Source organism: Ovis aries, chromosome 18, assembly GCF_016772045.2.
Source record: "Ovis aries strain OAR_USU_Benz2616 breed Rambouillet chromosome 18, ARS-UI_Ramb_v3.0, whole genome shotgun sequence".
Taxonomy (NCBI): domain Eukaryota; kingdom Metazoa; phylum Chordata; class Mammalia; order Artiodactyla; family Bovidae; genus Ovis; species Ovis aries.
In genome coordinates, this window is record NC_056071.1 from 22152412 (window position 1) to 22400552 (window position 248141).

The 248141-nt window shown below is 45.9% G+C and overlaps 4 protein-coding genes, 1 long non-coding RNA gene and 1 other non-coding gene across 22 annotated transcripts; 2 read left to right on the forward strand and 4 right to left on the reverse strand.

Moving 5' to 3' along the window:
- Nucleotides 1-6863: 6863 nt before the first annotated feature.
- On the reverse strand, nucleotides 6864-9706 carry RPS17 (ribosomal protein S17; the record flags this gene model as incomplete). Its single annotated transcript, NM_001280688.1, is given in 4 exon segments — nucleotides 6864-6990; nucleotides 8272-8337; nucleotides 8965-9070; nucleotides 9555-9706. Coding segments are annotated over 4 exon segments (405 nt in total), but the record flags the coding sequence as incomplete, so codon positions are not given.
- A 3979-nt stretch (nucleotides 9707-13685) lies between these two features.
- CPEB1 (cytoplasmic polyadenylation element binding protein 1) lies at nucleotides 13686-123743 on the reverse strand. Of its 14 annotated transcripts, none has more exons than XM_042235123.2 (12): nucleotides 123623-123743; nucleotides 94579-94753; nucleotides 38846-39034; nucleotides 27047-27273; nucleotides 25491-25743; nucleotides 23193-23306; nucleotides 22787-22876; nucleotides 21817-21953; nucleotides 18467-18665; nucleotides 17145-17239; nucleotides 16510-16590; nucleotides 13686-15137 (listed from the first exon to the last, which is right to left on the reverse strand). In XM_042235123.2, the coding sequence occupies exons 1-12, from the start codon at nucleotides 123635-123637 to the stop codon at nucleotides 15027-15029; spliced, it is 1686 nt and encodes a 561-aa protein (XP_042091057.1). In that variant the 5' UTR covers nucleotides 123638-123743; the 3' UTR covers nucleotides 13686-15026. The 14 variants fall into 14 exon arrangements, with proteins under 14 accessions (XP_042091057.1, XP_042091056.1, XP_011953894.3 ...); XM_042235122.2 differs by having other exon boundaries at nucleotides 22772-22876; nucleotides 38846-39037; XM_012098504.4 differs by lacking the exon at nucleotides 123623-123743 and adding an exon at nucleotides 123168-123381.
- Nucleotides 123744-134011: 10268 nt separating this feature from the next.
- On the reverse strand, nucleotides 134012-170964 carry AP3B2 (adaptor related protein complex 3 subunit beta 2). Of its 3 annotated transcripts, none has more exons than XM_015101909.3 (26): nucleotides 170623-170964; nucleotides 161621-161696; nucleotides 161407-161481; nucleotides 161057-161152; nucleotides 153290-153450; nucleotides 152978-153044; nucleotides 152697-152879; nucleotides 152287-152570; nucleotides 151932-151986; nucleotides 151517-151588; nucleotides 151179-151241; nucleotides 150688-150820; nucleotides 150298-150407; nucleotides 149023-149199; nucleotides 142486-142672; nucleotides 141098-141216; nucleotides 140365-140473; nucleotides 139870-139993; nucleotides 139346-139529; nucleotides 139142-139202; nucleotides 138713-138819; nucleotides 138294-138522; nucleotides 137768-137852; nucleotides 137472-137569; nucleotides 134524-134662; nucleotides 134012-134421 (listed from the first exon to the last, which is right to left on the reverse strand). In XM_015101909.3, exons 1-26 carry the CDS (start codon nucleotides 170733-170735, stop codon nucleotides 134271-134273), a joined length of 3258 nt encoding a protein of 1085 aa, XP_014957395.2. In that variant the 5' UTR covers nucleotides 170736-170964; the 3' UTR covers nucleotides 134012-134270. The 3 variants fall into 3 exon arrangements, with proteins under 3 accessions (XP_014957395.2, XP_060257647.1, XP_060257648.1); XM_060401664.1 differs by having other exon boundaries at nucleotides 151893-151986; XM_060401665.1 differs by having other exon boundaries at nucleotides 151893-151986; nucleotides 167070-170964.
- Nucleotides 170965-200116: 29152 nt separating this feature from the next.
- On the forward strand, nucleotides 200117-203995 carry LOC105603102 (uncharacterized). Of its 2 annotated transcripts, XR_001022072.5 has the most exons (3): nucleotides 200117-200174; nucleotides 201062-201216; nucleotides 203681-203995. It is a non-coding gene; the product is annotated as an uncharacterized LOC105603102 (long non-coding RNA). The 2 variants fall into 2 exon arrangements; XR_006056821.2 differs by having other exon boundaries at nucleotides 201062-203995.
- LOC114109247 (small Cajal body-specific RNA 15) lies at nucleotides 202728-202854 on the forward strand. Its single transcript, XR_003585925.1, has one exon. It is a non-coding gene; the product is annotated as a small Cajal body-specific RNA 15 (non-coding RNA).
- Nucleotides 203996-205338: 1343 nt separating the features above from the next.
- Nucleotides 205339-241096, reverse strand: FSD2 (fibronectin type III and SPRY domain containing 2). Its single transcript, XM_012098516.5, has 13 exons — nucleotides 240990-241096; nucleotides 226456-227161; nucleotides 226225-226320; nucleotides 224359-224589; nucleotides 223163-223185; nucleotides 221755-221876; nucleotides 218642-218797; nucleotides 215969-216103; nucleotides 215078-215228; nucleotides 212906-213039; nucleotides 211688-211820; nucleotides 208393-208569; nucleotides 205339-206221 (listed from the first exon to the last, which is right to left on the reverse strand). The coding sequence occupies exons 2-13, from the start codon at nucleotides 227089-227091 to the stop codon at nucleotides 205969-205971; spliced, it is 2247 nt and encodes a 748-aa protein (XP_011953906.3). The 5' UTR covers nucleotides 227092-227161; nucleotides 240990-241096; the 3' UTR covers nucleotides 205339-205968.
- Between the last annotated feature and the right edge of the window lie 7045 nt (nucleotides 241097-248141).

The window sequence follows — 248141 nt, forward strand, 5'->3', positions numbered from 1 at the left end:
CTTCAGACTCTTCAAAGTTGGCACCGACTCTTGCATAATGTATTGGTAACATTCTTTGACTTATCAAGAGTCAAGAAAAACCATTTAGAATTATCTACTTTTAAAAAAACTGACTATTCATATTGCTCCCCATGTTTTCAGCTCTTTAAACAACCACTCTCACCCAAGACTAACAGTTTTAAACAGGCTAATTTATCTGGAAGAAACATGTGCAGAGAAAACAAACTCAGCACTGATAAAAGCTTCCCCTGCCCACCTACTGAATGAGCCACTCATACCTTAACAACACTGAAGGCCCACTCTTCTTTTTCAATGAAAGTGTGCACTAACGATTTGTAAAAAATAAAATGTGACGATATGGTAATCAGTAAGGCCCTCAAAACACTATGTGATATGGTAATCAGTAAGGCCCTCAAAACACTATGGCGTTATAAATGTGTAACTGCAATCTGTAGTGTGAAGTGATCACAGTGCCTCCTTACTGTCTCTGTGGCAACTGTGTAATCCAGCCATTGAAGCAGGAACACAGCCCTCTACAGTTTGTAAACAAAAGAATGTGGCTGCGTCCCAATGAAATTCTGTATGTAGACACTGACTTCAATTTAACAGAATTTCCTCAGCCCACAGGATTCTCCTCTTGCTGTTGCTGGCTTTTAAAGCAGTGGTCTCTAACCTTTCCGGCGCCAGGGACCGGTTTCGTGGAATTCTTCCACGCACCAGGGTTGGCGGGGGAGGGGGGGAGCGGGGTATGGTTTCAGGATGATTCCACCTCATTACATTTATTGTGCACTCTATTTCTATGATCATTACATCAGCTCCACCTCAAAACATCAGGCATTAGATTCTGGAGGGTGGGGATCCCTGTTTTAAAGCATTTAGAAATGTGAAAATCGTTTTTAGTTCACGGCTTATTCACACATGGGCAGCTGAGCACAGTTTGCTGACCCCTGCAGTTGAAAAAGAGAAAACGAGCTTCACCCACCTTCCTCACAACTGAATCCGGCTGTTTGCTTTCTCCAGCGTCTAATGAGGAAAAGCGGCAATCTCAAGTAAAAAGAAAGTTAAAACCCCTGAAACTATCAATAAAATAATCAAACATCTGACAAGTTTAATTTAGAAACCAAATGTATCATTTAAAATGATTCAGAGTAGCAGGGAGTTTTCCTACTTAAGAGAGAAAAACTGCAATTACATACCAATAAAACTGAAAATCTTAATGACATAGGCAATACACAGAATATGAATTCATATATTCACGGAGATAGGATATACCTCTATGAATTTTGCCCTCAGATAGAGGCAAAACTTGTGCTTCAATTGTTAAACACGACGACCTGGGTTTCCGCCCCCTCAGGTGGGAGTCTTTCTTCCTTTATCTTTTCAGAATCTTTTGGCAATGGGATGCTTCTCCTTCGGGGCATATTAAAATCAACCTCATCACACACAAAGGCAGAAGTGGAGCTGCTCTGTTCACAGACCGGGTAAAGCACCCTGACTGTTGCTCTATCTCCCCTATGTCAGTCAGAGACTACTTCACAGCGTCCTGGGAACCCATAAAAGGTCTGAGAACCTTTAGTATAAAGACCACTGGCAGGGAGACCCAGATTCTCAGTTAGACATGGAGCTCAGGCCAAGGTGTCCCATGGTGGAAACCAGGAGGACCAGAATGACCTAGGAGCTCAGACACGTCTCAACAGCAGTGAGTCAGCCAAGTAGAGGAAGGACACTGGCAGAGCTCCCATGCTTCAGCCAGAGGAGCTCCTCTTACCACTGTTTTCTTTTTTTAACTTAAAAAAAATTTTTTTTGTTTTGACTTTTACAAATGTTGCTGTACAACGCCAATCAGGCTATAATTATATCTACGTCCCCTCCCGCCCATCCCCAACCTGGGTTCTGATTCAGATTCTAGGGAGAGGCTCTGCATCTCTCACTGTCTTAGAGCTATTTCACAGCTCTCTAAGATGTAGATGCCTGACAATACAAATAACTCTTACCTATAGACAAATGTAAGTAAATTCTGTTGGCTAGAGGTTTGTAGCTGACTTCCCTCTGGTGGAAGAAGTTGGTCTTGTGTCCATTTATAAATTGCCTTCCTCCAAATTTGTCTCTGACTTCTCCTTTCAACTGACTGTAACATCGGTTTTTTAAAAATTAGGTTTTTAAAAAATACTTACCAAGTTCATTTTATATCTGTGTGACAGTCATTTCACTTTGTTGAAAACTGTACTTTAACAAAACTAAGGACAATATGGGCTCCCTGGAGGCTCCGCAGTAAAGAATCAGCCTGCAATTCAGGGGCCGCAGGAGACATCGGTTCCATCCCTGGGTGGGTAAGATCTCCTGGAGGAGGGCATGGCAACCCACACCAGTATTCTTGCCTGGAGTATCCCCGTGGACAGAGGAGCCTGGAGGGCTATAGTCCATGGGGTCAAACAGAGTCCAACATGACTGAGCGACTTAGCACAGCCCAGAAGGACAATATAGGAAAAAGAAGAAGAAAATTACCTTCAAAACGTTCCTGGGACTCTTTGAAATCTTGAAGCAGCAGAGTCGGTGACACAAAAGGCAGAAGTCTATCATATTTTAGCCACATGCCAACAGACATTATCAGACGCAAACACCACAGGAGAGACGCTAGCCGGCCCAGCTGGGATGCAACTGCCCAGCACCGCAGGCACCTAGAGCGGACACACCTGGGCCGCGCCCCTCGCCCCACCACGCCTGAAGCCACGCAAATCTCCGGCTGGGGGCAGCGCCTCACCACCTGCTTTTAACAAGTTCCACGCGAGGTTCTAATGAGCCCAGAGCTGATTTTACAGATGCAAGAACTAAGGCCTAGGAAAAACTCCTTAACGCAGATGGAGAATAAAACCGCTTCTCTGTGCCGCCCCAACCGGCTCCCTGCTCCTCCCCAACCCTTCCCATCCCTCATCTCACTCATCTGGAGGCCAAAGAGGCGACTCAGCCGGGCAGGTGTGGGTCAGCGAAGGCACTGCCTCCTAGTGGGGGAGCGCGGCAAACATCACAGGACACAGCCTTGTACTTTTTCTTACCCACTGGTCATTTTAAACTAGCTGTATTTTCTCTCCCATACAGAAACCTAAGGAGGGAAGGCTTCTTTACACAGAGCCGTATTTAGAAGGCACAGTTACTTGCTGAGAATGCCCGACTCCACACCAAGAAATGGAAAGAAATGTTCTTGGTGAAGAGGAGAGAAAGCTCCTTCCCTACTGCACAATACTAATAAATGTAAGGTAATCGTGGAGGTAAAATAGCAATAGATGCTAAAACCAGTGAGTGAAAAGTTGAAGAACAAGGTATTTAGCCACAAAATTCAAAACACCTTCTTAAAACTTAACAGCGGAGAGACTTGAGAGATACACCTTAATCCAAGCCCTCGAAGTAGACATCACTAAAACTGTGACATATTGAGTCTCTCAGTATGATGCATCAGGCACACAGTATCACTTCTGTGGTACAGATCTGCCTTGACTTAGGATGGGGTTATGTTGCAAATAAACCCACAGTAAATTGAAAATACCCTAAGTCAAAAATACATTTAATTCACAACTTACTGAACATCATAAATCTTCCTGCCCATGCGGGAGAAGCAGGAGATGCTGGTTCAGTCTCTGGGTAGGGAAGATCTCCTGGAGAAGGGAATGGCAACCCACTCCACTATTCTTGCCTGGAAAATCCCATAGACAGAGGAGCCTGGCAAGCTGTGGGGTTGCAGAGTCAGACATGGCTGAATATCCCTACCTGAGACTGTTTTTAACAAACTAACACATTAACCTACAGTTGAGCCAAATCATCTACGACAAAGTCCACTTTATAAGCACTGGCTCTCTCTCATATGCGCAAGATCAAGCCAATCGCTCCCGAAGGAAATCAACCATGAATAGTCACGAGGACTGTTGCTGAAGCTCCAATGCTTTGACCACCCGATACAGAAAAGCCTACTCATTGGAAAAGACCCCGATGCTAGGAAAGACTGAAGGCAAAAGGAGAGGGCGTCAGAGGATGAGACGGTCAGAGGTAGAATAAGCGACTCAATAGACATGAGTTTGGGCAAACTCTGGGAGGTAGCGGGGGAACAGAGGAGCCTGGTGTGCTGCAGTCCATGGGCTCGCAGTCAGACTCGAATTTGTGACGGAAAGTCTCATGCACTGAACACTGCACTGAACCAGAATGCGCAACCACAGAATGGTGCAGTGTGTTTGCTGCTTTGAGATCACATAAGCTGACTGGGAGCTGCGGCCCACTGCCACTGCCCAGTCATGAGTTAAACCACCATCCTAACCTGTAAAAAGAAAGAAACTGTTATCTAAAGTAGTTTCTACTGAATGCCTGTCACTTCCACACCATAAGACTTTCAAAAAATCTTAAATCAGACCACCCGTATTTCTAAAATTTAAAAAAAAAAACAAAACCCTAAATTAAATCTAAGTTTAAGACATCAAACTGAAATTGAAGGACATTCTACAAGGAGTCAGCCAACACTTTTCAAAAACACCATGAAAGACATGCAAAGAAAAGAACATGGAAAGTAGATATAGTGATTCTGAGTTGGATCCTCAACCAGGAAAACTGGAAGGAATTACTGGGAAAATTGGCAAGATTTTACATTGGACTATGGAGTAAAGCAGAAAAGCAAAAGGCAAAGGAGAAAAGGAAAGATATACCCATCTGAATGCAGTTCCAAAGAATAGCATGGTGAGATAAGAAAGCCTTCCTTGGTGATCAATGCAGAGAGGAAAACAATAGAATGGGAAAGACCTGTGATCTCTTCAAGAAAATTAGAGGTACCAAGGGAACATTTCATGCAAAGATGGGCACAATAAAGAACAGAAATGGTATAGACCTAACAGAAGCAGAAGATATAAAGAAGAGGTGGGAAGAATACTTGGAAGAACTATACAAAAAAGATCTTCATGACCCAGATAACCACAATACGATGGTGTGATCACTCACCTAGAGCCAGACATCCTGGAGTCTGAAGTCAAGGGGGTCTTAGGAAGCATCACTACAAACAAAGCTACTGGAGGTGATGGAATTCCAGCTGAGTTATTTCAAGTCCTAAAAGATGATGCCGCACTCAATGTGCAATTTGATCTCTGGTTCCTCTGCCTTTTCTAAATCCATGTTGAACATCTGTAAGTTCTCAGTTCGTGTACTGTTGAAGCCTCACTTGGAGAATTTTGAGCCTTACTTTGCTAGTGTGTGAGATGAGTGCAGTTAAAGTGCTGCACTCAATACCCCAGCAAATTTGGAAAATGCAGCAGTGGCCACAGGACTGGAAAAGGTCAGTTTTCATTCCAATCCCAAAGAAAGGCAATGCCAAAGAATGCTCAAACTACCACACAATTGCACTCATCTGGACATGGAACAACAGACTGTTTCAAAATTGGGAGAGTACGTCAAGGCTGTACAATGTCACCCTGCTTATTTAACTTGTATGTAGAGTACATCATGTGAAACACCCAGCTGGATGAAGCACACGCTGGAATCAAGATTGCTGGGAGAAATATCAATAACCTCAGATACGCAGATACCACCACCCCTACAGCAGAAAGCAAAAAGGAACTGAGGAACTTCCTGATGAAAGCAAAAGAGGAGAGTGAAAAAGCTGGCTTAAAACTCAACACTCAAAAAACTAAGATCATGGCATCCAGTCCCATCACTTCATGGCAAACAGATGGGGAAACAGTGACATACTTTATTTCCTTGGGCTCCAAAATCACTGCAGATGGTGACTGCAGCCATGAAGATGCTTGCTCCTTTGAAGCTATGACCAACCTAGACAGCCTATTAAAAAGCAGAGACAAAGGTTTGTCTAGTCAAAGCTATGGTTTTTACAGCAGTCATGTATGGATCTAAGAGTTGGACTATAAAGCTAAGCGCCAAAGAATTGCTTTTGAACTGTGGGGTTCAAGACTCTTGAGTCCCTTGGACTGCCAGATCAAACCAGTCTATCCTAAAGGAAACCAGTCCTAAATATTCACTGGAAGGACCGATGCTGAAGCTCCAATACTTTGGCCATCTGATGCGAAGAAATGATTCACTGGAAGACACCCTAATGCTGGAAAAGACTGAAGGCAGAAAGGGATGACAGAGGATGAGATGATCGGATGGCATCACTGACTCAATGGACATGAGTTTGAACAGGATCTGGGAGTTGGTGATGGAGAAACATGGCATGCTGCAGTCCATGGGGTCAGACACAACTGAGCAATTTAACTGATGGGTTAGGTAGCACTATCATATCCATGTGGATTTCCTGATTACGATCATTCATTCATAGCTGTTAATGTCCTTGTTCTTAGGAAACTGACAAGACGCACCAGCCCAACCTAGCACTCTCCACCACACAGTTGGACCCACTGCCTCAGCAGGATCTCTAAGCTCAGAACCATCTCCCAAGATGCACCTAGCAAGCTCTGCCTCCCTTAACCTGACACATCCCATGGTCTCACTGATCCTTCCACACACACATCCATTCACACTTAAGTCTCCTGTGCTCCACACCCATTCTGTCTCCCATCCCCAGAAAACCCAACCCTCATACATGTGGGGAACATTACCTTTTCAAGACAAGAAGGTTCACTAACCCGAACTGCATGTACCCAGGAGAGGCTGAGCTCAAACACACAGGACACATGGGGTAAAGAGGGAAAAGCATCTCCTGACTTTTGCCCGAAGCCAGAGTGCGCATGCAGGACCTGCCAGGACCAGGCCTTCTCAGGCATCCACTGTCTGTATGGGCGCTGCCCACAGGTGCTCTGCAGGACACTTCTCCCGTGAGAAAGAATTCCTGTCCTTAGTTCCACCAGGACCCAACCACACAGATGACACAGGCAAGGTTGTTGTCCGAGGTTTATTGAAAATATTACAGCACAGCAGAAAGACTCAAACGGCTCCACGCGGTGTTTTGAAGTTCATCCCAACTGTAGGCTGAGTGACCTGCAAGTTGGACAGACTGCCAAAGTCCTGTAATGATAAAAATGGGCTTAGTGTGGCTGTTCTGGCAAGATCTGTGTCCAGCGTCCCAGTACCACCATTAGGCTATGCTTCACCAACTCCTCCAGCTTGGGTCAGACTGCTGGGACCCCGCAGAAAAGTGACAGCTTTCTTCCCACCCCAGACCAGTAAACTCACAAGGGGGTGGACTCCATCTGAAGGATCCTCCACCCCAGCAGTCACAAGGCAGCTGTCCTGTGCATTCTAAGACTTTTAACGGCATCCTCAGCCTTCACCCACAAGTCTACTTGTACCCCCAGCTGTGACCAGGTATCTCCAAATGTCCCCTGGGTGCAAAATCTGTCCCTTTAAGAATACTGCTCTAAGGCTAACACAGTGCCCCTTCACTTTCAGGACCGGTCTCAGATAGGATGCATCACTCATGCAGTCAGCATTTGTGAAGGCCCAGGAAGATGAGTGGTGGGACAAGGGGAGGGCCTGCCTCAGAGCTGGCTCCATCTAAGAGCAGTGAAACCAAGGTCCTGCCACATAACCAGAAATTAATTCCTCACTTCATGCTCAAAGATCAATTTTACCATTGAAAATAAAAAGCTACATTCCAGGATAGTGGTTATTTCAGGAGAAAATAATCTATAACAGGCTTTAGCTGTACTGGTGATGTTTTTCTGAAGCTGGGTGGTAGGTATATAGGAATTCATGCTACTATTTAAACGTCTCATCATCATAAAAAAGGGAAAAATAAAGTTGCTCGAAATCAACTGCCCCCTGGACTTTGAAGCTCATGCTTTCACCAAAATGCACAAGTACTAAGATAAATCACAGAAGAGACACTTATCAGTGTGCTGAAGACAGCTGAACCACTCAAGTAGTGCCCTGTCAGCACCAGAAATGAAACCAGAGCTCATGTGAGTGGCTAGCATGTGGACACAGAAGAGCAAGAAGAGCAATGGTCACTAGACCTGGGAGTTATCGTCGCATGCACAGCAAACTCGACCTTTAGCAACCAGCTAAACCCCCTCTGGAGGTAGTCTAGCTTAGTGGTTAGAAGTGTGGATGGAGTCCCACCTCTGCCACCCACTAACCTGAAATTACCGCTCCAACATCTATAAAACGTAGACAGGAGGTACCTCATGGGATACAGTGAGGAAAACAACATATAGAAAATGTGGAGACTATCTGACATATTTTAAAGATTCAACAAGTGTTACCCCGTGGTATTACAGACAGCAGAGAGCTACTGATAGTTGGTGACCAGGGAAACCCTACTTCAGAAATTCAGCAAACACTTACCAATAGCTTCAGCATTTCCTTAGTGTCAGGATCTACTTCAATGATTTCCTGATCCAGGGCTGAGACCTAGGAGAAACAAGGCCGGCCCCAAATAGTAATGAGTTAGAGAATCTCTCACCTTCCCTGCCTTTTCTCCAATATTCTTAAATGAGGAAGAAAAAATGGGGGAGGGGTGAAGCATAGAGGGGATACAATAGGCTCCCACAAATTCAGTGTTTAAAAAACCTTAAGAAGTCACCAGTAATGCAAGGTTCTTGTGTACAGAACTTACACGGTCCTAACAGGGTGGAACACAACATACAGGCAGGTATTCACAGATTACAGGCACCTACAGCGGCTTATGGGCTTCCCTGGTGGCTAAGATGGTAAAGGATCCGCCTGCAATGTGGGAGACCTAGGTTCCACTCCTGGGTCGGGAAGATCCCCTGTGGAAGTGTATGGCAACCCACCCCACTATTCTTGCCTGGAGAATCCCACGGACAGAGGAGCGTGGCGGGCTACAGCCCAAGGGGTCGCAAAGACTCGGAGGCGACTAAGCCACAAGCACAGCTCAGCTGCTTAAGGGGGGTGGGGTGGTCTATGGAGATGCAGCTGAGGTCCCCCTGGAAACCAAGTACCTGAAACGGTTCTCAGAGACCTCCTTCTATCTTTCAAGATGAACCAGAGGTCCAGAGTAAGACCCAGAAAATTTACCTCAGGCACGTAATTGTCTCTCCTCTCTCTCTCCTCCTCCTGCAGCTTGATGGAGATACCTCTCACAGGGCCTCTTTGAATCCGCTTCATCAGATGTGTGACGTAGCTACAAAGCGCCCAAGAACACACATTGGTCCCCACGGTACACAGCACCTCTGGATGTGCACGTAGGAGTTTCAGTTCTTTACCGGCAGTGAGAAGGGAGAGGAGTCATCTTGGGAATCCTCTACATACACAGAACCTCTACACTCAGCTCCTTATGCAGGCATGGCTGTCCTCTATATTCACGTTCGTTTGTAAAACCACCAAATACTCCAACAAACTTTCGCGATCCCTCCCAACCCTCATCTGCTTTCCTTCGAGTTCCAATTTACGCAATACAGCAGAAGATCAAGTAGGTCTTTAAATATTCTCTTCCAGAGATCAACTGGGGCTAACTTCGTCCAAGCGCCATTGCCAGTCAAACAGCCAAGTATCGATGCAACGTGAACACAAGACAACTTCACCAAAAACCCCCACAAATGCACAGCTCCCAGGACCCACCCGCGGGGCCACGGAGGCCCTGGAAACCGAACTCAGACTCGACTCACCCTGCGATCTTATTGCGAAGCTTCTTGCTGGGAATAATGGCGATTTCCTCGCACACCCGCTTGTTGGTGTGGAAGTCATTGCCCAGGCGCGTGTAGTACTTCTCAATGATGACCCGGGCCGCTTTCTTTACGGTTTTGGTGCGAACGCGGCCCTGCGGGTGGAGAAAATAGGGTCACTCGCGAGCCAGGACCACCCCGCTCCAGGAAACAGCGCGGCGTCACACCCTGACCCGAGCTGGGTTCGTGGGCTGGGGCTGAGCCCGGTACAGTAAAGGCCCGGCCGGGCAGCGGTGGAGCGAGGGGTCAACGCGGAAACCAGCAACCTATGGAGGCTTCAGCCTCACAGGGCAGTGCGCGCCTCCTTACGGGCTGGGAGCTGAGGGAAACGACGGATGGCGGACGATTCTGGCGTGCACCAACTTAGAGCCAAAACACCTACCATGTTGGCGGGTCCTTGGTAAAAGAGGAAACAGGAAGCACAAGAGAGACCTATAAAGCGCAGGCCAGAAAGCCGCTTCCGCCTAGCCTGGGACGCGCTGAGCCTACTCCAGCGCTCCACAGCGACCCCTAGCGGGGCGGAGGCAAAATAGAACGGAAATGTGGACGGCCCGTCTGCATCCAGCGGGCAGAACGAGCTATTGATCCGCCCCCTGCTGGGCAAGGCTCTGCCGCTCCGCCCTGCCTATGGTCGTCTTAGGCTGGTGTCTGAAAGCCTTCCAACAGTGGTTTCCACTGCTTCTACATCGGTCCTGAGTATTCTGGAGAAGGAAACGGCAACCCACTCCGGTATTTTTGCCTGGAGAATCCCATGGACGGAGAAGCCTAGTAGGTTACAGTCCACGGGGTCACAAAGAGTCGGTCACGACTGAGCGACTTCACCTCACCTCACCTGAGTATTCATTGGAAGGACTGACGCTGAAACTCCAATACTTTCTTGGCCACCTGATGCGAAGAACTGACTCATTGGAAAAGACCCTGATGCTGGGAAAGACTGCAGGCGGGAGAAGAAAGGGACGACAGAGGATGAGATGGTTGGATAGCATCACTGACTCGATGGACATGAGTTTGAGTAAGCTCCGGGAGTTGGTGATGCACAGCGAAGCCTGGCGTGCTGCAGTCCATGGAGTCACAGAGTCGGACACGATTGAGCGACTGAACTCTATAGTGGTTGGATCCCCCAAGGGGTTGGAGGAGAGGTGCATCTCTTCCACACATGCCAGGGGCGGTGTGTGTATGTTGGGGGCGTGGTGGGGGGGGGGAGCGGGGAACGGGGACAGCGCGTGGAAGTATGGAAAAGTGAGAAGGTAGGGGATGGCCTTGCGCACCAGGTCCCCACCAAGGTCAGCCTTGTAGCCTGGTGGAGACACAAGTACAACTGGGAAATGATTATCTCACTTCCAAAGCTTTACTCAAATGTCACCTTATCAAAGGGGCTTTTCATCCAATTTATATATTAAAAGTAGCACTGTTATCCTTTTTTCATTTTTTTTTTAGCACTTCAGTTCAGTCGCTCAGTCCTGTTCGACTCTTTGTGACCCCATGAACCACAGCATGCCAGGCCTCCCTGTCCATCACCAACTGCCAGAATCTACCCAAACCCATGTCCATTGAGTTGGTGATGCCATCCAACCATCTCATCCGGTGATCCCCTTCTTCTGCCCTCAATCTTTTCCAGCATTAAGGTACTTTCAAGTGAGTCAGCTCTTCGCATCAGGTGGCCAAAGTATTGGAGTTTCAGCTTCAACATCAGTCCTTCCAATGAACACCCAGGACTGACCTCCTTTAGGATGGACTGGTTGGATCTCCTTGGAGTCCAAGGGACTCTGAAGAGTCTTCTCCATCACCACGGTTCAAAAGCATCAATTCTTCTGCATTCAACTTTCTTTATAGTCCAACTCTCACATCCATACATGAGTACTGGAAAACCATAGCCTTCACTACATGGATGTTTGTTGGCAATGCCCATATGCTGTCTAGGTTGGTCATAACTTTCCTTCCAAGGAGTAAACATATTTTATGGCTGCAATCACCATCTGCAGTGATTTTGGAGCCCCCAAAATAGTCAGTCACTATTTCCCCATCTATTTGCCATGAAATGATGAGACTGGATGCCATGATCTTAGTTTTCAATGTTGAGCCAACTTTTTCACTCTCCTCTTTCACTTTCATCAAGAGGCTCTTCAGTTCCTCTTCACTTTCTGCCATAAGGGTGGTATCATCTGCATACCTGAGGTTATTGATATTTCTCCTGGCAATCTTGATTCCAGTTTGTGCTTCTTCCAGTCCTGCGTTTCTCATGATGTACTCTGCATAGAAGTTAAATAAGCAGGGTGACAATATACAGACTTTCGTGCTCCTTTTCCTATTTGGAACCAGTCTGTTGTTCCATGTCCAGTTCTAACTGTTGCTTCCTGACCTGCATAGAGGTTTCGCAAGAGGCAGGTCAGGTGGTCTGGTATTCCCACCTCCTTCAGGATTTTTCAGTTTATTGTGATCCACACAAAGGCTTTGGCATAGTCAATAATGCAGAAATAGCTGTTTTTCTGAAACCTCCTTGCTCTTTCGACAGTCCAGCACTGCTATCCTTTTAATGCTGCTCTAGCATTCCTTAGCACATGTCACAGTGACTTGTCGAAGCTTTCTAAGCTAGGGATGAATTCTGTGACAGCTGCGTTTTGCATTGAACAGTGCCTAGTACAAAGTTCGTTCTCAAATATTTACCTGTTGGGCCCAGTTCACCTGTAGTGCCTCCAACTAAGGCACCTTCTCCAACCACCACTGCTGTCTTCAGACTGTTCCTGTCTTACCCATCCTCAAACCTAGTCCTTCTGAAGCCAACAGCACTGCCTACTAACTACGCTGGTGCCACAACAGCCTCAGGAGTACTGCTCCTTCTCTCCGCCTCTGCTGAAGTGGGTTCCAGGCCCTCACCTGACTTAAGGAAGGGCTGGGCTGCCCAGGTTGGATGAGGTCAGGGGCATCAGGCTGTGTGCCTCATCCCTCAACACCTGGACAGTCCAGTCAGTCCCTCTAAACTGACTGGGAATGGAAGGCTGAAGGAGGAAGCTCGTGCCCTGAAAGCAGCATGTGGACCAGGATGAGATTAACGGGGAGAAGAGATGACTCTGAACAGGACAGGACACCAGAAGGGCGGTCAGGGCCTCTGCTCCGAGAGGGCTGCAGGAGTTTACCAGCAAACTTCAGATTAGGCTGCAGCCAGCCGCGCCTTGGCTGACAGGACTCCCCACCCACGACGACAGTGAGTTCTTGCATCTCTTCATGGAAAGGATGCTTTGGCACACAGAGCTCCCTCCACCAATGACTAAGATGGAATCTTCCAGAAATTGCTCCAGCAGCTGGGCTCAGGCATGACCTACCTGAAAAAATCATCAGTAGACCAGGATTAATAAATCCTGGAAGCCTGTGAGGTAATAGTCCAGGTGATAGGCCCAAAGAATAGCAAAAATCTACTCCCGTTCAGCGAAGAACTGGGTCAGCACAGATGACTCCAATAGATAGGAAGCCTCCCAAGAAGAAAGCTCTGAGGTGTACAGGAGGAGCTGAGAACAAGTGGCCTGCGCCGACCCCCAAAGAACTAGCCTCTGGTCCCTCCAAGGTGGGTCTAGGATGATGAGAAGAGGAGCCCCCTCCCTGCTAAGTCACTCAGCCATGTTCTTCTCTTCACAACCCCATGGACTGTAGCCTGACAGGCTCCCCTGGTCATGGGATTTTCCAGGCAAGAATGCCGGAGTGGGTTGCCATGCCTTCCTCCAGGGGATCTTCCTGATCCAGGGATCAAACCCGTGTCTCTTCTGCCTCCTGCATTAGCAGGTGGGTTCTTTACCACTACTGCCACCTGAAAAGCCCAAGAAGAGCCCCAGAAAGTTTATTTGTGCGGCCTTTTTACATACCTGGACCAGAGGTACCCACTTACCAGAAAGGCACCTTCAAGGTGCACGAAGTGAACAAGAATGACTTAAAGGGGCAGGTCCCCTCATGGCCCCTCCATTAACCTGGGCAGGAATCCCGCCCATTATAGAAGACGCAAGGAAATGCGAGTTCTTACTCTGAAATCCCAAGTGTCTCACGGCTCCCATTACCCCACCTCAGACACAGAGACGGAACCGGGGCTCTGCTGCAACGTGTTTATTATGTGCCAAACAGCTACACCACAGCTTACTCCACACACCTGTAGGGGAGTGCAGTCTTGCCTGCATATGCTACAATGAGGTAGAGACTTCACACACAGCTTCACGAAACCCACAGAGTAGCTGGGATATGCAACAATGCAACGTCAGCTCAGCAGGAGGGAGGAGGGGCGTTATGACACTGGTTCTTTGGCACACAGCTTCCCAAAGAGGGGCAAGTAGTTTTTTTTTTTTTTTTAAAAAAAAAAAAAGGAAGGAAAGAAGAAAGAAAAAGTCAAGTTTTCAAATTCCAGTAGCATTTCAGTCGACTGCAACTGTTGCTTCATACGCTTCTCAAACGAAGGAAATCAGGGTAGGGTACTTGTCCCCTCTGAGAGAAAGGGCTCCTGTGAGCCTTCATCTGCCCCCACCAGAAAGCAGCCCTTTTTAGCTCAGTTACAAAAGAAAAAAGTCCTGTGACTTTGTGATTAAAAACTTCTATCAACCCTCCCCCCCCACGTAAGTGCAACTTAAGAAGGTGCAATAAACCATTTTAAAACTATATACAGCAGCCGCTCAAACATCATTCATCCAGTCCAGTTTCAAATCCAAAAAAAATTTTTTTCTTGGTTGCAAATGCCTTGATTTGCAACTGTGAGAAACAGTGACCAGCAGTCCCCCAGACACAAATTTGCTATAATGTTAAAAGCTGCCAGGAAAGAAAAAAAATCTCTTGTTCCAAACGACTTAAAAACTGTTTTAAGGAGTGTAAAAAGGAACCGGTAAAAACCCTCGAGCGTAAAATATGAAATATGATTTTGGTTTAAATGAAGAGCAAAGTCTCCTTGTTGTTTACAGTAAAAAACACCAGCTGAACACTCAGTTTATGCCGTTCAGGTGGGGGTTAAATAAATGGAAAGGCACTGTATGGCAACTGCAAGAATGAAACCAATGAGACCTGCACATCATCACCATCAGTATTGCAAGGAATGTAAAAAAGCGCTTTTAATAAATAAACCTAGATGTAGGCGTCGTGTCAATACCTTCTGGACACGTAGTTCTTTTTTTTTTTTTTTTTGCTTTTCATCGGCAAAATGAGGAACTAAAATCTGGGAAAACTACAGAGTCGCTTGGAGGGCGAGCCAGAGGGTCCTTGCCCTGGCACACCCTCTGAAAACAAAACCCGACAAAACTCATTGTGCATTAATTAGTGCAGAAACAAAGACAGACTCAGCAAGTGCAAAGGTGACTACGATTTCCCTTGTCCGCGGGAAGCCAGCTCCCTGGTCGCCGGTGGCAGGTGGGCCGGCGGCGGAGGCGGCCGGCCCTGGGCACACAGGCCCCTCTAGCTGGAGTCGCGGTTCTTCTGGTTCCGCATCAGGGGGCTGTGGTGGCGCAGGCCCTCCATGCTGTGCCGCCAGTGCCAGCAGCTCCGGCAGAAGTACTTGAAGCACACCTGCGAGGGGAGAGAGGAGAGGAGCCAGGCTTGTGTCAGACCAGCCGGGGGGCGGCTGCGCGCGCTGCCTGCTCTGACCGGGAGGGCGTGGGCACTCCTAATGGCTTCTGTGGGGTTACAAGAGCTGGCCCCGGGGACTCCTCGTCCCCAACACGAGGCGTGACCGGCGTCTACGGGTGCCTGGACGCAACTGCGCACGCTGGGCTCCCAGTGTGCAGAGGCCACGCCAGCTCCTCTCCTCGGTTCTGAGCACCCAGGTGCTCTTCCAGTCCCTGCCCGTCCTACCTCCTGTGGAGCACTTGTGTCACACGGCCACACACAATACGGGAGAGCGTTCAAAGACAGTGACTCCAGGCCCTAAGGCCAGGCAGCATGGCTTCGTCGTCACACTCAGTGAGGAGAGGTGACTGCGCACATAGGCCAACATCTCAGGCCCAGCCCCTCACTCCTGCTGGCTGTGTAACCTCAGGCAGGCCACTAACTTCCAGGTATCTGAAAATGGGGACCATCTGTGAAACACACTGACACACACAAGCCTGCGAGAAGAGGCTGATCAGACTCACACGGATCTCAAGCTCCCCCCAGCAACCCACACTTACTTCACATCCTCCTCTTGCAGCCTCAGTTTAACTGCCATCTACTCAGACTCCAAACCCGAGTGACAGTACCACTGCAAAAATAGCTCCAAGTACAGACACGGTGCTAGTATCCGACCAGGTCCCTTACTTCTGTCCCCAGCAACACAGGCACCACTTAGAGACTTGTCACAAACAGCGAGTCTCAGGCCATGCTCCAAACCGCTGAATCGGACTGTGCACTGATACAGATCCTCAGGTGGTGAACACACAGACACACCACAGAGGACGAGAAGCTCCGTCCAACACTTCCAGATCTGTGCTCCACCACCCAGAAGCATGCAACAAAGCTGCTGTGCTGCTTTCTGCCTGCTTCTGACAACTGGGTACAAACCAGGCAGCAGCACCGAAACAGCCCAGAGATTCAGAAGTCAATAGAGACGGACTCCTTGCCTAGGGAAGAATCAACCTAAGGGCTTAGAGCTAGAACAGCAGGCCCTGGCTGGCTCACAGGTAGTGCTGACCACACCTGCCCAGGTCCCTGTCATCCTCAAAACCACCTGTGAGCAGCAGTGCCCCACTGCACAGCACCCCCAGGACGGGGAGGCCACAGCACCAAGACTCAGCTCCATGCACTTTGTCCACAGTTCAGGGTCAAACATCACTGCTGCTTCTGCTGTGCTCTAAGACAACCATGAGGAACCTGAGACCTCCGCGTTCCATGTGATGAATATGACATGACAACGCTTAACTGAGGGAAAGGGTTCTGTAAACCCTCAAGTGCCCAGGGGACTCACCTGATCCCGACAGAAGAATGGGCCAGGCTGGGAGCTGCAGATATGACACACAGAGTCTTCCAGGTAAGGGTCGATCTGAACCTGCAGACAAAGGCAGAGCAGGATCACTAAGGGGCTGCTTCTCATGGGGAGCCCAGAGGGGCCACAAGAGAAGGGTGCGTATGGGTCACCTATGTGAACACAAGGTGGTTCCTATTTTAAGGGGCCCAGAAAGAACTAGGGCAGAGGACCCAGAGATCCTCGAGAGAGACAAGATCACTGCAGCATCTTCCAGGCTGGCTGTGCACAGCGTGGCAATCCCACATGTTACTGCCTGGCCTTCTCGGCAAACCTGACCTGCAAAGCAATCATCCAGCAAAAAGCAAGCACTCAAGAGGATGCAGGTCAGGATGGAAGTCGGCTTAGCTCACAATGCTGGTCAACGACCACAGTGAGGGAAGGTGACCCCATGCTGAGGCTCCCACCTGCTCTCATCAACCGAGACCAGGCCCACCTTCAACCCTGACCCTCAGGTGTGTCGGTGGAAGCCTGGCTCACAGCCAGCATGGCACAGCTCTCGTCTTGGGCTGGCCCTGAGTGGTGGCTGCCCAGACCTCTCAGATGGCCCAGAAGAGGGTGCAGACCAGCCCACTCACCTTCTTGGTGAACTTGGTGGTCTTGATCTCCACAAAAGCAGCACTGACTGCTTTCAGGTAACTGCGCTGGTTGTTGAAAGTCACACGACCAGAGCCTACGGAAGACGGGAAACTCACCCTCGAGCCCAAGTCTCCCAAAGGGCACGTGTCAACACTCAGGAGAGCCTGCTCCTAGATCAGCTCGGCACTGCCCAACAGAAACATAAACGCGGGCTACTCGCGTGACTTTATCGATTCCCAGTAGCCACCTCTAAGGAATGTAGTGGAATGAATGAAAAGAATGCAGGGGAATTAATTTCAGTAATATTTTTTCTTTAACCCAACATCATCATTTCAACAGGTGGCACTAGCACGTTTCAAGCCCTCAGAGTCATGTTCAGCTGGTGGCACCACGTCAGACTGCAGCTGCAGACCGTGGTGGCACAGCCCCTCAGGAGTGGCCCCTTGGGGCAGGAAAGACACCTGTGTGTGGGCAAGCCCACAGGTGTGGTTATTCCAGTTCAGAGCGCAAAGCCAGACACAGGCAGAGCACAGCTGAAGGCAGGCCAGGCAGGGGCGTCAGAAGCAGCACGCCCTGCCCAGCACCGCCTCTGCCCCGCGGGCTCTGAGGTCCCCGTGGGCTGAGGTCCCCGTCGTCAGTGTGCAGTTCCGCTGCGACAAGCACACAGCGCTCCTTCCTGCCCAGACACGCTGTGTTTGGGCAGACGGTGCATGAGGGTAGGGGAGCCAGTGTTGATCAGGAAGGCTAGGCTCTGTTCCACCTCCAAGCCCCAGCACTGAGATGATTCTGTCACGACTGGGAACCTGACCTTTCTCAGTGGCCAGGCCCCCAGACTCCCCTCCGCTAGGATAGCGCAAGCTGTGACCACACTCTGCCACCTGGGTCACCCCGAGTCCTGCCTCAGCCTGGCTTCGTCTCTGACCCTGGACAAGACCACTTTTCAAGGCCTCTGAATAGAGGAAACCAGGCAAGTTCAGGAAAGTCCCAGCTTTTTAATAAAGTATTACCTGTTGTCTGTCTCAGAACGGTTTGGCTGTGAATGCTCACCTTCAAGCCAATGTTCCTGTTTTGTTTGCACCTCTTATCACCTCCTATAGGGCTCCTATCAACTTTCTTCCCCTTCAAGGGAGGTGGGGGGAGAGGGGTGGGTACAGAGAGGTCAGTACTGGTGGCGTATCTAGAAAAAGATGCTACACTGCTGGAATATGCTGATGAGCAGGCCTGGGTCAGGCCTTGCCTCCACTCCCATAGGAGAGCGTCACAATCTTGGTCTACACCCTGGGGGCCGCCCAGCTGTCCCACACAGAAGTGGGACACTCACCAATGGGATACTTGTGCTTATCTGTGTCAATCCCAGCATACACCACACCACCAAATAGGTCGTTGAGAATGGCGGCCAGGGCCTCGGCGTTGAGCATCCCGTGCAGAGCACCCACGAACACCGTCCTACTGGGGTCGAGCCTCTGGGAGGGACTCTGGACAAAGTTGCTGTCGGCCAGGACCCAGGGGATCACCTGCACCTGAAAGCACCCACAGGTGTGTCAGTCCTGGCAGGGAGCCACGGTGGTGCTCCCGCAGGGGGAGGTGCTCCCGCAGGGGGAGGCGCTCCCGCAGGGGGAGGTGCTCCCGCAGGGGGAGGTGCTCCCGCAGGGGGAGGCGCGCGCTGCAGACGCGAGGCTGAGCCCCACATGGTCCCAGGCACCCTAAACCCCAGCACAGCCAGACCTGAATCTCACTGAGGCCGTGAGTCCAAAGTGGTGCAAAGACAACAAATGGTAGAACAGTAGTCAGTCATCCTGAAAAGTAAGAACTGTCCCGAACTATCACACCCAGGATCCTGGTCCTCTGTCACGACCTTCAACAGTGCGGTTCCGACAAAGGACCGTGGGCACTGATAACACACAGCACGGTCCAGAGTCCCTGGACAGGAAGGGCTCACAGAGAAACGACAGGACAGGAGCTTGAAGGACAGAGGGTGGGGACCCTTAAGGTATTTGTGTGGAATGGTTACTGGCCTAACGTGCATATCAGAGGGCTTGGACAGGAGCAGTGGGATAGCCGGAGAGACGCAGGGTTAACCGTCACATACAGGTCACTGTGGTTCAGCAGAGCAGAAAGACACCAGGGCAGGAGCAGACCGTGCCCTCTGCCTCTGAACCGCTTGAGCCTAGAACAGAATCTGGCAAAGCAGGCAGGAGGCCAGAATGAAGTGGGTTGACAGATGATCAGTAACTGTTCTTGGAAGATTAGTCTGTGAAGTTTTGTTTTGTTTTTTTAAAAGAAGGTCTCGAAGCAGGAAGAGATTTGAGGCAGAAAACCAGCAAGGAGGCAAAGGGCAGAGTACAGCAGTACAGAGGACAGGCGCTGAGGACTGGGGGCAGGCCTGGGGAGCTGGGCACAGAGCAGGCCATGACCAAGGGTGTTCTTCTAGAGGGAAATACGCAGAAGGCAGGCCACCTGGGCACGGCGGGGAAACGAGAAGAATCAGGACTGATGGGCTGCAGACCGAGGTAGCCTTCGAATAAGACCCTGGCAAAAGTTCATTACCATGGGGAGCCGATCTCACTGAAGATGCAAAAGCCCAGCTTGTTTCTTCCATTGCCATGGGAAACTATCACATCACGGGTGTCACCAAGCTTTCCAAAGTGAAAAGTGAAAGTGAAGTCACTCAGTCGTGTCCGACTCTTTGCGACCCCACGGACTGTAGCCTACCAGGCTCCTCCATCCATGGGATTTTCCAGGCAAGCGTACTGGAATGAGTTGCCATTCCCTTCTCCAGGAGACCTTCCCGACCCAGAGATTGAACCCAAGTCTCCTGCACTGCAGGCAGACGCTTTACTGACTGAGTCACCAGGGAAGTCTCCTCCTTAAGCGTCAGAGTACACAATCACAGGATATCCTGAAGAAAGGCCCCGCAGAATGGTGGGACTCAAGGGGGACATGAGACTAGAGAGGTGAGTCTCGGTTGAAGGCAAGAGGAGGGCCACGAAAGTGAGTAGTTTGTCTGACTGGGAAAGACGACGGGGCGTCAAATGCCTACTACTATGGAGGGGAGACACAAGGAGGTGAGAGTGTCAGAGAGGGATGAGAACCAGGGCAGCCTACAGTCCATGCCCTCCAGAGCGATGCTGCAGCATTGCGGGTGATGAGATGGGGCCAGGATACAGGAAGGCGTCTGCAGGGGCACTGGAGTGGGGAGGGCCCGTGGTAGCCTCTCACTGCGAAGGCAGTGATGGCTGTGTGAGCTTCACGCAGCAAGAAAGGAGAGAAGGTAGGGAAGCTGTGGGTCACTGTGGGCAGCCAGAGGACAGAATGCGTACCAACACCAGGAAACATCTGTAAAACCAAGGGTCAGCTCTGTAATGTGGATCTCTTATTTTAATCCAACCTGACCATCTCGATGAAGCAGGCATCTTGCCCCTTACCCTACAGATTTCAATAGACTTCTCTCTCTAGAGCAGCTGTAGGTTCACAACAAAAATTGAGCTCAAAGTGGGGAGCTCCTGTATACCCACTGCCTCCACAGCCTCTCTGACTCTCAATGCTCCACACTGGAATGGTACATTTGTTCCGATCCCGGAGCCTACACTGACATCATTGTCCGAACTCCATGGTTTGCATCATTGGTGTTTGTTTTCCCACTGTAACTCTGGGGTTTCTGGCAACTGTAGAACAGCATGTTGGACATACCTGGGCGACTGAACAACAATCTACCACTTTAATATCCCAAGACAGCACCTTCACCATCCTCACCGTCCTCAAAATCTTCTATGCTTCGCTTGTTCACCCTCCAATCCTGAAAGCCCTGGCACCTGCAGACCTTTTTACTAATACAGGCATCTCAATCTTCCATTTCATAAATGAGGAAGTAAAGTTTGAGAGGTGTTGACTGTCTAGTCCAGTACCACAAAATACACTCTATTATCAAATTTTTAAAAGTAACACTGATTCCTGAGTTTAGAACTTTCTTTGACAAGTGGTTCTCAAACACCACCCACTAGCACCACCTGGGGAACTTGGTTAAGGTGGAGAGTCTCAAGCTCCAACCAAACCGACTTAGAGATCCTGAGGCAGGGGCCAAGCACACGCAGTGAGGCCCAGGAAGGATGGCTCCTCGCTTGAGGCTCAAGATGCCAATCGCACACAAGGCTGACACAGCAGAGACGCGAAGGGCGAGAGAATTAGATGGAGAGAGCCACGTCCTGAAAAAGCCCTGGATGGCAGCGCCGAAGCCACTGTGGGCGGGGTGGGGCGGGGCAGGGGGGAGGTGGCTACAGAGGGATTTACCCACCACAGGTTGGGAGGTCAGCAGGCACAGCTGGAGGGCAGGACTAGAAGGAACAACTGTGGATGTTAAGACCAAGCAGAGTCCATCTCATTTCTGAGAGAAGAGGTTTAGGAAGAAGCGCTGGCTAGAGCAGGAAGCAGAGTGAGAGCTGGGACACAGTCTGACTTCCATGAGCAGGAACACACACAGACCATTAATGCCCAGAGGTGGCAGCGGCGGCTTTAATACACCAGAGAGTGTTTGCTGCACTCACCGCGGGGTGAGAAGAGCAGCCCTCTCATCTCAGTAGGAACTCGCGCCTGCACCTGCGCACCCACCTCCCCATGAAGCCTGCCTCCTCACAGCTAGGCCCCTGATCCAGCAAGGGCTCTGCACCAGCTCACCTCCTTGCAGCGCATCCTCCGGCTGGACATCTTGAAGTAGTACTCGCTCAGGCCATCCGGGCTCAGCGGGTCATGAGAGCAAGCCTGAAGCAAGGCCCGGACAGACTTCTCCAGTTCGAAGACCAGATACACGTACCCTGTTGCCAGGGAAGGAGAGACTGCATTAATACCCCTCGGCGGGGGCTACTCCTCAGCCGGGGGGTTACTCCTCAGCCGGGGACTTACAGCAGGGTGTTGTTGCTGGGTTTTTCCCTCCAAGAAAGATAGCATATGGATAAGACACATTTGTGTCCTACTTCCAATGGGGGGAGGGATGCTCACCATTTCCCATCTAGTAAGGGAAGGGTGGGTGCGGCAGGACAGAGGGTCCCATCGTCACCACACAGCTCTTCACGTCACAGCACAAAGCATGCTCACATCAGCAAGCCTGGCTTTCCTGGGGGAAGGAGCGACACCGGGTCTGTGGCGCGGGGGCGAAGGTACTTCTTTAAAAGCCCAGTTCAATCACTGGTTCATCAGTGAAGATGGGGCAGCGTGAAAATAGCACCTGCTCCTTTCTACAGGGAGGGAATCTCATTTCAGACCAGTGAGGACTCAGACACTTGGTCCTCATTCCTGCTAACTCCAGAGGGATCTCAGAATCAGGTCAGGCGACAGCGTCACTGGGCAGGAAAGGCAAACACCTTGCTTTGAGAGGACACGAACTGCTGGGGTTCAGGTTGGAGGGAGGTGTGCATGGGCTTTTCCAGGCAGCCCCAACTGCAGTGTGAGTCTGGATGGACAGGTGGAACGTTAGCTCAGAAGGAACAAAGGGGCGTGCTGGGTGAGGAGAAGTGCCAAGAGCTCTGTGCTCTGGAACACCCAGACATTACCAGCATGCATGTGCCATCCCAGCGTCCCTCAGTGCAGTCAGATACTGGGGAGGGAGAAAAAGCTCCTACCATGTCTGCATTACCTTTCGGCATATTACCTTTGGGAGGACACCGGGGGTGCTTGCCATCCTTACCAGGCCACTCCACACTCAAAGAGCCGAAAACACGGAAGGTGTTAACCAATCCAGCTGCAAAGAGATGGAAAGAATGGCAGACCCTTGGGCACCTTTCTCCCCAGGACGGCACAAGCACAGGGCCATCAGTGTCGCTTGTCTCCCTGGACAGGCAGCTCCGAACTGGCCCTAGGTCTCTGGTGATACGCGTGGGCACCAGGCCCAGCAGCCCTGCAGGCTCTGTGAAGGCGCCTTTCCCCCCACAGCTGCTCCCGTCACACCCTGAGCCCGGGCAGAGGCTCAGTGCCTGGCCTGGCCTCAAGGCCAAGTTTCATCCTCTGGAAACACAGGGCCACCTTCAACACCTGAAGGAGAAGGACTCAGAGCTCACCTTCCGTAATGTCCCAAGGGACGCCTCCTAGGAACACTTTGCAGGAGTAGATGGGGTTCTTGTAGTTCCGGGGAGGGAGCTGACCACTCCATGTGCAGGTGGCTTCATTTACAGCTTTGGCAGGCGACAAAGAGAAACCGGAGTCAGAGAGGCCACAAAGGCACTGCCCTTCTCTGTGGTGAATCTGCTCGGGAAGGAGAGACAGCCCACAGCCCCCCAGCCTGGCTGCTGGGAGAACATTCATGACTACTCTGAAAGGCAAGAAACCGGACACCTCCCCAAACCTGTCAGCCCAGTGTGGTAACCCTGATTTACCAGTTCTGTTTCTCCACTAAAACTGGGAGGAATGGCAAACCACATGTGCAGGGTGAAAACAATCACAACCTGAGCAATTTTCAACCATAAAATGATACACTAACCGGAAGACAGTTTTATCTAGTCACTGCTTACAATACCAATTAATTTGAATTTAGAATTATAGGCATACCTCGGAGGCATTGCAGGGTTTTGTGCCAAATCACCACAATAAAATGAACATTGCAATAAAGCTCATCATACAAATTTTCTGGTTTCCCAGTGAATATAAAGGTTGTATTTATACTATATTATCATCTATTAAGTGTGTGACCACATTATGTCTAAAAAACTCAACATTTTATTGGCTAAAAAATGCTAACCATCATCTGACAGCACAGGTCACTATAAACCTTCAATTTGTTAGGGAAAAAAAAAGCAATCTCGATAGATTGGAAGTTCGGGATTGACATGTACACACTGCTCTCTTTAAAATATATAACCAATAAGGACCTACTATATAGTACAGGGAACTCTGCTCAACATTCTGTAACAACCTAAATGGGAAAAGAACCTGAGGAAGAATGGACACGTACACCTCTCTAACTGAATCGCTTTGCATGCACTGGAAACTGACACAGCAGTGTGGAGCGACTGTGCTTTTTTAGATTCAGTACTTGTCAAGTGCAATAAAGCGAAGTTCAACGAAACAAGGTATGCCTGTACTTGAAAGCAAACTGGACAATTTTTCATACAACATCCTAAATGCTTCCTGGTCCAAATGGACCTTCTCTGCCAATGTTCAAATAAGCAACACCATTCGGTTCTCCTGTCTGCCCCATGAGCTCACCACTCACAGGAGTCAGGACACTGACAGTACGAACCACCACCAGCAAGACAAGAATGTGGTCACAACTGCTGCAAGTCAGAACCATTCCACACCATCTCTAGACATATCCTTACGGTACCGAAGGAGACACTGGGCCTTCTTGATGCCAGCACTGTAGGATAAGAGATTTTCTCCCAATCCCTCAGCTTCCTGTTTATATCAAACAGAAACCCTGTCCAAACCTCTTCTAAAGTTTCTCTCACTCAGTTAAAAAACCCTTGTTGCTGTATAGAGTTGAAACTATCTTCTGTTTGGCCTGCCCTAAACTTTCTAGAGTCCCTGCTCTTCTTGGTAACTGACCAGTCCAGCCTTCTATTGTACCAGTCTTCAATCCTGTCCCCACTCAGTCTGTGCCCTTGAAGGTCAGAGACTGACCTCAGGGCAGCCCAACTAGTCCTTGCCTATTTTACTCTCCTCCTCCACAACTGGACTGCACAGCCAGTGAAATGAACCGTCATTTTCATTCAGGACAATGACACGGAAGGCCACTCTCTGAAAGGCACAGGTCCAATGTGTTGCTACAGCAGGAAATTTAGGCACCATCAGCAATATTTTGTGAACAAAAATAGAAGTCGATATAATGGCCTCACCCAAAAGAATGGTAAAGTTACTTCATAGGGGAGCAATGGCAACAGACATCCGTTACCTTGGAGGTGGACAAACGGACAACGCACACATTCCTTGGATCCCAATCAGAAAGTCCTGGGGAAGGAGGCTCCGGTGTGGGTTGTGCCTGACACAGCTCTGAATGGGGAGGGGTGGGGGGGAGGCAGACAAAATTCTAGGCACTGCCAGGGTTTCTCTTGAAGCATCCACCCAGGAAAAGACTCAAAAGCAACAGCAGTGCATGATCTCCATGGAAGAGAACAAGTCAGAGATGGATCCCAACGCTAAGTGGCATGGCCCTGTGGTTCTAGGTCATCCCGTTCCCTCTCTGCTCCTACTCAAAGGCGTTCCCGAGTTTGTCCCCATTAGCACTTACTCCTCAGAACAGACCATTCTGTGCAGATGCAGAGACTTCATCACCATGCAATCAAGTCCTCTTCTGGACAGTTCACTTGTCTGCCCCGAGAACGAGGGCTCGGGCCCCACCGCAGGTGTACGCCCACACTTACCTGCAGCTTGCCTGTGTAGCCTGGCCTCTCTCTCTATGCTGAAGGGGTCTTTGGGAGCTTCGAGGAGGTCCCAGGACGGCCACACAGAAGCTCCTGGCCACCTCTTTGATGCACTGGTTGGGGAGGGAGTGACTGCAGCCAGAGCAGCTTGCTCTTGGTCCATCCGGGACCCAACCCCCATCTTTAAAGGGTCTCTGGGGCCACCCCCCGTCAGAGACAGGAAGGGCAGGGGAGGGGAAATTCGGAGGCTTGACTAGGGAAGGAAAAAGGAAGACAGAGGTTTTTAAATGACAGGTGTTATAACAGTAATAATTATACTATAGAAATTATGAAAAATTCCATTTAGTATTTGATACATTTTCTTAGACTTTCTTCCTATGCATTTTTAAGAGCAGCTGCTCTTATAATTTAAATAAATTTTTTTTCTCCCCAATTCAGTTTTTTCCTTCATATTGCCAATCTTCATAACCATTTTTAGTTAATTTATGATACTCTTTTTAGGGAACAAGGTACACTTCACTGACCTATTCCACCTACTGCTAAACATTTAGATGCCTTCCAGGTTTTCAGGATTGTAAATAAAAACTTTAAGGGGTAGTTTCTTATTGTGTGTCTTCTCTGGTCACATTCCTAAACATGAGATGTCAAAATCCTTTCTATGAAGGTTCTGTGTTCTGTCAAAAGCGTGTGAGAACACAAGCTTCACTACACACTTGTGTCAAGCCTTTAAATTCTACTAATTTAAGTGGGTAAAAATATACACATTATCAAGATGTAAACTGAAATAATTACTCAATAAAGTATCTCCTGTAAGTTGAAATACTGCTTCTATTTCCTCTTGTGTGAGTTGTCTGTCCATATCCCTTCAATCAACCTTTGGGGCAGGGATCTGAGAAAATTCTTTAAACAAAAATCTCAAAGTATCAATATTAAAGCTGGTTACCAGGCAGATTCCTAAGACTGAGCCCCATCTAAAGCAATGAACAGAATTAGGAGCATCTCTAATTCCACTTTGTGAAGAGAAGTGAAAGTCGCTTAGTCATGTCTGACTCTTTGTGACCCCATGGACTGTACAGTCCATGGAATTCTCCAGGCCTGAATACTGGAGTGGGTAGCCTTTCCCTTCTCTAGGGGATCTTCCCAACCCAGGGATCGAACCCAGGTCTCCCACATTGCAGGTGGATTCTTTACCAGCTGAGCCACCAGGGAAGCCCAATCTTCACAGGGGAATAAACGGCAGCCAGAGAACCAAAGGGACCTGCTCGTGGTCACCATTTAGGGTCACCCTTAGGGGACAAGCTGCACTTCAGAATCCTGCCAGGACTCCCCTATTTACTCTCAAAACCGTTTCCTAACAGCTGCTGGAGCAACTGGTGAAGAGGCCTCAGCTCAGGTTCCGAGCGTGCTGCACACAGGGAGGAGTGGGGACACAGGGCACCCTTCGTTCTGCTGAGGCTCAGAAGTCCTAGTGCCTCCCACCACCCCACCTCGCAGCCTGCACCCCACCTGCTCAAGCTCACCTGCCCTCCCCACCGACCCCCCAGTGAGCTACATACGATCAAATCTGAGAGATGATCTGATCCAGAGCTGAAGCCACTGGTGTCCGAGTCAGAAGGGCTGCTAGAGCGAGAGTCCAGGATGGGCCGGGTGTCCAGGCGCGGTCCCCTAATGGAGGGTGCTGGAAATTTGTCCACCAAGTCAGATCCAAGCGGGTCCAGAGGCAGGAAGCTCAAGGGGGGCTTTCCCAAAACATTTCCCAGTGGGTTATGGAGCATGCTCAGTACTAGGAAGAGAGGGGGAAAAAAAAGTCTCATGACCTCTTAGTTTTCTTCCCAGACAAGAGCTTTCCCTTTACACCCAGAGCAAGACACACCAAGGCAAGACCACCAAAAGCCTGAGAGAACCACAGTGACGAGCGTAACGAGCAGATGTACACCCGGGGTATCTAATGAGAGGCAGGAAGAGGATGGCTTTCTGAAGACCCAGGTCCCTGGGTCAGTAGCATTTGGGACACTCTGTGCCACTGGGGGGCCCTCGTGACAGCCACTACCAATGTCTGGATACACATGCCCATGTCATCACAGGGGACACCGTCAGCACAGTTAGGAAGCCCAAACCATACTCCTTCCTTGCTGCCTGCCAACATGTCTATCAGAAGAACGCACCCCCTGCCCTTTCTAACACTACGTAGCTAAAACAGAATCCCATACCATGCCCCAGAAGTCTGGCAGAGCATGAGCGTCCATGTCATCCAAGAGGCTCCTGTGCGCAGAATTCCAGCCCATGCAGATTCTCCCAGACAACCCTGGACTTCCAACATTTAGGACGGAAGCAGTGATGTTGTGGTTGAGCTGCTTCAGCTGACAGCAATCCTGGCTGAGCCTGATACCACCTTCATTTAGCTGCCTGCTCTGGGAAGCTCTGAGTCTCCATTTTCTCATGGCATCTTGGGTGGAATACCAACTGCTTCATAACATGGTCAGGAGGGGTCAGTAATTAAGATAGCAGATGGAAAGCGCTCAGCACAGCAGAGCCCAGTGCACAATAAATATTTAAATATTAAACATTAAAAAACAGAGTGAATCCGAGGCCAGGAGCGATAAGGGAGGTAAAGTGGACAGCAGAAGACAGCGGCATTTTCCCACACTTGGCCCTGGGGAAAAGGGATCCAAAGCAAAGCAAAACACCCTTTTATCCACTGAGGTGGGGGGGGGGCGGTGGGTGGGAGAGGGCTTTGGCCATAGAGGTACGGTGGCACTGAGGTGAGAAAGAAGCCTCGTTACTCTCATTATTTTATTTTCATCCGCAGAAAGGGGAAAACACTCCCCTCAAAAAGGCTATGAAGTGAAACCAAAATAACGTGTTTACGTGTGAAACTGTTCAATACACAGTGGCTGTGAGTGGCTCCACCTCACAATTAGTCACTAGCAATTGAGTGAGACACAGGTCACCTGAGCTGGTTTCCTCTCAGGGTACAAGCCCGTCTGAGTGTCTGGCTGGGGCTGCAGTGGGCCTCAGGAGGCACGAATAAACCTCTGCAAGCATGAAGTCAAAGTGAAAGCATGCTTCCAGGGTATTCACCACGGAGCATCACCACGGAGCATCTGTGCAGGATCAGATCGACCCGCTCCCCCCTCAGCCAACCATGCGTCCCTCTCAGACCAAGAGAGGTAGTGTATCCTTAACTTGATCCACAGAGAGAGAGGATCAAGAGAAGGCAGGGTATCCTTAACTTTTTTTTTTCCAAATGCAGGGAACAGTCTCGGATGTGTTTGTTTATTTATTTTATTGTATTTATCCTTAATCTTTAAAGAAACTGTCCTACCGTCCTCCAAAGCAGACATACCGGTTCACCTTCCCACCAGCACGGTGGACAATCAGTCCCTCCACATGCTGGCCAACACTCAGGAGGGCTGGAAGCCGGTCTAATGTGTATGTGTGTTGGGGAGTTTATTACTTAAAGACTTCATTTTTCAAGGAAACATTCTTTTAACTAGTTTCCTGAGCACAAGCACTTAGCTGCATACTGAAACCAAGTGTCTCTCACGCTTGAATTCTGATACCCATCAGAAATTATCTCTGTCAAATTTCTCAAATATGCCTGACAAAGCCCTGTCTCAATGACACATAAAGTCCAGGCCCCTGGAATTCATGCTGAGAGGGTAGGGGGGTGGGCGGTGTGAAGATTTATTCCAGGCTCTTCCTGGGAACTGCAAGATGTGGCAAAGAACAAACAGAAAGCATCCTGAAAACTGGCAGTTCTCCGACAATACAGGTCACGTGTGTTGGTCTTAAAAGTGGTACCATTGCCCTGAAGGGCCTCATCTTTCTTCACATTTTGCAGAAACAAGTTTATGGTGGTGAATGAAGAGGTAACAATCACATCTTAGAGAGCTTTGAAAGCCAGGTTAGGGCGTTTAGACTTCCTCCTGAGGGAGGGTGGAGACACGTGGCAGCTGCTGTGGGGACAAGCCAAGGGGGCTGACCAGGGACCATGGGAAGACGGGGCCAGCAGCCAGCACCGGGCCGAGGCCGAAGGTCAAGGCAGACATGGGCGGCTCGCACAGGCAGTGTCAGGAACCTGCGTAGACACGGGGCTGTGGGGTCTTCCCAAAAAGAATGTGGAGGAGGAAACGCGTCCGTTGAGGGGCTGATGGACCAGCCACAGAGAGGATGGAAGGCACGGGCATGCGTCAAGGGCGAACAACGCCTGAGGCAAATGGAGAGCCAGCAGTGGCCACGTGCTGCCAGCTACCCGAGGGGCGAGGGGCAGACGGGAGGGGCAGGGCGAGGGGACCGAGGAGACTGCGTCCCAAGGGTGGTGCCGCCAGCCTGTGTGATCACAGGTGGCTGAGGTGGCTGTGTGCAGGCTACACTGTTGGACGGACCCACAGCGACAAGCAGGCCTGGGATTAAAACGTAACTGAGCTCCTCAGAGCAGGTAAAGGACTGGGGAACTGGTCAGAAGGACAGAAAGAATGACTGTGAGGGAGAAGCCTCCACCCAAGAAAACATCATGCTGAAGGGAAAAACCATCCATCCACCCCCGAGGGACAAACAAGATAAAGGGCGATTTGCTGATCCCAGAAAAGGGTGGCACCGCAGAGCGCTCCAAGAGTTGTCGAGGGAAAAACGGCATGAAGCAGGATGCAGAAAAATACTTGAGGAGATGTCAGGCCCAAATGATTTGTGTCTGGGGTCACTGAGGATGAGAAATATGGACTCTGGTGATTGTCTCCACCTAACATTTTAAAAAGGTGTGTTTGAAAGCAATGTCCATGCCAGTGTAGACCACAGTTCTCATTCATGTTAATCTGTGTTCACGACTGTTACTGATGCATCTAATAATCACAAACCCATCCACCTCAACTAGCTTACAAATATTTTTGACATGCTCACAAAGATATCTTGAGGCTTTGTCAAATTCCTATGTCAAAGCTAGAGATTATGTCTGTAACACTCCAACTGGATAATAAGCCTGTCTAAGAAGAAAATGGCATGACGACCGATGATGGCCACTAATGAACTCCACTCCCTTAAGGGCTCAGAGTTCATGGTCAAATTGTCTGTTCGACAATCTGGACCAGGTTCAAGGAAGCTCCGACCACTCACTAACAGCAGCTTCCACTCCCTGTACATCTAGGATATCCCAGATACCGAGTCAGAACCACTTTACATAAATACTCTTAAGCTGAGTCCTGAGAACTAGGTATTATTACCCCATCTCAACAGAAGGAAACCAAGGCTCAAAGGTCAAGTGTTTACAGTGAGTCTGTCAGGCGGTGAGTGGCAGAGTGGGACACAACCCTTTCCGATTCTTTGCTTTATCCTCGGCAACACACCACTCACTACTTTTTATTTTTTTTTAATACTCCAGACTTTACATCATCTGGTCCTGACACTTCTCTTTTGTTCAAATTTCTTTAAGACCATCAACTACAGATAAGCTATCTCTGGATTCCAGAGGTCAGTACCTTGGGATCTAAATCATCCAAGTCTTAAAACTTCTCTAGGACCTTGCTGCTGTAGGAACTCATTAAAAATGTATCCTGGGCCCCACTCCAGACCTACTGAATCAGAACCTGCATTTTAACACGATCCCCAGGAGATTGGTGTGCACATTAAAGTCTGAGAAGCGCTAATCTAGAAAAACCCGAGGCTTGCTACTTCAAGCTTCTAATCAGTTCCCCTTCATCACACCCCTAAACCTTTCCTAAGTAATTCTTTGCTTGACTTAAAAAAAAACTGTGGGTTATTCAAATACAGCTTTTACAGCACAGCAGCAACTGACATCCAGGAGGAAAAAAGAAACCAAGGTGGCTACATATGACATGACCCAGGGAGCTTGATCTCTCAGACACCCCCCTCCTTAGCCTGCCACCCACGTTATGGGGGAGATGAAAGAGGGAGAGAGGTCTAACCAGGAACAAATAGAGAATTTTAAAAAGACTGGCGTGGACTGCGATAACAGTTTCAGGAGCCGTGACAGCCAGGAGCCAGCTGAACATTGTGAGAAACGTCCACGACGAGACTCTGTAAGCTCACACCCCATATGGAGCAAACACAGAGAGAGCCTGGGCCTGACGCTTCAGGCAGACAACTGCTAAGAGACAAGGAAGAGAAAAATGCTGTGTGGACACCACTGGGTCACTGGGCAACACCGGAATGTGAGCAGGGAGAGCATGAGTTTAACGAGGACTCTCATCAATTCCAAGCTGACGGACGTCCATAGCTTTTGTTGTATGTCAGTGTATTTTAGAACATCTCTAGTCCTTACGGTACAGAAGGAAATTATATAAAGAAAGAATTGCAAATGATAAAGCAAATGAGGTAAACGTCAACAACAGGAGAATCCGAATAAAAGAATTTTGTATAATTTTTATACTTGTGACTTTCTGTAAATTTGGAATTTCCAAACAAAAAAAATTTTTTAATGACAGGATCAATTATCATTTGACTTTATCTTTTTCAAGGCAACTGATCTGACCAGAAAAGGGAAATCAAGCACAACTAACTGGGACTAGAATCCCAAGGGGACAAATGGCAACTGAGTACCTGTGGAGCCTCTGCCTATAAGAGAAATCGTCTTTTAAACTAGCTGTTTAAAGGCTCAGAAACACCTGTATAGATATCTGCAGGCACACCTGGGCACAGAGTTCTGCCTTCTCTACCAAGCACACCAAAGGCCCATCTTCACCACTCATTCCAGTAGTAACTAGTCCACATCTGGCAGAAAGTAGGCGATCAATGCGTGCACGAACAGCGCTGCAAGAAAGGCAGTATTGTATCCCCAGGAGCAGTGTGCTCACTGAGGCTATGCACTTTCCTATCAAGGTTACTCCATTTAAGGACACAGTACTGCCTTAGATACAATTCGGAATTAGAGGAAAAAACCTTACTTAGTTCATCCTGACCCTGCCCATCACCAAAACAGAGGTTGAGAGAAGAAGAGTTACCTGACATATCAAATTTGTGACAATATTCCTTCCACTAGTTTCAAATACTTTCTCCAAAGAGAATTATACAGATACAGGTTGAAGCGGGTCACTCTCCCTGGGATCCTCACAGCCACTGAAAACACTTCTACACTGAGAAACAACTATCACGGAAGAGCCCCCACTGAACATTATACCAGCTACACAGGCAAGCCGGGGAGGGGGCAGTGCCATCCGACTAACACGTAAGGTCAGCGTGTACCAGAATTAACACACCCAGTCCTGTCAGCACCTCCTCACATCAGCTGCCTGCAAATACTAAATTGGAAGGGGCCAAGAAAAGAGGGGTTTGACTAGAAGATACGAGGAAGACAAGAAAACCTAGTATCAAGAGGCAAGGATTTTCTAGCGGGTTTGATATTTCCTTCCACCCACAGAAGGAGCCAAGTTTCCGGAAACTGTCACTCATGGTCCAACGCTCTGTGGTGGCCTGTCGCCTTTAGCCCAATCTCATGAAGGACCTGGCCAGACAGCTCTCTGAGCATCTACAGATCAAAGGGAGGAGAGCAGCAGAGACACTGGGCTCCTCGGAGAGGTGGCACCTCACCTCGGCCCATGAGACCAAATCTCCCCTCTACAAGGATGCTCAGTGAGCAGCACTGGTTCCCACCAGCCAGCAATCGAGATGGAAGGAGCCAGCATGTCTTCCTAACTTTAAGTATAAAGTGTACCTACTGGAAAGGCATTCTCTTCAAGCCGTACAACCTAAAATCTAGTGGAAGTGACAGTTCCCTTATCCTATAGGCCAGTGACTGATCTCAACCTCCACTCCCCATCACAGGGCAGAGCACTTCCATCAAGGTCGAATGTTAACCTAGATGGATTAAGGGTTGGGTAGGGAGTGTCCTCCAGTCACCTTCCAGTGACTCTGACTTCTTTGCTCTGACCAAGGCCAAGGCCCTGATCTCTTTGCTCTGTTCCTACCCTGACCTCTACAACTCAGGGAACACGGAAGTCTTGAGGTTTACCAGGTGTCCCCAGCCCTGGTGGCCAAGAGGATGGTGGATCCTCATTTTGCAAATGTGACTACAGAGAACCGTGTGCTCTGCTGGGGCCCCCCGCACATGGGCAGGAGTCTGCGGTGGCGAAGGGCTGCTCTCAGGGAAGCCACAGGGAGGAGAGGGCCTGGCAGGGGGCTCCAGCTCATTAGCACTGCCTCAGAGGGCACAGGAGGCCAAAGCAGCAGCAGTGTCTTTAAACTGACTGTTAACTTTCTCCACTTTCACCCTTCTGTGCCAGCTCCTGTGGGTTTTACAGCTGAGTCACGGCTAGAGTTTTCGGAAACCTTCCCTGAGAGCACCAAGGCATCAGAGTCTGACTGCAGCAGCAGCCAGGAACAGGGGTCCCCACTGTCAGACACTGAGCCTGAGCTCAGCCTGCAAGAGCCCATCACAGCTGCGTGCCACCTGCCTGACGGGAGAAGCCCTGAGGGACACCCAGACCGGGAGCCATCATCTCTAGCCTGAGATGATGATGATGTTATTTAGTTGTTCGGTCCTTTCTGACTCTTTGTGACCCCATGCACTATACCCTGCCAGGCTCCTCTGTCCATGGGATTTCCCAGGCAAGAATACTAGAGTGGCTTGCCATTTCCTCCTCCAGGGGATCTTTCCAACCCAGGAATGCAACCCTTGTCTCCTGCATTGGCAGGAAGATTCCTTCTTTCACTGAGCCACCTGGGAAGATCCCTAGTCTGAGACACAAGGCCGCATACCTGGAACCTTCTTCCCTATACCAACCCTTGGTTCCAGGCTGCCTGCTCAAACTCTACCCGAATACACAGGAGGAAGGCGGGGAGAGCAGCACGTACTGCAGACATAACAGAAAGCTAACAGAATGCTCTTTTCCTGTGACCCCAACCCTGCAACTCCACATCACACCCCAGCTCAGGCGGTGCTCTTGTGAGTCTGAACTCCTTCCACCCACTCTGGATCCCACAGGTCCAAGGTGGTACCCAACACAGCCTTTTTCCCCAGTCTTGGTCAATGGACAAGTTTCATCCCCTGAAGCAACGGCCTGCTCGAGCCCCAGGGAAGGTCAGCAGCGCCTGGCCCCTGCACCCAAGCTCCTCAAGTTCCCTCTGCAGGGAGGTGTCCTGTTCCCACAGTGCTTCTCCAGGCCCCCTCCACTCTGCACTGGAAGTTATTCCTCAGTGAACTACCTGACTCCACAGCAGAATTCATGGTCCAGAGTATGACAGAAACCTTCTGTAAGGGCACCATCACGCCCTAAAAGCTACGGGGGCTCAGAGATACTGATCGTTTGGAACCATCTGTCTGTCAGGATGATCAACACAAGGAGGAGGCAGAAGAGAGAGAGACCTTGTCTGAATTCTGCAGTTCAAAATTACGGAGAATTAACTCAGCACTTATCATTCATTCAATAAATACCTGCTGAAACACCAGGACCAGGCACTGTGCTACATACTGGGGACAGAGCGGTGAAGAACTGGACAGCCAAGGTAGACGTGAGGAGAACTTGGCTGGGCCCAGAAGGCCAGGTTCCACAGGGAGGAACCCAACCCTGTTTTGAATGTTGCCTCAGAAAGGTTATCTGGAAGCAGAGCAACAGCAGGAACAAATTGCTGAAGACGACCCTCTCACCCCAGGCTCAACTGGCCTGCAGACAGCGGGGAGCCTGCAAGTTCTCCAGCACAGGGAACATGCTATTCACTAGTGAGCAGCCGGGACAGAAACCAAGGAGGGTAAACAGGTTAACCTCAAGGACTTCTAAGGAGAGTGGGCGGGAACAGGACGTGTCCTTTGGCACCCTCAGGCTGAGCATCTGGTCAGCCCACTGGGCTTCTGCACAAGGCATTCGTTAGGAGCCCTTATTTCCAGGTCCCCTGAAGTAGGTTCTCAGTCACCCCACTTCCTGCTGAGTAATGCTGCGTGCAAAAGAGTCACTGGGGGAAGGCAGGGAGACAAACACATCAGGTGCACAGCTGACGGGCTGAGACACAGGGTGAAGAGGGAGTCAGAACCATCTGCCTCGTGCCCTGGCCTTGGGGACCTCTGCAAAGGAGACCTTATGGCCAAGCAGCCCTGGAGGTGTACACAGAGACAACCCACTGTGAGTGTTCCTGCTCAAGAGTTTGGGCTCTGCCCACAGGAGCCAGGTGGGACAGAAAAGCACAAGAGGCTTGGGATCAAAGAAACCCAGGTTCAAATTCTGGGAGCTGTGTCGCTCTTGGAATTGCACAAGCTCTGTGAGTGTTACTTCCTCATCTTTGAGATGGGAACAATAATAGTACCCACTTTATAGGACTGTGAAAGCATTAAAGCCACGTGACACACTTCACATAGGAAACAGTCGCTAAACGGTGATTAGTCACTCTCTCCCCATCCCAGGACATTAAGGACCAGGGCCTTAACGGCCCTCCTGTTCCATTACAGGACTTCAGACACTGCGAGTAGGACACGTCACTGGGGTCACTTCTAACGTTCATCTTGCCCTCATGGGCAGGAAGGCTTCCTTCCCAGCCTGAGTTGAGGCCTCAAAGGTAGGCACAGTCTGGAAAGGAGGTGCCTCACAGAGCACCACACCCCAACCAATGCTGGCCTTGCAGGCACAATGCTCAAAAGCAGATCCCACCCCAGGGTCTTCCTGCAGGTCCCCCAGGCCAATGAAACCCACAAGGCAGAAGGACTCCAGCCCCCGGAGACAGGTCCCCATGGGAGAATCCAATGAAATGTTGCCTCAATGTCAAAAAATTCCTTAGGGGAGAAAATGGAGCCCCTGGGCAGAGCAGCTGTCATGCTGTATTCGGTATATAGTCCCATCTATTTCCCCTCAATAGTCAAGGGCATTTTTAAGGGAAACAATTTTATCACTGGTGCACCTTGAGTGCCTAACACAGTGCCTGGCACACAGCCAGTGCTCAGTATGTGTTGAACAAATTTAGCCAAGATTTCTCCAGCAAGAGCCCTGCTACCTCCAACCTTGCCCCCTACATGCTGCTCAGAACCTGAGAGTTGTAGAAAATGGTCAGATGTGAGCCAACAGCCACATGGGGCAATATATCACCCAGCAGAGCCCAAGGAAGAAGCCTGCACCACGTGCTCCTCACAGAAACAGCAAGGTACCAGGCTGTCTGCAAGGACGACTCTTCGACTGTCCAGAGCTGCTGAAACGCCTCCTCCCTCCCTGGAGAAACCGAGCTGGCTGCTCTTCAGATGGGAAGACAGTGTAGGCACTGGAATGTGGGCTGCATGTTCCCGCATCGCTGGCAAGGGTGCAGCTGGCTGGTGGGAGGGCTGCGTCCCACTCTAGGAGGCAGTACCCTCCTGTGGGCTTTCCAAGAAGGCCCAGGGCTCAGGGAAAGAAGAGAGATGGCCATCACCCCAGCTCCCAAGTCCAAGGATAACGTGGGGATCAGGGATGGGTGGGTGTGTCCTCAGCCCTCGGAAAGGAAGACATACCCACACTAACCTGCCCAGGGCCATTTAAATCGTACCACTGGGATAACCTTCTGGGTTCCCCATGGATGCTAGGGCCACAGAGTACAGGATCTCTCTGATGCAGAAAATCACATCATATTTATAAGTAAAGTGCTTGGGATGTGGGGAAGAAAATCCATCTCCACTTTAGAGACAAAGAGCTACGAGCACAGGCCTTTCAGGTGGGTTGCTGGGGAAGCCGAGGAAACTGTGGCTGGACACAAGCTTTTCTTTTTTTCCCCAGCCTGATTTCAGAATGACTTTCAGGCCAACCTCTCCAAGCCCCAGGTTGGCCTCTCCTGCATTTCTACGTGCTATAACGCATTCCAGAAGGGCCCCTGTAGCTAAGAGAAGCCAGAACCAAGGAAGGGCCACACCCAGCGTGAGGCCAGGGAAGGATGGCGCCCTGGTCAGACACTGGTCACCTCCTGTGCAGGGGCTCTCCGCCTTCTGCTCAGAGCCAGCAGTGAGGGTGGGGACAAGGTCAGGTTCACATGCCCCCCCACCCTCCGGCCGGCTTCAGGGTTCCAATGTGAAGCAAACTACCACCGCCTCAAAGCCGAGATATCCAGGCACGGGACACCAAACAGTGACACCACACTTCCCAGCCCAGGGAAAATCTTGAGTCAGCCAAAGGCTAGTAGTTCAAGAAATTCTACCTTAACCCAGAGGTAGTTACTTAAGATAAAGCTCTTCCTCACCTGAGAGAAAAAAAAAAAAAAAAAAACCCAGCCTCTACCCCCCCACTCCCCCAATCAAATGGGATTTACCAAAACTAGGCACCAAAATGCCAACAGACACAACAGCCCTAGCCTCTGCAAAGCATTCTAAAAAAAGACCTGCGCCAAACAGGGTGGAGGCCAGAGGAATCTTGCTGCCCGGTTCTGGAGCGGGGGTGGTTGAGGGGGGACAGCAGGCTCTGTGAATCCCACTGTCAGCACCAATGGTAAATGGCTGCCCCCACCCTCGCCTTCCATCATTTAAAATTATCTGCTGCCAAGATGCTCCTTATTAAGGTGTAACGCACATAAAGCAAAATACTTAAGATTTTTGTATAGTTACAGTTATTTCTTAAGTTCACATTTCTTCCTGAATGCTCCAGGATTTGCGTCTGGCCAACCCACCCCCTTGAACCATGAGAGGGAAATTAATGGGCAGTGGGAGGTCTGAGGAGAAGCAGTTAGAGGGGTTGCCAAGAAGCCCCCTTCAATTTGTCCCCATCGAATCCTTCCAGGACGACAAGGGACCCTAAGGGGAATGGCTCTTCCTTCATCCACTTGGTCACCCTTAACACAAAGAAAAAAAGAAGGAAAAAAGGCCTCCATAGCCGAGAGTTACTCCACCCGGCTCACCCTGCCTACCCCCTTTTCCAGGATCAATGTTCTCAGCCTTATGTGAAGCCAATTCCAATACTCTAGGATTAACCAGCCTCACATATGGCTAAAATTCTTCCCTCGCTATGATTCGGGGACCACCCATCCTTTATACAGAGCTCCCTAGTTTCAGAAGCCACTGGGAAATAGAATCTGGACATCCAGTCATCAGCCCCTAAAGTCCCCTCCCCCGCCTAAAAGTGTTTTGCTTCATCATCTCCAAGGCAGGCCTGGGCACTAGGGGGTTCGCTGGATCTTTTCTGCATAAGGCTATCACCTTGGGGACCCTTCTCAGGGCCACTTCAGGTACAGACTAACAACTCCAGGGAATGTGTCAGGGGGAGTGGGAAAGCGGTGCCTGCCTTTACGAGCCACCATCTGTCCTGCCACACTCACAGCCAGCATTTCCATCTTTTGCGAAACAGCTCCATGTTGTATGGGGGGGCGGTGGGGGATGCAAAGGGGAAGAGAACAACTGTTGCTGTGGATATCCTTGCTCCACACCCCATGCGCCCCCTCCCCCCGCTGGCTCATCTTCCGGCACTCACCCGAGTGTGTGCTGCTCTGGGCTGAGGAGTCTGAGTCCTGGGTGCTCCAGGGTCGGTCCCAGCCTGTGAGGCTCAGGGACTGCAGGCCAAGGCACAAGTCATTTGCATCTGGGAGGCCACGGGAAGAATCTTGCGCAGAGGTGGGGAAAAGCATCCTGCTTGTGACTGTTTCTTCTGAGTCCTGGAAGTCTGCTTTGGACAGGAAAACAGCAGAAGCCCAGAGTTAAGGGCTGTTTCCCCAGGATTATCAACAATAAATAATATTAAGAATAGTTTCCTCAGGCTCGAAGACTAGACATCCAAGCTGGCCGGATGCTGCAGCCGCTGCCTCTGCACTTTTGGGGGTGTTAAAGCAGGAGCGGCTGCCATACAGCCCCCTCCCCACACACACACCCCTATCCCGTCTGCATTACAGACTGGGCCAGCATGTGATCAGGCTGCTGATGCTCCCCGCTGCCAGTGACATCAGCCGGCTGAGCCGTGCAATGGAGAGCGGCATCACCCCTCAGAGAGCGGGGAGGAGCAGGGGACCGGCAGGGAGGGGACTTGCCTCCCAGGGAAGAGAAGGCACAACAGCCGCTGGGAACAGTCCGGGTGCGGTGCTGGTAAGTCTGGCTGCGAGGCAGCGCCCTCCGGTCTCCAGCAATGGTGGCCAAGCGGCCTGAGGCACGACTGAAGTCCTCTCTGCTGACAGCGGAGCCAAAGCAGCAGGCTGCCTGCTCGGCCAGCTCTGCCCTCCTGCCCCTCCCTCCCCTCCCTCTGCTCTCCGCCCCCAAACCCAAAAACACTCTAGTCCTGGACTCTCTCCAGCTGCTTGCTCAAGCCCTGGTTTTGCAGCCCGATGCAAAGCTTCACAATTCTGCTAGCAAAAATCTGTGTGCTCCAAGTGGCCCCTGAGCCCTACCCTGACACAGCAGTGTTTACTGCCAGGGGTGGGACAGGCTTCAGAAAACACAGCTCACTCGAACCCTGGGGAACGATACCTGGTGTTCCAGGCTTGTCAGCAGCAGCTGGCTACCAAGAAAGGGGTCAGTTTCGGCAGGGGGCGGGGGAGTCACTGGGTCACCCAAACGCCAGAGTAAGACCTGTCCTGACAAAGACGTGCTCAGTCGCTGTCGTGTCCGACTCTTTGGGACCCCATGGACTGTAGCCTGCCAGGCTCCTCTGTCCATGGGGATTTCCCAAGCAAGAATTCTGGAGTGGGTTGTCATGCCCTCCTCCAGGAGAATCTTCCCGACCCAGGGACTGAACCCAGGTCTCCCGCGTTGCAGGCAAATTCTTTACCATCTGAGCCACCAGGGAAGCCCCCTGACTAGGATACTTACTCCCAGTTCCCAAGTTCCCTCACTCCAAAAGGGTGGGCATCAATCTCATAGCAGGACCAGCTCCCCCCTCCTGCAACTGCAGGCACAAACACTCCCCTCACAGAGCCTGATCAGACCAAAACAGCAGAAGCGATCTCGGAGGTAGTATGCGCCTTGTCAGAAGCCCCAGGTTTAGGAGCTCACAGCCCCTGGCCCTGCTCCTCCAGAGCACACCGGCCACAGGAGGGGCCCTGGTACCTCCGGCTACCCAGACCCTCTCTCCAGGCAGGGGAGCTGCTCGGGACCACAGCCCTGTTCCCATGACCAGTCACAGCCCCAGCACCAAGTCCAGCTCTGCCCAGAACCTCCGGGACCTCTGCCACTTCCTATCTGCCAACGTACTCTCCTATATCCATCCGTCTCTTCCAGCATGACCTCCAGCCACAAGGCCTCGTCCTCAGAAAGGAGGGTACGGTGAGGGTCCCAGCCACATGGCAGGCAGGCTGCTCACACTGAGACCAGGGACCCTGCTTGCTCTGCCATTCTACAGCAAGAAGCAACCAGACGCAGGAATCATGCCCACCTGGGACCACCCGGGACAGGGTACAAGGTGGGCCGAGTGGGAGCTACTGCTGCTAGCCACAGGAATGGCTGGCCAGAGCCTCCAGAGTGTCCCCTTCTGTCCACAGGCGCTCAGGCACAGCCAAGATGGGGAGATCGGCCAGTCTGTGGGAGGGACTCCTCCCCTCGGAGGGTTTTTTTTTTTAAAGAGCTTTGCTGCTGTGTCATCCATCCACGTTATTCCTGTCTGGCTGTAGATACTCTGCCTGCTCCAAGCCTGTGTCTGTCAAAACCTCTTCACCACTGTGCAGGCAGAGCAAGAGCCCACCCATGCTGGCGCTGCCCCCACCCCAGACCACTCCCCCACCAGCTTCTCTGTCCACCCTTCCCCCAAGCTTACGACATACTTTAAAAATAATCCATATGTAATAAGAACATAATGCTTCCTTTAAAGACACCCATATGTAAGTACCCATCCCCCCTTACAAACTCTCTGTATGGTCCCTTCCACCACACTGTGCGCACACCCACATCTAGAAGCACTCATTTCTCCCATCCCCGGCTAAAATCAGGGCCTTTGTGTTTATGGGGACCTCATGCCGCACGCAGAGAGAATCTAGCTATCAACTGTGCTCTCGCTACCTGAAGTCTAGCGTGGCCAACCAACGAAATCAGTGTCACCAGAATCTTGTCATACAGCCTCTCAGCCCTCACCTAAGACTTCTGGAATTAGAATTGATCTACATCTTAATAAGATTCCCAGCTGACGTTAATTCACTTAAAAGTTTGAGTAGCACTGGTCTATACAATCACCCCGACTCTTTCTGACCCCATGGACTGCAGCACGCCAGGCCTCCCTGTCCACCAACTCCCAGAGTTTACTCAAACCCATGTCCATGGAGTCGGTGATGCCATCCAGCCATCTCATCCTCTGTCGTCCCCTTCTCCTCCCGCCTTCGATCTTTCCCAGCAACAGGGTCTTTTCAAATGAGTGACCATTAAAGGTCACTCAGGAATAAGCGGCTGCAAGCCATGCAGGAGCTTGGAGGTCTCAGTGCAGTACACCTCTCCCCTGACGACCAGCACTCCCACTGACGCACCACCTTCACCTTTACCCAGACGTTCTCCATCCCACTGTTTCCTTCAGACAAAGGCTTGCACTACCATCGTGGAATTCCTTCACTGGTTCCTCCAATTAACAGAAGGCACACCTGTTAAACCTTCAGTGTGGTAGGCTAGGAAAAATGAAGTGGCTTTAAAAGTTTTATAGATCTTGCTTTACTCACAAGATCTGCCACTGTGTGATCTCAGTCAAGTTACTAAACCTTTCTGAGCATCTTTCACCTGTAAAGTGGCAAAAGCAGCTCCCTCTCAGGTGTTTTGTTGAGGAATACATACAGTGTTTGGTACAGTGTCTGGCACCAACTATTGTATTGGTATTCTGGTTTCAGTAGGTGACTATACAATTTATCACCCAAACCAAGGCGCTCTGGAGACAGAAAGGGGGCAAACATTAACAGCTCTACCCATGCAGCGAGTTCAGCAGGTGCTGTCCTAGGTGGACTGGCGGCCACGATTCACTCTTATCTGTGGCCATTTGTGCTCAGAAACATTTTACTCCAAAAGCCGCTTTTCTAATGATCCCAACTCTCCAAATTTACCCACTCTGCTCTCTACCCCTTCGATCTGTATTGACAGAAAGTCTGAGAGGTAAACTGTCAACATGGTCAAATGCTCAGTAAGCTGAAAGGGCTGAAATTCAAAGGCTGACTTTACTGAGGAAAGCCTGTCTTTGCTTCTCAAACTCACATCTGATGCTGGGCAGGAACTTGACCCCTTTTATTGGAGGATATTCCTTATAATCTTTAGCCAAGCACACACCAGACACTCCAAAGATACTAGAAGCTTGGAACCAGCACGTGATGAGGTGAGACTTACTTCTAAGGCAATCTGTTTGAACCAAGACTCTCAGCTTAAACACTTTCTATATCAACCCGAAGCCTGCAAGTTTCCATATCAATACCAACTGCAACATTTCTGATTAAGTTTCTTGATTTGGTTCAGAATTTTAAAATGATCTCCCCTTGAAAATATGGTACCTTCTTCATAATCGCCCAAATTTCTTAGCAACTGGAAAACTCAAGTAAACTGACCCAAAGTCCAAAGTTTGTCACAGTCTAGAACAGAATGACCACTGAGAGGATCAAAACGCAGAGGTGACCCAAGGGCTGATTCTAGGGCATGCAGGCATGCAGGCATGCTCAGCTACAGCTAAGCCACTTCAGTCGTGTCCGACTCTGTGCGACCCCATAGACGGCAGCCCACCAGGCTCCCCTGTCCCTGGGATTCTCCAGGCAAGAACACTGGAGTGGGTTGCCATTTCCTTCTCCAATGCATGAAAGTGAAAAGTGAAAGTGAAGTCGCTTAGCCATGTCCGACCCTCAGCGACCCCATGGACTGCAGCCTTCCAGGCTCCTCCGTCCACGGGATTTTCCAGGCAAGAGTACTGGAGTGGGGTGCCATTGCCTTCTCCAGCAGGCATGCTCAGTCTTATCCAACTCTCTGCGACCCCATGGACTGTAACCCACCAGGATCCTCTGTCCATGGAATTCTCCAGGCAAGAACATTGGGGTGGGTTGCCATTTCCTCCTTCAGGGGATCTTCCTGACAGAGGGATCGAACCTGGGTCTCCTTGCATTGGCGGGCAGGTTCTTTACCACTGAACCACCTGGGAAGCCCTCAAGAGGAGTACAGCCTCACCTCTAATCTTCTCCATCCTGAGTCTAAGAGCCTGTCTATCCGCTGATGACTCCTCTGCCAACAAGACTTGGCATGACATTGCTCATGGTCCTCTGCAACTATCATTCTTGAGCATCTGGCAACTAAGGAGGTGAAACAAGGAGAGAAGAGTGACTTCAGGCCTCCATTTATGAAGCCATTGTGCAGGATCCGTAGTATAAAGGCCCATGGTGCTTGCAAGAAGTCAGCTGAGGCCCCCAGGAAACACAAGCTGGCTTCACAGAGCAGATGCCACATGAGCTGATCCTAGGGGAAAGGGGATCCAGTTCAGAGGAGTTAACAGGAGAGAAGGTAAGCAAGGTTTGTTTGGGCCAACCAAGCCAGGAAGAACTGAGGCAGGAAAATGAAACTGATGCTCAGGAGTGTAGTGAACTCTTTACACTGTTGAACAATAATTAATGTGGTAAAGCACTCAGGATGAACCAGAGACCAGAGCTAGGGAAGCAGTCAAGGACATATGGGATGAAAGGAAGGAGGAGGAAGAAGGCAGAAAAGCAGATGGATAAGGAGGGAAGAGAAGGGGTTGGGGGCAGAGAAATATGTTAAATGACTTAACAGACTACAAAGCTGCATCTACATCATGACTATAACTATGTGAAAATGTTGTTTGTCGATAGATGTTGGTAAAGAACACAGAAAAACACAGCTTAACGGGTGAGGGTAGCAGGCCACTCACGGATTTATCTTCCTTTAGTCACTGCACAAACAGTATCACAAAAGTGGTGTTCTCCTTTCTTTTTCCTCTTTAGCATTTTGACAAGCACACTATTACAGTCTATACAGCAACCATACTTGAACTCTCTTACAAAATCTCAGCTTCGCCTCTAAATCCAGCCCCTGGGAACAGGAGAGGACACTGCGTCACTGGTCCCCACTAGATTTCTTCTGAATAACTGACTTTACAGTAAGCTGAGGCTACTTAAATCAGTGCTTTACTTTCTTAAAAGTTTTTTTAAAGCTCATAAAGTGTCATTTCTGAGAATGTATTTCTAAAAAGACCATTTGAAAGACTATCCCCCAACCCTGCCACTTCTGCCAAATCAGGAAAACAGAAACGATTCTGTAAATCCATTTTGGTAACCTGAAGCAAAAGAGCCACCATGCAAGAAGTCAGACACCTGTCAATATGTCAACCACTGTTGCACTGGGGCCCTTGACCACGCACGCCAGGAAGACTGCATGTTCCCCTAAAGCTGTGCTGCTCAGACTTTCAAGGGCATAGGGATGACTCGGCAATCAACAACACTGACTCTGCCTCAGCAGGTGTGGGTTGGGCCCTGGAATCTGTGTTCTTAACCTACTCCCAAGTGATGCCTACACTACTCACGTGCTGACCACACTTTGAGCAGTCAGAGTTTAAAATGGTCTTCCTACCCTAGTCTCTCTCTCCCAGGTAATCACCCCATTCTTACTCAACACCCTCCTCACAGTGCTCACTCTCCCCAGCCACTCTCCTGCTGCCTGGCACATCAAAGCCGACCCTCAGGCTGCAGCTTACTATTAACCTTTCCTTACACTGGTTATCAAACTGTAAAGGCTAAGCTTGAGTCAGTCACAACTCCAAGAGACGATGTACTGTTAACCAGAGTGCTAATCACAGAGAACGCATGATGCACAGACGCTCAAGGAAACCGTCCTTACAATTTCAGCTACACTTTAAGTCACGTGACGGATTAAGCTATGAGAGACACCAGGTTTACTTTGTACTTCCGACCACGAAAGTATAATCACTGGCTTATTTTAGCCTTGACCACACTAATAATCTTCAAATGAATTCTGCAATTTATTTCAAAACGACTTCTATAATGTTTCTGGAAATAAATACTAACAATGTTTAAATTTTAAAATGGCATATACCATGTTCACAACGTAGAAAATTCAGTACTATTAAAAAGCTAATTCCTACCAAACTGATCCACATGTTCAATGAAACCCCAATAATATACATGCCTTCAGGTTATTCAGGGGGAAGGGTTTTTTAAACAAACGGTGGGTGCTTAAACAACCAAATATCGCTGAGGGGTAGGGAATGAACCTTGACCTCCAACTCACACCATCTGTAAACATCAGTATGAATCAGAGAGACCTAAAAGTTAACTTTTTAAAACTTCTCTAAAGAAACGTAGCCTATCTTTGTGAGCTTGGGTCGGGGGATGCAGAGCAAGGTTCCCTACGGAGGACAGAGAAAGCAATGATCATCAGAGAAAGTTTTGATACACAGGACTTACCAAATGTCTGCTCATCAAGACACCATTAAGAAAATAATCATGCAAGTTACAAAACGGTAGAAAATATCTGCAACCATACCTAACAAATGGCAAGTATCTAGAGTATATAAGAAATCTTAACTCAAAAGTTAAAGAAAAAAATTTTTTTTTAAAAGCACACTTAAAAAAAGAGCACAGAATCCTCAAAAGGCATTTCACACAGATACACAACTGGACAATAAGCACTTGAAAAACTGCTCACCATTATTAGTCATCAAAGAAATGCAAATTTAACCACAATGAGATACTACTACATATTGTGTACTACTACCCCCAGATGGCTAAAATTAAAAGACTGCTCCACAGTCTGCCAACATTTGGTATTGCCGATCATAGCTTCCATACATTACTGTATGATGGCTCAATCGCTTTTAGAAAAGCTATGCTGATTTTTCATACAATTTAACAGATACAATTCTGTGACCCAGCAATTCTACTCCAAGGTATTCAACTAAGAAGAATGAAGACCTGCACGTGGACAGTGACAGAAGCTTTACGCATGATCACCAAAACCTGGAAAGAGTTCAAGTGACCATTAACAGGAGAATACAATGTGGCATATACACATATATGCTAGAATACTTCTCAGCAATAAAGAGGAACAGACTACACACAACAGCAGCCTTCCCAGGTGGGTCAGTGGTAAGGAACCCGCCTGCCAATACAGGAGATGCAGGTTCGATCTCTGCGTTGAGAAGATGCCCTCAAGGAGGAGGTGGAACCCACTCCAGTACTCTTGCCTGGAAAATCCCATGGACAGAGGAGCCTGGCGGGCTCCAGTCAATGGGGTGGCAAAGAGTCAGAAGAAACTGCAGCTAAAACAAGATGCAACAAGAGAGATGAATCTCACTACACTGAGTGAAATAAACCTTACGTACAAGTACCTACGTGTACGACTCCACTTCTTTGAAGTTCTGGAAGAAGCAAAGCTAATAAACAGTGAAACAAGGTGGTTGCCTCCAAGGGGTAGAGGTGGGAGCCAATTGGGAAATGGGATGAGGAACCTGTCTGAGGCGATGGCTATGTACATTTTGTGGGGAGTCTCACCCACACATCTGTCAGGATGCACCTAATGACACTCGTTCTTCTGCATTCCTTGTGCATCTCACTGCTTATCAGTTTTACCTCCAAGAACCTCTAAACAAATACCAAGCATTAGAGTCAACATGCATACTCAAGTATTAAAGAACCTCTAAACAAATACCAAACATTAGCATCAATATGCACACTCAAATATTAGGAGTAAATTATACCCAGGTCTCCAATTCACTTTGAAATGCATCAAAAAAGGAGATGGACGGATAAATGGTTGTGTGAGTGCACATGTCATCAGTCATATCTGACTCTTTCGACCCCGTGAACTGTGGCCAACCAGGGTCCTCATCCATGGGCTTCTCCAGGCAAGAATACTGGAGCAGGTTGCCATTTCCTCCTCTAGGAGATCCTCCCAACCCAAGGATCAAATCAGTGTCTCTTACATCTGCACTGGCAAACAGGCTCTTTACCACTAGCACCACCTGGGCTACAATAAATGGTTAGAGGGATACATAAGCATACTTGATAAATGACTAAGGGGATATACAAACAGACATGTCATAAAGCAAACATGACAAAACGTTCATCGTAGGATCTAGGTGATAAGCATCACGGGTGCTCACTTTACAATTTACTCATCTTTTCTGTATGCATGAAAATGTTCACAATAAAATGGTGGGGGGGGATGAAGTTACTTTTTCTGACAAAAAGCAAATTTGAATGAAGTAATTGGTTTGATGATAAGAAATCACTCATTAAATCAGATTTTACAGTTGCCATTTTCCATAAGCAGAATAAGTTAAAATCTATAGACCCAAGGTTTTGACAAAACATAAAAGCATAATTAAAGCAAGTGATAAGACAAAAAGCATTTCAAGGGAATTCCCGAGCAGTCCGATGGTTAGGACGCCATGCTTTCACTGCTGAGGGCCTGGGTTCAATCTCTGGTTCGGGAATTAAGATTCTGCAAGCTGCACATTGCAGCCAAAAAAAAAAAATTTTTGTTTTAAAATAAACTGTATTTGTAAAGGTGTAGTTTAAATTTAACAATATTTTAATCTTCTCAATCCTTTAGGTAATCTGAGTTAAACACGGTCTCTAAGTGAAAAAAATAACAATAGTCATTTGAAATCTCCATTAAGCATTTTTGGTATACCTTCCCCAAACTGAGAAATTCAATGACCAATGTCTCAAGTAACAAAGCCTTTCATAAGTTAGAAGGTTTCCAATTCCTTCTTTTCAATAAATACGAAGGAATGAATGGAACTGTCGGCAAGTAAATGACTAAAAATAGATGACTGATTTTTTGCATATAAGTTAAGGAGTTCAAACAATTGAGTGACATTGCTTTAACAATGCCTTCATGTCCCATCTACTTATTTATGTGAACAAGTTTACTCAACAGGACACAGATCTATAAAAACAGAAAATAGGAATGTATTTGGTGTTGAAATCCTGAGTCATTCTGGCAATAAGTGAGTCATCCAAAATTACATGAGTTATAAAAATGCCTCATTTATCTCATTAATAAGCGTTTCCAATAACTAATTACTAAAGAAAATTTTTATCAAAAATTTTAACCTTTAGATTGTCTTAATCAATTGTTCTAGCAATCAATGGCCACAGCAATCCAAAACACTTATAAGCCTTTCAGTCACAGGAAATAATTTAAAATTTCAATTTATGTACAATTTCTGTTTCAGAGAAGTATAACATGTGATCAACAGAAGACTGAAATATAAAACATTTCATTAGTATAAAATTTTGTGGGAGAAGTAGACTAGAATTACAATAAAGGAGAAAAGGAATAATGAGAAATTCTCTACGATTAAAGAGCTAATTTACAGGTTTCTGAACATAGTAAGTATAAAAATCTCTACAGATTTTGATTCCATTAGAACCTTTTTCCAATGAAAATCAAGATACAAAGTTAAACATGCAAGGTATACATTGTACTTTTAAAACTTTTTTATTTAAACATTTTAACCATTTTGAAGTGTATTATTTAGAGGCGTTAAGTACATTCACATTTTTATGCACCTATTACCACTAACCACTGCCAGAACTTTTTCATATCAAAACAAAACTCTGTACCCATAAAACACTAACTCCCCACTAACCCTTCCCGAGTGTCTGGTAACTAACCATCTTCTGTCTCTAAACTCAACTATTCCAGGTACCTCCAAGAAATGGAGTCATGTAGTATTTGTCCTTTATGTCTGGTTTATTTCACTCAGCAGAATGTCATCAGAGTTTATCCATATTGCAGCATGTTTCAAAATTTCCTTCCCTTTTAAGGAGGAATAATTTCCCAGTGGATATATATGCCACATTTTGTTTATCCATTTGTCTGTCCATGGACATCTGGGTTACTTCCTTCCACATCTGGCTACTGTGAACAGTGCTGCTATGAATATCAGTGTACAAACATGTGTTTCCATCCTTGAGTTCACTTCTTTTACGTATATATACTTAGAAGTGGAACTGCTGGATCATATGGTAATTCTATGTTTATTAATTTTTTTTTTTAGGAACCACCATACTATTTACCATTATTTACAGCTATACCATTTTGCATTCTGCAAAAGCACAAGCGTTTCAATTTCTCTACATCCTTGCCAACACTTACTATTTTCTGGTTTGGCTTTTTTCTGAGGGGGTGCAGATAATGACCACTGGAGTGAGTGGTGAGAACTAGATCTCACTGAGGGACACATTGTTTTTTTAAACTTGGATACATACAAGCAAGTGTTCAAAGACTGCTGCTGCCTAGTCCGTGACTCCCCAAAGATCGTGCTTTTAAAGCCTGCCACACCCCAGGCTTTAACGGTTTTCTTCCTGTACCATCCAAGTGGTCCTAACAGCAAACGCCACCTTTCCTGCTGCATCACCCGTCACCGTGATGGTCCACAGGTGGGCATCTGAGCCAACCTGGGTTACAGTAACCCCTCCACGTGACTGCAGAGGCCACTCCTCGTACGGGCACAGCTCGAGACAACCTGAGACTCCATCCCTAAGGGTTTTCTAACTGGGCACTGGAGAGAGAGAATTTCCTGACCTCATGATGCCAAAGGGTGTGAATGGAGCCCCTTCCTCAGGTAACACAGAGGGTGTTAATGTGCAGAGGGTGAAAATGAAACCCACTCTGAGAGAGAGGCAACAAAGAAACAGAGTCATGACAAAACGCCTTCCTATTCTGTGAGCTTCCTATCAGCAGCCTCCCAACACATCCCACTTTCTGCTAAAGTTAATTCTAATTAGGTGTCTGATCATTTGCAAATTAAGACTGTTCTGTGTACTCAACAAGGACTGACCAAACAAGTAATTGCTACAGGCAGGTTGAGACTCTCTGGACGAAAGTCCCTGGTGGCCTGTCAGCAGGAAAAGAGCTGGAAGACCACCACAGGTTAAATCTTTTCTTCCTTCTTTCTTTTTAAACTAGTGAGCAAACAAGGCTCAGACAAGGCCAAAGTGCCAAAGTTGTTAAGTGGCAGAGATGGTATCATAACTCAGGGACCAACCTACCCTCCTGCCTCATCCCTACTCTGGGTACTTTCTCAGACCCAGGTCTACATTCACACATGCCCCAGCTCAGACTTGCTTTATCAGTAAATTATTTATTTTCTGAGAACAAATAATTCTAAGCAACTTCAATAGCATTGGTCTCTTCAAGCTGATTCAGACAAATATGCCAGCCACAGTGGAAACCTAAGTACTTGTACCTTTTTTTTTTTCCCCCACATGCTATGTACTTTTTCTGTGTCATGCATTCTCTAGTCATCTTTCAACACCGGGCACTCCTACTATCATTAAATTATTAATGGATTCCATTCTCACCAGTTAGATCCCCATGGAGCTTTGTCCTAAACCCATCCCATCCTACCAGGAGTTCAACTCTTAACACTAGCTCCTCCCTATTCTTATTATCGTTGCCCCAATCGCCTACTTATTCAGTAAAATGTCAATTTCACACTTTGGTGTTTCCAAGATTCCACTGCCATGTACATACATAGTTTTTGAAGCTGACAATTTAATTTCTTCCTGGTGGAGAACAAGAAAGAAGACTGATGACTGAAGTCTAGCCCCACCTACTTTATGGCTTCTGGTAGGGAGCTTCTGAAGCAGAATGTTTTCCAGACCCCAGTCCAGAGTCCTGGAATACAACATGCTGTCCATGCGGTATCCCCTACACTAGTTTTATGTTATACTAAAACCAGTATAACCTAATCAGGCTTCCCTGGTGGCTCAGATGGTAAAGAATGTGCCTGAAGTGGAGGAGACACAGGAGCTGCAGGTTCGATCCCCTGGGTCGGGAAGATCCTCTGGAGAAGGAAACGGCAACCCACTCCAGTATTCTTGCCTGGAGAATTCCATGGACAGAGGAGCCTGGTGGGCTATAGTCCGTGCGGATGCAAAGAGTGGGACACGACTCAGTGACTAACATCTGAACACAGTGAAATGTTACTTTCCCTGATGCTATGCTGGTTCAAATTTGGGATTTGTAGAAGTTCCTTGAACATTACATCATATTGGAGACCTCTTACAGGGCCAAACAATAACAATGTTGGTCAGCTGCTCAGCTGTGTCTGACTTTTTGTGACCCCATGAACTGCAGCACATTAGACTTCCCTGTCAGCCACTATCTCCTGGAGCTTGCTCAAACTCATAGCCATTGAGTTGGTGATGCCATCCAACCATTTCATCCTCTGTTGTCCCCTTCTCCTCCTGCCTTCGATCTTTTCCAGCATCAGGGTCTTTTCCAAATGAGTCAGTTCTTCGCATAAGGTGGTCAAGGTATTAGAGCTTCAGCTTTAGCATCAGTCCCTTCCTTCCAATGAACATTCAGGGTTGATTTCCTTTAGGATTGACTGGTTTGATCTCCTTGCAGTCCAAGGGACTCTCAAGAGTGGCCAAAGCATGGGAGAATCAGCTTCTAGAGAACACAAAACTAGTGATTTAAAAAGGACTGTGTGGGACTTTCCTCGTGGTCCAGTGGTTAAGACTCCACACTTTCAACAGAGGGCATGGGTTCGATCCCTGGTCAGAGAAGTAAGATCGCACATGCCCTGTGCTGTGCTTAGTCACCTCTGACTCTTTGTGACCCCATGGACTGCAACCCGCCAGACTCCTCTGTCCATGGGGATTCTCCAGGCAAGACTACTGAGTGGGTTGCCATGCCCTCCTTCAGGAATCTTTCCAACCCAGGAATTGAACCCAGGTCTCCCAAATTGCAGGTGGATTCTTTACCATCTGCCAAAAAAAAAAAAAGAAGAAGAAGAAGAAGAAGAATTGGTTGTTTCAAGTAAGAGAGCAAACTAGTACATTTCTGAAGGGCAACCTAACATGCGCACTTAAATGCTTTAAAAACAGCTATTTGATGAGAAAATTTTGCTTTTAGAGATTCATCCTATGTCCAAATAATCACAGATACAGGCAAATGTACTTCTACTAGTCTTTAAAGTAGACACCTATTTAAGTAAACTATCTCTAACAATTTGAAATTCTGAACTTTTTGTACTATGAACTATTTGGCAATGTGCTGAAGCCTATGAACAAATACCTTCTAAGTATGATGTAATGTACATAAAGCAGTGATAATTTCATACTGATGAATGTAAACACTTCAAGGCATGTGCAATGACTGTAAAGGAATCAGACAGGAAACGTCTGATCATCGTACTGATGGTTATTATTGCCAAAGAATTAGATCCTGCTAGTATTACTGTGACTTTGCGCCCACATTTAGGAGGAAATGCTACATTTCAGGTAAACACTGGTGACAATATTTAAGTTTTTATCTGCCCAAGATATCTGACTCCCTAAATTCTATCCATGAACCCAGGTAAAGAATCCCACAATGCATCAATCTACAAAGTAAAACGCTATGTAACCCCGAAAAAGAAATTTAATGACACAGAAAGATAAAAGGAAGAGAAAGAGGCAAATTACTATACAGCACGTTCAGAAAGCTTTCTCTTTAATATGTTATAAAAATATTAGAGAGAGGTACTAAAATAGTGATAGTAGTTATAACTGGGTAGTGGGATTACATATATGATTTTTTTCCTTCTAATATATGATTTATTCAAAAATTTTACAGTGAACATATTATTATAGCCAGAAAAAAGTATAAGTTATTAAGAAGGGTACGGTAATTCAAACTTAATATCCCAGAAATCAATTTGAAAAATTAAAAATTTCTATACAGAAGTCTATATTGAGACTTTAATGTTAGAAGTTCAGTGACAATATAAATTAGGATTAAAATCCTATTCAACTAGAATAAACCACAGAATATTAAAAACAGAAGACTTTGGAGTCTACTTAGTCTAAGCCCCTTATTTCACGGTAGAAACACCCTATCTAGAACTGATTCCAGAAGCCTCAATCCTTGACCGCTATACTTTCCCTCTTCCCCTTAACTGTACTCATTTCTTCTTCAGTCAAAGAGATGAAAAAAACATCTACATTCAGAAATTGGAAAGCACACACTAAAACGGGATTGATTCTACCTGTGATCAAGACATAACCAAGCCTTAGGCTTTTTGTGGCAGAACCCTGATATTCCAGCAGATGGGGATGGTACTACAAAGAACAAGCCTTTCAGAAGTTAAACACTACACTCCCTACTAAATGAGGAAAAGCAGAGTCTGGAAAGTCTCGAGAACAAGCACACAAGATGCATCTTTCCACGGCCTGAGTTTTAAGGTTGCCCCCCCACTCTCCACTGCAGCGCTTCCACCTTCGCACTTCTCAAGTCCAAGTGCTGCTCTGCCCACTGTGCCTGGAAGCAGCTGAGAACGCTAAAGGGCATGGGGTCGGCAGCGCTGACATAGTGAGGGTCGGACCCAGAGATGCTGGCAGCACCCAGCTCTGCTTGTTCTCCGCTCCTCTTGCCTTATAGCAGGCCCTGAAGACAGAAGTGAGCCCAGGACTGCCCCAGGTGCAGCAGCAACCACCTCCCCCAGATGCTCCACTAGCAACCCTCCAGAGGCCCAACTCCAGCAGCTGGAGGGGCCTGGCTTTCTGGAGTGCCTCGTGAGCCCCAACTGTTCACCTGCACCAGGGCTTCAGGAAGTTGGCTGGTCAAACTACCCTGGTCTTTCAGCATCCCGTTCCTTTCTCTGCTGTGTAACGAGAAGGTTCTATAACAAATCCCTTAGTTCGTAATACTCATTGTGGTTCTGCCTTCTGAGCATCAGGACACTGAATGGAATGTCATTCCCACAGGAAACCTGGCAGCCACCGATCTCTCTTAGAGAGCCAAGGGCGGGAGCATGCCTGGGCTGCAGAGCCGCAAGGCGGAGATGGGGAGGCTGCTCGCTGTCCTGCCAGCCTCATACACATTCCTTTGGAGTGGTCAGCGTCAACTCAGAAGCCACTGAGCCCTTCAGAAGTAGCTGTGCCAAGCGGGGAATGAATTCTAAACTTCAATTCATTGAAATTTAAGTTAAAAATCTGGCAGTTCTAGTCTGTTACCAAAAAACTTTTCAGTATGATTCAGTACAAGTTAAAGGCGTGAATCTATATTTTCAACATTATGACACCTAAATCATACCAACTACTTCTGATGAAAATTTACAGTTTAAATCAAGATGAGCGGTGAGTATAACATATAATGCATATCACAAGAATAAGCCACATATCATTTCACAAAAAACATGTGTCCAATCACTATGCTGTACACCTAAAACTAATAGAATGTTATATCAATTATCTCAATTTTTAAAATTTCTGCATTTTGAAGACATAATATAAAAAAATCAAAAAATCTCAATAATTTTCTATATAGAACACATGTTGATATTTTACATTGAATAATATATATAGTAACTGAAGTTTAGTTGATGTACAATCTTATATAAGCTACAGGTGTGGCACATGGGTACATGCTCAGTCCTGTCCAACTCTTGGTGACCCCACAGACTGTAGCCCACCAGGCTCCTCTGTGTATGGGATTCTCCAAGCAAGATTTACTGGAGTGGGTTGCCGCTTCCTTCTCCACGGGGTCTTCCCGACCCAGGGATCAAACCTGTGCACTGGCAGGTGGATTCTTTATCACTATTAAGGGTGTATGACACAGTAGTTCACAATTTTTAAAGGTTATGCTCCATTTATAATTGTTATATGGTTATATTCCCTGCGTTGTACAATATATCCTTGTAGTTTATTTTATACATTACAGTTTGTATGTCTTAACTCCCTGTCTTATCTCCCCCTCCATACACACTGCTAACCACCAGTTTATTCATTTGTTCTCTGTGTTTATTCTTTGTTCTCTATTCATTCGTGCATCTGTGAACATGTTTGTTTTTTTTTAAATTAGCAACCTAAATGTCCATCAAGAGATGAATGGATAAACTTGTGATGTGTATGCACGCACGAGCACACACAGAGGACTACTACTCAGCCATAAACAAGAATTAAAATTTTGCCATTTGCAACAACTGGAGGGCATTATGTCAAGTGAAATAAGTCAGAGAGAGACAAATACTGTATGATATCACTTACATGTTAAATCTAAAAAATAAAACCAATGAATATATTATTAAATTTTTAAAAATACCATATGGAGAACGCAGTAAACCCATTTTATAGGTACTGATTCCAAGGCTCAAAAGAAGTAAAGCAATGTGAGCAAGGTGAAGCTAACACTCAGTGTGGACATACATATTATGTTTTTAAAAAAGACAACACACAAATAGTGTAAAAAGTAAAAGATCACTTTCATGTTCCTACAACACATCTCCATCCTCAATTCTAGTCTCTGAATTAACAGTTTACTCTATATTCCTCTCGTAACATTTCCTATGCATTTTTGAATACCTTTTATCAACACTGATACTATCCAACTTTAAGTTCTGCCAAAATAACGGGTTAAAAAATGTATTTACGGAACCCTCTTACACTGTTGGTGGGAATGCAAACTAGTACAGCCACGATGGAGAACAGTGTGGCGATTCCTTAAAAGACTGGAAATAGAACTGCCATACGACCCAGCAATCCCACTGCTGGGCATACACACCGAGGAAACCAGAACTGAAAGAGACACGTGTACCCCAATGTTCATCACAGCACTGTTTATAACAGCAAGGACATGGAAGCAACCTAGATGTCCATCGGCAGATGAATGGATAAGAAAGCCGTGGTACATATACACAATGGAGCATTAAAAAGAATGCATTTGAATCAGTTCTAATGAGGTGGATGAAACTGGAGTCTATTATACAGAGTGAAGTAAGCCAGGGGAGGAGGCGGGAGGGGGGTTCAGGATGGGGAACACGTGTACACCCATGGCGGACTCATGTCAATGTATGACTAAACCAATACATTATTGTAAAAAAATAAATAAAAGCAACTCAAAATGGGGAAAAAAAATGTATTTATCTATTAAAGGAGACTCTAGTCTCCTAGCTAGTCAGGCACTAGCTAGGCAACAGGAATATAGCAAGTAAGGAAAAAGCTACAGCTCCTGCCTGTAAGGACTTACAATCTAGTGGTAAAGACAAACTATATAATCACAGAAGTGATAAAACTATCATGTGAGCCAAGTGCAAGGAAGGCAAGAGACATGATGATATGAAAGTATTAACGTTGTCCCCTGCTTATTTAACTTCTATTCAGAGTACATCATGAGAAACTCTGGACTGGAAGAAACACAAGCTGGAATCAAGATTGCCGGGAGAAGTATCAGTAACCTCAGATATGCAGGTGACAACACCCTTATGGCAGAAAATGAAGAGGAACTAAAAAGCCTCTTGATGAAAGTGAAAGAGTGAAAAAGTTGGCTTAAAGCTCAACATTCAGAAAACGAAGATCATGGCATCCAGTCCCATCACTTCATGGGAAATAGATGGGGAAACAGTGGAAACAGTGTCAGAATTTATTTTTTGGGGCTCCAAAATCACTGCAGATGGTTGACTGCAGCCATGAAATTAAAAGACGCTTACTCCTTGGAAGGAAAGTTATGACCAACCTAGACAGTATATTCAAAAGCAGAGACATTACTTTGCCGACTAAGGTCCGTCTAGTCAAGGCTATGGTTTTCCCTGTGGTCATGTATGGATGTGAGAGTTGGACTGTGAAGAAGGCTGAGCGCTGAAGAATTGATGCTTTTGAACTGTGGTGTTGGAGACGACTCTTGAGAGTCCCTTGGACTGCAAGGAGATCCAACCAGTCCATTCTAAAGGAGATCAGCCCTGGGATTTCTTTGGAAGGACTGATGCTAAAGCTGAAACTCCAGTACTTTGGCCACCTCATGCGAAGAGTTGACTCATTGGAAAAGACTCTGATGCTGGGAGGGATTGGGGGCAGGAGGAGAAGGGGACGACGGAGGATGAGATGGCTGGATGGCATCACGGACTCGATAGGCATGAGTCTGAGTGAACTCCGGGAGTTGGTGATGGACAGGGAGGCCTGGCGTGCTGTGATTCATGGGGTCGCAGAGTCGGACATGACTGAGTGACTGAACTGAACTGGCCTAACAGGAATGTTGGTTAAGATTTCCTTAACTATGCTTTTCAAATATCTTGCTAATCTAATTTACAACATTTCATATTAGATAGTTGAGGCATTCCCTCCATCCCAAACTGAAGAAATAAAAATAGACAGTAGCTATCAATGTAATTTCCTCTGCCCTTTTTTGAGGATGAGTTCTCACCAGGTGGCCTTTCCTCTACTTTAGCAAGCTAGCATTATTGTGTTCTGTCAGGTTAAAAAGAAAATTCTAAAAATATTTTGACAACATTTTTCAAAGCACTCCGGAAGATTTAAAGCACTTTAAACTATAGCACAGTCCTAGAAGCCTTTAGTTTTAAATATTAATTCCCTTTTTAAAAGGGCACATTAAATAAATTTGACCTCTCCCTCTCTGGGTTTTGGTCAAAATGAAAAGTTCCTTAAGCTACATTTTGTCTAGGATAGCCAGATAGATAAGATGGTAAAAACCAAACCTCAACTGATCTGCATAAGAATAAACAGTACCACTTACAAGTTAGCTTGTACTTTTGCGTTTAAGGGGAAAGGAATTTAAGGATATCGTTAAAACTGATTTCACAGCTATTCTAAATTTGGATTCTCACCTGCATACACACCTTTGTACACAGGGATACAGAACTATACAGGTATGGCTTGAAAATGATTTCTATCCCCAACCATCATTAACATTTCAGAGTTTAAGCTGCCTTTAAGGAGTATCTCCAGTCTAAACCCACTTGAAAGCATTTTCTCCCTGAGATTTGATTCATTAGAAATAGGGTAACAATGAATTAAAAACCGACACATCTTGTTTTAACTTAATAAAGGCAGGAATCACAACTGTCTTTAAGGTAGTTCGGTTTTTCAGTGCCCAGTGTAGCTTCCAGCCCAGTAGGAAAAAGAATGGTCTGGGGACTTTCCAGGCGGTCCTGTGGTTAACACTCCATGCTTCCAATGCGGGAGGCATGGGTTGGGATCCCTGCTTGGAGAATCCCCACAATCCGTGAGGCTCAGCCAAAAAGAAAAAGAAAAAAAAAAGGTCGGCAGGAAATTCAACAAGGAAAAACTAACTTACAGTGTTCATTTTTAAAAACATTTGTATTCCACTTTAAAAGAAACAGAAATTAAAATAAGAATTCTAGTTACCAAACCAGAAAACTAAAGGTATGATAGTCAATGGTGCTCATTTGACAGTCATTTTGATAGTTTTCTTCTCTGCATATGTGGTGAGACAAGCATTCACATCTGCTAGAGGGCTCATAAAAGGACAGCGTATCCAAAAAATATCCAAAATGTTAAAAAATATTAACTGTTCAACTTTGTAATTTTATTGCTTAAAAAATCTCTAATTAATTATGCTCATAAATGCAGAGAAATATCTACCTATAAAGATGTTTGTCACAAAGGCAGATGGTGAAAAATTAATTCCTTCATAATGGAGTAGGAACTTAAACATTAAAATTCATACCTCAGCACATGATAAAATGAGAATGCAGTAAGAGTTGGGAACAGAGAATAAACTATAGAAAGCACGATCATAACGGCATAAAAATATCCAGAAATACGTAGAAACAGACTAACAGTCACCTAAACGACTGAAACAGATTGTAGGGTGTATCTGTACTTGAATTCTCCAAACTGCCTACAGCAAAGGTAAATTACAAAATCAATTCAGAGAATGATTTTAAGAATTTAAAATCTGAGTATGACTCTCTGATAAAGTCAGTCACAATATAGTGAAGCTAAAACCAAAAAGAACCACAGAACATTTAGATAAAAATGAACTACCTTCTTTTAAGAAAACAATTTTGTGAAACTTTTAGTGGGACTTCCCTGGGGGTCCAGTAGTTAAGAAACCACCTTCCAATGCAGGGGAGACATGGTTCGATCCCTGGTCGGGGAACTAAGATCCCATATACCGCAGAGCTACTAAGCCTGCACACCCCAACTATAGAGTCTATGAATCCAGAGTCTGGGAACCCGGAGCCCATGGGACACAACTAGAGAGTCCATGCACTGTAACAAAAGATCCTGTGTGCTGCTCTAAGACCCAACACAGCCAAACAGACACATTTTTAAAGAGTTATTAGTGGGATTCCCTGGTGGTTAAGAATCTGCCTGTCAACGCAGGGGTCACGGGTTCAATCCCTGGAACACGAAGATCCCATATGCTGTGGAGCAACTAAGCCCATGTGCCACAACTACTGAAGCCCTGGCTCCCTAGAGCCTGTGCTCCATAACAAGGGAAGCCACTGCAACGAAAAGCCCGTGCATTCCAACTAGAGCAGCCCCCACTCACTGCAGCTAGACAGCCCAAGCAGCAGCAGAGACTCAGCACAGCCAAAAATAAACAAAAAAGTAAATCTTCTTAAAAAAAGGCTATTAGTCACAGTATGCACAACTTCATATTCTTCTTTCTTACCTAAAGTGAGAACCTCCTTCCTCAAATTCCCCAGCCCAGAGGTGCCTTTCAAAGATTCTTTCATGCACACAAACATATGAGTGAACATCTTTCTTCTTAATGTACACAAAGCATCAAATATATTATTTCACAGGTTTTTTCTTTCCAAATAATGTATTTTGGAGAGTTTCCCATATGTGCACATAGAGACTGTCTTTCTTCTTTGGTGACAGGCAGTTCATTCTATGAACATTAATACTGATAATATATATAATTATTTCTCTATTGATGGATATTCAGGTTGGTCCTAGTAGCTGTTATTTCTTCCATAAATTATAAAAGGGCAATAAACATTCCTCCACATTTATTTTGAGTTTCTCAGGCAAACATACTTGATAAGTGCAGATACCTTATGATTCAATAGGTTTACATTTGATAAGGCACTTGCCAAAATTGCCCCAAAAAGTCAAACCACTCTAAATTTTCAACTACATGAGCACTATCTCTCCATGGCTTTGGCAAACTTTACTTTTTATGAATCTGACAGGTAAAAAAATAAAATACCATTGTTCAAGCTTGTGATAAGATTCTGAAACTGAATGGCAAAGGTCTACCATACCTCTTTAATTTACTTTTATAAAATTCAGCATTCTTTCATTTATTTGTCCCCATTTTCCCTATAATTTCTAGCTCATGAAATGATTCACTAAGTATGCCAGAAAAAAGCTGATTCTCCCTCGCAATCAGCAAGTCTTGTTAAACTGACTTCTGAAATCCACACTGAATCTGTCCGCTTACCTGTCTGGATTATCACCAAACCAGTCCAAGCCCACACACACACTTCCTGCGGCAGCCTCCTGACCCTTCTCAGCTTCACCACCTCCCACACCCTCCAAGTCCTGCCACCCCTTACATGCACCAGATTCAGGACCATCCACCCACTCCAAGGCCTTGCTGTTCCCTCTGCTTGTACTGATTTTCTCCTGGTATCAGTCCAGTTTCTTCTCTACATGGCTGGCTCATCACTCAGGTCTTTAGCTGAAACGTCATGTCCTTAGAGTCAGCCTTCCCTCAGTAGTACATCGGGAAATAATTTATGCAACCACTAAGCCCCACCCCTAGTCATTCCTTATCATGTCCCCTTGTTTAGCTTCTTTCCCTATTACTTAGCATAAACCAAAATATTATGTCTCTTACTCCCGACCATACTTCTGCATTTATGTATAGTTCACAGAACATCTTTACAGAAGCACAGATGTTCACAACTGTATTCATAGCACCTAGTGCAGTTTATTATATGTTGACTAAAAGAACTGTCTCTTCATGTGTGTCTCAACCATTTTACCAGGGTTGTTAGTCTCATTAATTCATAAGAATACGCTAAGAAAGCTAACGCTCTATTATGTAATGCAAGTATCTTTTCTCCTTGATCACATATTCACCAATTAAAAGCACACAATTCAAAGGTTTTTTGTACTTCCACAGAGCTGTGCAATGATCACAATAAAATTTAGAGAACATTCTACCACCCCACAAGGAAAACCCTTCATCAGTCACTCCCTTTCCCTCCTACCTCTCCCAGCCCTGAGCAACTCATTCAGCTCTTTCTGTATTAGCCTACACTGGGCATCTCCTATAAGTGGAATGAGAGAGAAGATGTGGTTTTCCTTAACTAGTTTTCACTTTTAGCACACTATCTATGGTTCATTCATGTTTTAGTATGAATCTGATCTTCATTCCTTTTTACTGGCAACTATTCCACCCTATGGATATACCACACTTTGTTACACCACTCATCAACTGACATCTGAATTGTTTCCATGTTTGGGGTATTGTGTGGATCCATGCTTTCATTACTCTCAGGAACAAACTTCTGGGTCATTCAGTAACTCTATGCTTAACCTCTGGCATAACTGCTACACTGTTTTTCAAAGCAGTTGTAATATTTCACATTAGCAATGCATGACTCCAAAGAAAGACAATGCTAAAGAATGTTCAAACTACCATACAATCGAGGGCAGGGAAAGAAGGTGGCAGTAGAGGATGAGATGGTTAGATGGCATAACCGACTCAATGGACATGAGTTTGAGCAAACTCCAGGAGATAGTGAGGAACAGGGAAGCCTGGCATGCAGCAGTTCAAGGGGTTGCAAAGAGCTGGACACAACTTAGCAGCTGAACAACAATGTATGGGAGTTCTAGTTTAACAACTTTATTACCTGTCTTTTTTCCCCCTTTCTTATAGGCATCCTATTGGGTGTGAAAAAGCTCAACTGTTCACACACTAGACAATCTGAGCCAGAAAGGATGACTGCAATGGGTCAAGACACAAAAACACTAAATCCATGAGTCCACAATGACACTGAAAAACAAACGATTGGTCAGCTTTGGAGAAGTCTGGAAAACCAGCGCAATATTTTGAAAGAAAATAGAGAAGGATAATTAAGCATTTATCTGCCTTTTCTCAGGGTCATCTTTTCAGGTTAACCAAATAGTTGATGAAAGTAAGCTTACTTTTGTAAAAGCATATCAGCTAATAAATGAATGCATGAGAATTAGAAAATCGCTATTTGGGAACCCTTAATAAATTAGTAATGATCAATATCTGCCAAGATCACTTTACAGAAGTATGCAGTATCCATTATGGAATATTCTTCCATCCAGAGGGCAGGCTGGTGTAAACTTATACAGTACCTGCAAACACACTTTCGGGCAATCTCTAATATAAAAGCCCATTTTAAAATACAAATTATTATAATGAGAACCTATTGTACAGCACAGGGAACTCTACTCAGTGCTCTGTGGTGACCTAAGTGGTAAGGAAACCCAAAAAAGAGGGGACGTATCATATGGATAGCTGATTTCCTCTGCTGTACAACAGAAAATAACACAACATTGTAAAGCAACTATACTCCAGAAAAAAAAATTTTTTAATTGGAAAAAAAAAATACAAATTACAAGCAGTATTGACCAAGTATTTTCAGAAAACCAACAGATTAAATGAAGCAGCAATCTTAAACCTATACTTGAAGAAATAAAGGATCATAAAGCCAAAAACAAGATTTTAAAATAATTATTGGGCGTCCTTTGTGGCTCAGCTGGTAAAGAATCCACCTGCAATGCGGGAGACCTGGGTTCGATCTCTGGATTGGGAAGATCCCCATGAGAAGAAAAAGGCTACCCACTCCAGTATTCTGGCCTGGAGAATTCCATGGACTGTCTAGTCCACAGAGTCACAAAGAGAGACATGGTTTTTCCAGTAGTCATGTATGGATGTGAGAGTTGGACCATAAAGAAAGCTGAGCACCAAAGAATTGATGCTTTTGAACTGTGGTGTTGGAGAAGACTCTTGAGAATCCCTTGGACTGCAAGGAGATCCAACCAGTCCATCCTAAAGGAGATGAGTCCTGAATATTCACTGGAAGGACTGATGCTGAAACTGAAGCTTCAATACTTCAGCCACCTGATGGGAAGAATGGACTCACTGGAAAAGACTCTGATGCTGGCAAAGACTGAAGGCAGGAGAAGGGGAAAAGAGAGGATAAGATGGCTGGATGGTATCACTGACTTGATGGACATGAGTTTGAGTAACCTCCGGGAGTTGGTGATGGACAGGGAAGCTTAGCATGCTGCAGTCCATGGGGTCACAAAGAGTTGGACACGACTAAGCGACTGCACTGAACTCGAAGTCATTACTGTATTCCCAGAAAGATACTAGAAGGTCCACTGGAGACACTGAAAGGCAACATTTGATTATGCAATAAAGCCAGTACGTGGTCTGACTGGTAGGAAAGACAGAGCAAGAGAACTTAATAGTGAGGTGCAAAGACAAAGTAGTTTTCCCAGAATTATATTAAGCAGAAGGACAATGCAGGCTGAAATGTGAAAGAACACTGCAAACACTGTTCACTACCACTCAGGTGGATACTTTCTAGGCTCTTTACTTGTACTATCTCACTTCTCTTTACAGCAACTGTTCACAATAAGTACTAGTACCAGAGGACAATTAAAATAAGGGTTAATAATTTTTAAACCATTCAAATTAAATTTGCAGTAATGACTGGCAAGTTTATTCAGACTTACCTTGAACCTAAAAATAGAAAATCCTTTAATTAGTAAAAAAAAAAAAAAAAAATTATTGTAGATCTTAGAATATAGTAGAAAACTACCAGTCTAATCCTGGAAAGAAAAAGAAAAAGCCAAAATCCAGAAGAGAAAGCAAATTACCAGAGCACCAAAATCACTGATCCTCTGAAGGTATCTGCCCATTCAGCAAAATTTGCTTTCGGTTCTGAGGCTTGAAGAGGCAAAGGGAGAGAAGTCAAGACCCAAAGCCTGTCCCAGCAGCAAGTCTATTAGGATATGGTATTTACTGAGCTGAGACCTGAGAGCAGCTTAGGTAAAAATGAACCAGAAGGAAGTCAAGGCCCGAAACCTCTCCCGAGATACTGGAAGCTTAAATGTCAAAGGTGGGCTGTGGCAGCAGATGAGGCACAGCTCTGCCAAAGGAGTAAGCTCGGGCATGGGACCAAAATGTCCAAAATGAAAGGGAGACCCAAAATAAGAATGGCGGGGGGGAACCAAAGAGAGGGCGAGAGCAGGACAGAATGAGAAAGCTGCATATATGAAAAAAGAAGACAGCAAAATGAAACAGAGGAAATACACGAAGAGATAACGGCTATAACCTGAGTGCTGAAGATGCCAATCCGTACATCTGAGAAGCCCCAGAACTCATAAGCAAGAAAACAAAGATATCCTATGTAGACTAAAGAGTGAGACAGCAGAGAAGACACAGGGAGAATTAAGACAAACAGAACAAGAGATGGAGATGAAAAGAGATTTCAGAAAGAAACGAGCGATTTGTCAAGAAAATCCTGAAAACCTGAAGATAAGCATCTTATACAGACTGAATGAAAAACGCCGAGCAAGAATTCTATAACCAGAAAAAATAGTCTAAAAAGGAAATAAAGACATTTTCAGGGAAAATAAAGGAGAATTCATTACCGGTATATTCACACTGAAGAAAACACAAAAGATGTTCCTCAGCCAGGAGAATAAACCCACATGAAAGCACAGAAAATCAGAAAAATAAGCATGATGAAAGAACAATATATACGAGCAAGACGAAGTAAATAATGATTATGTAAAATAACTCCTTATGGAATTTAAAAATACGTATACAATTAAAAAGCCTAGTAGCAACAGCACAGAAGCTGTGGCGACAAGGTAACTGGAGTTCTATGAGGTCCTCCCGTTTTCCAGAGGCGGTGAAAGTACTAAATTTGTGAGATACCAATAAGTCAAAGATATGTGATGTAATCCCTAGGGTAGCCAAAAAAGAACAGTAAAACAATATTTAATCACAGAAAGGATAAGTTTGAATAAAGAACACTTGATTAATGCAAAAGAAAGCCACACAGAGGAAAAAAGAAAAGAAAGCCACACAGAGGGAAAAAAAAGAAAGCAAGCCACAAAGAATATGAAGTACAAAGAGAAGACCCAATAAAAGTGACGAATTTAAGCATAAAGTATACTAATAGTTCGGGCTTCCCTGGTGGCTCAGAAGGTAAAGAATCCATCTGCAATGCAGGAGACCTGGGTTCAATCCCTGGGTTGGGAAAATACCTTGGAGGAGGGCATGGCAACCCACTCCAGTATTCTTGCCTGAAGAACGCCCAAGGACAGAGGAATCTGGTGGGCTACATTCCATGGGGTTGCAAAGAGTCAGACACAACTGAGTGACTAAGCACAGCACGTATAACAGTTCAACTACACATTAAAAAAAACCCAAACTGCAATTAAGACACCTTTTAGAAGAATGAGTTAAAAATAAAAATCTCAACTGTACTGCTGCTTACCAAAGTCAGGTCTTAAAAATATACAAGGTTACTGACAAGCTGAAAAACGTGAGAAAAGATATGCCATGCCAGAACTAATCAAAGGAAGCTTGTGCAACTGAACAGATATCAAAGAAAACAATGCGAAGGCAAAACCATGAGAGACAGAAGAGGACCTTCACAAGCACAAAGGGGACAATCCCAGAGGAACAATTCTGAAACTTAACAGTCTACAAAAATCTATAATGGAAAAAAAAATCAACAAACCTAAAACGAGAAGACAGTCAAGACTACAATAAAAGCTAGCAATTTAAACACATTTCTCTTGGCAACTGACAGAATAAGATGACCAAAAATAAGGATCCATAAGATTAAACATTTGGCCCAACATAAAACACAGCACCGCATCAAATGAGGTCAACACACTTTCTCTACAACTGTACATACAGCCTCTAACAAAGGGCATAAAGAAAGTCTCAACAAATTCTGAAGACCAGAATCACACGGAAGACTTTCTATGAACATAGCAAAATTAAGCTAAAACCCTATCATAAAAAGACAACAGTAAGGGACTTCCTTGGTGATCCAGTGGCTAAGACTTCGCTGCCAATGCAGAAGGCCTGGGTTTTGATTCCTGGTTAGAGAACTAGATAACCGCTAGCTGCAACTAAGAGTCTGCATGCCAAAACTGAAGAACCCACAGCTGCAAAGACTAAAGATCCCACAGCCACAACTAAGAGCCAGCGCAGCTAAACGAATATTTTAACAATAATTTTTAAAATAAGCATACAACAAAGTTCCAAATGTTCTGATGTTAAACCACACATTTCTGTAGGGGTTAACAAGATATTCAATAGAATTTGGAAAGTACTTTTACCTGAATGAGAATTAGAAGACATCACAAGTCACAGAATGCACTTACACCCACGTGCAGGAGGAAACGTAGAGCCTGTGGTGCTGGTATTTCAAAGATCAAAAGTCCATGATCAGGATGATGTCAGTGAAATGGCAGGGCAAGGACCTCTTGAAAAGTCTTTCCTCCATAAAAGCAGTGGCAGTGTAACAGGGAAGAACAAAACCTGACTCCATGTTGGATCTGTTTCTTCCACTTTAACCTTTGCTTCCTTTTGTTATTGATACTCTCATCACTGAAAGGATGCTGTCTGTAGCTGTAAGCATACATAATGGCCTGCCTCAGGGAACCCTGCCCTCCGCCTGATATTAAACTAAAGTGCCTTTGTTCAGCTCACAGGGAGACACCCTGGCCTTGCCCACCTGTGAGTGCCTGCAGGAAGAAGAAATGAACACATCCCCTTCCAGAAGTTGGCTAAATTAGGCGATACTTTGCAAGATTCATGGCCTTTTTACTTTACTTCCTCCTTCCCTTCTCTGTTCCAAAGAAGAAACTGGCATCCAGACTTTAAGTCCAGTATCTTCGCAGACATCCAGCTTTCCAAATACAGTTGCTATCCCTTGCCTCAACACCTCAACTCCTGATTCCTGGCCTGTTTTGTGGCAAGAAGACTGAGCTTGGACTTGGTGACAAGAAAATCAGCAGAAATTGTCAGATGAACTTTTTCAGAACACTGAAAATTAAACAAAGGTCTGCAGGGATCGAAAACATGATTTAAATCACAACTACAAAAGATCTGAAGCCCAGTAAAAACAGCACACTTCGTGGCCTTTTAATTTGGACTATTCCCATCTTCTCCCTAGCTCTCCAGCAGGCTTGAAAACCAAGAGATCACTGTCACAGGGAAGATTATTAATAGCATCCCGGAAGCCACCAGAAGGGGCAGAACAGGACTGGAGCTCAAATCCCATTCCCAGAGGATGTCATTACTTGTTTTTTTCTGGTACTTCTGTGGAGTTTCCATTTTTCTAGGCTGTCTTTGGAGCTCACCAAGAATGAGAAAACTTTCTCTAGGTCAAGTTTGTCAAACAATCAAAGGCAACTGTTAATCTGGTACCTCAGGTAGTAAGTAACAGTTCAGGCAAACGGACTACCAAAAGAGTTTACTGGGAAAAGCAGGGGAATAAGATACCCACAGGGGACTTGAAAGAGCTCAGCATGCTCCTGTGAAATCTGGAAGGCCCTAAGCTCTCAGTTAGATTAACTTTGAGGCTCTGCACCAGCAGGGAAGTGAAGGCTACTGTGGAGTCAATAAGCTGTCAGGCTCAGTGAAGAAGGCACTCTGGGCCCCTTGGCAAAGACCAAGGGACTGACCAGTTCTAGGCATGTAAGATTTCTGTCCAGTCATTAGCTGACCACTAAGATAACCAAAAAGATTTCAGTGGACACATAAAGAAAACAATAACCTTCACAGAATTAGCTGAGAAAAAGTCACTGAGTAACAGCAAAGAGAATGGCGAACTCTGAGCACAAGTAATCTGATTTTCAGACTTGTCATTTAAATAATTTAGTGTCCCCCTTTCAATTCAAAATTTACAAAATATGCAAAGAAAATGTTTTTTTCTCATTCACAGGGGGAAAATAAAAGATGACTTAGATTAGCCATTTCAAGCATTAGACCAAGACTTCAAGCAGCTATAATATTTTAACTATTTTTAAGTTGTTATTAAATTTGTTATAACACTGCTTCTGGTTTACTTTTTTTTTTTTTTTGGCCACAAGGCATGTGATATCTCAGCTCCCCAATCAAGTTCTGAACTTGCACTCTGTGCGTTGGAAGGTGAAGTCCTAGTCACTGGACCACCAGGGAAGTCCCTATGTTAACTATGTTTGAAGAGCTAAAGGAGAAAATGGCAGAAAAACTGTAATATAAGAACAATGTCTCACCTGTGAAAGGAAAACCGATATGGAGTTTGTACTGCTACAGAAGCTGTCTACAACAGTGCCGGAGGCCACCGAGGAAGCGACTTACACATGCCTCAGCCCGAATGGAACCTGACCTTCTGACCATATTTTCTTAACACAGGCATCCAGAACATTTGCCCATGTTCCCTCTAGACAGCCTATCCCTTAGAAGCTAGTGCTTCCTTTCTTGTGTCAGGCCAATCTCCATTTTCGCTAGACGATTCTGACAACCTTGCAGCCCTATGGCTTCTGCCACTGTCGTCCCAACTGCTTCTCTTCTTTGGAACACTCTTTCAGTTTTACCTAAACCTGGGTCTTCTAAATTGCAATTACTAAGAGTGCAAGTAAACTCTTATTTTTTCTTCTGTTTTTCTTGGCAGACACGCCAAACAAAAAACCACTAAAGAAACATAAATTATTTTATATATATATACACACACATATATATGTATGTGTATATATATACAAAGAACCAATTAGGAATTGTGGTACTGACAGGTACAACAACTGAAATGAAAAATTCCCTACAGAGTCTCAGGACTTAACAGGCAGAGGAAAGAATCAGCGAATCTGGAGATAAGTCCACTGAGATTATCCAGTCTGAGGAAGAGAAAGAAAAAGGAATGAAGAAACGTGAGCAGTCTCAGATACCTCTGGGATAACAATCTAGAAGTCCCAAAAAGAGAGGACAGAAAAAGGGGGAAGGAGAATACGTGAAGAAAAATGACAAAAAATATCCCAAATTCGATGAAAACCAATTGATACATCCAAGAAATTAAATGAACAAGTAGGATGAACTCACAGAGAACCTAACCCTAAGACAAAGAGAATCTTGAAATGTGTAAGAGAAAACCAACTCATCATATAGTCTCCATAAGATTAACATCTGATATCTCATAAGAAATCATGGAGGCCAAGAGACAGTAAGACAACATATTCACAGTGTTAAAACAACAAACTCAACCAAGAATTCTATGGCCAACAAAACAGTATTTTGAAAATAAAGATATCCCTAAATATAACCAGAAAGAGTTTGTTACTGGTAAACCTGCCGCTACATAAATACTAAAGGCAGCCAGTCCTTCAGATTAAAACGAAAAGACAACCAAGACAGTTACTTTAACCCACACAAAGTAATAAAGACATCACAAAAGGCAACTACACAGGTAAATGCTAAAGACACCAAAAAAGTATTTTTGTTTAAAATTTTCTCTTATTAAAAGATAACTGAATAAAACAGTAATTTTAAATCTGTGTTGATGGGCATACAATGCATGTGATGTAACCTGCATAACATCAGCACAGAAGAGGGAGGGAATGCAGCAATACTGGAACAGAGTTTTTACATACAATGCAGGGGTTAATCTTCACATACCTTCTATTCAGCCCTCCTCCACACTGCCAGAATTCAACCAACACTGAAAAATATGTGCATATGAATGGATCCATGCAGTTTAAATCCATGTTCAGGGTCAGCTGTACTACTGAAATTAAATTATTATTAATCTGAACTAGACTGTCATGAATCCAAATGCTAGTTGTAACCTCTAAGGCAGCCATTAAGAAAATAACTCAGACAATACCATAAAAGGGCTTTCCTGGTGATCCAGTGGTTAATAATCTGCGTTGCAATGCCAAGGACACAAGTTCAACCCCTGGTCCAGGAAGATCCCAAAGCCACTGGGCAACGATGCCTGTGCACCACAACTACTGGGCCTGTGCTCTGGAGTCCATCAGTCGCAACTACTGAAGCCCAGGCACCATGGAGCCCATGCTTTGCAACACGAGAGGCCACCACAGTAAGCAGCCCGTACACTGCAACTGGAGGGTGGCCCCGGCTCTCTACAACTAGAGAAAGCCCACCGGCAGGAACAAAGTGTGGGCAAAACGGGAATACTACAAAGGACAAGGAAATTAAAATGACCCACCAGGAGGAATCTACCTAGAGCAGTTACTGAGGAATAGAGAAAGAAAAAAACAAGATACCTGGGAAACAGCGGAATGGTGAAACGCATACCCTGCCGTTGCTGTTTAGTCGCCAAGTTGTGTCTGACTCTTTCGCAACCCCGTGGACTCAGCCCGCCAGGTTCCTCTGTCCATGGAATTTTCCAGGCAAGAACACTAGCGTGGGTTTCCATCTCCTTCTCCAGGGCATCTTCCTGACTCAGGAATCAAACCCATGTCTCCTGCTTGACAGGTGGATTCTTTACCACTGAACCACCAGGGAAGCCCTAGATGTATATCCTACTTTACCATTAATTACATTAAATGTGAGTAGGCTAAATTGTCCAGTTGAAATATTTTTCTTAATGGATTTTAGAAAACCATGATCCAAATATATGCTGTGGAAACACTTTAGGTTCAAAGAAACAAACAGGTTAAAAGTAAAAAGATGGAAATACATACATACATACATACATATATATATCCTGCAAAGAGTAACTAAAAGAAATGTGGAGTGGTTACACTAATATCAGAGAAAATAAACCATGAGACAAAAATTATTATTAGAGACAAATAAGGACATTTTATAATGATAAAAGGGTCAATCCATCAAAATATAGCAGTTATAAACACAGATGAACCTAAAAGCAGAACACTAAAATATATGAAGTAAAAACTGACGATTGATAGGATAAATAGGTGTTTCACAGCAATAGTTGGAAACATCAATAGCGCAATTTCAACAGTGAAAAGGACAAGGAGACAGAAGATCAGCAGGAAAAAGAATACGTGAGTACTACGCACCAGCTAGAACCAAAGCCATCTCAAGCACGCTCCACCCAGTAACAGCAGAAATCACAGCTTTCTCAAGTGGATACTGAACATTCTCCAAGACGGACCAAATGTAACTGCATAAAACAACAACAAATTTGAAAGGCCTCAAATCACGCAAAGAATATTCTCTGAACACAATAGAATCAGAAATCTATAAAATTAAAAAATGGAAAATTTCATGAATATATGGAAATTAAACATAGACAGTAGCTCAAAGAAGAAATCACATGGGAAAAAAATTTATTCATTAAGTCATACAGTGAAACCAATACTTGGAAAGTTATAGTCGTAAGTGCCTATACTAAAAAAGACCTTTAATGTATTACCTAACATTATGCCTTATGGAACTAGAAAAACAGCCAGGAAACAAAACCAAAAAGCGAGCAGAAGAGACAAAATAACAAAAGTTAAAGCAGAAATAAAGACTAGAAAAACTATAGAGAAAAGTCAAGAACCAAAAGTTAGTTCCTTGGAACACTTGCAAAATTGACAAACCTTAAGCTAGACTGATCATGGGGGGGGGGGGGGGGGGGGGGGGAGGGGGAAGGATCAAGGACTCAAACTACTAAAATCAGTAACGAAAAGTGGCAACATTACTACCAACCTTAAAAGAAATAAAAAGGGATTACAGAAACTAAAAGAGGTCACTATCTCTTGTATAACTGTATGTCAAATTAGAAAACCTATGTGAAACAAATTTTAACAAAGGCACAAATTACTGAAACTGATACAAAAAGATATAGGCAATCTGAATATATCTACAATAAGCAAACAGCCTGAACAATAATCAAAAAACATCCCACAAAGAAAAGTCTAGGGCCAAATGGCCTTACTGGTGTATTCTTCAAAGCTTAAAAAGATATTACAATTCCTCATAATTACAATTACAATTCTTCAAGTTATAATTCTTTATCTTCCCACCCAAAAAAAAGGGAAGAGAATACATAACAACTCAGTCATGAGGTCAGTATGACCCGATAACCAAAAGTAGACAAAGACATCACAAGAAAATCAGACCTATTTCATTATGAATAGGACACATGAATATAAACACATAAATCCTTCACAAAATGCTAGCAAAACAAATGTGGTAGCATGCAAAGAGGACTGCACATCATGACCCAATCAGACTTTTCCCAAAACGCAAGGCTCATTCAACACTTGATAACTGAGCAGTGAAATACACCATACTAGGAGAAGGAAATGGCAACCCACCCCATGTTCTTGCCTGGAGAATCCCAGGGACAGCCGAGCCTGGTGGGCTACTGTCTATGGGGTCGCACAGAGTCGGACACGACTGAAGCAACTTAGCAGCAGCAGTGGCAGGACAAAAAGTACTTAACATCTCAATAGATCCATAAAAAATATTTGACAAAATAAAACACCCTTTCCTGATTTAGAAAATTCCATAAACTAAGGACAGAAAGGAACAACCTCAACCTGATACAGGGCTTCTACAAAAACCCCATATCTAAGCTTATACTTAATGGTCAAAGACTGAAAACTTTCCCCATATGACCGGAGTAAGACAAGAATGCCTAATTATTATAATTTTTATTCAAAATTGCATTGAAGGTTCTAGGGAGAGCAACTGGGCAGCAATCTAAATAAGACATTTAGATTGAAAAGGAAAAAATAAAGCTATTTGCAGAAGACATGATCTTAGATAAAGAAAGTCCAAAAAGGAATCCACAAAAAAGCAGTTAGAGCTAACATTCATTCAGTTTAGCAAAGTAGCAGGTATTAACACAACATCAATACACGAAAACAGTTCTATTCCTATACACTAGCAATGAATAATCTGAAAATAAAATTGAGAAAAAATTTCATTTACAACAGCATTAAAAAAAAACTTACACATAAAGTACAGAGACATACATAGAAAACTATGAAGCACTGTTGAAAAGAAATTAAAGATATCTCATGCTCACTGGTTAAAAGACTATTAAAATAGCACTAGTTTCCAAATCAATCTACAGATCAAAGTCTCAGATGCTTGTTCTGCAGAAATTAACAACCTGGTCTTAAAATTCATATGCAAATGTAAGTGACCATGAATACCTCAAGCCACCTCGGTGTTGGAAGACTTATATTTCCCAATTTCAAAATGTACTACCAAGCTACAGTAATCAAGACTGTGTGGTACTGACTTTATCAATGGGATAGAACTGCAAGTTCAGAAGTAAATCCTGGCGTTTATGGTCAACTGATTTTCTCGAAGAATGCCAAGATCATTCAGTGGGGAAAGAATATTCTTTTCAACAAATAGTTCTTGGACACTTGAGTATCTGTATGCAAAAGAATGAAGTTGCGATGCTCATCCTACAACACATTTAAAAATTAACCAAAAAATGGATCATAAAGCTAACTGTGGTAACTAAAGCTAGAAAACTTTTAGAAGACAACATAGGGATAAACCTTTGCAACACTGATCAGCCAATGGTGTCTCAGATATGATACCAAAAATACTAGCAACCAAAAAGGGGCAAAATAAATGAATCAGACTTCATTAAAATTAAAAACTTTTGTGCTAGAAGAGAAAACACTATCAAGAAAGTGAAGAGACAACCCACAGAATGGAGAAAATACTTGCAAGTCATACATCTGATAAAGAGCGTAACATCTAGGCTATATAAAGAATTCAAAGCTCAACAGTAAAAAAATAAATAAATAAAATTAGCTAGGGATTTAAAGAGATTTGTCCAAAGAAAATACGAAATAGCCAATAAGCTCAACATCATTAGAAAAACCAAAGTGACAATGAGATAAAACTTCACACCCACTAGAATGGCTGTAATAAAAAAGATAATTAAAAGTACTGATGAGGGTATCGAAACCCTCATACATTGCTGGCTGGAAAGTAGAATGGGGCAGCTGCTTTGGAAAACAGTTTGGCAGTTTATCAAAAAGTTAAACAGTGAGATACTACATGATCCAGAAACTCACTCTAGGTATATACCTAAAAAATTGAAAACATATTTCCATGTAAAAACTTCTGTATAAATGTTCTTCACAGTGTTATTCATAATGGCCAAAAGTAGAAACAACCGAAAATAGTCGTTTTGATGAATGGATAAAGAAAGTGACAAGTCCATATTACGAACTAGGAACAAGGAACGATGTTCTGATTCATGGTGATGGATGTTGAAAATACTATGTTAAATGAAAGAAACCCAACATAAAGACCAAATATTCCATCATTCCATACATGAAATACCCAGGGTAGGCAAATCCATGGAGAGTAAAAGCAGATTAGTGGTTCCAAGGTATGTTAATAGGTAGGGGGTCTTCTTTTTGATGTGATGGAAATGTTCTGGAACTAAGAAAGGAATGGTATGGTTTCACAATTTTTTGAGTACACTAAAACCAATGAATTGTTCATTTCAAAGTGGTCGACACATTATGTAAGTGTCGACCATTATATATGGTATCTCAATCACAGATAACTTGGTATCCAAGTACGTCCACTTCAAGAACTTAGAAAAACAACAATAGATAAAACCCAAAGAAAGCAACAAGAAGAAAAGAAAAAAACTGACATATAAAAATACATGAGCGTGGGGTACAAAATTCAAAGCCGAAAGTTCATCTTTAAAACAATTAACTAAAAGGAAAAAAAAGTACCGATTATCATTGTCAAGATGTCAGTAAATATACTGACAACAAAATCAAACAGTGATCTACTGAATGGAAGAAAGTAGTTGCAAATCATATATCTGATAAGAGGTTAATGTTCAAAATACATAGAAAATATGTGCAAACTAAAAGCAAAACAAAAAAAATTTTTTAAGAAAAAATGGGCAGAGTACCAAAACAGACATTTTACAGAGAATATACACAGTTGGCCAAAAGGTATATGAAAAGATGCTTCACACATCATTAATCACCAGGGAAATGCAATCCAAAGCCACAATGAGTTATCACTTCACACTTGTTAGAAGGGTTATTATCAGAAAGATAAGAAATAATGAGCGTTGGTGAGGGTGCAGACAGAAGGAACCCCTGTGCACTGCAGGTGGGAACTGGCATAGCCGTCACAGGAAACAACATGGAGGTTTAAAAATTAAAACTGGAACTATAATATGATCTTGACATTCTATTTCTGGTTATTTATCTGAAGAAAATGAAAACACAACTTGAAAAGATATGTGCACCCCCAGGTTCATTGCAGCATTAGTTACAAGAGCCAAAATATGGACACAACCAAAGGGTCAATCAACAGATAAACGGATAAATATAATGTAAATAGAATATTCACCAGAATATTGCTGCTGCTTAGTTGCACAGTCGTGTCCCACTCTTTTGAGACCCATGGACTGTAGCTCGCCAGGCTCCTCTGTCCATGGAGATTCTCCAGGCAAGAATACTGGAGTGGGTTGCCATGCCCTCTTGCAGGGGATCTTCCCAACCCAGGGATCAAAACCAGGTCTCCCACATTGCTCGCATATTCCTTACCGTTTGAGCAACCAGGGAAGCCCGAATATTATTCAACTGTAAAAAAGAAATGAAATCTTGCCATTTGTGACAACATGTATGGAGAGTATTATGCTAAGGGAAATAGGTCAGACAAGAACAAGTATTACATGATCTCACTTACACATGGAATCTAAAAATGAAAAAAAAAAATTGCCACCAAGTTCACAGATACAAAGACAGATTGGAGATGGTCAGATGTGGGTGGGAAGAAATGGGGAATGAGTAAGAAAATCAAAAGATATCAACTTCCAATTACAAAATAAGTCAAAGGGATGTAATGCACAGCCTGGTATCTACAGTTGGCTCAGCAGTAAACAATCTGCCTGCGAAGGAGAAGACTTGGGTTAGATCCTTGGGTCAGGAATACGCCCTGGAGAAGGAAATGGCAACCCACTCCGGTATGCTTGCCTGGGAAATCCCATGGACAGAGGAGCCTGGCGGGCTACAGTTCACGGGGTTGCAAAGAGTCGGACATGACTTAGTGCCTAAACAGAGGCAGCAGCACTGCATATTTTAAAACTGCTAAGAGAATAAATCTTAAAAGTTCTCATCACAAGAAAAAAATTCTTTAACTATGTATGATGATATGTTACTTAGACTTACTGTGGTGATCACTTCACAGTATATACCAATATCAAATATGTTATACACCTAAATTTAGTAACATTGTAAATGTCAATTATACCTAAGTAAAAAAATACTGGTAACTTTAAAACAAAGAATGGCTATTTTATATAAATTTATGCCAATGAACGTGAAATTTTAAATGCAATGGAGAAATTCCTAGAAAAACTCAATTTACCAAAACTTAAAAGAAACAGAGTATATAAATAATTCTTTATTTAGTTAAAAACTGAACCCATAATTTAAACCATTCCCTCAAAAAATAAAAAATAAACAAAACACTCCAGGCACAGGTTGTTTCCCCCGTAAATAAAACCAAAATTTAAGGACAAGTACTGTAAATTGTACAAACTTTCTCCCAAAGAACAGGAAAAAAAGGAACTTTCTCTTTCGTTTCAAGAGGCCAGTATAACCCTGATACCAAGATATTTTAAGGAAGGAAAATTACAAGCTGATCTCAAATGCATTAACAGAAAAATCCTAAAGACAACATTTGCAAATCAGTTCCAGGAATAGACCAAATAAAATACTTAATCACCAAGTCGTGTTTATTCCAAGCGTGGTTTAATGCCAAGTTGGGTTTACTTGGGTATTCTTCTCTAAATGTTATCTACACGTGTTTCGTTTTGGCTTTAATTACTTTTAATCTTTTGGCTCCGCTGGGTCTTCACTGCAGCACGCAGGCATCTTTTGTTGCAGGTTTCGTTATCCTGCAGCACATGGGATCTCAGTTCCCCAACCAGGGATGGAACTGTATCCCCTGCATTGAAAGGCAGATTCTCAACCACTGGCCCACCAGGAATGTCCCAAACCCACATATATTTTTTTAGAATGAGAAAAGTCAAATGAACAGATGCAGAAAAACCTGAAATCATTTAACATCCAATTATGACTTTCAAAAAGCCTTCTCAGCAAATTCTAAAAATAAATTAATTTCCTTAGCCAAGAAAAAGAGTATCTAAAAAACTTCAGCTAACACTTAATGGTGAAATGCTGAAGACGCCCATTCCTGTAACCCCTCCTGCAAGACCAGAAACAAGACAAAAGATGCCTGTTATTGTCACTTCTATTCAACACTCTACTGTGTAACCGAAGCCAGTGAAATAAGTAATGGGAAAAAAGCAGAAGGACTGGAAAGGAAGAACAAAACATTCATAATCTGCAGACAACGTATTTGTGTACATAGAAAATTCCTTAAGAATCTATAAGTAAACTCTTGCTGGTGTTTAGCAAGTTTATGAAGTAAATTTATCAAGTTCACTGAAGGTAATATGCAGAAAGCTTTTTCTCTATGTACTAGAAAATAATTAGGAAACAAATTTGTAAATAATTCCATCTACAATATTATCCAAAGAGTCAACCAAGAAGTCTTCTCAAAGGATTAACACAAGAAACATCTTCATTTCCTCAAAAGAGAAAGATTTCTGAAGTATGGCATGAAACTGCTAACTGAAAAATTTAAAAATCAATTAATTGGAACCATCTTAAAATGAAGAACTTATCCTCATCAAAAGACAACATTAGGAGACTAAAAAGATAAACCCCAAATGCGGGTAATATTAGCAATGCATGTATCCAACAAAGGTCTCCGCCAGAATAAATACTGCCTACACATCTGACTCGCCCAACTGAGAACAGCATCCACGACTCTGCAGAACTACACGGTAGGACAGTATTTGAAGTGGCCAACAACAGCATGAAAATGTTAAAACCTCAGTAGGTATTCGGAAGATACAAATTTTAAACCATAATGAGGTAACACTCCATCCACAAGAACAGCTACATGAAAAAAAGTTGATAATTTCAGTACTTGATGCTGGTATGAAGCAGCTGGCACTAACTCACCCTGTTGGTGGGAAAGTACTGTACGATAGTACAGCTTCACTGAGGCAAGTTTGGAATTATCTATTAATTTTAAAGAATCTCAAACTTAGGGAGCTCGTGTGCCAGGATTCATGCACAATAAAATTCATTCCATCACTGTTTAACAGCCCCAAACTAGAAACAACCTAAATGTTGAACATCAAAACTGAAAACTGTTAGGTATTTCATGATACTGTATACAGCCATCAATGTTAACAAATTACAGTTGCATGCAACATGAGTTTCATAAAAGCATATAATAAAGTTCAAATTTTAGATACATTTTAGTTTTATAGGCATGGGAATAACATACATCAAAGAAAACACAAAAATAATTGTTGCATCTGGAGAAAGGGAAATGCGATCTTTGGGGAAAACATGGGGGTCTTTGGGGGTACTGGTAATGAAAGTAGTACTTTTGTGGGTACTGTATAATTTATTAGTGTGTACAATGGTTTTAGCAATTTCTTAAATAAGTATGCTACCCTTAATTTAGGAAAGTCAAGCAAACCAGTCCAAAAATGAATCGAGTAAAAAATGATAATCTAAGAAACCAGTGTAAGTTACTAAAATCTTAAAATACGTCATGTACGTATATCACACATATCAAAACTACAACTAAAATCCTAAGTGTTAGGAGGGTTCTGGGAAGACGGAAGAGGAAGAAGCACCAAGAATCTGTCTCACCAGCTAGGCAACAACTGTACTAGGTGAATCTATAAGGATGCAACTATTTCAGGACTCTGGAGTCTGTTGAAGGTTTGCAACTTCAAAGGGAAAACTCAGATGGTAAATTGCTGTTAAATTCAGTCAACTTCAGCTCTCAGCACAGTAAAAGCCATCTATGCCCACATGATCCTGTAACAGTTAGGACAGTTTGTGGGAGTAAGAGTATGCAAAAAGGACAGTCTCCTGCAAATACTGTGATCTGTGCTCTGATCACTGACTGTTCCTTCTGGTCACAAAGGTCCAGACGCAGGTAGGCAGCCATTCTTGCACCGTGTTGTTGCACTGTCCAACTGCTGCAAGACCCGCCGCCTCCAGCTGAAGCGGCTTGCAGGAGATCAAATGGGTTGGTGCCATCCCCCAACCTTGCCTCCCACTTTCATCCTCTATTTTTCACTTTTTCTCATGGGAGCCAGACATTAAAGACTACAGCATTCTAAAACAACTGCATGTATGGGGAAAATTAGAATGCGGCTGCATGTGCCCAGGGAAAGGCTCAAGAAACACCTGAGAAGACTCCTCAGGCTGATTCTTGACAGAAGCAGGCTATAATAACCAAAACAAAGCAAAATCATAAAAAAACAGCAAACTGTGGTGAAGGAGGAGAATTTTCCAGACTTATCATATTATTAGATTCAAACATACAGCATCCAATGAAAAAAATCACAAGGCATACAAAGAAATAGGATAGTATTCAAAGGAAAAAAAAAATCAGTACAACTGTCCCTGAAAAAGATGTAATGCCAAATATGCCAAAGAATTTAAGCAATCTTGAAAATATTCAAAGAACTAAAGGAGAATGTAGAGAAAGTCAAGAAAACAATGTGTGAAATGAACAATGGAAATGTCAATAAAGAGAGAGAAAACCTAGGAATTTCCTGGCAGTCTGGTGGTTAGGACACTGAACTCTCATTGACAAGGGCCCAAGTTCAATGCCTGGTCAGAGAACTCAGATCCCACAAGTCGCACAGCATGGACAAAAAAAGAGAGAGAAAGAAAACCTCAAAACAAAACGAAAAAAAGAAAAAAGAAATTCTGCAGCTGAAAAATGCACTAACTGAAACGAAAATTTCACTAGATAGTTTCAACAGCATATTTGACCAAGCAGAAGAATCAGTGAACCTACAGATAGCACAATGAAAACTGTCAAGACTTAAGAACAGAAAGAAAAAGATTTAAGGGATTTCCCTCATGGTCCAGTGATTAAGAATTTACCTTCCAATGCAAGGGTATGTGTTCTATCCCTGGTCCGGGAACTAAGACCCTACATGCTGCAGCTAAGCCCACACACTCTGGAGCTTATGCTCTGCAATGGAAGAAGCCGCTGCAATGAGAAGCCCACGCACCACAATGAGAGAGTAGCCTCGACTCAGCACAGCCAGAGAAAGCCTCTGCACAACGGAGACCCAGCACAGCCAAAACCTAAGGGAATACTTTAAAGATTTAAGGTAAATGAATACAACACCAGGGCCATGTGGGACACCATTACGTAGACTAACAAATTCATCCTGAGAAGCCCAGGAGAAGGAGGGGATGTGAGGATGGAGGCAGAGAGAATATCTGATAAAAGATAATGGTTGGGAACTTCTGAAATTTGATTAAAATGAATATAAACAATGACGGAAGAAAAAACTCCAAGTGAGGTGAACTCTAAGAGACTCACACCAAGCCACATTATAATCACATTTTTAAGAGAAAAAGACACAGAGAACCTTAAAAGGAGCAGAGAGAAGCAAATCATCACATACAAGGATCCTCAATAAGATTATCAACAGATTTCTTATCAGAAGCCACTGAGGCCAGAAAACCGAGGGCTGAGAGTCAAATTGTTAAAAGAAAAAGAACTCTCAACTGAGAATCCTGTATCCAGCAAAACTGTCCTCCAAAAGTGAGGGAGAAATCAAGATATGTCCAGATAAACAAAAGCTGAGGGAGCTTGTGACCAACCTGCCCTGTAAGAAATGCTCAAAGCAGCCCAGCAAGGGGAAATGAAAGGACACTGGAGGAAAAAAGATCTCAGCACAGGGAAATAAATCAGCAATCACAGAAGCAAGCATGACTATTAACAACGGTTGGTGGCTGTACCCTTTTCCTACATGATTTAAAAGACTGATACATTTAAGGGAAAAAAAACAATGTAAAAACTAATATTACTGTAACTTTTGTTTATAACTCCCAATCTTTTTGTCTACATAATTTAGGGGACTAATGCATCTGAAAGAATTTTACCTTTTGAGGTACAGAGTAGTATAAAGACATAATTTTATGACATCAAAAATGGAAAGGGGTGGGGACAGAGCTGCAAAAGAGCAGAAGTTTTTCTATGTTATTGAAGTTGAGCTGCTGTAAACTCAAATTATAGTCTTATAACTCTGACATTAAATGTAATCTCCATGGCAACCACAAAAATAGCTACAGAATTTACACACCAAAAATTAAGAAGGAATTTAAACATTTCACTACAAAAACACCAACTAAACACAGAGGACAAGAACGCAGAAAATGAGAGGCATGGAGAAGGGAATGGCAGCCCACTCCAGCGTTCTTGCCTGGGAAATCCCACGGACGGAGGAGCCTAGCAGGCTACCTGCCATGGGGCTGCGAAAGAGAAGGGCATGACTTAGCAACTAAACATCTTGTTTATGTATGTTTTCTCTGCTATGATCTAAGCTTTTTTTTTTTTTTTTTTTTTGCCTGTCATAGTGTAAGAACTCTATGTCAACTTTCATTGACATTATATCTCTTTGTAGCAATATTTGGCCAATAACACTTATAGTCCCAAATCAAAAGCAGCTGGATTCATATTGCAGCCATTATAACAACATAATCACTCTTAATTTCTAGCCCTTTCCATTGTGTCCCCCTAATCTGACTGTATCTGGCTCATCTATCCTCGTTTTTTTCTGTACAGTCTTTTTGTTTGATATACACACTATTAAGCTTATTTAAAAAAATTTTTCTCTCAAGTCAGACTTTCCAAACTGGTAATTTTATCTGAGTCCACTTCTCTGACATATAACACTAATGATTATGGATGGACTGATCTAGTGTCCTGCATGGCTTAGTCTAAAGCCCTCTTCTGTGCCTTTCTCCTTTTCTCATATTCCTGTTCCTCAGCTTTACAGTAGTCGATGAAGGGAAGCCAATACACGTCCCCCAAGTTCAGCACCATGGGAACATCTACTTCTGGAACCATTCCCGCAAGAAGAGCGATCACAATGGGTCATTCCTGGCCCTGCCCCTTCAGGACGCATACATGAGGATATCTGGGGTCTTGGCTGTTGACATTCTAAGAGATCCCCAGAAAATTAACATCTTCCTACCCGACGAGATCAGATTCTATCAGGTACGACATAGGAAAAGTTCTTCAAGGTCAATGGTAGGACAGCCTCTCCTATACTTTTTGAAACAGTAAAACCTGAAACCAAATGAGAGTAAAGCTATGTAAATAAATGGTGTCGTCACAAATACAGTAAAGCTATGTATATAAATGTCATCATAACACGTGTCAGTCTTTGGAGAGGTTCCCTATTACACATGGAGGGACTCAGACTCAGTTGCATATCTATGCCTCGGATTGTCTGGGAAGCTTGTTAATATGTGTCCCATGGTATTAAATGGTAGGAACAGTATTTTGTGCTATAGAACTGAAATCCAACTATTAGACTACTAACTAAAACCCAAAAAGGAGGAATGAACTTATAGAAGAGACATATTTATGTTTTATTTATAGTGGTACCTAGAAATCCTTTGCTTTTTACACAAGTGGTGCTAAATATGATATGCCTTACCATAGTTCTTGATTTTAGTGTTATAATTTTTGAGGATGAAGAATGAAGGAAAAGCCTAAATGTTTCTCAAATATTTATGTTTTCGAATTAGATCTCAAAAAGGGAGTGGCACTTTTTCATGACCTGTAATGCTATGGCTTCTTTGGTGAAATTGTTGATTATCCAGTATTTCTTCTTTAAAATATTATTATCCAGTATTTCTTCTTTAAAATATTATAACAGCTTAAACAGAAAATAAAGTCCATGATGCTTACTGTTGAACAACAGCAAAAATAAATAAAAATAAAAATCTTTATATCAAGGTTAAAAAAAAAGAAAAGAAAATGAGAGACAAAGGTTGTAAGGCACATAGGAAAAATGGTAAAAGTCAGTCTTCTCCTTTGCTGTTGTTCTTCAGTCGCTCAGTCGTGTCCGACACTTTGTGACCCCATGGACTGCAGCACACCAGGCTTCCTTGTCCTTCACCATCTCCCAGAGCTTGTTCAAACTCATGTCCATTGAGTCAGTGATGCCATTTAACCATCTTGTCCTCTGTTGTCCTCTTCTGTTCCTGCCTTCAATCTTTCCCAGCATCAGGGTCTTCTCTAATGAGTCAGCTCTTCACATTAGGTGGCCAAAATAATGGAGCTTCAGCTTCACCATCAGTCCTTCCAGTGAATATTCAGGGTAGATTTCCTTTAGGATTGTCTGGTTTGATCTCCTTGCACTGCAAGGGACTCTAATGAGTCTTCTCCAACACCACAGTTTAAAACCATCAATCCTTCGGCACTCAGCCTTCTTTATGGTCCAACTCTCACATCCACACGTGACTACTGGAAAAATTATAGCTTTGACTATGTGGACCTGTGTTGGCAAATTAACATCTCTCCTTTTTAATATGCTAAGCTGGTCATGGCTTTTCATCCAAGGAGCAAGCGTCTTTTAATTTAAAGGCTGCAGTCACCATCTGCATTGATTTTGGAGCCCAAGAAAATAAAGTCTGTCACTGTTTCCATTGTTTCCCCATCTATTTGCCATGAAGTGATGATGGGACTGGATGCCATGAACTTGTTTTCTGAATGTTGAGTTTTAAGCCAGCTTTTTCACTCTCCTCTTTTACCTTCATTAAGAGGCTCTTTAGTTCTTCACTTTCTGCCATAAGGGTGGCGTCCTCTGCATCTCTGAGGTTATTGATATTTCTCCCTCTGATCCTGATTCCAGCTTGTGCTTCATCCAGCCCAGCATTCTGCATGATGTACTTTGCATAGAAGTTAAATAAGCAGGCTGACAATATACAGCCTTGATGTACTCCTTTCCCTATTTGAAACCAGTCCATTGTTCCATGTCTGGCTCTTACTGTTGTTTCTTGACCTGCATACAGGCTTTGCCAGGAGGCAAGTAAGGTGATCTGGTATTCCCTCCTCTTGAAGAATTTTCCACAGTTTGTTGTGATCCACACAGTCAAAGGCTTTAACGTGGTCAATGAAGCATAAGTATATGTTTTTCTGGAATTCTCTTGCTTATTCTATGATCCAGTGGATGTTGGCAATTTGATCTCAGTCTTCTCCTTATCAGCAATTAAGTGATGTAAATGGATTAAACTCTCCAATCAAAAAACAGAGATATGCAGAATGGATAATAACACTTGATCCCATAGGTCTCATCTACAAGAGACTCACTTGAGAGCCAAAGACAGAAACAGAAGGAAAGTGAAAGGACATAAAGAGATACTACATACAAACAGTAACCAGAAGAAAGCAGAGGTGCACATACTAATGGCAGGCAAAACAGACTAAGAAGAAGTTAATACAGATAAGAAAAGACTTCATGTTATAAAACCCTCAATATAACTATGAATATATAATTATCAAAATACATGAAGCAAAACCTAAGAACTAAAGGGGGAGAAACAGTTCTACAGTAACAGTCAGAGACTTAAATATCCCACTCAGAATAGTGAATAAATGACAGAAGATATTTAAATAAGGAAGCACAGCAGCTGAACAACAAAATTCACCAGGTAGATTTAACAGACAAATATGGAACATTCACTGTGTGTGCGTGTTCAGTCGTGTCAGACTCTTTGCAGCCCCATGGACTGTAGCCTGCCAGGCTTCTCTTGCCCATGGAATTTTTCAGGGAAGAATACTGGAATGGGTTGCCATTCTCCTCATCTAGGGATCTTCACCACCCAGGAATCAAAACTACTTATATCTTGTGTTTCCTGCACTGGCAGGTAGGTTCTTCTCCACCTGTGCCACCTGGAAAGCTCATGGCACATTCTACCCAACAACAAATACACATTACCAAGTGTCTGTGGGACATTTCCCATACTTCAGGCAACAAATAAAGTCTCCATATATTTTAAAAGATATCATACAAAGTATCTTCTCTGACAACAACAGGATGGAGTTAGAAATCAGTAACAAAACTGAAACTGAAAAATTCACAAACTGAGAAAAACTGAGTAACACTTTTAAACAACCAAGGGATCAAAGAAGCACTGAGAAGGGAAATGAGAAACATTCAGAGACAAATGAAAACAAAACACAACATACAGACTTAAGGGCCACAGCAAAGGCAGTGCAATGAAGGAAATCTGTATCTAGAAAAGATGACACTAAAAAACAAGAAAGATCTCAAAGCAACACCCTAACTGCAACTAAGGCCTAACGTAGCCAAATAACCAAATCAGTCAGCTCAGTCCAGTCGCGCAGTCGTGTCCGACTCTCTGCAACCCCATGAATCGCAGCACGCCAGGCCTCCCTGTCCATCACCAGTTCCCGGAGTTCACTCAGACTCACGCCCATCGAGTCCGTGATGCCATCCAGCCATCTCATCCTCTGTCGTCCCCTTCTCCTCCTGCCCCCAATCCCTCCCAGCATCAGAGTCTTTTCCAATGAGTCAACTCTTTGCATGAGGTGGCCAAAGTACTGGAGTTTCAGCTTTAGCATCATTCCTTCCAAAGAAATCCCAGGGCTGATCTCCTTCAGAATAGACTGGTTGGATCTCCTTGCAGTCCAAGGAACTCTCAAGAGTCTTCTCCAGCAAGTAAATAAATGTTATTAAAAATTCAACATCCTTTCCTGAACAAACCCTCTTTTTTAACAGAATAGGAACAGAATGAACTTACCTTCATATAATAAATGCCATATATGTAAAACCCACAGAAAACGTCATATTCAATGGTGAAAGATTGAACACTTTTTCTCTTAAGATCAGGAACCAAAGATGTCTGCTTTCACCACTTTTATTCAACATATTATTGGAAGTTTCAGCCAGAGAAATTAATTAAACAAGAAACATAAAAGGCATCCAAGTTGGAAAGGAAAAAGTAAAATTATCTGCTTGAGGAGAATACAGTCTTATATGCAGGAAATCCTAGTCTCCACAAAAAATGCTGTTAGAGCTAATAAATGAATTCAGCAAAGCCAGCAGATACCAAGCCAACACACCAAAATCAGCTGCATTCACAGACACAATGAACAATTTGAAAAGGAAATTACAAAAACAATACCATTTATAACAACATTAAAAAAAATAAAATACTTAGGAATTAACCAAGAAGGTAAAAGACTTGTAAATGAAAACTACAAAACACTGCTGAAAAAAAATTAAAGATAACATAAATAAATGTAAACACATCCTATATGTTCATGAATTGGAAGCCTTCATATTGTTTAAATGTTAATGCTATTCAAAATGATTCAATGCAATCCCTATCAAAACCCCAATGACTTTTTGTAGAAACAGAAAAACCTATCCTAAAATTCATATGGAATCTCAAGTGACCTGAACAGTTTAAAACAATTTTGACAAAGATCAACAAAACAGGAGTCAACATTTCCTGATTTGAAAACTTACCTCAAAGATGTGGTAACCAAAACAGTACAGTATTAGCATAAAGACAGACAGACATACAGACTGAATAGAAGGTGTGGAAATAAACCCTTGCAGACATGGTCAAATGACTTTTAACAAGATGCCAAGACTACTGAATAGGGGAAAGAACAGTCTTCAATAAACGGTGCTTGGAAAACTGGACATCCACTTGCAAAAGAATGAAGTTGGACTCTCACCCAATGCCATGTTACTCAAAGCTGATCAATGAACAAAATATAAAACCCGAACAATGAAACTTAGTAGAAAACATAGGACAAAATTTCCACAACACTGGGTCTGGCAATGATTTCTTGAATATGACTTCACAGGCACAAGTAACAGAAGAAAATACACAAATGAGATTTAATGAAAATGTAAAAACTTTGTACATCAAAACACACTATTCTACAGAGTGAAAAGTCAACTCACAGAACGGGAGAAAATATTTGCAAATCAACATCCAATAAGGAATTAACATCCAGAATACAGAGAGATACTCTTAAAACTCAACGAGAAACCAAACCATTCAATTTAAAAGTGAGAAAGGGCATGAACAGATACTTCTACAAAGAAGATACAGAAATGACCAAAAAGCACATGAAAATATGCTAAACATCACTAATCACAAGAGAATGCAAACCAAAATTACTATGAGACACCACCTTACACCCATTAGGATGGCTACTATCAAAAAAAAAGAAGAGAAAAGTGTTGGTGAGAGTGTGGAGAAACTGGAACCCTTAGGCCACTAGGAGATGATGAAAAACTGTATAGCCTCTGTGAAAAATAGTATGGCAATTTAAAAAAAATTACTGTGTGATCCAGCAATTACATCTCCTGGTATATACCCCAAAAGAGTTGAAAGCAAGATCTCAAAGAAATACCTGTACACCTATGTTCATTCACAGCAGCATTACTCACAATAGGTAAAACATGCAAGCAACCCAAGTACCCGTCTGATGGACAAATGGATGTGCAAAAAGGGCTGCGTGTGTACAATGGAGTGTATTACTCAGCCTGAAAAAGGAAGGAATCTGCTATGTGCTACAACATGGATAGACCTTGAGGACATTATCCTAGCTGAAATAAGCACGTCACAAAAAAGACAAACACAGGTACGATTCCACATATTTGAAGTTGGTCAAAACCATAAAGACAAAGTATAAGGGTGGCTGCCAACAACTAGGGGAAGGAAACACGAGGAATTACTGCTCAATAGGTATAGAGTTTCAGTTTTACAAGATGAAGAGTTAGGCCGATAAATGGTGGTGACTTTTGCACAACTATGTGAATGTATCTAGCATCACTGAACTGTACATCCAAAAATAGATGATAAATTTTATTTTTGGCACAATAAACAAAATCCTAGATGTTATCAACATTGAATGTGCAAACAGAATTCAACATAAAAAAATTTTTCTTTTGGCCACGCTGCACACCACGTGGGGTCTTAGTTCTCTGACCAGTGACTGAATCTGCACCCCCTGCGGCGGGAGTGGAGATTCTTAACCACTGGACCACCAGGGAAGGCTCAGAAGTCCACCTTTTAAAAAGACATGACCCAGGTGAGTTTGGGGGAGAAGAGATTTAAGCAGAGGGACTCAGTATGACTGAGTCCCTCTGCTGCCCACCTGAAACTATCACAGCATTGTTAAGTTACTTCAGTTGTGTCTGACTCTGTGTGACCCTATGGATTATAGCCTGCCAGGCTCTTCTGCCCATGGGATTCTCCAAGCAAGAATACTGGAGAGGGTTGCCATGCTCTCCTCCAGGCGATCTTCCCAACCAGAGATTGAACCCTGTCTTCTGCAGTGATGGCTTCTTTTACAAAACAAAAAGTTTAATTAAAAAAAAAATACATGAACACAGCAATGCTCTCATGACTGGATGCTATATATACACACACCATCATAATCATATACTGCCAGCATTTAGTAAGTGCAGTTACAGGCATTATTTAGGTATTCAATACACATCTTATTCAAGCGTCACAAAAATCCTCAAATGTGTATTATTGCTACTCCCGTGTCATGAAAACTTAACCTTTAAAGTTAGAGCAAGTCAGTAGCACTGCCAGGATTTGTTCTCAAGGAACCTGCACCCAGAATCTGCACTTGACTTCGTGTAGGTTTATTATGAAATGGGCAAACTAAGTATGTTTTTCTTCACAACTATAACCTTCCCACTTAAGAGAATATACATGTTTATATTTATACCACCACATAGTGGGTCAGTGACAATCTGCAACAGCCAAGAATGATCCTGCTCCATCTAACAGGGCCAAACAGACAACAGAACATGTGAGAAGCTTTTCAGAGATGAAAACCAAGTCACTCTTGAATCAGGGTAGGATTTTTCGAGGCAGAGAACATTCAATTAAGCACCAGAACAGCATTCCTGCCATGATTTCATCTAAGTCAGCAATTTTAATTATACAACATATAGAAACACACCATATGGTATAAAGGAAAAGAACTCTGGGGCACAGTTCTGGAGACCTTTTTGGGTTGATACCACAGCTTATATGCTACAGGTATTCTTCTAACTACACAAAGTATTTTTTAATATAAACAACAACTTTCACATCTCCACATAGTCATCGATTCAGCTTGTCAAGTGTCACGTCGCTCCACCCCATGACCATGTGGAAATGCAAATGTCCAAGAGGAACCAAGGATCACGAAGGACAAAGGTAGAACACTTTACAACCAAGCATCAAAACCGACTAGAAAGCTGTGGTCTCTAAGACATGAGTACAGATAAACAATGGAAGAGAAAAGCCTCCAGAAACAGACGTGCACATGTAATACAGATGCCTGACTTATGAGAAAGGCGACAGTAGTATGGTGAAAAGAGATTTTTTTCCCCAAGGTAGTGCTGGGTCAACTGGCTATCTATGCAGAACAAAACGAACCTTGACCTTCCACCTTCCACTGTGTACAACATGAAATCTAAGATGGGTTGCAAATGTCAAGACTGAAAGGTAAAACAGTACTTTTTTTTATATGCAATGCAGAATATCTTCTTCATGACTTTGGAATAGGAAAACACTTCTCAAACAGGACACAACAAAGCATTAGCCATAACTGAAAAGTTGATCAACCGCACTCCATAAAATTTAAGTTACGTTATTAAAAAATACCAATTAAGAGTATAAAGACAAGCCACAGGTTTGGAGAAAAGATTTTTTATTATATATATCAGACAAAGAACTCATAGTGTACAATATATAAAAGAGTAAACAGAAAATAGCTACAGGTAAGCAGGAAAAAGGCAGGTAATTCTAAAGAAATATTAGTGTATTAAGACTTGAAGAGGCACTTCAGGAAAGAGGATATGCGAAGGTCAACAAACATTACGAAAAGATGCTCAAGTTCGTAAACCATCAAGGAAACGAAACTTAAAACCACAATAGAGATGCCACTACATACTCACCGAAATAGTCAAAGGGATAAAAAACAACACCAAACCTTGGTGAGGATGCAGAACTAACCCAAACCATCTGACAGTGTGTGTCGCAAGTGTAAACTGGTGCAACCGCTGTGATAAACTGGCAGCATCCATTAATGCTGAAATCACAGATACTCGACCCGCCAAGACTCTCCCAGGATACACCCAAGAGAAGTGAGTTCACCAGAACACATGTTCAGAGCAGCACTATTCAGAATAGCCCTCAATGTCTATTAACAGCAGAATAAGCCGGAATATATTCACACAACAGAATACAGCACAGCAATGGGAACAAATGCTCCACAACCACTGGCTGTGAATGGGTGGGCCTCACAGCTGAAGAGCACACATTTACGGCTCTAGGTATGCAAGTTCAGAAACAGGCAGAACACATGCATTTAAAAGTTAGCACAGTGGTCTACCCTTCACTGGTTAGGAGACTGTAGGGCTGCCGGGGGCTTCTGTTCTATCTCTATATGCAAGTAATGGATATACAAGATTTGTTCAGTGTGTGAAAACTCACTAAATTTGCATATTTATCCTAGTAAAAGTATCATATTTTTAGGTATATATCATACATAATTTTCTGAATATAGTGTTATACTCAGACTAAAAGTTAAAAATTTAACTGTTAAAGCCATATATTAAAGGTTTCAGGAAAAAAAAAATTATTTCATGGGAAGCGAGACTTCCCAAGAGTAATTTCAACTGTCTCCTGTCAGCTGGGACTGAATATATTAAAACTTATTTCAGAACAGCTTTTAAGATAATTTAGTGATGATACTCTCAGAAAAAAGGAAACCATCTCAGTCAGAAATTCAATATATCCGGCTACAATTACACACTTCTTTGGTCCTAAATTGAAAGCCGGCAGCTCATCTAGATCTGCATTGCTGGTTACCTGCCTGTGTTCAGCTGGAGACAGTGTGAGCTCTTCACTTATGATGTGTACTTTTCTGTATGTGTATCAGATTAGAATAAAAAAATATTAAATCAGCGTTTCAGTCCCACCCCTTACTTGCTGTGAACTACTTTTAACTTATCTATCCCTCTTCTGAGCTTCCAACTACTGTAACCAGTCTCTGAGAGGTCTCAAAGTTAACATGAAACTTTTCCCTCCAGACACTGCCTCAGGCCCATCCCATAGTCAAGAAGTCCCTTAATGTCATCTTAACAAGTTTTCACACTTGACAGACACGTAACAATACCTCAGTTCATTTATGCTTCAATCACATGTCCATTTACAGCCCATTTCCTTCCTTCCTCAGAATTGTAAAGGACTAGGCAGGGAGCGGGGAAGGGCCCCTGAGGAGGCAGGCACCCTCTCTGAGGAGCTGCCTGGATGAGGGGTCCAGCTCTGCCCTAACCTCCCAGCCCCACCCCAACCCCGCCCACAACAAGAGTCTTGGCCCAACACCAGCCAGAAAACTCCAGCCTCCCGCAGCGTCTCCTGAACCAGAGGAGTCTCCCTGCGCGTCAACTGGGGGGCATTCAGACAGCTGCAGCCACCCTCCCCCCTCCCTGCCCCACGTCATCCTCTCAAGTTCTCTCTCACCTTTACTCAGTCAAGGACAAACAGCAAGTCTGCTGCCTTACAAGGGGTTCAACAACCTTGTGCTCCTTCTTAGAAGCAATTTCCATCTACACAAACGCTCCTCTCTGGAGACACTCCCCTCACTCGGCTTGACAGCGGAAGCAGCTCCCGCCTTGCTGTGCTCCACCAAGAGGGCAGAGAGTTACCCTGCAGGCTGCCCGCCCCAAGCCGTCTTCCTACACAGCCCAGGGCAAGGCTGAGGTAAGGCCTGTGGTAGCCGGGACAGCTCTGTGGCCTCTTTGGAAGCCCTCAGTGAGGTATCTGGCTCCCACTCTTGGGGACTGTCACTGTACCACAGGTCATCTGACAATTTTCAAGCTCAGCTTTAGACCCCAATGTCAATCCAGAATCAACAACAAACCTAACTCAACATCCAATTACACTGAAGTAACTTTTTCTTCTTCAAGGCTTATTTCAAATGCTGCTCCATCTAGTGTTTCTTCACTCCCTAACCAACACAGCTTCTCCCTCTTTGGACCTTGTTCACAGCACTTTTCCAGTAACATCTTACCAGCTGACTTGCAAAGTTCTGATATGACTCTCACTGCATACTATATGCAATGAAATTCTGTCACAGCTAACACAAGCCTTCTAAGTGATAAATCAAACATTTGCTCAAATGAAAAAAACAAATAGCATATAACTATTGCAAAGTTAAGTGTACCTATATGAAGCAAGTTGCACAATTAAATGTACCTATGCAAAATCCAAATATCAATGCTGAAACACTGTGGCAAGAAATACTCTTTTTTTAACAAGTTGTTCTTATTATAAAATATGTTTGTTACAGAAGAATCAGTGGGAAAAGCACACAGAAAAAAAAAATTACCCATTATACCTTCACTGTTACATTTACACCTTGCCATTCCAGTCTTTGTACGCATATATACATCCCTGAGACCACAGTTTTGTACTTCGCTTTTTCACTTCAGGTACTGTGACTACCTACATCATTAAGTAATCTACTACAAACATATTAACAACTGCAGGACACTGCACTGTACGGCTACTTTAGCTTTTGTTGTCACCAAACTGCCCCTAGTTATAACACTGTTACAACCAATCTTGCTCTTGGGTTTCTATAATGCTGATTATCTACTTAGGTAACAAGATTACTTCTGACCAGAAGCTACAAATTCAGGTTAAAGTGCTTCATGGAAAACACACACCCAGGTTTACTTGCGCAATACCCACGAGTAAACAGGTGTCCCTGCTGCGGAAGCCTCGGAATGCTCCAGGCCAGCAGCCCTGCCTCACCTCTCAAGATCCAGAGCCCACACTCCGAACCAGCATCGCAGGCGGGGACAACGAGCCAGCTGACCACACAGCAGGGGCTAGGTACGTGCAAAGGGCAAAGGACACCAGCTACCTTGACCAGAACCTCTCCTGGAATTTCGGGAGGTGTCTTCAAGCTGCAGCACTGCTTCCTTACAGAGCACCCCCACCAGCCCCCAACAAGGAGAGCCCTGTGAGGCATCTGGGGCTGGCACCATCCTGTCCTACAGCTGGAAAACACTCTACTTTGGCTCACTACCCAAGGTCAACCTTACAACCCAGGTTTCCCTTGTTTCTTCCAGCTCTCTTCCCATTGCACTTCTTGAACCTATGCCCTGAGAAGGCCCCCTGTAGAGCTCAAGAAGTCTACACCTTATAGGTTGGCCAGTCAGTGACCAGAACCCGGGTCTTACTAGTGAGGCCACTGGGTGCCCTGGCCAACTGTGAACATGCACACCTCAAAGCTCCTGTCTCACTGACCAGGAGTCCCTCCCCTTACTCAGGTCAACAACCTAGCCATTAGCTGAAAAATGCAGTGCTATAAACCATAAACGTTCCAGCACGTCTGAAGCAATCCAGTGAGATTTAAGTCACTGTTGACTGTCATTCTTACTGGAATATAATTCATGCAACTTTCTGAAAAGAGAAACACACATAGAACCAGGCAGGTTCTCTCACTCTTTCACTTGACATAAGCTAAATAAAGAATAAGAGTTAGCTCATGGCTTACTCCAATTAACAGGAAACATTACACGTATACTTTTTTGGAAGTCAGAAGAGGCAAGACCTACCCGTACTCCTCAGTTCCCATTTTCTTCTCTCACTTTTCTCCCAGCACAATTTAATAAATAAATTTCTATGGGGCCATCTCCTTCCTAATAAACTTCCCCCTTAAACACTTTATGTTCACATGCTTCTGCATTTTTGTGGGAATTATTTCCAAGGCAAAGTTAAAGATAAATCAATTTACAACTAAAGAAACAGCAATTACCAGTCCTTGTTCTGAGAATCCCTGTTTTACCAAGTATTTTCAAGGTCCATTTAAAAAATTAAAAACATGTTCGCTTTCATCTAAAATAAGTCAGAGAACAGGCCAACAACATTCCTATAATATGCTGCAGCTCCCACAAAAACATCATGAAACCCTGTTGGGACAACCAAGCCTCCTTGAGAAGAACTGTCTTCAGGAGACACTGCCCTCTCCCTCCACTGTGCTATGGAACACCCTAAATATCAGGAGAACCAAATGCTTGTTGACTTGCATGCCTTTTAAAAGCAATTAAAATACCCAAGAGCTGCATCATCCAGCGCAGCAGCCACTGTGACTACAGGAGTCACGTGCAGCTACTGAGCCCTTGAAATGTAGCCAATTGGAACCGAGCTACACTGTAAATGTGAAATATACATTGGATTCTGACGTCGTAACACTAACAAAAGAAATCTCTCACTAACACCTTTTATACAGATTATACATTGACACACACTATTTTGACTATGTTGGGTTACATCAAGTGTTAATCACTTTTTAAAATATTTCCAATGTAGCTGTAAGAAAAGCTACTGTAACATGTAACTCATAATTGAATATATAAATAGTCTTGTCACCTCTGACCTACTTTTTTTTCCATGTAATCAAAGGATGTCTTCACCCCAGTGGGGACCCAATCCACAAGGCAAACTACAGAAGGGGTGAAGTGCTACCTGAGAGTCAAGGTCACTCACAGACTTCACAAGGAAGCAGCCTAGAAACAGCAATGTGTGCATGTCTAGCGCATCCAAGGTTTCAAATCTAAGTCACCTGGCAAATGATCATGAATTCCTCGATTTACGGGTGTAGTGCAGACTCTACTGAAATCCAGAGAATTATCCAATATGGCATTTATCCTTCGAAAGATATTGGCATTTCTACACGTGGAGAGTGCAGGTGCTTCCTGGTTGTCCCAGCAATCTTTTATCCTTCCCGCTTCTTCTTCCTAGACACAGAAAAAAGGTGTTTAGGTTTTCTATTCTCCCTGTTGATAGAGACTTCACAACTCCTTTTCCTCTATAGCCCAATACAAGTTAGATACAGTAACAAAGACTTGAGTTTCTTGCCTGTATACTAACATACTTAACTCTCAGCAAGGTACCCTGAGAGAACAGTAAGAAGGAAAAACACTGACATGTAAGATGTAAGAACATTCTAACAAAATGGGACTTGTATAGAAGTAGAACGGCAGCAGCATGAGCTTTAAGAACCAGACACACCTGGTTCAAATTGTGAGTCTACCTATATAGTAGATTATGTGGCAATAAAAGAATAAAGTACTGATAGATACTACAATATGGGTAAACCTCAAAAACATGAGGTGAAAGAAACCAGTCACACAAGACCACATACTGTATGAGCCCAATTATGTGAAATGTGCAGAACAGGTAATCTAAAGCAGATGAGCTGCCTTCAACTAGGGAGGTGGGGAGGTGGTTAGCCAGTTGTGTCTAAAGGGTACAAGGTTTCTTTTCTCAAATGATGGAAATATTCTAAAATTAGATCATGGTGAGGGTTGCAAAATTCCATAAATATACTAAAGGTCAATGAATTGTACTTTGAAAAGTGAACCTTACAATTATGTAAATTATACATTAATACAGTTGTTTCAAAAGTTTGATTCTGCCGTTTATTGGCAGTTACTAATCTCTGTGCTACAGTCGCCACTTGTGAAATGGGGAAGAGTACCTACCAACCTTTTGATGGGATGTATACAGTACTTAGCATGGTGCTGGCATATGGTAGCTGCTATTTTTACATTTTAAGATATACCTACAGGAAAAGACTTGGGCAGGATCAAGAGTGGTACAAAAACCACCCAAAGGGTTGTTTAAATAATTGAGACAATCTATGTGGTCATTAAAAGTGCACACAACTCATGTAAGACATCACTGAATGAAAAACGGACTCCCAGGTACATAAAAGTGAACTGAACCCCCACACAAGTGATTCTTGGGTGTTCTCTCTCTCAGTCAATAAGACCACCATCCTCCAGGTGCCTGAGACAGAAATCTAGGGACCATTCCTCTCTATTCGATCTCCCTCATTCACCACATCCAATGTAAGCAAAGAAACACTGGCTGACAGACTCAGTCTTCTAAAGGGAGTCAGACTCATCGCTTCTATCATTCCCAGTCACCTTGGGGAGTGTAACAGGGAAGTCATACAAAAGCAAACAACAGCGAAAGTCCAAGTAATGAAACTAGTAGGGCCTCCCTGGTGGCTCCGTGGTAAAGACTCTGCCTGCAACGCAGAAGATTCAGGTTCTATTCTGGGTCGGGAAGATCCTCTGGAGTAGGAAATGGCAACTCACTCCAGTATTTTTGCCTGGACAGACAAGCCTGGCAGGCTACCGTCCACAGGGTTGCAAGGTATTGGACACAACTTAGCTACTAACAAACAACAACAAAAGAAACTAGAACCTAAGACCCTGTAGCTGAACACGTCAAAACAAAAATTTTAAAGCCTGGTGTTATTCTGTGTAACTTATTAAAATCCAAGTGTAAGCATGAGAATGACCAGAAACATTTAAGACTTTATAAACTCTGCAGCATGGCCTTAAAGGGACAAACCTGAATTCCACATCATTTTCAAGCTCTTGAAAGACTGGTTGGTATTCTTTGCAAACTGTGAAGATAACCAGAACACAGTTGTGCTTCCCAAGCCCTCCAGGGAGGTGCCACTGAGACGGGTTAGATCCACTGACACAGGCCATTTTCACAACTGCAGATTTCTAAGGTTAATATCCAGCTTTACAAAGGCTAAAACACAAGGATTTATAACCAATCTGCACACCTTAAGGCTACATGCTTCATTCATTCACTGTCTAACATACATTAACCAACTGCCTGCTAGCCACAGTAGCACTCTAAGGATAGGCAGATTAAACCAGCAACATCCACTGAGGAACAGATGTATCACTCTCCCCAGGTGTACAACAGGGATAAAAGTAACAATACTATCTCAGAGGGCTTTTTGTGAATTAATACACATAAAGTGGTTCACACAGTACCTGGCACATAACTATGTGCCAAATAAACAAACGCTGGCTCTCAGTAGTGTTATTATTATACCAAGGGATTAGAAGCCGCCACAAGGATCCTTGAAGAATCTACCTGCTCATTAAAAGGAGAAAAATGAACTAAAAACCTATGTCAACTATTCCTTTGAAGACCCCAGGCCCTTCCATGCCTAATTACTGTAATCATTTTATTTCAAAAGCTTAATCAGGAGCCTCCCTGGTGGTCCAGTGATTAAGAATTTGCACTTCCACTGCAGGAAGTAAGGGTTTGATCCCTGGTAAGGGAACTGAGATCCTGCATGCCACCCGCATGGTGTAAATAAAAATTTAAAAACAATTAAAAAAGACTAAAGACATGATAAAAAAAATCAAACTGTCCAAAAGCTGAACCTACCACAGAATACAGTGATCCTTTAAAAATTATCCAGTTATGTAATTCTTAGTTTCTCATTTTTTAAACAGAAACCTTTTATACATCCCTACCCTTAACAGGCCCATTACTCTGCATATTCTGTCTTAACTCTGATCAATTTATAGGTCTGAGTTCATATCCATGTTTTACCATAACCAAAAATGGGTATTTTCCCTTGATTTTCTACTGCTGCCTGATAGATTTCACTGTTATTTGTGGCATTTTTGCCATGCAGTGAGATTACTTGCAACTTTTATTGAACTTTCACTACAGACAGGAAAGCAAGCTTTAAAGACACATTACAGACTCAAAAGAGAACACAAACCTTAATACTACTGAGAATCATGGATCAATAGGAAGGATTACTTGGTCAGGCTAGAAAAGAAAAACAGTTAATTCTCTGTCTTCACATCTAAAGCAACCAGAGAAAGGAAAACAAAACCCAAAGTCAGTAGAAGTAAACAAAACATTTAAGATCAGAGTAGAAATAAATGAAATAGAGACAAAGAAAATAAATAGCAAGTGTCAATGAAACTAAAAGCTGGTTCTTTGAGGAGATAAACACTGATAAACCTTTAGCCAGACTTGTCAAAATAAAAAGGGAGGATTCAAATCAGTAAAATTAGAAATGAAAAAGGGGACGTTACGGCTAACAACACAGATATACAAGGAATCGTAACAGACTGCTAGAAGCAACTATATACCAATAAAATTGACAACCTGGAAGAACTGTAAAAGTTCTTAGAAAGGTGTAATGTCCCAAGACTGAACCAGGAAGAAATGAAATATGAACGGATCAATCACAAGTAGTGAAATTGAAACAATTATTAAAAATCTTTCAACAAACAAAAGTTGAGGACCAGATGGCTTCACAGGCAAATTCTATCAAACACTTAGAGAAAAGTTAACAGGTGCCTTTTTGAAACTCTTGCAAAAAACTGCAGAAGGAGGAACACTCCTAAGCTCATTCACTATCACCCTAATACCAAAACAGACAAAGGTATCACAAAAAAGAAAAATTACAAACCAGTACCACTGATGAACGTAGGTGCAAAAAGCCTTGACAAAATACTAGCAAAATGAATTCAACAACACATTAAAAGGATCATACAGCATGATCAAGTGGAATTTATCCCTGAGATACAAAGATTTTTCAATATCTGCAAATCACTGTGAAATATATCAACAAAATGAATAATTAAAACCATGTGATCATTTCAACAGATGTAGAAAAAGCTATTGACAAAATTCAACATGCATTTATGACAAAAACTTTCCAGAAAGTGAGCTTAGACGGGACCTACCTCAATTTAATAAAGGCCATATATGACCAACTCACAGCATACATCATTCTCAATGGTGAAAAATTGAAAGCATTTCCTCTAAGAACAGGAACAAGACAAAGATGTCCACTCTTGCCACTATTATTCAACAAAGTTTTATAAGTCCTAGCCATGGCAGTCACAGAAGAAATAAAAACACTCCAAACTGGAAAAGAAGTGAAACTGTCCCTGTTTGCAGATGATATGGTACTAAACATAGAAAATCCTAAAGATGATACCAGAACATTACTAGAGCTCATCAATATATCTGGTAAAATTGCAGGATACAGAATTAATGCACAGAAATCTGCATTCCCATACACTAACAGGAGATAAGAGACATCAAGGAAACAATCGTATTTACCGCTGCATCAAAAAGAGTAAAATACCAAAGAACAGACCTGCCTAAGGAGATAAAAGATCTGTACTCTGAAAACGATAACATATGGATGGAAGAAATCAAAGATGACACAAACAGATGGGGAGATATACCACATTCTTGGATTGGAAGAATATTGTCAAAATAACTATACTACCCAAAGCAATCTATAGACTCGATGCACCCCCCCCCCCCATCAAACTACCAATGGCATTTTTCACAGAATGAGAACAAAAAAATTTTTAAATACGTATGGAAACACAAAATATCCCAAAGAGCCAAAGCAATCTTAAGAAAAATGGAGCTGGAAGAATTAGGCTCCCTGGCTACAAAGCTACAGTAATCAAGACAGTATGATATTGACACAAGAACAGAAATATAGTTAAAAGGAGCAGAATATAGACAAAAGCCCAGAGATAAACCCACACACCTATGGTCACCTAATCTATGACAAAGGAGGCAAGAATATACAGTGGAGAAGAGACAGTCACTTCAATAATAAGTGGTGCTGGGAAAACTGGACTGCTACATGTAAAAGAATGACATTAAAACACGTAACACCATACACAAAGATAAACTCAAAATGGACTAAAGACCTAACATAGGGCGAGAAACCATAAAACTCTTAGAGGAAAACATAGCACACTGACATAAAATGCAGCAAGATTCTCTTTGACCCATCTCTTAGAGAAGTGGAAATAAAAACAAAAATAAACAAATGGCATCAACTTAAAAGCTTTTGCAGAGCAAAGGAAGCTATAAACCAGGTGAAAAGACAACTCTAAGAATGGGAGAAACTATTTGCAAACAAAGAAAAACAAAGCATTAATTTCCAAAATATACAAACAGCTCATGCAGCTCAATATCAAAACAACCCAATCAAAAAATGGGGGAAGTATCTAAATAGACATTTCTTCAAGAAGACATACAGGTGGTTAAAAAGCACATGAAAAGATGCTCAGTTCAGTTGCTCAGTCGCGTCCAGCTTTTTGTGACCCCATGAATCGCAGCACCCCAAGCCTCCCTGTCCATCACCAACTCCTGGAGTTCACTCAGACTCATGTCCATTGAGTCGGTGATGCCAGCCAGCCATCTCATCCTCTGTCGCCCCCTTCTCCTCCTGCCCCCAATCCCTCCCAGCATCAGAGTCTTTTCCAGTGAGTCAACTCTTCACATGAAGTGGCCAGAGTACCGGAGCTTCAGCCTTAGCATCATTCCTTCCAGAGAAATTCCAGGGCTGATCTTCAGAATGGACTGGTTGGATCACCTTGCAGTCCAAGGGACTCTCAAGAGTCTTCTCCAACACCACACTTCAAAAGCATCAATTCTTCGGCACTCAGCCTTCTTCACAGTCCAACTCTCACATCCATACATGACCACAGGAAAAACCATAGCCTTGCCTAGACGGACCTTTGTTGGCAAAGTTATGTCTCTGCTTTTTAATATACTGTCTAGGTTGGTCATCACTTTTCTTCCAAGGAGTAAGCGTCTTTTAATTTCATGGCTGCAATCACCATCTGCAGTGATTTTGGAGCCCAAAAACATAAAGTCTGACACTGTTTCCACTGTTCAAATCAAAACAATATACAATGAGGTATCACCCCATACCAGTCAGGATGGCCATCAATCAAAAGATCTACAAATAATAAATGCTAGAGAGTGAGTGTGTGGAGGAAAGACAGCCCTTCTACACTGTTGGAGGGAATGTAAACTGCTACAACCACTATGAAGAATAGTATGGAGATTCCTTTAAAAACTAAAAATAAGAGTTACCATACGATTCAGTAATCCCTGTCTAGACATATATCCAGAAAGTCTTAATTCAAAAAGACACATGCACCCCAGCGTTCACTGCAGCACTCTTCACAATAGCCAGGATATGGAAGCAACCTAAATGTCCATCAGCAGCAGAGCGGGTAAAGATGCAGTACATCTATGAATGGAGTATTAACTCAGCCACCAAAAGAATGAAATGCTGCCATTTGCAGCAACATGGATGGACCCAGAGATCGTCATACTGAGACAGGAAGATAGAGGAAGACACATATCATATGATATCGCTCATATGTGAAATGCTAAAAAAAAAAAGGGGGGGTACAAATGTTGTTAAACAGACTGAGTTACAAATGCAGGAAACAAACTTACGGTTACCAGGAAGTGGTTGTGGAAGGGATAAACTGGGAGACTGGGACTGTCACATACACACTGCTATACATAAATAGGTAACTAATAAGGGCTCACTGTATGGCACAGGAACTCAATACTCTGTAATCACCAATATGGGAAAAGAATCTAAAAAACACACAACACTGCAGATCAACTATACTCCAAGAAAAAAAATTTAAAAACAGTACTTCTGTTTATCAGTACTACTTTATCAATAGATAAAACTATTGATAGTTATATTTACTTATATCGGGGGAAAAAAAATGGTTCACTAGGAATTTCTACTAATAGAAGCTATTTTACGGCAGGTCACAGTTTTCTCCTCTTCAACAGAAAAGGGCTCACACCTCCATCATGAAACAGTGGCTTTCTCTAGCAATAATCCTCAACTGGAAGGGGTGATGGCAAAGAGCCTACCATCTGAAAAAAGCATTTCCCTTTTCCACAAAGGAAGAATCCTCCCCCAAACTGTGAATCACTGTTTTGAAAAGCAGAAAGAAAGCCCCTGGGACACAAACACTAAGTTTACTGCTTCAGTACCTTATCTAGCTTCCACTGGCTCAGGTGTAAGAGTGGAGTGCTACCTATTTGCAGATTTTGTGATAATGAGAAATACATAAAGTACCTTAAAACACTCAATAACTTATTAGGGACAAATGTCTCCCAACCCCACTGTTATTCAGAAGTATTCTTTCAATTTATCCTAGTCAAGCTCATCAAGAAGCCTAAGGCACATAATTGGAGGTTTTCTGCCTTTGTGGCTTGAAACTACTACTCATAATACTTTAAAATCTGAACCCTCACCATGCAGCTATGTTTGCCTGTTCAAGACTAAGATCCCAAAATGGTATACCTATTTGAATGGTACTATAAATCTAGACTTGCCCTATTTGGAAACCCCCAGCCTTGCTTTCACATACCGTATAACCCACAATCAACATGGTGATGAAACGGCCATTATTTTAGGTCAAAATCCTGGTTCGGGATTTAATTGTCATCAATGAATGCCAGCTTTACCATCCCTGGTTTATTTTTATTGTCTTTAATCAACAACAAAAAATATCTACACTGCAGACCACTTCAAGACTATCACTGTTAGTCATCTGTTATGGAGTCTTCAAAAGCCAGAAGAAAGATTCACAGAAGACTGACTGAATGACACACAGTTTATCTCCTGACGAGAATCCACGGGGCTCCACGGACAGGAATCCACCAACGCCCCTGGCAAAACTGTTCATCCTAAAAATTTTGCTGAGAATAAAATTTTCTAATTAATCACTTATTTTTTAGTTAAAAGCCCTGGTCTTTAAGTCTCTTTAACAAATGGGATTGAGAAAACTGGACAGCCTCATGTAAAAAAATTAAACTAGATATCATCCTTTAACACCATACACAAAAATAAGCTCAAAATGGATTAAAGACCTAAATGTGAGACCAGACACTATAAAACTTCTACTAGAGAAAAACATAGGCAGAACACTCTCTGATATAAATCAAAACAGTATCTTTTATTGTCTCCCAGAATAATGGAAACAAAAATAAGCAAATGGGACCTACTAAAATCTTTTGCACAGCAAAGGAAAGAATAAGCAAAACAAAAAACCACCCACATATTGGGAGAAAATATTTGTAAATGATGTGACTGACAAGAGATTAGTCTCCAAAATTTACAAACAGCTCAAGATGCTTAACACCATCAAAGCAAACAACCCAATCAAAACATGGGCAGAAGACCTAAACAGACATTTCTCCAAAGAAGACATACAGATGGCCAAGAGGCACATGAAAAGATGTTCAACATCATTCATTATTAGAGAAATGCAAATCAAAACTACAATGAGATAGCAGCTCACACCAGTCAGAATGGCTGTGATCAAAAAATCCATAAACAATAAACGTTGGAGAGGGTGTGAAGAGAAGGGAACCCGCCGATACAGTTGGTGAGAACGTAAACTGATACAGTCACTATGGAACAGTATGGTTTTTTAAGGTTCCTTAAAAAGCTAAAAGTAGAGCAACCACATGACCCTGTCATCCCACTCCTGCACATATATCCAGAGAAAAACATGATCCAAAAGGATACATGCTCCCAATGTTCATTGCAGTACTGTTTACAACAGCCAAGATATGGAAGCGACCTAAATGTCCATTAACAGAGGAATGGATAAAGATGATGTGGTACAGGGACGTCCCTGGTGGTCCAGTGGTTAAGAATCTGCCTTGCAATAAAGGGGACACCGGTTCAATCCCTGGTCCAGGAAGATACCACATACTGCAGAGCAACTAGGCCTATGCTCCACCACTGCTGAGCCTGAGTGCCCGGAGCCTATGCTCTGTAACAAGAGAGAAGCCACCACAGAGAAGTCCACGGCCCGAAACAAAGAGTAGCCCCACGCGCCACAACCAGAGAAAGCCACCATGCAGCAATGGAGACCCATCACAGCCAAAGAGTAAATGATTTAAGATGCGGTACACATATACAATGAGATGTTACTCAGCCACTGAAAGGAATGAAATAATGCTGTTTGCAGCAACATGGAGGGATGTAGAGACTGTCACACTGAGTGAAGCTCCTGACAGGGAGAAATATATGACATCCCTTATATGTGGAATCCAAAAGGAAATGATGCAAATGAACTCACTTACAAAACAGGAGGAGACTCAAGACTCAGAGAACACACTTATATGGTGGTTAAGTGTTTGGGATGGACATGTACACACTGCTATATTTAAAATGGATAACCAACAAGGACCTACGGTATAGCACAGGGAACTCTGTTCTATGTTACGTAGCAGCCTAGATGGGAGGGGAGTTTGGGGGAGAATGGATACAAGTGTAACGTATGGCCAAGTCCCTTTGCTGCTCACCTGAAACTATCACAACACTGTTAACTGGCTACACCCCAGTACAAAATAAAGTTAAAGAAGAAAAAAAAACCACTGGTCTCCAACACTTTTTTTAACTTATTATACAGCAGTAGAAAGCAATATACTTAGCCCCAAAACACTGGTTCTGAGAGGTAGTTTGGCAATCTGACTTTAGTTTTTAGTAAGTAATGATAAAGCTGAATAAAACCTCTTCAGCACTTACACTCAGTATTTTAAGGATGTCGTCTACAACAATTTGAACAACACTTACATGACCACCCACTCAGAAAAGTGTCACTCAGACCAAGATCAAGAAATGCCAGTTTCCTCTGAGGAACTGATGTATCTTCTTTAACATTCATTCCTTATGGGAAAAGGTAAATCTAGCCAAGTTCCCATGTTTTGCTTTTGTCACTGGTCACCCGAAGCCAGTTTTGGTTGAATTTCGATATGACTAGACAGTTGTTAAGAAATGCTTCTCTAAACTTTCTCTTCTGAAATTTCACCTCAAGTCTTCTGTGCAAGAATGTAAGGGATAAAACTATTAGCTTGATCCGTATGAAACTGTCAATATCTTCCCTTTTCTGACCAACAAAATAACAGCTTTGCATAGCTCAGTACTTCACAGATACTAAAAAACCTGCTACATCAGATGTTGAAATTATTGAGATAAATAAAACATAATCTGGGCCCTGGGGAGAACTAGATAAGAGGGAGAAAAGAATAAAAGTCATCTAGGTAAGTGGAAATGAAGACAAGTTTGTACAAAACACTGCAGAAGAGAGGAGCATATTAAGGTATCTGGAATTGTTTGACAACTCAGACTTTTAAATTGAAGAATAATGAAAAAGCCGAATTTCAATAAGCAAGTCTGAGAAAGAACATAACAGACAGGCAGAGAACAGGCACAGAGTGGATACGGAACACAGTGAACTCAAGGAAAGGAAAGGCAGGCCAGACTGGGCAGGAAGGCTCGCCACGAACGAAGGAGACATGGCAGCAGGTCCTCACCTGCAGAAAGAGAAACTGACTCCATCCAGAGAGAGGGAACCCATTACCAGAAATAAGACTCAAGAGACCCCCTCCTCTTCACTAACGATCTTACTTCCCTCTCCTCCACCGGCTCCTTCCCATCAGTCTGTTAAGTATGCCCAAAGCGCTCTCATCTTAAAACAAAAAACAAACAAAAAAACCCACTTAAACATTCTCTTAAACCACTGTTTTCCTTTTGCTCTACCATCTAGCAAATACGTCTATTTCTTAACCTCTTGTTCATCCTTCCTCTCAACCCTCAATACCCTGCCAGCATGTCCCTCTCCCCTTTCAAAAGACACCAGACAACTGTGCTTAATCACTTGGATTGCCAAACCCAACCCATACTTCAAATCTATTTTACCTGGCATCTCTGGGGATCTGATCCTCAGCTACTCTCTGCTCATTTAATTGAGGAACCACTTTCTCCTTCCTGGTTCTCCCTTTATTTTTCTGATTATCCTTCAGTTTCTACAGGATGCATTTAAAGCCCAATATTCCTTTTGCTCTATAAATTCCTCCTGAAAAAGGAAATACTACAATTTCAAGGACAGGCTTATGAGAACACTAAGGAAATATTTAATAGCAAAACTGCTCAAGAATACACGGTCACTATAATTGTAGCTCCTGTCACATCTGTCAAACTGTTTGCTGTATACATTGTCAGCACTGCATTTGATAAACTGTAGGCTCTTTCAAGGCGTTTATCAAAGCAGAACCCAACATGGTATCTGCTAAATTTGCAGGCACTCAATACAGATACCACAGAAAAGGCAAACCCATATCATCCTTTCATAGGTATTTTTACCAACTCTATCACAACCTCTGTAAGTTGTAATTTCTTTATTAAATGATAAGACAAGATCAAACTGTCAAAGCTCTTGGCCACTCATTTCAGGACTTGGGATTTTAAGCTTGGAGCAGAGACAATTCCATGTGAACGAAAAACAAGGAACCCATGAACAATATGACCTGATGCCTAGGGACCCAGAAATTATAATTACTGATTTCATTCTCACACACCTGGAGCCATTCTGGGGACCGAGGATAAATAAAGACAACCCCAGCTCCCAAGAAATTAGTCCAGTGGGAACATAAGCACATAAACAAGTTATATGCTACACTGTAAGCCTGGGCTTCCCAGGTGGCGCTAGTCATAAAGAACCTGCCTTCCAACGCATGAGATATAAGAAACGTGGGTTCGATCCCTGGTTCAGGAAGATCCCTTGGAGGAGGGCACAGCAACCCACTCCAGTAGTCATGCCTGGAGAATCCCATGGACAGAGGAGCCTGGTGGGCTACAATCCATAGGGCTGCAAAGAATCAGACATGACTGAAGTGATTTAGCGTGCACATAAGCCTAATACTACATACATGTAACAACTACAAGAGTAGTAGATAGGTAAGCAAAAATTCAGACTTACATTGAAGAAAGTAGGGAAAACCACTAGACCATACAGGTATGACCTAAACCAAATCCCTTACGATTATACAGTGGAAGTGACAAACAGATTCAAGGGATTAGATCTGATAGAGTGCCTGAAGAACTATGGATGGAGGTTTGTAACACTGTACAGGAGGTGGTGATCAAAACCATCCCCAAGAAGAAATGCAAAAAGGCAAAATGGTTGTCTGAGGAGGCCTTACAAATGGCTGAGAAAAAAAGAGAAGTGAAAGGCAAAGGAGAAAAGGAAAGATATACCCATCTGAATGCAGAGTTCCAAAGAACAGCAAGGAGAGAGTAAAAAAAAAAAAAAAAAAGGCATTCCAAAGTGATTAATGCAAAGAAACAGAGGAAAACAGAATGCAAAAGACTAGAGATCTCTTCAAGAAAATTAGAGATACCAAGGGACTATTTCATGCAAAGATGGGCACAATAAAGGACAGAAATGGTATGGACCTAACAGAAGCAGAAGACATTAAGCAGAGGCGGCAAGAATACACAGAACTATACAAAAAAGGTCTTAATGACCCAGATAATCACAATGGTGTGCCCACTCACCAAGAGCCAGACATCCTGGAATGCGAAGTCAGGCGGGCTTTAAGAGCATCACTCACTACAAACAAAGCTAGTGGAGGTGATGGAATGCCAATGGAACTGCTTCAAATCCTAAAAGATGATGCTGTGAAAGTGCTACACTCAAAATGCCATCAAATTTGGAAAACTCAGCAGTGGCCATAGGACTGGAAAAGTTTTCAATCCAATCCCAAAGAAAGGCAACGTCAGCGAATGTTCAAACTACTGCACAACTGCACTCATCTTCAGTCCAGTTGCTCAGTCGTGTCCGACTCTTTGTGACCCCATGAATCACAGCACGCCAGGCCTCCCTGTCCATCACCAACTCCTGGAGTTCCCTCAAACTCAAGTCCATTGAGTCGGTGATGCCATCCAGCCATCTCATCCTCTGTCGTCCCCTTCTCCTCCTGCCCACAATCCCTCCCAGCATCAGAGTCTTTTCCAATGAGTCAACTCTTCGCATGAGGTGGCCAAAATATTGGGAGTTTCAGCTTTAGCATCAGTCCTTCCAATGAACACCCAGGACTGATCTCCTTTAGAATGGACTGGTTGGATCTCCTTGCAGTCCAAGGGACTCTCAAGAGTCTTCTCCAACACCACAGTTCAAAAGCATCAATTCTTCGGCGCTCAGTCCTCTTCACAGTCCAACTCTCACATCCATACATGACCACAGGAAAAACCATAGCCTTGCCTAGATGGTCCTTTGTTGGCAAAGTAATGTCTCTGCTTTTGAATATACTATCTAGGTTGGTCATCACTTTTCTTCCAAGGAGTAAGCGTCTTTTAATTCCACGGCTGCAATCACCATCTGCAGTGATTTTGGAGCCCAAAAAAATAAAGTCTGACACTGTTTCCAGTTTCCCATCTATTTCCCATGAAGTGAAGGGACCGGATGCCACGATCTTCATTTTCTGAATGTTGAGCTTTAAGCCAACTTTTTCACTCTCCTCTTTCACTTTGATCAAGAGGCTTTTTAGTTCCTCTTCACTTTCTGCCATAAGGGTGGTGTCATCTGCATATCTGAGGTTATTGATATTTCTCCCGGCAATCTTGATTCCAGCTTGTGCTTCTTCCAGCCCAGCGTTTCTCATGATGTACTTTGCATGTAAGTTAAATAAGCACTCATCTTACATGCTAGCAAAGTAATGCTCAAAATCCTCCAACCCAGACTTAACAGTACATGAACCGTGAACTGCCAGATGTTCAAGCTGGACTTAGAAAAGGCCAAGGAACCAGAGATCTAATTGCCCACGTTTGTTGGATCATAGAAAAAGCAAGAGAATTCCAGAAAAACATCTACTTCTGCTTCATGGACTATCCTAAAGTTTTTGACTGTGTGGATCAAAACAAAACTGCGTGAAATTCTTGAAGAGATGGGACCACCAGACCACCTTACCTGTCTCCTGAGAAATCTGTATGCAGTCAAGAAGCAACAGTTAGAGACAAACATGGGACAACGGACTGGTTCCAAATCAGGAAAGGAATCTGTCAAGGCTGTACTTTGTCACCCTACTTATTTAACTTATTTGCAGAGCCCATCATGTGAAATACCAGGCAGGATGAAGCACAAGTGGGAATCAACAGCGCAGGGAGAAATAACAATAACCTCAGATATGCAGATGACACCACCTTTATGACAGAAAGCAAAGAAGAACCAAAGAGCCTCTTGATAAAAATGAAAGCGGAGAGGGAAAAAGCTGGCTTAAAACTCAACATTCAAAAAAATAAGATCATGGCATCTCGTGCCATCACTTCATGGGAAATAGATGGGGAAACAATGGAAATAGTGACAGCCTTTTATTTTCTTGGGCTCCAAAATCACTGCAGATGGTGATTGCAGCCATAAAATTAGAAGACGCTTGCTCCTTGGAAGAAAAGCTATGACCAACCTAGACAGCATATTACAAAGCAGAGACATTCCTTTGCTGACAAAGTTCTGTCTAGTCAAAGCTTATGGGTTTTCCAGCAGTCATTATGGATGTGAGAGCTGGACTATAAAGAAAGCTGAATGCCAAAGAATTGATGCCTTTGAACTGTAGTGATGGAGAAGACCCTTTAGAGTCCCTTGGAATGCAAGATCAAACCAGTCAATCTTAAAGGAAATCAATCCTGAATGTTCACTGGAAAGACTGGTGCTGAAGCTGAAGCTCCAATACTTCAGCCACCTGATGCAAAGAACTGACTCAGTGGAAAAGACTCTGATGCTGGGAAAGATTGAAGGCATGAGGAGAAGGGGACAACAGAAGATGAGATGGTTGGATGGCATCACCAACTTGATGGACATGAATTTGAGCAATTTCCAGGAGTTGGTGATGGACACAGAAGCCTGGTGTGCTGCAGTCCATGGGGTCACAAAGAGTTAGACACGACTGAGCGACTGAACTGAACTGAGGTAGATGAAAACATTTTGTCAAACAGGCACACTGAGGATGGGGAGGGCATTAGAGACAGAGTTAACACGTACAAAGGCCAGAACTACTCTTAGGTGACTGAAGTGCATGACTGCTACAGTTTTAAATTCAAGGGACACTACTCCCGGCCGAGCAACGGCACGCAGTCTCCTGTACGTGAAATGAATCCATATCGATGATACAAGAGCACACACAAGAACGGTCACAACAGTTTCAGTCATGACACCCAAAATCTGAAAAGGAACAAAAACTGATGCTCGTCACGTTATGGTCCCCAAGACCTCCCCCAGGTTCAGTGACTCAGGAGGACGACTCACAGTACTCAGCACTTAGGTGCACTCAGCATGTGAGAGGCAGGCTTACTATGGCCGGAGAACAAAGAGCAAAGCCAAAAGGAAGCGGCATGTGGCACGAAGCCTGGGATACCAGGTGCACATTTCCAAGGGTCTTCCTCCCCGAGGACATCACACAGGACACACTTAATTCCCCAGCAACACGCTGTGACAACACGTTCCAGTTTTGCCAACAAAAGCAGCACGACGCCTGGGGATTTTACTGAGGGCTGGTCACAGAGGCAGCCTGTGTCTGTAATGTACCAAAATTCCAGACTCCAAGAGGAAAGCAGAGATTCAACACAAACCACATTCTCTGTGCAGTTTAGGCACACTAAATCATTCTTATCAGTTCTTCAAACAGTGAGAACTCAAAATGTAAGTTCCCAGACACTAGTCAAATGACAGCCATGAAGCCTGCCACGTTAACTCTTTTTAGCATATCCATAAGCTTGAGTACAGATAAGCCACTCACATCTGTAAAACGCATTAGATGGATAATTACTCACATCTCTAATGTAGTACTTACTATACAGGAAAAACAACTGCATCTCATCTTACAGAAACCTCACAGATACGAAATTAAGTGGGGGAAAAAACCTTAACTCAAAGAGTACATGCTACATGATTTCATTTATAAGAAATTCAAAAATCAACTGATGACAAAGGAAATCAGAAGGTATTTTAATTGTGGGATGGGGTGGGGCTATAGAGTGGAAAGGGCACAAAGGAACCATACGGAGTGTTAGAAATGTTCTGTGTGTTCATCTGTGTGACACATAAAAATAATACATAAACATGTAAAAGGTGATCAAACCATACGGTAACAACTAATGCTTGTTACTGCAAGTATGCCATCACTCAATTTTTTAAAACCATTTCTCTTTTTTAATATTTATGTGGCTGCATCAAGTTTTAGTTGCAGCATGCAAACTCTTAGTTCCTTGACTAGGGACCGAACCCCTGCATTGGGAGTGTGGAGTCACAGCCACTGGACCACCAGGGAACTCCCTTGCTCAATTTTCTAAAAGTTCAAGGAGCTGTAGACCAGGGCTCAAACTTGGCCACTAAACTGAAGTCACACCATCATGGACTCTGTATGCTAACTAAGGAGCTTGACCTTATTGTGTGGCAGCAGTCCTCAAAGTAAGGTCTATGGACCCATTCTTTCTGAGGTCCACCAAATCAGAAAAACTTCTTGTAACTCTAAGATATCAGCTTCTTTTTTCACTACGCTGACATCTGCAGTGATGGTACAAAAGCAACAGGAGTAGATAAAGCTGGCACCTTAGCAGGAATCAAGGCAATGCCAACCAACTGTAGCAGCAGTTACTGTATTCTTTATGCTATGAATTCCCAGAAAAAGCCAGATTTACAAATTTCCTTGGATAAACAGAAGTTTTATTAAACTGCAACCCTTGAGTACATGTCCTAATATCTATGAGACAAATGGACGAGTATAAGGTCCCTGATTGATACTGAAGTATAATCATGGTTGCAAGAAAAAGTGTTCGTGATTGAGTTTCAAGAAGAATTAGCCTCAGGACTTCCCTGGTGGTACAGTGGGTAAAAATCTACCTGCCAATGCAAGAGACACAGGTCTGATCCCTGGTCTGGAAGATTCCACATGTCACGGAGCAACTAAGCCCATGTGCCGTAACTTCTGAGCCCACGAGCCACAACTATTGAGCTTGCATGCTGCAACCAACTACTGAAGCCTGCATGCCTAGAGCCTGCACTCTGCAATGAGAAGTCCCCACAAAGAGAAGCCCACACACAGCCAGAGTAGCCACAGCTCACTGCAACTAGTGAAAAGTCCACGCTCAGAGATGAAGACCCAGTGCAACCAAAAATAAATTTTTTAAAAACAGAATGCCTTTTTTTTTCCCATGAAACATTTTTTGTACTTGAAAATACAACTGACACAGTATGGTTATCAACTTTGGGTATTTAGCAAACATTATATATCTTGAAAACAGAGTAAGCCTGTAGCCTCAAAAGATAAGTAACTGTCACTATCTGTTGCTAATGATAAAACTAGAGCCTTGGAGAAAAAATAAGAATTCTGGAAACCCTGGATTTGCCACCACTTGAACACCTTATTCAATACTTTAGAAGACTTTTCTGATGAGACTGGTGATGCTATTAACCAGTGCTCAACATAACCACATTACTCAGTGAACCCACATTTGTCAAATGATGTTACAAAATCAAACATGAGTAGATAGAACCCAAAACACAACAGGGACCAATGCATTTTGATGTAACACCGCATGAACATCCATATGGCTTCAGATTTCATGTTGCAACTACAGTCAATCCTTTGTATACCTGAGTTCCTCATTTGCAGATTCAACCAACCACAGAGTAAAAATATCGGGGGAAATATTCCAGAAAGTTCCAAAAGCTGAAAGCTGATTTTGCTGTGCATTGACAACAATTTAATTGGCATTTACATTGTATTTACAATTATTTACATAGTACTGGGTATTATAAGTAATCTAGAGATAGTCTGGCGTAACATTTACAGGACTGTGTATGTTATAGGCAAATACTATGTCATTTTATGTAGGGAACTAGAGCGTCTGCATTTTGGTATCCACAGTGGTCCTGGAACCCATGTCCCATGAACCCTGAAGAATGACTCTGACCTTAAAGAAGTTACCACTTGGTGGCACCAATAACCATAATTACCTGAAAAGGCTATTAATATCTCTCTTCTTCCAAAAAAGACCCATGGAACAATCCCAAAACAATTTGGAAAATGGTAGTAGAAACATACATGTCAACAATTACCTTGAATGTAAATGGAATAAATCCTCCAACCAAAAGATACAGACTGGCTGAATGGATACAAAAATAACACCTGTATATATGCTATCTACAAGAGACCTCCTTCAGACCTAGGGACACATACAGACTTAAACTGAGGGGGTGGAAAAAGAGATATTCCATGCAAATGGAAATCCAAAGAAAGCTGAGTAGCAATATTCATATCAGATTAATAAACTTTAAAAACTGCTTCAAGGCACAAGGAAGGTCCCTACATTAACAGCAAACGATCAATTCAAGAAGAAGATCTAACAAATATTCATGCACTCAACACAGGAGCATCTCAATACATAAGGCAAATGCTAACAACCATAAAAGGGGAGATCAACAGTAACACAGTAATAGTGCGGGACTTTAACACCTCACTTATATCAATGAGCAGATAACACACACAGAAAATAAGGAAACACAAGCTTTAAATGACACAACAGACCAGATAGTCTTAACTGATATTTATAAGACGTTCCACCCGACAGCAGCAGGATACACTTTTTTCTCAATTGCACACTGAACATTCTCCAGGACAGACCACATCTTGGGTCACCAATCAAGTCTTGGGAAACTTAAGAAAACTAAAATCATATCAAGCATTTTTCCAACCACAACACTATGAGATTAGAAATCAATTACAGGGAAAAGAAATGTAAAAAGCACAAGCACATGGAGGCTAAACAATATACCACTAAAAATCCAAGAGATCACTGAAAAGATCATTTCGTCTCTTACATCCCTATACACTAACAAGACCAGAAAGAGAAATTAAGAAAACAATCCCATTCACTACAACAAGAAGAAGAAAACATCTAAGAATAAACCTACATAAGGAGACAAAGACCTCCACTCAGAAAAGTAGAGTAGTAAAACGCTACCTTTTCTAGTGTGAAAAACTTTCTTTTTACAGCTACTTTTTAAACAAGTAGTTTTAAAAAACTACTAAAAGCAAAAAAGTAAAACACTGATGAAAGACATAAAAAATGACAGAACAGATAAAGAGATATACCATGTTCTGGGACTGGAAGAATCAATGTTGTCAAAATGAATATGCTAACTGAAGTGATACAGATTCAACGCAATCTCTATCAAGCTACCAATGACATTTTCCCCAGAATAAAAGACTTTACAACTTGTTAAAAAACACAAAGACCCCAAACAGCCAAAGTAATCTTGAGAAAGAAAAACGGAGCTGGCAGAATCAGCCCCCCTGACGTCAGACTATACCATATACAACAAAGCTACACTACTCAAGACAGTATGGCACTGGCACAAAAACAAAAACACAGATGAATGGTACAGGACAGAAAGCCCAGAGATAAATCCACACACCTATGCTTACCTGATGTGCAACAAGGAGACAAAAACACACAATGAAGACAAGACAGTTTCTTCAGTAAGCGGTGCTTAGAAAACTGGACAGCTACATGTAAAAGAATGAAAGTGGACACTCCCCAACCATACAAAATAAACTCAAAATGGATTAAAGACCTAAATATAAGGCTGGACTGTAAAATTCTTAGAGGCAAACATAGGAAAAACACTCTTTGACAAAAACCTCAGCGAGATCTTTTTTGACCCACCTCCTAGAGTAATGAAAATAAAAACAAAACAAATGGGACCTAATTAAACTTAAAAGCTTCTGCACAGAAAAGAAACCACAAACAATATGAAAAGACAACCCTCAGAACGAGGAAAAAGACTGATTTGCAAATATTTGAAAATATCTGCAAACAAAGCAACTGACAACGATTTATCTCCAAAATACAAGCAGCTCAGGCAGCTCAGTATTAAAACAAAGAACCCAATCAAAATGTGGACGGAAGACCTAAACAGACATCTCTCCAGATAAGACATTCAGACAGCCAAGAGGCACATGGAAAGATATTCAACATCACTAATTTTTAGGGAAATGCAAATCAAAACTACAATGAGGTTATCACCTCACACAGGTCAGAATGGCCATCATCAAAAAATCTACAAATAACAAATGCTCAAGAAGGTGTGAAAAAAAGGAACACTCCTACACCACTGGTAACTGTAAACTGATACACCCACTATGGAGAACAGTACTGAAGTTCCTTAAAAAAAAAGCAACTAAAAATATAACTACCATAGGGAAAAAAAAAAGTGCTAAGTCGTGTCCAACTCTTGCGATCCCATGAACTACAGCCTGCCAGGCTCCTCTGCCCATGGAATTCTCCAGGCAAGAATACTGGAGTAGACTGCCATTCCCCTCTCCAGGGAACCTAGATGCCTATTCACAGATAAATGAAGATGTGGTTCATGCTTACAAGGGAATATTACTCAGGCATGAAATGAAACTGGGTCATCTGTAGAGACATGGATGCATCTAGAACCTGTCATAAAGGGAAAAACAAATATTGTATACTAACATATATACGGAATCTAGAAAAATGGTACAGATGCACCTATTTGCTGAGGAGGAACAGAGACGCAGACGACGAGGACAGATACGTAGACACAGGCGGGGAGAAGGGGAGGGTGGGACAAATTGAGAGAGTATCACTGATGCATATAAACCACCACATGTAGAACAGATGGCTAGTGGGAAGCTGCTGGAAAGCAACAGGGAGCTCAGCTCGGTGCTCTGTGATGACCTACGTGAGTGGCATGGGTGTGGGGTGGGAGGGAGGTCCAAGAGGGAGGGGATATACATATCTAAGCATATATACACACACAGATAAATGTCCAAGAGGGAGGAGATACATCTAGCTGATTCACTTCGTTCTACAGCAGAAACACAACATTATAAAATAATTACATCCCAACAATAAGGACTTCCTTATAGCTCAAATGGTAAAGAAACCTGCCTGTGATGCAAGAGACTAGGGTTCAGTCCCTGAGTTGGGAAGTTCCTCTGGAGAAGGGAACGGCAATCCCTTCCACTATTCTTGCCTGGAGAATTCCATGGACAGAGAAGCCTCGGCGGGCTGCCGTCCATGGGATCACAAAGAGTACCAACACAACTGAGCAATTAACACACACACACTCCAATAAAAATTAAGTAACCCTCCAAGATTTTTCCTCTTCCAACTACATACTTGTGTGAGACCAAAATTTCCCGTATCAACTAAAATGACACATGGCAACAGATTAAATACAGAGGCAGACAACAAAATTCAGCTATTACAACAGATACTAGAGAGATTAGCAAAAAATGTAGACGAATGCTCACTTTTCTCTCATTTTTTTTTGTTTTGGGAAATATAATTGTTAATATGTAATATATTTGTTATTTTTTAATGACTATAAAAAAATATTTTCAGTTTAAATTTCTAATGGGTGAGTATTAGCAGGTATGATCCACATACACAAAGGCTCTTGAGGCTCTCAAAATTTTAAGAAGTGTACAAGAATCCTGAGATGAAAATGCTTGAGAACCACTGCCTTATAGAGTAGCTGATCAAATTTGCACTTTTCAAAGATCTTTTAAGAACATCTCGGAAGGAATGCAAACATCCTGAAAGGCTCAAGAAAACATCTATAAGATTCGCTAGGGCACAATGAACTTGGTAAAACAAACAAAAAGTTCCAAAATAGAATGTGAGAGAGGAGAAAGTTTCAGAGGATGTCAGAGCTCAAGAATTTCAGAGAGGACTAAAGGGTGAGGTAGTCAGGGCTGGAGGAGGGTTACTCTGTAGGAAGCTAAGGAACGCCAGTGAGGCTGGTTGCTGGAGGAGGCTGCTGAACCAGGAAGATGTACTGCTCTCCCATCTCTGAATGAAAGAGAGACAGGACCATGTTTACAGAGAGAGATGAGCCGTGTGGTAGGGACAACCTACCCAGAGGTCCCTAAGGTATCAGAGAAGACGGACACCAGGACACAAAACTGCTCTTTGAACAGGGAGGACGACACTCCTTCAATAGCCAGAGAAAAGGGACAGTAAAGGAAGCTCAGTTCAACTAGAGAGGGCAAGAACAGGGGCTCTAACGCCAACCGCCCAGAGCCTTCTGATTCTTCTGTTCTTCACAAGAATGGAGCCTCTCTCAGTCTCATTACAAGACACACTTAGCAAAACTGACAATCTTTCCTTAAGCCAATGTTTAACAAGGTTCTAGGACTCAAATCAGGATCCCAAACTACGAACCTCCTCCTCCTCCTGCAACAAGGCAGCCTGAGACATAGGAGAGGAGGACAGGAAAAAGCAGGTCAGGGAAACGCCCTGTAACCACTCTGAAGCTGTGGGGAGCCTCTTACAAGGCAGGGGAAGGCTGTTCCCAGCTTCCTCTGAAACATGCAGCAGCTTTAGCACTAGAGAACCTCCGGAACTCAGGCAGGGCTCCAGGAGCGGGAACAGCAGCAGGACGGTGGAGCTGGCGTAAGCGCCTGACCGGCAGAGACAGATGCAGCCTCCTCCAGCCCACAGCGCCAAGGGAAGTCTGAATTTCATCTTAAAACTCTGGTATTTCAGCAGTAACACCTCAGTAGTTACTCCGTGGAGGGGTGGGCAGGGGGTTAGAAAGGATACAGGAAAAGGCCCTCTGATCCAGAGCTCACCAGTCAGCTTGGGAGATACAACTACACATTCAGACCCAAGGACTGAGGGTCTGAGGGATGTGTCTGGGGAACAATACGGCCATTAGCATGGCGTAGCTCCACCAAGAGTGGCAGCTGTGAATAAATCACTAAGGAGGAAGGCAGGAAAAGCAGACTGAAAATATTCACCCAAGGGACACCTGAATTAGTGGGAGCAATGGGAATGGAGAACAGGTGAAAGGATACATGGGCCGAGAGTTAGGGCACATCAAGGCTTTACCGTTACAGGAGCTGGAGAGAGGTTTCTGAAGGAAAGCTATAGGTATTTATTTACCTAGCATCCATCTGTACTGGGGCCTTCGGGGTTAAAAAAAAATTAAAGAAAAAAAACCCAAAACACCCAAACAGTTCTTTCCCCCAAGAGGATACCACCATCTAGTCAGAAAAAACGCACTTGTAATTGGAGGGGACAGAATTAGATTAGCCCCAGGAGGAGAAGAAAGGGAAGAAGTTGGCGGTTTTGAGATCGTCTGCATTTAATATGCCTCACGAAAACATTCACTCAGTAGACTAATCAGAACCATGGTTCTTGAAACAGTCAGGACTATAGAGTGCTACAGGAATACACAGGCCCCCGTGAAAGAGTACAGAAATGAGCAGTAGAATGAGCCACAATGAATGTGGGCTTCGTGGGGGGGGGGGGGGGTAAGTGTCAAGACAAGAAAAGATCAGACAGAAAAAGAGAAACTAGGAAAAGGAAGCCATTGAGTCTTAGGAACCAAGTGGAAATTGTAAGATGAGATAATCAGAGACCTACATAGCAAAGGACATGGTGTGTGAATTCCAGAAACAACACTTGTCTGGAAATAGAAAGACCTGGGTTCCAGCTTTGGCTCCATCATCGCCTCACTGCAGAAATCACCCCTTTTCATTCTCAGCTTAAATCGCCTTGTCCGTGAAAGTAGTGAGACCCTATCATCTGGGCTTGGTGTCAACTCAAGAGTCACACCAGGGAGGCAGACAGGTCTCCAACCCTTCCTGAGCTTCAAAACAACTCCAAAATTACAGCTTAAGAACAAAGTCTCAGGAGAAAGGGCAGACTCAGGAGACAGATGGTGTCAGACCCAGAAGCACAAAGCCAGAATGCAGAGAGCACAGGTGTTAAGCAGTAAGAGATTAAGCGTTCAGTCAAGACACCAAAAAAACCCAACCTGCCCTTCAAGGTAACTGCTTTGCTTCCACAAGGGGAGAGGTACTCCACACTTCATCAAAGGAGACTTCAGGACCCTGTGCTAAACCTGTCAGGATGCGACCGTAGTCAGCATATTACGCTGGCCAAGAATAAGGAAACCAGTAGCACTACTGAAGTCCAGTTACTCCCAGAATCAGCAGCTAGATGCAACTGTGACCCATTTTTAGCACACAAATCAATCTTCAGATCTGTCCTCTGGGAATTCTCCAGTTACTTCAAGGAAAGTCATCACAAAATGCCTTAAAAGTCACAAGAGAGTGTTAATTCACTGTAGTCAAAAACAAAAATGGTACGCTAACCATACAGGAATACTGAAAACTAAAGCAGAATGCAGAGGCTATACATGCCTAAGCGTTCTTCTGCATCACTGAAAGCAAAGCTCAACCCTACTTAGTCAGGAGTAAGTTACTTAAAATTGCATTCTACTGCGTTGGCCAAAAAGATGATGTTGCAGAAAAACCCAAACTTTTTGGCCAACCAATATATTAAGAAGACAAACTAATCCCTAACGAGAGCCTTTTTTAAATCCCAATAACAAAACTGAAAACTATGCCAACAATGTATAATCAACACTCTCAAACTTGGAAATGGCTTTTTATGGGAAATCATATAATTCCCCTATGAGAAATATAAAATATGTTTATTTATTATATATACCTTCAAGTTCAACCGTTTCAGCCAGCTTACTGTAATTGAAAAATGCCTCATTTTGGTGGTCCTATCTTGAACATAAAAATTTCCAGCATTTGGAATCTGTGAGCTTACAGAGGATGACAAGCTCTCATGCAGGTGTAACTAAAATCAGGCTGCAACACTGGCAGGAAAGAAAACAAAGAGCATTCCCAAAGCAGCAGCGTGGGGGGCAAAGGAGGTGCGGCCAGCAGAATGCAAATACTGAAAGGGTGCAATCAGTGCCTCCTGGTCTAATTCAGAGAGAAGCAGAAATTCTTTATGTGACTTCCTCCACTCCAACCTCTAAGCCCAACCCTCTTTTCTATCCCACATCCCCTACCCCAGGGCTTTCTGGCAAGCTCTTCCCAGAGTCCATACAGCTTAGACACTACTGCCCAGGAAGAGCAGATCTGCAGAACAGGATGGGATTAGCACAGCTCCTCCACAGCAGAGAAAATACCTTGCTATTTGATCTCATGATTCTCTTACTGTCTCCAACCACTAACTACTGAAGACACCAACCTAAATGTGAATATCTGGGTTTGTTAAGTATCTCTATCCCAAACTTTAAAAGCAGAAATACTACCCACTAATTAACTTGCCCTTTAAACAAACACGTAACAATTTTAGGAAACAGTCATTTAGCTGAAAACAATGAATAAGAAACTCTGCACAGTTATTATCTAGCAAATAAACACTAAAATTCCAGTGCAGACCTACTCCAGTCATCTTACCCTTCCCCTCCACCACCAGATTCACAAGAGTGAATTCATGGCTGGATGGAATGTAAAAGTAACTAAAGCAGCAGGAGGGGACAGGTTAACACTTTAAAGTTTTCATCTTCCCCAAAACTTCCCAGATCACAGGTTAAAAAGAAAAAAGTTATCTGGTTTGTATTTGAGTCTCCATTCTCATGCAAAAATTCCCTTTGGCAAGTCTCTGAACATGGTCTTTACTTCTTTATGTTTAAATCCTTTGGGAATAAGATACAGAAATAAAGGCACATATCTTTTTACATTTGCTAGTGTGGCTTACACACTGCTAGAAGGATTCTAACTGTTGTCCAGAATGAAACCCCAGCCCCTCATTTCTGGTACAACAGCTCTTTTTATGTCCTAGGAGCTTATTCCAGATTTTACCATGCACTGCTAACATCATTATTAACTCTTCCTGGGAATCTAAGAGACAGGATTACGGGAATTTTAGCTAAGAGAGAAAAGCTAAGATTTAATAAGCTCCATTCTACTTTCACAGGTCTACAACAATCATATGATTTCACATACACCTTTTCTCAGGAGGAAAAAGTTGGCTGAAATTTTAACTGTCCTGAAAGAGGACAATCTTTTGTGCAGAGGGCTAGGAGGGTCACCCCCACAGTGGGAGGAGCCTGACTTCTCCAGACCTCTGGCTCTCTCAGAATCGGCTAAACTGCTCTGACACGTATCATGGAATGATAGACACAGCACATTCCTCCTGACACCAGCACCACAGTACTAATGCTCGGAAGACCCACATTGACTTCCGCAGCAACCCAGGTTCCCTCCAATGCAGTTAAAGCTCACTCTTGCCTATGAGTGAGACCAGCCCATAGACCACTACCTTTTCTGTACAATATATACTACCAATAACCCTCTTGACCCCTCTAACATACTAGAATACACACAGTATCATAGGCTGAGCTACCGCACCAGAAAGACCTAGGTTCACACAACCAGTTTCATCACTTGGTGGCCTTGTGATTTGATTTCTAAGCCTGTTTCATCAGCTGCAAAATGGGGAGGGGGAAATCTTAAACAGGCCTTTTGAGACAAAGATCCCAAACTAGCTCTCAGGTTGAATACAGCCTTCAGAGACTTTGATTCATAACAATGTTTTCAATTTTTTAATTGTTACATTTATGAATTAAGAGGCTGGCAGCTTAGCTAGGAAAAAACAAAAGATCCATGAACTCTGGCCCCACATTTCTGCATAGCCAACAACCAGCTACTGGCTCTCCTTTAAGCAAACTCTGTAGTTCAGGGGGCACTGCTCTTCTTTCTTTCCCTATACTCATTTATGTTACCTCAAGCCCCTGCAGGGGTTTGGGTCTGTAGCCCATTTTAATGATTAAAAACAAAATAAATAGCTTGGGTGACCCCATGAAAACACTTACAAAGACAGCTATTATCATTAAACTGGAGTCTTACTGCTGTGATCACCTTCCTCCACCTCTTGCCTCACAGACACTGGAGAGCATATCACAGCAAAGACAAGACCATAGAACCCTGCCTTCATCGAGTGCCTAAAGGCCCAATCCAAGCTGCTGTTTCCACGATCCCTCAGCACACGCACCAACTCTCTAACCTCCTGCCTGCTGCACAGGCTGGCACAGCTCCCCTTTCCCAAAGGGGAGCCTGGCCAGAGAGAAGTTCCTAAGGCCACCCACGGGAGAAGGGAAAGCAAGTATTTCCATACCGTTAACACAAAGAGTGACTTACGGGGCAGTCAGCTTCACATCCTGCTTCTAACATACTGAGCATGTACTGCGGCCAGACCACTGCTCAAGCTTAGATTACATCACCGTGGCAAGAGCCAAACTCTAGAGCAAGGGGCTCTGGGAACACAGTGTCGTCCCAGGCAAGCTCCAGAGGAGGGTTGGCCCTGAACTCTCCTGTCCCGGGGCGGGGGCTGGGGGGTGGGGGTTGGGAGTGGAAGCCGACAACCCAGAGCTCCACGGAGCTCCAGAAGCAGAACCGCCTTCCACTCCTCTTCCACCTACGAGCAAAACCAACCAACCAGGGAAACCACCGCCAGCCCGAGGTTTCCAAGGTTTCCTTCCGCTTGTTTGGATGTATTTTTGTTTTTAGCCTAGCGTGGTCCCTAGGCTCAATCATAACCTCAGCGTAAGGGTGCACACCCTCCTCAGGAGACACCCGCGGCCAGCTAGCACATGTCAGCGCTGTCACCTGGGGGACAGACCCGAGGTGGGCGGTGCACCTGGGGCTTCCAGCTCCGACTCGCTCACCCTTCGGCAGCACATGACGCTGGCCAGCCGCGTACTCAGGTGCCAGCAAGAGAGCGAGGCGGCTGATCGGTAGCCAGGGAGACCAAGGGAGGCAGCTGCCAGCAAAACGCAGCGCTAAGCGCAGCCCAGCCCGGCCTGCGGGGCAGCTGGGGGAGGGTGTCAGGCTTTCCGCATCCCCGCCCCCCACCCTCACCCCCGGGCTCTGAGCGCTGCTGTCCCAAGTCCTCCTCGTGCTTCCCACCCGCCTCCCGAGGGCAACAAAATGCAAAGGGGGGCAAGGCCTGCAGGGAGCCGAGTGCCACCAAAAACTAACCCATGCACGCCAGGACCTGCTCCTGAGCCCCAGGGTCGGCTCGGGCTTTCTAGGTCCCCGGGGTGGCACTAAGCCACTTACAAGGACCCTGGCCTGGACCCTCGGGGGATGATGCAAAAAAGTCAGGGTCGCCTTGACTGTAAACACCACCCACACGAGGAAAAAGCCAGAGAATGAGGCCACGTGGTACAACCCACGGGGAGCAAACTTTCCTGGGTCTGCGTCCCCACTCCCCCCGGGATTCCAGGCAGGCACAGGCCTTCCTAACCCCTGACTGGCCAGGCCAAGCAACCCGGATGTCCCCTCAGGCAAACCCGGGACCAGAGCGGGGACCCGCGCCAAGCCCCCGACGAGAGTCTGGACACCTGGTCCGGTCCAGGGCTGAGGGGAGAATGACAAGGCCAAGGTCACTTGCACGCTTCGCTACCTAGAGAGCCTGGGTTAGGGAAAATGAGGCTGGCGCGGCCTAGCCTGGCTCCACGCCTGGGGCACCTCCATGTCCTGCAAGACCCATGCCTATGCCTCCAGGACCCAGCTCACCTGCGCGGCTCCCCAGCTCCCCTGCTGCACGTGCAGGTCGACCCACCCACCGGTGCTGGACCCCACCTAGCCAACCCTGCCCCAGTATTCTAGCTCCAGCCGAACGTGTGAAGCCACGTGACCTCCTGGGCCAAGGAAGCGCGTGCAGACGGCACGAGGGGCCTAATCCCTCCGCCTTAAAGGAGCCGCGCCCACTGCCGTCGTGGCGGTCTCCCGAGACCCGAAGCCCAGCGCGAGGGCCTATGCCGCCTGCAGCCTCGCCCCGCCCTCCCCCGCTGCCCACTGGGTACGAACGAGGCTCGCGTGGGACGTGGCGAGGCAGGTGAGCTCCCGGCGCTGGTGGCTTCGGCTCTCACGTGCGACGGCTGCGGGAAAAGGAAAAGTTCCAGGCGCGGAGGCGCCCTTCCGTCCGGTCAGCTCCCGTCTGGACATACACTCGAGGCAGACGGGAGTCTGCAGCGCAGCTCGGAGGCCTCACCGGCCGCCCCCGGAGGGCCGCGGCGCCTTTAAGCCCAAAGGCCCTGAGTCACGAGGAGGCTCCCTACCCCTCCTTCTCCACACACCCCTCCACGAGGCCCCACGCCCGCAGGCACGTGACCCGCGCCCCGCCCGGGACTCGCGCGCACGGGTGGGGGCGGGGGAGGAGGGGACCGCGGTACCGGCCGAGGCTGCGCGCGGACCGTTAGCTACCGCGGCCCTGACCGCGGCCCCGCCCAGCCCCGCCCCGGCGGGCGGCGGGCAGCTCTTACCAGTGGGAACGCCATGAGGATGGCGTGGCCCTGCGGGACGGACGGACCGGCCGGCGGGCGGCTGACCGGCTCGGCGAGGGACGCGCAGACACGTGGGCACTATTTTTGCAGCGAGCCGCTCACAGCGCCGCACTCGCGGCCGCTTATAAAGCCCCGCCGAGCCGCTCCCCCACCCCCCCACGGCCGGATGCGAAGCACCTGTGTCGGCCCCGCCCGGGGCCCCGCCCCTTCCAGCAGGCCGGGCCGAGGGCTCAGCCGCCCACCCAGAGCCGGGCGCCCAGTTGGGGGCGCGCTCGGCACCCCGCACCATGCACCCCGCCCCAGGAGTCCAGGGGTCCAAGTGGAGCATGCCACTCACCTAGTGACCCTGATCACGTCCCTTATCTCTTAGGGCCTCAGTTCATCCCTTACAGAGCGCCATTTACAAGCCCCTGCGACGGAGCGGCAACGCGCTTTGTCAATAAAGTCGTCTTTACGGTGTCCATGCTCCTTTTCTGCCAAAGAACCCCTCCTTGGAGAGAGCCTGCGCGACGCGCCCCTGTCCAACCCTACTCCCGGGTTCCAGCAGGCCCCCTCACCTAGACCGGCTGCTTCGTGTGCTGGACCGGGGGTGGAGTGCGCGGGGGTGGAGTGCGCGGGCGTCGGGGGATTCCGGAAAGTTCCAAGGACATCAGGGATCCCCTTTTGGACTGTAGTTCCCTGGGAAGACGCTTCCGACGCTCTTTCCAGACTGCGAAAGGAAAACTTCCTGGAGAGCGGAGGAGGGACCCGGCGGAGGGTCAGACTGTGGTCAGGGAGGGCGTCTTTGGGGCAGGAACGGACCCCCGGCTGAAACCCGGGGCAGGTACGGAAACGGAGGTGGCGTTCCAGGCGGAAGGGCAGGCGAAGGCTGAGAAAGAGTGCAGAACAGAGAGGCTCCTTCTGACCAGGGCAGAGGATAATGCGTGCTGATACCGCAGGAGGCAAGCCTGGGCCCAGTTGTGGACGGGCCTTTATTTTGTAGACATCTGGAAACTATTAAAAATGGTGAACAGGAGAATGATAGTATCAGATCTCTTAAGATGTTACTGCAGACTTCGTAGAGGTTTGACAGTAAAAGGGGAGAAATAATGGACTATGGTAGGGAGAAAAGGAATGGGGCGTTTGTTGAGCCTAAGTGTTCCACGTGTATTACCTCAGCATTACCATCATACTATTTTGTAAAGCACTTACTCTGCTTAAGGTTCCTCCTGGCAGTTGGGGAGATAGGTCTGCTGCCTTCCTGGCAGGCTGATGAGGCTGGCCTGGATCTAATGGATGAGGGGAGGGAGTCAGTGTCTAGCTTTTGGTGGCAGGAGGATAAATGGGAGAAAGGGTAGAAACAGACGCTGGAGCAGGCAGTCCACAGGAGGACTCAGAGTGAGAGGTGGCCAGTCTCCATCCGTATAATGTCCCCGTGCAGGAGCTCCCATCGGTTGCTGAGGTTCTGGGCAGAGAGGTGATGGCGGCAGGGGAGTGCAAGAGGGGACCCTGGCACCCCCTAGCCATAAACTGCTCCACTCTCTCTTCCCCTTCAGAGGGGCTGCTTGAGCGTTTCCCACTCCCTCCTGAAGATGCCCCATCTCAGCTGCCCAGGAATTCCCTGCCTCCTGGTTTAGTTTCCCTGGAACCCTCCCACACCAGCCCTATCTGGAGCTCTTCCTTCTCTAGGAGCAACCCACCCCAAAATCCCACCCTGGCCCACAAACAGTGTAGAGCAACGCATCCGAGGTGATGCATCTTGCTTGTCCTCTCAGGGAGTGCCACACCTAGATGCCTACAGCACAGGAGCCGACTGGGGGTGTATGACAGCACCAGGAAGGCCCCAGTTACATCTAAAGAGGATTAGCTGATGGATGCTGTGCAGGAATGACATCTCAGCCCAGCCAGATCTTTCAAGACAAGCTGGAAAAGCAGTTTTTGTGTTTGGGGTTTTTTGTTTTTGTTTTTTTTTTTATGTGCAATCTTCCTAATTTTAAATTTGGTCATTAATTCAAAGAATCAAGCCCAGCCTGTCCAGGGGCCTCATGCAGCTCATGCTTTCTCTTCCCTGACCCAAAGCTGAGCAAGAGAAGAACCGGAAACTGGAATAGTGCCCAAGGCAACAGTACCTGGGAGCTCTTTCATATTTTAAAACTCCCAGCTGTAAGAAAAGGAAGGCATCTTTCAGGTGTCTTGGAACAGAAATTTCTGCTGCATAAAATCCCTCTTCTTAAAACTTTCTGTTGCAGTAAAATGAGAATATAGTTGACCTTGTACTTGACTGAGTACGTGATCTGTGCTTGGCACAGTTCCAAGTGTTTCACCTGCGTTAACCCATTTAACCCATTTGCAGACAAGGAAACAAGCTCAGAGAAGTAACTAGCGCAAGGACTCGCAGTTAGAAGCAGAAAAGTGAGGACTCAAACCCAGGCAGTCTTCTGGCTTCAGAGCCTAAAGCTTTAACCAGATAAGAACAAAATGTCCAGCACCCTTACATGTGTGCTACCTTCTGACTGACCCCGAAGCTCAGTGGCGGCCCTGAAGGAGGGGTGGGTGTATGCACTTACAGTCATGCACTTGGTGAGTCCTGGCTGCTGCCCTGACTTGGCCAGGCTTGCAGGTTATTCAGGAAGAACAGTACCCCTGACTAGATGCCCGCAGTACGCAGGGTCGGGTGCAGAAAGAGGCAGAGGTGGAGGTATTGCATGACTTGGTCAGGTCCCCGCAGCTGGTCACTGAAGTAGCAGGAACAAACAGGCAGCATTATCCGTTCTCCTAGTCAACAAATAGCCTTTGAGCCCAGCTATGCCTGGCACCATCTCTGCAGTCAAGCCCCAGATTTATAACACAGGTTTTGAGTGTAACTGTAATTGGCTGGACTAAGTTTTAAATACATGCACCAGGAGGGAACCTGTATTCTTTTATATGCTCAGGTGTTCGGTGCCTCCACAGCAGGCAGAGAGCTAAAAGAAGAAAAGAGACTGCAGGGAGAAAATAACTTTCCTGGCTGGAAAAGATCAGAAGGGAGATTCCTTTAGGAATTCAAGACCACAAGGTAACGTAAGCATATAGTGTCTACTCAGCTTTTGCCAAGCTCTGTGCAAAAGAAACCACTTTGTTTTTTTGAGTTTTTTTCGTGCCCTTTTAAGTGGAATAAAAGAAACTAGATCAGCCCCAGCTTTCATCATATACAAATGGAAATTTTAATTGGGCTAAAAATGAAACGTATACGGCATTACCTGGAAATTTGTTGTTGTTTGGTCGCCAGGAAATTTTTTTAGAAAACAATATTAGGAAAATATTTTTATTACACTGGAGTACAGACAAAATTTGTGAATGTGGAACAAGCACAGGGTATAAAGGAAAATTGATAACTTTGACCACATTGGAATTAAAACCTTTGGGTTATCAAGTTTAAAACTTGAAAAGTCATACACTGGAGAAAGGTATTCGCAATATATGATCTACAAAGGACTAGTTTCCAAAATATGTAGGAACTTCTACAGTGAGGCAAATAGACAAAAGATGAGAATGGGCCATTGACAGGAGTGGAAGCCCAAACGTCCAACAAACCTATCTCAAGATGCCACACTCACCCACAATCAAGGAAATGCAAACGAACACAGAAGGGTACCATTCCACACTCCCCAGACAGATGCAGTGAAAAGGCTCACTCTCCCAGCGGCAAACTCACTGCCAGTCGGGGTGTAAACTGGTTCAGCCACTTTGGTTGTGGGTTTTATTTTCTACATTTTTCAAATCGAGGGCTAACCCACATACAGAGTGCACAGAGTACACAGTCCTTGGTGTCCAGTTTGATGCTTTTTTCCTACATATACACCCAGGTAACCACTACCCACACCAAGGCATGGACTCCTTCCAGAACCCCACAGGGTTCCATCATGCCCCTTTCCACGTCATCCCCGTCTCCTTGAGATAACTAATCCTCTAGTCACTTTTCTCACAGATTCATTCTGCCTGTTTTAGGACTTCATCTAAACTGTTAGCTCCTTTCATTCAACAAGATTCATCCATGTTGATGCAGGTAGCAGTAGCTAAGTCCCTTTTATTCCTAAGTGGTATTCCATTGTATTGATATACCATATTTGCTTCTCCATTCTCCTGGTGATTGGCAATGTGAATTGGACTATGATGAATGAGGATACCATGAATAGTCTTGATGTGAAGTACAGCTGCCCTGGAAAGCAATTTGGCCATGTTAAGTTGCAGTTGTGTTGCGCTACCACCAGGAATCCCACTCCTGGGGTAACGTGTTAGAGAAACTTGCCCACATGTTAAAGAGGCAGGAGCTGAGGTTAAAAATTCCCATAGGTGTTATTCAAAGTTGCAAAAATAAATACCTTACATACCTATCGACAGGAGAATGGATTGATAAATTGTGGTCTAGTCATAAGAAATGGCAACCCACTCCAGTACTCAACTTGGAAAGTTCCATGGACAGAGGAGCCTTGGCGGGCTACACTCCATGGGGTCACAAAGAATCAGATGTCACTCCACAGCTGAGCATGCACACACATACACAATGGAATACTGTATATAAGTGAAAGTAAACAAAATAAAGCTAATCGTATCAACTTGGATGACTCAGACACAACATTGAATGAAAAAAAGCAGAATGTAGAATACATACTCTATGATGCCGTTTATATAAAATTTCTGAACAGGCAGTACGTTACAATCACAAAGTACAATATGTTGTTTAGGAATACATCTGTATGTAGTGAAAGCACCCCAAAATGCATGGCCTTGATATAATAACATTCAGAACAGTGACTTATTCCAGGTGGGGAGGGAAGCGCTTGTGAGACGAGGTCCAGTGGGTATCTGCTGAATTGATGAGTGCTTTAGTTCTTAAACTGGGTAAGCAGACACAGGTGGTTATTTCACTCTTTAAACTTGAAATATAATTGCTTAAGAAGATACAGGGATGGGGGCAGTTCAGGGCAGAGGTGTGCTGGTAAGTGTTGACAGTTGACCACAGGGAGGGGAGTGACTTGCAGTATTCACCAATTTCTGTGGCATAAAGACCGTGTGTGCATGTAAGTCGCTTCAGTCATGTCCGACTCTTTGCGACCACCATGAACTGTAGCCTGCCAGGCTCCTCTGTCCAAAGGATTCTCTAGGCCGGAATACCGCAGTGGGTTGTCACACCCTTCTCTAGAGAATCTTCCCAACCCAGGGACTGAACCTGTGTCTCATTATGTCTCCTGCATTGGCAAGCGGGTTCTCTACCACTATCCCCACCTGGATGGTGGCTGATTTCAAACTGCCAGTGTGATACCAGCGGATGCTCCCAAGCCAGCCTCAGCACACCACTGACACTGAACGTGGTAGAAATTTGCTCCAAAGGCCAGAGCTGGGAGCCCAGGCTTGCTCTGAGGACATTTCCAAAACCCTAGGACCTGGGTCGAGGGCTGGATTGTATTCGTGTACGCTGTTAAGTTACCCAGAAGTGAGGCTGGTTAGAACAACAACAAATACTCATTCTCACACAATTTCTGAGAGTCAGGAATCCAGGACCAACTTAGCTGGGTGTTTCTGGCTCAGGCTGTCTCCTGAGGTTGCAGTCAAGCTCTCAGCCAGAACTGCAGTCACTTGAAGCTTTGCCTGGAGCCGGATCTGTCTCCCAACTCCACCCACCCCAGACTCACTCGGTTCCTCCTTACAGGGACTGCTCCAGGGGGCTGCTAAGATGGAGGTGAGGGGAGTGTCATAAGCTCATCTCCAGAATAACAGACTCTCGCTTCTACAGTTACACACACCAACTGTGATGAGATGCAGGAGGGGATGACTCCAGGGGGCAATTGCCAGGAAGCAGAGATCACCAGAGGTTGGCTCTCACAGTGGAAGGAGAGCGCTGCTTGTCCTGAGATGCTTGTAAAGGGGTAAGGGGATGCCTAGGGTCTCAACGAAAGGAGAGACGGGAACCTGAGGGGCCCTCGCCTTCATTTTATGGCTGAGGAGACCAAGGTTGAGGGGTTTCCTGGAGCACAGGGGCTCCGTCTGGCCTTGGTCCGAGTGAGAAGGACCGTGCCTCACCGTCTCCCTGCCTGCCCTCTGCAGGTGCAAATGATGGGGTCCTGGCACATCGAGACCTCCATCAAGGTCACCTTGCCCACGAGGTCCTCCTTCCTCAGAACTGTTTCCTCACATTCTCCCTCAGCCAAAACAAGACAACCTCCACTTATTTCCACACACCTCGTCCCCTGCCACAGGGACCCCAGAGAGCGGCATATGGTGCCGTGTTGGCATTACCGGACGCAAGTCTGTGCTGGCCTTCTGGGATCCCACTGCCATTTGCAGACGGGTAGAATCGTTTCAGAGCTCTGTGATTGATCTCTGACTGAAATATCAATGCTGCTATCTGTTTCTTGATCTGAATACTAATTACACGGGTTATTCAGTCCACGAATAAAGTTGTTGTTTTGTTTTTTTTTTAACATAGTCCCAAAGACAGGGACACGTGTCTGGGAAGATCCCAGACAGAAGCATTTTGCTGAGCTGTTAGCAACCTTTATTTTCCAGGTACCACTGGGAAGTACCACTCAGGTGGACTCATGGGCAGATCTGAAAAGGGACTAAAGTTAGGGAGTCCTTGGCAGCAGATAAGAAGTGACATTCAGGGCAAAGGTGCCATTCAGGTAAGTAACCCCCAGCATTGCTCACCTTCCTCCACACCGTGCCGAGGCCCAGAGACCCCCAAGCATCCTCGGTAGTAATGGGGCCATCAGGGTGGGGTTCCCAGTGGTCAGAATTAACAATTGCAGGCTCCAAGTGCTCTTTCTTAGTAGACAGGTTAGTGGGATGGGGGGAGAGGAGAGACAATGGGGTAGAGGAAACAGGTTCAAGCACCAGCACCATCAGTAGAAGATCCAGGAAGGTGCACATTTCAAACCCCTGTCCTGAGCCCCACCCTTCCAGGCACTGGCTCGCCATCCTTCTCTTGGCCCTGGGAGACAACACTGAGCGGGCCGTGAAAGAAGGAGGACCAGCTCATCTCCTTGAGGACGCCGGTCCGTGCACACCCTCCCCCAGCAGCTCTCCTGGCCCACGCCTGAGCTGGGGCTCTCCCAGCCCAGCAGGCTCTGCAGCCAGTTGCAGGCTGGTGTGAGACAGGACCTACTGGGCTGAGCAGGCCCTCCATGATTCACACCCCAGTCCTGCTTGGCTATCAGCCCACAACCTCTTTGCCACCAGAGTGCCAATCACTTGTGGGCTGCTCAGATGCTTGGCAAGGAAGGAGGTACCTGAGGCGGGCCTTTCCCTGCCCCCACCCTGCTTCATGTGTAGCCACAGTAGAAATGGGAGCGACGGAGAGGGACCTGACTGTGGCTGGGGAGGTGGGGAAGAAACTGATGGTGAGGGGGACTTCGCTGGTGGTCCAGTGGTAAAGAATCTGCCTTGCAATGCAGGGGACACGGGTTTGATTCCTGGTCAGGGAACCAACACTCCAACATGCCACGGAGCAGCTAAACCCCTGCATGCACCACAACTAGAGAAGCCAGGTGGCACCTAGTGAGCCTGCGTGTGGCAACAGGAGATCCCATGCGCCACAACTAAGACCCGACTCAGCCAAATAAGCATTTCAAAAAAGAAGCTAGTAGTGAGGACCCTGGCTATCCAGGAGCCAGGCGTTGGGGGCGGGGGTTGGGTCAGAAGTCTCCTTGGCCCAGTAAAGCCAGGGGAAATCCTGGCACAGTGAGTTACAGACCCAACATCCCCTCCCTTTGATCTGAAGACTCTGCCAAAGAGGTGACTCTCAAGATGCCCAGGAAAAGGTGCTGAATTAGCCTAGGGGCTGGGGCGGGGTAAGTTCAGACCTGGGCACAACTAGCACCGCCCGCTTCACTCTTCCTTAGGGTCCCTAGATGGATCTGTCCCCCAGACAGCGTGGCTAGCCAGCTACAGCCGCCTGGCCAGGAACTGCACCCATTCCTTGTACTCATTTGCCAGGACACTGCTTCGAAGCCATCCTGGACTGGGTTCCCATTCTCAGCCCCTCATGGAGTTCATTGTCGTGTCAAGGCCCGTGGTCTTGACCACATTCAGACCTTCTGGTCCTCACTAATGCTCTACCCGACCCTCACCAGGGGCACCTTCTGCCTCGGTGCCAATCCCTGGGCTTCTTTCTGTCCATTTCCGCCCCCACCCCGGTCCTCCCTGAGCTCCAATAGAGCCCTTCCTAGGTTTCTCTGTCGTCCTGGGCCCCATGTGAACCTCCTAGTCCTGGGCCCAGCTCTCTGGCTGCCCCTCACTGCTGTCACGGGATACGTGAGACCCAGGAAGCCTGTGGCCACAGTGGCAGACTTGAATCAGTGACATGATCCAGGACATGACAGTGATTGGAAAGAAGAATATGCTGGGGAGAAGGGCGCCCCTTCCAGGTCCTGTATGTCTGATCTGTGTCCACCAGGGAGGCTCATCCCTGCCGACACTCACTCAGGGATGCCCACGTGGCAGGGCCATGGGAGGTTCGGCCGTTGACCTAGGGGTTTTAGAAGACACAGGTTGGGCTGAGGGCGGGGCAGCGCAACACCCTTCCCCTCTGACCAACATTTGTTCCCTGCAGACCAACCCCTAGAACAGAATGGGGCCCTTTTGCTTTCCTTGAGGGGTTGAAGACTGCTGCTTCTGCCCGCTTCCTCGGTGCCAGCCTTCCCAGCGGGGCTCCTCCTCCTCACCAGCTGCAGACCCAGACTCTCCCTGCTCACGCCCAGCTCTCCTGCCTCTCCTGAGGCCATCTCATGCTCGAGAACCATCTTCTCAGAAAGGGTTGCTGCTGCTAACCCCACAGCCTGGGACTTGCTCCAGAGGAACCAGCACAGGGCTATGACTGAGGTTCCTGGGCTCTGGGCTCTCACTTAGGGGCTGGAGACCCAGGTTCCCTTTCCACAAGGTTCTGGGAACCTGGGCTGTGGGCTCAGTAGGGGATGGCAGAGGACATGCCTTCTGTGTTTCTGGTTCCTATAGAACCCACTCGGGGGCCTGCGCTGCAAAGTCCAGGTTGGTAAGGAATTCTCAGATGGTCCTTGTTCTGATCTCTTAGAAAATTGCCCCCACATTCTTTCTCCTGTTGCGAGCAGTGCTGATTTAGAGACATAGCAAGAACCAGTCCACCATTTGAGTGACCCCTGAATGGTGGATCAGTCCCCTCTCAGAGCCTGCAGTGACAAAAACAGTGATCTCAGGGGGACTCTGGGGCCCCAAGGCTCTCACACAGGTAGCAGCCCCAGCTGCCCCTCTGGTGCCACAGAGCCCGGCAAGTCCCAGGAGGCAGGGGCAGGGCTGACACCACCTTTGTTCTTCCCTGAGAAGAGGGCCGCACCGGCTCCACCCTGTCTGTCCCTAAACAGACCTGCTCAGGGCCTCTTCCCTGACAGGGCTGGGGATGGGGTGGTCAAAGGACTGAAGTCTTGGTTATAGGGGGTCAGGGCTGAGGTCCTACATCTCCAACCATCACCGGAGTGTTTCTCCTGTAACACAGTCCATCAAAGGGTCCTGGGACAGATGCATTCCGAGATCAAGAGCAAGTGGGGGCACAATGCACATTAGCGTAGTAAAGGCTCTGAGAAGGCCTGTGGGAAATTAGCTTACTGTGTTTCAATCTGTGATTCCTAAACTTATTTGATTACAAGCTTTCTATTTGTTTTTGGCAGAACACATGCTTATGGAACCCCTTTTATCCATTTAGGAACCCCTGCCTGCTCAGGCTCTTTCCTCACCAGGAAAGGGCCCTGACCCCCACAGCCACCCCCGGAAGGCTTGTCCCAGGGTGGAGGCTCTATACCTCATTCCTCTAGTGTGTGTGTGTGGAGCAGCAGCCACGGTTGCTGGGATCTCGTCAGAAATGCAGACTCTCAGGCCCCACTCCAGACCCACAGATCTGAATCTGCACGTTAACAAGACCCCCAGGTCATCTGATGAAGCACTGTTCTACATCTCCTGTTCTTCCCTCTCCAAGACGGCCCCTTGGGTCATCTCCCCAGCAAAGTGGGGGCTCTAGGCCCATCAAGATGCAGTGGACATACTTTGAACCTTGCACCTATGTTTAGGAATTCCCCACATTATGAGTTCTCCTTTTCCAAGGCCCATGAGAGGAACCAAAAGGGATGGCCAGATGTTGAAGAGGAATCTTTGCTGAGGCTTGTAGAGGACCAAGGAGTTCCTCCAGCTTGGCCTCCCCATCCTAATCAGGTGTCTCTTCCATAGAGACGCATGGAGACTTGAAGACACGGTTATGTTGGGGCTTCAACCTAAAAGGTCAGTGGCGGTCATTCACAAGGGTCAAACACTGTCAATCTTGGGAGCTGGCCCCCCAGTCAATCCCCTTAGGTAGAACCCAGAAGAAAGGGAAGGTGAGCCAGCCTCTAGGGAGAAGATATTTTATTGAGCTTTTGCTACATAAATAGCTACACCAAGCTGGGAGGGCTGAATGGAATCCCTCTGTACAGATCACCAAGGAACCCTTGGGGAGGGGGACCAGAAGGGAGCCTGGTAATGACCAGAGAGAAAGAGGCCCCCCCCCCCCCCGCCGGATGCTATATGGAATGAGGAGAGAGAGAGGCTAATAGGCTACATGTCACGAGGGAGGGACAAGAAGGGGTCACACAGGTCACAGCCCTTGATATCACTGGGTCAGGGCCTGTACCACGTCCTTCACCAGCATGGTGCCGATCACCATCTTCTCACTGTTGACCGTCAGCTGGGCAGCTCCAGTGGGCCGGGCATCCAGAGTCAGCAGGACCAGGCTCCCACTGGTCAGCGTCCTCCCTGCAAACCTGGGGTAGGAACGGAGGAATGGGCTCAACACTGGGCCCCGGGGTCCCTCATTCCAATCAGGCCCAAGAGCCCATCTCATTCCCCTTGCTGGCAGTCAGTACCTGTACTCGTCAGATGTCCCACAAGGGACACGACCCAGGTTGGCTGTGGCCGTCACTTTCTGCACCACAATGTGGTCACTCCGACAGGTGTCTGGCAGCGTGAGCTTCTCTGTGATCTCGTTCATGCCCGTCAGCTTTGCTGGGGGCAGAGGTGATGGTGAGGGTGAAGGCCATGGTGGGTGCCCCTGGGTCTGCCCACTGAGCATTCTCACCAGGGTCTACGCAGGTCTCCCTCACCAGTCTTGGGGAAGGGCTACTTCCCTCTCGGGCCGTGTCCGCCCCCAGGGAGATTCTGTCAGCCTCTCCCCGCCCCACCCCGGGGTCTGTCCATACTGCAGACCAGAGCCTGACCTGGTGCTTCCCCACTGTCAGACATCTGGGCTACCAGCCCCTTGGCAGTGGCCAGTGGTTGTGGAGCCAGTCACTTCTCAGAGGTTTCCTCCGCCTGGCCCCCACATCTTTTGGTCTTTCCTGGTTGACCCTCCAACCCAAGTTCAACTCTCCCCCAGCTCCTGGAGGCTGACTCCTCGCAGAGAGGTCACTGGTAGCTGCTGTAGGTCCTCACCAGACAGGCCTGAGTCCAGGGGTCACAAGCAGCCCTCATGAGTGGACCCCTGATTTCACACAGGACAATAGCTCCAAACATGGCCCAGGCTCATGATGTCCGCATGCCTTCAGAGCATCCCCTCGCTCCACAGGGCTGACATCTCTGCACTCCTGTGCTCTCCCCAGCCCCGTGAGCTCCTCCATCTGCCCTGCCCACCTTCTCCCAGCCTCTCTCCTCCCTCTGCTACTCGCTCCATTGTCCTCCTTTGGAGAACAGACACACCCTTCCTGTTTCTTTCATCCCCTCCATTCCTCACTAGTGACATTTTCTTGTCCTATACTTTTAGTTTCTCCTTATCAAGTCTCCTCATTGCTAAGTCCTCCCTAGCAGCCAGACATGCCATGATGCCAATACTGTTTCTCCTTCACGGTTGACCTCCAAGGGCCTCCAAAGAGGACTCACTTCCTCAAGCCCTGCTCTCCTAAACCCACTGCAGTTGGCCTCGGTCTCCTCCTTGGCCATAACCTGCGCTCTCTGACGTTGGCGGCAGTTTCCTATATGCTGGACCTGAAGGGCTTCGGTCATCTTGGCCTGCAGACTATCCGAGACACACTTCCATCTCCTCATCCCTCCTCCTACCTACACCCTGTTCCTTCTCTTCCCCCTCCCTTCCTTTTTCTCCTGAAGGACACAAGTTTTCCTCAAGAAAGGTCCGTGGCCTGCTTATCTCCCCATTCATCTCTCCCTCAGGGTGATCTCACTTATAGTCACAGCTTCAGTTATCACCTCTCTGCTCCTGACTCCAGCCTAGAAGTGTTTCCTGGGCACAGACCCACATTTTTCAGTTGTGTATGAAACACCTCCTCCTGAATTTCCCACGTATATTTCAAAAAGCAGCTCATCCAAAACTATGCAAGATCTTCCCCTCTCCCTTGCCTGATCCATCCTTCTTCTTTCTAGATTAGGGATTTGGCAAATCATAGCCTGAAGGGCAAATACAACATACCACCTGCATGGTCCACAGTGTGTTTGTTTGTTTTTGTTTTAATATTTTTTAAGTGTTGGGGGAAAGAAAGCAAGGCTAGATATTTCATGACACATGTAAAGTACATGAAATTCAAGTCTGTGTCCATAGATAGAGTTTTACTGGAATACGGCCACACTCATTCATGTATGTATTCTCCATGGCTGTTCCTGGCTTACAAAGGCAAGTTGCAGCAGAGACCACATGACCCAGAAAGCCTAAAATGTTTGCTGAGACTTCCCTGTGGTCCGGTGGCTAAGACTTCACCCTCCCAATGCAGGGGGCCCAGGTTCAATCCCTGGTCGGGGAACCAGATCCCGCATGCCACAATCAAGAGTTCACATGCCGCAACTAAAAATCCTGCATGTTACAACTAAGACCCAGCACAGGCAAATAAATCGATATTACGATGTTTCACATAAACAAAACATTTACTTTACGGCCCATTACAGAAAAAAGCTGGCCAACCCCTGGTCGAGGTGAACAGCACTGCCATTCTCCCTCTCTAAGCCAGATATTCTAGAGACAGCTTCCACGTCCCTGTCTCCTCTTTCATTCGGCAAATGCCCTCTCCCCTACCTCAGCCTTTCTTTCTTTTTGCTGTGGCTCTAATCCTGGTTCTCACCATCTCTCATCAAATCTATGTCAATAGCCTTATAACTAGTCACAGGATTTAGTCCAAGGTCACATACCAAGCAAGTGGCGGGTTCAGAACTTAAATCCAGGACTCACGAAGCCCCATGATTCTTTCCACTTATACTGTTCTGCCTCTTTTTCCTGCAGCACATTCTCTCAATCCCAGTCCTAACTGTAAATGTTGCCAGATTTCAGCCCAGGACTGAACCTGGCCCCTTCTTTTTTCAAAAAACTTCAAGAATTTCTCTACTGCTAGAAAAATGAAACCTGCACTCCTCACCCCTCTGTTAATGGAGTTGGTACCAAATAACCTCTGAGACCCCTTTCACCTCTGAAATTTTAGGACTGAAATCTTTTAGCACAGGATTCAAGGCTTCCAGAAACTAGACCGAACATATTTTCAGCTTTGTTTTCCCTACTCCCCAGTGCTAAGAATCCCTAGGCCCCAAGGCAAACTGCACCCCTGCTTGCTTCCTGTAAATTTTCATTAATGCCTACTCATAATGCTTCCCCCAGCTGGAATCCTGGCCTAGAATCTTCTGCCTGGCTGTGTCTCAACTCTCTCCAAAGTCTCACTGAAGTGTCTGAGGGTCTGGGAAGCCTTTGCTGGAGTACAAGGGGCGAGGCCTCCCTCTGTGTGCAGCAGCTGAGGCTCCCGCAGCATGCCTGTACCGTGGAGCTGAATAAGCCCCAGAGGGGGATCCTGAGCACCCGTCCCACCCACCCCCAGGGAGCACTCACCCTGTTCCTTCTTGAACTCATTCTCACTCAGGAACACGGGGGCCATCAGCTCCCCAACGGGTGGCTGAATGGAGACGTAGAACTGGCGGGTTTGGGTGCTGGGAAGGCCGGAGGAGACAGAGAGAGGGAGTCAGGCCGGCTTCTCTCCCCGCACCTTGCACCGTGTCTGGAGGTGAGGCCCCAGATCCTGGGATGCCTTCCAGGTCATGATGCCTCCCCACCTAACACCACCTCGTTTATTTTGACCCCTCCTCTCCCCAGCTGCCCTCCCGCTCCTCCACAAGCTGGACACATACCATAGCTGGAAGTTGGCCGCCTGGGTTGAGTCACAGAAATTAATGCCCATGACAACAGTGGTAGACTCTCCAGGTGCCAGGGACTCTGCAGTGGTGAGAGGTGGGAGCAGGGGGAGACAGAGACCCCGTCACCTGATGGGTCTGGAACCCAGACTCTTCTCCCCTCCACTGCCACAGCTGACTGCCTTCTATGGAACCTGGCTTTCTGGGCTACTGGAGACTCTTCCTGGTTTCTTCCTGAAATCTAGACACCCGCCCCCACCTGCCCTCACCCCACTGAAGTCAGCACTGAATCAGTCTAGCCTCAAGCTCCTCCTGTCCTGATATGGACTTGCTCGTTTCCTAGTTTGTCTTGTCCACCAGGGCGTGGATTGTGGCAGATGCCATCTCTGTACTCCCAGAGCCTAGCCCCTGGCTGGGCACAGAGTGCACTGTCAGCAGCCACAGGCAGACCCGTGGAGTTCCCACCCCTGTCCCCGCCCCGGAGCTTCCTCCACCACTCTGTGTAGGGTGGAGATTTCCGCACCGATTTCAGGGAACTCCTGGATGCTGATGCCGGGAGGCAGTTTGGGGGTGCCCACGTGCAGGCCCTTGATGGGGGTGTCTGAGCTGTTGGAGAAGTGGATGTGCACAGACACCATGTGGGGGTCCCCAGAGAAAGGCTGGCGGCTGAAGGTGTAGTCCACAGCCAGCCCCTCGCCAGCCACGCGGTGCAGCAGCTCCTGTCTCCCAGCTCCTGACACGGGACTCAGCAGCTGGTGGGGATTGGGTAGGAGGGGTGGGAAGGACGGAAATGACCCACTAGAAAAGGGCCAGCCCCAGCCTCGTTCCCGCCTGTGCTCACGGAAACAGGGACTCAGAGCTACCCACTCCATCACACCCCTTTCGCACAAACGCATACCACAGGACACACCACAGAGATGTATTTCTGCCCAGCCCACTCACCGAGGGCACCAGGGGGGAGTCTGTGAGTGTCAGACCCTCCAGGTCAGCAGCCAGGCTGGTGGACACGACTGTGGGCGGGGACACAGGCTGGACGCTGGGCGGGGTGACTGTGGGGCATACGAGGCACGTGATGATAAAGGAGAGGCAAAGTGGAATTGGCTTGGGTAGGGCCATGGAGCCTAGGGCTCAGGGAGCAGGCAGTTCAGCACCATGGACAGCGAGACGTGGCACCTGGTGCCTCCAGAGAGATGTCCACCCTTGACTTCAACCCTGCACCTGGGGAGGCTGCCCCGCTGCCCTCTCAGGCTCAAATGTATTCAATCTGCTCCCATTACCCTGAAGCCCCAGGGAACCCAGTCCAGAGCGCCATGGACCTTCCTACATCATCCTCCCTAGGCCTCCTCCCCCCTGACTTCTATCCAAACTCACAGTCCTCTAGGTCAAGCAGGGAGACCTCCTTGGCTGCAGGGGCACTTTTGCTACTGGGAGGCTGGAAGAGAAAAATCGGGTGTGAGTGTGGAAGGGGAGTACCCTGGCCCGTGCTGGGCTGTGAGGAAACATCTGGGCCTGGCCCAGAGGGTGGAGGGGGCCCTGGGCCATGAGCCAACCCCTTCTCTATCCCAAGGCACTCACTGTTTTTTTCCTCCAGGAGGCAGGTTCCACCTGCTCCTCCTCGGTCTCTGATGTCATCTCAGACTCTGAGGAGCTGCTGCTGGAATCGCTGCCCTCATCCGAGGATGAGCCGCCTTCTTGCCCTTCTGGCACCTTCTTCCTCTTCTTCATTTTCTTCTTCTTACCTTCCTCTTCACTCTGTTCACTGGAAGAGAGGGGGCAAACAGGACTTGGGTCCAGCCTGGATGGCCACTTCTTGCCTCACAGAAGAGCAGGGAAAGCCTTGAAAACTCGGGGTGACGGTGGGGAGCCTGGACCACAGGACACCACACCTGGGCTGCAGTGAGAGGTTTGGGCCAGCCTGAGCCAGCCCAGGCCCTTTCCCTGACTGCTTCCCCAGGCTGCGGCCCTCATGTGAGCAGACCTGGAGGACTGCAGGCCCCTGCAGCTCAGGAGGAGGCTTGGGGGCTCTTAGGAGACTGACAAAGGCTGAGTGTTGGCCCTTCTTTCCCACAGGAGCCCCTGAAACCCCCCAGTCGTCTCACCTCTCACTGCTCCTCCCTTTCTCCTCGTCCTCTTCCTGGTCTTCGTTGTCAGACTCGCTGCTGGACTCCCCGGAGCCGCTTTCACTGCTGCTCTTACTTTCCGATTCACTCTCGGACTCGGGGTCTGTGGAGAGACAGTCTCAGGCTTCCCTCTTTTCTGAGCAGACCTCCTGGGAAGCCCTAGGCGCTCAGCTTCAGACTCTGCACTGATGCAGCAAACTCACCTCTTCCTCCTCCCCCGCTCCGCCCACACCCTGAACTGCTCCTAGTCAGACGCCAACCAGACCAGCTGGGACACAGATGGACCCGTGTGGATGGAGACCTACACAAGCACACACATTTCTAGGACATGCAGTCAGTCCCTCCGGTGCCTAAACACACATACTGGTGTACGCTCCCTTGGACCCATGACCATGTAACACAAGAGCACACGCTTGCACCAGACAGGTAACCACAAGATGCACACACAGGCCCCAGCCCTGCCCATCTCCTCACCGCTGTCTGCAGATTCTGTGGGGCCTGACTCTCCCTCTGAGTCTGAGTAGAACGGTTTCTCCTTCTCCTTCCTCTTCTCCCTATTGGAGCACTTGGTCCATTCAGGTACCTAGAGATGAGGAGTTGTTAGTCGCTTTAGTCGTGTCTATTTGAGACCCCATGGACTGTGTAGCCTGCCAGGCTCCTCTGTCCATGGGATTCTCCAGGCAATACTGGAGTGGGTTGCAATTTCCTTCTTCAGGAGACCTTCCTGACCCAGGAATTGTATCCAGGTCTCCTGCATTGCAGGTGGACTCTTTACCATCTGAGGCACCAGGAAAGCCCCTCTTATCCTTCACCCCAGCTATTTTGGGGGCCCCACCTGGCCCTGGCCCTGGCCCTGAGAGGGAATAATGGGAGGCAGGCAGGGGCACTGTCCCTGGAGGGTGGGGGTGGTGCTCACAGAGCCTGGCTGCCAACAAGAAAGGAACAGAGTTAGGGGCAGGCACGGGGGGCAGCACGCGGGGGAGAGAGGGCAGCAGAGGCTGGGGGAGAGCACTGCACACAGGGCAGGCCGCACGGCACACGGGGCGGGGACCTCTTTGTACTCGCCCAACAGGCCCACGTGGGTCTCCATAAGGGAGAGGTCTTCTTCCTGCATGTGGGGAGGGTGTCAGGAGGGCTGGGCACACCCCCAGGGCTCCCTGATGTCCACCTCTCTCTGCACACCCCTGCCCACCCCACTCCTGCTGACCTCCACGTTGCGCACAGATGGGTCCGGGGCTTCCTCTGGCCAGTCTGGCAGCTCCTGGTAGCCCGTGGCCTTGGCGTTGAGCAGGTGGGACAGGGAGCCCAGCTGGAAGTGGTCCCGGTCTGAGGACAGGGTGAGAGGTCAAGCCAGGAGTGGCAGTGAGGAAATGCCCTGGGGGTTGTTTCCTGGGTGGGGCCTGGTAATGATTCTGGTGGGAACATCCTAGCTAGACGGAAGAGGGGGTGGACGTGTCCCCTAAGGGCTCTTCAGCCCTGACCAAATCAGCAGGTCCACAGGCTGGGAAGAAGGTTGTATGACTGACAAGAGCAGGGCTGAGGGGCCAGGGAGGGGTGGGGGGAAACTGGGGCCTCAGAGAAGACCGGAGGACACTGGGCCCAGAGCTGCTGCAGGCCCGTCTGCTGGGGTCTGAGATGGGCCGGGAGAGGGGGGGTAGAAATGCCGGTGTGGCTTTTCCCAGGGCGCGGTGCAGGTGGGGTGAGGGCTAGGTGGCCGCAACACCAGGCTCAGGAGGGAGGCCCGCTTGGGACGAGGGTATCAGCTCTAAGAGACTGGCCAGGCTGGGACCAAGGGCAAAGAGCCGTGTCTGGTCAGGCTCTGGCCTCCGTGGGAGAGCTGAGCCATCTGCATGGGAGTGGGATGGGCTCAGAGCCAGAGCGGGCAGCACGGAGACCTGTGGTGGGGACAGTGTGGGGAGGAGAAAGCTCCGCTGCTTCCTCCCGGCAGGTTTTCCATCTGCCCCATGGCTCTGAATCTCCTTACTCCAGGGGGCCAGGGCAGAGACAAAGCAGAACAAGAAGATAACCGAGCTTGGTGCAGGAAGCTCCCTCCTGAGATTCCTGGGTCTAAGAGCCAGCTGGGTCCCCCACCCCCTCGCCGTCAGAGCCCTTGCCACGGAAACCTGCCTGAGAGACGAGGCAGGGCCAGGGGCCTGGGGTCTGGGCTGACCTGCGGTGACAGCCCAGCCAGTGCTGGAAACCGCTTTCTCAGGGCCCTTACCGACGTACACCCCTCCTCTGTGCGCAGTTCTACTTCCTGCCTTGCCGGGCTACTGGTTCGTAAAATCGTGATAGATATGCCTGTTCAGGGAGGTGGCTGGAGAGAGGAGTCTGAGAGCTGAGGAGCCAGGGGCCCGTCCTGCCTGGGAGGGCAGAGACCAGGTGAGATGATGCTAGTGGTGGTGGTGAGCGGGTGAAGGAGCAAGCCCGGGGTGCCACAGGACGAGCAAAGGGTCCAGCCAGGGGCAAAGAAGTCCTGCCCACCAAAGGCTGGTGCCCGGCCAAGACTGAGACCTCAGGGGGAAGAGCCAGGACTGGGGTGCTGGCCAATTCTCCCCTTCCCCCAGGAAGGCTCCTCTTGATTTCAGCTCCCACCTTTGAAGGACGACTCCAAGACTGGAGCTGGTTTGGGTGCCAGGAAGAGCTTCTTGGCATGGCGGCTGAGAGCCCCGCCCTGCTCCGAAGGGACAATGAGCTGCCGGGTGAAGCGCGCTCGGTCACGGATATCGTAGTTCTGGTCATACTTGGCCAGGCTCAGCACGTACTGGGTCAGCAGCTTGGTCTGGGACATGAGAGGTGAGTCAGCAGCCATCACAGAGGGTGGGGACACAGGAGGTGTCCCACCAGATTCTTTTTTTTTTTCCTTTGCCCATGTCTTGTAACATGCAGGATCTTAATTCCCTAACCATGGATTGAACCTGTGCCCCCAGCAGTGGAAGCACCGAGTCTTAACCACTGGACCGCCAGGGAAGTCCCAGAACCAGATTCTTTAAGCCAACAGCTCCAAGCGCCGCTGCCTCCACCCACCTTTCCCTCCAACCCCACCACTGTGTCACCGTGTCAGGGCTTCCCTGGTGGCTCAGACGGTAAAGAATCCGCCTGCAAAGCAGGAGAGCTGGGCTCGATCCTGGGTTGGGAAGATCCCCTGGAGAAGGGAATGGCTACCACTCCAGTATTCTTGCCTCATGGACAGAGGAGCCTGGTGGGCTACAGTCCATGGGATCACAAAGGGTCAGACATGACTGAAGACAAACACTTTCACTTTCCTCCATTGTGTCAGACCTACATTTTCCCTCACCTCCCCAGCCCTGACCCCTGACCCTGACATTGACAATTGCCTTGGCCAAGACAAGAGGCTGCCCTTTTGGAACCCTGCCTCTTAGCCCTGAGGAGGCCATTCTTCCTCAGGTTTGTGGTCCCCACTGCCTTCGGCCCACTCCTAACTGACTAGTCCAGGTTGAGCCAACCTCTCCACCCTGAGTTCTGGAACAGGTTTCAAGACCTCACCATTCCTAGACTCCATCACCCAGGGAAAACCAGATGACAAAAAGGGAAAGGGGGACACAGAGGAATCCCCTTGGCAGGGGCTGTCTGCATACCCCATGGACCCACAGAGTAGAATCTGGGCAGCCCAGGGGTTTCAGAGGCCATAATCCCCTGCTGGAAGGTTCTAATGAGATTGGAGCAAACCGCAGCCACTTTAGGGTCTGCTGAAGTAAACATGGGGCTCACAGTCTGCAGTCAAGGGAGCCAGAGCCCAGGACCCCAAACCTCAACTTCTGCCCTGCTCCTGTCTTCACAAAATGACAGTGGTAGCCACCACTTATGGAGCGCCTCCTAGTGCCCACTACTGTGCTGGTGGGGCCTTTCACTGCCTCGTGGAATCTCCACAGCCCCCATTTCCAGAGGAAAATCAGAGTCACTAAGTGACATTTCCTGGGCTCAGGAGCCAGTCAGTGCTGCACCCAGGCCTGGACTGGCCCAAGAGTAAATAGAGTGCCTGGACCCGGCACTCTGTTTACCTGTCCCTCCCGCGTCACCATGGCCAGAGTGTCTGGGGATATTCTGAGGGATGGGACCAGCAAATCGACTCTGGTCTTCCTGACGTTCTGGTTACACGGTGTTACATCCAGCCTTGGACACAGCTGAGCCAGGTAATCTGGCAGGGCCATCAGCAAGATGCTAGCCCAGAATCAGAGTAGCTGCTGTGACAAAACTCTAGAGAGCTGCTGAGACTCCACTTCTTCTACAACAGGGGCTTCGGTGGCCTCATGTTCAGCTCAGACCCTTTCAGCACAGTACCGCCTGCGATACTGTTCCCGTCACAGGTAAGTACTCCAAACCCCACACTTTCCTAGGATGCCCCCATCAAAATGTACTTCATTGTAGACCTGTCTCTCCTTGACCAGACACCACCCCGCGTGCCAAGGCTACCAGATGTCCTCATCCACACTGACTGTTGTCAAGCAGCTAGTGATCCAACTCTATGGATTTCCCAGCTGGCCGATCATAGACCCTCTCTCCCTCCCCTCAAGTCCTTGCCTAATTCTGGAAAGAAGAGTTCAAGGTTTCAATCCATCTGTCCACAGCCTTAACTGCCCGTCAACAACCAACCCAAGAAGGGGCTGGTCCCTCCACCTCAACACTGCAGGATTTGCCTATAGTTCATTACCCTGCTCCATACTGAGGACCCATTCCCCAGGGGTTATTGCATCCAGTCTGCAGCCCCAGGACACCTGCCTTGCCTAGTCAGTATGCACAAGAATCACAGGCTGTTTAAGAAGGCCTCTGACACAAGCCCCAGTGCACGAAGAACTGAACAAAGCTCCCAGTTGAATCCAAAGGCTCCAGCTGCCCGGAAGAATTTTAAGTGGGGAACATCGATGCCTTTTCAAGAACCTATGCCAGAACTTCCCCAGTGGCCAGTGGTAAAGAATCCGCCTGCCAGTGCAGGAGTCTTGGGTTCGATCCCTGCTCTGGGAAGATCCTACACACCACAGAGCAACTAAGCTCGTGTGCCCCAGCTCCTGAACCTGTGCTCTAGAGCCTGGGAGCCGCAGCTACTAGAGCTCGTGTGCCTAGGGCCTGTGTTCCCCAACAAGAAAAGTCACAACAAGGAGAAGACTGCGCACCGCAACCAGAGCACTCATCACAACTGGAGAAAAGTCCTCACAGCAACAAAGATCCAACACAGCCATAAATAAAGAAGCAAAATTGTTTTTAAAAAAAGAACCTATGCCAACATACCTGCTACCTTGCAAACACCTGTTAAATCATGCTAGGGAAACTAGCTCTCCAAAAAAAGAAAAGGAATTAAAATACATTCACACCTGACATGCTACACGAAAATAAGCTCTAGATGGATGTGGAGGACAGATGCCCAGGTCCCGTCCCACTGTCCCACCTCCTGAAGCCCAGTCTTGCTCCCCTCCCGAGGGTGGGCGTGACCGAAAATGGGATTCTGACCAACAGAATATGGCAGAAGTGACCAGGGGCACCATATAACCCCATGACTGTTTCCATACATTCAGCTTCAGTTTTGCTAGCAGACTGGCTCTAGACACTTTTATCCCTTGCGGCTCTGAAGAAGCAGGCAGCTATGTTCGGAGACCATGTGGCAGAGAGATGAGGATGGTCTCCAGCTGACAACCAGCGAGAAGCCAGGGCCACAGTCCTACCATCAGGCAAGAGAAACTGGATACGAATGCTTGCCCAACACAGCCTCCAGATGAGAACCCCAACTTGACCGGTTCCTCAGCTGTAAGTAAGGCCTTGTGTAAGACCCAACCCAGGTGGCAGTCGTGATAAAGAACCCAACTGTCAATGCAGGAGATTTAAGAGATGTGGGTTCAAACCCTGGGTTGAGATGATCCCCTGGAAGAGGAAATGGCAAGTCACTCCAGTATTCTTGCCTGGAGAATTCCATAGACAAAGGAGCCTGGTGGGCTACAGTTCACGCGGTTGCAAAAAGGGCTGGACACGACTGACTGTGTGCACGCACACACATACACATACAAGACCCAGCGAGGCCATACCTGGATTCTTGATCCATGGAAATAGAAAGTAAACATGTTGTTTTGGCCTACTAAGTTTGTGGTAATTTATTACACAGCACTAGAAAACCAATACAATGGATTAAAAATAGAGAAAAAAGTCTGGAGGAAATTATGCATGAAAATTTTAATTGATATGTGAACGAGGAAGCAACTTTCTAAATATAAGGCATTATGAGGAAATAGAAACAAAAAGATTAATGTATTTAACAAGGTACAAATGTACAATTTCTGGATGATTATATCTAGAAACCAAATTGAAAAAAAAAAAACCCTAAGAAAATATAAAACCAATGCTAGTTTTTTCTAAGTGGTAGACCTATAGCTAATTTAAATATTTAACTTATAATATTTCTCTGGATTTTCCAAACATTTTATGATGAACATGCATTATTTTTATGATATCAAAGAAGTTATTAACTAAAAAATAATAATAATGCAGAACTTGTCAGACTCTTCCACTCACTCTAGAAGCCAGATTTTAGCTCCCACCACGACCTAAGCAGACCCTCCTCCCAGGTATCTCATCAAGCAAACAAAAGCAAACCTACCTACCAAAAGCATTCAAGCAGGCAGTTGCCCGAAGTGGCTGTAATGGTCACCTTCACTAATCCTGCCACTCCAAGACCTCTGCCAGTGCGTCTTCTGTTAGACCCTCTGGTTATCTGTTCAGCCACAGAAGGGCAGAGCTCATCCATCATCTCCTTAACTCAGCCTGGGCCAGAATCTGGCATGCAGTGGGGGTCAGCATGTTGGGGAGGCGGTAGTGGCTGGGATTGCTGTGGCCTTGTGGCAGGTCGAGCATGTCACCCTCTTACTGGGAAGAAGGGAGCTTCCTTGCTCTTTTGCAAGGATGGCCCTAGGCACATACAAACACTTCCCCCCTGGAGTACAGAGAATTCCTATTCTCCACCACTCTCAGCACAGGCTGAGAAAGAAGAAAAGAGAAAGACAGGGAAGGTAGGAAGGAGGAAAGCTCTCTTTACTGAGTCCAAGAACGATTCTAAAGAGCTTGTGCCTTGAAGGACTGGCTTTAGGATGAAGGGTGTGTGGAGGGTCCATCTGTCTGAACAGCCTACTCAGAGTGGCCTGATGGGGACCGGGACCCCCTGTCCTGCCTAGGAGAGGGGTTAAGCAGTCTGTACCCATGGTTCTCTGTGCCAACTCTGACTATACCCTTTGTTGTTGTTCTTTAGTCACTAAGTCGTGTCCAACTCTGTGACCCCATGGACTGTAGCCCACCAGGCTCCTCTGTCCATGGGATTTCCCAGGGAAGAATCCTGGAGTGGGTTGCCATTTCCTTCTCCAGGCTTTCTTCCTGACCCAGGGATCGAACTCATGTCTCCGGCATTGCCAAGTGGGTTCTTTACCATCTGAGCCACCAGGGAAGACTGACTGCAGCCCTTACTGCTCTGCATTTTGTGCTGTTTCCTCTACTTGGCTGTGAGCACCTGAAGGCCAGTATCATGTCTCGCTCCTTGTCATCACCCAAGGACATAGCTCAGTGCCAGGCACAGTAGGCACTTGGGAAATGTATGTTAATTATGGTCATAAATAAATGCACAAGAAGCTAACAGGGACAACTTAGGGAAGAGCCACGTGGGCACACCCAGACTTATGCAAACATGCTGAATCACTATGCTGGGGCTCAGGGCTCTGGTGTGGTACTGAGCTTTTCAGACACCCCCTCTACCCAGCAGCCACCCACCTAGCCTGCTTCATCTCTTCAGACCTTCCTCCCACCTGCTCTTTTCTCCTGTTTGCATAAAGGAGGCGCACAGATATTTGTTCCAAGGCTTCCCCATGGTGCCTTTCCCTCTAACTTGTCTCTAATCTGCTTCTCCCAGAATGCTGACACCCACAGACCCAGCCCCTCACAGCTTCCACACGACCACTGTTCATCCCAGCTCCTGACAAGAGGCCCCACATGTGACAGCCCTGCCCCTCAGCTGGAGGCCCTGGGGCCCACCCTGTCCACCGTGGGTCACAGAAGATGCACAAACACCACCATCCAAAGACTCCACGGGATGGCAAGGAGGCCACCTTCAGGCCAGCAGAGATGTCGCCACCTCCAGGGATGGCCCACATGCTTTGCTTGCTCTGAGGGTTGCCAAATCGTTTCTACAAAAGGCCGAGGGTCTATTTTAGGATTTGCAGGCCATATGGACTCTACTGCAGCTACAACATCCATAGACGGTAAACAAATGAATGAACGTGGCTGTAGCCCAGTAAAGGTTTATTTACAACAACAGGCAGCGGGCCAGGTTTGGACTATGGGCGGTGGTTTTGCCAACCCCTGCCTCGCCTGACTGAGCAGAGCAGGGAGCGTGGGAACCATCATGGCGCCTGGTTTCCTAGCACCTTGAAGAGCTCTGGCACGTTACATTTGACTCATAGAAACGTCTCCTGGGACCATCTCAGAGGATACTGGACACTCAAGAGGCTGTTAATATCCTGCTATTACAGCTTAGCTGAGCCGTGTTCTTGGCTACGGTGCCTCTCATAATATTTCACCATAGGAATGACGATGACCACCAATACTACCCAGGCTTGTGCCCTCTTGTCGCTGGCATAGCCTGGTGAAGCATCACCAAGCTTTGGGAGGAGGACAGACCACGTCTCCTGGGACATGTGGTCTCCCATCAAAGCCTGTCACTGCAGGTCCCTCCCTCTGGCCCCAGCATCCCGAAGGCAGCAAGTAGGGACACTCCCACTGGCAGACTGGAAGTCACAGCCCCACTGAAGAGTCTCTTCAACATGGCCACTATCTCTACTGGGCCCTTGGGCCTCCAGAGTAGTCGTGGACTCTGGGGAACACTGGGTTACACGGGCAGACCAGCCACCTGTCCTGAACGAGGTGCTGATATATGTATAACTGAATCACTGTGCTGTACAGCAGAAACGAACATGACACTGTGTATCAACTATACTCCAATAAACATTAATGAAAATACAAAATGAAAAAACTGACAAAAATAGAGGTACTCAAGTTCATGCCTACCTGGTGAGAACCCACAGAACACCACCCGGGCCGTTTCTGGGGCCCAGAGGGCTTTGAGGGGCATCTCTCAATCAGTACCTGCTTTGAGTTGGTCAGGTAGAGCTTGGCTGCCAGGTTGATGACCTGCAGCTTGACAATGTCCTCCTCGGCAGTGAAGGATTTGGCCATCTTTCTCAGGACGTCTGGTGCGATCCTGGGGACGTGCTCACAGTACTCGCCGATGAGCCACAGGATGCTGGCTCGGGCCATGGGCACCTGTGTGGGTGGGAGAGGAGTCAGGACTGGGGTGGGTGTGGGAATGAGGCTGGGCATGTGGCCTGCAAGGGAGCCAGCACTCCTCCCGTCTGCGCTTGCTTCTCTAGGAATGGGAGTGGGAGGTGGTGGGAGAGAAAATACTAGGTGGGCATTTCTCAGGCAGCATCTGCCCTCTTCCCCAGGGTTTCAAGAGCACACACAGAGCCTTGGAAGTTTAGTCACAGTTTGGTATAAAAGACTGGCTTTCTGGATCCACTGTACCCTTGATGCTTTCTGGCCATGTCATCCTTCCTGAATCTTCAGGAATGCCTTGTCTGAATGTTTCAACTTGGCAACGCAACACAAAAACACACGCATGTCAACCAGCCACCCTGAGCCAGAGCTTTAGAGAGAATGTGAATGTGCACCAGGCTGGAGCTCAGCAAGGGGTCCCCAAAGGGAAGGCGAACCAGGGCCACATGGTCTCATCTTTCCCCTTCTCCCACCCAAAGACCTTCCTGTAGGAATGGTTTGGAAGATTTTTTTATTTAAAAAGTGGAAGTGTTAATCATTCAGTCGTGTCCGAACTCTTTGAAACCCCATGGTCTATAGCCTGCGAGGCTCCTCTGTCCATAGAATTCTCCAGGCAAGAATACTGGAGTGGGTAGCCATTCTCTTCTCCAGGGGATCTTCTCCACCCAGGGATCGAACCTGGCTTGAACCTGCATTGCAGGTGGATTCTTTACTGTCTGCCCCACTAGGGATGCCCGATTTTCTTCTTTTTCTTTCTGATTTTTATTAAGGCCAGTTTAATTAGAGGATCTTTTTTTTTAAAGTTCATTTGGCTGCATTGGGCCTTTAATTGCGGCATGCGAGATCTTTGCTTGCATCTTGCAGGATCTTTTGTTGCAGGGCACAGGCTCATTAGTTGTGGTGAACGGAGTTAGTTGCCCCTTGGAATGTAGGACCTTAGTTCCCCAACCAGGGATCAAACCCGGGTCCCCTGCCTTGCAAGCCAGATTCTTAACCACTGGACCACCAGGGAAGTCCCTAACTACAGGGTCTTAAAATCACAGGGAGGATCCTGGGTTGGGGAAGCCAGTGGGGTCACCCCCTCACCTGGATGTTGTCTGTGAGCTTCGCCAAGTGTTTGATGATCTCTCCATGCTGGGCTGGCTGCATTTGCAGCAGCTTCTTGATGACCACCACTGACTCTGCAACCACAAGCTCTGTGGAACAGGAAATGAGCCCAGGACAGTCAGATGGCCACACACAATGGGCAGACACACCTGCAATGCCCCCAGGCCGTTGGCTTCGCTCCTCAACCTCCTGTACTTCTACAGTGGCGCTCGGAGAGGCAGGGGTACAAGGATGCAAACAGAGGCCGATGGACTGATGAACACGAATTGTCACTGGCCAGACAGGAGAATACCTGCTGGCCATCAGTCAGACATGCAGGCAGCACCCACTAGTCATCAGAGCTGGACATGCAGACAGACAAACACTGACCATCACGGTTGGACAGCAGCTGCACCAGGCCGTTGAGGCAAGTGTCGCGGACTCGGCCTATGTTAGTTGCGCAGCGCCCAATGGCCTGGATGGTGGCTGCCACAAAGTCCTTGTCCATGCTGCGAATGTAGGTCTGCAGGAGGCCACAACAGAGTGAGCCCCAGAAGGTGGTGATCCCTCAGACTTGACTCAGCGGCAGTGACTCTGCAGACTTGAGGGGGACCTTCTGGAAAGCTGTTACCCCTCATTCAGTGACTGAACATGCCAGAGACTAAACTCTGGGGAGAGGAATGACACCCTCATCCGTTACCCGGTGACTCCCGGACCCAAAGCCGGCAGAAGGCATTGGGAAGGGAAGTGAAACTACAGTTTCTCCATTTGGGGTTCTAAAGAGAAGATTTAACCCACCAAGGTGATTCTCACTGAGCATAAGGAGCTACAGGGCAACTCTCACGGGCTTCTCTGGCTACAAGCTGGTCCCTAGCCAGTACCTGGAATTCCCGGAGGACAGTAGGAATGTTGGTCTCATTGGCGAGGTTAGTCAGCACTTCCAGCTGCAGGGAGGCAGAAAAGGGGCAGGGGGTGCCAGTGGGCTTTTTGTGCTCTCATTTGTTTTCATATTTATTCAGTTGGGTGCATCAGGTCTTAGTTGTGGCACAGCAGGCTCGGTTGCCCTGTGGCATGTGGGATCTTAGTATTCTGACCAGGGCTCAAACCCGTGTCCCCTGAATTGCAAGGCATATTCTTAACCACTGGACCACCAGGGAAGTCCCTCTGTGCTTTCCTTAACCCTTCATTAAGGCCACAGGCATGGCTGTCCGTCACTCACCTTCAGGATCTTGATCTGGGTGGGGTCAGTGGACCTGATGTAGAAGCTCTTCAGGTATGGCTCAAACATACCCTGGCACGAGAGCGGTGGTCCCAGGGAGCGCCATCACAGCGCTGTTTCTCCTCCAGAGCGGCCCCTCCCCGCGACCCTCCCCCACCCGGGGCTCAGCTCCCTTCTTGCCCCTGCACTCTCTCTTCCACGGTCAGCTCTCCCCTCCCCCTCAGCTCCGACCCTATCTTCCTTCATCAGGGCTTCCACCCTGGGGATCTGGGTCCTGCACCTCCGCCTGCATTTAGGGCCTCTCCCTCCCATGCTCCACACCACCAAGGCAGCATCCCCTTCTGCCTTCCCCAGCGCCCCTGCCCCGCAGAGCCACCTGTTGGACCACGAGGGCAGGCCTGGGTCCCGTGCTCACCCGGCGCTTGATGGACATGGTGGCCACGTTCTGGAGCACCACATACTGCACTTCACTGCGGAGAGGAGCAGCAGAGGAACCCGGTCCCCAGGCCAGGGCCAGGGCAGGAGGCGCGGGCGGGAAAGGAGGCGGGCCCAGAGGAGGGAGGAGGGCGGGTGTCGGGGAAGGCGGGAGGAGGGCGGGACTGGCGTCAGCGTGGAGGGGCCGGTGGGTGGGGTGGAGGGCGCCGCACTCTAGGTAGGGGAAGCGGAGAGGCGGCCCCGCTCCAGGCGTGGCTGGGCCGTGGGCGTGGCCTGGTTGTTGTGGGCGGGGCGGGGCTGGGGTGGGTTGGGGTGTGGGCGGGGCGGGCACGCACCTGTGGCTCCTCAGCAGGCGCACGAGGGCCTTGGCGATGACGCCCACCTCTGCCTTGGGAGCCAGGTGGAAGTAAAGCTGCGCCACGGCCATGACCACGGCGGCGCTGCGGCTCTGCAGGAGCGGCTTCGTGTTGCGCAGCAGCAGCCGGTGGTCGGGGTCCATGACGTAGGGCTTCCGGGTGGGCAGCGCCGTGGAGGCTGCCTCCTCAGACCCCGGGCCCTTGGCCTCATCCTCCTCAGAGCCATAGAAGGCTTTCTCAGAGTTCTCCTCCAGCAGAGATTCCTGGGGGTGGGGTGGGAGGGGTAGGGAACAGGTGGGTGGGGCAGGGGACACCTCCTCCTGGAAGCCCTCCTACCCACTCTGCTAGGGCATGGGTCGCGGTCGCGCCTGGGGGTCCAGGCCACTCACGTTCTGGGTGGGGCTGAGGAACTGCGTGCGGGCATAGCGGGTGAGCATGCTGATGATGACCACCTGGCCCCACTCCTCCACGTCGATGAGCAGGTTACAGAGCTTCCGGTAGTTCTTGTGGATCAGGTCGATGCGCTCGGGGCACACCTCCTCGAAGGCCATCACCACGCTGCCCGCCACCAGCTGGGGAACCCACAGAGGCAGAAGCGCATTAACGGGAAGGACAGAAGGGGTCGCCTGGCACCTTTCCACCACCCACCTCTGTGTGTCCATATACACACCGTAGTCTTGTCAGCCAGAAGCTTCTCGATGACCTCTATCAGCTGGTCCTTCTGGTCAGAATCCAAACTGAGGGAGAAACTGTTGTTTGCCCCTCCTTCCTCTCCAGCCTTCCCAATACCGGCTGGAGATGTGCTCCCCTTTCTCCCTGCAACCCTATTCATCAAGAGGTGTGAGCCACTGCTCCCAACGTCCTCCCTCTCTGTCTGTTCCCCAAACTGTCTTAAACCACCTAAAGACTTAAAAACAACAAACAACAAAATCAGCCTTCAAAAGTGGGAGAGGCCAGGGATGGGCAGTGGCTTAGGGCATACCTGTATAGCTTAGGGATGGCGTGGGCAGCTGTTTTCCGCACATAGGGAGACATATCTGAGGCAGCTTCCTTGATGGCCAGCATCATGATGGGCACGATGATGGGCACACGGATGCTAGACAGGACGCGGAGGGCACTGGCGCGAATCAGCTGGTTGGGGTCCTAGGGCAGAGGTGGCAGAGGCAGAGCCATGGGAGGGCAGCGGGCACCCTGATGGGAGGGGAACTCACTGTCCCTGGCTGCCACCCACTCTTGCTTCCCTGTCTCCTGTCTTGAGCCTAGATGAGGTGCTGGTGCTGGGTGCCTGGGGGGCCCTGCCTGAGGGCACTGACTCAGCCCTGCAACAGAAATCTGATATCTGGCTGAATGTGGCACTGGGCTGCTTCACTTTCAGGGAGAGCGACAGACTTTCAGAATGCCTAAAATTCTTGAAGCACCTCATTTCTTAGGAGTGTCTGCAGACCAGGAGGGTGTCTTTGTGTTTATGGTGGAGGAGACTGTCAGCAAATGCAACCTGCTCTCCCTTCCCAAGAGTTCATCCTTTCAGGGACTTCTCTGGTAGTTCAGAGGTGAAGACTCTGCTCTCAATGCAGGGGGCTCAGGTTTGATCCCTGGTTGGAGAATTAGATCCTGCATGCTGCAACTAAGACCCAGCACAGAAAAATAAATATTCTTTTTAAAGTTCACCCTTTCAGTCTTCTCTCCCTGCAAACTCTCAAAAGCTGCTCTTCTTCCCCTTCCTCCATGTGTTTAAAAGAGAATAGGTGTATAAGCCCCTCCTCTTTGCACCTACTGCATCCTACAGACCCCTGGAAGGAGCACGTCAAGGCTGAGTATTGTCACCCTGCTTATTTAATTGGTATACAGAACACATCAAGCAAAATGCCGGGCTGGATGAAGCACAAGCTGGAATCAAGAGTTGCCAGGAGAAATATCAATAACCTCAGAGACGCAGATGCCACCACCCTTATGGCAGAAAGCAAAGAGGAACTAAAGAGCCTCTTGATGATGGTGAAAAAGGAGAGTGAAAAAACTGGCTTAAAAACTCAACATTCAAAAAACTAAGATCATGGCATCCAGTCCCATCGCTTCATGGCAAATAGATGGGGAAACAATGGAAACAGTGAGAGACTTTATTTTCTTGGGCTCCAAAATCATTGCAGATAGTGACTTCAGCCATGAAATTAAAAGATGCTTGCTCCTTGGAAGAAAAGCTATGACAAAAGCTATGTCAAACTTAGACATAAATTTGACAAACTTATGACAAAGCTATGACAAACCTAGACAGTATATTAAAAAGCAGAGACATTACTTTACTGACAAAGGTCCATATAGTCAAAGCTATGGTTTTCCAGTTGCCATGTATGGATGTGAGAGTTGGACCATAAAGAAGGCTGAGCACCAAAGAATAGATACTTTTGAACTGTGGTGTTGGAGAAGACTCTTGAGAGTCCCTGGCACTGCAAGGAGATCAAACCAGTCAATCCCAAAGGAAATCAATCCTGAATATTCATTGGAAGGACTGATGCTGAAGCTGAAGCTCCAATACTCTGGCCACCTGATGGGAAGGGCCAACTTATTGGAAAAGACCCTGATGCAGAGAAAGATTGAGGGCAGAAAGAGAAGGCGATGACAGAGGACGAGATGGTTGGATGGCATCACCGACTCAATGGACATGTTTGAGCAAGCTCTGGGAGATGGTGAAGGACAGGGAAGCCTGGCAAGCTACAGTCTATGGGGTTGCAAAGAGTCGGACACGACTGAGCAACTGAACAACAAGACACCTGAGAAGAGCCTTAGACACAGTGTACTGTGATCATGAGATTATGAGCGCAGCAGCAGATGTAAATTACTGTTCGTCTCGAAGGACAGTGGGCAAAGGAAGAGGTCCTGGAAGACTAAAGAGTAGGTGCTACCGTGAGTTTCTAGAATAGGGAAAGAGGAGAGCCACAGAATTACAGATGAAAATGATGGTGATCCTTGCTAAAATTCCAGAACTGGTTTTTGAAAAGGTGGTTTCAAAGCACTTTATTTACTTTTAAAATATCTTATGAAGCCATGATTTTACTTTATTTTTTATTTGGTTGCACGGCATCTTAGCTGCTGCATGCGGGATCTCCCTCAGGTGGGACGGAACTCAGACCCCCTGCATTGAGAGTTCAGAATCTTAAACACTGAACCCCCAGGGAAGTTCTTCAAAGCGCTTATTTTAAAAGCAGGAGTCTGTATTTTCTTAGAGTCAAGTCATATCACATCCACTGCTAAAACCTATTTTCCTTTTTTTTTTTTTTTTAACATTTGGAAATGATTATGGATTCAACATGAAGTTACCCCCCAGAAAACTCCTTTTCTTTTTAGTAGGGTAATTCAGTTCAGTTCAGTTGCTCAGTCATGTCCGACTCTTTGTGACCCCATGAATCGCAGCACGCTAGGCCTCCCTGTCCATCACCATCTCCCGGAGTTCACTCAAACTCATGTCCATCGAGTCGGTGATGCCATCCAGCCATCTCATCCTCTGTCGTCTCCTTCTCCTCCTGCCCCCAATCCCTCCCAGCATCAGAGTCTTTTCCAATGAGTCAACTCTTCGCATGAGGTGGCCAAAGTACTGGAGTTTCAGCTTTAGCATCATTCTTTCCAAAGAACACCCAGGGTAATTAGGCTGGCATATATTAATACTATATATCTTGATATCAGCAAAGCACCATGGGGGTCTCTCATAGCATTTCCTAGACAGCTATTTTTGATGTAGGCCTTTTGTTTCATTTACTACGTAAGCATTTTAAGAGCAGAATTCATGTCTATTTTATCTCTAGATAACCACAGCCCTTTCAACATAGAAGGTGTTAAATTTTTTTTGCTGTTGAGATCCTTCCTAACAAGATGGGAAAATACCAGCTGACTGCAGTTAGGTGGATCCACAGTTTGGTAAAATGCAATACTTGTGGAAGATTTACTAGCATATCAGTGTCAACCTGGAAACATGATACATGGGATATAAGTCTCTTGCCCTGGTTGGAATAGCTTATCAACATCTTCTAGTTCCAGTTCCAGCTCAGTTGCTCAGTCGTGTCGACTCTTTGCAACCCCATGAATCGCAGCACGCCAGGCCTCCTGTCCATCACCAACTCCCGGAGTCTACTCAAACTCATGTCCATTGAGTCGGTGATGCCATCCTGCCATCTCATCCTCTGTCGTCCCTTTCTCCTCCTCCCCTCAATACCTCCCAACATCTTAGAAGAAGACATAAAACCAGGAGGACAAAACCAAGATTCAGATCCACCCTGGCTTAGATCTTGTGCTAAACCTAAACAATGAAATACAGAAGGGCCTCACAGGGGATTCAAGGAACCAACTGCATAAAGACAGGATATGGGGACACCCGGTCAGAACTGAGTCAACATTAGCCGGCTGCAAAGCAAACAATCTCAGTCTGGGCTGACAGAAAAGGTTGGTACTATTGTGCAGAAGAGCCCCCTAAACAGTAATAATAACAAAAAGAAAGTGAATTTTAGAGGAACACATATAAGATGCTGTTTATAACAATATTTTACATTATTTAGGAATACAGAAATAAGTAGTAAAAGAATAAATGCACACATATGAATAATATTCTTTATGCCTTTGGTGGATCTGATATAAATTTTTAAAAATTAAGGTGATAGATGTTTCAACACAGTATAATGGTTTTTAAAAAGTTATAATCACTTCACATCTGTCAGAATGGCTGTCTTTAGAAAGATACCAAATAACAACTGTTGGTGCTGCTGCTGCTACTGCTGCTAAGTCGCTTCAGTCGTGTTCGACTCTGTGCGACTCCATAGATGGCAGCCCACCAGGCTCCCCTGTCCCTGGGATTGTCCAGGCAAGAACACTGGAGTGGGTTGCCATTTCCTTCTCCAAAGCATGAAAGTGAAATCTGAAAGTGAAGTTGCTCAGTCATGTCTGACTCTTAGCGACCCCATGGACTGCAGCCCACCAGGCTCCTCCGTCCATGAGATTTTCCAGGCAAGAGTACTGGAATGGGGTGCCATTGCCTTCTTCAAAGTGTTGGTGATGATGTGGCAAAAAGGGAACCCTTGTACACTCTTGGTGGGAATGTAACTTAGCACAGCCACTGTGGAGAACAGTGTGGAGGTTCCTCAAAAAGCTAAAACAGAACTTTCATATGATCCAGCAATATCACTCTTGGGTATATATTCTGGGTATGTTTTCATTAAACAAATGAATGAGTATGACAGAACAGAAATGGCTCATAGAGAACAAACTAGTTGTTATGAGTTGGGGTGGTGGTGGTGGGGAGAAGCAAGATGGGGTAGGGAATTAAAAGGTACAAAGTATTAATACTATGTATAAAATAAAAAGCTAAAAGAATATATTGTACAGCACAGGGGATATGGCTAATATTTTGAAATACATTTAAATGGAGTATTAGCCATAAAAATGTTGAATCAATGTATTATACACCTGAAACTAATTTAACATTGTGAATTGTCTATACTTCAATAAAAACAAAAATGAAAAACAGTGGTAGTTGTCTTAAGATGGAACTGCCTTATGAAGGAGTAGGTCTGTACCACTGGAGATGACCTGTCAGAGATGTTCTAGAGCAAAGGTTGGCATACTACAGTCCAGAAGCCAAATGTGTCTTCTGCCTTTTTTAATAAATAAAAATGTATTCAGGGACTTCCCTGGTGGTCCAGTGGCTAAGACTCTGAGCTCCCAATGCAGCTCTGAGCTCCCAATTGCCTGGGTTCAATCCCTGGTCAGGGAACTAGATCCCATATGCTGCCACTAAGACCTGATACAGTCAAATATGTTTTAAAATATGAAATCAAACCCAGTCATACACACTCATTCATCGCTGCTTTCATACTATTAAAATACAAGGGCAAAGCTGAGTCGTTGACGGTTGAGACTAGATGGTCCGCACAGCCTAAACTACTATCACCTGGCTGGATACAGAAGTTTGCTGACTATTGTTCTAGAGAAATCACTGCACTGAGTTGAACTAAATGAGCTCTGGTTTTCTAAAAAGGGTAGAATGTGGAAACTTCAGGTCAATGTAAAAATTTGTGCAAAAATTTCAGAATGGTTCTTATAAAACGATTTTAGTCCCGATTAAACCAATCTGAGAGAGAGAGCATATGGTTTTGACTTGTTAAAAAATAACCTAGCACAAGGACTTCCCTGGTGGTCCAGTGGTCAAGACTCCTCGTTTCGACTGCAGGGGGCAAGGGTTCTATCCTTGATGGGGGAACTAAGATCCCCCATGCCTTGCACTGCGGCCAAAAAATTTAAAACAAACAAACAACAAAAACCCCTAACACAGTGTGAGGCATAGAGATTATAGGGGAAGCACGCTGATTGGAACCCCCACACTGGCCAGGCACCATAGTAACCATTTGCATGAGTTGTTTTACAACAGGAGGTCCCAGTAAGGAACAGGGAACTAATAAGCCTCCACCAGCCGGAAGAGTTCGGGAAAGGTCAAAAGGAGACACCACCTGTCCGACCACCTCCCAGAATCCTTCTCTCTGGCATCCATCTTGGCTGAACAAGGCGTGCACCACCAGGAAGGACTCTTGAGTCAGAATGATTGGCTAAAGACAACCCAGAAACTAATCCCATCACCATAAAACCAGAGACTGCAAGTCATATGACAGAGCTGTTCCCCTGGGTTCCCTTACCCTACTGCTCTCCACCCGGGTGCCCTTTCCCAATAAAATCTCTTGCTTTGTCAGCACATATATTTCCTCGGACAATTCACTTCTGAGTGTTAGACAAGAGCCCAGTTTCGGGCCCTGGAAGGGGTCCCCCTTCCTGCAGCAGAGATACCCAAGTATTTGCTGAATGAAAGAATGGTAGATACAAATGCGCGCCCAGGCTTTCTGCCCCACCTCAGAGGAGCAGACTCTGCCATCACCTCCTGCTCGCCAGAGCAGAATGAACCAGGGGTGAACCCCCAGTTTGGGCAGTCAACTCTCAGTCTGCTCAGCTAACCTACAGAATCAGCTGAACAGGAAAAGATGAGTCAGACCTTTCAATGTCCCTCTCACAGGAATTAGAACTAAACGTGTGGAAAGACTAGAGGAGTTAATGGCTGTAATCAGAGCTGGAGAGTCTGATTGGACAAAGAATAGAAAGATAGTGATGCTGACTTCTTTACCCTGGAGTTACCTTATCCTAACGACAAAAGCACCCAGTGGAGATTATCATGCATGCATCTAACATACAAAAGATGAGAATATTCAGTTTAAATGTGTGTGTGTGTGTTTGTGAGGGGTCAGCCTCCACTGCATACGAAAGGACTTGAATCTTCCCACTGTCCCTTCCCTTAAGTGATTCAGTTTCTACCTGCCTCAAAGAGCATTTTATTGCCACAAAAGTGATCCAGGTCTTTAAAAAAAAAATTTATATATATATATATATATTTTTTTTTTTTTTTAAATTTTGAGGCCACGCCATAGGGCATGCAGGATCTTAGTTTTTAGTACAGGGATCGAATCCATGTCCCCTGCATTGGGAAGGCAGAGTCTTAACCACTGGACCAGCAGGGAAGTCCCGATCCAGGTCTTTAAAGGTGGATATTTTACATCCAGTGGGGCATCTAAGACAAGTCAATTATTTCTTCGGGGGCTAAACCGAATAATCAACTTCTTCCTACTTTCAAGGAATCATTGGCTGTACTAACCTTATTGAAAATGGAATGGTCTTGTCTTTATGTTCTCTCTGCAGACTGTCAAACCCAGTCTCCACGTCTGAGGCTGCTCTCCAGCTTGGTGAGCTTTGTGGTTTTCCTCTCCATGGAGCTCATTTGTTTCCAATAAACCCTTTTGTCCTCCTCACCCAGTTTCAGGTGAAAAGGTTCCAAAGCCATTGTTCCTAGCAGATACTCAAACCAGGTGAGCCAGCCAGTGCCAAGGCTCTGACACCGAGAGGTGAGGAATCCAGGTCAGCGGGCTCCCCACACATTACTCTGTCTTAAGAAGGCTGACTTCTGCCTGGCTGTGGGCCTCAATCCCTTTACATCAGTAGGGTGAAGGCCAGTGTCAGGGGCTCAAGTGATTCATAGTTGAGGCAGCCATTAGCACAGGCGCCTTTGACTCTCCTGACTTTAGCCAGGTAGGAAAGGGCCTCCAGAGCCTGACGCCCACCCCCCAACCCCTGCACTCAGGCCTCTCCCTGGGCCCACTCCTCTGACAAACGGAATTTATTTCCTGCCCTATCGACAAACAAAGGATGTCACAGTCATCAGCAATTGCAGCCCCCATGGACAGTGAGCTGGTGATCCCTGAGGGACCTCAGGAAGAAAGAACACCGGCCATCTAGCAGTCATCAGACTGCAGCCACTTCCCATGGTGAGCCCGGAGAAACTCAGGATATGAAAACACAGGATACTGGCCGCAGATAGCTGCGGTGCACATCAAAGGAATGATTTCAGTGAGCCCAGACTCTCGCATCTTCCCACACACAGAAAAGCACCAAACTCCTTAACCCGGGTTATCTGGTTTTCTTTCATTAACAACTGTCTTTTGATGTTAGACCACCTGCCCTTTGTTGCAAAACTTCCATATAACCTGACTCCTCCCCTCACCTCCTTGGAGCAGTTCTGTCAGGGTTACTTAGATGCTGCCTCCTAGGCTTGAAGTCCTAAAAACGCCCACCTAATGAAACCTAATTCTCAACTTTTAGGTTGTGAATAAGTCCACACCTCCAATACAGCCCCATCAAGGCCCAGACCCCAGGGAGGCAAATGGAGACCTCTGACCTTCAGGCCACGCTGGAAGGTGGAGATAGACAGCAGGGCTAGGTCTTGCTGCTCCTCAGCGTAGCGCACCAGGTACACGTAGACAAGCTTCTTCACCTGGGGAAGAGGGGGTTTCTCAGCAGGGACTGGGGCCCCGTCCTGAGAGATGTCCTCACCCCGGGTGGCTGTGGTCCACAGGGAAAGCATCCAGGGTACCCTGGCCCCATCATGCTGATCCACGTCTGATTCAGGGACATCTGGGAGGGGTCTTTTCCTGGACCAGGGACTGGGCTGTCCCCTTTCTCATCCCCAACTAGCTCCGGTTTATTCCTGGAGGTGGACGAGGGAGACTCCTCCCTGGTAGCGCTCACCTCTATGTTCTTACAGGCCACGTTCTTCACCACGGCGGGGAACAGGTCTGAGGCGTTCTTTCCCCGGGCAATCATCTAGGAGGTGGGGTCAGGGTAGGGGGGGAACAAGAAGGGAGGATGCCAGCACTCACTGGGGGAAGGTCCACAAGCAGCCAAGGAGGGCTCTTGGATCCGCAAGCTCCTCCCCCAAGGGATCCCCTCTGACCCCCCTCACCGCCACAATTCTCTTCATGGCCTCCAGCTTGAGCGAATCCTTGTTGGTGTCCAGCATCGCCTTCAGGTCATCGTGCCTGGTGGGGACACAAAAGGTCAGCTGAGGGCACAACGGTGGGGACAGGGCTATCAATCAGTAGGATTCAGACAGAAAGAAGGGACCTGGGCAGGGAAGGCAGGACTCGACCACAAAGGAAAGTGGTAAAATACAGATCAGGGGACTTAGGGTGGGGAGAAGCATGTGGGTCAGTCAATGTTGCGGGGCTGAGCTGTGATCCTCCCAAAAAAGAATGTACCCAGAATGTAATCTTATTTGGAAACAGAATTGTTTCAGCTGTAATTACGATGAGCTAATACTGGAGGAGGGTGGGTCTCTAACTCAATACGTCTGGCGTGCTTTAAGGAGATGGCCCTGTGAAGAGAGAGATGCAGGGAGAATACTGTGGATACAGAGAACTGGAGTGACTCACCTGCAAGCCAAGGAACATCTGCAATATTGCTTCTCTCTTAAGGTTTGGTTTTCAGCTGAGAGGCAAGTTAAATCTTAGCTCCCCAGTCAGGGATCAAACCCATACTCCCTGCATTGGCAGGCTTAGTCTTAACTACTGGACTGCCAGGGAAGTCCCGGGTAAACGACGATGTAAATAAATAACCCCTTGCACTTGGTGGAGGGGAATAATGTTAGTCTCCAAGCCAGTATCTAAATGTCATGCAATGGCCATTGAAATTTCAAGGGAGGCCTTTTGTTAGACTTCCTGAAGTGACTGCAAAATTCATCCAGAAACAAAAATCAATAGGTGAGAACTCCAGAGAATTTGGGGGCAAAAGGGGATGGAAATGAGAAAAACGGAACAATGACAGACAATTCACCTAACCAGAATTCAAAACACAAAACAAATGACCATGATAAAAGCTGTGTGGTGCCAGATTAAAAATTTCACAAATGGATCTAAGTTGATACATTAGGAACAATTAACACCAATCGGAGAAAGAAACTTTTGCCTCCCCTTAAACAAATGCTGTTGGGACAACTGCTACGTAGCAAAGAATTTAACTTGCACATGTACTTCACACCAAAATAAATCCCACATTTGTTTAACAGTTAAATTATGTTGGGTTTCCCTGGTGGTCTAGTGGTTAAGAATCCACTTTGCAGTGCAAAGGACATGGGTTCGATCCCTGGTCTAGGAAGATCCCACATGCCTCAGAGCAGCTAGACTCATGTGCCAGAACTACTCAGCCCGCACACATGAGCTGCAACTACTGAAGCCTGCGAGTCTCGAGTCTATGCTCCACAAGTGAAGCCATAATGAGCAGCCTGCACACAACAGTGAAAAATAGCCCCCCACTCGCGCAACCAGAGAAAGCCTGCGTGCTGCAACAAAGACCCCACCAGAGACAAAAGTAGATGAATCATTTTTAAAAATTATTTCAATGTATGGAAGAGGGGAAATTTTAATTTTCAAGGTCATAAAATTATCAGTAATAAGATGCTAGGTTTTTTTTTTTTTCAACTCTTGTGTATAAACTAAATTTAAGAAAAAAAAAAAACAAGGCAAAACTGTATTTGTTCCCTAGGGCTGCTGTAACAGTACCACAGAGTGACTGGGTGGCTTAACCACCTCAATGTATTTTCTTGCAATTCCAGAGGCTAGAAGTCTGAGATCAAGGTGTCAGCAGGGCTGGCCTGTCTTCCTGACTTGCAGATGACTGTCTTCCCTTATCTTTACATGGTCTTCCCTTTGTGTTTCCTCTTCTCATCATAAGTGAATCGTATTGGATTAGGACCCGCCCTAATGACCTCCTTTTCACTTAATCACCTCTTAAAAGACTGTCCCCAAACACAGTCACATTCTGAGGTACTGGGGGTTAGGGCTTCAACATATCAGACCACACTTCAGCCCACAATAGCAACAGAAAGGAAAATATTTGGGATATGGTGAATACAAGTTTAACATTAAAAATAAAGTACTGATACAAGCTTCGGGTCTATATTCAGGACTCACTGGCAGGGCTGCCCCCTGCCATGCCCCTGCCCCTCCAGGTGGACACAGCCCTGAGCAGCTGCTCCCCAGTCGGTGAGCGGAGCGTGGTCTGGCACTCCCTGACCATGTGCCCTTGAGGAGTGAACAACCTGCCCAAGCATACCCAGAGGCCCAGCGGCTGAGGGCCGAAGAAGTAGGCAGAGAAACGCGAAACCACCTCATGGAAAATGTGTGTCTACACAGCTAACAGAGCGGCAGGACCACAGATGCGCTCATACTGTCCAGGCAGCTCCAAAATGCGATGAGCAGCTGTGAATGGAGACCTGTCTATTCTCTGACCTCCCAGATGATACTCAGATAACCCATAGCTTTGACCCTGCCAGGAGAGGTATTACCAATGGCAGGAATTAAACAGCAGTGTGTGCAAAGTTAGTCATGGAAGTGAAACACCTAGAAGCAACAGAAAATCAGAAAATAGACGTAGCCATTCTAGGAGAGGGAAGAGCATGCTAACGGCCATAAAGAGGCAAGTGTGACTAGTGCTGATGCTGAGACATGAGTAAGTGATAAATGCTGAGAGGAAGGAAAGAACCTGACGTAACAGACACCTAGTCACAGGGCTGCGTTTTGCAGAAATGTGCGAGTGCTTAACAGATAAAATCAGAAAAGACGGGAGGAGTGCTAAGAAACTGATGTTCCCAGGATTTTACAAGTGTTTCTTGTGAAGACATTTTTGATGGGAAGCAAAGTAGAAAGATGATGACTTCCAGAACACAGAGGACTTGCTAGCTGTCGGATGAGGGTTGGAGAAGATGTCCAGTCCCACGCATATTGATCTAGAACCCCTCCATACCACTCAGCCATAAAAAAAAAGAATGAAATTATGCCATTTGCAGTAACATGGATGAACCTAGAGGTTATCATACTAAGTGAAGTAAGTCAGAGAAATACCATGTGATATCATTTATATGTGGAATTTAAAATATGACACAAATGAACTTATCTGTGAAACAGAAACAGACTCACAGACACAGAGAACAAGTTTACGGTTACCAACGGGGAAAGGGAGTGGAGGAAGGATAAGTTAGGAGTTTGGGATTAGCATATACAAACTACCGTATATAAACAGATAAACAACAAGGTCCTCCTGTATAGCACAGGGAACTAGATTCAATATCCTAAAAAGCAACCATAATGGAAAAGAAAATGAAAAAAATATAATAAAATATATGTATGTGTGTTTGTGTGTGTATGTGTCCCTAAATCATTTTGCTATACAGCAGAAACTAACACAGCATTGTAAATCAACTATACTTCAGTTAAAAAAAAAAAACAAAAAAACAGAATGAACAGCTTCCATTCAGGAAGATGTCCCCCCGAACCAGAGGACGTTTTCTACTGCCTATGGCCAAGTGAGGGTCAGAAGATAACCACCTCGTCCCTCTCCCAAACACAAACCAGGTGGTCAAGTCCCAGGCATGCTGAACTCAGGACAGATGGGTGTAGACAGAGGTACAGACCATTTAGCTGGGCCTGGGCAGCACGGAGGGCGTGGGGAGAATGACAGAACTGGGCACCATCTTCCCCAATACACAAATGCACATCACGCACCCAGGATCCTTTGTACACACGTCCACACAGTCAACTCACCCCTGCAGATCCCCATCACCCCAACACCGCATCAAACACTGGTATCACCAATATACTCTCACATCTGTCCCCACAGAGACACCTACACTCCAGAGACATACTCATACCCCCAAAGACACACTTACATCCCTCAGATATATGTAGTTCTTACATAAACCCACACACACTCAACAAACCCCCTGCAGACACACCCGTAATCCCCACAGAAACATACAAAGACACATATACCACACATACCTTCCCACAAAAACACTCAGCACATAAAGCCACACACCTGTGGACCCACACGCCTCACCTGCAAACGCCTACAGACACCCACCACAAGCCCTCTGTACCGCCCCACACCCTCATCTAGACATGCACACCCACACATGGCCTCCACAGACACACGCCACCCACATCGCGCACACATACAGCCTTTTGACAAAACTGCGTCACTCTAATCTCATTCACCAAAATGGCCTGCGGACTCCTATGTGTGATTTCTGATGATAAATTTAGGCTTCTAAGATCAAATATATCCAGCCTCACAGATCCTTTGACTTCTTTACGGGTCAGATGGGCACCAGTTGGAGCTGACTCCGGGGCCCTTTACCTTCAGGAATTCTCTGCAGCAGGTTTCCTCACACCCAAGCGTCCTCACCTCCCCTACAGATGCCACAAGCCCATGTCAAGTGTCCACACCCAGGGTGGTGCTGGGTACCCACACTGATCCTGCACTCCCAGCCTAGTACCCACCTTCCAGGCTCCTGGGAGGGTCCAGGACCCTAGGAGAGGGGACTCAGGGGAAGAGAGGGGCTGGGGGACATAGCACAGGCAAGACTGTCAGCGGCCCACTAGCAGACAGCAGCCCCCACCTGAGGTCAGACCACCTTGGGTCCCTCACTTTCACTTCCACCAGCTGATGTTCCCAAGATGGAGAGGAAGGGAGAGAGACACAGCAACGCTCCAAGGCCATGAAACATTCATCTCCTGGAGTCAGATCCCTCTCCAGGGCTCTCACTGTGACCCGAGCCCTGGCCTGACCTGAGGGACTCTGTGGGTGACTGGAGCCAGCAGGTGGGGTGGGAGGAAGGTAAAACCTGGAGTTTGAGGCCAGATACACTCACTTCATGTGATATACACCGTCCTCCTTCCCCTCACCACCCAAGTTCCAACCCACTAGATGGGAGCTGCTGCTGCTCCTGCTGCTAAGTCACTTTAGTCGTGTCCGACTCTGTGCGATCCCATAGACGGCAGCCCACCAGGCTCCCCTGTCCCTGGGATTCTCCAGGCAAGAACACTGGAGTGGGCTGCCATTTCCTTCTCCAAGGCATGAAAGTGAAAAGTGAAAGTGAAGTCGCTCAGTTGTGTCTGACTTAGCAACCCCATGGACTGCAGCCTACCAGGCTCCTCCAGCCATGGGATTTTCCAGGCAAGAGTACTGGAGTGGGGTGCCATTGCCTTCTCCACTGGATGGGAGAGGGTGGTCAAACTATCCTGATCTTATCCTGTCTCCAAAGCTCATCAGGAACCCTCACCTAGCCAGGACCTGGGGAGAGGAAAAGGTCAGATGTTTTACTCCATCCTCAAATATTTTACTGTCCTCCTCCCTTCAGAGCTACCAGGGAGTTAGGAGTTAAGCTCATTTTCCCCAACTTAAACTCTCAGCACCCCATAACATCCCCCATGCCCACCCCCATCCTGGACACTAAATGCCAGTCCAGTCCTCCTGCTAAAGAGGTGGGACTTAAATGGTTCCTGCTGGAAGAGGCAGCTTCCCATCCCTGGCCTTCCTCTCTGTCCGGGGGAGAGTCCCTGAGGGCTCCTCTGTACCGGAGAGGCTGGCTCTGGCTCTGGCCCTGGCCAGGCTCTGGGCAAGGTCCTTCCAGGGACTCTTCTGGGGTCGTGTCTTCTTCTGGGGCTTGCAGCCACCGAAGCTCCTCCGGCTGCAGGGCCTGGTACCAGGGTGGGGCCCCGCCTTCGGGGGCCAGCACAGGGCTGGCAGCCTCCTGATCGGCCTCTCTGCCCCCTGGCCTCACTGCTGCCCCCGGGAGCTGCAGGAATCGCTGCATCAGGACACCAGATCCTGCTTCGAAATGAGACTGAGCTGACCAGGGAGCTGGGGGTGCCTGTCCCTGTCACCAGAAGGCCCGCCCCGAAACTCGGAAACTGGACACTGGCGGGATGGAGGCTCTGGTTTCCTCTTTGCTGCTCAGAGACAAGGACTCACGTGGTGGAGGAGGGCAGGGACTGGGGACAGAGCCAAGTCCCGGTCTGCAGGCAGAGGACCAGCAGGCAGGGGAGCGGATCCAGACACAGGTGAGGCATCTCTCACTTCCTCCTCAGGCCACAGCTGAACCTCTGCCCCCTCAAAACTCCTCCTCCTCAACAGTCGTGTTTGCCTCCTTCCCACTCTGACCCCCACCGTCTTGATCCTCACCTGTCTTTCCATGGCCAGGTCCTTGATTTTTTTCCTTCCTATCAGCATTCTCTTATCTCTACTTCCTCCATGCCTAGCTGAGGCCCCTCATGTGCACGCCTTCAACTGCTCTTCACTTACATCCTTGGCCCTCTTGTCCTCAAGACCCCTACCCCACCAGGAGTGGTTGGCTTTATTTGCTGTATTTGGATGCTCCTCAGATTCCCACCATCCTTGCCCTAGCAGCTTCACTACTTGCCTCTCACAGAAAACAAAGGCTTTAGATCAAAATCCCCACAGCTCTCAAACGTCGCCATCTACTCTTTCCCCTCCTCTTCCCTCTGGGCAGAGCTGGTCCTCCTTGAGGCCAGGCCAGTTCTCCCACCCAGCTCTGGAAGCCTCCTTCAATTCCTTCCAACCTCTCCCACACTACTGGCTCCTTCCCAAAGGCAGTTAAACTTGCTCTGGGCTCTCCCAGACTAATAATAGACAAATAAAAATAACAACAACAATAAACAGACATTCTTGAACTGACGTTCTCCTCTGGCAGCTCTTTCCCTTCCCCCTTTATAAAAAAAATATATATATATATATATTGTTCATTCATTTGGCTGATCTTAGTTGCAGTGCACAGGCTCTCTAGTTGTAATTCATGGGCTTAGTTGCCTTGCAGTAAGTGGAATCTTAGTTCCCAGACCAGGGATCAAACCCACATCCCCTGCATTGCAAGGCGGATTCCTAATCATTGGACCACCAGGGAAGTCCCTATAGTCATACTTCTCGAAAGCAAAATTCTCATTCACTGCGTTTTATTCATTTACCTCCTCTTCACTCTCCTATTCACTTTTGATCTGGCTTCAGATGCTGATCAGAATTTTGGGGTCAGTGGCCATGATGTCTACAACTTAAATGGGTCAGCCAAAAATATTTATAGATCGATGGTTAGATAAAGCAAATACCACAGAATGGCAACAACGACTGAATTGAATCTAGGTGGAGGGTATACATATATTCATTGTATTATTCACTCAAATTTTCTGTATGTTTAAAATTGTTCATCAAAGAATGCTGGAGAAAATGAACCCAGCCTCTCCTCTTTTGACTTTGCCAGAACTAGTCTCTCAGGGCCGGAGGTGGGGAGTGGAGCAGGAAGGGGTAGACCTGCTCTTTGTCACACCAGGGGGCACGATTTCTTTCCTTGTTTGAATTGACCTCAGAGGGTATTGACACTGCTGACAGTTTCCTTCTTGAAACAACATTTTATCCCTCCTGCCTTTGGCTTACTTATTCTCAGTCATTCTGAAACACTTTCCCCTGCTCTCTGGTCACTCCTATTCTATGTCCTCAGGGTTCTCACCTGTGCTTTGTCTGAATTCATTTTATAGATGCTACTTAGGTTATCTGGCTATCTTTACTTCCTTCGGTGGCTTTGATGGATGGACACGCACATGTGTGTGTGTGTGTGTGTGTGTGTGTGTGTGTGTGTGTGTGTACTAATAATCCCTTGGAATCCAAATCCTAACATCCAACTACCTACTAGACTCTACCTCAGAGTTTACAATCTCAGCATCTCAAAAGCCAGGCTCAACATTATTTTCCACAAATTTGCTTGTAATATCTTTATTTCCAATTACCCTGTCTGGCATCACCTTCTATCTAATACAAGAATTGGTAACCTGAGATTACCCTCATCTTCTCCCAGCCCCTTCCTACTACCTTCCCCCCAGGTAATCATCAAGTCTGTGGCTTCTACCATCTCAAGAGCCCCCCAAGTCCTGGACATCACCCATAGCCTAGTCCACCATCATGCCCACCCATCCAACTTCAACACCCCTTCACCTGTCTTCTGAATCCAGCACACATCCGATCTCTTCTCCACAATCCAGCCTGGGACCCTTCTAAAATGCAAATGTGCTACTGCCTGCTTAGAAACCTTCAGTGGCCCTGCACCCCCCTCCCTCCACCTTGGCATCACTCTACCTTCAGTTCTGGCCATTCCAGTGGCTTGGACAGAGATTCTGGCCACATCGTATCAGCACATACAAAACCTGTGATCTGGCTCTCCTTCATCTCCACACCTTGCCTAAAGCTCTTTGTTCTGCCTGAAACATCCTTGGCTCTCCCCCACTCCCTTCTCTCCAGGCCCAGGGACCAGCTCCTCTCGCCCCTCTGAGAGCCCCACCACACTGCACTGTCACTCACAGGCTCTTCCCTGTGCCCCCTCTAGAGGGGCTTGAGGAGGAGACTGTCTCCTGTTCACCGTGGCATCCACACTGACTAGAACGAGACTCGACACAGCAGGCCCTTAATAATGCTTGTTTCAGAATTTACGAATAAACAAATGAAGGATGGAATGAGCCAAAGGTGGAAGGGAAGGGGAGGAAGTTAAGGAAGGGTTGAATTATAGGGGCAACGTGGGGAGCAGGAGTGGGAGCTCCAGATGCTCCCCAGAGATGGGGATGAGGACAGGGGGACCAGAATAAGGGGAAATGGATTTGTAGGAGCAGCCAGGCCTGGGAGGCTCTGAGTCTATTCTAGGACGGGCCTTCCTGGACAGGCCTCCAGGCTCAAGCTCGCAGATCTGACCCCGCCCCCGCGTTCTTTTGGGGTCATAAGCGAAAAAAGGCAGAGACCCTGTAATCCAAGTCCACCAACAGGAGAAACACTTGAGGAGGGAGGATTGGTCTTTCAGAAACAGAGCTGGCCGGCCCATCCCCCACCAGCCTCCACCCCCACCCTCACAGTTCCCAGGCCGGCCCCTCGCGGGGCGGGGGGCGAAGCGGGGACAGGGGGCGAAGCGGGGACAGGGGTCGGGAGGGTCTGTGTCCATGGCCGGAGGGGGCCGTGCAGGATTCCGGTCAGCGCCACCTGGACCGCCGCGGACGGGCCTGGGCGCTGTCCATGGTACCGCAGCGCGTGTTCCCAGGCCGCGCCGGGCCCAGCCCCCCTCTCGCCCGGCTCCCTCACCGCTTGTAGTCGGAGGAGAAAATGCCGCCGCTCGCCGGGTCGTGGCCATACTCGGGCTCCCCGGGGCCGGCAGAGCCGCCTTTGTCTTCGTTGTAGGCCGGGGCAGCCGACATTGGGCGGCAGGGCAGAGGGCTTCGCTGGGGAGGACGCGGCGCTGCCGGGATGCGGCAGGGACCGGGGAAGAGCGCGCAGGCCGGGCAGGCGAGGTTGGCGGCGCTGCCCGGGCTCCGCAGAGGCCGCAATCTGCGGCGGCCGAGGCAGCAGCGCGCGGATTTATCAATCAGGGCCGAGTGCGTTGTAGTTCTTAAAGGCACCTGCTCCCGCGAAGCGGAGGGCGTGTCCGCGGAGGGAGCAGGAGGGGCGGTGCCGCAAAGCCTGGCCCCGCCCCAATGCCTCGGAAATCCCTCCAACCTCCAGTACCGAAGGTGCCAGCCCTTGAAAGTGATCATGCACCTCCAGGTTTGGGGGTGGGGAGATGGGGTGCGGGGGTGGGGTGGAGTTGCCGGACTGATGTTGGGACAGCTGTCTGCAGATGCAGAACGCCATTACTCATCCCTGACCACCCGGTCTCGGTCGGACGGTCTCTAGGAGCTTCACTCATGCCAGATACTATGCGGATTCTCACCCAGCCTGTGGAAAGAAAGGCTGGGTCTTGGGTGAGGGGAGGGTAAAAGAAAGTTGTTCACGACAGCTTCCTAGAGATGATGGAATTTAAGGAAGGTTGGTCCAAGAGCGCCGAAGATGCAGATGTAGAGAGATGGGGACTGAATAGAGGGAATGGTGAACCTCGAATTTGGCTTCGGAAAATAGTTTAATGATCATTTCTGAAGCCCCTTGCCCACCAGGAGTGCCTGAGGTCACAGCTAGTCCACGGTCAAGTCCACATCCACGGAAACCCAGGAAAGAAGGTGAAGGGAGGAGGTTGGGTTAGGGTATGGTGTAACTGCCAGGACTTTTGGATCCTGTGAGGCCTCCAGCTCCTCCCTCAAGGTCCAAGGTACCCCCCCAGGGAAGGCAGCCTGGATCTAGAGAGAAAGTAGTGATTGGGCTGGGGGAAGGGGGTGGGTTCCAGTTGAGTTGGGGCATCAGGTTGAGTGAGTGGGGTGAGGGTGGGGGGTTGGTCTTTTGCCTGGGCTTCCCTGGTGGCTCAGATTGTGAAGAATCTGCCTACAATGCAGAAACCTGGCTTCGATCCTTAGGTCAGGAAGATCCCCTGGAGAAGGAAATGGCAACCCACTCCAGTATTCTTGCCTGGAGACTCCCATGGACAGAGGAGCCTGGTGGGCTACAGTCCATGGGGTCACAAAGAGTCCGACAAGACTGAGAAATTAACACTTTCACTTTTCAGGAGGTGAGGCCTGGATTCAGAATGTGGAAGGGGCCATAGGACTGAGTCTTGATCTATAGGCTACTGTGTCTCCAGAACCAGAATTGGAGGGTCTCGGTGGAAATGGAGGGGCCCCGGAAAGGTAGGGCTTGACTGCTTAGGTAGGTTCCATTGGAGAATGGGAATGAGGGTTAATCAGGACCACCACAGCACCTGGCTGAAGAATGGGAATGGGGGTTGACCAAGACCACCACAGCACCTGGCTGAAGGAGACTGAAGTAAATAGATGTGCCTGGTATCTGTGAGAGGGGATCTTTCTGGAGTGGGCCCAAAAGAATTTCTGAGAAGTAGAACGTTGATGAATTACCAGGTCTAGTTTGCTTCTGGGGGCTTTGGTTATGCCAAAGTAAAGTGGATCTCCAATTTGAGTAACATGGCCTGCGTGGAGAGAGAGGGCCTAAACTGTCCAGAAGCTCATAGTTTAGCTACAGTTGTTAATTGGTTCTAGTGGTGATGTGGGGTCCCATGTGGGTAGCTGGGCCGTCCTCACTGAAGTCATGGGACTTTGGACTACTTGTACAGGGTCCAGGTTGGGCCCTGGACCCAGCAGTTGCTGAGCAAAGTGCACACAGTTGCTGCGCATGGGGTGATAGGGAGGCGGGTCAGTGTCCATGGCTTCGCACACTTGGCGCTCCAGCGCTATGTGGTCAATGCCGCCGCGTCTATGCAGCACCCGCCAAAGCAAGCGGGAGTGCAGCATTGGGGGCTGCCCTTGTTTGGATACAATGCCTTCGCAGGAGCCGAGAAACAGGTGAGGCCCATGGCCATGAGGGTTCTTGCCTGCAAGGATCACAGGTCAAGTGCGATCAGAGCTGAGTTTGGTCCTGTGACTCCAGCCCCAAGCTCCCACCCACACCCCCATCTCCCAGGATCCCATGGCCCTGAGCCCCATGCCCTGGGTGCCCAAGCGACTTCCTTCGGAGACCTGCACCATGAGCTGGGGGTGGCAGTCTTCATCCCTATGAGGTCCACCCACTGGTGGAGCAGGCTTGATGGGCAGCCTCTGTTCCAAGAGCAGGGCCTGTCCTCTCACCCTCAAAGTGGATGATCTCTCCATGGCCACAGTACACACCAACGTGGGCCCCGACCAGTGTCCAGTGGGGGACATCAGCCTGAATAGGAAGAGGTCTCCCAGCTCAGGTTCATTGTCCTCCAACTCCACAGCCTCGAAATGCTGGCCCAGGAAAGCCTCAGAGAAGAAGAACTTAATGGTGCTGACTGCCCCTGTCACAGCCTGGGAGGAAAAATGAACCAGACCACAGGACGACTGCAGGCCGGGATGAAAGAGAAGTCAGTTCCTTCTGCTGTTCATTGTGTCAGATGGGCCACCCGGGGCTCAGGGAGACCTGGTTTGGGGCTAAGCCCCGGGTGACTGTCTTCCCTACGCCACCCCTGCCTCCCTGTGCTGAGGATCTTCAGAGGCCTGGGCATCATGGGTAAGTTCTGCCCTGAGCCATCCTTCAGTTTCCAGCCATTGAGACCTCCTGAACTGTTTCGTCTCATCTCAAATTCCAGCCTTGCCATTCCCCCAGCCAACTCCCACCCCCTCATCAGGATCCCCTTTCCCACTCATCTCCTATATTTCCATCCCCTGGAAGCAATACAGGGAGCATGCCTACCTGAGATGAGCTGAAGTCCTAAAGAAACAGATGAGCGATCTGGTGAGATCTGGACCCAAGACAGGCATCTCCTCCCAAGTCTGGGAGAGAAAGACCCCTCCACAGCCTCAGCCATCAACATCTACTAAGCAGCTGCTCATTTGATGCTTAATATAGTCCCACAAGATGGGCACAGTATCTGCATTTTCAGAATTAAAAGAAAAAAAAAAAGACAAAACACAGGTGCACATTCATCGTTGGACATTTAGGTGGTTTCCACGTCCTGGATACACTATCAGGTGTAAAACAGAAAGCTAGTGGGAGCCTGCTGTAAAACACAGGAAGACCAGCTCAGTGCTCTGTGATGACTCAGAAGGGTGGGATGGGGAGGGGGTGGGGGGCAGTGAAGCTCAAGAGGGAGGGGATATGTGTATATTTGTAGCTGATTCACTTCATTGTACAGCAGAAACTAACACATTGTAAAGCAATTATATTCCAATTTTAAAAAAACAGGTTCACACGTTTTGTTTCTGGAGCGCACACAGCTTAATGTAGGACTGCTTCTTGTGCCCTTCGACCTAAACATCAGTCACCTGGTACCTTCTGTTTATCTATATGGAAGGGAACAGTACATTTAGAGCAGGTTTCTCCTATCTTTACTGGGAACAAAGGGCTTTGGGGACTTGGGAGGATAGCCTGCTGAAATTGAGCCTAGGCTTTGGTCTCAGAGAGAGCCTGGAAAAGGAGGTGAAAGAAGGGCCAGCCTCTCTCATCCCTGACCTTCCCCTTCGCCCCTGGCCCCACTCCATAGTCTCCGTCTCCTCTATGTATTACAGAGCGAATCTCATTTTCCTGAACTGGGAGCTGTGACCAATTCATTGCAGTTTGTGTGGGACTTTCCAGGTTCTAAAACTGAAAACCCAGGAACCCAGGAAAACTTGGGACGACTGGTGACCTTGGGGTCCTCTCTCCCAGCTCTCTTGATCTCAGGAGACCACAGGGAGGACCCAGTCATGTGAACAACTCTTTGGTTACACTCTCCTGCAATCCACCAGGAGCCTCTCTTGCTTCCCACTCCCCTCATACCCATCAGGCCAAGCAGAGATCATAGCTGTGGGCGAGAGTGGACTGTCCTGGCCCCTGCTAGGGCAGCAGGAATCTGACCTGGAGAAAAGGTAAGACAGACAAGCTGAGGACTTCTGTTCCAGTCACCTGGGATGTGAAGCTCATCTAGGGAAAGGGGAAAAAAAAAAAAAACAAAACACAGCTGTCACCCCCTGGCTCCTGAGGAGTGAGGGTCCAAATCACCGCTCCTCCCACCTCTCCCCACTCCCCATGCGCCCTTTGCACGAGGGGCTGTCTGTGTGTGTGTTGATGCATGGCTGTGCATTTGCTGTGCCTGTGAGTCTGTTGCAGCACTGGATACAGGACTGCGAGACTGAGTCTGGGCAGTGCCACTTCTCTGTATGGGACATCAGATAAGCCACTTCCTCCCTCTGGGCCTCCACTTCCTCATCTGTGAACTGGGGATAACAAGCCTGGAAGACTGGGCATCACAGGACCATTGTGAGGCACTGAGAGCTCTTTGTGAGCAAGACAAGGCGAGTCGGGCAGGGTTTGTTTATCTTCAGCCTTCGTCTGAGCATGCAGAGTTGGGCATCAGGGGAGGAGGGGTGGGGAGAAAGCATCTTTCTCAGCTCAGTGGAGAAAAACAATGGGCCCTCAGAGTCGGGCTGCCTCCCTGTGACCCCTGCCCGAGAGTGCTCAGGAAGTCGCCCAGTTGGAAAGGCTCTGGAGAGCAGGGCCCTACCCCTGACTCCTCCTCTGGAAAGTTCCCCAGTGGTAACCTGGGTGAGGAGGCACTTTGGCCACCACCAGCTGGGCCCCTGGACTTGAGTCAGGGTCCAGATGAGGAGCTGCCCCTTCAGGTAGGGGATCTAGGTCCCTACATGGGGCTTCATCTGTAATGATAACGATTATTGCCAAAAACTTTGTGATAAAGTTTCTGTGTTAAAACATCATTTAGCCCTAACAGTAATGTCATGAAATGGGTACTGTTGTTATCTTTCTAATTTAACAGAAAGGGAAACAGGCTTGGAGAGGTTGCCAAGGTTCCAAACAAGTAAGTGGAGGAATGAGGATTCAAGCCCGGGTGGGTCTGGTTCCATTGCCCAAGACCTTAACCACTGTACAGGACTGCCTCTCTCACGCTGCTGGCACACAAGCACCCCCTTCCCCAGACCCCTCCACCAGGAATTACTGACCTCTCTGTTCTTCCTGACCTCCCCCTCAGCTTTCATTGAGCCAAGCTGCCATTCTCTTTGTAAGAAAAGGAGTAAAGAGCAAGAGCCGGGGACAGACTGTCCTGCTCTCTGGGCACCTGGCCAGAGAGCTGCCCACCACACTGGGGCTTCTCGCTGGGGACCTGGGCTCTTCCTCCCCTCACCCTGACGGAGAACTTCAGAGGACCAGTTTTGAGAGTCACCCTGCAACTGGGTGTGGGGCTGACAGGTAGTCTCCTTGGGGCCCCGGGCCCTGCCCTTCCCTCAGAGATCCCTGAAGGACCTCAACTCAGTGGGGTGCTACCACCGGGCACAGGGCTTGTGGTAGACCTTGGCAGTGTGGCTGTGGTCCAGCCTGAATTTCTAGACCCTCCTGTCCCCCTTTGGTCTAGCCCTGGACAAAGGTCCCTCTGTGGGAAGCAAGTTTCTGGGGTCACTGCTCTCAGCCAGTCATCTCTAGCCAGAGGGTCCCCACTGGGACAGAGCAGGACCTTCCTCCCTCTCGGCCCAGTGATCCCACCGGAATCCTAGCCCCCAGCTCGAGCAGCTCACCTTGCAGCAGTCACCTCTGTTCCTTGCTAGGTGCTCTCCTTCTGCGGCCAGGGCAGGGAAGGCTAGCTGTCCGCCCCTGAGGCAGATAAAGGAGCCGAACAGGAAGCCCTGGGGCCCCGTTCTGAGCATCACCGTCTACGCCAATCTGATGGCAGCCCTCCTCACTCCTGGCAGCTCTGGGAACAGGCAGCAGCCAGCACCTGAAAGGCTGGAGCCTGGAGCGGGTAACCGGGGCCCGCACCCACCTCTCTCCCCTCCTCCTGTTCAGCCCCGACCCCGCACCCACTTCTGCTGACACTGCCATTTGTACCTGCTCTCTGGACCTACCCTTCTTCCCTTACTGGCCTCCAGGGTCAGTACCCAAGTGCCCTGAGAACCAACTCCATACAGATTTCATTTCCTTTTAATTTGTTGATACTTGGTTTTATTGACTAACGTATGGTCTCTTGGTGAATAGACTACGTGCACTTGAAAATGTTCATTGTACATTTAGGGTATGGTATTCTGTAAATATTAGTTAGGTCAAGGTGATTGACAGTGTTGCTCAGATAGTCTGTGTCTTTAATGACTTCTTGTGTAGATTTTCAATTAATTAATAGAGGGATAATAAAACAGAGGATGAGATGGCTGGATGGCATCACTGACTCGATGCACATTAGTTCGGGTGAACTCTGGGAGTTTGTGATGGACAGGGAGGCCTGGCGTGCTGTGGTTCATGGGGTCACGAAGAGTCGGACACGACTGAGCGACTGAACTGAACTGAATAAAACTTTCACCTATGATTGTGAGACTGTCCATTTCTCCCTTCAATTCTGTCAAATTTTGCCTAGTGAATGTTAAATGCTATTATTAGATATTTGATTATTGTTATGTCTTTCTGATGAATTGACCCTTCATGGTTATGCATGGGCTTCTCTCGTGGCTCAAGCTCTAGAGTCTGCCTGCAATGTGGGAGACTCAGGTTCGATCCCTGAGTCAGGAAGATCCCCTGAAGGTGGAAATGGCAACCTACTCCAGTATTCTTACCTGGAGAATCCCATGGACAGAGGAGCCTGGCAGGCTACAGTCTATGGGGTCGCAGAGTCAGACAGGACTGAAAAACTAACACACACAATCAGTTATGCATGGCGCTCCTTTCTCTGCTGATAAATTTTGCTTTGAGGTCTATTTTATCTGATGGGGCTTCCCTAGTAGCTCAGTTGGTAAAGAATCCGCCTACAACGCAGGAGACCCCGGTTCGATTCCTGGGTGGGGAAGATCCACTGGAGAAGGGATAGGCTACTCACTCCAGTATTCTCGGACTTCCCTGGTGGCTCAGCTGGTAAAGAATCTGCCTGCAATGCGGGAGACCTGCATTTGATACCTAGGTTGGGGAGATCCCTCGGAGAAGGGAAAGGTTCTGGCCTGGAGAATTCCATGGACTATACAGCAGAGAATCAGACACCACTGAACCACTTTCACTTTTTCTGATATTATGCTCACTATTTGTGGTTGTATCTTTTATCATTCACTTTTGATCTATCTGTATCTTTTTCAAAGTGCATCTCTCCTAGACAGAACATAGTTAAGTCTTGCTTTTTTATTTTTTTGGCAATCTCTACCTTTAAAATCGAACCATTTGTTCCATAGATATTTAATGTAATAATTGATACGGTTGGATTTTGATATAGAATTTATTTTTTTCCCTTCTGATATTTCTTCCTTTCTTCTCCCTTTCCCGACTTCTTTGGGCATATTCAACTTTTTTTTTTAAGAGTTTAATTTTATGTATTGACAGCTGTACCTCTCGGTATATATTAATATTTCAGTAGTTGCTCCAGTATTACAGTGTAACTATTTAAATTCCCAGTCTACTTAGTGATAATATTGTATGACTTCACATACATGTAACCAAACATGTCCCTTTACTACAATCCTCTATTTGTTATATGCATCATATCCACACACATTATAAACTCCACAAGCTAATGTCATAACTTTTGCTTTAAACTGTCCTGTATTTTAAAGAAAGCAGGAAGAAAAGTCTTTCATATTTACCATTTCTGATCCTCTTCATTCATTCTTGAAAGTCTAAGATTTTCCCTGATATCATTTCCCTTCAGCCTGAAGAATTTCCTTTCGCATTTCTTGTGGTGTACATCTGCTGGTGATGAATTCTCTTAGATGAATTCGTTTATCTGAGAGTAACTGTATTTCATCTTCATTCATACTGTTGGATGTAGAATTCTGTATTTAATCTTTGCTTTCCGCAGTTTGAAGATTTGCCCCCACTGTCATCTGACCTTAATAGTTTCCAGTGAGAAGTCAAAGACAACTATTATTAAGTTATTAAAGATAACTCCAGCATGTCATGTACTGTTTATCTTTGCTATTCAGATTTCATACTCATTTTTAGGAGTGTGACTGTGACTGTACCTAGGAATGGTTGTCTTCATATATAAATCATTGTGGTGCCTTGAGATTTTTTAATACATATGTTTTTGTCTTTACCAAATTCAGGGATTTTTTGCCATTATTTCTTGACATTTTTCTGCCTTGTTTTCTCTCTCCTCTCATTTTTAACTCCAATTAATATCATCACCTTAATGCTGTTTGGTATGTCTTTTTTTTTTTCAATCTTTTGACTGAGATGTCTCTTTGTATTTCTTTAATTTCACTGACTCTTTCTTCTGAGAACCTTGACTTGCTGTTAATAAGCTCACTCATTTAATTGTTTTCTTAATTTCAGTTTTAGAATTTTATTTTAAATATAATTTTCCTTTCTCTAAGATTATCTGTCTATTCATTATTACTATCTTTTGCTTAAAGTTTTTTGTAGATATTTAAAATAAGGCAATGGCACCCCACTCCAGTACTCTTGCCTGGTAAATTCCATGGGCGGAGGAGCCTTAGGCTGCAGTCCATGGGGTCGCTAGGAGTCGGACACGACTGAGCGACTTCACTTTCACTTTTCACTTTCATGCATTGGAGAGGGAAATGGCAACCCACTCCAGTGTTCTTGCCTGGAGAATCCCAGGGGTGGGGGAGCCTGGTGGGCTGCCGTCTCTGGGGCTGCACAGAGTCGGACACGACTGAAGCGACTTAGCAAAATAAATGCTTAAAGGTTTTTCCGCCACCCACATTTGGGTGGTGTGGGCATACAGTGTCTAGTTTTTCTAATGATGTTGAGTTACATTTTCCTTTTTTTTTTTGCATGTCTAGGATTTTAAAAATGTGTATATTGGACACTGGAGATGATACATATGATACATTGTACAGATTCTGTATTCTTTTATCTTCCCCTGAAGAATATTGATTTTTATATTAGCAAGCTGTCAAATTAATAGCTTGGACTTGATTTCAAACTTGTGGAGTTCTGGTTCAACCCTCTATTATGGTGAGTTTAAGTTTCACCATTTTTACTAGGGTATATTCCTTAGTCCCAGTCCATAGTCTAGTAAGGAATAGCCCCTGTGGAGTTTCAGTGGGTGGTCCAAAGGGATTCACCAAGCCGCTTTAAGTTTGTTGAAATCAAACTACATATTCCATCTCCCTTGCAGTTGACAGCAGCTGAAATACTCCCCTTCAGCTGTTGCTTTCCACTGCGTTCCTTGGAGTCTCACCCAGTGGGTTGCAGTAGAGTTATCCACGGATTTGTAGGGATTTTATATGCAGGTTTAGGGGATTCCCCTCTCTGTAGATACTTTCTTTCTGGAATACTCCACCCTCAATTTCCAGCTGCTCCATTCTGAAATTTATCCATTGATGTCTTGAGCCAAGAAGTTCTGTGGCTTTTTCCATGAGGTTTAGCCATCCCATGCTGGATAGATGGGGGAGGGCCCTAAAGGAAAAGCTTGAAAATTTCAGCCTCACCGTGTCCTGTTCTTCAGGGAGGGGAGGGGGACTAGCAATGGAGTTAATGATACATCATACTTACTGACCCATGATGCAGCCTCCCTAAAAATTCCAGAAGTATCAAGTTCACAGAGCTTATAGGCTGGTGAACACATGGAGGTACTGAGAGAGTGGTGCCCAGAGAGGGCGTGGAAGCTCCCAGCCCTTTCCCAAATACCTTGCCCTGCATCTCTTTCATCTGGATGTTCACCTGGATCCTTCATCATATCCTCTCTTAACAAAGTGATACATGGTGATGACTTGAAACAGACTGCCAGGTATTTCTCAGGCAAAGATGAGTTTATTTGGGATCAGCAGAGAACTGCAATCCAAGGTCTGCAACCCTGGTAGAGCCGCACGCACATCCCCACCAAGCAAGGGAAGGAGAATGCTTTTATCGACAAGAAAAGGAAGTTCAGAGGGCTAGAGCAAGCAGAGTCCAGGGTTTTTCATTGGCTGAGTGCTTTCCAGGAAAGAAGAGCCCGCTTTCTTTCTATTAGGCTTAGATACCATTACAGGACCTGTTGGGTGTGCTGCAGCCCATGGGGTCACAGTCGGACACGACTTAGCAACTGAACAAGCTTTACAGGACGGGAGAGCTCCCCCTTCTGGTTTCCCAACTCTACTTAGCTAAGGTTTCTGTTTATTAATTTTTCACAATAGTAAGTAAACTGTTTTCCTGAGTTTTATGAACCATTATAAAAATTAATTGAATCCAAGGTGGATTCAGCGGAGGATATGGGAAGCTCCAATTTATAGGCAAGTCAGACAGAAATTGTAGGAAACCTGGGGACCTAGTACTTGAGATTGACAGCTGCCATGGGGGACAATCTTGTGGGGCTGAGCCCTTAACCTGCAGGATCTGATGCTATCTCCAGTTAGACAGTGTCAGAACTGAGTCAAATTGTAGGACATGCAGCTGGTTTCACAAAATTGCTTGGTGTGGGCAAAACTCCACACAATCTGATGTCAGAAGTTTTGTGACTGTGGTACTAGTGTGAGAGTAAAGGAGACTCACACAGGGAAAAAGTGAATTCTTCCTATTCAAGAAGTAACTAAGAAGATAAGGGTTGGTTTAACAGTTTGCCTGTATAGATTTTTCTGCCCTAGATTCCCCACCTCTGGTGGTGAGAATGTCTTCCTTCCTCCTGGTACTGGGAAAGTACTTTTCATATGGGAGTTTTAGCTCCAGCTTTCAGAAAGAAAAGGAGGGTCAGGGTGTTCTTATACCTGCTATTTCCTCTTGCCTTTAATTCAACATCATCAATATACCAAAGTGGCATATTTTGAGGTGACATGGTCTGGTTTTCCTTCACTAGTACAGTGTGTGTGCTCAGTCGTGTCTGACTCTTCTGCAACCCCACGGACCATAGCCTGCCAGGCTCCTCTGTCCATGGGATTCTCCAGGCAAGAATACTGGAGTGGGTTGCCATGCCCTCCTCCAGGGGATCCTCCCAACCCAGGGATGCTACCTGTGTCTCATGCATTGCAGGGGGATTCTTTATCTGCTGAGACATCAGGGAACCCACTCACTAACACAGTAGGCAAGAAAAAGTAGAAAGCAAAACAAATAAAACATGTGGTCCCACCTCTCTTGGAGGTTGCAGTCTGGGACTGTATCCGCACTTTATGGAGAAAGGGGAGGGAAACAAACATGTGTCTCGACTTCTGCCCCATCCACTAGGCTGCCTTCAAGAGCATGATTTCTCTGGATTTATAAGAATGATTTTTCTGCAGGTATTCTCTTTTAGATACTAAAACTGATGGTCCTCAGTCTAGGAAATGAATTTAAATGAATTTTTAAGCCTACAGCTGCTGTTTTTGTTGTTATTATTTCACTACACCAGATATACTGAATTCTATGTGTCAGACATTACAAAGTTAGTGTTTAAAACAACCCTGAAAAGTACATTGCAAGAGACCTTAAATATCGTGGAGAGAATCTGAGTGGAGATAAGTTTTAGAGAATAACTAGTGGCCAGTTTGAAGGATAATGAAGTAGGTTTTTGGGGTGGCTGGGTGAGAACACAAGAATAATTAAGAGATGACTGTGAACTGAGGCAGTGGCAGGCAGAATAAAAAGATGGGGACCTAAAAGACAGATTGAGGTAAAGATACCTAAGAATCCTCTTAACTGGGCTGTCCTAATTAAATCTCCCTTCCTAAATGAAACAAGTTGAAAGTTGAGGTTTCTTCCACCCTAGTTCTTTACTCATGTGCACTTTATACTCTTTCAAAATGCTATACCATTAGTGGATTCGGTGCTCTCAATGCAAGGACAGGTACGCATTTTAGAGAGAACGATTTTAAGGGGTCTTTTTCAAGGTTCAAAAGGCACAATCAAGACCAGATCCCCGATGTTCTGACAGTTCACCCCACGAGTAACAAGAGGAACTGGTTTGCTTGGCTGATAGGCTACTGAGAGAACAGAACATACATCTTTATGAGGTTTCACTTCTGTTTTAGTACACATAAAGCTCCTTCTCTCAACTTTACTCAAGGTCATCACATGAGAATACATTTAGAGATCTTCAAAGCAGGAAGATCACCACCAATGTTGTTGTCTTTCATAATCATTCCTAATCCCCCCCAAGTGGCCAGGTGGGGCTTCTCTCATAGCATCTGGTTAAGACGGTGGTGTTTCACCAACTGACCCCTCCCACAGCCTCGGAAAAGCACAGAGCACCTATCTATCCCTCAGTCTGGATTATGGCACTCTCCCTGCCCCACGGCTGGTTCCTGCCTCCAGCGGAATGCTAAATGGTTGGTTGCCCAACCAATAAAGGAGAACCATCTTTCCTCTAAAATACTGTGTTATCATGGATCATTGTCATAATGTGATCTCCTCAAAAGATAATGAGTTTTTATCTGTATATAATCCTAAATGAAACATTCAATGTTTCATACATACAATGAAGACACATACAGATCACACTGAAGTTTGGAAAGTAAGCAGTGAAGCTATATGTGAGGCTGAAATGGAGAACCCTGTGAAAATCTTGAAAAAAACAATCGTGGGATCAATAAAGGAACTCATAGTACATGTATACAATTTATTTGCGTCTAAGTGGTAGTTTAAGCAGAAAATTTTGCTTTTAATCCTGATACTTATACAACCCACAAATCACAAGTTCACCTTTATGTTTAAAACTTTTGGTGCACTAGTGTTCTAAATTTTGTATCTCAGAGTGAAGAGAGAGTTTGTTCATTTCATAACCATAGAAACAAATGAGGTGAAACACTGAAGGGAAATTAAGAACACAGTTTGCCTCCTACTGCTTTGTACACTCCAGGTTAGTGAAGGAATGGATAAGCACTAACAAACGGTCGGCTAAAGTCACAGAGATGACTTTCCAAGTGTCTTCTCTCAGTCAAGGAAGTTATACTACAGGAGGAAACAATCCATGTCTAATCCCAAGCAGAAATCGGAAAAATATAGTATCTTAACTCTCAGTTCTGTGGTGTCATAAGGACGGACTAGCTCTTCCTAAGAACAGGTTGTTCTGCTTGAGAAAACATACACCCATCCGTGTAGTTAGCATTGCCGAGGTGCTTCATTCTTTGAGTAGATCTAGGTTTCCATCTGGTGCTATTCTCCCTCTGCCTGAATGGCTTCCTTTAATATTTCTTACAGGGAGGGTCTGCTGCTGATGAATTCTTTTAGCTTTAATAGGTCTAAAAAATTCTGTGTTTCACTTTTTTTTTTTTTGAAAGAAGGTACAGAATTGGTAAGGAATTCGAGCCTGACAGTTTTCCTCTCAGTACTTACGGCGAGAAGCCTGAGATCAGGGCATCAGCACCGTGGGGGCCTGCTGAGGGCTCTCGTCCTGGCTTTTAGATGACGGTCTCCCTGTCATTGCTATTTCCTCACACTAACGGGGTCGGGGGCGAATTCTCTGGTTTCTCTTCTTATAAGGGCACTAATCCCACCACAAGGGCCCCACTTTCAAGATCTCATCTAAACTTTTTTATTTCCCAATGGGCCCACCTCCAAATACTATCACATTGGGGGATTATGGCTTCATATACAAATCTGGCAGGGGAATACAATTTAGGCCATAGCATTATAACGGTCACAATGATAACAAAAATAAACATAACTTAAGAGCTTCCCTTGTGGTTCAGTGGTAAAGAATCTGCCTGCCAATGCAGGAGACACGGGTTTGATCCCTGGGTTGAGAAGATCCCCTGGAGAAGGAAACAGCAACCTACTCCAGTATTCTTGCCTGGAGAACCCCATGGACAGAGGAGCCTGGCAGGCTACAGTCCATGGAGTCGCAAAGAGTCAGACACGACTGAGCAACTAAACAACACAACAAGAGTTTGTTATGTACCAGCACTGTGTCCCATGCTTGCATGGATACTTTCACACAGTCCTTATCACACAGACGAGGGAATGAGTTAGTTCATTGACCACCTTAACAGATGGTGAAGTTGTTGTAGAGCTAGAATTAGAGCTCAGGCAATCTGACTTCACGTCCCAAATTCCTAGTTCCCTCCTTATACTGCCTCAACCAGGGGGAAAACATTTTGAAATCTAATGAATTGAGTTCAGGAATTTGTTTTAGTTGTCACATTTTTAGACTCAGCAGAGAAGGGCTCCAAATATTAAAGTGGTCCTTTTGATAACTACTCATTAGAAAGTAGACCAGGGCTTCCACAGTAGTTTAGTGGCAAAGAATTCACCTGCCAATACAGGAGACACGGGTTTGATCCCTGGTCCGGGAAGATTCCACATGTTGTGGAGCAACTAAACCCGTGCAGCACAACTACTGAGCCTGTGCTAGAGCCTGGGAACTGCGACTACCAAGCCCATGTCCTGCAACTACTGAAGCCCACATGCCTAGAACCCATGCTCCACAACACGAGAAACCAAGGCAATGGAAACCCTGCACCCTGCAGCTAAAGAGTAACCTCTGCTCGCGGCAACTAGAGAAAAATCCCACGCACAACAAAGATCCAGCACAGCCAAAAATAAATAAATAAACAAAATTATTTTTTAAAAAGAAAATAGATCAGACAGACCAAAAAAAAAAAAAAGAAGAAGTTGACATAAAAAGAGCTAAAAGCAAAGGAAAATTCTGGAAAGTGTACAAATACCAGTTTGTACCAAGGACCCATCATTCCTTGGCTCCAGTATGGGTCTGGGAAAGCAGCACTGTCAAATACTGCTGCAAATATGTACTTGCATCCTCTCTGGAAAGGAAATTTGAAAAGATGGATTAACAACTTCAAGGAATGTGTTCTCCTGAACAAATAACTTAAATATGGGTACCTAGATTAAGGAAGTCAAGATGTACACAAAACTGTATGTACCCAGACAGTCATTATTTCAAAACTAGACTTACATATATTCTGGTTATTAAAAACATGCTACGGTTTTTCCAGTTGCCATGTGTAGATATGAAAGTTGGACCATAAAGAAGGCTGAGCGCCAAAGAATAGATGCTTTTGAACTGTGGTGTTGGAGAAGACTCTTGAGAGTCCCTTGGACTGCAAGGAGATCCAACCAGTCAATCCTAAAGGAAATCAGTCCTGAATATTCACTGGAAGGACTGATGCTGAAGCTGAAGTCCAATACTCTGGCCACCTGATTCAAAGAACTGACTCACTGGAAAAGACCCTGATGCTGGGAAAGACTGAAGGCAGGAGGAGAAGGGGATGACAGAGGATGAGATGGTTGGATGGCATCACTGACTTGATAGACATGAGTTTGAGCAAGCTCTGGGAGTTGGTGATGGACAGGGAAGCCTGGTGTGCTGCAGTCCATGGGGTCCCAAAGAGTCGGATACAACTGAGCAACTGAACTGAACTGTTCTAAAGTTCAGAAGATACAGAGATGTCTAAAGAAATTTAAAAAACAAATAACTTTGGCTATTACCTCTCAGATTTAACCATTGTTATAACTTGGCTCCCCTTTCCCCTTAGTCACATGTATGTTATCTAATTTATATTTCTATAACTCAGTGCTCTGTAATTTGCCTTTTTCCCATACTCATCTTGCCTAGTTATTGATGCCAAAATGCAGTCACATCATTTTTAATGAATCCTAGTATTTCTTGCATGAATAAACCAGTTAATTCATGATGGTCTTTTAGTTGTTCTTAATGGTAAGAATTATAAAGCAGTGATATAGAATTGTCTGGTTATATTTGAAAGACTGAAAACATTGATCTATCATCTCACTCTCTTAAGATCTTGTTAAAATAACACCTAAGAAATAAAAAGAGCCATAAAGATCTAAACAGAAGAATGGGATAAGAACCATCAGTGAGAAATTAAAAGAAACAATCCCAGGACATAGACAGTTGACGCGGGAACAGTACTCGATAAGGAAAAGCAGAAGGAACTGTAGCGGGTGAGAGACACAGCCAAGGAAGAAGTCGGTTCACCTGCTGCCGCTGCCGCTGCCGCTGCTGCTGCTGCGTCGCTTCAGTCGTGTCCGACTCCGTGCAACCCCAGAGGCAGCAGCCCACCAGGCTCCCCCGTCCCTGGGATTCTCCAGGCAAGAACACGGGAGTGGGCTGCCATTGCCTTCTCCAAAGCATAAAAGTGAAAAGTGAAAGTGAAGTCGCTCAGTCGTGTCCGACTCCTAGCGACCCCATGGACTGCAGCTCACCAGGCTCCTCCGACCATGGGATTTTCCAGGCAAGAGCACTGGAGTGGGGTGCCATTGCCTTCTGCACAATTCACCCTACAGAACACTAGAAGGATTCAGAACTAGGAAGTATCAGGAATCGCTGAGTCCAGGAGGGCGATACAGGGCCAAGAATCCACATATGAAAACAGTGGTCCCTCCCTCCTACCAGCATGCCTTACAGTCAAGCACCTACTTCAAGAGTGAGGGTGTGACAGGAGGAACAACATGGAGAACTTCCCAAGATGTTTATACACATTAAACACTGAAATGTTATTCACTAAATAAATTCACTGGCTCCACAGAAAATATCCTGCATCCTTACATTCAGAATATCAGCATTCCTGTCCCATCATCTCAGCCCAGTGACAAGTCTTACCCAGTACAGAGAGTTCACATCCACCTCATTCTTAACTACACACAGTTAAGATTCCCCCAGACAGTTGAAGCAGCTTTCAATATAAAGGAAAGATTGAAACAACAGACCCTAAAGGAAACAGTTACTTCAGGGAACAGGAGAGAACATGCATCCATATGTGCACATACACACACAGAATGAGAAAACTGCCCACTTAAAATAATAACAGATGCTATGAAAGAGTAACAAAGAACAAAAACTGAAAGTTAAAGCTAGTGCTAAAATTAAATCAATGGAATGGGAGAAGATATTTGCAAGTAATATATCTCGAAGGGGGTTAATTACAAAGAAAAATAACACGTTTAAAAAATGAGCAGAGGACCTGAATAGACATTTTTCCAAAGACGACATACAGATAGCCAACAGATACATGAAAAGATGCTTGACATTACTAATCATCAGGGAAATGCAAATCAAGACCGCAACGAGATCCACTTCATGCCTGCTATCCAAAAGACAAGATACAAGTGCTGGGGAGGATGTGGAGAAAAGGCAACCCTCATGCACCCTTGGTGGGAATATAAACTGGTGCAGGCACTATGGAGAACAGCATGGAGGTTCCTCAAAAAAAAAAAACAAAACAAAACTAGAATTACATATGATCTAGCAATTCCACCTCCAGGTATTTACCTGAAGAAAAAGAAAACACTAATTAGAAAAGATATACATACTCCTATGTTTGTCGCACCATTATTATTGCCCAGGTGAGGTGCGGGAGGTGCAGGCACTTGCCCAAAATCCTACATCCCTAACTTAACATCACTGGCACACAGGACACCATTTAATGATTCACCCAAGGATGCTCTTCCAGAGTACTGGCAGCACCTGTTGTTAAAATGGGTCTTCTTTCTCTTGTCCCCCTGATGCCCTTACAAAGATGTTTACAAAGATGTCCTAAACTGATTGAAAACCCATTACACACGGAGCATCCCAGCGTTTTCTCCTATATTCGTCATACAGGAAACCTGTTATCGTCTTCTCTTCCCATCAAGATGTCGCCCTTGCTCTCAGATGAAGCTTATACTGAGACCCAAAAACTGATGAAAATTTACAGATAACGAATGATGGGAGTTTCTACAAAGCTCACGCAGGTAAGACAGTAGAGATAACACTCTGTTTTTCTGACCATCTGTAAAACAAGACCTTTGACCTTGATGCTAAGGTTTCTTTCACGACACTGAAATTCTATGAGTTTCAGCGGAGGAAGAAAGGGCGGTGTATCAGAGGTGCTCAAAACTTACCGCTTAAAGAGAAGGAGACAGGCATGTAAAGAAAGAAAAGCCAGGGAGCAAGATAAGCATCGTTGGTGCTAACCTGGAGCTTCTTCAGCAGGAAATTGAGGTAAGCCCCAAGAGGACAAGGGCCGCCTGGCTGCGATCTGATTGGCTCTTGCCTTCCAGTCCTGGAAACTCTGTCTTCCAATTGGCTGTTGTTGAGAGGGCTGACCAGCGCTAACGTGGATGGAAATAGTTTCCTATTCTCAAGCCTTATTGTGCTCACCCTAGGGCTTCCTCACTTCAAGGAAGAGACCTCATTTTCCCCTCCACTGCAAAAGCCCTCATAGGGCCTCTGACTCCATCCACTCCTGAAAACTGAGAACTAGGTGGGCAGCCTAAAGGTAGGGTGTGAAGAGGCCGGCGTGACCTATGGCAGGGAAAAAGGGAAAGCAAAGAGATAGCGGACCTGGGTTTTAGGAACCTACTGTCAAAGAAAAAAAAAAAAAAATCAGTAGTCAAACCAAGAAAGAAATGGAAAATTTTATTCCAGCCAGCCTGAAGAGACATTTTTTCAGAAAACTCAATTATGTAAGAAAGTACATATGTAAGTTTTTGAGACAAAGGGTTATACATCAAGTGATATATCATTTATAGCTTGCACAGTCCAAATGTACAATAAAGCAAGCAGTGGGTCATGGGCCAGTGACCCCTTACAAGATTAAGAAGGAATACTCCCTCCTTAGGAGGTCTGGTTAATCTAGATGCCCAACAAATACTAAAGGGAAGAGAGAATGCCAAAGCGGGCAAAGGAAAGTTTTATATTTAAATTACTCTCATCTGGCCATAAAACATGGATTTTATTTCACCACTACAAAGTCCTTTCCCAGGATACCTGAAATATATAAAGAAGGAATATAATCTTTACCAATGGAAAGTCAAATCCATGACTCCACACAAATTGCCTTGTGACTCATTAGAATAAACTTCCAGCTATATGCTAAACTCTTTTTGTCAAGTAAACTGTGAAGTTATAAACATGGTGTGAGGGGCTGGCTGCACATTTAGACCTCAGTGTTATTAGTCAGTATATGTAATCTTAACAAGATTATGCAGGAAATGGAGATAAAAGACACACACTGAAGTTCAATGAACTTTGAAGGATATACTTCAGACAGAAATACAGATGGAATGAGTGGCAGTGTGGAGATGTCAACTATGGGATAAGATGGCACAATGAACTCATGTGGAAATGAAATCTCCCGTTTCAAACATGCCAAAAGATTGTTTGTTTTCACTGTTCAGTCATGTCTGACTCTTGTAGCCCCATGAATTGTAGCCCGCCAGGCTCCTCTATCCATGGTATTTCCCAGGCAAGACTACTGGGCAAAACTACTGGAATGGGTTGCCATTTCCTTCTCCGACGGATCTTTCCGACCCAAGGATCGAACTGGAGTTTCCTGCATTGGCAGGCAGATGATTTACGGCTGAGCCATGTGGGAAGTCCAAGATGCTAGGTAAAAAAAACTAAAAAAAAAACAAACCTAAACATATATTGAGCCTGAAAGCAGGCTTTAAATATGTATATATAAAGCAGGTTTTCTCTCTCTCCCTCTGTATTCTGATTGCTTCTAATATATATATATATACATACACACACACATATATATATATACACATAAATATCCTGCCTGCTTCTATTTTATATAAATATATAAAAACACGTATGTATTTGTGTGTGTGTATATACAATATATATTTTACCAAACCAAACTTGGATATGCTTGCCTGCACGCTTAGTAAAGCCAATCTATCACATCAGGTTGTGGTGAAGGAAAAATGCAGCATTTATCACAGAGAACCAAGCAGTCTGTCCAGGCAGCTAATGCTCAAAAGACCCAAATTCCCTAATGGCGTTCAGGGAACCATTTTTGAAGACAGGGTCGGGAGGGCGGTTGCAGGGTGCACAATCAGTTTGGACATTCTTTTGATTGGTGGATGGTGAGTTAATTGGGAGTTAACATCATCAGTCTTCTGGTCTGCGGTCAGCAGTCAGTTAACTACTTCCACCTGGTGGGGGTTTCAGTGTTTGCAAAACAGCTTAACGGATTTGGCTCAGAATATTATCTACAGACCTTGAGACAGAACTAAAGGTCCCTGATTTTGTTTAATGGCTAGACTGTTATTATTTGGTCTTGCTGAAATGTTTTGTTTCTGCATTTTCTCACTTCTCTTGATTTTTTTTTTTCTGAACTTGGGGAAGGCCTAGGCGGCAGTTTTTTTCTAAAAACGAGGCAGGTGGAGTACATGGTGGGGAAGGGGTGTCTGTCCTCCTTATAGGGGAAGGCCCATAAGGCATGGTAACAGTGCAGAAGCCGAAACTGAGGCAGGAGCCAGGAAAGGGTAGTCCCTTCTATGAACTAAAGTAATAAAAGCTCTAAAAAAGGGCATTTTAGCAAATAAAAATACAGGACAGCCATTTCAATTTGAATTTCAGATAACTCACATTTAAGACATACATACTAAATAATTATTCATTGTTTATCTGAAATTCAAATTTAACTGAGCATCCTGTATTGTATTTGGTAACCCTATCCCAGAATGAAGTGAGGGGGCAAGTCATACATACATTTTAGGGGAATGATGGTTCCAGGCAGAGACAGTTGCAAGTACAAAGGCACAGAGGTAGGAATACAGCCAGAAGTGGTGAGAGAAAGGGGGACAGTGGTAGAAGACGGGTTGGGCAGAGATCTCACAGGGCCTTGCAGCCCATGGTAAGGATATAGGATTTTATTTTAAAGTATGATGAAAAGTCATTGGGCAGTTTTGCACAGGGGAGGGACTGGTGACTTAATAGGATTACTCTGGTTTCTGTGCAGTAGAGAGTGACAAGGAGAGTCCAGTTAGGATGCTCAGCCAGCAATCCAGGCAAAGATGCTGGAGGCTAGGACTAGGTTAGTATTTACATTGGGGACAAAAAGTGATCAGATTCAGTTTATGTATTTTAAAGTAGAACTCATTTGCTGATAGGTTTAATGCAGAATGTGTCTGAAAGAAAGGCATCAAAGATGACTTCAAAGTTTCTGACCTGGGTGACTGGGTCAATGCTGGTATCATAAGATGAGGAATACTATAGGAAGAGCAGTTTTGAGGGTGGCAGAAATCAAGAGTTCAATTTTAGACATGTGACGCTTGAGATATGCATTAAATATCAATTGGAGAAGTGAGGTTAATGTCTGGATGTGGGAATGCAGAGTTCAGGGGAAAACTGCCAAGACTAGAGAGTTAATTTGAGGCTTATCAAAATAGAGATTTTTAAGGTCATCACAAGATTTCCCTAGTGGTCCAGTTACTAAGACTTCACACCCAAATGCAGGGGGCCTGGGTTCAGTCCTTAGTCAGGGATCTAGATCCCATATGCCACAACTAAAGATGCTGCGTGCCGCAACTAAGACCAGGTGCAGTCAAACAGATAGTTATTACACTGGAGAAAACCAACTAGAATGTCGGGGTGAAAAGGAAAGAGGGCTGTAACCTCGACTGAGGTATTCAGAGGCACATGTATGCCTTTAAGATGTCTTCATTAAAAACAGAAGACTGAAAGTGAAGGCACTTTAAAGAAATAAAGAATCTTCGGTTCGTTTCTCGGAACTCCCCTGGTAAGTTCAGTGGTTAGGAATCTGTCTTCTGGGGCTTCTGGGGTGGGAAAGAACCCACCTGCCAATGCAGGAGACATGCACTCAATCCCTGGTTTGGGAAGATCCCACATGCTGCGGAGCAACGAAGCCCGTGTGTCACAACTACTGAGCCTGTGCTCTGCACCTAGGAGGCGCAACCAGAGACCCTGTGGCCTCCCACCTGTGCCCCACAACGAGAAGCCCCTGCAACGAGAAGCTGGCGCAGCTCGAGAACAGCAATGAAGGCTCAACACAGCCAAAAATAAATGAATAAATATAAACAGAGAATCCTCCTTCCAATGCAAGGGATGGGGGTTTGATCCCTGGTGGGGGAACTAAGATCCCACATGCCTCAAGGCAGCTAAGCCTGTGCTGCAACTAAGGCCTAACATAGCCAAAAATAAATTAAAAAAAAAAAAAATAGATTCATATTTAGAAGTTAGAAAAGAAGAATAAGAGTAGGAAGAAGAACTATCACAAAAACTAAAACAGAAAAATACTAGAAAAACAAACTCCAAAGCCAATTCCTTGAAGAGTTCAAGAAAATAAATCCTTTGCGAGCCTGATTTAGAAAAAAAGAAAGAAAAAAATATGTAAGGTTAGGAATGAGAAAGGAAACAACCACGTGAGCAGAACAGATTTTTAAAATCATAAGAGAATTCTACGTCTAACATAATGACAACTAATTAAAAAACCCTTTTGGAAATGGATGACTTCCAAGCAAAGTATAAATTATAATTGACACCAAAAAAGTAGAAAAGATGAGTAATTCAATTATCACAGAAGAGAGCAGACACTTTATTTAAAAATTCACATACAATAATGTTTCATACAATATAGTTTCACAATCAATTTTTCTATTTAGTCTTAAAAGAGCAGATAATTCTAAAGTTACTTCAATTATTTCAGACCATAAAAAAATGAGAAATGCTCCCTATTTTAAGGGATCTCATACAATTTTAAATACCAACATGTGATTAATATAGTACCAAAAAATCCTACATGCCGATCTAATAAGAAATATATGCTAAATAAAATATCAATAAATTGCACATAGGAGTCTATCAAAAAATAATATACTTTGGCAAAACAGTTATTTGGACAGCCTATCAGTATTTTAATAGGCACAGTATCAAAAACTTTTGTCATAAAATTTTATCTTTAAAACACTGAATTTTTTCAATCCTGGAACATGAAAATCTTCATTTAATTAAACCTTTCATGTCTTTCAATAATATTCATATTACTGTAGATCTTCTGTTCACTGTATTCTGATGGACTCTTTTTTTCTATTGTATTACTGACAAATAACAAATTTTTAAGTTTTTATATATTGTTAGCCACTTTGCTGAACCATTTAATTAGTTCTAATAGTTTGTCACTGAATTCTCCTGCATTTTTTAGAAAGAAAAATTACATCATCTGAAAATAGTATTTTTGCTTCTTCCTTTCCCAATCTTGTCTTTTTCTTGTTTCGCTGCATTGGCTACAAAATCTAACACCATGTTAAACACTAGCCGTGAAAGTGGCTATCTGTTTTTTCCTGACTTCAGTGTCTCGAATGTTTCATCAGTATGCACAATGGTGCCTTTTATCAACTTGCTGTTTATCCAATCCCATTTTGCTGAAAGTGTATTAAGTAGATACTAAATTAGTTCAGAAAACATTTATCAGTTGAGGTGATCATATAGTTTTTTTAAAACCTCTAAACTATATAAATGATTCACAGCAACATATTTTCAAATATTAAATCAGTGCATAAATGCTTTCTTGTTCCAAATGGAGTATGGGATTAATTTGCAAATATTTTACTTTAGAAGACTGTACCTATGCGAGTTTGGTCTCTAGTGTTTTTTGTTGTTGTTTGCTTGCTTGTGCTATCAGGGGGATACTAACAATATAAAATAAGGATAAACTACAATGAAGTATCACCTCACACAGATCAGAATGGCCATCAACAAAAAGTATGCTGGAGAGGGTGTGGAGAAAAGGGAACCCTCCTATCCTGTTGGTGGGAATGTAAATTTGATGTAACCACTATGGAGAACAGTCTGCAGGTTCCTTAAAAAAGCTCAGAGTTACCATATGATCCAAAAATTCCACTCCTGGACATATACTCAGAAAAGACAAAAGCTCCAATTCTAAAAGATCCCTGTACTCCAGTGTTCACAGCAGCACAGTTTATAATAGTCAAGACACAGAAGCAATGTAAACACCCGTGGGCAGACGATGGAGAAAGAAGATGTGGAGAAAGAAGATAATATTCCATCTATGCAATGCACTATGACTCAGCCATAAAACGAATGAAATAACACCATTTGCAGCAACATGGATAGACCCGGAGATTAAGAGAAGTCAGTCAGAGAAAGGCAAATGGCATACGATATCCTTTATATGTGGAATCTAAAAAAATGATACAAAACATTTTTATTTACAAAACAAAAATAGACACATACATAGAAAGCATTTTTTATTTACAAAATAAAAATAGACACAGACATGTAAAACAAACTTATGGTTACCAAAGGGGAAGAGGGGGGATAAATTAGGACTATGGGATTAATACATACACATTACCATATATAAAATAGGTAAACAGCAAGAGAATACATAGGGAACTGAAATACAGGAAACTACATTCAGTATCTTGTAATAACCTATAATGGAGAAGACTCTGAAAGAGAATATATATGAATCACTTTTCTGTACACCTGAAATACAACACTGTAAATCAACTATACTTCAATTTAAAAAAATAGTAAGTTGAACAACTCTCCTCCCCACCTCATATCACAGCACAATTTCCATGACCAAAAAAAAAAAAAAATCAACAAGTGAAAACCACATGGCCTGAAAGCAGCATTTCAGAAATAAAGGACGGCATGAGCAGGGCCACCAGGAAGAAAAAGCACAGGGTATCAGAGGATGGGATTAATACTCCTTAAACTGGAGTAAGTAACAAAACAGAAGTTTGGCTCAAGTTACTAATCAATCTTCAAAGCACAACCCCCACATCCTGAAACATTTAAATTTATTCTTTTAACATACAGAGCAGACTCCAAACTCTTCAGCCTGCATTCAAGATCCCTCCTGCTTTAACCTAACTTCCTTTTACATTTCAATCAGTGCTTGTCAGTGCTGTCTGTTTGCCAAGCACGCTGGAAGGTCTACAAATGACACATCCAAATTCTACCCACCCCTCACAGTGTGTGTGTCTCTGTGTGTGTGTGTCTGTGTGTGTGTGCTAAGTCATTTCGTTCGTGTCTGACTCTTTGTGACCCTATGGACTGTAGTCTGCCAGGCTCCTTTGTCCATGAGGTTTTCCAGGCAAGAATACTGGAGTGGTTGTCATGTCCTCCTCCAGGCGGTCTTCCCGACCCAGGGATGAAACCTTGTGTCTCTTACATCTCCTGCACTGAAGTGAAGTCGCTCAGTCATGCCCAACTCTTTGCGACCCCATGGATAGTAGCCTGCCCCAAGCGCCTCTGTCCATGGGATTTTCAAGGCAAGAGTACTGGAGTGGGTTGTCATTTCCTTCTCCAGGGAATCTCCCAACCCAGGGATCGAACCCAGGTCTCTCACATTGTAGACAGACGCTTTACCATCTGAGCCACCAGGGAAGTCCTGGCAAGTGCGTTCTTGACCATTAGCGCCACCTGGGAAGCCCCAGTGTCCATGAAAACTTCTCAGATCCAACTAAAATATGTTTGAGTTCACTTGTACTACAGCTGTTGATTGTCAGTATTTGGCTTGCCTACTTCTTAGGTTCTTTGACAGCTATTCTGGGTTGGATAGTCTCAAATCCTCTCCCCGACTCCCATTCATGTCCTTCCTGGACTTTAGAATGCGACTTTATCTGGAATCAGTGCCACTGCAGATGTAGTAAGTTAAACTCAGGTCATACTGGAGTAGGCTGGGCCCTACATCCCTTCTTTTAAGAGAAGAAACATAAGGAGAACAGAGTTAAGAGACTGGGGTAAGGAGTAGCTACAAGCATAGAACATCAAGGACTGCTGGACAGCACCAGAAACTGGGGAAGGGAGTGGCAAACCACTTCAGTATTCTTGCCTTGAGAACCCCATGAAGAGTATGAAAAGACAGAAAGATATGACACTGAAAGATGAACTCCAGAGGTTGGTAGGTGCACAATATGCTACTGGAGAAGAGTTGAGAAATAGATCCAGAAAGAATGAAGAGATGGAGCCAAAGCAAAAACAACGCCTTGTTGTGGCTCTAACTGGTGATGGAAGTCTGATGCTATAAAGAATAATACTGCATAGGAACCTGGAATGTTAGGTCCATGAATCAAGGTAAATTGGAAGTGCTCAAACAGGAGATGGCAAGGGTGAACATCGACATTTTAGGAATCAGTGAACTAAAAGAGACTGGAATGGACGAATTTAATTCAGATGACCATTATATCTACTACTGTGGGCAACAATCCCTTAGAAGAAATGGAGTAGCCTTCACAGTCAACAAAGGAGTTCAAAATGCATTACTTGGGTTCAGTCTCAATAACAACAAAATGATCTCTGTTCGTTTCCAAGGTAAACCATTCAGTATCACAGTTACCCAAGTCTATGCCCCAACTGCTAATGCCAAAGAAGTTGAAGTTGAAGAGTTCTATAAAGACCTACAAGACCTTCTAGAACTAACACCCCAAAAAGATGTCCTTTTTATCATAGGGGACTGGAATGCAAAAGCAGGAAGTCAAGAGATACCTGGAGTACAGGCAACTTTGGCCTTGGAGTACAAAATGAAGCAGGGCAAAGGCTAACAGAGTTTTGCCAAGAGAACGCACTGGTCATGGCAAACGCCCTCTTCCAACAACACAAGAGATGACTCTACAAATGGACATCACCAAATGGTCAATACTGAAATCAGATTATATTCTTTGCAGCCAAAGATGGAGAAACTCTATACAGTCAGCAAAAACAAGACGAGGAAATGACTGGGCTCTGATCATGAACTCCTTATTGCCAAATTCAGACTTAAATTGAAGAAAGTAGTGGAAACCACTAGACCACTCAGGTATGACCTAAATCAAATCCCTTACGATCATACAGTGGAAGTGACAAATAGATTCAAGGGATTCGATCTGATAGACAGAGTGCCTCAAGAACTATGGGTGCAGGTTTGTGATATTATACATGAGGCAGTGATCAAAACCATTCCCATGAAAAAGAAATGCAAAAAGGCAAACTGGTTGTCTGAGGAGGCCTTACAAATAGCTGAGAAAAGAAGAGAAACAAAAGGTGAGCAAAAAAGGAAAGATATATCCATCTGAATACAGAGTTTCAAAGAATAGCAAGGAGGGATTTTAAAAAGCCAACGCAAAGAAATAGAGGAAAACAAAGAATGGGAAAGACTAGAGATCTCTTCAAGAAAATTAAGAGATACCAAGGGAACATTTCATGCAAAGATGGGCTCAATAAAGGACAGCAATGGTAGGGACCTAACAGAAGCAGAAGATATTAAGAATAGGTGGCAAGAATACACAGAAGAACTATACAAAAAAGATCTTTGTGACCCAGAGTGATAGTGTGATCACTCACCTAGAGCCAGACATCCTGGAACGTGAAGTCAGATTGGCCTTAGGAAGCATCAATATGAACAAAGCTAGCAGAGGTGATGGAATTCCAGCTGAGCTCTTTCAAATCCTAAAAGATGCTGTGGCTAAAGTGCTGCACTCAGTATGGCAGCAAATTTGGAAAACGCTGCAGTAGCCACAGGACTGAAGAAGGTCAGTTTTCATTCCAATCCCAAAGAAAGGCCATACCAAAGAATGTTCAAACTACTGCACGACTGCACTCATCTCACACACCAGCAAAGTAATGCTCAAAATGCTCCGACCTATGCTTCAACAGTACATGAACCATGAACTTCCACATGTCCAAGCTGGATTTAGAAAAGGCAAAGGAACCAGAGATCAAATTGCCAACATCTGCTGGATCATAAAAAAAGCAAGAGAATTCCAAAAAACCATCTACTTCTGCTTTATTGACTACACCAAAGTCTTTGAGTGGATCACAACAAACTGTGGAAAATTCTTCAAGAGATGGGAATACCAGACCACCTTACCTGCCTCCTGAGAAATCTGTATGCAGGTCAAGAAGCAACAGTTAGAACCGTACATGCAACAACGGACTGGTTCCAAGTTGGGAAAGGAATACCACAAGGCTGTAAACTGTCATCCTGCTTATTTAACTTATATACAGAGTACGTCATGTGAAATGTCTGGCTGCATGAAGCACAAGCTGGAATCAAGATTGCCAGGAGAAATATCAATAACCTCAGATATGCAGATGACACCACTCTTTGGGCAGAAAGTGAAGAGCAACTAAAGAGCCTCCTGATTAAGTGAAAAAGGAGAGCAAAAAAGCTGGCTTAAAATTCAACATTCAAAAACAAAGATCATGGCATTCAGTCCCATCACTTCATGGCAAATACATGGGGAAACAATGGAAACAGTGGCAGACTTTATTTTCTTGGGCTCCAAAATAAAAGCAGATGGATACTTCAGCCATGAAATTAAAAGACGCTTGCTCCTTGGACGAAAAGGTATGACCAACCTAGACGGTATATTAAAAAGCAGAGACATTACTTTGCCAACAAAGGTTGGTCTAGTCAAAGCTACGGTTCTTCCAGTAGTCATGTAAGGATGTGATAGCTGGACCATAAAGAAAGCTGAGCCTCGAAGAATTGCTGCTTTTGAACTGTGGTGTTGGAGAAGACTCTTGAGAGTCCCTTGGACTGCAAGGAGATCCAGCCAGTCCATTCTGAAGGATATCAGTCTTGAATATTCATTGGAAGGACTGGTGCTGCAGCTCCAATACTTTTGCCACCTGATGCAAAGAACTGACTCACTGGAAAAGACCCTGATGCTGGGAGAGATTGAAGGTGGGAGAAGGGGACAACAGAGGAGATGGTTGCATGGCATCACCACCGACTCAATGGACATGAGTTTGAGTAAGCTATGGTAGTTGGTGATGGACAGGGAGGCCTGGCGTGCTGCAGTCCATGGGGTCGCAAAGAGTCAGACACGACTGAGCGACTGTACTGAACTGAACCAGAAACTACCAAAGGCAAGTGGGGAGGGGGTTTACCCAGTGTCTCAGAGGAAACATGATCTTGTTGACACCTTTAGTCTTTCTGGCTTCCAGCCTCCAGAACTGTGAGAAAAGGAATATGTTGCTTTAAGCCACCCAATGTGTTATTTCTTTATGACAGCCCTAGGAAACTAAGACAACAGTAACTTTAACTTCTAATTTACGTTCCCGGCCCCAAGAGTGCCTTTACCCACAGACCGCTCCAGTACTACGTAGGCGCTCAATCCCGTCGCTGGTAAAGCAATGAGTTGAGCTTCAGCAGTCCTACTGGCCAAGAATTACCAGGCATTTATGAACTAACTGCTGCGAGATGCATAGCCAACACTCAGCATTACTGAAGCAAGATATGGGACCACACGGAAAGCCGAAACACGGTGAGAAACTACATACAGCGTGGGGCAAGTGGAGCAAAGCGAGAAACACGGAGGACCCCTGTTGGAGAAGGGGGTTATTTTCTGAGAAGATGGCGTCTCCACGTGGCTCTCCCAAACCCAGCTCAATGGCTCCCAGGCTTCTCCCCACGGCCGTGGACCCAGCAACAACCCACCGTCCAGCGTTCCTCCGGTCTGTACTACCCTGCGGAGAGCATACCTCCTACGGTATCACAAGCTTGATTCTCCGCGCCTGCGCACGGCGCCTCTACGGGACGCGGCGCCTCTACGGGACGCACCGCCTCACGCTGTCGCGTGGGGTGCGACTTCCTCCAGGCGCCCCGGAAACCGGAAGGAGCTCTTTTCTGCAGGAAGGAGAAGGGAGTTGCCACCGACATCGGACACCGGCAAGTCGGCTCCTTGTGTTGCGTAAGGTAAGGCTGATCTCTGGCCACTCGGCGGGGCGGATGACTGCAGGTACCTTGTAGGCAGGCTGTCTGTAGCATCGCCTTCAAGGGATGCGGCAGGGAACCGGAGTTAGAGATGAGGGGTCGGTGTATCTGTCGCCGGGTCAGGCCACCAGCGACCGAGGTCTCGTGACTAACTCATTGTCCTCAGCTCTTTCGACCTCGTCTGAAAAACGAGCTTGATAGCTCACGGAAAAGTCGTGAGGATAGATATGGAAGGGAGAAATCCACACCCAGAATGACGTTTAAGAAAAGACTTAAGTAGGTGTAATTTCACGGGGGCGAGATCTGTGTTGCGTAAGTCATGTAACGTGAAAGTCTATACGAACCCTGCCTTTCTGAGTCGATGATTCCTTCCCGGTAGCAGCGCCTGTTGCATTAATTTGAAAAAGTACACTCACAGATGGCCATTTTTAAGCTTCCCGAGTTGGCCAGCAGCGTCATCATTTGGTATTAGAGGTGGAACAGGATCGTCTAGGTCATACCCCTCCTTTCATCTTAGATTCAAGCATAGTCTCTGAGAGGAGACCGACTGAAAGTAACACAGGTTGTTAGTGAGACAAACTAGAAGTGAGGTTTCATTTCCAACCCAGAATTCTTTCCTCCACACAGTGCTGTCTCTTTGGATTGCTAAACAAGTCTTTGGGAGAAAAAGTGAGCAGGAATGAAGAGGGAGGTGTTGTACATTTAGGTGCAATATGAATCCATCCAAGGTATACTGGGACAGGAGAAAGGTTGAGAATCCCTCTCCCTGTTCCTGCCTGTATGCAGAAATTTAAAACCCACTTTCTAATAAAGAGGCTTGTAATTTTGGAAGACAATTTGATGTCTCTCCCCCCCTTTTTTTTTTTCAGGTATATGAGCACTTTGAAAGCAGAACACTGTTGTTTCCGTGATTTGATCATTCAGAAATTATGAAGGCACAGTTCTTGCCTTTGATTGACTTACAGTCAAGCGGAGTAGACATAGGTCATGGTGGCAGTATAGCCACTTAAGTATTCTGAAGGAGGTGAGTGTGTGGCACTTAAATCAGCCTGAGAGAGGGAGAAATTAGGCAGTGCTTCTAAGAAGCGACTTTTATACAGGCATTTATACAGGTGGACAAGGAATGGGGGTGGGGGTGGGGGTTGTCATTCCAGATTTCCAGGGATCTGTGGCTGAATTATAAATTGTACAGAAGACACTGTCAGGTGTTTTCCCCAGAGCGTCAGCCTTATTTTTGGATCTTGCATCTCTTGTTTTCCTTCTCTCACTGCTCCCTCCCCCTTAACTGGATGGGTAGAAATCCTTCTGAGTGGCAGAATAATAGGATGGTTTTACCAAGAAGTAATGTATGTACTCAGTAAATTCATGTGTAAAAACTAAGTTCCTGCTTTGTTTAAATGCATAGCTGGGAAACCTCAATTTGTTTGTTGGCTTCTTTCCCAGTGAGTGGATTATATTCTTGTCTCCAGTTCAGTCTTTTTGAATATAAGGACATTTAATTCAGTTCAGTCGCTCAGTCGTGTCCGACTCTTTTCGACCCCATGAATCGCAGCACGCCAGGCCTCCCTGTCCATCACCAACTCCTGGAGTTCACTCAAAGTCATGTCCATCAAGTCGGTGATGCCATCCAGCCATCTCATCCTCTGTTGTCCCCTTCTCCTGCCCCCAATCCCTCCCAGCATCAGGGTCTTTTCCAATGAATCAACTCTTCGCATGAGGTGGCCAAAGTATTAGAGTTTCATCTTTAGCATCAGTGCTTCCAATGAACACCCAAGACTGATCTCCTTTAGGATGGACTGGTTGGACCTCCTTGCAGTCCAAGGGACTGTCAAGAGTCTTCTCCAACACCAAAGTTCAAAAGTATCAATTCTTCGGCTTTCAAAGAAGAGATCCCCACATTTAAGCTTAGGAATGAGCACAGGGGAGACAGCAAGATTAGAATCCAAGTTCATGCTACAAAAACATTTTTGTTGGCTCTGTCTGGGTGACTGCATGTTGTTTTAATCAGCTGCAAGCTGTTAAATTGAATTTGCATAGCTCACATAAATGCCAGTTTAATTCCACCAGGATTTGAGTGAGGTGGAAATAGAGCAAAAAAACCCTGAATCTGTCAAACTGGGGAAAATGAAGAAAAAGGCAATCAATTAGTAAGTTGGGCTTAATGTGTTTTTCTGGGATTGGGGAATTGCAGAAAAGAAGCTCTGTAGTAGTAAGACGTGAACTGTTTAGTAGCATTTCTAAAATATTTGGGAGCATTTTACTGACTTGGGGCATAGTTGTTCCCTGCTCATGGTTAATGCTCCTTGCAAGAGACTTCCTAATTGACAGAAAAGATCCTGACTGATGGACTCTTTCCAAATCACAAAGTGTTATCTTGCATTTAGGTTCATTAGCCATTGGTTGCTGTGAAGGAAGCATATGTAAGAGTTCAAATCTCTTAAAGCTTTAAAGTTATAAAAGCAGTCAATGACCATTCCCTCAGTGTCTTGACATGCTAGAAGACAGTGGTCTAAAAGCTGGACTTGTCATGCTCTTCTGGAGACTAACAAAATAGAGTCCTTGAAGTCAAGCTGACTCTGCTTTTAGCCTCCTAAATGAAAAGGTAGATAGAACAGGTCTTGTGTGCAAAATGAATTCAAGACCTACTTATCTACCAACAGCAATGATAACAGTTTGCATCATCTTCCTGTAGAAAATAGGAGTAGTAAATACAGAGATGAGTGAGGGTGAAGAGAGACTTAGTGAGCCTACGAGACTCTTACTCTTTAATTGATAGGAGAGCGATTGGAAATTGGAGAGGTTGGTTAGGAAAGCGGAGGAGAGGACCTTCCTGTAGTGCAGGTTTCAGAGCGTCGAGGAAGTCTCCAGATGGCTAAACTTCCCTGGATGGAGACCAGTATAGTGTTTACAGAATGCTGCGTCATGGTGAATCGTGCTGGGGGCAGCTGTCAGTGTGTGAGCCGTGTAAGGTTTTCACACGTGCTGGAAGATGGAAAGAGCAGACTGATGACCAAGCACAAGCTTCAGAAATATTTTATTGGATGTGTACAAGTGCTTGCAAACTGTTGTTTGAATCAACAGGAAGTCAGTTATTAAACATAATACTTCTCCAAAGAAAAGGCAATTCAGTTTTACTAGAAACCGGTGTCATTTTATATCCCAAGTCTCTAACCAACTTCGCAATCTCATCTAACAAGGGTGCCTTAGGTTCTGAGTGTTCTAAATCTCTGAACCCCTGTTAGTCTACACCAGGATTCTATGGCGGTTTTACATATTCCCTTTCCCCTTTGTTAAGGTGGGGAGGCCAAAGCTTATGTTAATTGCTCAGGAGTTATTTGGTGATATAGGTAAAGAGTTATATAGGTAAAGCTAAGAAAAGAACAGATTTTGATACTTTTTGTCTTAATTGCCCATTATAAAGGATGGTGGCTACAGTGGTCTGATGTTTTTTTTTTTTTTTAATCTTTTTCTGTTTTGTTTTTTAACAGATTTATCAGCAGGTTGCAGGTGAACATGGCCTTGAGGTAAATCCTGCCCCTTGTTGAAATGTAGTTTCAGTAGATAGTTCTTGGCATTTTAAGGAATTAGAATATTTTACAGAAAACAAAAGTTTTGTTTTGGTTCTTTTCTAGACTTTTTTTTTTTCCTTGTAGAAGATGAGAAACATGTTAAAGTTTCTTTATGCTGAGTAATTGTGATACTTGAAGTTGGTCATCTGCCTTGTTTAAGTGGATTTTAAATGTCAAAAGCTAATTGTAGACCATTTTTTCTTGATCAAAATAAAATCTTATTAAAACCTTAAACGTGCCTAGTTTTTATCCATTTTATCTTATATGTGAAATAAAGCCTGAAAGAACCCTGCATTCAAACTTACTTGATCTGTGAGGTCCAACTTCCTACTTGGTAGTTTTTTAGTAGCTGAGACCATTTTTGAATACACACACACACATATTTTAATTGCAACTTGAGCCATCTCTGTGCTACTTCCTTATTTCAGGGTAGGGCAGAGATGTGTTGTGTAAGGAGCTTTAAGATTGTCAGGTTGAGTTGTGAGTTTAAGAATGTGACTTCTTATTTATATGAATCGGCAGGGTTTTGAGATAGGAGATAAGAGGGGTTCCTTGTGTCAGACTCAGCATGTACTGGGAAGCATGAAAGATTTTTTAGTTAACACAAAACCCTAAGTGATGGGACCCAGGTAGAATCACCCACAGGACATGATACTAAATTGTCTCTGAGAACTGGCACCGGAAACGAACTCAAGAACCAAACCAGAAATGCAGCCGAGAGGGCTGGGCGTGGACCTCTCAGAATGCAGGAGAGCAGCGAGGCAGGAGGCCCTGAAGCTGCTGGCTGGAGACCCCCTCTCCCCACAGCGCTCAGCTCTGCACTTGGCGGGCTGATGTTTTCTCCTAAAAGACTGTTGTGCATCTGCTCTCTGTCATACATGGTTCTGCATTCTCATGTCTGTCATTAAATCTCTACGACAAGGGGCTCCCCAGGTGGTGCTAGTGGTAGAGAACCCGCCTGCCAATGAAGGAGACGTGGGTTTGAGCCCTGGTCGGGAAGATCCCCTGGAGGAGAAAATGGCAACCCACTCCAGTATTCTTGCCTGGAGAATCACAGAGGAGCCTGGTGGGCTACAGCCCATGGGGTTGCACAGAGTCAGTCATGAGTGAAGTGACTTGGCATGCATGCACGCACATAAGTGTTATTTTTCTCTTAGTTCAAAGGGAAACAAGCTCAGGGAGATAGTGTGACTTTTCTAGGGCCTAAAGCAAAGTGGCTATAACACAGCAATCAAACTCGAGGCTTCCAATTTCAGATATGGTTCTCTTTACCTTATAGGTCAGTTCCTAGAATCAGTTGCAACTACTGGTGTCTATGTCGACCAGACCTACGAGGGCCCCCTGGCCCCACACCATGTCCCCAACATGTACACAGTGAAAGCAACACATTTAGTATTTGTGTGTGACACCAGGAAGCGCGGGATGTTGCGTCTTTACCGACCTGGCCACCAAGCCCCAGGTGCCCCTCATGTCACACTGCCTCCCCTCCATCTCCTCGTCGTAGGTCTTTTGCCGCAGCTTGAATGAGCCCTGCTGTCCCTCACGTGTAGATCAGTGATAGGCTGAAGAGCGGTTGGTAGATGAAAAAGATGCTCTTTTATTCAACAGATACTCAGTGTGCACGTCTCAGCTTCAGGGACTAAGTGCTGAACAAGACAGACACTGTCTTGCCTTTGTGGAATCAGGCATTACAGAGGTCACTTCAAAATTAGAGGGCATAAATACCGTGAAGGAGAGGAACGGGTTTTTAGAAAGTACTTGATGGGAGAAACCTCATCCTCCAGACTGCCACTGACCACTGGGAAAACGAGAACGCTGCTGAGAAGAGATACGGCTTCCCTGGTTCTCTCTGCCAATGGCCTCTTGCCTGAAGCCAGTTCTTGGCCAACTAATGAAATGTCACAAGTGCTGGGGCAGCCAGAGCCACTAACATGAATCTTCCCTCATCCTCCCCCAAGCTCCGCAGGCCTTGGGGACTGAGATACTTTGTATATACACAAATAGACCAATGCAGTTTGACAGCCTTAAGTACCTTTGAGTTTAGTTTGAGCCTTCATTTTAGATCCAGGGACTAGAACTGAGTAACAGCCTCACACAGGTGGCAGTGCACAGGATCCAAGTCAGGTGAATTGAATGCCCAGTTCAGGCAGCTGAGGCGTGAGTGGCTGGGAGAGGGGTAGGCACGGGAGAGAGACAAGCAGAGTGGGCTAATAGAAAGTGACGTGCTTTGGCATTGAAATGCCGTTGTGTATCTTCAGGCAGCCAGGTTTTTCCAGGGAAAAACAGGGGTGCACAAACTGGTGAAGCTGGCAGCTGAATGTATACAGATGCTGGGAAATGTCCACATTGAAAAATGACAACTTTGCGTTTTCATAGTCTAACAGAATACCAATCTTCTTTGGGGGAACCGTTATTCTTATGTCTGGAGTCGTCTTGTTGTGTAGAAATTCATACTTATGCCTGAAGATTAAATGTTGATATAGCAAAGCTTCAGAAACTCTGTGGATGAGCTATTTACAGAACATTTCAATTTTCAAATACTCCTTTGATTATATTATTTTCTTTCATTAAATGACTATCAAAGTAACAGGCCATTTCTAAAACTATATATCTCTTTGTCCTAAGAAACTTTCGTTTCAAAACTTTTTGAGCAGCCACTTAACCTAGAAAACTTAACACACACTGTCATAAACTCATACTGCATCAAAATTTGTATAGAAATCATATGTTTAAAATTATGGATTTCAAGGTTCAGATGTATAAATCCCCTGAAATAAAAGGCATTTGAAACAGGGAACTTCATGATCTTTCATGCAGTAAACGGGGCCTTTTTGTATAATCTGCACGTTATTGTGAGGCATCCCGTTCTTAAACTTTCAAACCAAGTGGGGCACCTGGGGGCTGTCACCACTCAGTACTGTATGCAGTGCACCGTCTCCTGCCGGGGGAGGGTTGCACCATGAAGGGAGGTTGCCTCTCCTGTGTGCTTTGGAAATGGCTGAAGCCAAATGCCACCAAGGGAATTGCCTAACGCTGCCCCACTATGGACGCGTGAAGAGCTCTGTGTGCCGGCATGGGGGTCCACACAGTTGAGGTGAACACTTAAGAACATGCTGGAGCAAACCAGCCCATTTCCATCCCAGTTCACCTTATTTTTTCTCAACTGAGCAGTCACCCTCTACTTTCCCTCCCACTACCTACAGAGTCTAAGACTGAGTCAAAAAGTGCAAGTCCTCCACTGTGAACACACACACACACCCCGACACCGACATCTTTCCAAGGTGGGACCACAGCCTTCAAGCCTGCTCCAGTGCTCAGCTTTTTACCCTTCCTGTCCTACTCTGTCGGGTGTTCCCGCCCTTCTTTTAGCCTTACCCCTCCCACTCCACACAGATGCCCACTCTTCCTTTATGCCCCTTGTTCTTAACTAAGGAGACTGCTTTTTAGTCTTACTTCAGGCAGAATATTAAAAAACAGTGTGTGGCTCAGTGCACGGTGTCTCTTGCATTCTCCAAACTGGATCTGAGGTCTAGCAGAGTGCATTTTAGAGCACATTTTAGTCCTAATACCTTACAGGAGGAAGGCTGGTCTCACCTTTGCTCGGGCATGGCAACATTTAACTAACCATGATCGAGGTTTCACTGTGTGAAACATTAATAGGTTTCAGCAAGTTGAGGGTCAGAGGCCCCATAGTACACACGATACTGGGAGAGTGAGGTGATAAAATTTTTTGCAATTTTTGAGATGGAGGGAGGTTGCACTCAATGGCCTTCTGAGTCGGAAGTGTCTGTTGGCCTGGGCCTTGTGGATTTTCCTCCATTAGAAGACAGAATGCTTTTAGCAGCAGAAGCAAACCAGAATTAATCATAACCATTAAGCTTCTGCCCACATCTACCAAAAAAGTTGGACTTGGGACTTCAAGTCAAACTTCATTTAGTAACACTGAAGTTGAACATAAATGTAAAACCAATCACTTAGTGGTAAAGAATGCTGTCTTTGGAGCCAGACTGCCTGGGTTTGAATCCAAGCCCTGAATCCATGTTGGCAGTGGCTCTGTGTAAAGAATCCGCCTGTCAATGCAGGAAACTCAGTTTCCCTCCCTGGTCTGGGAAAGTCCCACATGCCATAGAGTAACTAAGCCCAAGAGTGCCACAACTATTACGCCTGCGCTCTAGAGCCCAGGAGCCACAACTACTGAGCCTACATGCTCTAGAGCCTGCGCTCGCAGCAAGAGGAGCCAGCGCAATGAGAAGCCCACACTGCCCTGGAGAGTAGCCCCTGCTCGGTGCCACTAGCGAAAAGCCCAGGAAGCAGCAAAGGCCCGGCACAGCCAAAACAAGTAAATGGGACAATACAGCTGTGAGAGACAAATGAGATAGTATGTGCAAGGTTGTTGAGCAATGCTTAACACAGAATAAGCGCTCCATAAATTTTAGCTATTTTATCAAAAGTACCCAGAGCTGCTTTCTCTTTCTAGCTGGACTTTAGGGAAAGGGGCAGGAAATGAGTCCTGAAACATCTTAGCATATTTTAGAAAACATAACATGGACCTTAGTTATTACCAGTGAAAACCTCTCCCTCTATTCCTACCAAAGTACATTTTGATCTCAGGTACCCAGATTTCGCCTTACCTTGATGACGCAAATGTGTGCCTCATGCACCACGAGAGGCGGTTTGCCCCCAGGTCCTCTTGTCTGGGGACATCTTCAAAGGCCACACCCACCGTGTAGTCCAAACACTCATCCACCTCTACCTCCCAGTAATGGCGCCCTCGGACTGGAATTAGGTTTCCCATGACTGCAGCACACCTGATTTTAGAAAGTAGAAGTATGTGTCATTTGGGGTGACCCACGCCTGGCTGTGCAGGTGAGTGACACCAACTGCTAGGGTCAGTCAGTAAGTGGTCAGGAAGGGTGGAGGCAGGTGTTCAAACACCTCATTTGTAAGGCGGCACAACCTTTGCTCTCAAAGCTCAGCTGCCCGATGCTGAAGATCAGAAGAAGATTAGTACACTGCTGGCCACAGGTGAGGAGGAGACAAGCCCACTCTGTGTGCTTTTTCGGCAACCGGGCTTTTTAGAGTAACAAAAAGATTTGGTTCACTTGTTCCTTAAAAAAGAAAGAGATTGACGACTTTCCTTGTGGTCCCGTGGTTAAGACTGTGCTCACAATGCAGGGAGCCCAGGTTCGATTCCTGCCCTGGAGCTAACAGTCCACATGCTGCAACTAAGGCTCAGTGCAGCTAAATAAATAAATATTGAATGAACAAGACCACAGGCCCAAACTGGAGTTCTGTGTGCCAAGCCCCATGTCACCAGTAAGCAACAACTTAGTTACAGTTTTACCTTTCACCTAAATGGAATTTTAAACCAGTCAATCAGAACACTAGTTAGGTAATATGCTTGAGAGACCCCTGACCTTTCCTAAAGGAAAGTAACCTTACCACAGCCAACTTGCTTTTTAAAATAAAAAAAATTTTTTTTTTAAATTTTGTATTGGGGTATAGCCAATTAACAAACAATGTTGTGATAGCTTCAGGTGAACAGTGAAGGGACTCAGCCACACATATACCTGTATCCATTCTCCCCAAACTCCCTTCCCATTCAGGTTGCTGCATAACAGTAGGTTCTTGTTGATTATCCATCTTAAATATAGAAGTCTATACACATGCATTCCAAACTCCCTGACTATCCCTTCCCCACATCCTTACCCCCTGACAACCATAAGTTCGTTCTCTCAGTCTGTGAGTCTCTGTTTTGTAATTTTGTGTCATTTCTTTTTAGATTCCACATAAAAGGGATGTCGTATGGTATTTCTCCTCTGTCTGACTCTTCCCTCAGTAAGACAACCTCTAGATCCGTCCACGTTGTTGCGAATGGCGTTATTCCATTCTTTCGAGTGGCTGAGTAGTATTCTCTTGTATGCATGGGCCACAGCTTCCTTATGCACTCCTCTGCCGGTGGACATTTAGCCAACCTGCCTTTTTTGCCTGGAAATATAATTTCCTTGTTCCTGATCCCTTCCACCTGAAAAAGTCTTTCATTCTGTACAGCTCCTTGGACCTCCTTTCTACCTGCTAGATTAGGGGCTGCCCAACTCAAGAATTATTGGGAAAAAGTCAGTAAGCACTTTCAGAGTTGCTCAGTTTCATTTTGTTTCTCAGCGCAGGTAAGAACTTGATTGCTTCTTGTTCCTCTCTGCCCCGCCAATCCCGCGCTGAATGGGTGGAGGCAAGGAAGGGTAACGCTGCTCCACTGTACTCTGTGCTGCTCTGCCGCCACAAGCCGCCACAGGCGTGCGTGCTGGTCGCTCAGTCGTGTCCAACTCCCTGTGACCTCGTGGACTGTAACCCGCCAGCTCCTTTGTCCGTGGGATTCTCCAGGCAAGAACACTGCAGTGGGTAGCCATTCCCTTCTCCGAGGGGTCTTCCCAACCCAGGAATTGAACCAGGGTCTCCTACGGTCTTTACCATCTGAGCCACCAGGGGACAGGCAGTAGGTGCGTAACACATGCAGTAAGAAGGTCAGCAGGAGCCAGCGTCAGAGAAGAGACAGTTACGAGACAGTCCAGGACGCAGGCAGGGAGGCTAGATGCAGCTGTTCATCGGCAGCCCCTCTGGCCGCTTAAGTCCTTTCTTCCTTAGAAGATCCTCCTGACTCTGAGACCAGCCCACCATTAATTCTTTCTATCCTGATTACCAAGTTGCTGAGAACTGTGTTTAATATTTAATCTTAAAAACAGAAATTAGCCCTTGAAGTTAAGCCATGTTCTTTTTTTTTGCATCCACTGCTGTGATTTTTCTATTTCAGTAGGGTACATTTGCCCCCCCCCTCTTTTTTTAGATTTTTTTTTTAATGTGGACCACTTTAAAAGTCTTTATTGAATTTGCTACAATATTGCCTCTTTTGGGGGGTGGGCAGTGAGGCATGTGGTATCTTAGCTTCCCCACAAGGGATCAAACCCACATTCCCTGCACTAGAAGGCACAGTCTTAACTACTGCACTGCCAGGGAAGTTCCTTGGCCCCTATTTTAAGTCTTCTTTAAGTATTTGGAAAGAAGTAAGGTATAAATGGGGGCTTCCCAGGTGGCACCAGTGGTAAAGAACCATGGACAGAGGAGCCTGGTGGGCTACAGTCCATAGGGTCACAGAGTTGGACATGACTGAAGCAATTTAGCACTGCATGCAAGGTACTAATAAATGGCACCCCACTCCAGTACTCTTGCCTGGAAACTCCCATGGCTGGAGGAGCCTGGTAGGCTGCAGTCCATGGGGTTGCTGAGAGTCGGACACAACTGAGTGACTTCACTTTCACTTTTCACTTTCATGCACTGGAGAAGGAAATGGCAACCCACTCCAGTGTCCTTGCCTGGAGAATCCCAGGGATGGGGGAGCCTGGTGGGCTGCCGTCTATGGGGTCGTACAGAGTCGGACACGACTGAAGAGACTTAGCAGCAGCAGCAGCAGCAAGGTATTAATACATCATTTTGACCGTAAGTACTAAGTTCTGAAAATAGCATCAGTCCAGACAGACAGGGCGCGTCTTTGATGGACACCCCTCCCTCAGGTCTTGCGCTTGCATGATCCTCATTCCTTCCACCAGCTTTGGCGTTTCACCAGGAGTTCTGTTAGAAAGCATTGCCCGGCGGGAGAGAGCTCTGGGCTCCACACTGAGGGGCTGGGCCCTTGTTCTCGCACTGCTCTGGGAGCCTGGGGCTCCGCTCAGAAGCCATGTCTCCCCTTCTGACATTGGTCAGACCCCTACTCCCCCTCCCCACCTCCCCTCCCCCCCTCGCTCTCCCTCATTTCTGGGGGTCAGAGCCTGAGGCCCCTTTCAAGGCTGCATCAGTCATAATCCACCAGTACCCGGATAACAGCACGTATCAGTGGAGTTCATGAACTGTTCGGGTGAGGTGCTGATACAGTACCTGGTAAAGTGGGCATCGCTGGGGACTGGCTCCCTAGGGGGGCCTCTCCTCTCGCTTCGCACAACCGTGAGCCCATCTTCGGATACAGTCAGCCGTGGATGGCAGGTGTGCTTGTCCAGGGGGAAGTAGCTGCCTGCGAGGGGGAGAGGCACATGGAGACCCCCCCCAAGCCAATCACTCCACTGCTTTCTCCACGTTGCACTCTACACAGGCCGGGCCTCACCACCCATGGCCAGCATTAGCTCCCTGTATGACAGTGGTGAGCCTGGACCTTGCCTGGTGATGCCCCTCATGCTAATAATGATGGCAGTTTACATGGGTCGGGCGTTACTGGGTGTCTAGTACTGAGCAAAGCAGTTTGTTGAGTCTTATCTCATTCACACCTTACAAGTATCCAGGTGTTAGTATTTCCATTTTGTAGAAGAGGAAACAGAGGGGCAGGGTGGTCCTATCATCAGCTGTAGATGCTAGAACTCAAATTGGAACCCCAGAGATGTCCCTGGTGGCTAAGACTCCATGCTCCCAATGCAGGGGGCCTGGGTTCCATCCCTGGTCAGGGAACTAGACCCCATGTGTTATAACTGAGACCCAGTGCAGTCAAATAAATAAATACTTCAAAAAAAATAAAAATAAACATAAAAATAACAACAACCCCAAACCCCAAGCCCATCTGATTCCAGTGGCTGCACTCTTCACTGGGAGGCTGTAAATACCTGCAGGTGAACAGGAATTTCTAATCTGCTTTCCAAGGGGAATAGGAATTGAGGGAATTACTAGGGATCAATTTGACAAAGGTTAGCAAAATCCAACTTTCAATGAGGGCAGTGAGAGAGAAGGGAGGAGATCGTAGAACCTTCTCTGAATTATGGTTAAAACAAAGCACATCAAAAAAAAAAAAAAAAAAAAGTTACACAATGGGGATTTCCCTGGCAGCCCCTGGGTTAAGACACCTTCCAGTGCAGGGGGCATGGGTTCCATGTCCGGATGGGGAACCAAGTTCCCACATGATGGGTGGTGCGGCCAGAAAAAGTAAAGTGGCCCCCTTCTGTAAAGTGGGCCCCCAGGGCTTTGATCGCCCCTGAGCCCCTTCCTAGCCTGATTTGCCATGTGTTCACATTAGTGAACGTTCATCAGTTTTTCCAGTGAAGTCACAGCAGCACTGGGTCTGCCACGAAGGGGTATCTTTGGGTCCAGTGAGTGTGTGGTGGGGGCACAGACCTGTGGTATGGACGGTAGCGGGCTCACTCCTCGCACTGGGGCCGCCCACGTTGAGGGCTCTCACATAGATGGTGTAGTCCTGCCGGGGCTGCAGCTGCACCAGGCACTCGCAGGTCGGGATGCCCACAACAGACCTGGGTGAGGAGGCGCGCTGGCATCACCAAGGGGCCGGGGCAGACAGACCCAAGCACCAGCCCCTCCCCACTGACCCCCAGCAGCGGCACAGGCAGGAGTGAGGCTCTCCTCAGTGCTCCCTCCCAGTTGGGTCCCCTTTTCTCATTTTCTTGTATCCTTTCTGTCTGTGGCTCTCGCCCCTCCAAGCTCCCCACTCTGTGTCCCAGGCATCCAGCACTGCACTCAGTCTGGGTCTAACGGTGTATCAGTGGGGCGTGCATGCAGTTGAATCCACAGGACCACAGCCTCTCCGAGGGCAGGGGCCAAGTACCACAAGCTAAGCACAGCGCTGGGCTCAAAGCAGGCTCTCCATCTGTGTTTATGAATAAATAATCTGACTAGAGCTGATATAGAGGGGCCCTGGGGGAAACTGAATGTAGCCGCTGCCCTCATAGAGCTTCCAGTCTAGAAGAAAGGCATTTCTCAAGCCATCACTGGACGAAACGTAAGATGGTAACATGACAAGCTGATGGTGTATTATGGAAGGTACACTAGCTGAGAGGTGTTTTTGAGCTGAACTCTGAAGAATGACTGGGAGGTAAATGGATAAGAAGGAGAATAGAGGATTCTCGTTCATAGAAGAAGCATGTGCAAAGGCCCTGTGGCAGGAAGAAGCATAGACAGCAGAAGGAGCTGTTAATAAAATATAACCCATGTGGTTGAGGGAGGGCGAGCTGGTGGGCAGGAAGGGGCTAGAGCCAGTGAAGGAATTTTGTCTTCTTCAGGGATGCCATGATTAGATCTATACTAGGAGAGTAGGCACTGCCCAGGTCACCTTGGTCCCTGACCAGCCTTCTGATGACCCCCAGTGAAAAAGGTTTAAAGTATCAGCACAAGTTGCAAAGGAAATCCAAACCATTTGGGGCGGGGGGTCAGACCACTGAACTCCCTTCCCTGCTCCTGAGGATCCCTGGAAGTAGATAACCCAGGTTAGCAAGCCCTGATGTGGTTATGGACACATGAAATCTACCTGGGACAAATCGGCTGGGGATGGGGGGTGGGGGGGGGGGGTGTCGGGGGCAGATGGCCAGGTCCCAAGCCCTGAATTTAGTGTAGAACAATCTGTCTCCCTAACAGTTGACACCAACCCCTCCTCCTCCATTTGTCTAAAGCTGGGCTGGTGCACAGTAGGGCAGCCCCTGGACTTGGCTGCCTTTCACAAGCTTCTGGACCGCCTGGCTGTAATCCAGAGGCCTAGCCATAATTCCCCCACTGTATACAGCTGTAGATTTGCGGGGTCTGCAGGCCCTTGTGGGTCCTGAGTCCAGCCCTCTTCCAGCTGTAAACTCCTCCAGATCTCTGCCAACCAGAGGGGAACGTGAGCCTCTAGGCAGCTGACCACCAGGGACACGATGTTCTTTGTACATTGAATTCAATTCTCTTTCATTTCTGCTTTTCTTGGTTCTTTCTCCTCCTCAAGTTCCAGCCAGGTGGGTTTCTGGGTTCCTCCCGTGCAGGAAGCTCACTCCTGCCCAGGAGCCAGGCCTTGCCTGCATCCACTCTTCTCAGGCCTCCTCCCTTCCCATCCATCTGGTCTCAGTTCAAATGTCCACTCTCTCCACAGTAAGCCTCCACCTCCACTGCATTCCCTGTTTCATTGCATATCTTTTCCCTTCACGCTACTGTGTGTTTTAAGCATTTGTTTTCTTGGTTTTTGTCTATTTCCCCCAACTCAGACTGTCAGCTCTGTCAGGGTGGGGAATTTTTCTCTCTGGGTCACCAGTGCCCAGGCACCATCTGTACACTCAATACTTGCTGAATGAATAACAGGAAACCCTGGTTGGACTAAGAAAGCAACCCTGAGGTTTACCACTTATTCACTTCTTCACTCATCCGTCATTTATCTTCAGTCACAACATTCCAGTTACTTCTCACGAAACTAAGCAATCTAAAATCAAGGTTCCTGTGTTTAACTTTCTCTCCAGATGCCACACTTCTCCTAAGCTGTGCCACTGCGTCGAGGCCTCTCGTGCCTAGCCAACGCCCCTTGTGACTCACTCAGTTACACCCGAGGCCCCCGGCGTCTCTGCCTGGGTCAGCTCCACCGTGTATGAGTCCACAGGGTTCAGGTTTCCAGACTCCCAGGAGATGAGCGCAGCCTCCTCGCAGCTCCTTATCTCTTTGCTTTTTATAATGGGGGGACAAGGCGCTAAATGCAGGGGAAACGGAGAGAGGAACAACCCTTCTGTTCACATCCAGCCTAGTGCTCCAGAACACAGCACACACCACGACCCCTCTCTTCCTGCAAGAGGTTCAGTGCAATAAAAGGCAAACCAGGTGTTTCAGCCTAGACAATCATGTCCCCCTCCAAACTCATATGTTGAAACCTATCCCTCAGAGTGATGATAACTGGAGTCTCGGAGAAGTGCCTAGGTACTGAGAGTTGAAGGGGTTTATTATACAAGGAAACCCAATGAACTCTCTTGCCCAGTTCCATCATAGGAGGACATAGCAACAAAAAGGCCACTCTGAACCAGGAAGTGTCTTCCCTAGACACTGAATCTGCTGGCACCTTGATCTTGTACTTCCCAGCCTCCAGAACCACGAGGAATGAATTTCTGTTGTTTATAAGCCATCCAATGTGCAGTATTCTAACAGCCCAAAGGAACACCAGGGAATCACTTGCAGATATCTCTGGAGTGGAGGATGGCTGCATGGTTCAAATGTGTCTGTGAAACTGTGTCCAAGGGCAGTACTTTATCTTCTTTTGAGACCAACTGTGAAAAAATGTCCCTGCCATATCAGGCATACAGATTTGGCATACTAAATAAAAGGAAAGAAGTGCCAAGCTATTCTAGTCCTTCCAAGTGACATCAAAGCCCTGCCCCCATCAAGACAGCTGAGACTTCTGGGTCCCCTTCAGTGAAGGTCCTACAAGTGGCCCCTTACCTGTCATGTACACCGCACGCTCACTGGTGGGGCTGAGGCCGGCCCTGTTCTGAGCTGTGACCCAAAATTCATACTGCGTGTTTGGCAACAGGTTTGTCACTGAGCAGTATGTTTCTTTGATGGTCATTGTAACCTCTGGGGGAAAAATGATAGGAATTAAAGCTTAGAACTTCCCTGGTAGTCCAGTGGTTAGGAATCTACCTGCAAATGCAGGGGACACCAGTTTGATCCCTGGTCTGGGTGGATTCCATATGCTGCAGGGCAGCTCAGCTCATGTGCCACAACTGCTGAGCCTGTGCTCCAGAGCCCTTGAGCCACAACAAGAGAAGCCACTACAATGAGAAGCCTGCACACCACAGCTAGAGAGTAGGCCCCACTCGCCGCAACTAGAGAAAGCCTGTGCACGGCAACAAAGACCTAGCACAAACATAAATAAATAAATGGAATTCAACCCCCCAAATAGGCCAACTGGCTCCAAGTTCACTGCACTATAATCTATTTTCCCTGAGGTAGATACAGAACTGGCTACCAATCCCCATCGGCTGTGTATGCGTGCCCCGCTGCAATGAGACTCTGCGGATCCTTCCATTGAGAGGACTGGTCTTTCCCACTATCCATTGCAGCTGAGCTTAACCACGTGACTTTCTTGGCCAACGGGATCACTTCAAACATGGTGCAAGCAGAGGTTTGGGCAGTGCTGGAGCATGGGTGCCTTGTCCTCTTCCTGCCAGGAATGCTTCCATTTCCATGAAACGACCCTGGGCTAGCCTCCTGAAGAATGTGATCATGATGTGAACAGAGGCCCCCAGCATTGCAGCTGATGCCCTAGACGTAAAAGCAAGGCCATCCTAGCCTGTCCAGACCCTCCCAAGCTGGCACAGACTAGAACTGTCTCGTTCATAGAATTATAACAAATTCTATCCATTTCATAGAATTGGATATAGTTTCTAATACAACTATCCAATTCACAGAATTATAATAAATAATAAATGTAATTTAAAAAGTGGAAGTATCATTGATTTACAATATTAGTTTCAGGTGTACAACACAGTGATTCAATATTTCTATAGATCATATTCCAGTTAAAGTTATCATAAAATACTGTATATATTCCCTGTGCTGTACAATATTGCCTTGTAGTTTATTTTATACATAGTAGTTTGTACCTCTTAATTCCCTACTGCTATCCTGCCCCTAGCAGCAAATGAATGAACATAAAATTTGTCATTTTAGCTTATATGTTGGGTATATGTGTGTGTGTGTGGGGGGGTGTTACACAGCAAAAGCTAACTGATACACCTCTAAACATGCCCAGACTCTTAAGGCAGTGACAGGTCATTAACCCACCCTCTGATATCAGTTCCTTTATAACAAAGTGCTCATTGAAAAGATCTTTACTGGGACGTCCCCAGCAGTCTGGTGGTTAAGACTTCGCCTTCCAGTGCAGGGGGCACAGGTTCGATCCCACATACCTCATGTCCAAAAAACCAAAACATGAAACAGAAACAATATTGTAACAAACTCAATAAAGACTTTAAAAATTAAAAAAAATTGTGATCAAAACACACACAAAAAAGATCTTTATCAATCACCAGGACAAAGCCCCCTAACAATGGCATTTTCTGCAGAGGGTGCCAACTGGGCTGATTTGTGGCAAAAACTATGAATCAGATCTGACTTTCTGGTCCTCAATCTCCCCTCCCATTCCCTCTTTAGTCCTTATTCTCTCCCTCATTTTGGATTAAACTTACTTTTCTCAAGAACTCCCGTTCCTTCCTAATCCCTGGGCAGACAAATCGTCCTCACCTCTGGCACTCAGAAGCCTTCTATCTGCATAAATAGGCACAAGGGGAGGAGCTCCAGGCAGGGAGCCTGCGGACTCAACTCTCATTCTGGTTCTGCCATAACCTGTGGTGTCCCTGCGTGTCCGCTCATCTCTCTCTAGGTCATCCATAGGATGGAGATCTCTGAATCCCTTTCCCAGTCTTGCTCTGACCCCATGCACACAGAACAGGCCCAGCCAGGCTGGCCCTGATCCTTCAGATGCTCAGCTGGAGCTCCTCTGCTGTCTGATCCCCTTCTCAACAGGAGACTGACTTATCTACAAAGAGGGGGCATCTCCCTCAGCCCTAACCCTGCGCCAGCCAGCTCTACTGCCCTGGGAAGAGGGCGGGCTGAGGACTGCATGCAGTGGAGGCCAGGTTCTTTCCACCTAGGAATGTGGGTCAGATTAGTAGCAGCCCTTCCAGGCTGCAGAGCCCTCCTCGGCCCCCTGGGGGTCTGCAGACTAACTGCCCCGCCCCGCACCCCAGGTTCTCCCAACACAGGGTGACCTCTAGGAAAGCCCGGCCACCCTTACATGCCAGGACCTGCTAGAACCCAGCCAGTCCCGCTGGGCCTCCTCGAGGAGGGGTGTCCCCACGCGTCCTGCACATGGTGCAGCCAGAGACCCATCATCCCCAGGGCAACCCCGATCTGATGGCTGTGGATACGCTCCACGTATCTGAGCCCTATGATTCTCCCCAGCCAGGCCTCAACTTGCCTTCTGAGCCTTTCCTGCCATGCCCACCTGCCTGCACGCCACCCTGCAAGGAGCTAGGTATGCAGATTTACCCCATCGCCGCCTCCCCAGGGCCCATGCTGGAGCTTGTTTCTGCTCCTGGCAGACCTCACCTGTTTGTTCCTTCCCAGGCGAGCCGTCCTGCACTGGCCGGTAGGATAGCTGATAGCTCTCCACAGTGTCATCGGAGTACAAGCTCCAGCACACTCGGACTGAGGAACCCGTGGCTGAGTTAGGGGCCTGTGGGTTTATCACTGGAGCAGAAGGAGCTAAAAGAGGAAAAGGGAGGAAAACAAAGATAAGTGAGGAGCCTTCACTTAGAGGCACCAATGGGAACGGCCGCTTTTATAGGACAATCCATCCCTCAAAGCATCCCTTGGGCTTCAGAGATGGGAGAGGCAGCCCGGGTGGCAGGCCAGACCTCCCAACCAGGAGCCTCAGTAAAAACCAGTTGTGTCCATCTTACTTCCCCCAACACGAGCTGGGGGAGGCGGGGTTGCTGACAGCAGCTCAGGCTGGGGTGTTTGCAAGTCCTGCCCTAGGGAGGGATGGGTCCTTGGACCCCACCATGCCATCCAAAGAGGCAGGACAGCCAGGACCACAGCACCGCCGCCCTCAGTCCTACAGCGAACAGAGGAGGGAAACAGCCTGCAACAACTGGCTCCTTCATTGTGATTTCATTACGATGAGAGATGATAAGGTTTGGAAAAACTATGCATTTTCAGAACCAACTTTTTTTTTTTTGGACCGCGCTGTCTTCATTTTGGCATGGGGGCTTCTCTAGTTGTGGTGTGCAGGCTCCAGAACACATGGGCTCAGCAGTTCAGAAGTTGTGGTGCTTGGGCTTAGTGGCCTGGAGGCACGTGGGATCTTAGTTCCCTGACCAGGGATCAAACTTGTGTCCTCTGCATTGGAGGTGGATTTTTAAAATTATTTACTTATGGCTGTGTTGGATCTTTGTTGCAGCACAGGCTTTCCCCTAGCTGTGGCGGGTGCTCAGGCCATTCTCATTGCAGGGGCTTCTCTTATTGTGGAGCGCAGGCTCCGGGGCACACTGGCTTCAGTAGCTGCAGCACATGGGCTCAGTAGTCATGCATTCTGGGCTCCAGAGCACGGGCTCAGTAGCTGTGGTGCATGGGCTCAGTAGTCATGCATTCTGGGCTCTAGAGCACGGGCTTAGTAGCTGTGGTGCATGGGCTTAGTTGCTCTGTGACATGTGGGATCTTCTTGACCCAGGGATTGGACTCGTGCTTCTTGCATTGGCAGGCGGATTCTTGACCGCTGAGCAACCAGAGAAGCCCCGGAAGGCAGATTCTTAACCACTGGCTCACAAGGGAAGTCCCCAGAACCAGCTTCTTTTGAGTCCATCTACTGAGTTAATACTTTTCTTCTCTGCGGGTTAAGAATTCTTCCTACCCCACCCCCACACACATCCAAGAAACATTCCTTGTGTGTCTTCTGTAATTCTTCACCCATGGCAGCATATCCTTCCATCCAGGGCTTTCAAGAACATCCTTATTTTCAAATTCTGAAATTGTTCAGACCAGGAAGGACTTCATGGAGCGTACTCAGCTTTTCCTTGCTGGTTAGGGGGTGGAAGGCCCCTAACATGACAAAAGTGAGAAGAGAAAGAACCTGTATCCCCACGTGATGTAGCTCGGGATACACAGCAGATGCCCTGTTATGCCCTGCAAAGAAGAGGCCCCTCCAGGGAGGCAGTGAGAAGAGGGATGGCCCTGGATACAGGCTGGGGGCTGATGGTCTGCGTGGGACCCAGACACAGGAGGGTGAGGAGAAACCACCACTACGTGTCTCAAGCACTGACTTAGGCAATAGTGCCTTTCCTTCCAAATGACTCGGTCTGATTATTTGGGCAATATCGTCCTCAGACCATCTAAAGGACTTCACAGCTCAGCAAAATCTCCCCTCAACCCAGGGAGTCTAAGAATGGCCACCAAGACTCCAATGAAGGATGTTCATTGTAGTATGGTTTATAAGGATGAAAAACCTAGAAGCATCTCAGCACCAACAGTTGAGGATTAAGGTATACAGCCATTAAAATGATGTTGCAGAAGAATTTATCAGTGAGAATTAAGGATACAGATTAAATATAGAGCTATTAAAATGATGTCATAGAAAAATTTATCAATGCAAAATAATATTCATCACAAATGTTTCTCTAGGAAAAAAAAGCAGATTATAAAATAGGATGATTTCATTTTTATTTAAAAAAAAATCTCTTGTATAAAGGAAAAACCTAGACTTCCCTGGTGGTTCAGTGGTTGTGAATCTGCTTGTTAGTTTAGGAGACACGGGTTTGATCCCTGGTCCGGGAAGATTGCACATGCTGTAGGGCACCTAGGCCCATGTGCCACAACTACTAAGCCCATGCTCTAGAGCCCATGAGCCCGGGCTCCACAAAAGAAGCCACTGCAACAAGAAGCCTGTGCGCTGCAGCTAGAGAGTAGTCCCTGCCTGCTGCCACTACAGAAAGCCTGCACGCAGCAATGGAGACCCAGCATGGCCAAAAATTAATTTTTTAAAAGATTGTAAAAAAGTCTTTTGAAGAAGGAAAATCTAAAATGATAATATAAAACATTTTTCCATAATGTTGCTGGGTGTTGCTGGATGAGAAAGGAAAGATGGTATTAAATCCTAGTATCAGTCTTAAAAAATGAGTCCTCACAATAAGATGTTTAAGAGCTACCTGGCACCATATGACATGCTATATACATACATTACTCATTTATTTTTCACCATGTCCTCATGAGTCATTGTTATATCCATTTTACCAGGGAAACCAAGGCTCAGAGAGGTTAGGTGAGTTGCCCAGGGTCACACAGGTAGGAAGTAGCAGGGCTGGGATTCTCACCAGCTCCATAGGATTCCAAAATACATCTTTTAATCCTATGCTAAAAACAACCACTTGAGAGGGACATAAATACAACATTCAAGGAAATAAAATTCGGGATACTTGTTTGGAGTAAGATAGGCTGATGGGGACCAGATGCTGGCACCCTGGAGAGGGATGGAGGATATTTATTCCAGGAAGGTCAACCTCTGTTTTCACCCTTACAAGCCATAAAGACAAAAACACGAAGCTCATGTAGCTGGTGAGGGAAAATGCCTGTTTCTAGATCTTTATGATTTTTTTTTAGCCATGAAAGTTTTTAACTCAAAGCTCAGAGAAACTGGTGTCAGGTATGCACCCAGTTGAGACACACACCTGGGATGGTATTTATGGAGCCCATCAGCTCCTCCACATCAGAGAAATCCAAGGTCTGGTCTTCAAAGTCGGGTTGCGCTGAGATCTCCACATCTGTTTTTGTTTTCAGGAATTTTCCGAGTCTATCGGTATAAAAAGACACACTAACAAGAACGGAGGAATACTCTTCCCCAGGGTCACTAGCGACCAGCAATGAGGGCCTCTTTACTGAACTCTTTTTTAAAATAAATATTTTGTTTTGGCCGCACCAGGTGGCATGTGCAATCTTAGTTCCCCAACCAGGAATCGAATGAACCTGCACCCCCTGCACTGGAAATGTGGAATCTTAACCATTGGATCTGCCAGGGAAGTCCCCCAGCTGAACTCTCATTTCCTTATTTTAAAATGCTGCAGGCGGCCTTCTGGCCTATGCTTCAGTGACTGACCTATGAAGTCACTGGAAGGGATAGGTGTGGCTGGTTTACACCTTTGAGAAGGGGTAGGGTCATATCAGAGGGTTGGGGGGCTAGGGGATGTGGGCCAAAAAGCCCCAGATCCACACCGTCTGGAAGATCTTTAGATGCTGACCTGGGAGCTCCCACCTCCACACCACCCCAGGACCCAGAGACACACAGCCTCTCCACACGGTCAAGTACCCTCAAGTCGAGGAGCATGAACTGGGGCTCTGAGTCTCCTGCACCTGCTCCCGGCTGTCACAGGGTTTGTAAGGAGCAGAGGCAGAATTTGAAACCATGTCTGTCTTTTGCCAAAGCTTATGCTCTTAACCCTGACATTATTAAACTTCACTGTTTGTGTTGCTTTACAGACATTGTCTGATTTTATTCCCACAAAGCTATCCCTGTTTGTCAGTAAGGAAGGTGAGTCCTAGACTGGTTGGACTTGCCCAAGGTCATGGGGGTATCAGGATTTAAATTCCTGTCTGACTCCATAATTGGCATGCTTTCTGCAGCATACAGTCTGGGTCCTGGCTTAGTTGGGGGATGCTGGGGACACTCTGACTTTTTTGCTTTTTGACCATGTGGCATGTGGGATCATAGTTCCCAAAACAGGGCTCGACCCACGTCCCCTGTGGTGGAAGTGCGGAGTCTTAATCACTGGACCACCAGGGAAGTCCCACTCTCTGGATCTCTGTTCCTCCTGGTGAAAGGAGGGGCTCAGGGAAACCCCACCCCGGCTTGAAGGCTGAGTCTCACGATATGCTCCCTTCCAGCTCTGAGATTCTAAGATTTGGTACCAGAGGGTCCTTGTGGGCCCACACTGTCATTCCAAAGCCAGTGCTATTTACTCTTAGGGGCAGACACAAAAGCTGAACCTGGGAGCATATAACCAAGGGGAACTGATACCTAGGCAGGTATCTAGAGGTAAAAGGAACTGAAAAAGAAAATACATGTCAGAATAAAAGTATTACCTGTCAGCCATAGCCACAGCATCCTAAAAAGGAGGAGAAAGAGAAAAAAATATTAAACTGATTTTGGAAATAAACTTCTTTTTCAAACTATATAATAATATAAATGTATCTTAAAACTTGGAAGTTAGTAGAAGAGAAAAATCAGCCACGTTCACACCCTAAACAAAAACGACTCTTACGACGCCTATGCAGTTTCTTCCCATTAACATGATATGAGCACTTTCCAGGTGACAAATGGTCTTGGGGATCAACAATTTGAAAGACTGCGTCTTGGTTCATCGAATGGGAACTCCATCATTTACTTTATTGTTGCACATTTTGGCTGTTTCTAATTTCTCACTACTATAAATAACAGAGAAGACATGTATCTCACTTTCCCCACGTTCTAGATTATGTCTGTGAGCTACAGTGATACTGTGGACAAATTGGTTCAAATGGTCTGAGTGTTGAGGGCTCTGACGGTGGCTGCCAACCTGCTGTCCAGCTTCCATCATGCACCCCGCCCTCACCCCAGGCATGGCAGGAGGGAGGGGCTGTGGGGCTTGGAGGACCACTATGGGCATGGCCAATGGAAAGGGCATATTTGGCTACTGGAGGCTAGAGGCCCCTCCCTCACATCCTGGATCCCATGTCTGCCCCATATTCCTGTGGGACGCTAAAGAAAGGAGACCCCTGGCTGAGACTGAAATTCCCAGTCTGGCTGCATGGGAACTTGGAGTCAGATTGAGGAGGATTTTAAGGACTTTTTTTGCATGTCTGAGCTTATGAATTAAGATGTCTAGCGGTGGCACTTGTAACTGAGAAACAGGAGGTGCCTTTCTAGCCTGGACATCTTTCTCCCCTGACCTCTGAGAGATCATCTGAGATGGCCAGAGAAGTCTCAGAGTCCTGTTTTTGCCCCACTCCACGGTGAGAGCACCTATCTCTGGGTAACCAGGGCAGAGGAACACAGACTCTGGCGTTAGCTGAGCGGTGGTAGAGGGGAGGGTCAGCTGTGTGCGAGCCTGCTTGGCTACCCAGTGAAGCTGGGCAGTGAGATGGGGGATGTGTTGTCATGGTTACACATCCAGTGGAACCAGATGGATGCGGACCATGAAAGTCGGTTCCAACCCCTTCAGGCAGAGAGGGGACAACCTAACCTACTCTGGCCATGACTGTCATTCCAGCTCATTATTTCATTTCACTTCATTACTGACCTTTATGAAATCAACCTTCTCTTCATGACACATCTCCTCTATTGTTTCCATCAGTTCTTTGCAGGTGTCAAGATTTTCTCCACAGCTGACCAGTTGTCCATATAAAGCTTCCAGTTTCTCTTTTTTTTTCTCCCCTAAAGCTTGTATTTTTTCTTCATATTTTTGAGCAAGTGTTTCCAAGATCTCATTGTAATGAGACTCAAAGTTTTGTTCTTGTCTTCCAAAATTCTCCTGCAAGATACAGTCGATTTCAGCTGTCATTTCAGTGCATTTATGTTGACTGAAGAGTCATCTGGGGCATGAAAATGCATCTACTCAGAGATGTTTTGGTCCCTCCCTGTTAATCTTATTGTCTCTTGCCAGGAGGCTGAGGTGGACAAAGGTGGAATTAGGACCAGGAGTCTCCAGCTAGAACCCCAGGGATAATCTTAACAAGAAGTATTGCTTTCTTTGCTGGTGGCATTTTACAATCCTCTTCCCCATACCCCACCCACCTCTGGTGTAGCCACCTCCCATCACCATGACAACTGACTTGGAAGATTATTATGATTATCATTACCATAATGAGTCAGCCTGCCACTGGAACTCTGGACCTTAACGTGAAGACGTCTGCCCTGGAAGAGTCCTACCTAACTTGCTTTCCCTCTTGAGCTCTCAATATCTCATGACATTCACCTCCACTCCTTGATGGTTGAATTATACAAACATCAGGATCACACAGATCCTCATAACAACCAAGAAAAAGATGCAGGGGGGGGGGGGGGAATAACCCAGGTGGGGCCGTCTAATAGATCAGAAAAAGCAGGAAGACAGAGAGATACTGGCTGTGCCAGTATTTAATCCTGGAATACAATGGATGGGAAATATTAATTAAACTTTATCAACTCCTGGTCCCACTTGGACTGGAAACCCTGGAGAGCTCTGCGGGTTCGGGGAGTGTTTACTGAGTATTGACTGCATATGTAAGACTTGCTTAGAATGCTTGAAGAGAGGGAGAAGCGGTAGACGACCCCCACCAGTGCTGAGTGCCAAGGAAGAGGCCAGGGTCCTTGCAGAGGGTGGAGACACTGTGAACTGAGCGCAGCGGGCAGCACGGAGTGCAGGGCGCTTTTTCCTGGCTGCTGTGCGCTCACCCTCCTATCACCCACCACCCAGTGCTTGGATGTGGAAGGGCTGGTCCCTTCCCTGCGTCTTCCATAGGAGATTAGCGCAACAGCTCCCCTCCCTTTCAAGACTGGGGGTGGGGAGGAAAGTCTAGCTTCATGGGAAAGGAGCCCAGGGCTTAGTTCATTCACACAAGATGCTCCCACTGATGCAATCTGAGCTGCATTAAGAGGTAGAGCACCCACATGAAGGGAGGGGACAGAGGAAGTCCTCTGGTCGCATTCGTGGGCTACCTCATCCCAATGGCTAGGTTGTGTGCTGGCGTCCAGCAGTAGATGATATACCTACGAGGCACACCCAGGGAACTGTGACATGTTTGGTGACAGGCACAGAAACTTACTGGTGGTGTGAGAAACAGGTAACATCTAAGGAAAAGAACACATCAGTGACAGGATGGGTGTCTTGCAATGTCTTTTTGGCTGGCCCATGAAAGAGTCCTAACTTATAGTGTGAGTGGAGACGTAAAGATACTGAAGACCCAGCCCATGAGGGCTAAGGTTCGGGAGGGAATGCTGCCAGGTAGTTGGTTCCACAGGTTTATGCCCCTGTGCTATGGGAAGGTAGACAGAGGGGTGAGGGAACAGGAGCTGCATCAACATCATACATTCCAAGAAATAGCTTCCCTAATTCATACCAGACACAGCTGCTGACTCACCACTCATGGCTGCCTGTATCTGACGGAGTCATTGAGCGTGCTCTTACCTCCACCGTGATGAAAACCTCTTCTAAGTGACTTGCAAAGTTTTCCATCTCAATAATTTGCTTTTCCAACTTGTACATATTTTTGTGAATTTCATCCTGTCAAATCCCAAGAAGACATTAACACTATGTTTTTTCTCTCTCGTAGAAGGCATTTTAGATTCATTCCCCGCCTACATACTTGAGATACAAATACAATCTCAACAGAAAGAAGACCTAAGCAGGCCTACTTACCTTGGCGCTCTCCAGGGCTTTACTGAGCGGAGTCACCTCATGCTGCTTGTGTTCATCCTGATCCTTCTCTGATGCTCTTACTGGAGTTTTGCAAGTGACACAGAAGATGTCAGCCGCTTCTTCCTCGTCCTCCTCCTCTGGGATGACGTAGCACTCGTACTCCTCGCTGGCACGGCCGTGGCTGTACTTATAGGCTTCCCGCAAGTCCTGGCACTGGCCTGCTGAGCCCCACCCCATGAAGCCCAGGTCCTCACCCTGAGCCGTCTCACCAGTAAGTCTCCAGTCTCTCTGCTCACTCCCCATCATCATATAAGAAGGATATTCTGAAACCTCTATTCTGGGTGTGTTTTCCTCAATAAACTCATCCCCTAATTCGTGATCATCTTCAAGTCCATAGGGATGGACAAGTTCATCCACTTCCTCTCCAAGGTCTCCCAGAGCCTTCCCTTTCACACCCCCTCTCATGGGCTCATGGGTCATTTCAGCGTGGACACCTTCTCTTCTCATCTGAGCACTCTCTTCTGGGAAGATCTGCAGTCTGTCTTCAGAGTCGTACAGATCCATGTGATAGAAGCGGAAATCCTTAGAAGCAGCAGACCTGCCCAGCCCCGGTGCCTCCCCAGCTCCCTCCTCCATCACAGCTCCAGGCAGCGCCTCTGCATAAGGAGGACTCTTCGTGGACAGTCCTTAGTGGCTCTCCTGGGTCCTAGAACACAAAACCCCATTTCTGAGAAGGTTGCTGCAGTAGATGGTTATTTCACTCCGCTCAACTCGTCGCATTAAGAAAATAATTTCAGCTGAGCAGCTCAGTTGTAGTTTCACTTTAAACAATCTGTAAGGAAAGGTTTGCTTTCTGCAGGAGGATGGACTTCCTGAAGCTCCAATACTCTGGCCACCTGATGCCAAGAGCTGACTCATTGGAAGAAGACTCTGATGCTGGGAAAGATTGAGGGCGGGAGGAGAAGGGGGCGACAGAGAATGAGATGGTTGGATGGTGTCACTGACTCAATGGACACGAGTTTGAGCAAACTCTGAAGAATAATGAAGGACAGGGAAGCCTGGTGCGCTACAGTCCATGGGGGCTGCAAAGAGTCAGACACGACTGAGCAACTATACAATGACAACAAAGCTTAAAAGAGACAGGAGAAATTATGAACAAAAATTTTGGCATTTCCTAAATTGGCACTGGTAGAATGCCAGTGCAGGAGACACGGGTTCAATACCTGATGCTGGAAGATCCCACATGCTGCGCAGCAACTGAGCCTGTGCCCCAAAACTACAGAAGCCCGCGTGCGCTAGAGCCCATGATCTGAGAAGCCATCGCAGTGAGAAGCCCGTGCGTCACAACTAGAGAGTAGCCCCTACTCACTGCAACTAGAGAAAGCCTGCACAGCAATGAAGAAACTGCACAGCCAAAAACAAACAAACAAATAAGTAATAATAAAAAAACACAGACTATCTGAGCAGCTCAGTTGCAGTTTCACTTTAAACAATCCGTAAAGAAAGGTTTGCTTTCTACAGGACGATGGGCTTCCAAAGCTTAAAAGAGACAGGAGAAATTATGAAAAAACCAAACAAACCATAAATTGATTTGATTAACAAATGATCTCTATACATTTAAAAACCTAAAAATCCCAAAAGGCAAAATAATAGGAAGTGTTTCAGGCAATTATTATTAAATAAATTACGTAAATTAATTGAAAAGGAAAATCTCAGTAGTAAGGAATATTCACAAAATAATTTCCTCTGCATATCATGTTACCTATACAAAACCATTTGGAAAATAGTTCATCCTTATGAGTACCAGGGCCTTCCCCAGTGACTCAGTGGGTAAACAATCCACCTGCAGTGCAAGAGACACAGCAGACGGGGGAGACTTGAGTCTGATCCCTGGGTCGGAATGTCCTCGGGAGGAGGAAAAGGCAACCCACTCCAGTATTCTTGCCTGGAAAACCCCACGGACAGAGGAGCCTGGCGGGCTGCGAAGCATCAGGCATGACTGAGCACGTAAACTCATGTACGAGTAACAGAGAATAAACACGTAGATGCTGTTTTGCCTTCTGAACCCCAAGACGGGGGAAGGGCCCATGAAATGAATACCCTTACATGTTGTCGGTTAGGATGTACACAGTCCCACTTTTCTGGAGAGCGAATGTTCCCGCCACTCAGGGACTTCCCTGGTGGCCCAGCGGTTAAGACTCTGTGCTTCTAGTGCGTGCGGCGCAGGTCTGACCCTTGGTGGAGGAGCTAAGATCCCACACGCTGCACAGCCAAAAGTAAAAAACGCTCACACTTTCTAACCTAACTGACTTTTTCTAGGACCCTAAAGAAAAAGTCTCAAATATAGCACAAAACAGTATTTCTATATAAAAATGTCCACCACAAAATTTTTTTATAATAGCTGAAAAATAAAAACTGTAAAGCCCTAATGATTAGGAGAATCATAAAAAAACTAGAATATGTACACCCTGTAAAATATAATGTAGCCTTTAAAATGTTAGGGAGAGCAAATGATACCTTGGGGAAAGACTTATAATACGATACTAACTAAAATAAACAGAGTACTCACTATAATAGACTATGAGGTCTACTATTTTAATGGAGGTGCATAAAATCTAGAAATAAATAACAGCAGCAAATACAATATCAGTAGTAGCTACTGCATGTTGAGCACTTACTGTGTATTTTCTCCTGTGCTAGGCAATAAATTAATTTTTTTTTAGCCATAGGGCATGTGAGATTTTAGCTCACAGACTAGGGATCGAACCTGTGCTCCCTGCAGTGGAAGTGCAAAGTCTGAGCCACTGGACCACCAGGGAAGTCTCTGTGCTAAGAAAATTTACAAACATTTGTCTGTGCGGTAGCCACTACTATTATCCCCATTTTACAGACTGGGAAACAATTGGCTCCCAGAGGGTATCTTGTGCAAGGAAGGTCACATGGCTATAAGTTGTTTAACTGGGATTTGAATCTGAGTGTGTGTAGTGGCCATGAGACTGAGCCTCGCAGACATCCAATTATAGGGGCCATAACCAGGGGTTTCAGCTACACTCTGAAAGTCACTGTCACATTCGCATGGAAGACACACTTCCTGTTGGCGTCTCCCATCCGATGACAAAGCGTAGCAGGGACACTAAGGCAGATCCATTTCTGATTGACACAAAACCACCCTGGTGGCAAATCTTGGCTGCAGGACTTCTTGACAGCCATGCCAGACCTTTCCTAGAGTGTGTGGTGGGCTAGGACGATTCTTCAAACCTTCCTTCCTTCTATCCATATCTGACCCCAGTCTTTCCTATCTTTCTCCCCTTTATAATCTCACACAATAAAACAGCGTGAGATTATAGTTTATAATTATAGTCCCCTAGAGTTCCAAAGAATAGCAAGAAGAGATAAGAAAGCCTTCTTCAGCGATCAATGCAAAGAAATACAAGAAAAGAACAGAATGGGAAAGACTAGAGATCTCTTCAAGAAAATTAGAGATACCAAGGGAATATCTCATGCAAAGATGGGCTCGATAAAGGACAGAAATGGTATGGACCTAACAGAAGCAGAAGATATTAAGAAGAGATGGCAAGAATACACAGAAGAACCGTACAAAAAAGATCTTCACGACCCGGATAATCACGATGGTGTGATCACTCACCTAGAGCCAGACATCCTGGAATGTGAAGTCAAGTGGGCCTTAGGAAGCATCACTACAAACAAAACTAGTGGAGGTGATGGAATTCCAGTGGAGCTATTTCAAATCCTGAAAGATGATGCTGTCAAAGTGCTGCACTCAATATGCCAGCAAATTTGGAAAACTTAGCAGTGGCCACAGGACTGAAGAAGGTCAGTTTTCATTGCAATCCCAAAGAAAGGCAATGCCAAAGAATGCTCACACTACTGCACAATTGCACTCATCTCACACACTAGTAAAGTAATGCTCAAAATTCTCCAAGCCAGGCTTCAGCAATACGTGAACTGTGAACTTCCTGATGTTCAAGCTGGTTTTAGAAAAGGCAGAGGAACCAGAGATCAAATTGCCAACATCTGCTGGATCATGGAAAAAGCAAGAGAGTTCCAGAAAAACATCTATTTCTGCTTTATTGACTATCCCAAAGCCTTTGAGTGTGTGGATCACAATAAACTGTGGAAGATTCTGAGAAAGATGGGAATACCAGACCACCTGACCTGCCTCTTGAGAAATCTGTATGCAGATCAGGCAGCAACAGTTAGAACTGGACCTGGAACAACAGACTGGTTCCAAATAGGAAAAGGAGTCCGTCAAGGCTGTATATTGTCACCCTGCTTATTTAACTTCTATGCAGAGTACATCATGAGAAACGCTGGGCTGGAAGAAACACAAGCTAGAATCAAGACTGCCGGGAGAAATATCAATAACCTCAGATATGCAGATGACAACACCCTTATGGCAGAAAGTGAAGAGGAACTAAAAGCCTCTTGATGAAAGTGAAAGAGGAGAGTGAAAAAGTTGGCTTAAAGCTCAACATTCAGAAAACGAAGATCATGGCATCCAGTCCTATCACTTTATGGGAAATAGATGGGGAAACAGTGGAAACAGTGTCAGACTTTATTTTGGGGGGCTCCAAAATCACTGCAGATGGTGATTGTAGCCAGGAAATTAAAAGACGCTTACTCCTTGAAAGAAAAGCTATGAGCAACCTAGATAGCATATTCAAAAGCAGAGACATTACTTTGCCAACTAAGGTCCATCTAGTCAAGGCTATGGTTTTTCCAGTAGTCATGTATGGATGTGGGAGTTGGACTGTGAAGAAGGCTGAGCACTGAAGAGTTGATGCTTTTGAAGTGTGGTGTTGGAGAAGACTCTTGAGAGTCCCTTGGACTGCAAGGAGATCCAACCAGTCCATTTTGAAGGAGATCAGCCCTGGGATTTCTTTGGAAGGAATGATGCTGAAGCTGAACCTCCAGTACTTTGGCCACCTCATGCGAAGAGTTGACTCATTGGAAAAGACTCTGATGCTGGGAGGGATTGGGGGCAGGAGGAGAAGGGGACGACAGAGGATGAGATGGCTGGATGGCATCACTGACTCGATGGACGTGAATCTGAGTGAACTCCGGGAGTTGGTGATGGACAGGGAGGCCTGGCGTGCTGCGATTCACGGGGTCGCAAAGAGTTGGACACGACTGAGCGACTGGACTGAACTGAACTGAATAAAACATAGTCCCCTATGTTTTATTTATATTTATCTAGTCCCCTAGATTATAGCCCCCTAATAAAACAGTGTGTATCTAACTTCTAATTTGGTGCCTGCTTCTTGGAAAGCCTTGTTAACACAGTCTGTTGGACTATAAAGTCCCTGCTTGCTTCTTGGCACAGAACTGCCATTATATTACTTTTTGGTAATACTTTAGTGTTCGTTGCTCAGTCGTGTCCAGCTCTTCGTGACCCCACAGGAGCCCACCAGGCTCCTCTGTCCATGGGATTCTCAAGGCAAAAATACTGGAGTGGGTTGCCATTTCCTTCTCCAGGGGAATAAACGTGAGTCTCCTGCATTGTAGGCAGATTCTTCACCATCTGAGTCACCAGGGAAGCCCCTTGCTTTAACTGATACATAGTTTACATGAACAGAGGAGCCTGGCAGGCTACAGTCCATGGGGTCACAAGAGTTGGACATGTCTTAGTGACTAAACAACAGCCCACTTGCCTAAAGGCTATACTTCAGTGGTTTTTAGCATAGTCACAAAAACGAGCAATGATCTCCACAATTAATTTCAGGCCATTTTCATCACCTCAAAAAGAAACTCTGGGGACATCCCTGGTGGTCCAGTGGTTAAGACTCTGAGCTCCCAATGCAGCAGGCCCAGGTTTGATCCCTGGCCAAGAAACTAGATCCCACATGCTGCATGGTTTACACACTACAATGAAGATCAGTGATCTCGTGTGCTACAATTAAGACTTGGCACAGCAAAATAAATAAAATAAATATTAAGAAACTCTGCACTCATTAGCTATCATGACTCACATCCCCTCATTTCCACTAGCCCTAAGCAACCACAAATTTATTTTCTATCTCTACAGATGCTCCTGTTTGGACATTTCATATAGATGGAATTGTATGGTATGTGGTCTTCGGTGATGAGCCTCTTTCTTAGCATAGTTTTCAAGGTTCATCCAGGTTGTAGCATATGTCAACATTTCATTTCTTGGTAGAGCTGAATAATATCCTATTGTATGGATATATCATATTTTGTTTTGTCATCCGTTGATTCGCACCACTTCCCATTTCATCTGGGTTGATTCCACTTTTTGGCCATACTAAATAATGTTACTAAAATATGTACAAGTTTTTGTGTGCGTATATGTTTCATCTCCCTTAGGTAGATGCCAAGGAGTGGGATTTCTGAATAAAATAGTAACTCTCTGTTTAACTTTTGGAGGAATACCAGATGGTTTTCCAAAGTGGCTGTATTATTTTACATCTCTACCAGCATTGTATGAAGGCTCTGATTTCTCCACATCCCTGTCAACACTTGTTACTGTCAATTTTTTTTTTTTATCATAGCATGAAGGCAGGTGAGCAAAGAAGAGTAGGAAGCACTGTACAGGCATAATGTGCATTGCACTCCAGGATCTAATGCCTGATGATCTGAGGTGGAGCTGATGTAATAATAAAAGAAATAAACTGCACAGTAAATACTATGCCCTTGAATCATCCTGAAACCATCCCCTGATCCCAGTTCATGGGAAAATTGTCTTCCATGAAACCACCCCTGGTACCAAAAAGGTTGGGAACTGCTGTGGGAAGAATGATTGAGAGTGGTCATCAGGCCTCACAAGAGACCCTCAGCTAGAATCTGGCAGTTGAGCTGCTTTCAGATTCCTGGCCCTCAGGAACCATGCAAGACAATGAACATTTGTTTACTGTTTGAAGCTAGGAAATTTTGGCAAAAAATTATCATGCAGCAATAGACAACTACTATACTGTTCCAGCCTAAAATAAGCTTTTTCCCTCTTGTTAAACTTCTCTCCATCCTCTATTTTTTTTTTTTTTTCTTTCACATTTGGCCTTCTCTAAAGGGTTGCAGTTGTGCTTCCCAGGTGGCTCAGTAGTACAGAATCTGCCTGCCAAAGCAGAGACACAGGAAATGTGGGCTTGATCCCTGGGTCAGGAAGATCCCTGGAGAAGGAAATGGCAACCCACTCCAGTATTCTTGCCTGGAGAATCCCAGGGACAGAGCAGCTTGGTGGGCTACAGTCCATGGGGTTTCTAACAGTTGGATGCAATCAAGCTACTGAGCACCAAAGGGTAGCAGTTAAACTGTTGATCTTCAGACTACAGCATTTGTACACTAAGACTTTCCAAGGGGGACACGGACATGGATAGTTTTAATAGTACCAGTTTCCAGATGTGCAACATAATATTCAATCTTTCCCAGAGCTGCTCAGCCTGGCAATGAGCCAGCAGTCGAGGCTTCCTGCAGGTGATCTTTTCACAATAGCCCTTCATCTTTTTATTGGAAATGTAGAGCTATAACTCTCACTCATCCTGAATATTACATTCCACTGTGAGATTTCATTGCTTTGGAATTAAAAAAACCCCAGTGGGCTAAATGAAAGGGTGTCGAAAGAGTGAATGACATTTATTGAATGGATAAGAAAATTTTTTGTAAGTTGAGTGGTTTCCAGTTCTTTGCTTTCAACAAAACTGAAGGAAGATCTAATCAAGTGTCATCTCATACATGGTCTAAAATGATTTTTCATGATATATTACTATGTAGTTTTTCGCATACACTTCGGGAAGAGTTCAGAGAATTGAGTGACATTGCTATAATAAAACAGCTTCATTTTCCATCTACTTCTGTAGGTAAACAAGTTTGCTTGGTGCTTACAAGTACAAAATGAAAAACAGAAAGACAACTGGCACTAATTTCTGTTGCATTCTAGAATATGTCATCTTCATCGATGGATGCACGAATTAACTTTAAAAGAAGTCCCATCTACTTTATTAAGAAATGCATTTCCATTTTACTTTTTTCTTTTGTTCAATAATTATTTGCCAAAATGTGCAATGCGTTATGTCATACTGCTTGTGTGAATGTGCTCACATGCTCAGTTGTGTCCAACTGTTTGTGACCCCATGAACTGTAGCCTGCAAGGCTCCTCTGTCCATGGGATTTCCCAGGCAAGAATACTGCACTGGGGTGCCATTTCCTTCTCCAGGGGATCTTCCCAGGGATCAAACCCCATCTCTTATGTGTCTTGCACTGGCAGGCAGACCCTTTACCACTGGGCCACCTGGGAAGCCCCACTTTATCTGGGGCGTTGCACCAAATGTCGCTCTCCCAGTCATCATGGTCGCGACCCTGCTGGGAAGCCCCTCACACAGCCCTCCATGGCGTCACCCTGGTTTTGCTGATGGCAAGACAAAAACCCAAGAACCAAGTGTCCCTCTCTGACCACGGTGGGGACAGTGGGGAGGTGACCACACGGACGCAGCCCTGCTGAGCTCCCGTGGGTCTTGTCTCTTCCTTCCTTCATTCTGATGCGCCCATAGGATGCTATTCCTCCATCTCCTCCATCAGTACCACACAGAGAGGTCACTTCCAGCAGCTATCAGGGGACAAAGATGCTGCTATCCTAACCACCCCCATACCACGCAGGCAACTGGTTTCTAGGCTGTGGATCCCCATCAGGAAATTTAACTCCAGAAATTCCAGGACAGGGCACATAGCACTTGGGGGCCACAAAAGCTTCAGTCCCATCCTCTAGTGCTGCCAAACTCTTCATTAGGAAAAGAATGGTAAACATTGCTTCAGTCATGTCTGCTGAGGCTGAGTACAATGACTACGCAGGACTGATGCAAAAGATACTGGCTCCACAGTGTGCTGGTCCACCACTAGGTCCAAGGACACCTGGCCACTTCCTGGGAGGAGGAAGGGATGAATGAAGGTCACTCCCAGAGGCAGCATCACCAAGCAAGAGGCTCTGGGACTAGTGAAGACGGTGAGAGTCTGGATGTTCTTTGGGGTTGCTGGTAAGAAACTTGCTCACTACTAGACCCTGGCTGGATGGTCCTGGAATGTCCTCATCAACACAGCCTGTTGTACGGATGCATCAAGGGAAGCAGGACACATCTCATGATAAGTCTGTATCCCAACAGAAACAAAAGCCAGGGACACACACACACAACAGACCCAAAGGATTGCTAATTCTTCCTGGGTAACATGTTCATTGCCAGGGACTGCTTTAGCCAGGGTCTCCTTTAAAATGTCCCCAAAGTCAAAGAGGGAGGGGCTTTCCTGGTAGCTCAACGGTAAAGAATCCACCTGCCAATGCAGGAGACAAGAGTTCGATCCCTGGGTCAGGAAGACCTCCTAGAGAAGGGAATGGCAACCAACTACAGTATTCTTGCCTGGGAAGTCCCATGGACAGAGAAGCCTACAGTCCATGGGGTCGCAAACAGTTGAACATGACTTAGCGACTAAACAACAAGGCCAACAGGGTCGTACAACTATGGAAGCACCACTTTGCCTTCTCCCTGGATTATGATCCATCCTAGGCCCCCACATTCATTATTTGGTCAACAAAGCAATCAGAGCCTGCTGTCTGAAGGGGCTCTAAGTACTACCTTCACTCTCCTGTGTGTCTGTGTAACTAAGCAAAATTATTCCATTGTGCGAAGGGATAGACTCTTCAATAAGCAGCACTGGGGAAACTGGATGCTGTTGCTACTGCTGCTAAGTCACTTGAGTCGTGTCCGACTCTGTGCGACCCCATAGACAGCAGCCCACGAGGCTCCCCCATCCTTGGAATTCTCCAGGCAAGAACACTAGAGTGGGTTGCCATTTCCTTCTCCAATGCATGAAAGTGAAAAGTGAAAGTGAAGTCGCTCAGTCGTGTCCAACTCTTAGCGACCCCATGGACTGCAGCCTACCAGGCTCCTCCATCCATGGGAGTTTCCAGGCAAGAGTACTGGAGTGGGTTGCCATTGCCTTCTCCAGGGGAAACTGGATAATCACATGTAAAAGAATGAAACTTGACCCCTATCTTATGCCACTCATCAAAATAAACTCAAAATGGATTAAAGACTTAAATGTAAGAACTACAACCACAGAACCCCTAGAAGAACACATAGGGGGAAACTTCCACGTATACACCAAAAGCACAAGCAACAAAAGCAAAAATAGACAAGTGGGATTACATCAACCAAAAAGCTTTTGCACAGCAAAAGAAACAATCAATAAAATGAAAAGGCAACCTATGGAATGGGAGAAAATATTTGGAAGCTATCTATATGATAAGGAGTTAATTTCTAAAACATGGAAGGAAATCATACAACCCAACAGCAAAAACCACTCCAATAATTTGATTTAAAATTGGGCAGAGGACTTAAATAGATTTTCACCTTACATCTTAGCATGGCTATTATAAAAAAGACAAGAGATAAGTGAGGCAGTGATCAAGACCATTCACGAGAAAAAGAAATGCAAAAAAGGCAAAATGGTTGTCTGAGGAAGTCTTCCAAATAGCTGGGAAAAGAAGAGAAGCTAAAGGCAAAGGAGAGAGGGAAAGATACATCCATCTGAATGCAGAGTTCCAAAGAATAGCAAGGAGAGATAAGAAAGCCTTCCTCAGTGATCAATGTAAAGAAATAGAAGAAAACAATAGAATGGGAAAGACTAGAGATCTCTTCAAGAAAATTAGAGATACCAAGGGAACATTTCATGCAAAGATGGGTGCAATAAAGTACAGAAACGGTATGGACCTAACAGAAGCAGAAGATATTAAAAGGGGTGGTAAGAATACACAGAAGAACTATACAAAAAAGATCTTCATGACCAAGATAACCATGATGGTGTGATCACTCATCTAGAGCCAGACATCTTGGAATGTGAAGTCAAGTGGGCCATAGGAAGCATCACTATGAACAAAGCTAGTGGAGGTGATGGAATTTCAGTGGAGCTATTTCAAATCCTAAAAGATGATGCTATGAAAGTGCTGAACTCAATATGCCAGCAAATTTGGAGAACTCATCAGTGGCCACAGGACTGGAAAAGGTCAGTTTTCATTCCAATCCCAAAGAAAGGCAATGCCAAAGAATGTTCAATCAAACTACCGCACAACCGCACTCATCTCACATGCTAGCAAAGTAAAGCAAAAATTTCTCCAAATGAGGCTCCAACAGTACGTGAACTGAGAACTTCCAGATTTCAAGTTGGATTTAGAAAAGGCAGAGGAACCAGAGATCAAATTGCCACTGTCTGCTGGATCATCTAAAAAGAAGAGTTCCAGAAAAACATCTACTTCTGCCTTATTGACTATGCCAAAGTCTTTGACCATGTGGATCACAACAAACTGTGGGAAATTCTGAAAGAGATGGGAATACCAGACCACCTTACCTGCCTCCTGAGAAATCTGTATGCAGGTCAAGAAGCAACAGTTAGAAACAGACATGGAACAACAGACTGGTTCCAAATCATGAAAGAAGTATGTCAAGGCTGTGTATTGTCACCCTGCTTATTTAACTTATATGCAGAGTACATCATGCGAGATGCTGGGCTGCATGAAGCACAAGCTGGAATCAAGATTCCCAGGAGAAATATCAATAACCTCAGATATGCAGATGACACCACCCTTATGGCAGAAAGCGAAGAAGAACTAAAAAGCCTCTTGATGAAAGTGAAAGAGGAGAGTAAAAAAGTTGGCTTAAAGCTCACCATTCAGAAAACTAAGATCATGGCATCTGGTCCCATCACTTCATGGCAAATGGGGAAACAATGGAAACGGTGACAGACTTTACTTTTTGGGGCTCCAGAATCACTGCAGATGGTGATTGCAGCCATGAAATTAAAAGGTGCTTGCTTCTTGGAAGAAAAGCTATGACCAATCTAGACAGCATATTAAAAAGCAGAGACATTACATCGCCGACAAAGATCCATCTAGTCAAAGTTATGGTTTTTCCAGTAGTCATGTATGGACATGAGAGTTGGACCATAAAGAAAGTTGAGTGCCGAAGATTGATGCTTTTGAGCTGTGGTGCTGGAGAAGACTCTTGAGAGTCCCTTGGACTGCAAGGAGATCAAACCAGTCAATCCCAAGGAAATCAGTCCTGAATATTCACTGGAAGGACTGAAGCTGAAGCTCCAATATTTTGGCCACCTGATGCAAAGAACTGACTCATTGGAAAAGACCCTGATGCTGGGAAAGATTGAAGGCGGGAGGAGAAGGGGACGACAGAGGATGAGACGGTTGGATGGCATCACCGACTCGATGGACATGGGTTTGAATGAGCTTTGGGAGCTGGTGATGGACAGGCAAGCCTGGCACACTGCAGTCCATGGGTCGGACACCACCGAGTGAGTGAACTGAACTGAAGTGTGGATAAGGATGTGGAAAATGGGGAATTCTTGTCCACTGTTGGCCTGAGTGTAGTGTAGCCAGTATGAAAAACAGTATGGAGGCTCCTCAAAAAATTAAAAATAAAACTATCATACAATCCAGCAATCCCATTTTCGTGTATGGATCCAAAGGAAATGAAGTCATAATCTTGAAGAGATATCTGCACTATGTTCACTGTAGCTTTATTCACAATAGTCAAGACATGTCCATCAATGGATGAATGTGTAAAGAAACACACACCCACACAATGGAAAATCACGCAGCCATTAAAGGGAAAGAATTTCAGTCAGCTGAACTGAGGTGGATGAACCTGAAGTCTCTTATACAGAGTGAAGTAGGTCAGAAAGACAAATACCACATATTAACACATATATATGGAATCTAGGAAAATGGCACTGATGAAACTATTTGCAGGGCAGGAAGAGAGATGAAGACGTAGAGAACGGACTTGCGAACATGGGGGGAAGAAGAGCATGGGATGAATCTGGAGATTAGCACTGACATATATACACTACTGTGTGTAAAACAGACAACTCACGGGAAGCTGCTGGACAACACGAGGAGCTCAGCTTGGTGCTCTGTGAGGACCGAGAAGGGTGGGACGGGGATGGGTGGGAGGGAGGCTCAGGAGAAAAGGGATATATATATATATATATACACACACATATATGTATATATACATATATACAAAGCAAATCTCCAATAAAAACAATTTTTTTTTAAGAACCAAATAAATAAATAAATAAAAGTATTATATGGGAAATACAGCAACGATTAAAAAAAGAAGAAGGAGGAGTTCTTGCACACCGGCTTTCGTCCTTTGAATGAACCAGCACAAGCTGGTTTGGGAGCTTGGCAGCAAAAGGAGAAGGATTGTGACACACCCCACAGCTGCATTCACCTTTCCCCTTAATATCTAGACTCTTTCCACTTCTTAACAAAATATTCAGAGCTGGGGGAGAGAGGAATATTAACACTAAATCGTCATTTGGTAAGTGCAAAACCAAGGCTCAGAGAAATACAGCGATAAATCATAATTTATAAAAAATGCATTAGGGATTTCCGTGGTGGTCCAGTGGCTAAGACTCTGAACTCCCAACGCAGGGGGCCCAGGTTAGATCCCTTGTTGGGGCACTAGATCCCACGTGCCACAGCTAAGACCTGCCACAGCCAAATAAATAAATTAAATAAATGTTTAAAAAATACATTAGTTGGGTAGCTTCCACTCTATGCAATTGATCTGCAGTTAAAAAATAGAGACTTTTGCCTAAGTTTTGCATAGGAAGTGTGTTCCTGCACTTTAATTAGGAAAATTCCTGATAAAAACAAGTCTTTTAACCTTTTATGGGTCATGGATATCCCTGAGAATTCACTGAAAGCTGCGAATTCTTTCCCCAAGAGTAGCCGATAAGGGCACAGATATAATTTTGTGTACAGTTTGAAAAGCTCACCCATGTATCTCCTGGCAATTTCTGAGTCAAGGCTAAAGAAGCCTGCTTTAAAGTGTTAGCTGTACAGTGTTTTTTTTTATTCTGGCAGTGTGGCATGTGGGATCTTAGTTCCCCAAGCAGGGATTCAACCTGTGTCCCCTGGACCCCTCCCTACATTGGGAGCACGGAGTCTTAACCATTGGACCACCAGGAAGTGCCCAGCGGTACAGTTTTGTAAGATGGTTTAAATCTGCACAGCCTACACCTGAAAACTTTCTAAGGGAGGAGGGGGGATACATAACAAGTAAAAAGTGATTATGATGCTGTTTTTCAGTATTTGAATCAAAGCTTAAAATTATGGTTTGGCAGCATACACATGCAGATTAAAATAAAAGGTATTTATCAACCTTATACCACAGCCAAATGGTATCAACATTCAAGGTTCCAAACTGTTCTGACAAGTGGACCCCTGCACTAAAAATACTCTAAGGACACCTGCAAGAACCACTAGCTTCTCTCTGTCTGCATCTGAGGCTTTCACGCTCTGTACTGAGGCCACATTCTTAAATCCTTGCTATAAGAAGGCACAGGAAATGTTCACATTGTTTACTGCAATGTACACACATCTGCAATTTAAGGTGACATCTTTTCCCACCTGAAGGACGACATTGTGGCACTAAGTTACTGGGTTTCTAGTAAACATTTTGCATTAGAAGAATGGCTACACAAAAACTTGCCTGCTAATTTACGGATCCATAAAGTCTTCTTTTAACTGGGAGGCTGTGGTAACTGCTAGAAACTGCATTCGCGTTCAGCAGGCTTTCCCTCCTGGTGACCTCTGCGTGCCCAGCAAGCTGCCCCTGCCCGTTTTAGCCACAGCTCTACAAGTGGTGAAGGTGATGGTAACACGAGCTGGCTCCGGCTGCAAATAGCAACAGGCCTGCCATGAGTGAAAGCCCAAATATAGACCTGCCCGCTGCTGACTGCTCAAGTGTCACCAGCAGAAGTTACATGCTGTCCCCTGAATTACTTCTATTACCGTGGGGACTGGAGTCTGGGGCCTCCATGGAGGGGATTAAGATGTCTAGTTATGCCTAGAGGGTGGAGGGCTGTCACAGCAAAGGCAGGAGGCTGGCTGCAGGCCACAAAGAGGAGGAGGACTTCGGGGAGCCCCCAGGTATCCACCTGGCCTGAGGGGCTTTATCCAGAGTCTTTTCAACAAGCGCAACTCCGAAGGTAATCAAACACAACTTACTTCTTTTCTCCCACAATTCCTTGAACATTTACTCATGTATTCTCTCAGGATAAAAATCCAGCACACCAGGGACTTCCTGCTCCCTCTTAGGTAACACAGTCCTAGGGTTATTTGAAGGCATAGTCTCCATTCAGTAACGGAAGGTACAGTCCAATATGTTAATTAAAAAGTCAAACTTAGTTTGGACTTTTCAGGTGGCACTTGCGGAAAAGAACCTGCCTGCCAATGCAGATGCAGGAGATGTACGAGTCGTGAGTTCAGTCCCTGGGTTGGGAAGATCCCCTGGAGGAAGGAATGGCAACCCCCTGAAGTATTCTTGCCTGGAAAATCCCATGGACAGAGGAGCCTGGTGGGCTACAGTCCACAGGGTTGCAAAGAGTAGGACATGACTAAGGTGACTTAGCACCTAGCACAACACACAGAATTAGTTTGCTGCTGCTGCTAAGTCGCTTCAGTCGTGTCCAACTCTGTGCGACCCCATAGATGGCAGCCCACCAGGCTCCCCCGTCCCTAGGATTCTCCAGGCAAGAACACTGGAGTGGGTTGCCATTTCCTTCTCCAATGCATGAAAGTGAAAAGTGAAAGTGAAGTCGCTCAGTCATGTCCTACTCTTAGCAACCCCATGGACTGCAGCCCACCAGGCTCCTCTGTCCATGGGATTTTCCAGGCAAGAGTGCTGGAGTGGGGTGCCACTGCCTTCTCTGAAAATTAGTTTGGCCAGCATCAAAATCTCCTCCGCTCCCCAGCTGAGGCCTCTGCAGCTAGAAATCTGCCTTTTCTCCCTGCACCTCCTCCCAAAGCTGCTGGTTTGTTCGCCAGGGACAGGAGGTGATAATGTAATAAGGCAGCGCCTATCTGAGCTAATGCCACCGAGGGTGGGTGGTAGCTTCTGCTTCTCTGGGGCAGACACTCAGATCTCTCTGAGCTTTTCTACATCTCTGGGGTTCCCCATGATGCTCTCCCCTGGAGTTCCCACCGCCAGGCTGAGAACTCCTCTTTTTCAAGGGATCCCTTGTACTCCTCCTCCAGGCTTTGGGGGACCACCTCTAAGATTCCTCAGATGAGGTCTCCTCACCCATGCAGCTGGTTCTCTCAGGCAGGATCCAGGCACCTCCTTGCTGGCTCGGTGGTCCAGCTGGCCCACATCTGGATCTTGGGATGCAGGCTCCATCCTTGGTCCTGGCAAACTCTGGGATGCAGACGCTTCCAACACAGCCACTCCACCAGCTCAGCCACCAGAAAAGCCAGTCCTCTCTCCTCTGGCCACCATTGGCCCACCTGCAGGAAATACAGCAAACTCTCTGAAGGGTCCTGTTTTTGAACACCCCTCACGGGGCTTAGGGGTAGAGGGTAGGATTTCCAATACTGCCCCTGCCCCTTCCAGTCCAACCACAGCTCTCTCCAGAAAAATTGCTCCACTAGTCTCCCTCTGAGATGCCCTCTCTTCTTCACTCTGATCCCTTATTTTTTTCCACTGGTGCAGGGTTCTGGATCATTTCCTTTAAAAGTCTGAATGTGGTGATTTGATCTTAGAATTTGACATCTATTGCTTTTTGAAATCTTAATCATAATTTTATTTTAAAAAACATTGTTACTGCCAAGTATCTATATAACAAAAATATTGGAAGCAAATAAAACATCAAAAGCAAAAAATCTGAAAGAATAAATTATGCAAAGATACATTATGTACAAGAAGTTTCACCACAGCGTTATCTCTATTGGCAGAAAATTGAAGTTAATCTATTTCTACCAAAATAGAATCATCAATAATGTCAACTCAGTATTGGCAAGTATTGAAATAATGATGTAGATACCTATTTTTTAAATGTGGGAAATGCCCACAATATATTTGTAGAAACAGTAGAAAGTAGAAAGACTATGCAAAATATGAGGGGCAGGGGTGTACCTATGGCTGATTCTTATTGATGTATGACAGAAAACCACAAAATACTGTAAAGCAATTATCCTTCAATTAAAAAAAATAAATTAAAAGAGTATGCAAAATATTATTACAGTATAAAACCACCTGATGCAAAGAACTGACTTATTGGAAAAGACTCTGATGCTGGGAAAGACTAAAGGCAGGAGGAGAAGGGGATGACAGAGGATAAGATGGTTGGACAGCATTACCGACTCGATGACAAGCTCCGGGATTTGGTGATGGACAGGGAAGCCTGGTGTGCTGCAGTACATGGGTTCGCAAAGAGGTAGACATGACAGAGTGACTGAACTGAACTGAACTGAATAAATATATATATACACACACAAAGTAAAAGCAAGGTTTACGTCTTCTGAGTTATATTACTTTTATCTTTCTATCTCTGATGTGTCCATTTTATAATAATTATATTTACCATGTGCTACTTTAAAAAAGTCTTTATTTCTTGTTTTAAATAGTATATAGTGTTTGACCTAGAAAAAAGCAAATACTACAAAAGAACCAAAAAATGAAGTGAATGTATACCAGTCATACATCCTGGAAACAATTATTAGGTTTGGTGTATACTTATCCATATTTTTTCTAAGAATATATACATTTATTCCCCTCACATGAAATAAAAATTATAGAAAGCCTAATTTCATTTTGAAAAAGCAAATAATTTAGAAAGGCTAATAGAAATGATAATATAAAAAATAGAGTTAAAAGACACTCTATAAAGACTATACAGGGGCTTCCCTGGTGGCTCAGTGGTCAAGAATTCACCTGCCAATGCACGAGACATAGGTTCAGTCCCTGATCTGGGAAGATCACACTTGCCACAGAGCCACTAAACCCATGCACCAAAACTACTGAGCCTGTGCTACACAGCCTGGGAGCCGCAACTACTGAGCCCATGTGATACAACTCCTGAAGGCCGCACGCCCTAGAGCCAGTCCTCTGCAACAAGAGAAGCCGCCACAGTGAAAAACCAGGGTGCTGCAACTAGAGAGTAGCCCCTGCTCATTGCATCTAGAGAAAAAGTCCGTTCAGCAATTAAGACTCAGCACTGCCAACAAGTAAATTAATTATTAAAAAATATATACAAAAAGATATTAAACAGACTAGTTCAGTTCAGTCATTCAGTCATGTCCAACTCTTTGTGACCCCATGGAATGCAGCATACAATGCTTCCCTGTCCATCACCACTTCTGGAGCTTACTCAAACTCATGTCCATTGAATCGGTGATACCATTCAACCACCTCATCCTCTGTTGTCCCCTTCTCCTGCCTTCAATCTTTCCCAGCATCAGGGTCTTTTCAAATGAGTCAGCTCTTTGCATGAGCGGCCAAAGTATTGGAATTTCAGCTTCAGTATCAGTCCTTCCAAAGAATATTTAGGACTGATTCCCTTTACGATTGACTGGTTGGATTTCCTTGCTGTCTAAGGGACTCTCAAGAGTCTTCTCCAACAGCACAGTTCAAAAGTATCAATCTTCGGCACTCAGCGTTCTTTATGATCCCACTCTCACATCCATACATGACTACTGGAAAAACCATAGCTTTGACTAGATAGACTTTTGTTGGCAAAGTAATGTCTCTGCTTTTGAATATGCTGTCTAGGTTGATCATAGCTTTTTGTCCGAGGAGCAAACACCTTTTAATTTCATGGCTGCAATCACCATCTGCAGTGATTTTGGAGCCCCCCAAAATAAAGTCTGTCACTGTTTCCATTGTTTCCCCATCTATTTGCCATGAAATGATGGGACCAGATGCCATGATCTTCGTTTTCTGAATGCTGAGTTTTAAGCCAACGTTTTCACTCCCCTCTTTCACTTTCATCAAGAGGCTCTTTAGTTTTTCTTCCCTTTCTGCCATAAGGGTGATATCATCTGCATATCTGAGGTTATTGGTATTTCTCCTGGCAATCTTGATTCTGGCTTGTGCTTCATCCAGACCAGCATCTCGCATGATGTACTCTCCATATAAGTTAAATCAGCAGGGTGACAATACACAGCTTTGATGTACTCCTTTGGCCACCTGATGTGAAGAACTGATTCATTGGAAAAGACTCTGATGCTGGGAAAGATTGAAGGCAAGAGGAGAAGGGGACGACGGAGGATGAGATGGTTGGATGGCATCACCGACTCAGTGGACATGAGTTTGAGTAAACTCGGGAGTTGGTGATGGACAGGTAGGCCTGGCATGCTGCAGTCCATGGAGTCGCAAAGAGTTGGACACAACTGAGCAACTGAACTGACTGACGGAGATGTTTTTCTGGAACTCTCTTGCTTTTTCTATGATCCAATGGACACTGGCAATTTGATCTGTGGTTCCTCTGCCTTTTCTAAATTCAGCTTGAACATCTGCAATTTCACAATTCTCATACTGTTGAAGTCTGGCTTGGAGAATTTTGAGCATTACTTTACTAGCGTGTGAGATGAGGGCAATTGTGTGGTAGCTTGAACATTCTTTGGCATTGCCTTTCTTTGGGATTGGAATGAAAACTGACCTTCTCCAGTCCTGTGGCCACTGCTGAGTTTTCCAAATTTGCTGGCATATTGAGTGCAGCACTTTCACAGCATCATCTTTGAAGATTTGAAATAGCTCAACTGAAATTCCATCACCTCCACTAGCTTTGTTCGTAATGACGCTTTTAAGGCCCACTTGACTTCACATTCCAGGATGTCTGGCTCTAGGTGAGTGATCACACCATCGTGGTTATCTGGGTCATGAAGATCTTTTTTGTACAGTTCTTCTATGTATTCTTGCCACCTCTTCTTAATATCTTCTGTTTCTGTTAGGTCCATAGCATTTCTATCCTTTATTGTGCCCATCTTTGCATGACATATTCCCTTGGTATCTCTAATTTTCTTGAGGAGATCTCTAGTCTTTCCCATTCTATTGTTTTCCTCTATTTCTTTACATTGATCACTGAGGAAGGCTTTCTTATCTCTCCTTGCTATTCTTTGGAACTCTGCATTCAGATGGATGTATCTTTCCCTCTCTCCTTTGCCTTTAGCTTCTCTTCTTTTCCAAGCTATTTGGAAGGCCTCCTCAGACAACCATTTTGCCTTTTTACATTTCTTTTTCTTGGGGATGGTCTTGATCATTGCCTCTGGCACAAGGTCACAAACCACCGCTCATAGTTCTTCAGGCACTGTCTATCAGATTTAATCCCTTGAATCTATTTGTCACTTTCACTGTATAATTGTAAGGGATTTGATTTAGGTCATACCTGGATGGTCTAGTGGTTTTCCCTACTTTCTTCATTTTAAGTTTGAATTTGGCAATAAGAAGTTCATGATCAGAGTCACAGTCAGCTCCTGGTCTTGTTTTTGCTGACTATATAGAGCTTCTCCACCTTTGGCTGCAAAGAAAATAATCAACTGGATTTAGATATTGACCATCTGGTGATGGCATGTGTAGAGTCTTCTCTTGTGTTGTTGGAAGGGGATGTTTGCTATGACCAGTACATTCTCTTTGCAAAATTCTGTAAGTCTTTGACCTGCTTCATTTTGTACTCCAAGGCCAAATTGCCTGTTACTCCAGGTATCTTTTGACTTTTTACTTTTGCATTCCAGTCCCCTATAATGAAAATCACATCTTTTTTGGGTGTTAATTCTAGAAGGTCTTGTAGGTCTTCACAGAACCATCCAACTTTAGCTTCTTCAGTATTGCTGGGCAGGGCATAGACTTGATTACTGTGATAGTGAATGGTTTGCCTTGGACACGAACAGAGATTGTTCCGTTACTTTTGAGATTGCATCCAAGTACTGCATTTTGGACTCTTTTGTTGACTATGATGGCTACTCCATTTCTTCTAAGGGACTTTTGGTGGAGAGTTCTGACAAAACATGGTCCACTGGAGAAGGGAATGGCAAACCACTTCAGTATTCTTGCCATGAGAACCCCATGAACAGTATGAAAAGGCAAAAAGATAGGACACTGAAAGATGAACTCCCCAGGTCGGTAGGTGTCCAATATACTACTGGAAATCAATGGAGAAATAACTCCAGAAAGAATGAAGAGATGGAGCCAAAGAAAAAAACAATACCTAGCTGTGGATGTGACTGGTGATGAAAGTAAAGTCCAATGCTGTAAAGACCAATATTGCATAGGAACCTGGAATACTAGGTCCATGAATCAAGGCAAATTGGAAGTGGTCAAACAGGAGGCGGCAAGAGTGAACATCGACATTTTAGGAATCAGTGAACTAAAATGGACTGGAATGGGTGAATTTAACTCAGATGACCACTATATATGCTACTGCGGTTAAGAATCCCTTAGAAGAAACAGACCTGAATTGTAAGTAAATCATATTAGCTAATACAGTAAAAAATAGTTTGAGGGAAAATAAATCACTTCAGCTAAAAGGTTCTCTCCAAATGACAACCAGAGCAGAGCCCCACCTTTCTTTGGTATTAAAGGGAGGGACCTTCAGATAGAGGCAATTTTACCTTCAAGCTACTTTCCTAGAGTCTCCTAGTTGCCCTGGGGCTAGATCATCTGCCTTGGGATTGTCTTCAGGCTGGGAGATGCCCTAACCATAGTTTCAGCCTGGCCCTGTTTTTCTTTGCGGGGGGGTGGGGGGGTGGGGGCTGGGGGCTGGGGGGGGGGGGGGGGGGGGGGGGTCAGTGTTGGAAATCTGATTCCAGGCTTTCCTAGCTCAAAAACTTCAACAATCCCTTCACTGGTTCCTGAATCAAACTTTTG

Excerpts from the sequence above, each read along its gene's own strand:
- CPEB1 (XM_042235117.1), bottom strand. The coding sequence starts at position 123,305 with ATGTCCAGACGGGAGCTGACCGGACGGAAGGGCGCCTCCGCGCCTGGA. Across the intron at positions 25,744-27,046 it reads ATCATCTCTCAGATTTGATC|TCAAGCCTCCGAATTTCCCC; the intron begins GTATGTAGCTCA and ends TTCCTTCCCTAG. Across the intron at positions 17,240-18,466 it reads TAAGCACAAGTATCCCATTG|GCTCTGGTCGTGTGACTTTC; the intron begins GTGAGTGTCCCA and ends CGTCTTCCGTAG.
- AP3B2 (XM_060401665.1), bottom strand. The coding sequence starts at position 167,308 with ATGCAGCGATTCCTGCAGCTCCCGGGGGCAGCAGTGAGGCCAGGGGGC. Across the intron at positions 152,880-152,977 it reads TTCTGGCTGACAAGACTACG|CTGGTGGCGGGCAGCGTGGT; the intron begins GTGTGTATATGG and ends TGGGTTCCCCAG. Across the intron at positions 141,217-142,485 it reads CTTGGAGTCGTCCTTCAAAG|ACCGGGACCACTTCCAGCTG; the intron begins GTGGGAGCTGAA and ends CCCTGTCCTCAG.
- FSD2 (XM_012098516.5), bottom strand. The coding sequence starts at position 227,091 with ATGGAGGAGGGAGCTGGGGAGGCACCGGGGCTGGGCAGGTCTGCTGCT. Across the intron at positions 213,040-215,077 it reads GGGGCCTCGGGTGTAACTGA|GTCTGTTGTGGGCATCCCGA; the intron begins GTGAGTCACAAG and ends CTCCTCACCCAG. Across the intron at positions 206,222-208,392 it reads CACACATTTGCGTCATCAAG|GCATAAGTATGAATTTCTAC; the intron begins GTAAGGCGAAAT and ends TTTAATCTTCAG.